The sequence below is a fragment of the Theropithecus gelada genome, chromosome 2 (genome assembly GCF_003255815.1).
Source record: "Theropithecus gelada isolate Dixy chromosome 2, Tgel_1.0, whole genome shotgun sequence".
In the NCBI taxonomy this organism is placed as follows: domain Eukaryota; kingdom Metazoa; phylum Chordata; class Mammalia; order Primates; family Cercopithecidae; genus Theropithecus; species Theropithecus gelada.
The window spans coordinates 40,492,383-40,780,740 of record NC_037669.1 but is presented as its reverse complement, the minus strand read 5'-3'; the positions used below and the strand labels follow the sequence as shown (position 1 = coordinate 40,780,740).

General features: G+C 38.6%; 4 protein-coding genes and 1 pseudogene across 9 annotated transcripts in view; 2 read left to right on the top strand and 3 right to left on the bottom strand.

Annotated features, from left to right (window-relative positions):
- The window catches only part of STXBP5L (syntaxin binding protein 5 like), a 473,308-nt gene extending 453,582 nt beyond the window's left edge, over window positions 1-19,726 (bottom strand). The window contains exons 1-2 of the mRNA XM_025375463.1: window positions 19,447-19,726; window positions 18,008-18,204 (exon numbers count right to left, since the gene is read on the bottom strand). Of these exons, the coding sequence (XP_025231248.1) occupies window positions 18,008-18,196 (189 nt within the window). The 5' untranslated portion in view covers window positions 18,197-18,204; window positions 19,447-19,726. The remainder of the gene's footprint in view (window positions 1-18,007; window positions 18,205-19,446) is intronic.
- A 92,385-nt stretch (window positions 19,727-112,111) lies between these two features.
- On the bottom strand, window positions 112,112-113,799 carry LOC112619492 (annotated as a pseudogene). 2 transcript variants are annotated; one of them, XR_003118233.1, is made up of 2 exons: window positions 112,931-113,799; window positions 112,112-112,235 (listed from the first exon to the last, which is right to left on the bottom strand). The product of XR_003118233.1 is annotated as a nucleosome assembly protein 1-like 1 pseudogene, transcript variant X1 (transcript). The 2 variants fall into 2 exon arrangements; XR_003118234.1 differs by having other exon boundaries at window positions 112,141-112,233; window positions 112,903-113,799.
- A 22,347-nt stretch (window positions 113,800-136,146) lies between these two features.
- GTF2E1 (general transcription factor IIE subunit 1) lies at window positions 136,147-174,226 on the bottom strand. 2 transcript variants are annotated; one of them, XM_025377959.1, is made up of 6 exons: window positions 174,076-174,226; window positions 169,491-169,697; window positions 168,447-168,924; window positions 148,879-149,080; window positions 142,869-143,110; window positions 136,147-138,446 (listed from the first exon to the last, which is right to left on the bottom strand). In XM_025377959.1, exons 3-6 carry the CDS (start codon window positions 168,892-168,894, stop codon window positions 138,019-138,021), a joined length of 1,320 nt encoding a protein of 439 aa, XP_025233744.1. In that variant the 5' UTR covers window positions 168,895-168,924; window positions 169,491-169,697; window positions 174,076-174,226; the 3' UTR covers window positions 136,147-138,018. The 2 variants fall into 2 exon arrangements, with proteins under 2 accessions (XP_025233744.1, XP_025233743.1); XM_025377958.1 differs by lacking the exon at window positions 169,491-169,697 and having other exon boundaries at window positions 174,076-174,159.
- Window positions 174,227-174,325: 99 nt separating this feature from the next.
- On the top strand, window positions 174,326-213,176 carry RABL3 (RAB, member of RAS oncogene family like 3). 3 transcript variants are annotated; one of them, XM_025377865.1, is made up of 9 exons: window positions 174,326-174,401; window positions 179,944-180,035; window positions 192,016-192,145; window positions 196,124-196,238; window positions 203,324-203,474; window positions 207,663-207,734; window positions 211,254-211,292; window positions 211,640-211,681; window positions 211,858-212,318. In XM_025377865.1, exons 1-9 carry the CDS (start codon window positions 174,356-174,358, stop codon window positions 211,921-211,923), a joined length of 753 nt encoding a protein of 250 aa, XP_025233650.1. In that variant the 5' UTR covers window positions 174,326-174,355; the 3' UTR covers window positions 211,924-212,318. The 3 variants fall into 3 exon arrangements, with proteins under 3 accessions (XP_025233650.1, XP_025233651.1, XP_025233653.1); XM_025377866.1 differs by lacking the exon at window positions 211,640-211,681 and having other exon boundaries at window positions 211,858-213,176; XM_025377868.1 differs by lacking the exons at window positions 207,663-207,734; window positions 211,640-211,681.
- A 3,221-nt stretch (window positions 213,177-216,397) lies between these two features.
- On the top strand, window positions 216,398-271,114 carry HGD (homogentisate 1,2-dioxygenase). Its single transcript, XM_025375605.1, has 14 exons — window positions 216,398-216,872; window positions 222,018-222,089; window positions 222,900-222,988; window positions 227,486-227,591; window positions 245,662-245,721; window positions 247,435-247,526; window positions 250,709-250,743; window positions 251,564-251,643; window positions 252,207-252,306; window positions 254,137-254,261; window positions 256,892-256,996; window positions 260,148-260,274; window positions 265,054-265,235; window positions 270,753-271,114. The coding sequence occupies exons 1-14, from the start codon at window positions 216,858-216,860 to the stop codon at window positions 270,900-270,902; spliced, it is 1,338 nt and encodes a 445-aa protein (XP_025231390.1). The 5' UTR covers window positions 216,398-216,857; the 3' UTR covers window positions 270,903-271,114.
- The last annotated feature ends 17,244 nt before the right edge of the window (window positions 271,115-288,358 follow it).

Below are 288,358 nucleotides of genomic sequence, written 5' to 3'. Positions count from 1 at the left end.
GGACTGCCATCCCTAGCCTTGGAAATTCTGCTCTGTAACTCAGCCAAAGGAGACACCAAATTAGAGGTTGTTCAACAGTGTCATGCTATAGGAAGTTCATCTGTCAGGTCTGCTGGGCATGAACCCCTAGCCAGCCTTCCCACACAACACAGAGAAGCAATTCAGAAATGCATCAGAGAAATTGGCCGGACATAGTGGCTCACACCTGTAACCCCAGCACTTTGGGAGGCCGAGGCGGGCGAATCATGAGGTCAGGAGATTGAGACTATCCTGGCTAACACAGTGAAACCCGGTCTCTACTAAAAATACAAAAAATTAGCCAGGCGTGGTGGCATGCACTTGTAGTCCCAGCTACTCGGGAGTCTGAGGCAGGAGAATCGCCTGAACCTGGGAGGCGGAGGTTGCAGTAAGCCGAGATCGCGCCACTGCACTCCAGTCTGGGCCACAGAGGGAGACTCCATCTCAAAAAAATCAAAAAAAGAAAAAGAAAAAAAAGAAAGAAATTTATCAGAGCAATTTAACAAAAAGATTGAAATGATTCTTAAAAATCAAACAGAAATTTTGGAACTGAGGAATATGTTTGCTAAACTGAAAAACTCACTAGAGGCCCTCAACAGTGGAATGTATGAAGCAGGGGAAGGATAATGTGAGCTCAAAGACAGGCCATTTGAAAATACACAGAGGAGAAAAATGAAATAGAATAAAGATTGCTTACAAAATACAGAAAATTACCCCAAAAGACAAAATCTAAGAATTACTGATAGTCAAGATAGAGTTAAGCAAGGGCAAGGGGTAGAAAGCATATTCAAAGAAATAGTAACAGAAAACATTCCAAAACTAAAAAAGAGATAAATATCCAAGTACAGGAACGTAGAATACCAAACAGATTCAACTCAAATAGGACTACCCCAAGGCTTGAATAATGAAACTCTCAATAGTCAAAGACAAAGAGAGGATCCTAAAAGCAGCAAGAGAAAATATGCAAATAACATAAAAAGAAGGTTTAATCCATCCAGATTTCTCAATGGAAACTATATAGGCCAGCAAGGAGTGGTGAAAGAAAGAAAAAAAAAAAAAAAGAACTGCCATCCAAGAATACTATATCCAGCAAATATGTCCTTCAACTATGAAGGAGAGATAAAATATTTCCCAAACAAAAGCTTAGAGAATTCAACAACACCAGACCCATCTTACAAGAAATGCTAAAGGGAGTTCTTTCATCTAATTTTTTTTTGATTAACTTACAAAAACAAAACATGTGAAGGTATAAAAACCACTGGTAAAATTAAGTACACAGACAAACCCAGAATACTCTAATACTGGAACTGTAGTGTGCAATCCACCTATAATTCTAGTATGAAACCTAAAAGACAAATCTATCAAAGACAATAATACCTAGAGCAATCCGTTAACAGATAAGCAATTAAAAACATAAATGGAGACAACAAAATTCAAAATGAGGGAAGATGGAGTTAAAGTATAGAGATTTTTTCCCACTCTTCTTCATTTGTCCCACTCTTTGTGTGATCTAATATAAGTTGTCATCTTTTTGAAATAAACTTGTTATATCTATAAGATGTTCTCTGTAAGCCTCACGGCAATAACAACGCAAAATCCTATAGCTTCACTAAAAATAAAAAGCAACAAATTAAGACATATTACTAGAGAAAATCACTTAACCACAAAGGAAGACAGTAAGAAAGGAAGAAATGAATAAAAGAGTTACAAAAGAACCAGAAAACATGCAACAGAATGACAGTAGTAAATCCTTACTTGCCAATAATTATCTTGAATGTAAATGGACTCAGTTATCCAACTAAAGGCATAGGGTGGCTGAATGGATAAAGACACAAGACCCAACTATATACTACTTACAATAAACCCACATTCAGAAACTGAAGGGGTGGAAAAAGATATTCCATGGAACTGGAAACCAAAAAAGAGCAGGAGTAGCTATATGTAGATCAGATGAAATAACTACAAATCAAAGACTATACAAACAGACAAAGAAGGTCACTATATAATAATAAAGGAGTCAATTCAGCAGTAGGATATAACGATTATAAATAACAATGCACCCAACACCAGAGCTTCCAAGTATATGAAGCAAACATTAATAGATCTAGAGAGAGAAGTATACTGCAATACAATAATAGTAGGGTACTTCAACAACCCACTCTAGGCTGCTACTCATCCCTTTCTCCAGAAGTATGGACATTGTCATTAGGGCTTCATGGTTGCAGTTCAGGAGGTGGAGCCCAGGCAATGGTGTGCATTCCTTGTATCACCATTTCAATTATGTTCTGGAAATACAAAATAATTCTAGAGCCATACATATACCCTCTTATTTCCCCTTTTGTTAGTAATATATAGCCTATAAAACTATACAGGAATACAGCATTTTAAAATAAAGATGAGGACTGGGCACGGTGGCTCACGCCTCTAATCCCAGCATTTGGGAGGCCGAGGCGGGCGGATCACGAGGTCAGGAGATGGAGACCATCCTGGCTAACACGATGAAACCCCGTCTCTACCAAAAATACAAAAAATTAGCCACACATGGGGGTGGGCGTCTGTAGTACCAGCTACCGGGGAGGCTGAAGCAAGAGAATGGCGCAAACCCAGGAGGCCGAGCTTGCAGTGAGCTGAGATCGCACCATTGCACTCCACCCTGGGCAACAGAGCAAGACTCCGTCTCAATAAATAAATAAATAAATAAATAAATAAATAAATAAATAAAATAAAGACGAGGTAGACTGTAAGGATGCAAACAAATGGATTACCAACAAAAGGACCAATGGAAATCTCTGACGAAAGGAAAGACTAAAGCCATTCTCCCAAAGGATCTCATTAGTTAGAAAAATGGACCTGACAATATGAAGCATCTTCTCTGTAATTGTCTCTGACATTTTCTCTGAGACCAGAATTTAAGATAGATAGTTGAGATATTTACCTGATACTAATCACAAAATACATAGCATCTATATTTAAATATTACTGATCTCATTCCTTATTCACTTTTCATTAATGTAGCTTTAATTTCTATTATTGCAGTTTTAATAATATGAATAAATAGAAGTCTTATGCCTGTAGATTTAGTAACTGTTACTAAATCAGTACTTTAAAATCTTTGGTCCTTTAGCATTCATTCACATGAATTTGACTGTTTTTGCTCTAATTTCTTTGGGCTTTTCTAATTTAAGTGGAATACAATTGTACTGTGAAACAATGCATGAGATTGTGTGGTGAAATGAAGAGTAGAGTTTTTGAAAATGATAATGATGCGAAACATACTGGTATAATTACTGTCTAACACAATGAAATATGCTTGTCCATGAGAATGGTAATAACTACTGCTTTAAGAAAGATAGAAATGATAGGGACATAGGAGAAACATCTTTGAAAAATGAAACATCTTTTGCATAAATGTCTACTGTAATTATAAAATTCTAATCCTTGTTGCATTCCTTCTATTACTACAAATGTGTTAAACATTCAGTTAAAAAAATCTCTCTCAGTAACAGACAGATCATCCAGCCAGAAAGTCAACAAACATCACTGTAAACTACACACTAGACCAAATAGATCTAATTGGCATTTACAAAATATTTCACCCAACTGCTACAGAATACACATTTTTTTCATCAGCACATGGAACATTCTCCAAAACAGACCATATCTTAGGCCATAAAACAAGTTAGAACAAATTCAAAAAAGTAAAAATCATATGACATATCTTTTCTGACCACAAAGGAACAAAACTAAAAATCCAGAAAAAGAGGATCCTCAGAAACTACACAAACACAGGAAAATTAAACAACATGCTCCTGAATGACCAATGGGTCAATGAAAAAAATTAAAAAGGAAATTTAAAAATTTCTTGAAACAAATGAAAATGGAAATATACTGAAATCTATGAGATACAGTAAAACCAGCACTAGGAGAGAAGTTTATAGCATTAGGCACCTAGATCAAAAAAGCAGAAAGACTTCAAATAAACAACCTAAGATACACCTCAAGGAACTAGAAGAGCAAGAACAATCCAACCCAAAATTCATAGAAAAAGAAATAATAAAGATCAGAGAAGAAATAAAGTTGAAAATTTAAAAAAACTACAAAAGATCAACGAAATGAAAAGCTTGCTTTTGAAAATGTAAATAGACAAACTCTTAGCTAGACTAAGAAAAAAAGAATATCCAAAAAAATACCATCAGAAACAAAAAAAAAATAGAGACATAATAACTGAGACCACGGAAATGCAAGGAATTATTAGACACTATTATGAACAACTATATACAAATTAGAAAATTTAGAACAAAGGAATGAATTCCTGGACACACACAACCTACCAAGATTGAACCAAGAAGAAATAGAAAACCTCAACAAACCAATAATGAGGAATAAGACTGAAGCAGTAATAAAAAGTCTCCCACCAAAGAAAAGCCTGATGATTTCATTGATGAATTCTACCTGACATTTTAAAGAAAAACAAATAGCAATTCTACTCAAACTGTTCAAAAAAATTGCAGTAAGAATACTTCCAAACTTATCCTACAAGGCTAGCATTACCAAAACCAGACAAAGATACAACAAAAAAAGAAAACTACAGGCCAGTATCCCTGATTAACACAGATGTGACAATCCTCAACAAATGCAAAACAATAAACGTGATACATCACACGAATACAACCAAGAACAAAAACCATACAATCATTTTAATAGATGCAGAAAAACCATTTGATAAAATTCAATATCCCTTTATGAGAAAAACCCTCAGTAAACTGGATAGAAAAAAACATACCTCAAAATAATAAAGGCTATAAATGACAAACCCATAGGTAACATCATACTGAACAGGGAAAATTTGAAAGTCTTTCCTCTAAAATTTGGAACAAGACAAGGATTCCCACTTCCACCACTTTTAGGCAACCTAATACAGAAAGTCCTGACTATATCAATTAGGCAAGAGAAAAAAAAAATAAAGGGATATCCAAATTGGAAGAAGGGAGTCAAATTAGCCTTGTTCACAGATGACATGATCTTACACTTAAAAAACCTAAGAACTCCACCAAAAAACTGTTATAACTGATAAGCAAATTCAGTAAAGTTGCAGGATACAAAAGCAACATGCAAAAAAATCAGGAGCATTTATATGCACCAACAGTGAACAATCTGAACAAAGAAATAAAAAAGCAATCCCATTTAGAATAGCTACAAAGAATATAAAATACTTATGAATACCTATGAATAAATTTAATTAAAGAAGTGAAAGATCTCTACAAGGTAAAACACTGACAAAGGAATTGAGGAGGACACCAACAAGTGGAAAGAATTTCACACTTATGAACTGGAAAAATTAATATTGTTAAAATGACAATTCTACCCAAAGCAATTTACAGATTCAATGCAATCTCTATCAAAACACCAATGACATTCTTCACAGAAACACAAAAAAAAAAAATCCTAAAATTTATATGAAAACCACAAAAGATCCTGAATAGCCACAGAAACCCTGAGCAAAAGAACAAAGCTAGAGGCATCACACTACCTGACTTCAAAATATACTACAGACTTAAAGTAACCAAATCAGCATGATACTGGCATAAACAAAGATACACAGACCAATGGAACAGAACAGAAAACCCAGATATAAATCCACACATTTACAGCCAACTAATTTTTGGGAAAGTTACCAAGAACATTCAGTGGGGAGAGTTTCTTCAACAAACGGTGCTGGGAAAACTGGATATCTATATGCAAAATAATGAAACAAGGCCCTTTCACTCACTATATACAAAAACCAAATCAAAATTGATTAAAGACTTAAATCTAAGAACTAAAATTATGAATCTACTAGAAGAAAATGCTGGAGAAATGTTCCAAGACATCAGTCTGGGCAATTATTTTTTTCTAAGACCTCAAAAGTACACACAACGAAAGCAAAAATAGAAAATGGGATTGCATCAAGCTAAAAATCTTCTGTATAGCAAAGAAAACCATCAATGAGGTAAAGAGACAACCCATAGAATGGGAGAAAATATTTGCAAACTGTTCATCTGACAAGGGATGAAGAACCAGAATATATAATGAGCTCGAACAACTCAATAGCAAAAATTAATAAATAATCTGAGTTTTAAATGGGAAAAGACCTGAGAAGACATTTCTCAAAGAAGACATACAAATGGCGAACAGGTATATGAAACAATGCTCAACATCACTAATCATCAGAGAAATGCAAATCAAAACTACAATCAGATATCATCTCACTCCAGTTAAAATGGCTTTTATTAAAAAGACAGGGAATAATGAATGCTGGCAAGGATGTGGAGGCGGGGAACTCACACTTTGTTGGTGGGAATGTAAATTAGTACAGCCACTAAGGAAAACTGCATGGAGGTTCTTCAAAACTAAAAATAGAACAGCTAGCAATTCCACTACTGAGTATATGTTCAAAAGAAAGGAAATCAATATATCAAAGAGATATTGGCACTGTTATGTTTATTGCAGCGCTACTCACAATAGCCAAAATATAAAATCAACCCAAGTGCCCGTCAATGAACGAATGGATAAAGAAAATATGGCATATATATACAAGGGAATATTATTCAGTCATAAAAAAGAATGAAATCTTGTCACTTGCAGTAACATGAATGTAACGAGAAGTCATGTTAAATGAAATAAAACAAGCACAGAAAAACAAGTATCACAGGTTTTCACTCATGTAGGAGCTAAAAAGTACATCTCATGAAGACAGAGAGTATATTGTTTACCAGAAGCCTGAAAGGAGGGTAGGATGTATTTTGATATAAGAAATAATATGTAGTATTTAGTAGATCAGTAGGGTGACTATAGTTTACAGTGATGTATTATACATTTCAAAATAGCTAGAAGATAATAATTATAATGTTTTTAGCATAAAGCAAAGACAAACATTTAAGGTGATGTATATCCCAACACTTATTTGATGTTTACAAACTATATAAATGTATTAAATTACCATATGTACCCCAAAAATATATACATCTATTATGCATCAATTTAAAAGTATTAAATTTTTTTAAATCAAAAAAGTACCCCAAATCATTTTTCAAAAAAAAAAATTGTAAGAAATTTGAGTCTGTTAGCAGAGAACAAAGAAGCATGACTTAAAGATAATTATTTCATAATTATACTGAGTTGACCCAGATTAAATACTTTTCAATCCTTTCAAAAAGAAATTGGTGAATAAAAGAGAAACTGTGACTTAAAGAGTTATTTTGGTATGTTAATAGTCTCAGTAAGTATTAGATTTGTTAGGGAAATGAAATTGTACCAAAAGAAATATATTTCAGACATTTTCCAGGTTCTTTTATTTTATCCAAGAAGACATAAATGGAAATTAACATAAGCTAAGTACAAAGAAAAGATATCAAATACATTATAAAATAATTCAAAAATAGTAGAAATACAAGGAAGAAAGAAAGGAAGGGACAGGGAGCAAAAAACTTGAGCCACTGGAAAAGGAATAAGAGAGAGTTTCATAAATGTTACAAAACATGAATTAAAGTTCACATGATGCAAATTATTCTGTTAATCACATAAAAATATAAATGGTTCACAGAGTGTGTGCTTGCCTTGCAAAGTCATTCTTAAAAAAAGGTTGCCCAATTTAAAAATCTAGTTTAGAATTATATATAAAATATGCTTTCAGTAAATGTTTAAATAATAAGTAACTGAATTCACCAAATAGCTAGTGGGGAGCTATGGCAGAGCACAAGAATATTGAATATTACCTCAAACAGCAAAGGAGTTTTGGTTAAAATGAAACTGGAAAACACAAAGAAAGATCCAACAATAAACTACTATAGGATGGCAGAGAATCAGAATAAGGTCCCTTTGGAATTATGTAATTAATCAATAAATGTAATGTAAGATTATTCAAAAATGGAACTCAATAAATCAAAATGTGTTCCTCAGTATTTTAATCCTCTTCCTACCACTTTACAACTCAATTCTTCAAGTATATTTAGCCTATTCACCCAAGTGAAGAAATCTAAGTTACTAATAAAACAGACTTTGTCCAATTCACTTTCAGCTTTTTGCTATATAATTCTAGTCTAAGTAACTGTAGAGTGAATCCTTATCAAATGTTCTATTCTTTCACTTAAAAGAAGAGCTATACAAAACTGAATCTCATCCTATCCCTCAAATAATTTATTTCATGGATAAAAATCAGTAACATTGAGTGCAACTTAAAGAATCCCACCCCACTTTTATTCACTTTGACACATACTATGTCTTTCATGACACTTTTTTCTAACATTCTCAGCAAAGCCTATCCTACAGTAGCATCACAAAATAGTACAACAGCTCTCAGGATGACCTAAAAATATTCTTTTTCCCATTCTTTAAAGAATGTTACCATGTCTAGAAAACATTTAAAAGTTCTCTATTTGTCATCTTGTGATGCACTGAACAACCCACCCACTTCCTCACATATAGCTTTCCAGTTCATAAAGAAATCAGGACAATGAGGTTTTTTTTTTCATTAATATACACAAAAGCACAAGATAGCTGATCTTATCAAAAAACCTGTGACTTTACACAAATTGAATTAAGATAACTTCAAGCCAAGTGACAATGCAACATGGACCTTGATTGGATCCCAATCTAAACAAATCAACTACAAAAACACAATATGGGACAACTAAGGGAATTTAAACATTAACTACATGTTAGATTATATAAAGAAATGTTAATTTTTTCACTATGATAATGGTCTTTAGGATTATCGTGTAAGCACAGGGTGAGGGGAAGTGCTTATCTGCTCTGTAAAGTTTTTACAGGTGGAAGGGTACGATGTCTGAGATTTGTATTAAAATAATGAAATGTAAGAGTAGCAAATAAGATAATATAAATAAGCAAGATTAGCCAAGGATGGTCACTGTTGAAGCTGAGGGTTCAATACTATTCTCTCTGTTCTTGTGTGTTTAAAATTTTCCATAAAATAACTCAAAAAACAAAAACAGGTGAGGTGATGAACATCTAGGTACAGAGAATAACAGCCCCCAAAGAACCTGTGAATAAGTTAGGTTATATGGCAGAGGGGAATTAAGGTTGCAGATGGAACGAAGATTGCTAATCAACTAACCTTGTAATGGGGAGATTAACCTGGATTATCCCGGTGGGCCCAATGTAATCACTGGCATCCTTAAATATAAAAAAGGGAGGCAGGAAAGTCAATGTCAGGGTGGTGACGTGTTGGAAAGATCAACTGGCTTTGAAAATGGAAGGAGGCTGGTTTTGAAGATGGGAGGGGGCCATCAGCCAAGGAATTGTGATCAGCCTCTAAAAGCTGCACAAGTCAAGAAAACAAAATCTCCCCTACAGCCTCCAGAAAAGAATGCAGTTCTGTGAACACATTAATTTTAGCCCAGTGACATCCATTTCATACTTCTGACCTCCAGAACAATAAGATGATAAATTTGTGTTGTTTTAAGCCAATAAGTTTTTGGTAATTGAAGCAACAATACAAAAGTTACATGATCTTCTAGTAGAATCACATGCTTTTATTTACCTGAAAGGACATAAAGCACAGATTTTACTGAAAATTCAAATGAAATATGTATCTTGTCAGGTAAGGAGAAAAATTCCAAATTAGATACCTACTGTTTTATTTTATTTATTTATTTTAGAGACAGGGGTCTTGCTATGTTGCCCAGGCTGGAGTACTATTAGTGGCTATTCATGATCACAGTGCATTAGAGCCTCAAACTCCTATCCTGAAGGGTTCCTCCCCCTCATCCTCCTCAGTAACTAGGACTACAGGCATGTGCTACCATTGCCACCCCTTGCTATTTAAATTAAAAGGCAAATCTTACCTCTATTCCCCACCCTACCATTCCCTTTCTGGTAGCTTTAATTGCTTTTCTGTGGCTTAATTGCATCACCACCCCTACAGTATACCAAAATGATATTAAAATCTACTACGGCTATTTTTTCACCACTTTTCTTTTCTATAAAGTCAACTCCTCACACATCTCCCCTACTTCTACTCTTGGTACTGATGCTATGAATTATATTCTTTATTATAGTGTTGACCTTATTTCTGTCCATCACCTTACTGAAAATATGTTTACCCTAATCAATTTCCTCTTGGCCTAATTCACTTGTCTCTGACAATTCTGTTATTTGTTTGTTGTTTGGAAGTTTGTTTTGTTTTTACTGTCTTTGACCACTCCACAAAGCCTGAGTTTGTCTCTTACTATTCTTTCTAAAGAATGCTTCAGATTACCTGCCTCTACTCTTGAGTTTTCCTCATATCATTCTGCTCGGTTCTTCTCTGTCTCCTTTGCTAGTTTCACATTTTCCACCTACATGGATGTTTACCAACTGTAAGCATTTTCCCCAGACTCAATGTAACTTCAAAATTTATTATACTACTAATAATTTTCAAACTTTTACAGTTTACAGATTTATAGACAGGTTTTTAGTCAATTTATAGGAACAAATTAAACTGAACATTAGCCAATCCAATTAGTTTTCTTCAGAGTGTAACTAATTTTATTGTGTTCATTTTGGTAAAGTAAAAATAAAAGAAAGGTAAAAGAAGTATAACAATTTTCTCTCAATTCCAATCTTTACTCTCTAAATTCAGGTATTAAATCTGCATCTAAAACCACCAAAATGATTGGTTTTATTTATAATAAAATTTACATATCCAAATAAGATGTTGATTTTATGCTATTGTCAATTCAAAGAGATATTTATTGAATTGTAAGACACTTGCCAGGCACAGTGGCTCACGCCGGTAATCCCAGTACTTTGGGAGGCTGGAGTGGGTGGACCACCTGAGGTCAGGAGTTCGAGACCACCCTGGCCAACATGGTGAAACCCTATCTTTACTAAAAATACAAAAATTAGCCAGGCATGGTGGTGGGTGCCTGTAATCCCAGCTACTTGGGAGGCGGAGGCAGGAGAATCGCTTGAACCCAGGAGGTGGAGGTTGCAGTGAGCCAAGACCGCACCATTGCACTCCAACCTGGACAACAAGAGCGAAACTCTGTCTAAAAATAAAAGGAGATAAAAATAAATATAAAACACTTAACTGAAACTAAAACAAATACTATATTTTCAATTTCAAATTCATTATATTGATTACATAGCATCATTACATACCATTATATTCAAAATAATTCTATACACCATCAATATTAACTGGTAAGTTTGGTCTTCCAATAAAACTAAAATCATATTCTTCTTTCTAATATGTTAGATAAGTCAAGAATACATCATAGGTGATTTTGCTGATAAATCAATCCCAGAAAGCATTATTTCATTCTTATCATAGTCAGTTGGCTGAGAACAGTTTATGTCCTATTTTTAAAGGTATATAATAAATAAAATATCTTTTCAACAATAAACATGCCAAAATACCTTCTTGCTGCATTCCTTCAGTGACTATGAATGCTTCATTTAATCAAGCCTCTCCCTAGGTATCATAGTGAACTTATTATATACTTTTTAGAGGGCTTATATTCTATTCTTTATAACTACCTTCTCTAAATCCTTTAAATGTTATTTCTATTTTTGGTTGTATAAAACTTAATACTAGTCCTTATAAAGACATTTTAGTATTACCTAGAAAATTAGGAACAATTATTCAGAATACTTAATCTATATTTTTATATAAAAACACTAGTATATTGTGCACATTAAAAGATTAGCCTTTCAAATACTAAAAAGAAGTAAGAAAAGCTATCCTCCTTTTAAAACTCAAAAAGAAAATAACTGACACTATAAACAAAAGCTTTTTTATAAAGACCATCATTTTGATACTTAAGTAGGAACAAAAAGTTCCATTTTTCTCTTATGAGAGAAACAAACTCAATTTGAAAGTTTAAAGCAGGGCTTCTACTTGAGACCTTTAATGGATATAATCAAAGTTGTTGCTATTGAACCAATATGTAAATGGCTTTACAGAACTATAATATAGGAAATCAGTACAATCACCCTATTATTAAAAGTAAATATGAAACCTAATCCTAAGATTTTTCACAGGCACATCTTCAAGTGAGGGCAGAGAAATATCTACAGAAATGCGCTAAATTTTAAGAAATAGAAATTTGGTTTACTCACTGATAATAACCCTACAGATAAACATACTTGGAAATTATGTTAAGATTTTTAATTAGCTCTGTATGAGAAATACATAAAGTATGACAGCACTATTTGTTTTTAAGAACATAAGAACCACCATACTATATGAGATCAACAACCCAATTTGCTGATAAATACTAGCACTAAAGGACTTTTTGTGAGAAAACGTGATTGCCCTCTAGGTAACTTTAAAATTTTGCAAACATACTTTCTACACATCCATAATCCTTGACTCAAGACTGCCCCTACACCCTTATGCCCTCAGGATAAGCAAAGCAGACAGCCTGGAGTACTGAATCATCTGGTTTTGGTTTCTGGTTCTTAAAAGAAAAAAAAATCTTTAATTCTTCCTGGTTATTATGCTTCTTAGCATCTCAGTCTTAATGGTAGCTTAATTCTTCCTTGTTTGCCTCCATTACCATTCTTAAAGATGCCTCTACTGTGCTTTTTGGTGACAGGAGCATGAAGTCATTGTCAGAAGCTAAATCCATAATCAGTTATCCAACTGTACTACCTTTTATTTTACCAGTTTTTAAGTATAGAAATGAAACAAATCCACATATCTCAGGGAATCTTCTGTTATTCTTTTTATGGATGAAAACTTTATAACTGTGGAATTGTGATCATGATCTTGTCCCAATCTCAGCTGCAAAACTGCTTAAGTAAAATGGAGTGAAATTAGTGGAATGTGGAGACAATGAAAATCTTGAGGAAGAGATAGTATTCAAGAATATGTGGGCATTTAATCTCCTTTCATCCTGCTAGGGCCCTGGAAAGCCCAATGCTCTACAGTTCATGCCTGTACCTCTGATCCATACCTATTTACCTGGTATGATCTGATATTATGTCAGATATGAGGATCATTATTATAAATCCATTTCCCTGTAGAAGTTATACTAGTTAAACTACATGTTGTTTCTAACATTATGACCATTTATAAAAACAGTTTATGAATGATTATAAATAGTGAGTTGGCTAATTTAAGAGTTTATTCAGAAATTTAGGGATTATGTTATCTGGTTCTGGTAATATATTTATTTTACTCTTATTTTTTTGGTAATATACTTATTTTTATCTTTTGTTAATTAGGTCTAGAACACCCTGTGCGTTTGTCACTGTCAATCTAAAACTTCTGAGCTGTTCCCCCAAAGAGATCATTTGGAAATAAGAATGTTCCTAATATCTTCTTCAATAAAAACTGAAATAAATTTAATTGAATCCTCCTACAATCTTCTTTTCCACATCTCTTTGAAAAGCATATACCATGTTCCTAAAGTGGTATCAACTCTTTCACTAGATGCTCTCTACCTCTTTATATAAAAGTTATTTCATAAAAGCAACTCCAAGAAGCTGTTCAAAATAATATCTAGTTTGCTTTTAACACACCACTCTATATAGCTTCCTTCCTTTAATTTACTCATTTATTTGCTCAACAAATATTTGACTGCCTTCAATGGGCCAGGCACCATTCTATACATAGATGATGCAGATGTGAACAAAATAAAGCCTTACTTTATACGTATCACTGTGTATATAATCTAGAAGGACTTGACACTTGGTTTGCTTCAAAAGCATGTAAGTTCTTACTCTGCATTAAATAAAGCAAAACTGAAAGTTGTAGATATGAATTTGGAAAGGTTTATGAAAGAGAAGTTCACACAGAATCAATATTCAACAGAAAAACTTAGTCATTTATCAAATGATTTGTAAATTGTATATTTAGATGTTTTCAATTAAAATAAAATGTTTAAGGCATATATAAGTAGTAATTGCTCTCTGCTTTAATATCTTTTTCAATTAATCGACCAATCATGTATATGCATCTTTACTCATTTAAAAAGTGTATCAAGTGTGCACTATAATGGTTCTCACTAACGGCTGTGCATAGAAATCTCCTGTGGGGCCATTCAAAAAAAATGCAAGTGCCTAGGACTCACTCCTAGAGAGTTTGATTCTCTAGGAATAGGGAGGTGCTGGAAATCTCTACTTTAGACACCAGAGTTGAGAATTACTGGCCATCTAGATAGTGTATACCCTAGCAATAAGAAGGAAACAAGAAAAAAAAAAAAAAACACTTATTTGCTTCTCAAAGAGTTCATAGTATAAGGGCAGTGACAGATTTTTAAGAAACTTTTTTAATCACAAGAAGATGCTAAATTCACACTATAGGTATATGCCAGATGCTACAGAAAAAACATAGAAGAGGTTTTTAAAAAGAAAAAAGAGAACCCTGGTGGGTAGTTGAGGTGGCAGTGGTCAGAGCTAGTCTCATAGAGGTGATGTTTGAATTATGAGGTAAAAGATGGCTGGGAATTATCCAGTCATATGAATGTAGAAAAGTTACTCTAGTCAGAAATGAGAGAATGAGAGAAGGCACTGAGATATGAGAAAATATGGTGTTTTTTTAGGGAATGCAGTACACTTTGGGAATCAAGCAAATGAAAATGGAAAGGTAAACAGGAATCCCTTCTGAAGGAAACTCTATACCCATCAAGGTAAGCAATTTGAAATTTATTTTATAGAGCAATAGTTTCAAATTGTATTTCACAGAATTCAAGTTCAGGAAAGGCAGTTCATATATTTCACAAATACCTGGACAATGCAAGCATTCAAATGCATACACATTCTGAACTTAGATTGCAGTAACCCAATGCATTAACTTTTTTTTTTTTTTTTTAGCTGACCTTGAACCAAAGTTTCTTCTGCCATTTCTATGGCTGTGAACTTCTTATAGATATTTTGTTTATTATGAAGGGTACAGCTTTATACTTTCACTTTTTTAAGGCTAGCGAACATCCTACTATCTTCCTATGGGTGATATTACACAACAAAAAGCAAATATAAAAAACAATTTTTTTCAATTGGCTGTATAATTTATTCTTATAATTTATAAAACAGATGTGTGCCCATAAGGTGCCACATTTATTTGTTTGAATAGATGTTATTTACTGTGGTTTCAAATAAGACTTTCATTTTAAGAGCATCATTGCTGTAGGGAAACCAATATAGAATTTTTAGCAAGGAAATTACATAATTAACATTGCATTTCAGAAATAGCCGTTATTATAACAAAATGAAGTATAATAAGGTAAAACTAGAAGTAAAGAGATCAGTTAAAAAGTGATTTCAGGAGACCAAGCAAGAAAATATGATGGAGTAAACAAGTACTGGGGATGTAGAAAAGATCATAAATTTCAGAAACACTAAGGAAATAGAATAGATGGGATGTGATGACTAATCAGATATAGTAGAGAGGAGGCTTTCAAACAGCCAAGTCTAGATTTATACTTCAGTTTTGCCCATGTTGAAAAGGTAGAAGCACCCAGAATGACAACTCCTTAGAACTCAGAAGATAATGTTTTTTGCACATTTAATCAGTGAGTCTATGAATCTAAATAAAGTCCCCATTTCAGTAGCGGTTCTAATTTTGGGATTTCCTTAGTCCATTTTTATATATTTTGTTATAGACCAGGTAACTATAATACATCCATATAACCACTTTTTAAAATTAACTATATTCCTGCCCGGCGTGGTGGCTCACGCCTGTAATCCCAGCACTTTGGGAGGCCGAGGCAGGCGGATCACGAGGTCAGGAGATCGAGACCATCCTGGCTAACATGGTGAAACCCCGTCTCTACTAAAGATACAAAAAATTAGCCGGGGGTGGTGGCGGGCGCCTGCAGTCCCAGCTACTTGGGAGGCTGAAGCAGAAGAATGGTGTGAACTTGGGAGGCGGAGCTTGCAGTGAGCCAAGATTGTGCCACTGTACTCCAGCCTGGGTGACAGAGCAAGACTCTGCCTCAAAAATAAAATAACTATATTCCTATCCAAAGATGCCACAGTATTTTACACATTTAATAACACTTCAATACTGTTAGTGGACAACTTATATAGCTATCTATCTTACAATTTATTTGAAAATCATAAGCTAATATTATTGTAACCCACTAGTTATATTCATTCTACTATGAACACGAGATTTTAGAAACTTTAACAATAATATTAATATATATTTTATCATCCTTTCCATTTATGCATTACCTTCACCTTGTTCTGTCTGATCCTCCCAATAACCCTCTGTTAGTTAAGGAGAGCAGATATACTTATTCCCATACTACAGATGCAGAAATGAAGGTTCAAGGGAGATAAATGGCTTACCCAAGATTATGTGGCTATCAACTAGCGGAACTTTAAATAAAACACAAATTTTCTGATTCCTAGGCCAATGCTCTTCCTATTATGCCATATGTTTTTAACTTCTGCCACTTCCTATGACTATCTATTACCTGAATAAATGGGAAGATAACTATGTATTCCATTCTCTCTTGCATTCACCCATTTTCCTTAAGTTTTTTATTTAAAACCTTCTCTACAAGCTTTATGACCTCAACAGCCCAATGCCATTCTGTTTCAGAAGTCTATCTTTCCTATACCAATTTTACCTCTGGTAAAATTCTCCTGTATCACTGTCATATGCATGAATTGAGAGAATTTGGAAAGTATTTTCAGAATCTGATCGTGAAAATTGCAAACACTTCGAAGATTAAAGAATCAGGGCATAATTCCCGTGCCTAACAGTTCAAATTTGAACTCCAGGACTCTTTTACATTTGTCTCATAACCACTATTAAGACCTTCCTTCATCTAACAGAATATCTGTTATTTCCTATCGAGGAAAAAAATCATTACTGTTCACAAATTTCACAAAGTAGCTTAGAATTAAATCTGTCTATCTAACTTAACTCTAAATAAACTTGCTTTTATGTAAACTAATAACTATAGTTATTAGTTTATTAATTAGTTTATTATTAAATACTAAAACTATTTAATGTTTTCATAATGACCCTGTCAGGAATATAGGCTGAGGCAGTGATTGAAATATATCTCATTATACATGTATCAATTGTTTACCACAAAAATAATTTTAATAATTTCAAAAAACTTTTCTTTTGTGAAAGTATTTTAAAAGTTGTTAATTTCTGTAATTTTGCAAGTTTTCTATTTCTTCTTATGTAGCCAAACACATTTACAAAATTATATTCATTTATATGACATAAATAACTTAGTAGCTTTTGTTGCATATAATAGGCACATTCCAAGACAACTCAAAAAGTGGCAATAAAATTATAAATCACTTTATATCATAAAATATAACAAATATAGCAATAACGATATCTCTATGCATTAACCTAATGCTTGTTTTATAAATTCTCATCTTCTCTACCTAACAGAAACTCTTTCTTTTGCATATTCACTAGAAGTTCAATATTGAAGTATAATTACATAAAATGTTTTTTCACTAAACTAGAACACCGGCTATTTTTGAGTTCTTACAACTATAACAAGTTCTTATAAGCCTGTGCATTTGTCCGTTTGTGTATTTATGAAGAGTTTAAGAATGTGGAGGTGATTTTATTCAGAATTTTAAAACAATGTCACTGGCCCCTTTAAAATAGACATATTTTTCTATTATCTATTTAATCCTAGCAACATGCTAGTAGCTTTATTCATTTCATACTGAACAGTGAAATAACAATTATTTTCTCTGACAACACACAAAAAAATGACTATTTTTTTCTTCAGTTAATATAATACAAAAATATTAAAAATTCTGTCCACTATTGGATCTTAATATTATCTTGCAAATTCTACTTTTTGTATGTGCTCATTTCCCCCTTAAACTATCATCGCTTTTTAAGTTGACGCCTAAAATATCTATTCAGCCAAACTGATTTACCCACAGAGCTTTCTGCAGCAGACTCTGATGCTGACATCTCAACAGTTTCCTGTTCCTGGTGTGTTTTTCCCTCCTTGTTTCCTCACACAGTATAATAAAGAAATAATAGGCTTTAAGCCAATTCAAAGCTTACCTTGCAAATCTGGAAATACTCTGAAGTCAAGGTTTCCTGAATTTCCTCTCTGAGAACCCCTGCAGTCCCCGCGGGAGGTACGGAACCACTTCCAGCCCCACCACCACTGTTACTGCCACTGCTGCTACCACTGCCAGGGGAGGAGGCAGTTAAGCCATCCAAAACTTTTCGGAAATTAAACTTCTTCATTTTAAACACTGTTGAGAAATTCAAAGGAAAAAAAGGGAAAGGGGTGACTTAACACATGCAATTAGACCTTAGTTTTTTCACTAGTCAAGACCTTTCTCTTTTCACTAGTCAAGTCAGTTCCCATTTTACGAGCATTGGTTATAACCGACTGGAAAAGAGTCAGGCTTCGTTTGCCAAATTTTAATTCCAAAAAGCATATCCTTTAAAAAAAAAAAAAAAGATAAATATAACACAACTCCAAAAGCAACAGTATTCCCTCCTCATACATCAGATATTCAAGGACTGTATCCCCAGCTGTAACTACGCTTTATCAGCACTGGGGTAAAAATAAAAGGCAGTGTCATCATCGTCATTAGCATTATATCATCATTATTATACAATCAAACCAGAGTTCAACAGAACAAGACTCCGTCTCTCTCTTAAGGGCGGGCTTTCCTTCTTCGAAACGTTCAGCTCAGAATATTTTATTTTCAGAAAAACGATGTTGGGGGAGCCGGTATTTACTCTGCCACCACCTTCCGGGCTCTTCCTCCATCAGCTTCAACGCTTCCTTTTTTGTCACTATGAAAGGCAGCGGGGGGGAGGGATACTTTTTCTAGTCCCCATCCCCTAGCAGCCCGGACCCCAAAACATCTGCGAGTGACCCACAGCAACAGCTGCCGGGGGGGAGGGGAGAACGGCGACACCGTCTGCTTCCACTTGTCCCTCCGCCTCCCCCTCACCTCCCCATCATCTCCCTCCCCGCGTCCTCTTTCCACCCTCTCCCCATCTCCTGCTCCCCTCCCTCCACCTCAGCCCGCAGCCGCCGCCGCCGCGCTCTCGCGCCTGTTCGCCCTCCCGCCGTCCGCTCTCTCCGCTGCACGGCGGCCGCCCTCGGGGGACGTGAGGCGGTGGCGGCGACGGCTGCGGCCCGAGTCCCGCGTCAGTTTTCTGGGCGCGCAGAGCCGCCGCTCCCGCTGTCCCTCCCTCAGGCCAAGAGCTGAGGCGCGGGGCTCTCGCCCGCGGGCGCGCGAACACACAAACACCTCACACCAAGGCATTCGCGCGCCCAGCCAGAACACACACAAACACCCTCAACACGGGCATTCGCGCGCTGGTGCGCTCGCTGTCTCTCTGTCTCTCTCTCTCTCAAACACACACATACACACACACTCACACAGACACACACAGGTGCAAGGGAGCCACAGCTGGACGGCGGCAGCGGCGGCGGCGTCCCAGAGGGATGACTATCTGACCCAGGACTTAGGCACCTTCCTCAGACGCCACTCGCCGCCTGCCAGCCCGGGAAGCTGAGGGGGCCGAGGGAGGAGGGCTCGAAGGCGTGGGTCCGGCCCGGCTCCAGCCGCTTCTCTGGTCCCTGTGGTCGCGGCGCCTGGCGCTCTCCGAGGTCCTAACCGAGCAGTCAGGCTCCAGCGCAGGCTCCGCCCTCCCGCCGTGGGAGGCAGACCCCGCCCCCGGGCCGGCCTCTAGCTTGCCCCGCCCTGCTTCTTCCCTGGCAAAGCTGGGCGGTGAAGGGGGCGGAGTGCCCGGTACGTCGAAGGGCGGGAGTAGCTTCGGCGCCAATCCTAGATTCGATAGGGTAAGTTCCGCGGTCTCCAGGGCGGAAGATAACTGTGGATAGGCCGAAGGTAAAGCCAGTGACAGCGGGAGGGGAGAATTTACAGAAGTAGGTGAGGTATTTGATTGACAGCGGTATTGGCCAGTATGCTGGGGGTCGTGCTCTGGGGGATGTAATTGGCGCTACCTGTTGAAGGACGCAAGTGTGAATCAATAGAATGCCTGCAAGCGTGCGAATTTGGGCGCCTGGAGTCTGAGGCTGCGGGGAAGGTTGCTTACCTTAGGTATGGCTCTGGACAGTATGGTGAACTGGGCGAGTGTTTTGCACCTTTTCATTTCTACGAGCCTCTTCCCGCTCTTCAGGAGCATCTGTCTGACTCCTGTAACTCTCCTGCCACCTGCACTCAACTTGTATCTGTGATTAACCCCTGCCGTTACCTAATAATGGCTTAATAGTTCGTATCTGCCAGACAGAATTGTATTTCAATGGTTTCAGAATATATAGCCTTCTAGAGCCTAAGGAATTGATTGCTCACCTTGCTCTCTAGTAAGTAGAATTACTCCTTCCCCATCATCCTCACATATGCAAAGATATCTATTTAATTTCTTTAAAGAAATATTTTTCACTCTGTAAACCGTATCAAAAATATATTTAAGCTATCTTTGTGAGTCACAATAATCATTTTGAAAGATGCATTATTCAGTGCAGAAAAAAAAAAAAAACTGTATCAGGATAGACTTGGCTCTGAGCCCTCACCTGCTATTGAATTGGGGAAAATTTGGACCCCGATGTCTTTGCAAAATGAAGGGCAGTTCAGCGGGCCACAGCTAAGTGAGACTTCAATTTGGGCATCACAACAGAACTCATTAGTGATCATTTCAAGGAAGAGAGTGGGAAAGAGGAAGCAGGAGACTTGAAGGATGATGACTTGTCCAAGGACATAGGAAGGAAATGGTAAAGATGAAATAGAGCTCAGTTTTGCAGATCCTCAGCTCATTATTGAATCTTTCTGTCCTGAATAACTATTTCACTCCTTTTGGGACTCCCTACACTGCTGGTAGTCTCTCATTGCCACAGCTAGACAGTAACCTTCTTGAAGGCAAGCATGGAATTGTATATTTCTCCTAGATTATTTAGCACCAGGCACAATATTTCACTTAAAATAGGCATTTAAAGGGTTTTGAAGAGTTGTTTTATTAATATTTTTATCAGTTAAAGATATATGAGTTGGTACCCAATTGCACAATGTTTGAAAGGGGTAAAAATAATGGTGGAAACAAGTGCTATGTCTGACACAAACTAGATCTTGGTAGGGTTCCAAATTCTATATTGGGTCCCTAACAACAGGTTTCTTTTTACTCTTTTCCACCATTTTTTCTTCTCTTCTTCCTGGCCCATTGCTCACCTCAAAGTATGGATGCCAGTTAAGGCTAAAGAGTTTGCTTTCCTTGTTTTATGTCTGGCTTTTCTTTTTAAAAACAGAGGCAAGGAAGGTTATAATAAAGTGGCTGAGTTTTCATTTTTCTAATAAATGAAAACAAGCCTATAGCAAGTAATGGTTTGATATTTTGATGGGAGTGAAGAAGAAGAAGAGCCCCAGTTCAGCAAAGTGAGATGTAATGTTTGCAAACAAAACCTCTTAAACTGATCATCACTAGCACCTTATTATCGCAAACTAAATGATGGTTTTTATTCTAAAAATTGGGGAACAGCTGAGGGAAAAAGTACACAAAAGATTGACAGAGATCCTTCTTGAGGACCCTGGAGAGAATTCAATAGACTGCCTGAGTTAAAAAAGAGGTGACAAAGTAGACGTCTCTTCAAATAGGTATAGGAAGTGGGAGAAAAGCCAAGTCAAAACGTATTAACTTTTCCAAATAAATATTGGAAGCCTAAAAAAATATGATCATTAGGATGCTTAGACTGTGGACTATTTGGTACTATTTCAAATATCTGTGTTCCTCCACAGTGAATAGCATAATGCCATCTACATAATAAGTGCCCAGTTAACATTAATTTAAATGAATGGCAGCAAGTAAAAATCATAACATAATTGCAGTCTCAGAGAGCCTGTGGACGGAAGATATTGTGATGCCAATTCACAAACTGTGAGCAAAGGATAGAATTAAGCAAGAGGCAGAGTACATTGTGTAAAGAGACAGCAGAAACAATGGCCTAAAAATCTTACTAGGTGAGAGAAGCATAATGAAATACCTATGCAAGTAGATTTCATCCTCAATTAATTAAAAAGCAATAAGAAGTTATTTTATAAACCATCTGTTAACAGCAATGAGACCAGACCACAGCATATATTTTATAAATAATGTGAGAAACTTTAGATTTGGATCAGGTAATGATAGTTGCAAACTGGAAGAATACTTTGTGGAGAGGAATGACTGAGGTACAGCTTCTGAATAAGGCTTGACTTCTTCCTAAAATGACAAGTATGAAGAACTGCAAGAAGAAAAATACTTTCAGCTTGATCCATGGAGCAAAATCATCAAAGCATTTAAATAAATCTAGTACATCGGAAGGATTTTTAGGATGTATGTTGAAAATACGTCACAACTCACTTTAAGTGTTTGTGATTTTGGACTCAAGCCAACAATGAAGCTAAGAGAGGCTGCCTTTCCACACCTGCAAAATAATTAAATAATTGTAGAAAGTACCTACATGTGTGGCGTTTCACACGGAGAAGAAAATTTAACTGGCTAGGGTTAGAGAAAACTAAACCAAATTGACAAAACCATATGTGAATAATCCATTGTATATAGAGATAATAATAAATCTACCAGTTACTTAGCACTATGTTAAACATTGTGCTATGAACTTTACATACAACTCTTTAAACTTGATCCTTATTATAACTCTATAAGATAGATATTGTCCCCATTTTATGAATGAGGAAACCTGGGGCTCAGAAATATTTTAAAAATTCACCCAAGGTCACTTTGGTGGACAATCCAGTCTTCGAATTCAAAGCTGTCTAACTTCTAAGATCATGCTCTTAATCGGTGCCTTATTATTTAATACTGCTTAGAAGACTAACTAGAAACTAGAATAGAAAAAAGGTGGCGGGTCAATTCTCCACCTAAAATAGTGGATATATGTGTATTAGTCTTCCAGGACTGCCATAACAAAATACCATAGACTGGATAGCTTAAACAACAGGAACTTAACACAGTTTGGGAAGGTAGAAATCCAACATCAAGGCATCGGCACATTTAGTTTCTTCTGAGGCTTCTCTCGGTGGCTTCAGACAGCCACCTTCTCTCTGTGGCCTGACATGGTCTTTTCTCTGTGGGCTTACATCCCTCGTGTGATTTCTCCACGTGCCTAAATCTCCTCTTCTTAAAGGCTACCAGTCAGGTTGTGTTAGAGTCCACCTTCATGGCCTCATTGTAGCTTAATCACCGCTTTAAATATCCTATCTCCGGCCAGGCGCAGTGGCTCATGCCTGTAATCCCAGCACTTTGGGAGGCCAAGGCGGGCGGATCACGAAGTCAGGAACTCGAGACCAGCCTGGCCAACATGGTGGCCTGTCTCTACTGCAATACAAAATTTAACCGGGCATGGTGGCAGGCACCTGTAATCCCAGCTATTTGGGAGGCTGAGACAGGTGAATTGCTTGAACCCAGGAGGCGGAGTTTGCGGTGAGCCAAGATGGCGCCGCTGCACTCTAACCTGGGCGACAGAGTAAGACTCCATCTCAAAAAAAAAAAAAAAAAATTACGTTTATTTTCTTATTTAATCCTCACAACAATAATGTATGGTAGCTATAGATAACTCCATTTTACAGGTAAAAAAAACTGAAGCAAAGCAAGGTTAAGTAATAAGCCCAATATCATACATCTGGTAGGTTTTGAAACAAGAATTTGGACTAATATCAATCTTATTACAAAGTTCTTTCCTTATACTAGTAGTTTTCTGTTGAGGACCCAAAGAAATCCCTTTATAAAGGTATTTTATATTAGGAAAGTTAATTATGACAAATTCAAGTATTAGGATAAAACAAAACAGAAAAAAATGGAAAATATCTGATCAGGAGTTTGGATACTAGAACTAGAAAGACATTTGAGAGTTCATGGGCACTGAGTACTAGAAACAGAGGACTTTGGGAATGGCAAGCTAATGGGACGTTCTTATCTCACAAGAAATCTCAGCATAATTTGAAATACATTAAGAGAATCGCAGGGGAGTACCCCATTAAAATTGAAGAAAATCAGTTATCAATAACTAATTAGATGTAGTAAGGCAGTATTAATTTGCTGAGAAAGGCTGTAGTCTGAGTGAATATCAGAACAGCTGGAAGGAGAATTTGGGTGGAGGGAGAATTATGACATAATACTTACCATAAGGTGGGGCTGGCAATTGTTTACATTAGCAAGTGTGAACATTTCCAATGTGCATGCTATGAGCTTCTAGATCCTGGCATGAGCAACCTAATTTGTCACCCACTTCTGACCCTTCCATCAAGTTATAGCAGTGTCCTTATTATTTGCCAGTTTAAGTTAGAATTTCAGTAAGAGAACATAGCTGAGTAAACAGGTTCCACCTATATCCTTTCTGGCAAATTTTTCCAGAGCATTAGGAATTACCTTTCCTTTCTGAGTCTTTATCTAACTCTTTTTTGACCCTATTATACATCCTTCAAGAGGAGTTCTGGTTAATAATTGTCAGCTTTCTATTATATGGCAGTAAATAACAATCAGCATTAAAACTCTTATTCCTAGTCCAAGCCCACAAAAGAAAAACCACAGGGTTAATTAGATAATGTCATAGCTGTCATGGGTTTCAGATAAATAGGCAGGGGTCATTAGGATAGAACCAAGACACAAAATACGACTGGGCACAAAATCAGTAACAGAATAGCAAATAGTTTTGCCCTGCTAGGGGCAAAACTCAAATATATGCTGTTAAACATGTACTTAAAATCAGCTCTTTGTGCATACTCTAAAATAATTTTCACATATTCATCCGTCACATTGTGATGTGGTAAGAAAAAAGATTTAGTGTTGGGACGGGCCTAAGTTTACTAACTGTGGCACTAACAAGCACTTTTAGCCTCTAAGCCTCAATTTACCCTTTTATATGGGAATAAATATAGGGTAGTATAAGAAACAAGTGAAATTCTATATATAAAAGTGACTTGTAGAATGCAAACTACAAATAAATAATATTGTCATCATTTTCATTATTTTGTACTTTAGTAAAGTTGTTTATAGGAATTGGCTTTAGATTTGAATTTATGTTCCCATTACTATTAATATGAAATTCCTTTGCATCTGTGGATTGACTATAGCTGAAATTGAGGAAGAGAAAGAGGATTTGGACTAGGTGACTATTAAGGTTCTTTCCAATCAAAAATTCTGTCTTCATATGATTTGTTTAGTCAAGATTCACTGCAATCTCTTCCTAAACACTACACAGACTTATTGAAAAGGTAATTAAAATGGTATCCATGTAGGTACTGGCCAACAGAGATGAACTGTAGCCCACAGTAGACAAAAAACACGAGAATTCTCAAAAGTCTTCTTCTACCAATTAGAGATTCCTGGCGATCACATTTTTATTAATATATTTCTATTTATATATGTGTACATTTATATCTGATTATAAAAGTAAGGTGCATGTATTAGAGAACTTTAGAAAATCTAGACATCTATTTCTAGTCCTTTTTAGGACATTTTTAAATAAATTGGAAGTGTCTAGTACATACTATTTTGATTTTTAGGTTTTTTTAACTAAACATTTTGTTGTAAGCATTCCCCATTTCATTAAATATTCTTCTTCAGACACATCATTTTTGAATGCCAATATTATATTTAATCATGCAAATATTCCACAATTTATTTAATCATTTCCATATTCTTGAATATTTTATTTCTATCTTTATACTATTATAAATAATAATGAGAATACCTTCATACTAAATCTTTGGTAAAGTTTCAGTATTTTAGGGGATATTATTATGTCAAAATAATATGTCTTCATATGTAATTCTAAGTTTTATTATTAAAAGGTTGTGCAAATTTATACCCTCATTAAGAGGTTAGGTCTCTGTGGAGAGCTCATGTTACAAGGGACTTTTGTAAAGTGAAATCCCATACCATCTACATTGATTTTTTCATTTAGATGTTGACAAAATTCAGAGAGATTTTAAAATGATAAGAATTGCTAAGCATAATCAACTAAACAGAACAGAAAAACATGACAATGTAAAACATGTGATTGTGATTTCAGTTTGGAGGGAGGAACTATAAAAGTTTTCATAGAACTTTAGGGCTAGAGAGAAATTTAGTAATCTCTAAGTTTTACTTCTAAATTTAAAAAATGATGACACAAACTTTCATCCAGTTTTATCAAATAAAAATTATAGTTTTGTGTGTTATTGTTATGTGAGGGGGGAAATGAGAAAATAAGAACAAGGAGAGCTGAAAGGGAAAAGAAAGAAATATAGATACATCTACAGAAGGAGAATTTCATCTTAAAATAATACTAGAGACCTTTAAAAACCAGTTTTGGTTTTTGCAGTAGTAGACAAAATGAACAGAAATATGAACCCTTGGAATTTTTATTCACACTGAAGTTGTGAGCAAGATTCAGGCCATAGACCATACATTCTTTGATCCTGATCTAGATGAAAAAAACTACAAAGGGATGTAAGCTTTTCTTGGGTTTGGAATATGGAGACAAGAGGAAACAATTCTTTTTAGACCCAGCCTCTCTTGTTTCCTGAAACTTTAATTCATCATGACTCATGAAGATTGCACCAGTTTAAGTAGGGATATGTATTTATTTTCATAATGGCAATAACAAATTTAATAATGCCATTACTGAATTAATTTTTCATAATGGCTGACAAAGGGTTATAATGTTATTATTTTGTAAATGGCCATATTAATTATTAGCTCTGCTAAAATTAGCACACTGGAGTTTCAGACAGTAAGCTAGGATACAAGCATGACTTTGCTTTACCATAAGCAGAAGTTCAAAAACATAGTTATGAGGGAAAGAAAAGGATGAGTGACTTCATGCCTGTCTTATTGCAGACTCTAAAACAAGAAAACACTTTAAATGGGTCCTCTCTGGCTATGAAGGATAAGCTTTCTGTTCTAATCAGCTCCTTGGCTAGCTCGGGCTGACAAAACATTATTTTCTCTTAACCTTTGCCAAGCTGAGGAACTTTACAAGCATTTTTTCAGTAACAGCCAGAGTGATTTATGGGTTTTTCTCCCTCTAGCTCTCTGCAGTTAGAAAAACAAATTTTATTTCTCAGTCTCATTCCTTCCTCCCCATTATTCCCAGTTCTCTACTGTCTTCAGCCATAATCCTTCTTTGTTTAATGCAAATATTACTTTATTTTGCATAATTTTTAAGTATGTCTGTGTTTAATGTTCTTGAATTATGGAGACCACATACCTTGAATTTTCTGGAACAGTTCCTATTTAAACATTGTGTACCTCTAAATATACTAAGACTTTAAATTAAAAAAAACTGTATTATTGTTTTCCTAAACCATCAAAAAACATCCAGTTTCTCAACAAATACCACTGTTTTCCATAAGGCTGTTTTTAAATTTGAGTGGCAAAACCTAGAGGGGAGAGGGATACATGATAGTTTGTTTTTAAGAGTAAAAACTGTGGTTTCAGACAGATTTGAGGCTGCCACATTTTTGGTGTGTGATGTTAGGCAAGTTACTTCTCTGTGCTTCAATTTTCTTATCTACCAAAGGAATATCAAATTACCAACCTCATGAGATTTTTGTAAAGATTAAGTGAGAGAATTCATGCTAGCACTCAACACTGCCTGGCACATAGGACAACTTCCGTAAATGTTTGCTACTATTATTTTTCAGCACCAAAAGTCTCATGTTAATATTAGTGATTATAAAAGAATTGAAAGAAAAAAATTTAGTTTTACTATGCAAAGTAAAAGAACTTAACATGAAAATTATAAAATACTGTTTGTTATGATTTGGACCTTGGGTAGTATGTAGCTGGATATTTGTAGGTTCATAATTACCTAGTCATCTAGAAAGGAAAACTCATTTAGAAAGGAAATCTAAGACACTCTAAGCTGGCTAGATTCCATTGGGGAGACACAGAGTGGTAAATCTTGGAAAGTAGGTAATTAACTCAGTCATATTATCTGTTAAAGGAACACTGTGGCCTTAAGTTGTGTCTTTACAAGAACTTGCTAGCAAAATGAGACAAACGTATCTGTAGATCAATGATGGTTGAATATTTTTAAAGATTTTCAACATAGAAACATTATTCTTCCATAAATGGAAGGAAAATATATAAATATATAAATAGTCTCTGTCTATTTAAACTCCAGAATTGAGGAAAGTTTTTGTTTGCTTTTTTGTTCTTTATTGTTTGTTTCTTCATTAACAATTTTTGGAGATTTAAATAACATTGGCATTGTAAAATCTTTCCTAGTAATCTGCATGGAGTACTCAGAGACTTGCCAAGAAATTCGGGGGGGGGGGAAATGGAAAGAATAAACAATTATTAAGCAAACTGAGTTCTTCAAACAAGTATGAGAAGAATAACGTGCCATCATTTCAACAGCAGATGATGAAAGTGAAATTGCAAATATTGTATTAACTAACATTTGTCTTGGCTGAATTTTTAATTTCTCTTTATGTAATTGTATACTTTTTAAACAGTATTTATTATATATATAATTAAATATGATTTAAATTTTATACCACAATAAGATGTTATGTAAATTAGTTTACAAATAAGAAAAAATAAGCTTTTTGTAAGAATATGTGCCCTAATTTATAAATATAAAAATACAGTTACCATATTTATAATTCGTCAACTCTTAGAGAGATTTCCACAGTCCAAGAAAGGAAGAAAGTTGGAAGAATTAAAGTTAGTAGCTACAAAAACATGTGTTTCATGGAGTGTGGGAAGCAAACAAGATGATGAGGAAGGAACCTTATTCCCTTTATGCATATCAGGCTTCCTGAAGGCCTTAGCGTTTGATAGGACAAGAATAGAAAAGAGGAAAAATACCAGAAATAGACAGAAGGGTCAGTTTTATGGTTTGTAAAATGGCTTACAAAAATCGGTTTCTGTCTCTTTTGTCTATGGTTATATCCCCAGCACATTAGATTAACAATAGTGACAGACATGTGGTAGGTATTTTGTAAATATTTACTGAATGAATGAACACTAGTATATAATATTCATGCTTCATGCTAGGATTTCAGGCCTGAGTTTGAAGATAATTAAGTCACAAGTTAGATAAAATACTTCACCTATTCAACAAATATGTATTGTGTGCCAATTTTGCAGTAGGTACAATTCTAGATGTTATGGGGACAAAAATCATAAAGAAAAAAGAAATGAAAAACAGAGTAATACTAACTTGAAGAACTAATAACAATTGAGTATAGGGGGATGACAGACATATAAACAACTAATAATGAACCACTGTAGTAAGATTATTGATGTGAATTGTAAAAACAGAGTCTTGTGATTGTATTGAAGGAATAACCAATTATTCCTCAGTAAAGAAGAGGTGAATGCATTGAGATGGACTTTTAGCTCTTTTGGAATCTTATTCTATATTTAGCTTCATTAATGTGACTCTATGCTGATTTTCTTCTGACTTCTTTGAGGACCCTTTCATCTTCTTCACTGGGTCATCTTCCTTTTCCCAACCCCTTAGGATCCTTAAATCCTAAGGATTTAGGAGCAAATGATATATGAGCAAGAATTGGCAATTAATTCAAATTGCCATTTCAAGAAGTTTGGTAGTAAAGAAAAAAGGGAGAAAATAAAGAGTCAAAAAGAGAGGACTGGAGGGGATATGAGTGAATTGGAGAGATGTTATAATATTTTGAGGCAGAGTGGTAGAACTAGAAAACAAACTACTAAAGATCCAAATGTAAACTAAGATAACCAATGAAACAAGGTCATTACCTGCTACAACTATTTCATAATCTTTCTACTTTCCTCAGTCCTCCAGTTTCTCCTTTCCCACTGCAACTCCAGCTGATGACTTTGCCATAAATAGAGAAAATGGAAGCTACTCAATGTGAATGTCCTCATCATCCTATCATCAAATCTTGTAGACAACACTAACATCAGCACTCATTCTTGCCTTCTCTAATTACCCATCCCCACCCCACCCCTTTGACAATTGAGAGATTTCTCCTTCTGTCCCAAACCACAAGCTCTGGATCTACCCCTCTAGGTTTCTCAGGAACCTTGCCCCATTTAGTAGCTCCTTCTCTCTCCCACATCTTCAGCCATTTCCTTTTTGATCTTTCCCTCAGCATTTAAACATGGTATAAAATCATCTATCTTAAAACAAAACAAAAAACTTATCTTGACTCCCATATTTCCTTTCAGTTACCTGTATCTCTCTACTCCCCCTTTATAGACAAATAAATATTTCAAAGTTCTTTAAACTTCCTCATTTTCCCTATCTAACCCATACTAATCTGGTCCATTCTCACCACTACAATGCAAGTGTGTTTGCTAAGGTTCCCAATGTTCAAAAGGTTTAAATTCAATGTACACTTCAACTTCCTTCCTATTTGATTTATCAAAGGCACTCAATACAGTTGACTCTCTCTCCTTTTCCAATACTCACTTTCTTGGCTTCTATGGTTCACTCTCTTAGTTGTCCTAATTTTCTGGCCACTCCTTTCTGGATCCTCCCCCTCTTCACAAAAGGAATTGGACTGCCTCAAGTCTTTCTTCTAGATATTCTTTTTCACACTCTACATTCTAATTTCTACAACCTATGATCTGTCTAGTCCCATGGCTTTAAATACCATCTATATGCTAGTCACCTACAAATTGATAACTGGAGCCCAGATCTTTTTTCTGAACTCCAGAACCACAGTCACCTTTCTACTGGATAGCTCCATTGGAATGTCTTCTAGAAATCTCAAAAAAACATGTCCAAACTAAACTACTCCTGTTCCCCATTTCAGTGAGTGGTACTTCAGTCAGCTAGATTTCTCATACCAGAAACCCAGAAATTATTCTTGATCCTTTCGTCTCCCTCACTTGGTGACAGCCAATCTATGACTAATTCCTGTGTTCCGTCAATTCTACATCCTATACCTCTTTTCAGATATTGTTGGGCTTTGGAGAAAAAGAGCACATTTTCTCTCTGCATCTCATAGATTAGGCCACTTAAAAAAGGGAATATTTGTAGACTGGAACTTTGAAAGGAGATTGATACATTATATAATATTTAGAATTAAATGATGATCTTGGAAATGTTATCTTCCTACCCTACTAACAGCCCCTACCTCCCACTTTATTCCTGCCTTCTCCCATTTAATCACACTCTCCTACTTGTATCAAACATCATGTACATCTCTCTTTGTGATATGGTTTGGCTGTGTCCCCACCCAAATCTTATCTTGAATTAAGTCCCACAGTTTTCACATGTTGTGGGAGGGACCCAGTGGGAGGTGATTGAATTATCGGGACAGGTCTTTCCTGCACTGTTCTCATGATAGTGAATGAGTCTCATGAGATCTGATAGTTTTAAAAATGGGAGTTTCCCTGCACAAGCTCTTTCTTTGCCTGCTGCCATCCATGTAAGATGTGACTTGCTCCTCCTTGCTTTCTGCCATGATTGTGAGGCCTCCTCAGGCACGTGGAACTGTAAGTCCAATAAACCTGTTTCTTTTGTAAATTGCCCAGTCTCAGATATGTCTTTATCAGCAGTGTGAAAACAGACTAATACACTTTGTTTATCAATATAACAATTAAGAATCCCTAGAGACTTCTCACCTTCTCTATGTGCAAAATTATGATAGTTTACCCTGATTCTTTAAGCTATGGTTAAATTTTAGGGAAAAGAAATCCATGAGAAAAAGTCCTACACAGTTATGGAAGCATTAGATATTCTTTCATCCTGCAATAGGAATGACGAACAAAAGATTTTCTTTCTTTTGCCACATCAGATAGCATGCTTTATTGAGTGGGAAGAATTAGGAGATTCCTACCTAGCAGTGTTATAATAAGGCTTTATTTATGGTTATTTAAAATAATTAACAGTTTTCCTCAGGTTTTTTTTTTAGCCATTTGAGCTCATTTTTTTTTTTCATTTTTTTAAATCCTGGATTAAAATCGAAATTAGCTGCTTTAGAGTTTGCCTGATGTTTTGATTTTCAGATAAAAATAAACAGAAGCTCAGTATTCTTTTCACTTTGGCATTTAGATTTTTTTCTAATAGCATAAAAAAAGCAAGCTTGCCTCCTGGGTGTAAGAAGAGCTTCTAGCTGTAAGAGTCAATCAATTGGGAAGGGCATTTGTGGGTAGGAGTTGTGAAAAATTGCCAACTTGACCTTGAAAAAAAGAAAAATAATTGAGACTAGTGGCAATGATCATTTATTTCCCGTGTGCTGCAGTCTCTCTCACATTTTTAATTTGGTTTAAATTTCTGTCCCCTACTACCCACTCAACACACATTTATGTGCGCTATTAACATCATAATGTATATTAACGAGCCCTCACAGCTGCTTAAGAAGCTTCTTCTAGCAGGCTAATAACTTTTCTTTGACTCAATGATGCTGTGTATAATGTAGTCTAATAAAACTATGTCATGTGCATTGAAAAGCAGTCAGAATAAAAGAATAGTTTACTCACCCAAAGAGGCAGCAACTAAGAATACAGCTATACTAGCAAAATCATCTCAATTTGTATAGCTCAGTGGAATTTGTATCCTTGTATACATTTCCTTGTTTCCATATATGTGCATTGTGAAAGCTAGACACAAGATAACAGAATCTCAAGGTTGGAAAACATAAAAGGCTACCTACACCAATAAACTGTTTAATGCTTACATTATTTCAGCAACATTTGCTCAGAGTGGTCCTCCAACACATGCATGAAACACTACCCTCACCCCCATCTTCCCTCATCTATCCTCAGCAACAGAAAGAAGGACTAAAATATCTCTAGAAAAGAGGTTTTCAACCTTGGCTGCACAATGGGACACCTGTGGGAGCGTTTTAAAATCACCATGCTGAAGCTACAGCCCAGATCAACTAAATTAGAATCTGAGGGCCAGACTCAAAAATCAGAATTTTTTAACCCTCTCAAGTGATTTCAACTGCAGCCAAGATTTAGAGCCACTGCTCTAGAGGCAACACATCCTGGAAATGATAAGTCGTTTTCATAGGAAGTCAGAATCTGTTACTCTACAATTTTGACCTATTCGTCTTAAAAGAAGTTTTTTTTTTTTTTTTGAGAATTTGTAGCTGAAACTCAGGGAAATAACTTCTTCTCCTTGTCCAGTCAAAAATTAAATAATAGGTTATTGTTTATAAAGCATAGGTGAAAGACTCAGAACTATATATGACAGATATCACATATAATTCCAATTTGTTTTTCAGACCTTGGGAGAAAGATCTCTTTCCTTAAACTTGTACATATCTGAGAAGAAAAGAAGGCTCTCTCTTAAGAGGATTGGACAGAAACATTTTCATCTAGAGTCTGGTTCTTTGGACATGATCCAATCACTACTTCTCTACCTATGAGACAGTTGACCATCTCTTTCTCAGATGAGGTATGATAACATCTAACTAAACTTTTTGTTTTGGGACACTGAATAAAGGGTTTCCTTTATACTCTAATAAAGATATTGCAAAGTAACAATCATGGACATATAGCAATATATTAAGACTGTAAAATATCTCAAGATATTATTCCTTTCCTTTTTGTTACACACACAGAGAGAGAGAGAGAGAGAGAGAGAGAGAGAGAGAGTCATAGACATATATATATAGACTTGGGAACTAAATAGCCTAAGCCTTGCAGTATTATGTTCTTTTAGTGGCTGATTATCAAGTCTATCCATTCCCAGAAGAAAGCATTGTCACATTCCTAATGGCTTAACTTTACTAGGATAGATAGTTCAAATTGTGGTCATCATCCTTCCACATGAAGGACTATAGAAATACTTGACAACAGATATAACTTCTCCTTCGATTTTTTTTTTCTCTATCCTCAATTTCTTCACCTATTTCTCATAAACTTGGCTTTACTTTCTCTCAATATTTTGGTGATTTTTCCTCTTGACACCCTCCAGATGCCTGTAGCCCTCTTAAATTATAGTTCCCAGAGATGTAGAGATTATCTTCTTAGTCTTAGATACCATAAAATGGAAAGTCTCTAACTTGAAAGAATGGGATAGGTAATTGATCATAACCAAAAAAAAAAAAAAAAAGTACTAATATGAAGAATCGTTAAGTAAGTAATAGTTAGTTGGTGTAAGGTAAGCTGTTAGACAACTGCTGGAAGTTTATAGTCTCAGGCCTGAACAGTTTAAAAAATGGAGTTGCCATTGACTGATCAAGGAAGACTTAGAGGGGAGAAAGTTTTTTTTGTTTTGGTTTGTTTTTTATACTTTAAGTTCTGGGACACATGTGTAGAACATGCAGGTTTGTTACATAGGTATACATGTGCCATGCTGGTTTACTGCACTTATCATCCTGTCATCTACATTAGGTATTTGTCCTAATGCTATCCCCCCACTAGCCCCCCACACCCTGACAAGCCCCAGTGTGTGATGTTCCCCTCCCTGTGTCCATGTGTTCTCATTGTTCAGCTCGGGGGAGAAAGTTTTTAAGGGCAGATCAGGACTTAGTTTTAGACCTGTTAATATTTTGGTCGTGTTCATTGGCATTTGGGTATTTAAGTCAGGCATTCAGGGGAGAGACCTGAGCTATATAAATGTCTTTATAAATTTATAGCTGTGAATCACCAGTGTTTAGATTGCATTTAAAGAGTCAGACACAGTGGCTCACACACCTGTAGGCCTGCATTCCAGCTCTGGTCAACAGAGTAAGACCCCATCTCTGAACAAACAAACAAACAAAAATCATGGTACTGGATCAAACCACCAAGGGAATGGGTATGGATAGAAAAGAGTAGAGATGCAATGACTGAAACCTAAGGCATTCCAATGTAAAGAAATGAGTAATAACCAAGAAGAGAGAATAAAAAGGAACAGTAAATGAGGTAGTTGAAAAACTAATAGAGTGTGTTGTCCATGCCAAGTGAAAAGGAGGGAGTGCTCATGTCTGTCAAACACTGCTGAAAGTCTAATAAGATGAGGACATGAGGTCATGGATGATATTGACAGGAGTGGTTGTGGTGGAGTGGCAAGGGTAAAAGCTTATTTAGAATGCATTCTAGGAAGAAGGAGAAGAGAGAAATTGGAGATCAAGTGTATAAATACCTTTTCCTTAGGGTTTTTTTGTAAAGGGAAATGGCATGTGAGCTGGCAAGGAAGTGAGTTCAAGAAAAGGCTAATTTGTTTATCTATTTATTTAGTTATTTATTTTATGATAATATAATAAAAACGGAATGTTTACTATTGAGAAACCAATGATGCATGAAAGTAGGAAGAATAGTTGGAGGACATCCCTGAGTTGGAGAGAAGGGAAAAGATCTAGAAAAGTTGAAGACCTGGACTTATTTAGAAGTACATAGAACTTATCCATAATAACAGAGGAGAAAGCAAAGTATATGGTCACAAGTATATTAAGAAAGGTAGAAAAGTGGTATAGTTTTTGCAAGTTCTTAAATATTGCTTCTATTTTATCAGGCAAAGTGGAAGCAAGGTCATAAGCTAAAAGTGAAGCTTATGAGGGAAGAAGTATTGAAAATTTAAAGAGAAAGGAGAAGAATGAAATAATTATCTGAATCTAACAGAGTAGGCGTATGTGTAATTGGTAGGCAGCATTAAGAGTCCACTTAAGGTTAATGATCATGAATACAAAGTGAAACAAGTCAACATTGTTCTGTGTTTTTTTCTAGTCATATTGACTAAACAAGTACAGATATGTAATGGCATAAAATTGGATTTAGTCTTGATTGAAGACAAGTGAAAGCAATATAGTGCGAGAGTGGCAAGTGGAAAGAAGGTAAGGGTATAAGTACTGGAGTTAGTATACTGATAGATCGTAGAATTTAAACTGAATAACAAAGGGACAAAAGACGTGAGTGATTAGATAGTAGAATAGATACTTTGTGGTCTTAGTGGGTTCAAAGGATTGTTGGAATTCAGGTACTGAAAGAAATGAACTGAAAAGGTTAGAGGAGGAGGAAGTAAGAATAGAAAGCTTGAGATTGAGATTATGCAGAGATTTCAGTTATTCACAGTTACAAAATTTAAGATACGCCTGTAGAGTGACTGAGGGAAGATGGAAGACAAGGACATTGGAAGAAAGGAAGGAGGTAAAGAAACCAAAAAGTCAGGCAATTGGAAGGATTATCCATCTCTATGAAGAAATTACCAAGAATAAAGACAGTTATATTACTGGAGAAAGAGACAGAAATGAGGAGGAGTGATCTTCTTGGGGTCAGTACATGACTCCAAAAGGGAGGGCTCATGGGTGGAATAGACATCTGATGATATAGGAATCAAATCTTGGAAGGGAGGTGGAGTAGAGGTTGTTTTGCATATTTCTTTTTCATGCACCATATTTGTTTTCATCTCCAGCTTGTCATTAATATATTTGTTTAACACATTCTGCACTTTTATTGGTGGCTTCAGTTAAGTTACAAAATAAAATAAGTTTGGGATAAGGCTCTGAGCTATGTCACTAGAAACCTCTCTCTGGATTGATACTGACCCATTAATAAACATTCCATGAATTATTGCTGTGGTTCAATAATTATTATCTTGTTCATCCATGAGGATGTCCAGTGTTGTGAGAGATGTCATGTCTTGCTGAAATGTTGATATTTCACAACAAGTGCAATGTTTTTCAGACTATTTCATGCAGTTCTTGGTAATCCACATATTCTCAGATTCTCAAGTCCCTTATGAGAATTATGCTAATGTTATCATTTCATTTTAATAATAATCGTTTTTTAATTGATACAAATGTATTCAATATAATTTGAATGACCCTTTTATAACTGAGGATTGGCACACTACTTTTGTTCCTGGGTCTGCATTTATCCTCACATTGGTACCAAAAAGTACTACTCTAATTGTTTTTAGTTAAAAAAAGAAATGCCTTAATACTTAAATGATGCATGCACACCAAAAGCAGGCTAGATGACATCACTGTGTCCTCTATAAATGATGATTTTGCAGTGTTTCAAATAAAGAAAAAACGTGGGTGACCTGAATCATCATATGGCATGTGATAGAATCGGAAGACTAAACCTATGGAAGTCAGTACCATGTTCACATTACTAAATAGCAATTTTATTTTAATTAATGGGATGAATTTTAATAATACTAGTTTTGTAGCTTTTTTATAATTCATATTTGATGATCTTGCTTTATAGTTTTATTTATATTTATCATTAAAATAAAAATAATTTAAACAGATTCTATCTTCTTTCTTCTTTGTTTTTGTTTTTGTTTCTTTGAGACCAAGTCTCACTCTGTCGCCCAGGCTGGAGGGCAGTGGTGAGATCTCGGCTCACTGCAAGCTCTGCTTCCCGGGTTCACGCCATTCTCCTGCCTCAGCCTCCCAAGTAGCTGGGACTACAGGCGCTGTCCACCATGCCCTGCTAAATTTTTTTGTATTTTTAGTAGCGGCAGGGTTTCACCATGTTAGCTAGGATGGTCTTGATCTCCTGACCTCATGATCCGCCCACCTCGGCTTCCCAGAGTGTTGGGATTATAGGCGTGAGCCACCGCGCTTGGCCCTCTTCTTTCTTGTTAATAGGATTTATATATTACTTTAGGAGAGAAATTCAGCCTTTTCCATTTCTCTTATATTTCTGGTCTAACAACTCTGATTTTTAAAAGTGAGAGTAAAATATCTAACATGTCTTATTCTTGAGGACTCCATGCTAGCTGACAACCAGAAATAACTACCCATTTTTCTACATCCTCTAAAGTCACTCTTATGTTAGTCAAAATAACATCCCCCCAAGCTACCAACCTGGCCAAATCTCAATAGTTTAACATGGCAAAAGTTTATAACTACCTTATACTAGAAGCCTAATGTAGGGCAGCAGAGGAGCTCTTTTCATCATAGTCCCTCAGATACCCATGCTAATAGAGATTTCATTTTGACACAAACTTCCCTGATCACCAGAACAGTGGCAAACTGCACACTGGTTTTCAAAGTTTCTACCTAGAAATGCTACATATCACTCCAAATCACCTTTCTGTGGCCAAAGAAAATCACATGAGCATACTTCACTTCAAAAGGGACTAGGAATAGGAGTCCCACCACATCAATAGTAGAAGAATTAGATTTAGTAGATAATCTCTCTAGAAACTTACAGGATAAATATCACATTTACCAGTTTAGAATGAATATTTGTGCAATTAGTGTCCTTTTCTGTTGTTTGCAAACAACAGAATAAAAAAGAATTCATTGGAAGAACTAAAAAGAGAAGATTAAATAACCAGGTTCAGAAAGACCAAGAACCAAGCTAGTTCTAGGTGTCTCAACAGCAAGAAGAAATGGATGGCCTGTTTAAAGTGCCCTATCAGGGTAAATAAAGTCCACAAAAATTCGGTCATGTTAATAGTCGCTCAAAGTGTGCAAATTGATGGGCTATATTGAGTCACAAGCCCATCCCCTTGCTAGAGGACATCAAGGCATTGTAATATTCCACTCCAATGGGGAAAGAGGTAATTTCCCAACAGAAAAAAATCAGTGTTATATAAAAAAAAGAAGGATACTAGACGGCCAAAACACATCCTTCTTTCCCTTTTGAAAATCTGAACTTTATTAAGCTGTCTCCCAGTATTTCTTCTATTCTTAATTCCTCAGAAATTTGTTGCTGTTCTCATGATCACAGTATAAGAGACCAACAAGAGAAAGATCTTTCCTGCCCACGATATTGTCTTGCCTACTGACATGCAATGTAGCTAAAGTCTTTTGACATTATAGCCATTGTTTTTTGTAGTCATCTCCAGGAGGGGTTTAACACCAAACAATCATCACTAAAACAATTCGTGGATGAATTTTTGAGATTAGATGACCATAATTTATCAGCACAAAACCACGCAGGAAGGAAATGGAGGACCATGAGGGTATTTTTTACTACTTTAAGTTCTGGAATACATGTGCAGGATATGTAGTTTTGTTACATAGGTAAACATATGCCATGGTGGTTTGCTGCACCTATCAACCCATCCCTAGGTATTAAGCCCAGCATGTGTTAGCTCTTTTTCCTGATGCCTTCCCTCCCCCTGCTCCCCTCAGCAACAGACCCCAGTGTGTATTGTTCCCCTCCCTGTGTCCATGTGTTCTCTTTGTCAGCTTCCACTTATAAGTGAGAACATGCAGAGTTTGGTTTTTTGTTACTGCATTAGTTTGCGAGGATAATGGCTTCCAGCTCCATCCATGTCCCTGCAAAGGACATGATCTCATTCCTTTTTATGGCTGCATAGTATTCCATGGTGTATATGAACCATATTTTCTTTACCCAGTCTATAATTGATGGGAATTTGGGTTGATTCTGTGTCTTTGCTATTGTGAATAGTGCTGCAATGAACATATGTGTGCATGTATCTTTATAACAGAATGATTTATATTCCTTTGGGTATATACCCAGTAATGTAACTGTTGGGTCAAATGGTATTTCTGGTTCTAGGTCTTTGAAGAATCACCACACACAGTCTTCCACAATTGTTGAACTAATTTACATTCCAACCAACAGTATAAAGGCATACCTTTTTCTCCACAGCCTCGCCAATATCTGCTCTTTTTTGACTTTTTAATAATCACCATTCTGACTGGCATGAGATGGTATGTCACTGTGGTTTTGATTTGCATTTTTCTAATGATAGTGATGTTGAGCTTTTTTTCATATGTTTGTTGGCTGCATGTATCTCTTCTTTTAAGAAGTGTTTGTTCATGTCCTTTGCCCACTTTTTAATGGAGTTCTTTGTTTTTTTTCTTGTAAATTTTTAAAAATTCCTTGTAGATTCTGGATATTAGACCTTTGTCAGATGGATAGATTGCAAAAATTTTCTCCCATTCTGTAGGTTGTCTGTTCACTCTGATAATAGTTTCTTTTGCTGTGCAGAAGCTCTTTAGTTTTAATTAGATCCCGTTTGTCAATTTTTGTTTTTGTTGCAATTGCTTTTGACATTTTCATCATGAAACCTTTCCCCGTACCTATGTTCTGAGTGGTATTGCCTAGATTTTCTTCCAGAGTTTTTATACTTTGGGGTTTTACATTTAAGTCTTTAATCCATCTTGAGGTAATTTTTGCATAAGGTGTAAGGAAGGTGTCCACTTTCAGTTTTTTGCGTGTGGTTAGCCAGTGTCCCAGCACCATTTATTAAATAGGGAATCCCTTCCCCATTGCTTGTTTTTGTCAGGTTTGTCAAAGTTCAGATGGTTGTAGCTGTGCAGTCTTATTTCTGAGGTCTCTATTCTGTTCCATTAGTCTATGTGTCTGTTTTGGTAGCAGTACCATGCTGTTTTGGTTACTGTAGCCTTGTGATACAGTTTGAAGTTGGGCAATGTGATGCCTCCAGCTTTGTTCCTTTTGCTTAGAATTGTCATGGCTATACAGGCTCTTTCTTGGCTTCATATGAATTTTAAAGTAGTTTTTTCTAATTATGTGAAGAGTATCAATGGTATTTTAATGGAAATAGCATTGAATCTACAAATTACTTTGGGTAATGTGGCCATTTTCACAATATTGATTCTTCCTATCCATGAGCATGGAATGTTTTTTTGTTTTTGTCCTCTCTTTCCTTGAGCAGTGGTTTGTAGTTCTCCTTGAAGAGGTCCTTCACTTCCCTCATTAGCTGTATTCCTAGGTGTTTTATTCTCTTTGTAGCAATTGTGAATGATAGTTGATTCATGATTGAGCTCTCTGCTTGTCTGTTCTTGGTGTATAGGAATGCTTGTGTTTTTTGCACATTAATTTTGTATCCTGAGACCTTGCTGAAGTTGCTTATTAGCTTAAGAAGCTTTTGGGCTAACACATGGGGTTTTCTAGATATACGATCATGTCATCTGCAAACAGAAACAGTTTGATTTCCTCTCTTCCTATTTGAATACCGTTTATTTCTTTCTCTTGCCTGACTGCCTTCGCCAGAACTCCCAATGCTATGTTGAATAGTAGTGGTGAGAGAGGCATCCTTGTCTTGTGCTGCTTTTCAAGGGGAATGCTTTCGGTTTTTGTCCATTCAGTGTAATGTTGGCTGTGAGTTTGTCATAAATGGCTTTTATTATTTTGAGTTATGTTCCATCAATACCTAGCATATTGAGAATTTTTAACATGAAGGGATGTTGAATTTTATCAAAGGCCTTTTCTGCATCTATTGAGATAATCATGTGGTTTTTGTCTTTAGCTTTGTTTATGTGACAAATTACGTTTATTGATTTGCGTATGTTGAACCAGCCTTGCATCCCAGGGATGATGCTGACTTGATCATGATGGATAAGCTTTTTGATGTGCTGCTGGATTCAGTTTTCCAGTATTTTATTGAGGATTTTTGCATCGATGCTTATCAGGGATATTGTTCTAAAGTTTTTTTATTGTATCTCTGCCAGGTTTTGGTATCAGGATGATGCTGGCCTCATAAAATGAGTTAGGAAGGAGTCCCCATGAGAGTATTTTTAAAAGTCTGCAGCCTGGGGAACTTCCTGGAGAACAGTAATTTGGCTGGGGTTTAGGGGCAAGGCTCTAGAAAGAGGTCCTGGGCAGCCTTAAGTACTACTATCATAGTTGGGGAAAGGATCCACAGGCAAACATTTTTATAGTAAGAGTATGAACACAGAATGCTTCCTCTTATTCCATACTTGCAGCATCTGACCTTTGAAATTTGGCTACTATTGAGTTCTTCATGAGTACCACCTGTTTTTCCTACTTTGGAGAATCGGTTATAAATAAAATGAGTTACTAATATCTGGCAATGCAGCTTCAAACATGGAATAGAAAGTTTTACTGACTATTCTGCAGAGTCCTTGATGACAGATGGACCAAGCATGTGTGCATCATTTGAAAAGGCAACAGTTTGCAATGGAGGGCCAAAATCTTGTTCTGTCCACCCCGCCCCCGCACACACTGCTTCTGCAGGCTGAGCTCTCTGGATAATCAGAGAGCTCTGCATATGCAAGAAAAAAAAACAATAGCACGAGTCTGGAGGTAGGTTTGAATTATATTTAGTTACTTTTGATTATTTAATTTTTTAGAGGAGATTGATGCCAAAGAGTCACTGGATGTGCTTATAATATAAAGCATTTTGTAATAAAATTCTTCCAGTACAATCTCTTGTGGCACAAATTCAGCGATCTGAACACTGCATTTACTCTCTCAGGCCATGAGTAACTGCCACTTTCAGAATGGCCCAAATGCAGAAAAAAATACAGTACAAAGATAAGAAAATGGGCTTCCACACCAGTTTGCTAATAAATTGCCACTTCAATTCCCTAAATGAATTCCTAGTGGCCTGACAGTTGACATAGATTCTGAATTCCTGTCAAACTTCTGAACAGGAGCTTAGAGGCTAATAGAAGAAGTAATAAATTATTTAGAGTTTAAAAGAGTAAAGACGAAATAAAGAAAACAGTAACTGTTTATTCCACAGACTGAAGAGTTAGTTAATTTTTCTAGGAGGCAATGTGGGACAAAATGATCCTATGTTTTGAGGAATTACTTTAAGAAGGAGCTTAGAAATGCATTATATAGAATGCTGCTGATTGCAGTAGAGTGGACTGAGGCAGCTATTTGCTACAAGCTAATTTAAGGATATAACTACATCTATGTAGAGTCACTAGAGATTAGAGACTGGCTCTAAAGCTTAATCTAATCACATCATTCTGATTAAAATGCTCCAGAGCCAAGTGCAGTGGTGCACACCTGTGGTCCTAGCTCTTAGGGAGTCTGAGGCAGGAGGATCACTTGAGCTCAAGAGTTCAAGTGCAGCCTGTGCAGCATAGCAAGATGCTAATTATAATCATAATAAATGAAATACTCCAGTGGCTTCCTATTGATATTAGAGAGAAGTCTAAAATCTGTTACATGACCTAAAGCATCCTGCTTTATTTGGCCCTTACCTGCTAGTCCAGCCTTTGCTCATGCTAATATGCTCTAGACACATTAGCCTCCTTTTATTTCTTCCAATGCCCCAAGCTTCTTCTCACCCCGGGTTTTTTTCAGATACTGGTCCCTTTAACTGGGATACTAATTCTCCACTTGTTTAAGTGGCTAATTCATATTCATCTTTCAAGCCCCATATAGCCTTCCTTAGTCTTCCCTAACTCCCACAAGAGGTCAGGTTCCCTTACTTAAGTTTTTTGGTTTTTCCCCCCCCCCCAGCACTGTCCCTTTATAGGACACATAGTTAATTATTGGTGTGGTCAACTGCTTAATATTTGTCTTCCCTCATATAAACTGCAGGTTTCATGACAGCAGGGAGTGCATCTGTTTTAATCATTCTGTATCCCAAAACCTAGTACGGTGCCTACTAATATATAGTAGCTATTCGTGAATGAATGAATCTCAGTATTGCAATTTAGGACTCTCAGTCTTAACTTAGCACTAATTCTTCCTACCCTAAATTCAAAGATAACAAAGCCAGGGTGATTATAAATTAATAATGGGCAATAATTTATAATAATGAGAGACCAAGGCATTTCTCAAACTGAGAAACAGATTGCTTCCAAAATTTCACTTGTACATATATGTTTATGACTGTGCAATATGTTTTTCAATCATTTTTGGAGTCGTAGGCTAATTCAAAAGGATTGATCTAGCAAAAAACATGCTTAAGTATGGTACACTCAGTACTATTTAAACTAAATTTAACCACAATTTATAATAGTATTTCTATAGGAAAAGACATTCAGAATTCTACATGAAGATACAAGAATTTATCTTGTTTCAGCAGCTTTCCCTTGACCCTCTCCCTCCCATGACAGAGGTGGCCAAGGGGTCTAAGGAAAAAGAAGTAGAAGAGGGGGACTGCTGTTGGAGTAGTAATCCACGGCCAGAATTAATATTTCTAGACACCCATAACATTTTATTTCTTACCTCTATCCTTCACTTTTCATGTGACCTGCAAAAGTAGAAAAAATATCAGGGTATCACCTATGGGAAGAGTGATATGTGGGACAGGGTTGTGAGTAATATGGAGAAAATACTACAATGTTACCAGCTGCTTTTAAATCAGATAGTTATTCATACATCAAGGATTACTTGTTCTCATGTCTCTTAGCTAAGACATACTTTTCCCATAATAATATTTATAAAATTCTTCTTAAGCTTAAAGTGACAAAGAAGTACTTGAATAATTTATATAGAAGCCAAATGATTTATACCTACTCTGTCCAGAGAATACCTTGCTAGTGGCTGGAATTCCTCTGTTTTATATAGAGGCCAGATACACAGTGCCTTTTTTCCTTGAATGCTGCTAGCTAAATACTTACAATTTCTTTAATTTGCCTCTCTTCATTTTTAATATTTTCTATTGGCCTACCAAGTGCTTCAGTCATTACAACCTAAATATAATTTCCAAGGTTAGAGCTTATTCTCTATCATCCTATTTTAGATTGGCTTAAATTTGATGACATGTTAGGAAAAAAAAAAAACCTTAACCTTAGCAGCAACAATTTTTAAATTATATTTAAAGTGGATCTCCTTTTGTGAAATTGTTTTTAAATAATCGTATCCACTGTGTGTTGATTTCTGTGCCTCATCCCTGAATTCAAAGCTGGGATGTCTTTGAATGTTTGGAGTCTTTTATGTTGAGAGTCTTTTAACATTTATCCTCTTCCTACATTTCTCTTGTCTCATTTTCCACTCATTGTCTTAAGTCTAAGTTAAAATTGCATATGAATCTAGAGGAGACTGGAAGTTGGTGTGAGGGTTTGGGGTGACAGGTTACTGAAGTAAATTCCTATAGAAGACGGCCTTAGAAGCAGCAATCTAATTGATTAAAAAAAAGTCAGGGGAGCTTCTCTTAAAGTTGTGATTTTGGAGTGAGCACACTTTTTTCCTAGACTATCTGCTTGTTTAAGGGTGACTTCAGAGTGGGTTTGGCCCTTTTGATTGATTTTTTTGTTTTTTCTTTCCCTACTTTCGAGAGTATTTATATGGGTAAGGAAAAAACTTTTTCCTCTACCATAAGGAACATCGGCAGTCCAAGTATAGTAATAAATGACAACTGACATTGTTCTTAGGGAGAAAAAAGGAGTGATAGGAACATCACATGATAAAATGGAAGGTGCCCCATTTAAAAGACGCAGCTGCTTCTTGGTTCAAGTGGATGATTGTTATGTGGGAATGTTGGCAGTGTGTTATCAGCATTTTCTAAAGAAGCCAGAAATCCAGACTTTTATGTGAGCTCTCCCAAGTTTTTTCAGTGTTGGCTCAAACTAATGCTTTTTGTGACTCTACAAGACAGTATGGCATCTTTTTTTTTTCAGGAGACACTGACATCCGTTCTATCTCACTGACTCATTTGGTGGGAACAAGAAGTCCACATGCCAATGCAAATAAAGAAGGGAGAAGAGGTTCAGGAAGAGGGGGGAGCGGGGGAGACATTCTGCAATGTATAAAGATAATGAACATTGGTGCTTTATTTTTGACCAAATATATATATTTCACCAAGCTCAATTCTTAAGATGTCAAAAACGTGTATGTTAGTGAGAAACTTACAATTTTAAAAAAGAAATGCTATAACCTTTAAAACAGGAGATGAAGAAGGAATATTGATGTATAGAACTGTGATAAGTCTGGAAAGATTCTGCTCACTTTAAAAAATTGTTTTAAAAAATACCTTTTATAAAGACAGGGTCTCACTATGCTGGAGTGCAGTGGCAATGATTTATAGCTCATTGTAACCTCTAACTCCTGGGCTTAAGTGAACTCCCACCTCAGCCTCCCAGGTAGCAGGGACTACAGGCACGTGTCACCATGCCTAGCTAAAGATATGCCCTTACAAGGAATTGATGTTGATCAACGGCAAAAGTGCCGAGAAATGTATGACAAACAACAAAATTCAAGATACTGCTTATCTGGGATACAATTTCAGAGGGGTACCAAAAGTCTTATTTTGTTCGTGTTTTATTTCTTAAGGTGGGTGGAAATGTGAGTGTTCATTATAATTGTTAAAATTTTTTTATATATCTGAACTATTTCAGAAGTACATTTTAAAAGAATAAATATTAGTTCTTTGTCAGACCTGTGAATGTTTGTTGTTTTTTTTTTCTGCCAAACAGTTATATTTTCTTTTCAAGGCCAAGAAGGAAAGGACTCTTAGGCTTTTCTTCCTGTGCTAAAAATCTCTCAGTCTCTGACAGAAAATGACAGGGGTCTGAGCTGAAAATCACATTTCAGGTTATCATGAAGGTTGAGGAGTTTTCAGAAATGTGCTAGCTGATATCACAGAGATGACTCCAGCAATTGGACCCTAGATTTCTGTTTGCTCCCTAAACCCAACCAGGGATGTTTATAGAATGACATTGCTCAGGTGTTTGCTGTGATTACTAGAAGGAAGTAATAAAGATGGATTAGTAATCCCTGAAAAATACCAGGCTGCACATTAGGCATATCATCATCATCATCATCATCATCATCATCATCATAACAATTAACATCCATGTAACATTTAACAGTATACAAAAAGACCTTACACACACTTTCTTATCTCTGCCTCAGAACAACCCTAGAAAGAACAGAGAAAAAGTGTTATTATATCCATTGTGCAGCTGAGAAAACTGAGGATCAGAGTGATTTTTCCCAAAGTCAATGAACTATTGTCAGAGCACTGACCTTAAACCTTCTAATTCCAAACATTTGCTCTTTCTTCATACGTTCTGGTTTAGATCAATGGTTCAGCTACCCTAACTCCAATACTGAGTGACATTTGATGAGGCGGTTCCAAGATTCTAACCCTCTAAAATTAAGAATTAATAAAATATCTCTAATCATCTTAATAGGTTGATGGGGATACATAGCCATGACTTTACCAAAATTTTCTAGACAATTATCCACCAGTCACTTATCTTTTCCAATCCCACAATCAAGTCTGTGTATCTGTCTTAGGCTATGGGTTTAGCAACATAAACAAAAATCTAAAATTCTAAGCCCCTTGGTTGACTGATGGACCCTATCCTTGGCCAAGGGCATTTCAAAGTTAACCCAAAAAGCTAGTTCAGACCATAATGAGAAGGGGAGTTGGACATGCCTCATTATTTCCTCCTCCCTGTAGGAATTCTGGCACAGCTGACTAGCATTAACATTGAAATAGATCTTAAGACTGACAAAGCAGACTTTGTAGCAACAAGATACCAAATTCTAGCCTGACTCTAGTATAGCATCACATGACAGATAGCAGGCCTGAAAGAAAATGAAATGTTTCACCCCAAATTATGTTCCTTTGCCATATCTTGAAATAGTCCTGCAAAGCTGTCTCTTGTGGGAAAAATCTACATTCTAAAGAGAATCCCCTTCCTTTTCCAGGCCTTTTTCCTGATTCAGGAAAGAATCAGCAGTGATTAAAAACATTTACAATGTATTCCCTCTGAAGCCTGCTACTGGAAGCTTCCTCTGAATAACCCACAACTCCTCTTCTTAACCCAGACATTCCCATCTATTGATTCTAGGTCTTTGGACAATAACTTAACCTTTCAGCCAACTGCCAATCAGAAAATCTTTGCATCTACCTGTGACTTGGAAGCCCCGACTTCGAGATGTCCTGCCTTTCCAGACCAAACCAATGTACATCTTACATGTATTAATTGATGTCTTATGTCTCCCTAAAATGTATAAAACCAAGCTATGGCCTGACCACCTTAGTGGATCTCCTGACAGCTGTGTCACAGGCCATTGGTCACTCATATATGGCTCAGAAGAAATCTCTTCAAATATTTTAAAGCAAATACTTTACACCATTTAACTCTTCATCGACAGCTATGCCCCAGACTTGATGACCAATCCTGTTCTTAATCCTGAGTAACTACAAAAAAAGCCTCACATGTAAGAATAATATCTCAGTCTGTCAGTCCCATCTGATATAGTATCTATGTTCTTATAAATATGCTTTTGCCTGTGAAAGGAAAACAAAATCTCAGGATTCCAAACTCACTAAGCCAAAGGGAAAAGTCAAGCTGGGAACTGGGTCATGTAAACCTGCCTCCCATTTTGTTCCTAAATAGATAGCTACAAAGATAAAAGGCTACATACCTCCCTCACAATTTGCTCACCAGAAAATTCCCTGTAAGCCCCAAGATCTTTACCCTAAAACAAATCTGTCGAATTTCACCCTGACAATGTAAATTGACATATATAAGTCATATATGTCATATATTGACATATATATAAATCCACATATAAGTTGTGGATTCAGTGAACACTAATTGAAGACTCAAGAGAATGCAACAGCTGCCCCCTTTATCTATCCTCCCCTCTTTTTATTTTCCTTCCTCTTTCTCCTACTGCCTGCTCTTTCCCCTAAATATTGAAGCTCCTAGATCCTCTGTGGGAAAAGCATGAATCACAGATTGTTCCTGTGTTTTGCTTAGTTTCTTGGGGGTTTTTTGTTTGTTTGGTTGGTTGGGTTTTTTGTTTTGTTTTGTTTTGTTTTGTTTTTTGAGATGGAGTTTCAATCTTGTTGCCCAGGCTGGAGTACAATGGCCCGATCTTGGCTCACTGCAACCTCTGCCTTCTGGATTCAAGCAATTCTCTAGCCTCAGCCTCCCAGGTAGCTGGGATTACAGGTGTGCACCACCACGCCCAGCTAATTTTGTATTTTGTGTATGTGTGTTCCTTTTTCCTGAGTGTGTCCTTAACCTTGGCGAAATAAACCTCTAAAATGATTGAAATTCACCTTAGTATTTTCTTTGATTTACAGCCTATAAAACGTTTTTTTAAAATTTGCACAGGCTTTGTTTTTAAGTAACTGGCAATGGCATTTCTTAACTAAATGGTTTTCACTCATTGTTCCCATCTTCAAAGTTCTACCATTAAACTGAATATCCAAATGTGTATAAGTCCTGTATCCTAGACGATTCTGGCAAATCAGCAAGAGAAAGGTATGCATTGGAATCTGGTGTGAGTCTTAAATATGTTTCAATATGTTCTCTACTCTTCTGCCTCTATGTATTGGCCAAGTGTTTGAATGTTTTTGAAAATCTGACTAATGAAGGCTTAAATATATAGTGGTTTATTTTTCTCATATTACAGAGAGTCTAGAGATAAATGTTTATCTCTGCTGGTATTAATCGTCTCAACAATGCCAGGGGCCTAAGCTCTTTCTATTTTTCAGCTTTATCATCCAAAGCATGTTGGATTTTGTCCTCATGCTAACTGCCTCATAGTAGCAAAATGGCCTCTGAAGCTGTAGACTCCATATCTGCATTCAAAGTAAGAAGAATAGGAGGGGGCTGGAAGTAAGGGAGAACAGTGTCAACAGTATATGTTCCTTTTTAATTTTAAAAAAAAATCCCCAGAAATTTCATCAACAGATTTCATCTTAGATCTCATTGGAGAGAACTCCATCATGTGGCTACCCCAAGCTGAAAAGAATAGGAAAGGAAAAGTATCATAATTGGCATACTAGTCATCAGGCTTCTGTAGCAAGAAAGAAACAAATAATACATTTAGAGCAGATAACTAATTTTCTTTGCCTTTAATATCCAATCTGAAACTGTATTTTTTGCAATCCTTTAGCAAAAAGGTAAGGAAAAAAATTCAATAATTTCTTATAGATAAAAGAAAAGTAGAAGTATAGTAAATTATGAATACTTCTTTCTCCTTATTCTCTCCTGTCCATGCCATAATTAATTTTAGTGAAAATCCGCAGCAGCAGACTTTCTTCTAGTTGAGGAAGGTCCATGAAGTATGAAAATCTTAGGCTCTTTATTCACATAGAGAATATTCTAGTATGTGATCTCTCTGTCTCTGTCTCTCTTTCTCTCTCTCTCCCACTCATTTTCTCTTACCTCTTTTCTTTCTGAAAATTCATTCATTCTTCTATTTTCAGGATGATTTCTATGGGCTACTCTAAAGTCCATCACACCCTAATTAGGAGAGAAGATTGTGGTCACTTCACACACACAAAAAAACCTTGGCCAAAGGTAGAGATCCATTGTATTCAATAACTACAAATTGTTTTACGTTAATGCTGTAGAGATGACAAGTTTCTTTCTCTTGGTAATATTTTTCTCATAAATAGACAACTATTACCTTTTGTGGTCTTGTAACAAAGTGCACCGACCGTTACTGGACATGTCAACTGACACTTTGAACAGGTTTGAATTGCCTAGAGTTCTGAAAATTGATAAGAAAAATTAGAGCCTATTTCAGCTTTTCAGAAGCTTCTTGACATGCCACATGACAGATATCCTTACCTCTTTTAAGTAAAATCAAGCAGCAGACCAGCTCGAGTATCAAAATGTAAACCTCACTTTGTACTAACTTTCTTGTCCCAAAATGCTGATTTGGTCTTTCAAGTTGTTTGCTTGTTAAGATGTAAGAATTTCCCAGTTTTCCCAGTTTCTGCTCTGTCAGATAAAGGAATTAAATGTACTTTCTAAATTTAATCCTATATGTTTAATCTCTGGAAACTGAAATGTGAATTTTCTAAGCTTCAATATAAAGCCCATTGATTTAACATTTAAGAGATATTTTCGGGTGTTTACACATTGTGTACAGACATTGTAATAAGAACAGAAGATAAAACAGTGAATAAGATAATGGTGTCTGCCCTTACCAAGCTTATAGTAGCATAGAGAAGACAAATATTTTCAACCAGAGGTTTCCCAAAGTTGTAAGGCAACAAAAACCTTGAGTCACTTAAGGATAGTAATGCCAGCTGCTGAAACAACCCCAAGTTCTCCACAGTTCAACACACTAATGATTTATTTCTTGCTCATGTTACAGTCAAATGAAAGTCCCAGACACCTTTCTTAGGACTCCATCCTCCTCAAAGTCCTCTGAGTCCTTTCCAGTGAGATGGGTGGATGGAGAGGTTGAGGAAGATTTGGTTTGCTTGTGACAGGTTTTTTTATGGGCTTGTGGCAGGCATATCACTTCCACTCACATTTTATTTAGTCATATGACCACACCTAACTTCTAGGGAGGCTAGGAAATGTAGTCTATCCACATGCCAGGGATAAAGAAGGAAAGATGGATACTGTGAGCACAAGTAGTTTGCCTGCCCAAACCTGAGCGGTGAGTAGAAATTAGCCTACTCACCTCTTCTTTCACATTTCATGTGACATTCTGCAATGTATAAAGATAATGAGCATTGGTGCAATAGTAGGAAATAGTAGCAATAGTAGGAAAGAGGCAATGAAGAAAGTTACAGGCAGAGAAAACATAAAGTGCAAGACTCAGAGGTGAGACAGCATGACATTTGGGAGCTGAAAGTTGTTCAGTGGGGCTGGAATATGGAATTCAAATTGGAAAAACAAATGACAAGCAGATTATGAACATCTTCATAGACCATTTTAAGAAATGTTGGCTTTATACAAAAAAACTGGGTACCACTAAAGGTTTGAATCATAGCAATGAAATTATCAGGTTGGATATCTAGAAAAACAGTAATCACTGTGTATGGAAAAGAAATTGGAATAAATGAGGGAAAGCTAGACTAGAAACCAATTAAGAAGCTGTTTTAATAGTCCAGGCGAAGGAGCTTGAACTAGGTCAATGTCACAGTAAGTTGAGGAAAAAAATTATTTTTTGTATGGGAGATATTTAGGAGGCAGAATTAAAATAATATTATTTCTGATTAGATGTGGGTTGCATGTAGCATTAAACTGCAATGTTTTGGGGGTTTTTCTGTATTGTAGCCAGGTCTACTTACTTGTTCATCTAGGTAAGTGATAGCAAACACTCTTACATCATATAACCACCCATTTATCAATCTTTGAAATGAGGTTAGGGTGTTCCCAACCCAAAGATCCAGATATCACCAATATATACCACTTGGAATTATAAATGCAGTTTGGGACTTGAACTCCTTTTCCAAGGCCATTTGCCAGACATCATTACATAAGTCAGTAACTGAGATGAATTAGGAAGTTCTCAACTGACTCTGGCCATCTGATATCTCATTTGTCTCATTTCACATATTTCTAAAATTTATAGAATTTCCCAAATTAAAACAAGTTTATCTTGTTTTAATCACAAATTGGCTTATGTATTGGTCTGGAGTGAGTGTTTAATTTTGTCACTAGCTGAAGAAGATGAGGACATCTTCATCAGACAAGAAGCAAGAGGCACCAATGACTTTGGCTTGCACAGGCCTTGCCATCATATTTCTGGAATTGTTTGGCAGAGCCCCAGACTGTGTCCTGGGACCTACTACCTTAGGACATTCTGTTTTGTAATATCAAATCACAAGAATGTTGCTTGCCAAGACTCACACTGTTGTCCACCTGGCCAGGCCTGACCATTTTACAAATTGAAAATAATGGTCAGAAGATATTATAGAAAATAGGCTATGCCCACAAGTTCATCATTAGGACTAACTGCCTGCTGGATTCTAAAACTTCATGGTGTGTTCCCTACTCTACTCCTCATCAGTGATCCTGAGTGATATCTTGTTGTTCCTGGTTCTATTTCTTCATTCCTCTCTCCCTTAGACATAGCTAGTAACTTCTTACTTCCTCATGAATCCCATTTGCTTCCTTGTGTACCACATGTATTCTGATGCCACACTCTGACCTCCAATTTGTCTGAATCTGGCTTCTGGCTCCTCCCCAGGAGGGAAGTATGTATTTCTTTCAGGTGCTGTACTTCTATCCCATCATGGATCTTCCCTCACCCTCTGGAGAGCCTCTACCTTATACCTACTGTTCTGACTTCACCTCTACCCACCTCTTTTGCTCTCTGCAACTGGAATTATCTGTTGGATCCCATCTGTTCCTCCAACAGTAATTCCACTTGTTTTCTAGTCCTGTATTTCCCTTTTTAGATTTGAGATTTAAGAAATTTGCAGCAACAAGAATTGACTAATGGCAACTACTATTTCTTAATAAGAGTATTTTACTTATGTTCCCTGGTTCTTGAGATTCAAAATGTATTTTCAGGTGAGTTTATTCTACTCATTTAGTTGACAAATATTAGCTAAAACTGCACTATCTGAGCCAGATGCAATGGTTGCTAATGTCATGGTTTTAAAATATTGTGAAGTTTACATCTCTGCACTTAAGCTCAGAAGGTACTGTCTTAGGGAGGTTGCCCCTGTTTTTCTGAATACAGTAAGATCCTCAATAACTATTGCTGTTTCTTGAAGAATCATTTTTAACTCTCAAAGAAAATTTTTAATTCACTCTATCAAGTTTTGCTGCAATGTTTCAGTGTTACTTATTCATTCCACCCCCCACCCCGGTTCTTTTTTAAATAGAAGAAACTTTTTTTTATTATTACACTTTAAGTTCTAGGGTACATGCGCACAACGTGCAAGTTTGTTACATAGGTATACATGTGCCATGCTGGTTTGCTGCACCCATTAACTCATCATTTACATTAGGTATTTTTCCTAATGCTATCCCTCCCCCTGCCCCCACCCCACAACAGGCCCCCATGTGTAATGTCCCCCGCCCTGTGTCCAAGTGTTCTCATTGTTCAATTCCCACCTACGAGTGAGAACATGTGAAATCATGCTACTATAAAGACACATGCACACATATGTGTATTGTGGCACTATTCACAATAGCAAAAACTTGGAACCAACCCAAATGTCCATCAGTAATAGACTGGATTAAGAAAATGTGGCACATATATACCATAAAATACTATGCAACCATAAAAAAGGATGAGTTCATATCCTTTGCAGGGACATGGATGAAGCTGGAAACCATCATTTTGAGCAAACTATCACAAGGACAGAAAACCAGAAGAAACTTTTTAAAATAGTTTTTAAATAAACTATTCTTTGTTATAAGTAATTTTTACATATTTTATAACTAACATTTTCCTAAATATCTTTTATGGTATGCAACTTCATGATGACACAATGAAGCAGATTTAGGCCATGGTATGTAGAGTCCTTTGAAGGCAAAAGGAGACATGCATATTATCTTCCAAAATGCTTTCAAGTTACTTACATCGTTATTATTCAACAGAGCAAATATCTTCCCATTCTCTGCCTACTGCAGGACAGCACATATTTCACAATTAACTCAGTCTCCTGAGTGCTGTCCTCTTCTGTCTCAGGGTGTCTCCTACAAAAAAAAATTGGACATATTTTTGACAGTTTTGTGTTTTCTTATTCCTGAATATTTATCCATTTACCAATAAGTGCTATAAGACACAATGCCTCACTGATTCCTCCTTTCAAGATCCCATTACTTGTTTATATTTTGAATCTAAAATGATACTTGGCCAGGCGCGGTGGCTCATACATGTAATCCCAGCATTTTGGGAGGCTGAGGCCAGCAATTGCTTGAGCCCAAGAATTAGAGACCAGCCTGGGCAACATGGCAAAACCCTGTCTCTGCAAAAAATTTTTAAAAAAAATTTAGCCGGATGTGGTCCCGTGTTTGTGGTCCCAGCTACTTGGGAGACTGAGATGGGCGGATCGCTTGAGGCCAGGAAGTAGATATTTCAGTGAGCCGAAATTGCGCCACTGCATTCTGGCCTGGGCAAGAGACAGACCCTGTCTCAAAAATAATAATAATAAAATGAGCCTTGCTTTAAAAATAACATGTGCTAGAAAAATTAAATGGTGGGCTTAAGAATTTAAAACGCCTTTAGAATAGCTACCACTTACTGAATAACTGACATATACAATGCATTGTGTTAGGTGCATTTAAAGATTTTATTATTAATCCTCACAGAAAAAGGTATGTCTTATTATCTCCACTTTGTAGATAAAAGAGAGGTAACTGAAGCTCAGAAAGGTTTAATAATTTATCTAAGGTCACACAGCTAAAAAGTAACAGAACCAGAATTTGAAGTCAAGTCTGATTCCAACACCCATGCAAATTCTGTTACACCATGTTACATCTAATGCATGTTAATTCTAAGTTTTGAAGCAGTGGTGAAATAAATTAATTGGAATAAGCCTAGGAGAACAGGAAGAACTTTCAGGGTAGGATAAAGGCTGGCATCTAAATATGAGGGCATGCCCAGGAATTTTTTATTCTAAAATGTATTAGATTTCTGTTGCTGCCTTAACAAATTACCACAAACTTAGTGGCTTAAGTCAATTCAAATTTACTTATAATTCTGTACTTCAAGAGTCCAACATGGGCCTCACTGGACCAAAAGCAAGGTATCAGCATGGTTGTGTAGCTTTCTGGAAGCCATAGAAAATAATACATCTTCCTGCCTTTTCCATCTATAGAGGCCACCTGCATTCCTCAGTTTGAAGCCCCCTCCTTGCATCTTCAAAGCCAGCAATAAAGTATCGTTTGAACCATACTTCCATTGGCATATATGTTCCTCTGTCTTCTTTTATCTCCTTCTTTCACTTTTAAAAGCTTGATTACATTGGGCCCAATTGGATAATCCAGGATAATCTCCCTATTTTAAAGGCAGTTGAATACAAACTTGATTCCATCTGCAACTTTGATTCCTTTTTGCCATGGAACTTAACATATGCACAGGTTCTGGGGATTAGGACTCGGATGTCTTCGGGGAATCATTGTTCTGCCCACCACACAGAACTAGACACAGTGAGATGTAAATCTCATGGTAAATATAGACCTAGGACATTAGTGTCCTAAAAAGAGGGCAGAAAGATCATGAGCACAGTCAGGTGAAGTTCGAATCAAATCTAAGAGGGCTGTGTAGTAAAATAAGCAATCAAAGGTAAATCATGTATAGGCCATTGGCAGAAATCAAGCAGGGCAGCATTTGGAAATTAGGACAAGAGTTAATAAGCTGTTATGGGTTGAATGGGTTGAATTGTGTATCCCCAAAATTGATACATTGAAGTTCTAAGCCCCAGTTTCTTGGATGTGACCTTATTTAGGAATAATATCCCTGCAGATGTAATCAGTTAAGATGAGGTCACAATGAAGTACAGTGTGCCCCTAATCCAAGATGACTGATATCCTTATAAAGAGACAACACCATGTGAGCCTGAAGACAGAGATCAAGGTGATGCCTCTGCAAGTCAAAGAATTGCTAAAGATTGCCAGCAAATCACCAGAAACTAGGGGAAAGTTGTGGAACAGATTCTCTCTCATAGCCCGCAGAAGGAACCAACCCTGGTGACACTTTAGACTTCTAGCTTTTAGAACCGTGAGACAATAAATTTTTGTTGTTCAAGCTATCCAGTTTGTGGTACTGTGTTACAGCAGCCTTGGCAAACTAATACATAAGCTTCAGAGAATAACATGAGAGCTGTAGAAATTGGCAGAAAGCTCAGTCAATGGTGTAATTAGGAGATAGCAAATAAACCTAACCAAGAACAGATGGGACACCAGGCTTAGACAGGGGCCAGCAACAAATCGGACTTTATCTCAAATTAACAAATTGGGTAGGACTTATTCCAAGACCCTGAAAGGAAGCAGAGCCTGGGTTTGGGACAAAGGAGCTGCCTGGGTTGAGAAGCCAGTTAGGTGCACTGTCAGTGAGCAGCACAGCCCTGTGACAAAGACATTCTTCTTACAAGTGCTTGGTCAATTTATTGACTGCTTCTCTCTGGTTACCTTGCCTACAAATGAAGGCCGCTGAAAGGTTTTTCTGTATTCATTTGTTTTAAATATTTGGTTACTCAAGGAAGTTAATTAGCCACCTCACTCTGTTCACTTTGCAGAAGCAGCAACAGGAGAACATCTGGTGAGAGAAGGGTGAGAAACGCAACTTGTCTTTCTTTTGTGTGGTTCTTCCTCTCTTATATCTATGAAAGATTTCTTTAAAAAATAAACTGCATCGAACTTTTTACATATAAAAATGCACTTGGTCATCCCAGTAGCACTGGAATTATACATTTTGGACAGTATATGAGTCTTTTTCCTCATTAGCATTAAATTTCTTAGAATTATACATGCAAGAAACTGGTTTCACCATTCTGCTGTAGGGGAAACAAAGAAAAATATAGATAATTGGCTACTTTGCATATAAATGCCAACCTACAGCACATACCAATGTAGAGATGGGTTAAATATAAACAAATTTCTAGTCCTACAAGCTTTACTTCACTGCCAAGGTCAAGCAAGTGATTATGCAATAACACCACATAAGTAAAACTTCAATGGCAATTTATATAAGCTAGGAAGATATGCTAATGTTGTTGAAATATGGTCCAGTATTCTCACTCATATCTATATAAACCCTTGCCTATCAATGATCTTTCAATTCCTTTGTGGAAATCCATATTCTAATTGCCATATTTTTATTTTTAGATTTATTTATTCTTTTTTCTCTCTTTCTCTTCCTCCTCTCTCTCTCTCTCTTTCTCTCTCTCTCTCTCTGTCTCTCCCTCTCATGTGTTTTAAGTGTTAGGGCAATATGCTTCTTGATTCCAGTCTCTAAGGGGCAGATTTCTGCTGCAACCACTGTTTACCCACAAGCTTCAAGTCTTAATCAGCAGAATAGGAAAACTTCCCAACTTTTAAATGAGAATTCTATAAGCAAAGAAATATCTTCATTCTTTCTTCTTCTCAGCTTGGGAAAATGGATGGGTATCCTGATTTTTACTTTTGTATTTGAGAACTACACTACTGTGTTGCTTGTCAACTGACATTGTGCAGATTGTTACATAAGAAAACATTCTTTTGAGTTTGGGAAATGCAAAAGCTAGAGAGCAATAGAAAAAAACTTCATTCTGAACATTTTATTAATATTTTAAACAATTTTATTTTTAGTATATATTTTTAAATTCTGTATTTAGAAAATAACTATTTAATTTTTCTTTCTCGCTACCCCTTCATCCTGACTCATCTCTCCTACAAATCATGTGAACTGGACACTCTCGGCAGTCGTCTTTTCAGAGATTCTCTCTCAGAAGGGGAATAAAAAACGAAAATAAAAGAGTGCATTTTTCCGATTTTTCGAGGAATGGGATCTCTAGGTGGGAGGAGACAACTGACCACTCCACCCCAACTCTATGTCCTTGGGGTTCACCTTCCCATTGATGCCACCATTCTGAATCCTCAGGGGTCTACAATAAAACTGCACCCCAAATAGGAAGAAAACCCCTTTCCTTGGTTTCCTTTGGCATGGCTTAGGCAGGTTAGAAGGGAAGAGAAGAAAGGGAAATAAGAGTACAAAAATGTAAAATCAATACAGTTTCCAAGCACAGGTTCCTGATACTCTTGCTATCTGTCCTGCATGTGCCTGCTGTCTGAGACACGTGCATAGCCTCAAAGTCTTCTCTTAATAATCTCCACCAAGAGTTCCTTTTAATCATCTGTAGCTAGACTAAGCAAGACTAGGTGGCTTTTGCTTGCAACCTATTACTGATCCAATTTCTAATCTAAAAAACTTTCCTCTTCTCAGGAAATTTATTTCTGTAATAATCTCGCCTTTCAGATGAGATCCTAATTCCTTACCTGCCAAGATGTGGCTACATGTATAACCACAGCTTATGAGATACTGTATAAATTTAAAGTTTAAAGTAATTTACCTTCAACTACAGGAGACTTGTTTCGTTATACCACTCTTAGTACCATCAGAAGTAATAAAAAGAATGAGCATTTGGTGTTGGAACATCCAAGTTTGAATCCCAAAATCCATCATTTGCTAGTTATTTCACTCCAAGCAAGGCAGAAACTCCACAGATTTCCAGTGTCCTCATCTGGAAAACGGGGATAATAATGTCACTTCTGCCTGCATCACTATAATATTCTACTGAAAATAATGTATGAAATGACTTTATAATTGCAAAATTTTTAACAAACACAAGCTCTTAGCATTACTGTTCTCTGTATGCCACTTTAAATAAAGCATTTTTAGAGGAAGACAGAAGATAAACACACAAAAAACTGTACAAATAATCTAAATAAAGCTCAGCTTTAGCATGGCATCACTCTGAAAGAAAAACAGTTTAACAACAAAAATAATAATGATTGATAGTATTATAGTAACTAAAAAGCAATTTAAATATTTACAGAAGTCTCTCAAAAATACCAAATGGAAATTTTAGCCTAACACATAGAAAAAGTTCTTAAATTTTTCTTTCTCCATCTCTCTCTGTATAGCTTTCATCCTCTTTAGTTCTATCTCCAAACCAACTTCAAACCTCAGAATAAACCTCTTCCCCAAACCAGCCCACTCTTACTCTGATCCCCAGTTTCTTTCACCTTTTTGCTCTATTATTTTAGTTTTCCAATAACTCTCTTCTCTTACCCCTATAGAGCAAGCCCTTCTAGCTGGGTTCCTTTCAATTATCTTCTTCACCTCTCACACTGATTCTGCCCAGGATAGACCCATAAAACTCAGCTGGCAAACACATAATTCTCCTTATGGATCAAGAGAAAAGAGGCTCTGGATACTTGTGAGTTATTTTTTTCATGTTGCTATAAATATGATGTTTATTACCATTACATCTTGCCAAATTTAGAGTGAAACTCTTATTTTCTAAAGTCTCCCTGAAAGCACTATATATGGACAAGGAGTTATGTGGCTCTCCAACAGTCCACTGGCACCTTTTCATCCACATTTGTTATTTACTTTGAAAAATTGTCCTTTCAGTTCTTTAGAACTTTTGGGTAACTACTATCTTGTTTAGCTCATTTGTTTGCATGATGTTTATCAATTCCACCAGAAATGAGATTGCAAATACATAGAGCACTTGCTGCCATCCCTCCCTCCCATGTTCATGGCAGACATCATTAATGAATTATTGTGTTTTTTTCTACACGGAGCCCAGATTAGAATCCTCAGCACACTCCTGCAACCCTGTATTCTCAAACTTTGGGGTGCATCAGAATCACCTGGAAGACTTATTTAAGATAGAGATGACCTCAGAGTTCCTGATGTAGAAGGTCTGGAGCAAAGACCAAGAATTTGCATTTCTGACAAGTTTCCAAGTGATGCTGATGTTGCTGGTTGGGGGTCCACACTCTGAGAAACACTGTTCCTGTCAACTATAACCACGACCAGACTCAACTGATCCATAATATAGAACCCATTTGTTATCCCTTATGATAATGCCTTATCTCCACAGGTCTTCAGGAAACGGGTAATAGCCTTCCAGAGCAGATGAGAACCCTTAACAGTTCATGTTACACGTATCCTTTAAAAGCTTTCTTCTTATTGCATCAGAAAACTCTGGTTTCCCCTTCCAAAATACTTCCACTTAATATCATGTATCCTCTACCATAAATCCTTTGTTTTGGACTTAATTCCAGCTTTTTGGACTGTGCCTTTGAACTTATTGCTATGAACTATCAAATCAATTTTCAATCCCACCTTCAATCAGAGGAAAGCAAGTGAAAGGACTCCTAATTACCCTAGAAGATAATTTGGACAGGAATCATGAGACTCTAATACGGAAAAGAAAAAAACAGTACAAACAGGACCTAAATTGATTAAAAATTTTTTGTTGGATTTTGCTTGTTTCTGTGCTATCAACCACTCAGTATGGAAAACAAACTAAATGGCTAAAACTTAGGAAAACCAAGGAAGGAAGGAAATGAGAGGGAACACTCAAAGTGAAAAAGGGATACTAAAGAAGCAATTAATGTCTTCTCTCTGATAAGCTGCAAACAGATAGTTGAGAGCTTTTAACACCGCGCGTAAACGCAGATGTGCTTTGCAGTGTACCCACCTGCACAGATACTTTACATGAAAACTAATTTTTTAAAAAAAGCTAAACACAACACATAGTTCCACAACATGGGGGGAATAATACCTATTGAGTGCCCACTTTGTGCCAGACTTTTAAGCAGACATGATTCAAGTGTGGGACCAGTCATAAATGATGACTAACTTGTAAAACTGATGTAAACATCCATTGAATACAATCAAATAATCACCCAGTGGTTATCACTTGGCATCTTTGGGTAACCAAACGTCATACACAATGTAATGCAGAGATGACTCAACAACATTCAACAAATATTTATTGAGTACTGAGTTGGAAAACATCTGTGTACATGCCAAAAATGTCCTGCTATTGTGGAGCTTATATTCTAGCTGGAAGAGAGAGACAGTAAGCAGAAAATGTCATAAATAAATAAAGCAATTGTGTGGTATGCTAGGAGGTGATGGGTGCAATGGAGTGAAGAAAACAAATAGAGTGGGACATGGGAGATCAGGAGCTCTGGGGATTGGGAGTGAGTCAGTTTTTAGTAGGTCTGGGGTAAGTCTCATTGAAAGCATAATATTTGAACCAAGATTTGAAGGAGGTTTTCTTCAACTTCTGTATATGACTTCTGCTTTCTCTGCCTTTTATATGCCTGTCTTAATTTACTGTTATTGCCAGTGAATCTCTGCTGGCCCAGAATGCATGTTGTTTCACCACAGATCTTTGGACAGGAAGGCTGATTTAGATGCTTGCAAGAGGCAGGCAGAACCAGGTCTGGTCTTTGTCTAAGTGAAGCACTTGTTGCTTACCCACCCAGACCTTTAGATTTTCAAACTAGTCTTTCTTCAAATGGCTCACTTTTGCTAGTTTGATATATTCTTCACCATATTATTATTATAAATAATAATAGCAAACACTAAAGTTTATTGGGCATCAAGCTAAGTATCAAGCTCAGCATTAAACACTCTATGTACATCATCTCATTTAATTCTCATAACAGTTCCATGAAATAGAGAATGTTATTGCTTCTCTCTTATGGATGAGAAAACTGAGGCTTGGGGAAGTTAAATAGCTTACTCAAGATTAAAGAGCTGGTAAGTGCCAGAGTCAGGCTGCAAGCCTGTCTGATTCCAAAGTCAATTTAGTTAGTAAATTTAGTACTGAATTAAATATATTCCTTAATACAAACTTTAAACTGTATAGTAAAGATCATGAATTTAATGATTTTTTTAAGACATTGCTGTAGCCATCTTGGGTAATTTACAACCACAAAGAATATGACATTTGTTCTCACAATGCTTCTGATTGTCCAGTGCCGTGGTTTCACAAATTTCATTTAGCAGTAAAATCTTTTACTAAACAAAACCTTACAATAGAAGACTGGATCAGTCATAATCCTAACATGACAAATTCACACTGAAGGAAAACTCAAAAAGGGAAAGTGAATAGAGTTTAATGAAAGGACTATTCACAAAGGTCTGGGTGGGATAAAGGGAAAACTACAAGGGAAGGTGAGAGTACCTCAGGGCCAGGAATGGTGTTGCCACCCCTATGCCTGAAGGTGCAAGAAAGAGGGCAGAGTGATGATCAAGACCTGGCAAGAAATGAAGCTGTGGGAGAGGGCCACCAAATAAGAGAGGTGGGCTTTCGTAGATCAATGAAGCCATTGCCAACCACAACCTAGAAATGAAGGAATCTGGAAAAGAAATACCCCTGCTTCTCTCTCCTTCTGACCTCCAATCTCCTGCTGCTTCTTCCATTGACTGAACCCAATAGAAAGCTAAAGGTCAAGGAAGTCCAATTAATGCAATCCATAGAAGTCAGCCTCCTGAGACAAAAGGCAAAATGAAAAGGACAGAGAATGGATTTAAACAAGCAAACAGAAGATATCCAGCACAGAACCAAATATGCAAAACTCATCAAGCAGAATTTTTCCTGTTGAATAGGGGTGGGGTCTTCAGAGCCTGCCAACTTCCTTCTCCACACTCACTTACTTTCACTACAACAATCTCTGCAAAAACTTTGTTGAACTCTAGTGCTGTAGTCTAGTCCTTATGTTATAAATATCTCAGTCACAATCAACTACAGGTCTGTGTGCACTGCCAACCACCATTTTTGAAAAACACAATATGTGTGTACATTATTATAGCACAAAAGGAGAGGTACCAGACTTGTCCCTGAAGGCTCAGAGTCCAGGCTCTGGAAGGAATAGTCTGATAGTACTTGTGATCATACTGAGAGTCCCCTGAATCTGGGAACCTGAGGGCTGAATGAAATGTCTACGGGATGTATAGGCCAGCTGAGGACCCTCTTTTCCCACTAGACAGGCTTTGGGCATATAGGGGCTTCCTTGGAGCAGCCTTGCCTGTTATTAAATGGAACTTTCCCACAATTAAGTTTTATGTGTCCATCAGATTAGAGAGGGGAATTTATATCCAAAGATATTGAAATATGTAGTTATTCACAAGGATAAATAAGGAAATTGATATAAGGGGAGGGGGGCAAAAATAAAGGGTAGTTGGAAAGAGGGTCACATAGGTAAGGTAACTTATTAATCAGAAAAGTGACCACAAAGTGCCCATCACTAACCAAGTGCAAGTCTAATGCAGTTACTGGCAGCTGAGAATCTATACCCTTCAAATATGCTCTGAAGTCTGAATCACTGCCTGGCCTGCTCCGCGGGGGCTGCTGCAGGTCCATCAGTCATTGGGCAGAGCTGCTGAGCACACCCTCTGCTGCTATGCAGAGAAGTCTGACTAGGAAAGCCAAAACTAGGATGGGGATGGGTGGGGATGGAGAGGCGCCAGCACACAGGAGCCAGACAGCCAGTCAGATATTCTGTCATTGGAGCTGCTACTTAAATCTCTTGGTTCACTGGAGAAAGACTTTTTTTTTTTTTTTTGGAAGGGGGGCGCGGTGGAGAGAGGGATGTTGTTTTTAATCTCAGTAGCTAGAGTGGCCTTCATGGGGAACAAAAATAAGCTAAACGGAGGAGAAAGGCACAGCTGTTCTTTGCTTTGTGAAGAGTTCTCCAAATCTCTTATTTTATTATGTGTTGGTGCAGCTGCCCAGCCAGAGGAACACGGTTTCCCTCTGTGCCAAATGCAGGTAGAGAACAATGTGGTGTGAGATGCAGCGTATGCCACCCCATCTCCCCTCTGTGTTATGGCCCATGGCCCTGCCCCCCTTCACTGCATATCTCTCCTCTAGGTTGGCAAGCTTTATATTAATAACATAATACCTTTGTCACACATGAGATGGAATGCAAATCATCTTACATATATTATCACATTTAATTAACAACATTATGAGGTAGGTACTATTATTACCATTGTCTATCTAGATGGGGAAATTAGGACTTGGGGAGGTCAAGAAACTCATAAACAAACAGCAGGCTGGAGTTGGAGCCCCAGCAGGCTGACTCAGTATCTGTGCACATAAATACCAGACCATCCTGTCTTGTCCATATATGGTTAGTACTTCACCTTATTGCTTTGCTTCCTCTGTCCTCTGAGTCAGCCTGGCATCCATGTTTCTGACTCTAGACTGATCACTTAATATTTGGTTTTTAATTATTTTCTCTGTCACAGGTGCTATAAAGGGAAGGCCAGATGCCCGTTGCCTGGCTTCTCTCTTCTCCTAAGAAAAGCCAGTCAGAGGGCCATCTGCAGGGCAACCAGTCCTGGTCAGGAAGAGGAAAGCACCCAGGCCTGTCCCTTGGAGGGCCATCCCTCCTCCACATAGAATCCCATTCTCAGATCTTATGTTGAATGCAAAGCCCTGCCTTGAAATGTAGATTAGCTGAATCCAGAAAGCCTCCCCAAACCTTGTACGTCCTCTAATGAGGAAAAGAAAGCTGGGCCATTAGCCTGAATCTATGACAGTGCCCATAAAAAGCAATGTTTGCTTCACAAAACTGAGTCAGAGAGGAGAGGAAAATAACTCACACTTCAAAATCACCTCACCAGGTGTTTTCAGAGAATTAAGAATGATTTAAATGCTCACATATAGGAATTCAATTGCAATTCAGAAAGCTACTAAAATTTTCCTTATTCAGAATAATATATAGGTTTAGATAAGACCTTTCAGTTTCATCTGTACATTTCAGTATTATAGGGGTAGATTTTAAATTGCTTTCTGTGTGTATCATGGAACTTCATGCTTCAATTCCATATCCTCTGCCTTTTTTCTTTTCCCGAGTAAAACTATCCATTTTTCTGGTATATTTTGCATGTGTGTGTATTCATACATATATACTCATTCATATTTAAATGAAAATTAAGAAGATTAAAAATAAAGTTTACATGAATCATGGAAGTAGCTACTTTACCACCTCAGTTTCCTCTCCCTCTTTGTGGTATAGGTTTTGTCTCTTGTTCTAGGAAATAAAAGGATATATGGAATTACATATATTTCGGGATATATCTGTGGTTATTCATGGTTTTAGTCTCTAAAGCTTAATCTCAGCCTTAGAATTAATTTTATCCTTTGTATTGTGGCACATTTGCTTGCAGGGAAGAGAAATCTACTTAACATGGTTCAAGTAAAGGGGACTGTGGGGCTTATAATAATGATACAGATCTACAAATCAAGAGGCCTCCAAAAAACCAAGCAAATCAGGAAACTCCAGCAATAGTCATTCTGTTTCCACCATAAGCACTACTAAGCTACCAATGTCCTCAGTTTCTAGCTTTCTTGGTTCAAATTAGAGAGAGAGAGAGAGCCTGCTCAGTCAGCTCAGTCTGTACATTATTCCCTTTGAGTCAAATGATACCCCTGTGGTCACTGTCACCAAGCAAAGTAAGACAGGGTTATTTGCCACTAGAGCTATATTGCAGATTCTCTCAATAGAATATGTGGTTAAATATATATGAGTGCACGTTTGGGGTTGAATGGGGTTGGGGGAGAAAAATGGTAAATATCCATTTCTAATATATTCATTTAAAAAATCTAAAATAGATGAAAAATTATCTTTAAGGTTTCATATTGTTTGCTCAAACCCTAGGTTTCTAGGGGGCACTTCTAGGATATCCCTATTTTAAAGTTTAGTGAAAGACACTGTGCTAAAATGTCTGTTCTCTGCCCCACAAACTGCTTCAAGTCCTGGGGCTTAAGGTAGCAAAAAATAATACGTAAGAGCAGCATACAACTTAACAATAAATTATGTCCTAAAAGTTTCTTAATGTATTAGTTTGCTATGGCATCTTTAACAAATGAATATAACAATAAAGAAATGTGTTTTCTCACAATTCTGGGAGCCAGAAATCAAGATCAAGGTGTGTTGCAGGGTTGGCTTCTTGTGACCTTTCTCCCAACTTGCAGATGGCTGTGTTCTCCTCATATCTTCATATGGCCTTCCGTGTGTGTGTGTGTGTATGTGTGTGTGTGTGTGTGTGTGTGTGTGTGTTGTTTGTGTCCTAATGTCCTTTCCTTATAAGGAAATCAGTCATATTGCATTAGGGCTCACCCTAACTTTCTTTGTTTTAACTTAATTACCCCTTTAAATATTTTGAAACACGGTCACATTCTGAGGTACTAGGGGATTAGGACTTCAACATGTGAATTTTGGGGGAGACACAATTAAGTCTAAAACAATTGGGAGGTCTATTATTTGGAACAGGACTAGAAGACACATTTTCCAATCACTCACCTGGACAGTAAACTCCTCCCTGGTCTTCCCACTTTACGATGCTGTGGTAAATCCACCAGAAAGCCAAAGATTGATGCTTTTCTAAACCAATGGCAAATCTAATTTTGTCATTTCCTGCTTAGAGAACCCCCTCAAGGTCCAAATGCCTCCCATTGCACATAGAGCTTCCCACAGTGAGTTCCAGTGAGTATCCCCAGCCTCACCTCCAGCCACTCTTCTACCCATCCAGACACGATGCTCCAAGCCCCTGGACCACTGACTGATGGCATGTTGGGAAATTTCTGCCTTATGCATTTTATGTTCTTGTTTATTCTGTATTTAAACAAATTTCATGATACTTTAAAGACAAAAAATTTGTTCTACATTATTGCTTTCTACCATTCATTGTACATTTATTTCAATTACATTGTAAGTGAAATAGAATTCTGGACTCTCTAAGAACCTAGTTAATTGTTTCTGATTAATTCCATAAATATTTGTTATGCACATATCATATGTCATTTATGACTTGACATTTATTACATAAAGATAAAAAGTGAAGTTTCTGATTTTAGGAAGTTCACAGTCTAGCTATGATGGAAGACAAGCATGTAAACAAGTAACTGTAATATAAGGTGACAAGTGCGGGAATAGAAATATGCATGCAGCACTCTAGGATTGCAAGATAGATTAATTTTACCTGAGGTGGCCAGGAAAAGCTACAGGGAGGGTAGCTGATATTTGAGCTAGAAACTTGATGAGAGGAAGTGGGAATTTTCAGGTACACAGCAGGAAAAGCAAAGATAACAGTCGTTTACAGATATCTGCCAGGACATTAGGGGACCCTCAACTGCTATCCCTTTTCTCTATCTGGAAATTTGAAACTAAGGGTTATGTAACCTTTGCTTTTGAACTGTCAAAATGCAAAGCATCTAATTATACCCCCCTTATTCTAGACAGTAACTATTGAGTTCAGATTCTAAGAACTCCTATCCAATTGCCTGTCTGAAAGAAACCACCTTCAGGTTCCACAGTAATTTCTCTTCTGAAGGAGAGGCCTAAGGTGATTCCATGGTGCTTTTACAGTGCCTCTCTCTCTAAAGAAAAGAAAAAATATAATCTCTGGAAAGTTACGCTGTTGCATATGACCATTTCCTTTTAGAACAGTGGTTCTCAGTCTTGACTGTTAGATTAGATTTACCTAGGCTAATTTGAAAGATCCCAGTGCCTTGCCAGCACTCCAAACCAATTAAATCAAAATTTCTGAGAGTGAGACAAAGGCATCAGTACTTTTTAAAGCTCCCCAGATGATTCCAATGTGAAGCCACGCTTGAAAATCACTGATTCAGAATATATGGGTATTTTCCCCCTTAGTACTGATATTTAACTATCATAATTCTCAAAGTTTTCGACAAGATTAGAATTACTTTTTGGTTCAGAGATGGTAGGGACAGACCTGCTTGTTTTCATCTCTAACGTGAAATTTGTCTTTTCCTGTTTTGGTTTATCTCTGTCAAATAGTCTATCTGGTTTCTGTCAACATTCCTTTATCTTTCTCAGGCACATGGCCTCAGGTTAGGAGACAGTTTTTGGCCAAGTGAGTTTAAAAGAAAGGCCTGCAGCCAGCCCCACCTCTGCTTCATTGCTTCTGTAGCTAGGAGGTCATGTTAACTTAAGGATGCAGACAATGGCATCTTCACCTAACTGCAGAGTATTCTCTGGAGCTAAATCTCTATGCATGGACTGATCCCATTCCCTGACCTGTAGCCTGAAATTAGGCTAAATGCATCTCTTTCCATTGCCTAATCCTCCCAATATGCTGCTGAGGAAGGGGATGAGAGGAATGGAGAGATCCTGACATCAGAAGAGAAGGGAAGAACTTTAGTTGGGGAGAAGATGGACCATCAACCCTCATCCTCAGACATGAGACCTGATCTCTACTCCTCTTTTTCCCTGATGTGAATACAGAGATTGTGAAAAGGCAGTAGGCTGGAGGGGACTGGGCAGAGGACAGAAGAGTGAGCCAATTAGCTAGTCTGCTAAAAAGTTAGCATCAGTAGAGTGGGGAAAGGAATAACTCAGAGACCCAGCAATCACAGTGACAGTGACAGGTAAATGAAGCCCAGACCAGGCAAAACTGCTGGTACTGCAGTCCACTGAGTCAAAAAGAACTGATTTATCATCAAATTAACCAGCTAACGCCTGTGGATGAAGCATCCCACACAAGTGTTGGCTCTAGCCAGGCTGATCATTTGTCAGCATTGAAGTGGCATCATCCAAATTCACAGGCAGATGCCTAACTTGATGAAAACTCATGATTCACCTAGAATCTGTTGGGCATACACAGCTGACTGGATGACCTCTAAGGCCCCTTCTGGCTTTTTAATTCTAAAGTTCTGTGATCCCAAGTTACTGCCATGAACCTGGCATGTCCCAGAAAGTACACTCAGGGGAATTTCCAAGGAGTTTTGTGTCTAGGTGCCAGTGCATTTTATGTGAAAAATGAGGGCTCACCATGCCAAGGGAAGGAAATTGCCAAAAGGCAATTTCCAACAAAGGAATGACTGCTTCTGTGTGCCCATTTTTCCTAAGCAGTCCTCTAAATGGTATACAAACACACGGCCATCATCTCAACCAGTTTCTATCCAGGCAATGAGATATTTGTATGGCAGAGATCTTACTCTTCCTTCTTCCTGGTTGCCCATAGATAGAATTCCCTTAGGACAATACTACAGAAGCCATGCCCTACCCCTTTGCTATTAGCAATCTGTCTCCCCTTCTGTGGCTTTCTAAGCTTACTTGTTCAGAGGTACCATGGGGGGCTTACTCTTTATTTCTGATCCCTCCAGGTAGTAAACACTGTGCCAGTTCCTTCTGGACTGAGAACTAGAGTCAGCAGAGAACTCAGCGGAAATAAGGGCTCTGCAAGGATGGAAGCAGACCATGTGTTCCTCCTGCGTGCATAACAGGTCTCTGTTCTCACGCTGAGGTAGCAGCTGCAGCTCCACACCCTATCCCCACCAGACCCTTGTCTTATTCTCTTTTTTAATCACTTATTCTGGCTGTTCTTCCTGCCAACAATAATTCATAATGATTTCAGATAGAGTGCTCCTGTCATCATGGTGCAGTATAAACAGTGAATTTACAATAAATACCACTTACATAATTATTTGACTGCATATAAAAATAAGGGGAAATACTTAAAATATTTTCCTTCTAATCATGAGTTAGAAACATTGGTGGATTTGGATTATAATCATTTGTTTTTGTGGTTTTTAGAAAAGCATTTTCCATTTCCTGGATTTTCTTATTATATTAAAATATCTGTTCATGGGAGGCTGGGATCACTTAAGAATGTTTTCTATGGCTCTGTATTTTTAAAAGGAGAAAATGGACAAAAAATTAGACATCATGGATGTAATTTTTCAAGTAATTTTAAAGAATGTCCTGAGTAATAATGAATTGGTACAATCTTGCAAACTTCTGCTGTGTGCATTATCTGCAATCATAGGTGATTCACTCATTCACAGAAAGATTCACTCATTCTACAAAATCCTGAAACCTTGAGGAAACATTACATTCTCTAGTAATTCCTTATCTTCAAATTACCCAGGGTTGTGAGAATAAGTAAGTTGAGCTCAGAAAGGAACACGTCAAATACTTTGCCATTCTGTGAATAAGGCACATCCCTCAGATGAGAAATCCTGGTTAAATGTGAGGACTCAATGAATTCTGGGAGTTTTAAACTAGAGGAAAAAAAAGGAATTTGCTCTGAGAGGAAGCAAGAAGGCCAATTAAGCCAGTTCATAGGAAATAAGATATAATCAGACCCCCAGAATCCGAGTAGCCAAGAGGTGGCTGGAATTTGAGAAGTAAGGTAGGAAAGACATCTATAAATCTGCACCATGCCTCAGACCAAAGTGTATTTATTTTAAGATAAGAAGATTTGAGATTCAGATAAGTTTTACCATCTTTACTAGTAACCTTAGAACTGAAAACATATGCTATACTTTAAAGATTAGATAATTGTGAAGTCTTTATACTCTTCCTTGTATATTTTCCCATTTCATTAAATTATAGAGTCACCTTATCTTTTTAAAGAAAATTGTTGTTTTTCTACCTTGTAGAGTGTAATTTCTTAATTACAGCTCTTAATTTTGGAGTATATCTCTCTGCCATATGTGGTCCACTATTAAGTGATTACAATTAACTGTGATGGAAAAGAAGACTACTATGGAAAATGTTTCATATATAAGACTGAAAATTTCCCTGACTAACTTTAAATTAGCAAGGAAAGTCAATTTCAGTGTCAATTTTTACATTATAAGTGAACATTCAGTGATCACAGAAGATAGTAAAGGAAATTGAAGATTGGAAATGGATAATTTTTGCCCAATTAACAAAAATGGTAGAGTAGAAGAGAGAGTAGCTCTCTATGACTAGGAACCATAGACAAATAAGTATAAAATTGCATCTTTCCAAAGGTCTGAAACTGATTTATTTACAATGGTTTGTAAGCACATGGAAAGTGAAGCAGTGAATATCAGAGGCAGCATGGGATGCAAAGAAAGAAAAACATCATTTCCCTTAATAAGATTAGAGGTATACTGAATAGAAGGAATTCCAAAGACAAATTATGATTTCAGTAAATCTCTTAGAATGTCATGGACAGGATGATTTGGTGTGAGCTAGAATGGTGGTTTAGATAGCTGACATTTCTTAAGAATGTATCACTCTCTCCCACTAGACTGTGAGCTCAATCACAGAAAAAAAGCATGTTTTATATTTCTTTGTATCTGTGGCACCTAATTCAATGCCTGGCAAATACCAGGTAGCCAATCCATTTTTCCTGAATTCATAAGTGCTTAAACAAACCTACTCAAAATGAACTGTGCGATGAACAGCAGATCAACCATGAAAGAATTCTTATGAGGTATATTTTAAATACTCTGTGCATGACCATTATTCTATTCAACACTTTAATGCTAGCAAAAAATAAATAAAATTTTACAGGTAAATGTTCTAGTGAATAAGAATTGGAAAATAGAAGCCATTAAGAAGACAGTGGCTCTGTATTCTACAGTGCCCAATATAATGCTGCATACAGAATATATATGTTCAATAGCTTTTTTCTTATGGTAGTTAGGACATCTGAATATCCTCGTTTGGACCCCTACCTCATAGTACATTTAAAAATAACTCAGAATGAATCAAAGATCTAAATCTATTTTTTTTCTTGTTACAAAAGCCATTTTTTTATTATTTGAATTATAAATGTTAGAAAGTACAGGTAAGGAAAGACAAGATTAACAACATTCCCAATCCTACTTATGAGAGTTAAGCACTACTAACACTTTGGGATGGTATATACTCCCCCCACCATCCATATTGCTTTGAAATAATCTTCATTTAGTAATACATTGTGAACATAATTCCTGCCAATAAATGCTCATCTAAGTTAGGTCTGGGAGAGAGAAACCATTAACGCTCCAAAGGGGGAAGTTTGGGAGGAACTTACCGAGCCCTCTTCCTCTACCCCAGGGTGGAGTGGGCTTATTGAATGATGTGAGCTCAGGAAAATGGAACTAGACACATATGATTCACATTCTTTTGGATTTTCTCTCTTCTGGGAAGAATAGGACAGAAGGGAGGCTCTTATTTTTTGGTCCCCTCTAGCCCTATTATTACTTGGTCACTTTGCTGCTACTGCCAAAGTTTCAATATGAAGTATTTTGCTGAGATTCTTTTGCTGTTAACTTGGAATTGTTAAAGTAGAAAAGACCTAAATTTTAAAGCCTAAACTATAAAACTCTTTGAAGAAAACATAAGTATAAACCTTCATGACCTTAGATTATTGAATGATTTCTTAGATATGTCCAGCTTAGAAGTACCTTGTGGAATGGGAAGAGCACTTGATGGGAGAGTGAGGGAGAAGAGAGGCAGAAGCTCTAATATAGCATTAAAAAACATACAGAGGCATGAATGATACACCAGAGGCATGAATGATAAAAGAAAAACTAGATAAGCTCAGCATCATCAAAAATTTAAAACTTCTGTGCTTCAATGGACACTATTAATCAAGTGAAAAGACAACTCACAGAATGGGAGAAAAATGTTTGCAAATTATGTATCTGATAAGGGACTTGAATCTAGAGCCTAAAAAGAAAGATTACAACTCAATGATAAAAGGACAAATAACACAATTTTTAAATGAACAAAGGATTTTAATAGATATTTCTGCACATGAAAAGATGTTCAACATTATTAGCCATCAAGAAAATGTAAATCAAAACCACAAGGAATATCACTTCACACCACTAGAATGACTATAATCAAAAAACAGATAATAACAAGTATTGGCAATGATGTGAAGAAACTGGAATTCTCATAAACTACCGATGGGAATATAAAATGGGGTAGCTGTTTGGAAAACAGTCTGGCAGGGCTTCACACAGTTAAATAGAGCTACCATATGATCCAATTCCACTTCTAGGAATTCTTATCAAGAGAAATAAAAACACATGCATATGAAAACACATCCACACAAAAACTTGCACCTGAGTATTTATAGCACATTATTTATAATAGTAAAAACATGTAAATAACTCAAATGCCTATTAACTGGTAAATGGATAAATAATATTCATATAATGGAATATTATTTAGCAATAAAAAGAAATGAATAACTCATATATGCTTCAACACTGACGGACTTTGAAAGCATTATGCTACATGAAAAATCCAGTCACAAATGACCACATGTTGTATGATTCCATGTATATAAAGTGTCCAAAATAGGCACAGAAAGTAAATTAGTGGTTGCCTAGGAATGAGGGTAATGAGGGGACTGAGAGGTGACAGCTAAGGGGAGCAGAGTTTTTCTTTTTAGTAATGAAGATTGATAGTGGTGATGGATATACAACTCTAATTGAATTCTAAATGAATAGTGGTGATGGATATACAACTCTGAATATACTAAAAGTCATTGAATTGTATACTTTAAATGGGCGAATTTTATGTTACATGGATTATATCTTTAAAAAGCTGGGGTTTATTTTTTTTAACCTATGGTGGGCTTCCTGTTTATGGTAGACACGGCTACCTAAATTCCCCTTCAAGGAAGGACAGCCCAGCTGTGAGGAGTACAGTCAGCAGATAGCCTACAGCTGTCAGCTCCTTCAGAGTCAGCCACAGCTCCAGGGAGCTGCCTTGGCCAAAGCCACACCATTCCTAGGGCAGCCCACATCCCAGTGAGGCAGGGAGCGAAAGCCCAGCCATTTCTGCTGGATGAAGGACAATTCTTATCAGCACTGCTCACTCCAGAGCTCCCTGCTGGGTTGGCTGAAGCTTTCACAGACCTGCATCATGCTTGGACTGCTTCCTCTGCTCAATCCTGCTTCCTCCCACTGTCTTTCACAACATTGATCTCTAACCTTGAACCCCAAACTATCTCAGCATCTGCTTCCAGTGAACACAAACTGTAATGATACTAAACATGGCAGATTAGGCATGCTCATATCTTCCATATCGCAGAAACCCACTAAAATGAAGGTAAAGTAATTTTGTTTATTTTTTAACTGATTAGGTTAAAGAGAACAAGAAAAGAAGTTCAGTGGATGAAGAAATAAAAGTTGTCTTAGCAGAAAGAAGAAAGCAACAGAAATGTCTTGCAAGGTGTGATATAAATGAGGATTTGAGTGATTTCTTCCATAGAATCTCCAAAAGACTCAGAATTTGGATGGACAGGCGTTCCTGGAGACAAATGCAAGAGCAAAGCTGAAAACAGGGCTTGACTGAAATCAATATATCAATAGGGTACAACCCCAGGTCTTTTCCTTTATCCTTGCATAAGACTAGAGATGTATTTCTTGGAAAAATGGGCCAGGGAGACTCTAAATTTGAGAATACTAGCATCGCTAGAATGGGGTGAGGCTTGGAGCTAAAAATAGGGGAAATAAATGAAAGCCTATGTGTTCAAGAGGAAGACAGCTCACCTCTAGTCTGCTTCCTCCCATTAGCTCTCTCTCACAGAGGCCAGCTTGTTGCCCCCAGACAATAGATGGGAGATTTTTCTCTGGAGAAACTGAATGACTCCTGAGAAAACATAACTACCCAACACTGGCACTTGCAAGTCTTCAACAACAACAACAACAAAAAACGATTTGGCTGCTCTATCATTCTAACTGCCTCCACACCCAGAGCTTCCAGCTTTGTAGTTCCTCACTCTTAAATACAAATGGGCAGGAAAGGACTACCAGACAGTTGAAGAAAACCTTCAATAAGAAAAACAGACCAAAACAAAGAAAGGCATAAAACAAACAGTGAAAACACAAGGAGAAGAAAAAAAAAATGCTTCCAATAACAAAATACTCATAACTTAATATCTGTGGGGAGAAAAAAGAGAAGTGATTGCATCCATGAAGCAAAAATGGGGAGGGAAGAATAATTAGAGATGAAGAACTTTTGGTAAATAAAAATTTGATAATAAAAATGCAATAGAAGGCTTGGAATACAAAGGTGTGGCAAGCTCTTAAATATAGAATAGAAGCCAAAGAGATGGATAACAGAAGGGGAGAGATAAGAGAAAGACCCAGGTACCCAAGACTTGTAGAAAATAATAGCATGAGATAAAGACAAAATTAAAAAAAAAAAAAGAGAAAAATCACAAAGGAAAGGATTGAAAGTCACTGGACTTTTCAATAGCAACACTTGAAGGCTGTAAGATAGTGGAGAAATACTTTCAAAAATCTAAGAGAAAATTTAATGTTAAATTCTATACATAGTCAAATTATCAATCATTTGTAAGAATAAAGGCTTTTTAGGCATTCGAGGACTCAAAACTATTCCTTTAACATATGCTTTCTTAGAGTACTATTGGAGGATGTGCTCCACTAAAACCAATAGAGTAATAGGAAGATACAGAATTCAGGAAACGTGAACTCCAGCAAAGGAGAGTAGTGAAGGGTGACAGCAGAGCAATTGGTCCAGACAAGAGATGGGGCAGAGAGAGGTTCTCAAAGACCGAAAAATAAAAGAGAACTGATAAATTATCTGATACATTTAACCATATGGAAACAGCATTGTGAGGCATTTTAAAAATATATGGAGTATAAGAAACAAGATTGTTAAAAAATTGAGGCATTTTTTTACTCCAAAAAAGCAAAAAGTTGTACAGGAAGGAAACATAGTCAAGGTACATTACCTAGTGGGCAATAAACAGTGTCTACATTATAATGTAAGCTTTGAATATTAATTTACCTTAAAAATTATGTAACTGTTGAAAAGATGCAGTAGAGAGAGGAAGAAGAGGTGGAGCTAGATAAAACATAAATCTTCATCTACAAAAATAAGATAACAATAGATAATGTTAAAATGATAAAGTAATAAATAGTATAAGCATATCATTTTGAAATATGGAGAATGTGATAGAATGAAAAAAAATAAATAAAAATGGACATGGTTGCCTCTGAGAAGCAGTGCCTGAAGATGGGGAGGGAAAGGTAGATGGGGAACTGCTAAATTTGTCATGTTTTTATAAACTATACGCATATATTACTCACAAAAATAAAATGTAATTGAAAATGAAACCTGTAAGAAAAAATAACATTTCCTAGCATAGTCAACTTTAACTACTTTAAATTATGGAAAGGGGAGAGACCATGAGCTGCAGAGTTGGACAGAAGTGCCACTTATTAGGCCATGTGACTTTGATCAACCATCTTAGTCCCTTTACTGCATCATCTAAAACAGGATTCATAACACTTTTGTCAGAGGATTATGTGAACTAAAGTAATCTAGTGTACTGTGGTAAGTGGTTTATTTGGGGTAGTTTCAGAATGAGTGCTGATAAAGATTATTGGCTCTAAGCCCACCTAAATCACCGCTTGACACCATTTTCTCTTCTTCCTAAAAGCCACCCCTGTGTAACACCACCTGATTCCTTTATTCAGAATTCTCTTGACTCTTTTGTATGTACCATCATATATAATTTGGGGCATCTAGTTAAAGGTTGCTTTTCTTAGGTGATCTCATTCTTTATCTTCCAGACCAGTGGTAATGTTTCTTGAGGGCAGGTACAGGTTTCTATTTGTTTTGTATATTCCTACAACATCTGATGCATACCCTACCCAAGCAATCTTTGATAACTGTGTTATTTGCTTCTTACTGATACATGGAGTAGGTATCCTACCATATGGAGGAAAAAAAAAAAAGAAAGAAGGAAACTTAGGCATCTCCTTGGAAGAAGTCCATTATCAGCCGGGCACGCTGGCTCACGCCTGTAATCCCAGAACTTTGGGAAGCTGAAGCGGGCGGATCAAGAGATCAAGAAATCGAGACCATCTGGTCAACATGGTGAAACCCCGTCTCTACTAAAACAAATTACAAAAATTAGCTTGGCCTGGTGGTGCGTGCCTGTAGTACCAGCTACTCAGGAGGCTGAGGCAGGAGAATCGCTTGAACCCGGAAGGAGGAGGTTGCAGTGAGCCAAGATCGCACCATTGCACTCCAGCCTGGCGACAGAGTGAGACTCCATCTCAAAAAACAAAAGAAAAAAAAAGAAAAAAGAAATCCATTATCAAGAACCCGTGGGAATACATGGTGGGCCCCTTCAAAAGAGAAAATATGGCTGGGAGAGTAGGAAGGAGAGAATCAAGGGAGGTATATGGGGACAGCAGGGATTTGGCTGGAAACATTACATAAATGGGAGGGAAGTCGTATAATCAGCAAAATGGCCACAGCTCTCCTTCAAGTGACGCTCAGGTACTGCAGTAGCACTAGGGCTGGCAGCATCTCCGTGACTATTATTATTTAGATCTTTAAAATGTGCCCATCACTGAGCTCTGAGGCACATGTACAGAAACAAACACATGTTTCAATATTTACTCTCTAGGGACTGAATCCATGGTGGTACAGTTGTCGATCCTCCCACAGCCATCAGGCAAATGCTTGACTAAACAGATGGCTTTGCCAGAAATTTTTCATTTGGGTAGGAGGGTGAAGGCTTACGCAGCCAGAATTCTTAATCCAATATGTCTTCCTGCGTATATTCTCTGAATAGTCCAGCTTAGAAGTACTTTGTGGAATGGGAAGAGCACTTGATGGGAGAGTGAGGGAGAAGAGGGGCAGAAGCTCTAATATAGCATTAAAAAACATACAGAACTTAGAGACCGAAAACCTAGTTTCAAGTTGTTTCTTGCCGCTAAATTGCTATGTGACTGTGCAAACATTTCTTCACCTCTTTTAGTCTCAGTTTCCTCATCTGTGAAATTCAATAATAGTGTTTCTCATGCCTACTTCTCATGCTTTTATAAGAATCAAGCAAGTTTAATTTGTCTCAAAATATTTTGTAAACTAAAATATTATATCCTCGTCTCATGATACTCTAGTGTCTAAGACAACTCTTTTAAGTCTTAGTTTTTCCAAAGGAGAAAAATAAACATTCTTTTATTTTAAAGACTTTGTAAAAAATATACATAACAATATTTTTTACCAAGTATACTTTAAATTTCACAATTATTCAAGATTAAGGTGGAGAGAAATAATTTATTTTCAAGAATTCAGAAGGATGTTCTGCACCAAAATACTTTTCAAAAAGAAATAGAATTTGGGTAGAATTTCATGTAAGAGAATTTTATTCATACTTCAATATTCTTATAACTTGGTTATTTAAACTACTGAAAGGTCTGTATGTGAACATTTTCATTATGTAATTAATTTAAAATCATCCTCCAATTGAACCTAGAAATAAAAAGAATGAGTTGAGTGAATAAAAACAGATAATGAAAGACTATGTAATATTGGGAACAGGCAGGAAAGAAGAAATCTTTTATGGAAGAAAGGATGAGGAATGGAGAAAATTTTATTGTAGGAATATATTTTTAAAGAAGAGGCTTTGGGGGGCATTTATTCTACAATTTGCACTCCCAGTTCTATAATCATTGTTTAATAGCTAGAGTTTAAAAACTGAAAATAGTTTAAGTCTCTTCTGTGCCCTGAAACTGAACTGAAACCAGTCTTAAAAGTAATAGATAACGTATATCACATATTACCCAGGGATGACACAAATGTATTGGCCTGGGCTCTAGTCACCATCTGTGTAACCTTGAGTGGTCTCTGCCTGCCCATCTATAAAAATGAGGAATTGGTACCAAGTGGTCACTGGAGTTTCTTCTACTTAGGACTGCAGGCCATGAGGCTTCTTTTGACTTCTGAGAGTTTGTTTTCCACCTTAGTGGAAAACAATAACGATGCATATGTTAATACTTCCTTTCTGGATGGAAAATGGATCAAAATGTTTCTGAAGATTTGGCATTGTGTAGATAAAAGTCAATTGACCTTTTTCATTTAGAAGTAATTTTGTAGACATTCCATAAATAAGTAAAAGCCATCACAAATCATGCTATACATTAAGGATATTTGGGATTGAAATGTTTGACTCTTTTTTCTGTATTCTGTGGCTTAATTCACTGATCCAAGCCAGGTAAGGTTTCAACCACTGAGAGAGTCTTGTCAGAAAGTAATTTTTAGTCTCATTTCCTGCAGACAGACCAACAACCTTTTCTGGGAACAAAAGCAATTCACTTACATAAATACTGTTTGAAATAGATAAAAGATAAAATTTGGTCATAGAATTGAAAGAATAAGTAAGTTTAGTGTTTTTGTTTATATTAAAGAATAAATGAAGAAGTTGTATCTTGTTTAAATGTTTTTATTTGATTACAACCTAATATTTTTTATTGAGTGTATTTCCCAAAATAGTCATTGAAAGTTAAGTGACAAGAAAATGTAAAAGGTTTTCAGAGCAGTTTGCAAGTGGTGATTTATAGAGTGCCCCACTGAAGGTGGAGGCTTCCTTTCCTTCTTTTTATCCTTTCCTCCCCTTTTTAAAAATTTCTCCTTCCTCTTTCAGCCATGTCTTTCTGACAAAATCCCTAGACTGTGTAGAACTTGGCTATTCTGTTATGGGTAGGCCAAGGGAAAATGGCTATTCTCGAAGAGAAGGTCTAGTAGCTATCAGCAGAAGTGAGTGGTAAGGGCTGACACTGGCTGATGGGATCTCTCTCTCTCTCTCTCTCCTTTCTTCCTTCCTTTCTTTTTCTTTCTTTCTTTCTTGCATTCCTTTTTCTTCTTTTTTTACTTTTAACTTTCTTTGTTATCTTTTCATTTGGTTTTAACCATTTTAAATCACTACTTCTGTTCCTCTTTTAAATTTTCAAGATACTGACAAAAAAGAATGAAAACAGGGAGAAAAGAGAGTATTCATTTGATGATTGGGGAAGCAGAGGATCCTTAGTCCCAAAGAAGGTTTTTAAAAAAAATTAATATATAATATATACCTACAGAAAAGTACATATAAGCATTCAACTTGATGAATTTTCAAAAACATAATACAGTCATTTAACCAATACCCAGATCAAGAAGAATATTGCCAGCATTCCAGAAACCCTAAATCCCAGTGACCCCCTGTAGTCCCTACTTTCCTCTTCAAGGGTAACTGCAATTCTTATTTCTGATAGCATACATTTGCCTGTATTCATGTTTTATAGAACTTGAATCATTTTGTATGTACTCTGTGTGCCTGTTTTCTTTTGCTTAATGGTATATTTATGCATTTGTTTCATATTGTCATGAACAATTTTGTATCTTAATTCTCCATGGCAGGATAGTATTTTATGATGTGAATATACCACAATTTATTTTTCCTTTCTATTGTTATTTGACATTTGGGTAGTTTCTAATTTGAGGTTATTATAAATTGTGCTTCTATATGCATTCAAATACCTTCTTTTTGGTGAATATATATATGATATGTGCCTTTCTGTCGAGTGTATACCTGGAAGTAGAATTGCTGAGTCATATGGTATTCACATATTTGACTTTTAGTCCTGCCAAGCACTTTTGAGGTTCTAATGATTTCACACTCCAGGGGGAGAACCTTGTTCTTGTTTTTCGCTGTCCACACAGTGACCTTCCTCTTCTCCTTTTCCAGTTACACTTACCCACGTGCATATATGTGTTATTCTTTAACATGAGGCTTGCTTTGCCTAGATTTAATAAAGTCAAATAGTCTAAGCATAATGGAGCCTTATTCTGTGAATAGAGACTGAGAACGTTGCATAAAAGCCTTCACTGTCCTCCTTCTCACAACCATGACAGAAAATTCTTAGTTATCTTCGGTGCTTTTGTCAGGGAGTTTAACCTTACATTTAACTTTTCTAAACTCATGCAGAGTGCCATTCCCTGATCATACCAGGCTGTCCTTCTCCCCATCCACTTCTTGACCTCACATCTGCTTTTTTAACTGTACTGAAAGAAAAACAAAAATCCACAGGTGGTTATCCTTTCAGTTATATACAGGAGCTACAGAAAATATTTAAGGGCAGAAAAAAAAATCTTTCAAGGGACAGACTAAGAGGATATGAATGCCTTACATCAGCTTTTCAAACCATCTGAACCAGAAGGCACCATTAATCTTTAGTCTGCTAATCCAGTAATTTATCAGGTTCGATGGTCTCAGGAGGGATTTCAGCAAAAACTAGGTCAAGGGCCTGTCATGCTTGATTGCTGATTAGCCTTGAAACCTATCTAGGATTTATGGGATTATAAGACTCCACATGACTCCAGCCAGGGTGCACTTTTACTCGCAACTACAGTTAATAAAAATGTTTCTAATATATGTATTTCTACAGGTTTCCCATTCAGCCTATTTCAACTCAAAGTTTTGAGTATTCATCGTCAATGAAAAGCCTTAAAACACTCTTCATCACATAGTTTTATTGAGTCAATGCTGGCATATTTGTCTCCTATCAAGGTTAGATCCAACTGAAGCATTCATTTACCAAATATTTATTGAACACCTACAACATGCCATGCATATTTAAATACTTATTTAAATCAGCATGCTCTTTATTTAATATCAAACTAACCAAACATAGTTCTTGTGTCCTTTTAGAATTTATAGCCTAATGAGTATATGAAAAATAAAATAGATATGAGGCCAGGCGCAGTGGCTCAGGGCTGTAATCTCAGCACTTTGGGAGGCCGAGGTGAGTGGATCACCTGAGGTCAGGAGGTTGAGACCAGCCTGGCCAACATGGCAAAACCCATCTCTACTAAAAATACAAAAATTAGCCAGGTATGGTGTGGCACATGCCTGTAATCCCAGCACTTTGAGAGGCTGAGGCAGTGGATCACCTGAGGTCAGGAGTCCGAGACCAGCCAGGCCAGCATGGCGAAACCTTGTTTCTACTAAAAATTAGCTGGGTGTGGTGGTACATGCGTGTAATCCCAGCTACTTTGGAGACTGAGACAGGAGAATTGCCTGAACCCAGGAGGCGGAGGTTGCAGTTAGCCGAGATTGTGCCACTGCACTCCAGTCTGAGCGACAGAGTGAGACTCTGTCTCAAATAAATAAATAAATAAATAAATAAATAAATAAATAAATAAAATAGATATGAATAAAAATAAGATATGAATAAGTATACAAGTACCATTTGTGATTAGGCAGAAAACAAACAGAATAAAGTTTCTGAGCATAGTGGAACAAGAAGGAAGAAACATCTTAGAGGGTCAGGGAGTCTGGAAGGTGATGTTTGAGTTGAGATGTAAATGATGAGAAGAAATCAGCTATGTAAAATGCAGAGAGGAAAGTGTTAGGAGGAAACAGCATATGCATAGGCCAGTGCAGTCTGTGAGTCGTGAGTTAACTTTTTATATTTTAATTTATGTTTTAATTGACAAGTCACAATTGCATGTATCTATGGTATACAATATGATGCTTCTATGCATGTATACATTGTGGAATGGCTAAATCAAGCTGTTCAAATATGCATTACCTTACAGATGTATCTTTTGTGGTCAGAACACAAAATTTATTCTTAGCAGTTTTCAAGTGTGCAGTGTATTATTATTAACCACAGTCACCATGATATACAATAGATATCTTTAACTTATTTCTTCTCTCTAACTGAAATTTTATGTCCTTTGACTAAAATCTCCCCAATCCCCCAAACCCTAGCCTCTGGTAACCACCATTTTTCTCTGTTTCTGAGTTGATTTTCTTTTAATTCCACATAGTAAGTGAGATCGCAAAGTATTTGTCTTTATATGCCTAGGTAATTTCACTCAACGTAATGTCCTTCAGGTTCATCCTTGTTGTTGCAAATGACAGAATTTTTTCTTTCTTAAGGCTGAGTAATATTCCTTTGTGTATATATACCATATTTTCTTTATCCATTCATCTGTTCGTAGATACTTGGGTCGACTTTTAAAAAAAATGCATATTTCCTTTCAGTTTATTTTGAATATAGAATACACGGTTTTGATTTTTCAACTCTTTTAAAGAGGAGCAAGAACTGTCAGCTTGTTCATAGTAAATCTTATACAGATGTGAGAAAGCCCTGATTGCTCTATGCCAAGAACTTGTTTGACAACAGGTCTGTGGTAGAACTGGAAAATGGGGATAGGGACAGGAGTCCAAATTAAGTGTCAGAAAACAATCAATTTCATGGCATGCTCAGGCAGTTGAAAAAGGCATAGCATAAACACAGGCAAGTCCAAAGTACTAGTCAGGAGCCAGAACTGAAGTCAAATAATATTGGCAAGGTAGCACTCTAAAACATCTAAAAGGCTGCTGTCAAGCCAACAGAGTTTCCTGATTCCTCACCTCCTTTGAGGAGGAAAAACAGTGGGTTGGGCAGTTTGAAGCAGGAAAAGGACCAGAGTAGAAATTCAGAGTCAGAAGAGCCAAGAAGTGAGAGGATGATAGGGAGGCTGGGTCAGATACTGGACAGCAACCAAGAAGTGAGGTCACAAAGCCAGAGAAGCAGGGAGAAACCGTAAGATAGCAGATATAAGGCATCCAGAAGAATGTAGAACTTTCACAACAGAAGGAAAAGATTTTAGGCATCTATTTTACCATCTCAGAGGAAGATAACTGCAGTTGTGTAAAACAGGGACCAGGATTTTAAGAACCTTAATCTTTGTAACTTCTTTATGTTTATAATTTTTACTATAAATACAGTAAAAATTGTTTTGGCAACACAACTTGAAGGAAAATCCTTAAAACCAATACAGCCTGTGAGCTTCCCTTCAAAAGGCCATGTAACTGGGGAGCTAAGGAGTCTGTGTCCCACTCTGTGGTCAAGTTGGGGCAGATCTCCAGGGACGGCAACAGCTACAAAAGAAAAGCAGAATACAGAGAGCTGCTCTAGAAACTTTGAGGCTGAGAGGAAGGGCCTGTGTGAGGTTCTCTAAAGTTTGGTGACCAGATATGAAGTTGATTCCACTTATGCTAAGTCCCCAGGGAGGCTCAGTTGGAAGCTCAGGGATCCAGGAATGAGGGTGAAAGGGAGCATAACTGGGCCAGGCAGATGCAGTGGTGACCACATTAGAATGAGGTGGCTTATGTAGACCTGAGCTGGGATACCCCTGCAAGAAGAGAGTCTCCAGGTCTTCTAGGACTAGGACCCTGCTACTCAAAGTGTGATCCATGGATCAGCAGCATCAGCTTCACCTGAGATGCTTTTAGAAGTTCAGAATCCCAGGTCACAGCCCAGACCTACTAAAGTAGAATCTACATTTTAAATGACCCCCAGGTGATTCCTATGCAACTTAAATTTGTGAAGCACTGATCTAGGATACCCCTGGAGAATCCAAAAGAGTGGGCCAGGTATGGTGGCTCATGCCTGTAATCCCAGCACTTTGGGAGGCCGAGGTGGGAGGATTGCTTGAGTCCAGGAGTTCGAGACCAACTCTGGGGCAACATGGATAAACCCCATCTCTACAAAAGATAAAAAATTAGCCAGGCATGGTGGCATGTGTCTATGGTCTCAACTGCTCTGGAGGCTTGGGTGGGAGGATCATCTGAAACAGGGGAGGTCAAGACCACAGTGAGTTGTCATTGTACCACTGCACTCCAACCTGGGTGACAGAATGAGACCCTGTCTCAAAAAACAAAACAAAAACAAAAGAGCATTACAGACATATGAAGAAAAGATGGAAGGAAGAGGCAAATCTGTGGAATTGGAGGCAGATGATGAGTTGCAGTTTGAAGCCAGACTCAGACAAATTCGATGGTAGAGCGCCAGCCAGCACTATTGCAGGTAGCAGGATGACAACTCTTGGGGAGAGAACAGATTCCTTTTCTTGGCCTTTAAAGAAGGTGACAGTAAGAGAGAGAAAAGGCAATTCTAAAGACCCTCTCAGAAGAAAGTCCCAAAGACAGTGTTGAGGCCTAGAGGTAGGTAGACATTCATAGAACAAACCATAGAACTTTGTGCCATGAGTTATACATGGAACAACAAAAAGTAAAAATTAACTTGGAGATTTTGAATGAGGAAAAAGAGAGGATACATATATCCTCATTGTATCCCTCTTCCTATCTAATCCCATAGGCATTATTCTCATGGAGGCCCTAGTCGCTTCATTGTCAGCATTATGATATCTTCCCAACTGAACTTTCTTCCTCTGGCATCCAGTTCTTCTGGGCACAACTTTCAAAACAACCTTTTCATCATGTCATTCTTTTGCTTAAGAATCTAATTCCTTCCAACTTCATATTGGCTCAAAAAGAAAGAAATGGATAGATACGCATGTGTATTAATATTTCCGCTACTCTAGTACCAAGAAATATTACTACAAACCAAATTGGTAGCCTTATCATTTTTCTCTCAACTCTTGATCATTCTCATTTTTGTTCATTTGTTTATGATCTTTCCCTTTGCCTGGGTGGCTCTCCGCATCTCCCCATCAATTCAGGACCATCACTCAATTAAAATCAGATTCAATATTCATTTGCTACTCTCCTTGGTGATCACCTTGATTTTCATTTCCATGTACTATCAGACAGACAGACAGATACAAATACATCTACATACATCTATGTACATATACATATATATAAAATTCTTTTTACATGTTATTTATTTTCCAAACTAATTTATATAAAATAAAGGGACTCTACTAATTTTTCATCAGTGTAGAGTGGAATTATTCATAAACTAGATTACTAATAAGGCATTTTAAAGAAATAAATAATTTTACTTTGAAATGTTGGCATTGCCACTTGTTGTCCTTCATGGATAGATAACTTGAGTCATTCATTCATAGATTTATTTATTCAAAAATCAACTATTTATGGAATACCTACTTTGTCTTGAGCCCTGATGTGAGAGCTGGAGATCCCAAGATGAATGAGACACCATCACTACTCTCAAGGAACTCACAGACCAGTGAAAGACACAGAGAAGAAACTAGATAGTTGTAATTGTATCAGACACCTGTAGTTACCATCTATCTTTCTAGGAATTGTCCTTTCCCACTCACACAGTCACAAAAGGCAGTATGATTCTACCCTCACTTTTCCAGGATGATTGGTCCATCAGTAAGCAGTTGACTCATGAGTATTCTTCATTGTTATTGAAGTGATTATTCTTCTAACCTGGTCATATTTCCTGCATTTAGAATTTTATTTGGTTCCCAGCAAGACAATAGCAGTTAGATTGAATAACTCACTAATGGGAGCACTGGTTGAAGAAGAAAGATGAGAAGAACCTTTGGGACTTGAACAAGATTTAATCTCCATTGTTCTCAAAGAAAAGTGGTCTGCACAAAAAAGCCCAAACCAAATTGTTCTAAACTGGAGGGGAAGGGGCCTTCTAAATAGCCTATTATTTGAGATTATCCAGATTATATAACTTAATTCCAGATATGTAGGAATTATTTTATTTTCAGTAAATTCTATCTTTTCATCTTCCCTGATGTTCTGTGGTGAGTGGCTCTTGTCTGGTTTTCAATTATAGATTTCCTCGCAATCCCATATTCTTTGTGCTTTTCACTTCTATGTTCTTCAGTGAAACCTGATTTCTGTTGGTTCCTTATTGGAACATATATTTTAGTAGTGCCATGGTTTATGACATTCTGATATTGTAGGTCCAGGAACACATCTATTTGGTAAGATAAAGTGAAAGAAAAAACATTGATAGTAACCTTGATAAGTGAGAAAATGAAACAGGATGAAAGTCAAAGAAAACTCCAGGTAGTTGATTTATAAACAGAAACACACACATAAATATAAGGTAGGGAGCAATACTGTGCAACTGTGTGGAGCTTTACAACTAATGTTTTGGGGAAAAGAAGAAGAGAAAGATGAATTGCATTTAAACTGCTTATGTACTTTAAAAATTTTTGAGAAGCTAGTGCTTATCAGTTGTTCTCCATGGAAAAGAGAGAGAAGAAAGGAAGAAAAGAGAAGACAAGGAAAAAGAGAGAGAGAGAAAGAGAGGAAAGAAAGAAAGAAAGAAAGAAAGAAAGAAAGAAAGAAAGAAAGAAAGAAAGAAAGAAAGAAAGAGAGAGAGAGAGAGAGAGAGAGAAAGAAAGAAAGAAAGAAAGAAAGAAAGAAAGAAAGAAAGAAAGAAAGAAAGAAAGAAAGAAAGAAAGAAAGAGAAAGAAAGGAGGGAGGGAGGGAGGGAGGGAGGAAAGAAGGAAGGAAGGAAGGAAGGAAGGAAGGAAGGAAGGAAGGAAGGAAGGAAGGAAGGAAGGAAGGAGGGAAAAGGGAAGGAAGGAGAAAGAAGAAGAGAGGAGGGGAGGGGAGGGAAAAGGAGGGGAGAGGAGAAGACAAAAGCAAGGAGAGGAGAGGAAAAAAGAGAATGGAAGATTAGCTTAGAATGAAGAATATTATATTTGGTTGTACACCAGCAATGCTTTCTTTACTGATGAGGGATAAAATACTGAAATGGGCTTCTAAGGGAGATTGTGGAATCTCTAGTCAGTCAGTAAGATTTATTGCTATCCTTGGGGAATCATAAAGAGAATAAAAAACTCCTTGAGCTGAAGGATTTAGTTCTTTGCTTACTTAAAGAAAGGTAGCTGAACAATCTTTCAACACCCTCTCTGGCCCTTGATTACCTTAAAAAACATGGTTTAGGGAAATTCAGGAATCTGGTAAGGGAATTGTTTAGAACTGTATGTTGAATTGGTCCCATGCTATATGCTGACTCTATAAAAAAAGAGATATCTGTATTTTATATAGGTATTTCTCCTAATTTTTAGTTTGACCCTTCACAGTTGTTGACCTCCATGACTAGCTATGGTATGGGGAAAATGGCTTCTATTTTATAGTAGCGTTACTCTCACTCACCACTTATGACAGCTAACATTTTCTGTCACTAAGTGCAGAATGAACGCTAAAGATAAAAATAATGTACCCTCATTAGCATAACAATATAATCAAAATAGTCTGTCTTATAGTTTCTAAAACATGCCCTTGAATCCTATATTCTATCCCAGGACCTAAATATCTTTTCCTCTTCTACCTCTCCCAAATTATATGCTGATGATAGCACGAAAGTATCCTGAATTCTAGAAATGTGAATCCTATGCTTGCATTCCTTGACCCAGAGGCCCTAGGGAGAAGAATTCTAAAGAATACAAAAGGAAAGACAACTAGCAAAATGAGATGACTTACCTACCAAGGCAAGAGTGACATACATGCTAATAGCAAAACCCCCATTTCAAGTTCTAGATACGTACTACCCAATAGAAAGATCATGTGAGTTACGTGCATATTTAAATTTTCTTGGTAGCAGTCCAGGTGCACTGGCTCATGCCTGTAATTCCAATACTTGGGGAGGCTGAGGCAGGAGGATTGCTTGAGGCCAGGAGTTCAAGACTAGCCTGAGCAACATAGTGAGAACCTGTCTCTACAAGAAATTTAAAAAAAAAAAAATTCTGGTAGCTACATTAAAAACGTAAAAAACAAAATTAAATTTAGAAATATATTTTATTTAATCCAACATGCACACAATATTCCCATAACAACATGAAATTAATACAAAAACATTAAGGAAGTATTTACATTCTTAGAAATCCAGTTTGTATTTCCCACTTACAGAATATCTCAATTTGAACTAGCCACATTTTAAGAACTCAATAGCCACATATGACTAATCACTACTATATTGGACAAAGAAGTTCTAGGTCTTATATCTGGCTTCAACTGCAAGGAAAGGAAAGAGCAAAGCAACAAAGGCTGGGCCATTGGGATGGAGTCTAGACTCCTCTTAGGGGCCTGCTTCTCCCCTACCCCACACCCTCTCCCCAGGGAGCGAGGAAATAAAAGAAAATCTTGAGTTCCTTCAAGGGAAATTCCATGTACTTAGCTAGTCCTGAAAAGTAAATGAGCAACTTGATAAGCAAGACGTAATAGTAGTTTAAAACAATAGCCAGGGAAGTTAGAGCTGTGAGATGTTTGGTTCCATATAGAAACTAGCAATAACATCTTAACATATGTCCCTGAGTTGTTTTTTAGAGACCTGGACCCCCATCAAACAAATCCACTGGCACATAGACCTCAGCTAGGGAGAAACTGAGGACTGAACAGTCATTCTTTGTTCTAAAGTTCTTCCTGAGGGGTGCAAGTTTATCCAACCCACCTTATTTTGTTGTTGTTGTTGTTGTTGTTGTTGTTCTGTTTTGCTTTGTTTTATTTTAGGCTTTTAGCAGCCTGAAGTGTCGGTTTTCAGTTTCTGTCTCTATTGATAAGTGGAAAAGAGGGATGAGGAAGGGGCTTTACTGGTTCAACCAGAAACAAACTAGGAACCCATGGCTATATTCTCTTCCTTGGACAACCCTGTGAGGAAGCCATGCCCATGAGCCAGACCTACGCTTTCTTTCTGCTGACCCCAGATTTTAAAACACAGCTTCTCTTCTTTAAACAATTGCAAATCAGGAAACTTTTAACTCTACCTATGACTTATAAGCCACCTGCTTCAAGATATCCACCTTTTTAAGCCACAGCAATATATAACCTCCATTTATAATTTGCCTGTAACTTCTGTTTTCCTGAAATTTATCCCTGCTTTTTAAAACCCTTACTTGTATCAGAAAGGTCGGATCTTAAGCGTGAGCTGCCCAATTCTCCTTTCTTGGCATCTTGCAAATAAACGCCCTCCCTTCTCCCACTGCAAACTTTCAGTGTGAATGTTTGGCCTTACTGTGCTGGGTGAGTAGAGCCCAGTTTGATTCGGTAACACTATTTCTGTGGTGTTTGCTCCAGCACTTCTTTAATAATTTTCCTTCATACCATACAGGAAAAAAAAAATACTTTTTAGAGGGCACTGGACAGGGCATTGTCAAGTCTTTGCTTGAATGACATCTCCTTAGTCCCAGCTGACCACTCTGTATAAAATTGGAACTCTGCCCCATCCCACACTTCTGATTCCCTCTTACATTGTGCCCATTATTCCATAGGACTGTAACCTTCTGATAAATTATTTTACTTATTTATTATTGTGTTTACTGTTCATTATTTGTCTTCCTTCCCTATAGAATGTGAGGGAGGAGGAGGGCAGGCATATGTGTCTGTTTCAGTAACTAAGGCATCCCAAGTAACTGACCATTGCCTTGCATGTAGTAGGTATGTAGTAGGTACTGTAACAATAGCTGATGAATGTTAGAGGAGTGAGTAGAATTTTAAAGCTCAGAATTTACAGATTAAAAACACTGGAACCCAGATAAGTAAAGTGACTTACCAAAGTCAAATAAGCAGGTCAATAGCAGAGCCAGTTGAAAGACTTAAGCTTCCAAACCACTCATCTGAAGCTTTTTACACTATTGGATGTATAGAAAGAAAGTAGACAAATAATTCCATTATTAGGTATGAAATATAAATTATGGTATTGATAATACAACATATTTGTGTTGGATTATAAATTCCTTTGGGATAGAGATTGGGTCTTATTCATCATTGAAACTTTCTCCCCACCTCCCATAATTAGAAAGAATGTTTTATACACAGTAGGTGCTGAATTAATAAAAGAATGAGTTGTCAGTAGTATCAGTTTGTGGTATAATGCGTGGTATTCTTTTACTGGGAAGGCAGTGGAAAGAAGTTACTGTGATCATCACAGATGTTTAGCTTTTCATCATGGCTTGGAGAGTTTGGAATCAGATTGACGTATCTTCTGCTACTATTAGCAGCCAGCCTCTGGAACCCAAACACTAAAATCTTAGAAAAGTGTAGAAGATTCCAGAGGCAGATTTTGACAACTGCCTAGTTTCTAATTCTACCTAAAGATTTTCAAGGCCATGAGTGCTGTCAGCTTGAATCAAATTTAATGTTTATGTTTCTGATAATCTGACTTTTCGGACTGAAATCAATGTGGTCATGACAAACAATGAGGCTGACTAATGAGTAACAAAAACTGTTCATTGTATGTACCTGTAATAAAACTCAGCTATTGCCATGATGTGATTATATTTATGAGTTTTACATTTAATTAAATGTAACCTCTCTTTTAATAATGTTCACCAACATCCTTAATCCTTTGATACCCCTGGGAGAATGGAAAGAGACCATTGTTGCCTTCCTTTATTAGAGAAGGAAACTGAGATGGAGAAAAGACATTTGTTGGTTATTCAGCAAGTTACCAGCCAGATCACAAATCCATGTCTCTGCACTATGAATACCCTTAAGAAATACTTCAGATCAGAGTCTAATAATCTTTGATATTCATTTGAACTAAAGGGCATGTCCTTAGTTAAAAGCAAAACTAGCCAGAGAAGTCCTATTTGCCTAGGAAATTCACAATCAAAAGTTTACAGAAACATACAATTGGCATCCTAGTAACTTGCTCAGCTTGAACATATGCTATCTCATCCTTTTTTAGAATCATTAAAAAACTGATGCTGGAACTTTGGGTGCAGCTTAAAGTACAAACCGAGGACAACTAGGGGCAATACTCCTATGATTGAATTTGAAATTTAGTAGAGGATTTCAGTAGCTGAAATAAACTGTAGGCATCTTACTATTGTTTTCTTCAAATTTGAAGTTTTCTTTAAGGGACTACAGATGGAAAGCTATTAAAAATTGAGCCATATTTTGCTGGAGGTGTTGAAATGTCTTCATTTGCCATGGCTGGGGTCCAGCACAAAGGAGACAGTCTTCAGGAGCTGATGCTGGCCTAAGCTGGTAGTATTTTATTATTAGGCAAACTCTATACAAATGTAGTTTGAGTTTCCATCCGTGAATTTCATCCTATGTTCATCTTATTCTGAAACAAGTAGTTGTCACTGAGGAAAGCAAGCACAGTCTTGAGGATTAAAATAGGTTTCAATCCAGGTCAACTGCTTGCATGGATAGAGTTCAATAAATACAGCCAAAATAAGGATGTGGATTCAACTCAATGGGCCTCAATGGCAACACCTCAAAGGGTGTACAGAAGAGCAGCCAAGGGTGGTGGTGAAATGCATCAAAGAGCACAGTGTCTAGAATCATGGAGGCCCCTACAGTCAGTTGAAGTAATTCATATGTGAGGTGAGGAGGCCTGAAGTAGCATTGTGATGAAGGGACAGAGGGAAGAAAAATCATCAGGACTTGTTCTCTCTCTCTCTCTCTCTGCTTATTTCTCCATATATCTATATGTACATACATCATACATATAGATATATATTTAGAGAGATATGTATCTATATCATATATAGATACCTATGTATTAAAATAACTGTAAGATTTAAATCTGACTTATGGCAAATATGACAATTTAATACACAAAAAATAAGGCAGAAGAGGAGAGTGGGAAGAGTTTCTGAGATGTTGAAGTCGAGACTGGTGATGGCAAGTCATCCATGGGAAAACACCAACTGAGCTTTTGGTGGTATGGACCTGGGGATGTAGATATATCCAGATTTTGAGATTAAGTATGGTGGTGATAGCTGAAGCCTTTGGAACAGATGAGCTCCCCAGAGTGAATAGAAAAAAGAAAGAGCATAATTCAGGACTTAAGATGGAATATTGAAAGATTAAATGTGATAATGTATGTAAAGTACCTAGCACAGTAGCTTGCATATAGTAAAAGATCAATAAATGGCAGTTTTTACTCAGATAAGTACTAAGATAAGATAAAACTAAGTTTTAAAAGGTAAGGTAGAGAAGGAGCTTGTAAAGGAGAGAGAGGCATGCATGGTGAACTACCGCAGCTGCTCTTTCTGACTAGAGAGTATGGTCTCTAATGTAAGGGAGCCAGGTCTCTGTATGAGGATGCCCCAGGGCTCCCAAAGATCATCTTCCACAAAACTCCTTATTGCTATAGAAGAAAACTAAATATTAACAGCTTTGTTGGTGGGTGGAGTTCCTAAGAGCTATGTCAGCGGTTCATTCAGGTATTAACTAGGAGTGATGTAAAATATGACCCATGCTCTTTTTACGTTTTTTTTTTTTTTGTTTTTTTGTTTTTTGTTTTTTTAAGCCAGTGTGTGTAAGAATCTACCATTATTCTTCTCCTAGCCAGTTAAGGTCACCCTTGGGAAGATAAAGTGTGGCTCAAACTATTTTTGTTTAGGTTGAGTATATAGACAACTAGCGTCAACTAGAAAAGAGACCTCCCCTTTATGACTATCCCTCCAGTTTCATGGCCACTTGACCTAAAATCCATATATCTGATCAGCCCTCACATGAGGCCCATTGAGTGTTACAGTACCCATGGAAACTTTTATAGGTAGATACTACTAGAAAAGCAGTCATTTATTTATTAACATACACCAGGTACCTCCTCTGATCCAGAACAATATCACCCACACTCAAAAAAGGACAAGCATAGAAAAGAGTGGTCAATGAATAAAGGAGTAGAGAAAAACAATTAGTGAGCGCTAAAGAGACACAGGCTGTTGATAAAATTCCACAAAGCGTTTAACTCTTCATCTGTCTTCATAAGCTTTCTCCATTTTATAGCAGAGAAGACAATTAGACATGTAGGCTACTCAATCGTAATTTGTGAATTCTAGGAGAAATTAATGATTCTTAAAAAAGAAGAGTTTTTTCACTTTTCCTACATCAATCCAGCATGAGCACAAATGTATCTCTGTTAAGGCTAGGGGGAGAAAGGGGGAGGGAGAATACGAATACTGCCAGAACAAGCTCAACAGACAGGAACAGAAAAGAATTTTACTGGCAGAAATTAGAAATTGTTCTTTCTCACTCCACCAACACATAAGTAATAAACGCAGAACTACCTTCTGCTGCCTTTATAAGCTGTGTTGCAAAAATGATGCCTCAAGGGATAGAAGTAGAATCTACCATGCAATAAAACCATACCACCCTACTCAGAACACCTAAACCTATTACAAAAATTTCCTTTTCTTTGTCTTTTTTTTTTTTCTCATGATGTCTTTGATATAGACCCAAAGTTAGTCCATAAATGAAGTTAAAACCTTTTGTCCATGGGCCTTTGTAAACCCTCCAGAACTGAAAAGTCTATAATGCAGCCTATAGAATTAATAAAAACCATTACACACATGATTTAAAATGAGTGTTTTATGCATGAGACATGTAACGTTTCAGAGTGTACCAGACATGTAATAGAATGTTTTAAAAGAGTCAGGCTTGATGGCTTATGCCTGTAACCCCAGCAGTTTGGGAAGCTGAGGTGGAAGGGTCACTTAAGCCTAGAGTTCAAGCCCAGCATGAGCAACATAGTGAGACCTTGTGTCTACTAAAAATAAAAGTAAATTAACTGGGCATAGTGTCATGTGCTTGTTCTCCCAGCTACTTGGGAGGCTGAGGTGGGGGGATCACTTGAGTATGGGAAGTTGAGGCTGCAGTGAGCCAGAATCTCACTACTGTACCCCAGCCTGGGTGACAGAATGAGGCCCTGTCTCAAAAAAAGAGTAAGAGAGATTCTGTCTCTTTTTGACTGAGAACCCTAAGATAATGAATTGCAATCCATTCCCTATTCAAAAGTGAGGTGAAGCTCCTCAGAGCAGGGCTTACAGCTTTATGACCATTAATTGTTCACCCAACCCCTGCCTGTAAAAATAAGGTTGAACATGCTGAGGAAGTTTTTGGCAATTAAAAAAAAAAAAAAAGGTTTATTCTAGAGTGAATTGTGGAACTGTCATTTTCTTTCTCTATTGTGCCCACTTTGTCCTAACATGGAGCCCTCCACAGTACCCCAAGCCCAGTGACAGGAGTGCCAAGGACAGCATCAGAGAATTCAGTATGTGTCTCCAGGTCAATCATGAGAAATCTAGAGGGTTAAAGGCTGCCTGAAGTAACCTGAGCTAGCAAGACATAGCATTATCTTGTTGGTAGGTAACTAGGTCACTGCTAACAAAAGGGCTAAGGTGCTTGTGTGCCATGAATCAGTTGTGAGAAACACAGAAGAAAGGCTGCTGGCCCGGAACTGGTTAGGAGAGTGCCCAGGAGGATTTTTAAAGGGGGATAAGACAATCTTCAGCAGAAAGAAGCTCAGAAATATCTATGGGCACAGAAGTTGCAAGTAGGGGAGGAGGGTACGGTTGAGTAACCCACCAGGGGAATGTTTGAGGAGGTCACAACAGTACCACTAGGTGCTTTGCTTGCATCTCTGCCATAGCCAGAGGAAATTAAGACCACTAAAGTGGTGCTAGTCAGACTTTTGCTATCCTACACCTCTGCTGCCTTCCTGTACTTCAATATTAAAGGAGCCAGAGAGAGCCTAGTGAGTGGGGCAGAAGGAAGGGAAACAACCCACGTGCTCCCATCCACACCCACCTGCACAGCAAGCTTCCACTTGAAGCAGGTCCAAATTGGGGAAAACGAAAAGATGTAACTTTGAATGAATTTCAAAATTTTTACTATTATAGTGGACTAGATATATTAATTATTGAACTAAGGCTGTTTTAAGAAATCAAGTGACCAGAGGAGACAGACTTTATTGTCTAATGGTAAGCATATAAGATATGAGCTCTACCCCAGATTTCATCTGAGAGCAGAGGAAGATGTAACTGCAGAGTACAGGCAGTAAAGGGAAAGTACAAAGCTGTTTCCTGATTGCACCCCACTTTGTGCTGTCTGTCCATAGGTCCTGCTGAAAGGAGCCAGTTTGTCCCTTGTGATGCCACCTCATTCCCAACTCCTGGCCATAGTTCATTAGACCAGGGAAGGCTATCTGACCAAAGTCAGCCAAACAATAGCCCAGCCAGTGACCTGTGACATAGCCTTGAGAAAAAGATAAATCATTTTCCTTGGTATGACAGTATGAGAAAAACAAATCAACAAACAAGAGAATTAGTGTACTTCACCATGAGAGTTGAAGCAAAAATATCATTCATTCATCCAACAAATACTTATAGAGTGCAGTACTATATTATAACAAATAATTAAAAACATAAAGTGCCTGTCTTCAAGGAACTAACATTCTAGTGGGAAAGAGGACAAAAAGCAGTGAAACAAATAAATAAATGAAAGAATGACAGGTGATTATTATTGCCATGAATGAAGTAAATAAAGAATTTAGATAAGGAATAGCAAGGGGGAGGGACACTCTATATAAGGCGGTTTGGGAAGGGCTCTCTGAGATGTGATATTTAAACTGAGAGCTGAAGAATGATGGAGATTCAGATTTGTGTATAGCTGGGGAAAGAATGTTCCAAATATAAGGAGAAGCAATTGCAAAGACCCGGAGGAAGGAAATTCTCAGCAGATTCCCAGAACTGACAGACAGCCAGGGCAACTGGAGCAGAGTGAGCAAGAGGGAAAGATGAGATCAGAGAGGGAGACAGAAGCCAGATCACGCTGAGATTGGGAAGCCATGGCAAGCACAATGCAAAGCAATGACACAGATTTGAGGCCAGTGTGGACTGTGTGAAATGTACCTTTAGAAAAGAGTAGAGACTGAGCAGTAACTGAACTATCTAGTAAAGCTTACAGCTGACAAGTATCGAGTGTTTTCATATCTGTTGATGTTCTGTATCAGAGGTCAACAAACTTTTTCTAAAAATGGCTAGATAGTAAATATCTGACATTTTGTAGGCCTTATAGCCTTGGTCACAACCACTCGACTCTGCTGTTATAGTATGAAAACATCCATAAACAGCATGTAAATGAATTAGCATGTCTGTGTATAAAAAAGAAACTTTTATTTTTGGACACTGAAATTTGAATTTGATATAATTTTCATAAGTCGAGAAATAGTATTTTGAGAGTCTCTGAGCCTATTCTGGCTTGGGAACCTGCCTGATTTAAAAAAAATAATAAATAAAATAACAAATAGTTTTATATTTTTAAACCATTTATAAATTAAAAAACAAAACAAAACAAAAACACACATTCTTAGCATTGTTCTGGCCACAAAAAACAAATAGTGAACAGGATTGGCCCACAAGGCATAGCATTCTAACCACTGTTCTACATGCTTTTATTTGTAAGTAACTCATTTAATACTTTCAACAACCCCATGAGACAGAAACTATTAATATACTCACTTCACAGAAGAAGAAACTGAGGCAAAATATCTCACAGCTAGAAATTGGCAGAACTAAGACATTAACCTAAACGAATCTGGTCCCAGATCACATGCTTTTAATTTTTCAATCCTGCCTCATGCTAATAAATAATTCAAATTTAACATATGACTGTTCTTACCAGACCCTACAAGGCCTTACTTAATCAGATCCCTGGATACCTTTCTGACTCTATTATCTGTGAATTTTCCCTCTGCTTTCAGCACTCCATCCCTAGCTGATTCTGGTGTTGATCCTAGCACAACAAGCATATTCTTGCCTTAGGGTCTTTGCACTTGCTGCTTCCTCTACCGGGAAGATCCTAGCCCTGTGGCTTCCTCTCTCAATTCATTCAGGTCTGTGCTCAAATTTTACCTTCTTGGAGAGACTTTCTCTGATTATCCTATCTAAAATAGCATCCTGCTATTCCCTATTTTCTTTCCCTGCTTTATTTTTCTCCATAGCATTTATTGCTGCTTGGCATTATATATTTATCATCTGCTTGTTGCCTGTATCTATCTGTTAAAGTCTGAACTCCATGATTTTGTCTATTTTTTTCAATGCTTCATTCTTGGTACATAGAGCAGTATCCTGCACATCAATAAATATTTGTGAATGAATGAAGAGAAAGCAATCCGGAGAAACAAGAAAGTCACAGAGATGATATTATTTAGAGAAGCCATATGTCCCTGAGAAAATTCAAAAAAGCAGTTATTTTCTAAATTGCTTTGGCTCTCACCAGATTTTCAGGCTCGATTATAGTTCAAGTATACCCTTAGAATAGCTACCCCCTCACCCCATTTGTCTCTGTTCCTTGCAACCAAAGGAACTTAACTAAACCTGAAATTGATACCAGGAATAGGGTGTCACATAGTAGATCCAACTAAAATGTGGCATTGGGTGTGGCCTGTTAGCAGGATGAAGGGCAGTAGCATCTCATTCTAGTAAGAGAATACAGAAGTGTAGAGTATGTGGAACTAAGGCTGGAAAGACAAAAAAGCAGGGGCTGGGATATCTTGGGCCCTTGAAAGACAAGTCTTTCAGGAACCTTATGGCCACTGCCTTAGAGCATTTCTGAGCAATGAAAGTAAAGAATTGTGATTTATTACTTTTTATTTTCTAAGGTAAAGTGAAACAAGAAAAGAACAATCTTTGCTTCCAGGTTGCCCAGCTAGCAGCAGATAGAGAAACACAGGGCCATTGTGCAGCCTTGTAGGTAATCCTTTTTGCATCTGTCCTGTGTCTTACAAATCAACATGGCATGGAATGCCCATGCTAAGTGTAAAGAAAAAAAGACAAATTATGCTGCCCAGTATTAGGGTAATGAGCAGGAAAGGATTGTTCTGTAAGGTCTCCCCTCACAGGGACCTCCTACAGCAGTGTGAAAACTCAGGCAGTGTGATTGGTGACCAAAAGACAAGTTCCTCTCCAAAGAATCAAGAATGTAAACTGTTACCTATGGGAACTCCTGGTGCTATCACATAACCTGTAACCCACAAGAAGCTAGCCATACAGGTCAAGCTTGACTGGTGGTTGTAGGGTGTGGATAGGGGGATTGCTGCAGATGATTGCAGGCCTAGAGTGTAAGTAGGCAATGAATGAATTGCATTTGTATGTATGTTGCCTGCCCACCTTCAGCCCTTCTGAGAGGAACTGCTCTGTTCAGCAACCTGACAGTGTCCAGTTAACCTGGTTATACAGCACAACCTTTGCCCTGTTGCTTTAACAACTGTTGCTAAGAGAACCAGGCAGGCTGTATATCCTAGGCTTACTTAACATATTAAATGTTTCTCAGTTGCCTCTATTTGTTATTTGAATTCACAAGAAACAATGAACATTTTAAAGCTATAGTACAAAAGTCCAATAAATTCAGATAGACAACTCTTGTGCTCCATCCTGCCACATTTAACAAATATAAATATCCAATGATTTTTAAATGTAAGATGATGACTGTTTTCTAAAATAGTCATTAAGAACTATAATGAAGCTCATCTCAGCCTTTGTTTAAAAAAAAGTCCTTATTTAAAATTTTAAAGGGCCAGGTGCAGTGGCTCACGCCTGTAATCCCAGCACTTTGGGAGGCCAAGATGGGTGGATCACGAGGTCAGAAGTTCAAGACCAACCTGGCCAACATGGTGAAACCCCCTGTCTACTAAAAATACAAAAATTAGCCGCCAGGCGTGGTGGCACACACCTGTAGTCCCAGCTACTCAGGAGGCTGAGGCAGGAGAATTGCTTGAACCCAGGAGGCAGAGGTTGCAGTGAGCCAAGATCATACCACTGCACTCTAGCCTGGGTGACAGAGTGAGACTGTCTCAAAAAAAATAAAAATAAAAATAAAAAATTTGAAGTAACTGAATGTATTCATTAGGAATAGATATGACTATAAATAATGGTGAATTAAACAGAGCAGTTTATTTTTCTATCAGACAAAAGTAAGGTGGTCCAGGGCTAGTATGAGAATCCACAGTCCTTAATATTAATGCTTCCTCCAGCTCTGTTTTGACATCCTCATGACAAAGTCCATATTCATGGTCCAAGACGGCAGCTAGAGCTCAGTCATCACCTCCCTTTTCCAGGTTGCATAATGGAGAAAGAGATGAAGAAGAAGGGCAGAAGGCACTCAGTGACTGCATTTTCAAACTGTTTCCTGGAAGGTGCTGCACAATCTTTCTGCTTATGTCACATTAGCTAGAACTTAATCTTAGCTGCAAAGAGAGTGGGAAATGTCTATATTCTGGGTGGCTGTGTGCCTAGATAAATATTGGGAGTTATATAACTATGGAAAGAGAAGAATAGATATTGAGGTAAACAACTAGCAATCTGTGCGACATTTCAGAATGGAGCTCTGGAAATTCTGTTTCCAGAGCAGCTTAGCCACAGTTGTTGCTAAGGATAAGGACATATTAATCCATATGATGATTGAGATATGCCTGGATAGATGTAGAAAAAAAAATGGAGGCATAAATTTATGTAAAAGAGTGGAGATATATATATATATATTTTTTTTTAAACAGAGTCTCACTCTGTCATCCAGGCTAGAGTGCAGTGGTGTGATCTCGGCTCACTGCAAACTTCACCTTCCAGATTCAAGTGATTCTCTTGCCTCAGCCTCCTAAGTAGATGGGATTACAGGCATGCACCACCATGCCCAGCTAATTTTTGTATTTTTAGTAGAGACAGGGTTTCACCATGTTTGCCAGGCTGGTCTCTAACTCCTAACCTCAAGTGATCCACCCGCCTCAGCCTCCCAAAGTGCTGGGATTACAGGCGTGAGCCACCACACCCAGCCAGGATAGAATGTTTTGATTCTTAAACATAAAAAGGAAAATAACTATTGATTGGAAAATACTAATGTGGGGTTGGAAAGGAGAGCTATGCTCTTAATGGATACCTCCACAGCCCTTCATGTTGCAGAAGTGAGAGTGTAGCAGGAATGGGGAGGAGCCACTTTAAAGTGATTAGTAAAAGCCGGGCTTGAGGCCGGTCGCGGTGGCTCATGCCTGTAATCCCAGCACTTTGGGAGGCTGAGGCGGGCTGATCATGAGGGCAGGAGATCGAGACTATCCTGGCTAACATAGTGAAACCCCGTCTCTACTAAAAATACAAAAAAATTAGCCGGGTGTGGTGGCAGGTGCCTGTAGTCCCAGCTACTCAGGAGGCTGAGGCAGGAGAATGGCGTGAACCCGGGAGGCGGAGCTTGCAGTGAGCCGAGATCACGCCACTGCACTCCAGCCTGGGCGACAGAGGGAGACTCCGTCTCAAAAAGACAAAAAAAAAAAAAAAAAAAAATGCAAGGTTTGGAACACTATGGCTCTAGGATCAAATCCAGCTGTTTTTGTAAATAAAGCTTTATTAGAACACAGCCACTTTCATTCATTTACATCTTGTCTGTGGCTGCTTTCATGCTATAATGGCAGAGTCAAATAGTTGCAACAAAGACCGTGTGGCCTGCAAAGCTGAAAATATTTGCTATATGGGCTTTTACAGAAAGTTTGCTGACCTCTAATTAAAACACCTGAATGAAGTGATCCAGTCTCTGACTTTAATACTTCCTATGGTCTTAAGCAATTTCACTATAACAGTGGGTTATAAATATGATCTGATCTACAATCACGAGGATGCAGTAGCTGCATATTATTGGGGAAAGGGCAGTGTTGCTTTTCTTAAATAATGAGTTGTCATTTTCGCTGGAGAAGTTTCTGTTTCTTATTGTAGCGTGTTAGGTTTTCTCTGGACTCTGCATTCTCTTGTTTCCATAAGACCCTTTGCACAAACTAACACAGGAACAGAAAACCAAACACCACATGTTGGGAGTTGAACAATGAGAACACATGGGCACAGGGAGGGGAACATCACACACTGGGGCCTGTTGGGGGGTGGGGGACAAGGGGAGGGAGAGCATTAGGACAAATACCTAATGCATGCATGTGGGGCTTAAAACCTAGATGACGGGTTGATAGGTACAGCAAACCACCATGGCACATGTACACCTATATAACAAACCTGCACATGTATCCCAGAACTTAAAGTAAAAGTAAAAATAATAATAATAATAAAGACCCTTTGCACTGCTATTGGAACAATCAAATGTGAACCTGAGCTCTGATACAGAATGATAATATCCCTAGGAATTCATCATACATATTGTGCTGCTGTTGTTTTAGTGCAAAGTGAAGGGATTTAATGTTCTTAAGTTAATGAATTTACCTATTCAAATAAAACATCAATGTATAGAGCAAAGAAAAAGAAAAGAAAATCATCTTTCAATTTTTAGATCAAATGACCCCTCCTCCTTGAAGGATTCTGTGATCTACTAGATAGAATCACCCTTAGCCTCTTCTGCCTTCCTGTAGCATACAGCTTCTACCTCTGTTGAACCTGTCACATTATGCCTTGTTTTGAGGTTGTCTATGAACAGATCTACCTTATTCTCTAAAATGTTATGATGGTATAACTTACTAGCTTCTAAATGTCCAGGGTCCAGCACAATACTTGGCACCTAATAGGCGCTCAACAAATGTTCATTGACTTGAAATGTGCAAAGGGAAGACTGTTAGGCTCCACTGCATCTCCTCTGTCTTCTCCATTGCGGAGGCTGTCATCTGCCTACAGCCGACCTTGTTCTGGACAATGTGTTCTCTCCTCCTTTCCCTTCTCAGTTTACTTGTTCATTTACAGATCTATATAAGCTATAAATGTGTGAGAATCTATCACATTTAAGTTTTCAAAATATGGATTTTCTTCTGTCTCTAAAAATTCTTATTCTGTGATATTTTTGTTCACTGGACAGTGTTTTCCCTTGCTTCCTTTTCCATCCTTAAATTACCTTCACCCTTATACACTCCACAGAGCAGTGTAGCAGAAGAGACAGAAAAGGAGCTTGATTTCCCTACATTCCCCCCCTCCCTTCCTCTGTCCTCCATTGATCCAAAATCTTTGGACCTGTCTTGGCAAGAACTGACTGATCAGAAGTGCAGCAGCTTCCCTGTCCTGAATTTTAAGCCTCATAATAGAGGAAGAGTCTCTTCTTATTCCCCTCTCATCAAAACATGGCCTTAGCTATGAGGACATATAATTATTTTAAAGAATTATTTTTTTAAAAAAATCTCATGAAAAACTAATTATGATAAAAATAGGAACCCACAAGAATCGATACTCCCATGATGCCTTTCATAGGCCATGGACCAGCTCTGCCCTGTTAGCAAGGGGCTTAACAACAAGGATCAATGCCCCTTTTGGCCCCAGTCCTTTGTGGGCCCCTTTGCCTTTTCCTAGTGTTACTGTTGCCAGGGCTGATAGTGTTCTAGCTTCCAACGTACCCACCATATGCAGCTGCCAGACTGAAAGGGAAGAAAAATTGATTTCAGCTTCCAGCTTGAGAATGTTTGCACTGCTCTGACCTTGGACAGGGATACTTCACTTTCTTGCCAATCCTCAGTCCACACCAAGGTTTACTTTCAGTACTGTTTTGATGCATTTTGCCAGGATTTTTTTTCTTCACTTCTTCTCTGTGGCCTCTCATCTTGCCTGGCATTGTGCCCTGACCCTCTCTAAACCCAGCAGGTCCTCCCAGCCAACCAGGAGAATGATGGGCACTAAGACAGAGTTACAGTACCAGCTCCTGGCAGGCTGATGGGTACCAGGGAGGACCAGCGGCCAGGAGAGAACTGGGGCTGTCTGGTCCATCTCTCCCAGCCTGAGAATTGCCTTTACCCTCATAAATGAAGAGAGACTGGTCCTAATATTGAAGTGGCATGACCTCTGGCAGGACATATGCCTATTTTGGCTTCCTTTTAAATTTATAAGATAAAAATAACACCAGGAAGGTACAAATATTCACAAAGAAAGAGACTCAATGTCACAGCAGTGGTAAGAGCTCCTTGGAAGAGAGCAGTGATTGCGTTAGGCTAGAACCACTAAAGATTTGAGAAAGTCATACAGAAAAACTCAAATTTGATCAGACTTTCCAACAATAAAATCCAAACTAGGTTAGGTACCTCTAGTCAAGCAATTATACTTCTCTTTCCAGTGAGTATATCTTATTGTCAGAAGTTGTGCTTGTCTAGGAAATACTGATTCTTGCACAGTACTGTGATTCTAGAATCTTCTGTGCCTGCCACAGTCCATACCTCTTTCCCTGGGTCACATCCCAGCAAAAGGTGGCTGCATGACTCTCTCTGAGGCGAAGTTTAGCCTCACAGCTAGGAAGTAAAATGAAGATTCTTAATTTCTTTTGTAGGCTGGAAGTCTGCAAAGGAGAGACATGAGATCTCGTTCCAGGTCCATTTTGGCTTGCTTTATATCTCTGGACCTCAATTTCTTCCCTTTACAAAATAAATAGGCTAAATCTTTCTTTAACATTCCTTCCAAGCTCTGCTGCAATAATTCATTCCCAGCTGCATCAAGTGCATCATAACTCTGAAGGCAAGAGGAAAACGATTGGTTCTCAGGTCCACTTACTGCTTTTTTCAGCACAAATGGAAATTCTTTACAGAGAACCCTGCCATATAGCCTTAGATATGGAGGAGAGGAGCTGTTATCAAATAAAGCTGTGCTCCAGCTGTCCTGGACATTGGTTTCTCTTGAGAAGCAGTAGAGTCTGTAGAGACCACCAAAAACCATCTATTTCAAGCATCATTCCCGTCCTCCACTGCTCATCCAGTTCACTACACACTGAGCAAGCAATTTTATGTGCCAGGCATTATTAGAAATACAGAAATGAATTAAGATCCTTTTCCAAATCAAACTCACAATGTTTGATAAAAGAAAAACCTAGCAATGTAAAAACCCAAGGGTCCTAGCTGATGAGCCATTCTGAACTTCTTGTTCATCTGCTCAGGAAGAAAATTAAATAGAGATTCAGAAGAAGATCTTGGAAATCAGACACACTTGGATTCAAATTTGGACAAGTTAATCTCTCTCCTTCAGTTTCCCCACCTGTAAAAGGGTGCAGTGATAGTATATTTCTCAAAGAATTAGTGAGATAGCTCATGTAAAAGTTCTTCACTTTTTTCCACAAATATTTTTTGAGATATTCTATATATTGAGCATTTTAGAAGATAACTAAGGATACAGCTTTGAGTTGTAGATGTGGCTTCTCCTCTCATAAATTTGCAGTGTAGTGTCTATATTAACTAAGTATTACATAAATAAAATTATAGATTGAAATAATGGTAAATGCTATGTGTCATTGAGTTCTGCAGAGAGTAGATTCAGAGAAAGAGTCAGAAGCATACAAGGTTCATCGGGGGTTAATGTTAGAGAAAAATTAAGGGTGGAAGAAGCAGGACTGGGCAGGAAGAGTGTCAGACTGCAATGCTCTTCTGTCAAAGTCTTGGCCAATTCAAGAGAGACTTGGAAACAAAGATTGCCTGATAGAGGAATCCCAGATTGGATAGAAATGATCAGATGCTAGTCCCCTTACTACGTCCAGTCACGACACTGGGGCTTCTCCAGAAAAGTGTGGCTAAGGCAGGCCCTGAGACACTAACAGCTGAAGGCAGTTAGTCATCTGCACTCCTTTCAGCTGAATGGCAAGATCTTGAAGGGACATCCACTTAGTGTACCCCCACAGCTGTCCACACTGTAAAGGAATCGATAGGAGAGGTTGCCTAGGCTTACCCTGACAAAGTTTCTCGGAGATGTGGAGGATGAGGCAGTGTAAATCAGACCCAGAGGTGTAGGCAGGAGCTGTCCAGGATTAAGAAAGATCACACATCGGGGCCTATTGTGGGGAGGAGTGGAGGGGGAGGGATAGCATTAGGAGATACACCTAATGTAAATGATGAGTTAATGGGTGCAGCACACCAACATGGCACATGTATACATATGTAACAAACCTGCACATTGTGCACATGTACCCTAGAAGTTACAGTATAATAATAAAAGAAAGAAAGAAAGAACACGTGTGAAGCACCAAGCCAAGAGACAGCAGTGCTTGTTTTAAGGGACAAAAAGAGAACAAGAATTGAAGCTGAAGAGGCTGGAGTCAGATACAGTAGGGCCTAGAAGGATGTGTTAGGATTTTGGTCTTTATCTTAAGAGGAAAGGGAAGCTGGTGAAAGATTTAAGAAAGATGTGGAGGAGTCAATAACATGATCAGATTTGCATTTTTAAAAATTACTGTGGCTGTTATGTTGAGGAAAGAATTAGCAGAACAAGAGGAAATGCAGGAAAACCACTCAGGAGGTTCTTGCACATGTTTTGCACATAGTAGTAAGCCCTCTAAAAATAAGACCAACATGGTCATTATTAATAATTATAAGCCTAGCCGGGTGCAGTGGTTCACACCTATAATCCTAGTACATCGGGTGGCCGAGGTGGATGGATCACTTGAGCTCAGGAGTTCGAAACCAACCTGGGCAACATGATGAAACCCCGTTTCAACAAAAAAATACAAATAAAAGTTAGCCAGGCTTAGTGGCCTGTGCCTGGAGTCCCAGTTACTTGGTTGGCTGAGGCAGGAGAATCACTTGAACCTGGGAGGCTGAGGCTGCAGTGAGCTGAGATCATGCCACTGCACTCCAACGTGGGTGACAAAGTGAGACTCTGTCTCAAAATAATAATAATAATAATAATAATAATAATAAAATAATAATTATTATTATTATAAGCCTGAATTACATAATATTACTTACTGCCTTCATTAAATCTAGACACTTTTACATTCACTTTAAGCTCTCTACCAGTTACCTCTTTATTTATCATAAATAGTACTGTTCAATAACTTCACATTTCATTGCTCTATTTCAGACATTATGCTTTGTTTTAAAACTCTTCCTGTTCTCTGAACACATTTCTACATTTTTGCTCCAAACCACAGTTCTTGCCCATCTGAATGCCTTTCCCCATTCTATGCCAAAAATTATTTTCCTCTTGTTCCAAACTCTGCTAAAGTCTTTCTGGCCCACTCCACATAGCCCGATATTCCCTGCTTTTCATCATCCTTCTGGTAATAACAGAGCACTGTAAAGCTATAGTTTGTATTGGAATATGTCCTTACATCCTTTTCATGTTCTTTTCACTTCTTTGAACTCTTAGAAATCAGAGACTTGAGGAGGTAATAGGCATAAAGCATAGCTTATCTTTCCAAGAAGCTTAGCATTTTTTTAAAAAAGAAAATAATAGTTGGAAATTATCCAAAAATGTAGGTTGTTTTGGACAGAGAACATGAGCAAATGCAAAATAAAAACTGCTAGAGAAGCAAACGTAATTGTTATGTGCTGGGAAAAAATAGCTAAAAATGATAGGAACTAAAATGTATTGAGTTACTACCTAGTGCCAGTCACTATTCTAAAAATTTGGCTTATATTATCTCACTTAATTCTCACAACAACTCTATGAAGTATAATTCTTATCCTTGTTCTATAATGTTGAATGATGTGTATCACCCAATCCCCTGAGCTCTAAAGAAAAATAAAATTTTCTTGGGCAGCTAATTGTTGAGCCTTAGTTGTGCCATGTAATGAGGAGGAGAGAGGATCACTAGAAAACGTGAGAGCAGCCAAATGGCTTCAGATAATTAATTTCACTTCCAGAAGGAAAGACTGGGTAGTGGGAAGTAGAGGGAGGAGATACAGGCAAGGAAGTGGGATTTAGAAAGGAAAATCAACAATATATTTCAAGAAGTTTTATATATTCCTTCCCCATCTCCTTAAGAAACTTTAGTAAATACCTAGACTGCTTATTTTTGTTTCAGGGTTTTTGTTTGTTTTGTTTTGTTTTTCGTCTCCAATTATGTACCTAATCTGGCCTTGAAGGAAGAGCTAGATAGCCCAACTCATTCAGGTTTATCTACAGATAAGTTCTCCCAGGATTTTGGAGGAGTATCAATTGCAAGAATTAACTATAGACAAAGAGATACCTATTTCTCTGGATAAACAGGATAAAATAAGGGAAGAAGGATGGGAACAGTTTTCTCTCTCTATGTTACAGTGAAGGAAGACTTTGAAAGAGCAGACTTGTGAGGAATTATGCGAGTGCCATTTGCTGAAAACGAAAACAGGAACCTGGACCAGAAGTTTTAGAATCCTGAATTTATCAAAGAAATGTGAAGGCTGAGGCTTACAGAGTTCAAAGAGTAGAGGATGCATTGAGGCCACAGTTGAAGGAAAGAAGCCTGAATTTCCACTGAATTTGGGCTAAATCTCCACTATTCTTCCTCTTCCTTAACATTCTGCTCATTGGCTTACCCACCAACCCAGGAAACAGACTTATCTCCTTATCCTCAAGCTGCTGAAGGCAGGATAAATGAGCAAGGTTTTGCTCAAGGAAGAGCTAATGTAACAAAATAATTGTAATTAGTCTGATAGTGCAGGGAAAGAAACTCCATTTCTTCTGTGGAATTCGGGGCATTATTTGCATTTGAAAAAACTATCTCATTAGAGCAGTATGTTATATTATAAGATATTTTCCAGAAAAATGTTTGAGAAGAACCATAGCAGTCTCTTGCACGGGCATGTGTGCCTACACACAGATACACACACACACACACTGAATTTTCCACTTAAAAGTACATATACTTCAATTAAAAAGCAATTTGAAAAGGAAGATAAATTGATCAGGGGATGTTCCTAAATTTAAAGAGGGAAAGACTTGTAGAGGTTTAAAAATAAAAGGACTTGGGGTTGGAGGAACAGGCATTAGGGAAAGCTACATGGCAAGGTTAAAAGAATTGTGGAATTAATGCTATTTAAAAATAATTGCATTAGAAATCTTCCTAATGGAAATTAGTCCATTTCACTGACTTAGATAGTTATAAAATTAATTCCTTTTTGTGGGAATTTTAATTGGGTGGCTACAACCAGATGTACATGAGGAATCCCCTCCTGGTGCTAGAACTGCCATCAGGATGTTCAATTCAACAACAGAGTTCGATTCATCAATTGGGTGATTCTCCCAATCTAAAGAGGTTCCACATAGCTACTATGCACTTAAAATTGCCCCCAAATGGTTTTCTTACTTTCATGTTATTCTAAGTTTCTTACTCTTGGTGAAACCTCTTCATAAGTTAGGCTACTTGTCTGTTTTCATTCCCCCCCTTAGCCTCACTTCCCAAAATATTTCATCATTTTCTCTTTTGGCTCAACAATTATGGAAAATAAAATTATTTATATTTCAAAGGATTTTAATTATCATCTTGTTCTCTTTTCCCATTTTATAGGTTAAAAATCCAAGACTAAATAGGTTAATTTCCCCAGGATCATGCAGCTGTTTAAGGGGAAGAATGGGAAAAGGCCTAGAACCCAGGTCTTTCTACCAAAGGCCTCCAAACATGCCACCTACTCTTCAATAACTTTCATGGAGTAGCTTTCTCATCCTCTAATTTTCTCTCCCAGGAGCCTTTGCCAGCTCATTATTGCTCCCCTGTGAGATGGAGATCAATATTACACACATACAACATGTTTATGCAAGTGTAATCTCACATGCCCTGGTTTGTTTCCTAAACACATTTTATGACCTTTTGGCTTAATTTGCACATTGGGCATATGTCTCACTTTAAGTAGGCTGGCCCAAATGCCTTCCTTCTCCAGGGAGTCTTTTTTTTTTTTTTTTTTTTTGAGACAGAGTCTCGCTCTGTCGCCCGGGCTGGAGTGCAGTGGCCGGATCTCAGCTCACTGCAAGCTCTGCCTCCTGGGTTTATGCCATTCTCCTGCCTCAGCCTCCCAAGTAACTGGGACTACAGGCGCCCGCCACCTCGCCCGGCTAGTTTTTTGTATTTTTTAGTAGAGACGGGGTTTCATCGTGTTAGCCAGGATGGTCTCGATCTGACCTCGTGATCCGCCCGTCTCGGCCTCCCAAAGTGCTGGGATTACAGGCTTGAGCCACCGCGCCCGGCCTCTCCAGGGAGTCTTAAAATAGAAAAAAGAATTCAATAGGGTATTAAAAGAATACAAGAACATTTGAAATAATACAAATGCATAACAGAAAACTAGAAAAGTCATGATCCCATCACCTCACCCAACACTGTAACCATTATGATGATGCATATATTAGTCTGCTTTCATGCTGCTGATAAAGACATACCTGAGACTGGGCAATTTACAAAGGAAAGAAGTATAATGGTCTTGCAGCTCCACATGGCTGGGGAAGCCTCACAATCATGGTGGAAGGCAAGGAGAAGCAAGTCATATCTTACAAGGATGGCAGCAGGCAAAGAGAGAGCTTGTGCAGGGAAACTCCCGTTTTTAAAACCATCAGATCTCATAAGACTTATTCACCATCATGAGAACAGCATGGGACAGACCCACCCCCATGATTCAATTATCTCCCACCAGGTTTCTCCCACAACACGTGGGAGCTACAAAATGAGATTTGGGTGGGGACAAGAGTCAAATCATATTAGTTCACTTCCTTTAGACTGTTCCTGTAAGCATTCCCTTTTTATTATCATTATTTTTCCATAATTCAACTTAGTTCAAACCCAGTGTTGGAATAAGCTGTCCATAAACTGCCTTGCCCTGGAATCAATGAAAAAGCATCCCAAGAACATCAATACATCTAGAGCCTCACCCAACACATAACTGGGAGTTGGAAATAAGTTTTCAGCCATTCTTTGGTTAGGATGTTGTGGCAGAGATTTCTAATTGCTATTTAATGTTCATTATTCCCTTTTATCTTACTAAGAGAACGCCAATTTTATTGACAGCAACTCAGTGCTAAGTTTAAAAACTGTCTTTCCACAGCTTCTTTTTTAGTTAGGATTGGTCATATCAAACAGATTTGGTGAAAGGATGTAAGCAGAAATCACAGGGTGGAGTACTGAAGAGAATGCTCTTTAAAGGGGACTGGCTGACTTAGGTGATAAGTGTATGTTTGTTTTCCTCTCTTCCTCCTTCCTCCTCCCTGTATGGTGGATGTGATGGTTGGAGCTACAGTAACTAACTGTGACTAACCATGAAGCAATACTGAAGATGGAAACTAGATGCTAAGGATGTTGGCATCTGAAAGAATAAGGGTGGGATTCACTGACATTGTGGTGCTTCTATACGAGCTGTGGACTAACGACTGCTCAACTTTACGTTGCTTGAGAGAAAGGCCCATTTCCATTTTACTTAAGCCACATTTTTTATTAGATGGTTTTTTACTTGAAGCTAAAAAGTACTAGTTAGTATAGGAGCCAAATAATCCTGAAATGTGTACAAGGAAAGCTTCTCTTGAAGCCCTAATGGCTCCTCTGAGCCTGAATCTTTTGGTTACCTGGGATTCCCCAGTCGTCTCTATGCACTCCTACCTTCCATGTTGGTATCTTGGCAAAGCCAGAACCTCAGCTGTTGGACTCTTTGGGCTTAACACTCTGGACTTGTAGTGCTGAGCTCTTTTCCTCTTACACTGCCCCTTTTTCCAGCTGCATTCCCCAAAAGGTCCTGGCTTTGCCTGGGAAGCTCTTGCTGCTTCCAAATCTTACCTGTCCTTACTCCCATCCCCACCCCAATTAGTTTGTGCACCTGCTAGGGGTCATCTTGGCCAACTCTCTACCAAATGCTTAATAGAATATTTACACGTAGTATTTATTTGTAGGACATTGTCTAACATCTTCTCAAGTGATTTTTATCTAAGATTTCCAAATTTATTTTCCCCCCTTCCTAACAATCTCTATCAAACTGAGTGACTAGTTAAGCCAAAAGGCCATAAAATGGTTCTAGTGAGGGGTAATCACTGTGAATTAGACACAGCCTAAAATCTATCAATAGGTGGCTAATGAAGAAGCTTCTGTTTCTATAAAAAAAATTTTCCCAAACGTTAGCCATAGAAATAGAGAGGGCCTATTCCATTTCATTCTTTTTACCTCTTAATCTTTCTAATCAAGTTATGATTCTGGCAACAAACAGAATCTTCAATCTTTAGGATCCAGATTCACTTAATGAAGAAGTGATAGCTTTCTTTTTTTATATAATTAAATTCAAATTTTATTAAGGATTTCAAGTTACATACTTCAAATTTCTAGTATGGAATGGAATCATTTTGGAACTGGAAAAATGGCATAAACACTGACATCCTTTGAAACTTCAATTTTATGAAGAAAATTCTTCTGCAAACCACATCACCATTATATAACAAGACTAGGTATTATCTACATCTTCACTTTGGCAATAGCTATTTCCTAAAAGAATGAAAAAGATGATTTTGCTACTTCAGTTCATTAGAAATGAGATTCTAGCTTTAAAGTTAGAAAAAGCTGAATTTAGATGAACTGTGGTTACCAAAAAAAAAAGCACAGAGTGTCTAATCAAAGCAAAGGAAATCATTTTGAAAATAAAGAGAAAAAAAGCTATTATAATTGGTTAAGGATTTCCAGTAGTAAGTTAAAAATCTCAGGGGAGGAATGGATAGCACTACAAACAATGTGTTCACATTCCAAGACCTTAACACTAACTTCTCAGAAAGGAAGTTTTCATCACCTCTAAAAATGAATTCAATGTAATTTTATTAACAGCAGGAAATCTAGACCTTCCTCTAAATGACAACCCAATAGTTCACCCTCGCTGTCATCAAAAAAAGGTTCAACCCCAAATTTAACAGTAATTAGCCTGAGGTATTGTAAATGTGGTTCTACAGTCTGAAATGTAATGGCATCTTTTGTCAAAAACAGTCTTATTTCCACTTTAGTCTCATGACTACAATACTATAGTGCTATCCCTGTAGTATTTACTACTATACAGTCAGCAAAAACACCTGAAAAAAATTCTTGGACTTTGTGAAATAGTGCATCCATCCACTTCTGTAAAAATAGGAGCCACACAAAGATCTAAAAGAGTGTTGCCTGCCCAGGTCCAGAACAGAGGTACTTAACCTTTGTTTTCCAATTTAGTTATCAAACTGTGGTGTGAACAAAATGCTGAGTGTCACACTGGCATTACAAATAGGCCCCAAATTTTGAGCTTTTAACGAGATTGAGAAACATTTTATGAGATTTAACTCAACATGCCTTAACACATCCATGAGGTAGTTAGGTAAACAGTACTACACATTTTAATACATAGTAAAAGAAGCATGGGTAAGTGACATACTCATGCTTTAAGCAATAAGAATTAGAATAAACCACAGAAGCTTGGGGCCTTTTATCTAGCTCTAACCCAAAGAATAATTTTTGTTTTACAAAAAGCATCAAATCACTTAAGATCTTCCCCTCCTCCTCCTCCTCCTCTTCCTCCTCCTCCTCCTCCTTCTCCTCTTCCTCCTCCTTCTTCTTTCTTCTTCTTCCTCTTCCTCTTCCACAGTTGCTTATTAGTATAGTATGTCTTTCCAAAGCTTTTTTTCCCCCTTTTCTTCAATAATGTGATAAAAACTGAGTATAACCCTTAATTCAAGCTAGGCCTCTGCTTCTACCTGAATTGGTACAAAATTGAGACATTATCTTGTAAGAACAAAATTGTATTTGAAATTTTTATTTTAGGCTGCAAAAACAAAAGCAAGCAAACAAATAGCAAATAACTTGAAAATAGGCCTGTCAAATTATGTAAATTCATCCTTTCCAGGGAAGCAGAAGGTAGACTCTACCACAAAGAAAAGATGCTTAGTTAATGGAGGTTAAATTTAAAAGTACAGTTAAATTAGGGCTAACTTCTGAAAATCCTGTTTTATTCACCTCACTGTGGTACCAGTAACTATCCTGAGTCAGGTTACTTTACAGCTAACTGTGTCACCTATAACACAATAATCCATTAACAATCTAATACAGTTATTGGATGTGGTCATACTGGAAATTCTTAACCATATAGTTGTCTTGTCAATTTTATTTTTAAACAATGAATTGTCTTAATATAAGTCACTGCATTTCTGTAACAAATTAATGAAAGGCACAACTAATCCAAGCGGACTTAACCCTATTCAACAACCAGCTGAAAAAAATACTTTGGTTCTTTAAGGAAAAAATTACGAAAAAAAAGTGTTTCCTTTAGCAGTTGTTAATTTTCACAGTTGTACTCCAAGAGCTACATGAAAATGTTCCAGAAGAACCAAATTACGTAGCAATGAATGAACATGCGTGACAGAATTTGTGCATTCAACATATCTGGCGGAAAAACTAGTTAAAATTCTACGTAGGACAAATTGGTCTTTAAAATATCAGTTTCCTGTCCTTTAAAAAAAATGACCTAGTCTACCAAGAAAATACAAAAGCGTAAGCCTGTAAGTAAATAAGAGTTGTGTTCAGGCTATTACAGTGCAGGTTATCCTCAAGGCCACATACATCCTGCTTCACTACTGCTTGCACTCTGCTAGGTTTTGATCTTTCTTTGGTTCATAGTCTGGATTATTTTCCTCATCTCCTTCTTTTTCCCCTTCCTCATCTGCTTGTTTGCCTTCATCATCATAATCATCATCATCATCTTCAATAACTTCTCCAGTAAAATATAACACTGATCTTGGGATTATGCGCTCAGGTAAAAAGTGACCGATTTCGAAGTCTGCAGCATGGATAGCTTCAGCATCATCATCCAGATCTCCACTCTCAGGAACTTCAGGAGGGGCAAAAAAATTAAAGCAAGAGTCATTGGAAACTGTTTTAGTCACAGTACAAACTGTCCCACGTCCCTTGTGTTTCTGCTTCTTCTTAATGGTTCTCAAAGTGACATTCTTTCCTTTTTTCCAATCTATCTGGCACCCTGTACAACCCATAATTTCTGGTCCATCAAAAGAAAAGGGATCAGAATCATCTGGTTCTGACCTCATCCTATATGTCTTTGTTGGCACTTCATTTGTAAAATATTCACTGGGTTCAAAGTGAAATTCTAAGACAAAACTCATAGGCTGGTCAGCATCTGAGAACTTCATTTTAATATATTTCAAGTGCTTCAGAATAGGTTCATCATGTTCCTGAAGCATATCACTGAGCAAGTCAACATTCTTAAAAATAGTTAACCAAAATTCAGGAATTCCTATGGGCTCTTCTTTTTCTTCATCTTTCTTCTCTTCTTCAATCTTGGCCTTTTCTTTCAACTGCTCCGAAATCTTGTCTTCTTCATCTGGTTTCCATTCACATTCTTCTTCCATAGGTTCATAAATTGCATTAATAATCTCAAATTGCTTATCAAATAGAAATAGAGGTTGAGAGAGAACAGCATAGAGAAGTGATAACTTTCAAACCAATCTAAAATATTCAACTTGTGAATAGAAATAAAGAAAAGTAAATTATTAAATTAAAATATTGGCTCCTAGATGTTAGTAGTAAATAAATTTTTTCCCTGTGTTACCACTCAGTAACATTAGCTTTTGTTTGTAAATCAGTTTGGACAAGTATTGTCTCCTTGGGTTCTAGTGGCTTTTACCCAAGCCCATAGGAAAGCAATCTTCCTGATCCAGATTCCCTACTAATAAGGTATCCGCAGAACTACTGACTAATGTGATTTAAGATGGTCATGTGTACGCCCACTTTCAAAAGAGCCTGACCTGAGATAGGGAAACATGGAAGACACCACCATGGCTGCCTAGGAGGAATGGGTCAGAAAAGAATGACTTGAAAGAGATAGAAGGATTGATAAAGGGCTCTCGGCACAAGTGTCTCAGGCTCAGTTCTCAGGGACTTAGTACTCTCAGCAAATTGGGAACTGGTATAAAAGATATTACAAAGGTGATCTAGGCTAACAGGGGTAGTTCTAAGACTCAGAACATTTAATGGCTTCCTTCTCTGTCTTTAGGGAGTGCTTAAAAGATCTAACCCAGGGATTAAACTATTTCTCCCTTAGGGAATCTCATTTGCCTTTTCCCTTCATTATGCAGAGCAGTTCTGCACTCACACACCCCAGCTTCCACCTCCAGATTTTATCCCCACCACCTATGATGACTTGGCAAACAAAGGGCATTCTAACTACCAGGACTGCCTCTCAGAATCATATATAACATTTCTTTCTCATACACACAGATAAAAGACAAAAAGAAAATAGTTCAAAATCAGTTCAGGTGGTGGAACTATGGGTGATTTTATTCTTTTTCAGTCTCCTCATATTTTATTTGATTATAATACATATTAATGAGCTCTAACATTTCCTGCACACTGACTCTGGGCCAGGCACTGTGCTAAGCACATTACATATTTTATCTCACTTAATCCTCTTTACAAATCTGTGAATTTACATATAAGGAAGCTGAAGAAAGTAAGTAACTTCTCAGTGGGTACTCTGTATATGAGCTCTGGTCTATCTGACATTAAAGTCAGAACTCTTAACTACTACATTTATTTGGTTGTAAGATATTGAAACTAGAAACTTAATCATGGGTTTATCTTAGGGAATTGGACTGTTATAAAAATGAGAAGATGGCCGAGCACAGTGGCTCATGCCTATAATCCCAGCACTTTGGGAAGCCGGGGCTGAAGGATCGCTTGAGCTCAGGAGTTTGAGACCAGCCTGGGCAGCATGGCAAAACCCCATCTCTATTGGTTTGCCAGGGGAACCAATCCTGTAATTAGAGGGTTGGAGCATTAAGTTCCATCATTTGACCTCCCAGGAGGGGAGGGGGCTAACGGTTGAGTCAATCACCAATGGCCAGTGATATCATCAATCATGCCTATGTAATGAAGCCTCCATTAAAAACCCAGGAGCAGTGGGTTCAGGGAGCCACTGGAGAGCTGACCACGTAAAGGTGCCTGGAGCAGAGCACCCCTTCCCACATGCCTTGCCCTAGGCATCTCTCCATCTGACTCTTCTTCTGTATCCTTTATAAAACCCTTTACGATAAATGGGTAAATATGTTTCCCTGAATTCTGTGAACCACTTTAGCAAATTAATAAAACCTGAGGAGGAGGGTCATGAGAACCCCAATTTATAGCCAGACAGTCAGGAGTACAGGCTGCAACCTGGGACTTGCAGTTGGCATCTAAAGCGAGAGGGAGTCTTGAGAGGCTGCGCCCTCAACCTGTGAGATCTACTCTAGGTAGATGTGTCAGAACTGAATTATAGGACACCCTCCTGATGTCCAATGGAAAATTATTTGGTGTGTGGGGAAAAGAATTCACACATCCAGTGTCAGAAGTGTTGTGTTGAGTAGTGTGTGAAAAACCAAAGGACCAGTTTTTCCAGTCTCTTACATCTCCTGAAAAGAAATTTAGATTTTATTTCTCCTAAGCTCCTGGATAATGGATTTTAAGAATGAGGCTACCTGCCTTTCCCAGTAGGATAAAGATGGGTTGGGGCATGATAGCGACTCTCTTAGGGGCTGAATAGATGTATCTTGCAGGGAGAAGTTTCCTGGCATTATTGTTTGTTTTTTGTTTTGTTTTGTTTTGGTTTTGTTTTTTTGAGATGGAGTCTCGCTCTGTCACCAGACTGGAGTGCAGTGGTGTGATCTCAGCTTACCACAACCTCTGCCTCCCAGATTCAAGCAATTCTCCTGTGTCAGTCTCCCAAGTAGCTGCGACTACAGGCACACGCCACCATGCCCGGTTCATTTTTTTTTTTTTTTGGTAATTTTAGTAGAGACAGGGTTTCACCATGCTGGCCAGGCTGGTCTCGAACTCCTGACCTCATAATCTGCCTGCCTTGGCCTCCCAAAGTGCTGGGATTACAGGCGTAAGCCACCGCACCTGGCTTCCTGGCACTATTGTTAACAGTACAGCCAAGCCTCTGAGCAGAAATTTTCGTTTCTTTTCGTGTAACAATTCTAATTATTATTAAAATCATTATATTATCAAAGGTCTGTTCAGAAAAAAGTGTCTAAATATTAACAAATGAAATTCAAAGAAATAAAAGTGCAATCTATGGAGTAATAAAATATTTCTATAGCAGAAACAATATGTGACCAGTCGTGGTGGCTCATGCCTGTAATCCCAGCACTTTGGGAGGCCAAGGCGGGCGAATCACTTGGGGTCAGGAGTTTGAGATCAGCCTGGCTAAGATGGCAAAACCCCACCTCTTCTAAGAATATAAAAATTAGCTGCGTGTAGTGGTGTATGCCTGTAATCCCAGCTACTCAGGAGGCTGAGGCAGGAGAATTGCTTGAACCTGGTAGGCAAACGTTGCAGTGAGCCGAGATCGCACCACTCGCGGCACTCCAGCCTAGGTGACAGAGTGAGTGAAACTCTGTCTCAAAAAAATAAATAAAAATTAAAAAAAATAAGTGCCTAATATATGCTCAAGAAGCAAAGTGAGCCGTTCTGTTATTAGGCAAATGGATAAGTACGAGAGTGAGTTTCAGTGTTCAGAGAATTCCTAAGGAAGGGGCTATAAGCTCAGGCATTCCGAAGTGGTAGTCCCTGCTCAGAAAGTCATGGGCCTGGTTCTTCAGCCAAAATTGATGGCTTCCAAGTTGAAGCCCAAGAATATATACGAAATATCAGGTGAAATAAGAGCAATGAATCCAGTCCTGGCAAAACAGACAGTGGTGTCTTCTTTGCACTTCACCTCTGCCCAGTGTAAAGGTCTCCTTTAAGGTAGCCATAGCTATAGTACCTCTAGATGCTAGGAGCTCTCTCTTTCTTTAGGACAACAGCTCAGGTATTGAAAAGCTCTTATATTGTACTGAAATCTACCTTCTTTAACTTCTGCTCTTTAATCTAGCTCTACATCTTGACAGGGCAGAACAAATTTATTCTGCCTGTCACACAAGGAGCCTTTTAAATATTTGCAGACTAGGATATGGTATTCCTTTGGTTGACTTTTTTTTTTTCTTCTCTAGGCTAAATGTGATAATTTATATTGACTATTCCTGATTTCCTGCCCCTTACCAACCCATTACTTTTTTTCTAGTTGGTCAAAATCCCCCAAGAATTGTGGTACCTACCACAGAACCCAGTACTTCAGTGTGGTCTGACCACAGCCCACTGCACTAGGACCAGGGCTTCCTATAATCTCTCCCTCACTTCCCTTCATGCAGTCAAAGATTGGGTTGCTTTTATCCAGCAGACACATGATAATGTTGGAAAATATTCAACTTGTGGATAAAGTCCCTAGTCCTTTCATATGAACAAATGCTGTTCGGGTAATCATCTCCATCCTGAACTTATATGATGGTTTTCTTTTTACCCTAAATACAGAATTCTGCAATTATTTCTGATATATTCCAACTTATTGAGTTAGACAAGAAACTCCAGACTGTCTAGACAATTTTGAATTCTGATTTAGCTCTGTAGCTATAAGTATACTTTCCAGCTTTGTGTCACCTGTAGGTTTAATAAAAATGCCATTTAACCTATCGATGCATTGCAAAAGTAAAGCAAACTTTTCTGACATTATTGAAAGTGTAGGCTTGGGTACACGACGCAAAATGACTTCTAAATTAGCTACAGCAATTTATAGACAGCCTTTTTCACTTCTCTCCAACCCACCTGCATGACATGTAATACAAAGCTCACAAAAAAGAAAAAGAGTCCTACTTAATGTGGGTAGTGAGCAAGGAAGAAAACAGAAAGAAGTAGTGGCATTGCTGGTAGCTCGCTCTCTATTCCATCCCGGCTCCCAAGATTGGACATTCTTGTAGTTTTGTCCAGGTATTATCCTTTGGGGATGGAAATGGTTCATAATGTTTTTATAGTTCATCCTAGACCATGGCTCAGCCTTGCCACCCAACTTCCCTGTCCAGGGAGATCAGAGGCAATAGGTAGATATCAAGGCATCATTTGAATAGGGTGGATATCAAATACAGCATCCCCATCTGTACAGGACTCAGCCTTTTGATAGTTCTTTATCTACCTGCCAGCAACCATTTCTTCCTCCCACTTGCCTTCACCTCCACAGATCAGTAAGAGCAAGAAAATTTCTTCTCCTTCTTGATTTATTTCCTCCTACTTAGACCTAGGCAGAGAAACTGGGGCCTAACTTTTATGACCTTGGTGTTAGGAAAACAAAGCTTACTAATAATATTAAGGAATAGAAGTAATTTTATGTCTAGGGCCTGCTGACCAGTATAATGTTTTCTCTGATGCAGTTGATTCTCTGAACCTGAACATATTCTATATAACTTTTACAGCTTCCTTTCCTAAGGGAGATAATCATAGCAATAATCTCTAGAAAATTCTGTTACATGGGCTGATATGTGCCCTCCTTTTTCCTCATGTCCCAAGATCAGATAATCTCAAATGCAATTTTAATAAATGTCCTACACAGTCATCACAGTGGGAGCTGTAAAGCAAGAGTGGAGGCTAGGACTATATTTAGGAGCTAGCCCTAGGCTTGGGCCTGGATTTCAGCATTGGCTTCTCCACTTACCAGCCATGTGATCTTGGGCAAATTACTTACCTCTCTACTCCTAAGAGATGGATAAATAACAATAGAGTTGATGTGACAAGAAGTAATCAAAATAAGTAATACAAACTAGTTAGTACAGTCCCTGGCATACAAACAGTGTTCAATAAAATTAGTTATTATTAAACAGGCTTCTAATATATGTGTTCAGCTTTCTTTTTCTACTGTTCAATTTCTGTGCTTTGATCTAAAACGATTAAGAAACATGGTAACAACAGTGTTACTAGATTTTTAGAATCCTAGCATGTAAAAGATCTAATCCAACCCTTCCTTTGACAGATGATGAAAATTAGGCTCAGGAAGAAAAAAGGAATTTCCCAATGTACCCAGTGAGTGAAAGGCAAAGCCAGGACTATAAACTAGGTATCCTGACTCCCAGTCCTATCCCTAATTATAGCCACCCTTTTCCCTCTGAGAAAAGAATCAGGATTAACCAAATGCAGATTTAGATGCTAGTATATTTTATATGTAGGAATGTGATACTTGTTATGGAATGTTTGAAAAAAATATGTATTTATTTATGTCATTCTGTATAGAGAAATTATAAAAATTATCTATAAATACGTATGCATAGCAAATGAAGCTTATGTTCAAAACTCCCACTTCCAACCTCCCTGTTTACTAAGCAGCATGGGATTATGGAAAGAACAGAGAATTTGGAATGGAGTGAGCTTGGATTCAAATCCCAATTCCACCACTTAACTGCTTGCATGACCTTTATTTAGCAAGTTACTTCATCCCTTTGAGCCTCAATTTCTTCATCTGGAAAATGGAGATATTGAAACCTGTTTCAGTGATTTTTGTGGTGCGTAGGATATATAGTATGGGAACACAGAGCCTGGTATAAAGAGATGCCCATCACACATTGGCATCCCTCCTTAGATTTGATTCTCACTTTGCTGTCCTGATTTTGGTGCTCTGCTGGAAGCAAGGCACCGCCAGGTGCTAGCGACATGGGAGCCATATTTGAGAGGAAAGACGGCTGTCTGCTTTGTCATGAGTGGGACGGGAACATGGTTCTTGGAGTTTCCCTCAAGGTCCCTTGGGAGCATAATGTTGTTTCCTACAGCACATCAGCTCAGGAAGTATGCCAAGGCCCAGGGTTGCTTACCGCAGAGAAATTATCTCAAGATTGTTCAATGTCAGGCCTTGGTATTACTGGCTGGCCTTAGAGCTGTCTGTGCACCAGGCTTATATATCCTAATCCTCCAAGTCTATTATCACCTGAAAGCAGCTTTTGGTTTTGGCTCTTGGAGTGTCAACTGCTACAGCCTCCTCTTGGTAAGCTTCCTTATGCATTATGTATTTATAAATATTTATGTAAGGGAGAGGGGTGGGGGGGAGGAAGGAAAAGAAGGAAAGAGGGAAGGAAAGAAAGAATGAAGGAAGCAGGCTCAAGGATACAACAGCAACTGGCCTTTGAGAAGTAGGAAGTAATGTTTTGTTCTGGGAGTTTATCTATACAATCGGTCTGTAATGGATCTGATCAGAATATGCAAAGTCATCTTAAAGCGGTAGAATAGATTCTTAACCAAATAAGACTTTTATATCAGTGGTTCCCCAACCTGGCTGATGATAAGAGTCACTTGGGATGCCTGTAAACATTCAGATTCCTAGACCCCTCCACAGACCTAATTATTAGAATTTCCAATAGAGCTATACAAGCCCATTATTTCTTTACATGTACCCCAGGTGCTTTTGTGGCAACCAGCTTCTTTCTGGTCAGCAGACTGGCTTTGGGAACCACAGTTGCACTGCAAGAAGTCTCAAAAGGATTAATATATATAAAGAGCAATGTGTTGGTCAACAGAGAGAATGTGGGGAAAAGGGCACACATGGTACACCGGCTCTTGTGTGCATGGTTCAGGAATGGGGGCTTCCGCCAAAGTGCCTGAAACATCTAGATCATCTGGAGCAGATTCCTGTTGAGGAGACAGAGGCTCCAGTTGAGCAGAGTCCTATGTTATCAAACACTGAATAATGTAACTCCCTTTGTCAAAGTTCCTTATTCATTGAGCAACTGTCAGATGCTCTCTCTTCCCATGCAACTGGCCTATAGGGAGAAAAGGGGCAGATCAGGCCAAATGTTTCCCACTGTAAATTAATCAACTGGCATTCTGGTTATATACCAGTCTTGTGGATTAGTATGAGTCAGCATCTCTGAGTCTGATCAACTCAGAGGCTCTGCCAAGATCCAGTTTCTGGTGCTGCAAAGCTGAGGGTCCAACCCTGGACCTCAGTGTATTCATCGGAGTAAATGTGTCCCAAGAAGTCAGCCAGTAAGCCTCTCCTGGAGAAAGGCGGTGAGAAGGAACCCATTTCCCAGGGAAACACAGTATGGAAGACCTTTTTGATGCTGGTGTTCTTTATTGGGTGCATGAACTGGGGTGAGGTTCTTGTAAGAACAGTTCTTTAAAAAGCCTTTTCTGTTCTCAAAGGGTTTTCACATATATTAGCTCATTTGATATTCACAACAATCCTGGGAGGTAGGTCAATATTATTATTATTATTTCAGAGATGAGGAATCTGAGCATATAGTCACTTACCTAAGATCCAAAGTAAATGACACAAGTAGGACGAGAATCCAGGTCTTTTGACTCTTAGACATTATTCTTTTCACTTACCTTCTCATTTAACAAAGTAAATACCATAAGCAGACCCATAAAGGAGCAATAGAAACACCTGAATGGGATAGCATGGGACTGTGTTTGCATGTATTTGTGTTGGGGGCGGGGCTGGGCTAAGGCTACAGATACGGAAGGCAAGTTGACAGCACAGCAGAAGAGAAATCAGACAGTGGTGGTAATAAGAAAACACACTCAATTTTTTTCTTAGTTTAGAAAAATGAAAGTCTGATTCAATTTAATTCAACAAATTATTTACTGAGCACCTATTGTGTGCAAGGCCTTGTGTACTAAGTGCTACCAATTGAAGCAAAGTTTAGAAAAGAACATTTTGAAACATGTATTTCGGTGTGAAGAGTGACCCCAAAATCATTTTCCTTCTTTAATCACAGCATCAAAAAATGCAACCCACAACCAGGGTATTTAAGGGAAAATGGGAAAGGGGAGAAGTTGATTGTAACTAGAATTCTGGCAGCCAAGACCATTTGGAAATTTGGGCTTGATGACATCTCATTAAGGATGGATGTTTGTCCAAAATTTTGCTGGGCAAATATAAAAGGATGCAGCTTCCTCGACATTTTTCCATCTTTGTATTTTTGTCTTTAAGTCCTTAGTGACTTCACTGGTGACAGTTTTCAAAATAAGTCCTGTTTTTTTGTGTGTGTGTCTTTTAAACATTTTTTTACAATGGCATGAAAACAAAATCTAGACTCCAGTGGCCCAGGATTTGTGAAAAGGGCAGGTCCCAGAGCTCCTCTTTCTCCTACTCTAACAAGGGCTTCAGCGTGATCTACAGCTGGGATGAGGGGTTCCAGCCGGACCTCTGTTAACGAGCCCACAAACAATGCCCTACAGCTTGCTCCAGTTTTTGCGTTTTGCTAACTGGTTGATCATGTTTTGTCTTTATAAATCTGTACATTGTAGTGTGAGCACTACCAGGGTAGCAAAAGGAGGGAGAGCTAGCTGCCTGTTCCCCACCTGATGGGTTCACGTCTGGCTGGATCAGCCTCCCACCTCTCTGGCTGATTCATCAGGCTCAATCTATTCAAACAGATGGAACTTCTACTTAGGTATTTTAATAGCATGTATTTAAGATATCCTATTGAGAATCTGATCTGACAGAGGTTTGATGAAGTGTTAATGTGCTGAGAAACCAGGCTCACTAGGCACATAACTTCTTTCCCCAAACCAGACAATTTGAATCAATTTAGTCAGTACTTAACTGAGGGCCTACTGTACATCAGTATGTGTCTAGCATTGAGTTAAGAAAGCCAGGAAAGAAGCAGAATGCTTGGCACAAAAGCCCTTGGAAGCTTCTGCTCTCTTTGGGGAGAAACAGTACATGGATGGATGCATTTGCAAGTTTACAAACATCATTAACTACTGTGTGCAAGGGGTTTGAGTATATAGTCAGAGTAGTGGCCACAATACCTCTTTTATATCAAGTCTACCTCAAGCAGTTCAAAGGCAAATGGCTTTCTATTGTCTATTGTGATTAGAAAAATGAAATAAAAGGTCTAACATTGAGCACTTCAGTTGGATATACTGCATGCTCTTCAATGCACCAAGTTCTTTTTGACACCATGCTATTTATTGCTTCTGTTATTGCCCTGATTTTAGGTGATATCCACTCCCCCAATCTGCTGTACTATTCAATTCTGATCCTTCTTTTTTGATCAAATTTGACCTTTTCCAAAAAGTTTTTGCTCCCAACCTTCAGGCAATCATGATAATAACAATATCTTTCTTTCATAGCCTTTACTGCTAGTACCATGCCCTTTGGATCTTCAATTTAGTAACAGTACATGCTGTCTTGTATTGGTCTTGAATCATCCAGGTTTCTAACACTTGAATATACAACAATACTGTAAGCCTTTAAGGATGAAGGTCAACTTATATTTGTTCAGTTAATATTTGCTCAGTACCGGCTTTGTACTATATCATAATTGCAGTGAAAACAAGTATGTACAAATAAGAAAAGATTCTTACAAGTAGGGCATGGTGGCTCATGCTTGTAATCCCAACACCTGGGAGGCCAAGGTGGGAGGACTGCTTGAGGCCAGGAGTTTGAGAGCAGCCCTAGCAACACCTCATCTCTACAAAAACTACAAATTTAAAAATACATATATCTTGCTCTCAAGGAGCTCACACATTTTGCTACTCTGAAATGGAATGATAATCTCCTTCTGAAAAGCACTCAGTATAGTGTCAGCTACATAGTTAGTCTTCTCTAAACAAATGCCATTATTAGTTATTATTTCTTTTAGACTGAATGGAAGAGTGGGAAGTGGAAATAAGAACTGAGAAAGAAGTTGCAACTGTTAAGATGCTTTTGGAGGCAGGTAACAGAAAACTCAAAAGACTTAAACAGTAAAGGAAATTTATTGGTTTTCCTAAATGAAAAAGTCCGGAAGTAGAGTAATGATTGGTTATGATTCAATGAGGGCTTTGGCTTCATTTCTCTGTGATTCTTTTAGTACTGCTCTCCCCCTGCATTGGCTTTATCCTCAGGCAGGTAGCAAGATGACAATAATTCCAGGCTTCACGTTTACACACAACATCCAGAGAAAGAGAGGATTCATCTCTTCTGATGGCTTTCCTAAAAGTAACTTACTTCTTTCATCAAAGCCCCAGCAAATCTCCCTTCTCATGTCAGTGTACCAACTGAGTCACAAGCTTTTTTCCAACCTATTCCTTGGCTTAGGCTAGGTTCCTGACCCAGGTACAGGTTAGAGGACGTGATTACTATTTTGGTTAGGACTTAAACTGCAATGGCAGTCAACCCTCAAATCTCAGTGTCTATTTAATACAGCTAAAATTTTATTGCTCTCACTACATGCCAGTGTGTGTCAGCAGGGGGCGCTCTACCATTATAGTCACCCTAAGATGGAGGCTAATGGAGGCTTCACCTTGACACAGGCTTTAGCAACCATTGCAGCAGAGGGAAGGTGGTCTGGTGAATCACATGCTGGCTTTTAAAGGTGTTTGCCTAGAAGTGATATATATCATTCCTATTCACATTTTACTGACCAAAGCAAGTCATATGGTCACTCCTAACTTCAACAAGCTGGGAAATAGAATTCTACTATATCCCAAGGAGAACCAGAATATTTATGAACAGCCCCAATTACTACTGTAATTACCCTTGGCTCAATCAGGACCAACTGTGGATATGAGTATAGAGTTAGCTTCTCTTAAAACACATGTACTTCCTTGGTAAGAGGATCCCTTAGTAAAAATCAGATATTATAAGGAAGGAAGCAATAGATGCTAAGTAGGCAAACAATAATGTTTATTATAGAAGTTCTATGAAGGCAAACTGGTTTCAGACATTAAATAGAGAAAGCAAGACAATGAACAGACTGGCAAAGGTTGAGAAGCAGCCACTATAGGAATGTAGCCACCTAGAGATCTGCACAGCAGAAAGGGCCCAGATGAAAATAGGCAGCAAGGCCAATAGTGCATGCGTTAGTCTCTTTGCTGTTGCACTTCCCAGCCCAGGAGTGGGATCATAAGAACCAGATCAGGAAGAGTAGAAATGATGAATGATTTGACGGGCTTTGTGGGAGGTCTTGGGTTGTTGAAGGATGGAAGAAGTCAAGGGGTTCTCCAATGGGCACTAGGACCCAAATCAAATTTGGGCAAAAGTTGTATTTTTAAACTAGAATAAGTCCTTGAGAAGGAACCTGTAACAGAAACAAAGACTGTGGTAGATGGTACACAAAGATGAAATGTTATCCAAATAATGAAAAATGGAGGACAGCAATCTGAAAGATAATGAAACAAAGGCCTTCTGTCCCACAGGGACTTACAGGTGTTAAAAAAAGGTTTCCATGGGAGAAGGCAGTGTGTTTACATTAGAGCCATGTTTCTACCCAGGGGAGGCAACACACAATTTATAAAAGAAAGAACTCTAAGACCAGGTCCAATGGCTCAGGCCTATAATCCTAGCACTGTGGGAAGATTGCCTGAGGCCAGGAGTTCAAGGCCAACCTGGCCCCATCTCAAATAAACAAAAAAGAAACAGAGAGAGAAAGAAAAGAAAGGAAAGGAAAAGAAAAGAAGAGAAACTCTAGATCTGCAGTTAGGAAAATCAGGTTTGAGTCCCAGCAGTGACTACGAATAGCTTGAAGCTTGAAACGGGTAAATCAGCATAAACTTCTTTCAACTTGTTTCCTCAGCAGAAGAAAAGGGATAAAAATTCCTCCTCTATCTTCCTCAAAGCTTTATGTAAAGATCGAATTAGACAGGAAAGCCTCTTGATAGACTAAAAAGCCCTAGTGTATGTAGGAATTTTAATGCCGAAGTGAGCCAGTGGCAGGGGTTGAGAAGGTTAAGGATATGGGCAAGATGCTATCTCCAACTGAATAGGGCCCAGAGGGAACTGCAGAAGTGGAGATAACAGTAGGCTGACAGGCCTTGTCTTGGTCAGTTCTTTTAATTGCAAGGGATAAAAACCCATCTCAGATTGGCCCAAGCATAAAATAAAATGTATTGATTCACACAACAGGAAATCATTGTAAGGGTAAGAATGGCTACAAGCGTGGCAGAATTTAGGAGCTCAAGTGTCATGATTGGAAATCTGTCTCTCCCCACCTCTAGTCTCTTAGTAATCCTTGTAGAAAAAAAGAGTGGCTTTTTTTTTTCCCCCATTTCAACAAAAACGTGATTGTCCTGGAGCCCATATCCAGTCACTATGATGGGTGTCAATCCCAGCTGAATCACATGGATGGAGAGTGGGGAAGGAATAAAAACTGCAGGGAAGCACATGAAAACCACTCATGCTCACCATTGGAAGTAGGTTTAAGAGGCTTGTTCCAGAAGTGATGACTGCGGAGAAGAGGATGCAGGACAGAGGAGGGAAGAAAATCAAGGGAGGATCCAAGGCGTAGCCTAGGGAGAGTATCACTCAAGGAGAAAGGCAAGTTTAGAAAGGGACTTACCAAGTGCATTTTGGGGGATGGGGAGGTGGTGTGGAAAGACATCTGTGAGTCAAATAGGGGGAGGGCAGCAAGGACATAGTTAAGAATTTCCAAAGTGGCCCAAAATGCTTCTTGAGAACTAGTAGCTGAGGAGGGAGAAGCAGCCACTGTCACATTCTTTCAGTTCGTTCTCTGCTTGGGGAGTGTTTTGTTCCCAACTGTTGGTAGGGCAGGGGAGGGGGTGAGAGGGGTAAGAAGGCTGCAACAGTAGGAAGCAGCCAGATGCCTAAATGATGCTGGAAACATGGACACAGATGCCCATAACACTGTGATAATTTTATAGCTTAATGCGTCTCAGTGAAAAAAGCAGCAAAGAAATTATCACTAAATTTACCAGAAGTTACAGACTGTCAGAAATGTGAAATGTGACTGACATACACCACACGGTAGGTCCTCCCCACCCACACACTAAACATAAAGGCTCACCCTGTCTTGCCTTTTTTCCACCCTCCTACATACACATAATACCTGCACACAAGCACACAGCAGCAAGAAAAGATTCTCTTGGAACATTGTCAGAACCATTCTTTAGACCTCCCAGGTAGGTCACTACCCTGAAATTAAAAGCTGCCAGCCTCCAATTTTTGAAGCTGGTAGAATAGGGCTGATTAACGCTGACTCCATACTGCGTAAATACTGTGAGAGGCAATTTTGCTCTGGATCCATCCTCTGGATGCTAACAACTGCCATCACTACCACCCCTGATATTGGTACAGTTCCAAGTATGTTCAAACAGAAGGGCCTCACCTCCATGCTTAACCAAATGAAGCTATTAGCCCACCGCTGATCCTGTACTTGAAGGCTTGACTATGACAGAGAATTGGAGCATACAGGTCACAGTTCCAGATTAAGGCGCTAGAAGGCTAGGATGAATCCATCGTTTGACTAAGAGACTGAATCCCAGGAAAAATGTAAAGGGTGACTTAGAGAACCTAATTCCTTCCCGGGGGTGGAGGGTTGGGGCCTGGAATTCCTGAATTCTTACCTCATATGCATATTTCCTAGTAATCTCTCCTCTGTAGTTATTGCCAGGAAATCTTCTCTGGTCACAGACCCTAGAGTTCTGGTATTCTGTGTTGACTCCCACATCCACAAGTCATCTTGTACTACTCCCCATTGGATAACAGTAATTATTGCAGATAGTACAGGAACAAGTATTACTTTAAAATGAAATAGCACAGAAACATAGAACATATGTTCCTAGGTACATACTCCCCAAAACTGAATACAGGTACTCAAACAAATACTTACAAAAACATTCATAGGGGCACTATCCACAATAGCCAAAATATGGAAACAACCTAAATTCATCAATAGCTGAATGGATAAACAAAATTGTGGCATATACATATAATGGGATACCCACTCAGCCATAAAAAGGAACAAAATACTGATACATGTTGCAACATGTAAAAACCTCAAAAACATGTTAAGTGAAAAAGCCAGACATAAAAGATCACATACCATATGATCCCATTTATATGGAATATTCATAATAAGTAAATCCACAGAGACAGAAAGAAGACTGGTGGTTGCCAAGGGTTCGGGGGAAGGGAGAATGAGGAGTAAATGTTTTACAGATACTGGGTTTTCTTTTGTAGTGATGAAAGTGGTTTGCAACTGAATAGAGGTGGGGGTTACACAATACCATGAATATACTAATTGCCACTGAATCGTTCACTTTAAAATGGTTAATTTTATGTTAAGTGAATTTCACCACACACACAAAAAAGTGGGGGAATACTGACTCAGCTGGCATACACATTTATCCCCCAATACCCTCCTTTCCTTCTACCTGAAGGTGAAGATGGATCAGGCATTATGAAGCAACAAGCATTTGCCAAAGCAGGCTAAGCATAAAGATAAAAGCAAACTGGGTCTTTGATATCATGAAGGCAACCACAGAACCACCATTTTTTATGAAAAAAATAAAACTCCTAGATTTAAAAACAAAACAAACAGCGCAATCTTTGTTCTTTACAAATGTCCTCTTTAAAGAGTGATCTTAAGGTAGACTAAGTGAACAAATTAATGCGCAAGTCTTGGTATTTTTGGTTAAGTGGCTTCACCAGGTGCTGAGAAAATGCCCTTTGCTACACAGATCAGCACTTACTATCTGTAAGCATTCCAAACAGGAAGTTCTGGACAAAAAAATTAATACAAAATAGCATCACAGATATGAGGTATAGAAATAACGACATAAATGGAAAATAGAAGCCCTTTACATAAGGTCCATAGTTTACTCATGGCCTGAAGAAGTTGCCACTTAATTGTTTATTCATTCAACAAATAGTTATTAATGATTATGTGCCAGGCATTGAGCCAGAATACTACAGGGAGCAAGCAAGATAAAGCTTCTGCTGTCATGGAGCGCACATTCTAGTGGGGCGAGGGAGGATAGATAATAAACACATGAGCAATTTAACATACAATATCTATTAATACATGCATCTAGATCAACACATTGGGCTTCCAACTCTCCTCTGATTTAGGACTGGCTCTTAGCTCCTCCATCTCTGGCATAGCTTCACAGGGTGCTCAGGTTCCTCAGTGACCCAAAAGTCAGCAGCTTTGTTAATATCACACCATTGGTCTCAGTAATTAAAAATTTCAGTTCCTTATCACCATTACTACAGTTTCCTTCCATTCTATTCTACTTCAAGAAAAAAGCAACAAACAAAACACATTACCCCAACCACCCCAACCTACCTCCTCAGTGGGAAAAAAATAAACCAGAAACAAAATCCATTCATTCCCAAGAACAAAGAGCCTACAAACAAAGTAAAACCTACCTTTCAGGTAGAGGGTAGGGGAGGAGAGGAAGGTGGGCACAGGATTCACGTAAAAAACTTGTATGTGAGGAAGAATGCAAATAATCATTAAGTATAATACATAAGGTTATTTGTGTAACTCTAGCACTCGAAGATGCCCTAGAACAGGGCTGTCCAATAGAAATAGAATTTAAGCTACAAATGTGAGCCGTTTATGTAGTCTTACATGTTTGAACAGTCATATTAAAATAAGTAAAAAAAAAAAAAAAAAGTAAAATTATTTTTAACAGTGTATTTCTTTAATTTAACATATTTATGCTATTCTTTTCAATACATATTCTATATAAAAAATTAAGATATGTTACATTCTTTCTTCTCATGCTGGGTCTTCAACATTCAGCATATATTATATATTTATAGCCTACCTCAATTTGGACTAGATACGTTTCAAGTGCATGCTAGCAACTACCTTATTGAACACCACAGCCCTAGACAAAGTACTCACTTAATTCCCTTTTCTAAAAACATTAAAGCTAATGGGTACTAACGCCTCTAAACATCTCATTGGCTATGCCCTAGAAGCTATATCCCAGCATCCCCTACTGATGGTCCTGGAGATACAGCCCTAGGTAACATGTTCCACAAATGAACATAATTAACTGACTTGCCATTCAAGCAGGAACAAGATGATGAGCCCTGGTGGAGAAAAGGCTATGTTCTCCCTAGTGCCAATTCTGTCCATCTATCCATTCAACATTTATTGAGACCCTACTATGTGCCAGAATTAATTCTATATGCCCCCAAGGAGCTTAGTCTTTTGAGGGGTTGATAGACATAAACAATCAAATAAGAAATAAACAAGTTCATTTCAAATAATTTTTCTATGAAGAAAATAAAACAAAAATATGATAGTGAATGGAAGAGATTCCTTTAGAGAAAGAAGACTGACTTCTGTGAGGTGGTGCTGAAGCTGAGAATGAAATAACAGGGACAAGAGTGAAGTACACAGCTAGGGCAAAGATCTAAGGCAGGAAAAAGGCTGGCACATTTGAGAAACACAGAGAATGTCAATATGGTTAGAGAGTAGACTAGCAGATGTAGTTAGCCAGGGGCCAGACCATGTAAAGCCTACTGAATAGAGTAAGTTTGGCTGCTGTTCTAAGAAAAATCAATTAAGGGTTTTAAGGGGAGTGAGATAATCTAATTTACATTTAAAAGATCCCTTTGTGTGTGGGAATTGGTTAAAATGCATGTATGTGTGAGAGGGGGATAAGCAAGGAAGCAGTGAGGCCAGCTGGGAGGTTGCTGTAGTAGTCAAGGTGAGAGTTCACATGGCTGGGAGTAGGGTGGAGGTGGTGGGAGCAATGAAGTCAGATTTAGAGTATAGTTTCAATTTATTAGCAAGCCCTGTCACCTCTACTTTCAAAATCAGATAATATTTTGAGTCTAACAGGACTTGCTGGTAAATTGGATGTGGGATAAAAAAAGAAAGCATAGTCAAATATTGAGACTTTTGGCTTGAGCTTGTAGGTAAAATGGTGGTGACATTTACTGAGTCTGGAACAGGAGGAAAACCTCCTTCTCCTGTATTTATTATGGCGTTAATGGAATAACTAACCAGCTCGACACCTGAGAATCATCCAAGACACTGCCCTATCCAAACAGTCACCAAATCTCATTAATTTTACCTCCCCAGAGTTTCTTAAATTTGTCCCCACTTTCTCATCCCCACTGACTGGCTCAGGTCTTTTGATTAAATTACTTACCAAGACTATTGAAATGGCCTTAATAATCTCTAGGTTTAAACTCCAATCCAGTATCAATACTACAAATTACTCCTCTGTTTAAAATTATCCAGCAATCTTTTTGAAGAGCAATTTAGCAGTATATATCAGAGTTTAAAATAGACATGCCCTTTGTTTGGTTATTTCTTTTTTATGATTCTGTTCTGTAGAAATACTCGAAGAAAATGAAAATGAGTAATTGATTATACAGCAAGTAATAGTGAAAAACTGGATACTATCTAAATGCCCGTCAATAAAGGAATTTTTACATAAACCATTATACAACTATAAAATTCTATTTTATTTTTTAAAATGAAGATCTAAATATACTGAATGGAAAGCTCTCCAAGATATTTCAAAATCAAATGGCAATGTGTATAATATGATTCCATTTGTGTAAACAGCACTGTAGTATGTATGTGTGGTTTCTAAAGGCCTAGAAAAGGTCTGGGAGGATACACATTAAACTATCAACAATGATTACCTCAGTCTAGTAAGACAGCGGTGGGCTGGGGCGTTTTCATTTTCTACTATATACATTTCCTATTGAATGAATTTTTAAATAATTAAAACATTAACAACAAAAAACTGTACAACCATCCTGTATGCCTCAACGATTGAAGGGATTTTCAGACCTGGCACCAGCCTTCTTTCCAGACTAATTTCTCAGACTTATTTACATTAGGTAGGAGATTATGCACTTCTGCATTATGGGAAACATGGGTTGACTGTCGAAACTGGATTGTGTACTAGGCCTACCTGCTTTGCAACTAGAATAGGAAAGGCCACCTCTGATACTCAGAAAGTTATGAAGCTCTTTCTGAAGAGAAGCTAAGGTACTTGTTCCTGCCCCGAGGACATGTCAAAATAGGTTCATTCCTTTAGCTCTTCAAAGGAAGAAGTAAAATTTCATAACTCTTTCCCCTTCCCAACCCATTTTGGCATTAGATGTTTTAAAAGTACCTGTACTTATCTTGTTCACTGCTTATTTTGCTTCTTCTGTAGCAGAAAGAACCAACAGAATTGACAGTAAATTTATTATAGTGCCAGTTCTTTTCTGGAAATCTTCCTCATTTTTAGATATTAAAAAAAATAAAGTGATAGCTCAGCTCTGTTAGAGATGACATAAAGTAGCTTTAGTGGAAACAAAACAAAGGTGAAATTACACCAATTTCTAAATTCTAAGGATTTTTATATTTGTTTTTTGATTGTTATTTTCTACTTTTAAACTCAAGAATAAAGAGAATAAGAAAGTACATATGTAAGTCTTTCAATTGTGGTCCAGCCATCAAGCCAACTGCTAGAAAATAAAATGAACTGTTCTTCCCAAACTTGTTTCCACTCAGTGTCCAGTTGTCTCAGGTAATACCAACAAGTTATGAAATGAATCAATTATTTCTCCCTCACGCATTCAGATGACTAGAAATGAAGTAACTTGGCAAATGAGGAAGGAGAAACCAAATTAACTCATGCTTTTGCTGTGATTTGCTACAACCTCAATCCTAAACCTGCCACCTATATTAATCCCTTAATTAAAATATCCTTCACCTGGTTTGAATTATTGTCGCATATGAGAAGACCAAAAAAGAGCCCAAATAGCCAAAGCAATCCTAAGCAAAAAGAACAAAGCCAGAAGCATCACACTACCCGACTTCAAACTATACTGCAACGCTACAGTAACCAAAATAGCATGGTACTGGTATAAAAACAGACACATAGACCAATGGAACAGAAAACAGGAAACCCAGAAATAAAGTCACACACCGACAATCATCCAATCTTTGTGACAAAGTCAACAAAAACAGGCAATGGGGAAAGGACTCCCTATTCAATATAGTGGTGCTAGGATAACTGGCTAGCCATATGCAGAAGACTGAAACTGGACCCCTTCCTTTCATCACATACAAAAATCAACTGAAGATGAATGAAAGACTTAAATATAAAACCTAAAACTACAAAAACTCTAGAAGAAAACCTAGTTAATACCATTCTGGACATAGGCCCAGGCAAAAATTTTACAATGAAGATGTCAAAAACAAATGCATTGTTCAAGGGGGAGGGATAGCATTAGGAGATATACCTAATGTAAATGACGAGTTAATGGGTGTAGCACACCAACATGGCACATGTATACATATGTAACAAACCTGCACATTGTGCACATGTACCCTCGAACCTAAAAGTATAATAATAAAAAAAAAATTGCAATAAAAACAAAAACTGACAAATGGGACCCAATTAAACTTAAGAACTTCTACACAGCAAATGAAACTATCAACAGAGTAAACAACCTACAGAATAGAGAAAATATTTGCAAACTATGCATTCAACAAAGGTCTAATATCCAGAATCGATAAGGAACTTAAATCAACAAGCAAAAAATGAACAATTCCATTTAAAAAATGGGCAAAAAAAATAGACATTACTCAAAAGAAAACATACACGTGGCCAACAAGCATATACAAAAATGTTCAGTATCACTAATCATTAGAGAAATGTAAATCAAAACCACAATGAGACAACATCTCACACTAGTCAGAATGGCTATTATTAAAAAGTCAAAAAGAGCAGATGCTGGCAAGGTTGCAGAGAAAAGGGAAGGCTTATACATTGCTGGTGGGAATGTAAACTAGTTCAGCCACTGTGGAATGCAGTCTGGAAATTTCTCAAAGAGCTTAAAACAGAGCTATTGGGCTGGGCATGGTGGCTCACACCTGTAATCCCAGCACACTTTGGGAGGCCGAGGCAGGCAGATCACCTGAGGTCAGAGACCAGCCAGGCCAACAAGGTGAAACCCTGTCTCTACTAAAAATACAGAAATTGGCCAGGCATGGTGGCTCACACCTGTAATCCCAGCACTTTGGGAGGCCAAGGCGGGTGGATCACCTGCGGTCAGTTCGAGACCAGCCTGGCCAACATGGTGAAACCCCTTCTCTACTAAAAATATAAAAATTAGCTGGGCGTAGTGGTGCACACTTGTAATCCCAGCTACTCAAGAGGCTGCAGCACGCCAGCCAAGATCATGCCACTGCACTCCAGCCTGCGCAAGACAGAGACTGTCTCAAAAACAAACAAACAAACAAAACACCCCAAATAGAGCTACCATTTAACTCAGCAATCCCATTACTGGGTATATTTATACCCAAGGAAATATAAGTCATTCTACCATAAAAACACATGCCCATCACTGGTGGACTGGATAAAGAAAATGTGGTACATACACACCATGGAACACTATGCAGCCATAAAAAAGAATGAGATCCTGTCTTTTGCAGCAACATGGATGGAGCTGGAGGCCATTATCCCAGCTGAATTAATGCAAGAATCAAGACCAAATACCCCATGTTCTTACTTATAAGTGGGAACTAAACACTGAGTACACATGGACACAAAGAAGGGAACAACAGACACCAGGGCCTTCTTGAGAGTGGAGGGTGAGAGGAGGGTGACGACTGAAAAACTACTTATCAGATGCAGTGTTTATTACCTGGGTGGCAAAATAATCTGTGCACCAAACTCCATGACACGCAATTTACCTATATAAGAAACCTGCATGTCATATACCCCTGAGCCTAAAAGTTGGAAGAAATAATCACTCTGCATCCCACAAATATGTACAATTATTATATGTCAACTAAAAATAAAAGGAACACAGAAACAAAAATCCCTCTCTCATTGCCCCGCTCCTTTTGCTCTCTACTATAAAAGCTTCAGGGAAGATCTGCTACACAAACTTATGTTGATGGTACTGGGGGGTCAAGGACAGGTGGTGTAGAGGAGAGATGGAAAAGCCAGGGAAGCAGAAAGGCGAAGCCAGAGGATACAAGCTCCCTGCCTATACTCCCCTGTACCCTACCACCTGCAAAAAACTGTCATCTCCCAAAAGAAATGATACTAGAAGAAGTAGTCCAACATGTTAGGATAAAAAGTTCTATTTAAATCTTAAAGGACAGTGGGAAAGCTGGGACACTTGTTCAGCTGACACTTGAGATACACGAATATAGTCAACCACATTCAGGGAAACCAAGCTCCTCCATCATCGCTTATGGGCTGTGTGTGGTGATGACTCTAGCTTTCCTGGGGTCAAGAGACACAGCGACTGCATGTATCTACCAACCTTGGGTGTGAGCCTGCCCTTACTAGAGCTTCAGAGGCTAATCGGCAGGGCTGCCATTTTTGGTCCTTCTGTCACTGACTGTCTCTCCTCACCAGATTATTTTGCCACTCAAGAGATAAACCTATCTGATAAAGTAATATAAATTCTATTGAGTTATTAGATGTCACTGAATGGGGGATAGTTACCTATTAAATTATATCTTCCCATTGATTTTGAGTAATTTAGAGATGTTTATCCAAAAAAATGATAAACTCTGGATTTTTTCATTTTACTTAACTGAGGGCCTACTCACCTAAAAATCCTAGCATTAACCTAAAAAGACCTTGCTTTTGACACTCTACTATTTCTTTCATTAAATGTGTTTGATTCTCTTTCAAAATAAAAATATCTTTCTCATAACAACATATTAAGATCACTGTAATTGTCATCCCTAATTCATATATATATTTATATATGTATACCTACCTCACAGATGTATTATAAAAGATTGAATGAGTTAACATATATAAAGCACTTAAAATAGTGTCTGGCACATAGTTCACTATATGTTAGCTACTTTCTCCTTCACACGCACACACACGCACACACACACACACACACACGCAATACACACTCCCCTAGAAAAACTGAATCCAATATTTAACACATTATGGATATCTTTTCCTCTCAATACATTCTTTTTGGGGGAGGGATGGGATCTCATTATGTTACCCAGGCTAGCCTTGAACTCCTGGCTTACACAATCCTCCTGCCTTGGTGTCCTGAGTACTTAGGACGAAATACAGATTTAGTGAGTGTATCTATCTTTTTATTCTATTTCAAATACTGCTGCAATGAATACCTTTATTCTTATCTCCATATTCGCTTGTGACATTTTTTCATAACACGAATTCTACATACACACGAACACACTCACAAAAAATAGTTTAAAAAATTAACTACATTTTAAAAATTAACATCTGATTACCATTTTATTTAAATTAACTTCTAGAACTATAAAAGTTTAAAAAACAATGTTTAAAGCTGAATAACATTGCTTCCTGGTCTTTTGGCTAAGATCAAGTGTAAAAGTTGAATACGTATACAAGGTACAAAGGTATCTTACTGCACAAAAAGTTTAGATCCCATATGATGCATCTATTACTTAAAATATGACTAATAAAAAAGTCTTTAACATTTTTTAATGGGAAGAATTTTCATTTTAATATGCTCCAAGATGTTACAGGGCTTAAAATGAACAAATTTCAGTCAGTATAAAATAGATTTATTGTCAACATTCAGTCATTAACACAACCCAGGTAAATGAACCATCACTCCATACAAGGCTCATATATCCTTTACACGTGTACTATAAAATGATAAATACTTAAAAATTACAATGCAAGGAAAAATATTTTAAGATATACAATTGTTATAGACCCTTGTGTGAAAGTTCTTTAGAGTTCTGCCTTAGGGAAAATACCATGCTACATATCAGAACCCAAAATAAACTGTTTGTTGAGGTTACAATGCTCAATGGTATACTGGATGCACCCTAAAATACCATGTCTGACAAGAATCAAAAGAGAGACAGCCTTCAATGATGTTTAGAAAGAGGGAGAGTGACAGAGAAGAGTAATCAATTATTCTATGTTGATTTCTGCTGGAATGGCCTTATTAAACAATTTATAGCACTGACAAGAGGTCTGTACCCAAAGGGAACAAAACCAGGACCAGTCTCAGCTTTATATAAAGGCTTGCAAATCAGACTAACTGACACAGTTCTAAGGCACTGTTCTCAATGTTTGTCACTCTTCAACCCTTTACACAGACTTCTCGTCCAATGTCCGTGTTTTTCTAGTTTCTTCCTAAGGGTTTACCAATTACACTTTCTGCTTTCTATCATCCCAAACCCAAACCAAAAGACATTAAGCAATACAATTAAATCTAACAGTCTGGTCAGTTCTAAAGACACAAATTCTGGTTTAGACATTAATCATGAGACTCAAGTATATCTATCCCCCTTCCACACACACTTCCACCTCCCATTACATATTGACCTATCTCAATTTTGAGGAAATGCTCAAATTCTAAGCAACTTTCAGGATTTTTCCCCCCAATCAATGATTTGACTGTTGGCAAGCTGCTTTGGTGGGCAGCAGTATAAGAAGAAGTTTGGAATGCCTGGCTAGAACAGATAAAATGGATGTGATCAGTGAATTATTGTAACCTATTGTAGTAAACAGATGGATGGGAAAGATTTATCTTATGAACTTCCCTCATTCATTTCAGAAGGGAGGAAATTATGTCTTAATAAGGCAAGAAAAAAATTAGGTAAGAAAATACAGCACTTTGGGAGGCTGAGGCAGGCAGATCATGAGGTCAGGAGATCGAGATCATCCTGGCTAACACGGTGAAACCCCGTCTCTACTAAAAATACAAAAAAGTAGCCAGGTGTGGTGGCGGGTGCCCGTAATCCCCGCTATTTGGGAGGCTGAGGCAGGAGAATCACTTGACCCCAGGAGGCAGAGGTTGCAGTGAGCCGAGATTGCACCATTGCACTCCAGTCTGGGAGACAAGAGTGAGACTTCGTCTCAAAAAGAAAAAGAAAAGAAAAGAAAATACAGTAAAATATTAGTACTGTAGTGACAGCAAGGAAGGGTAGGATTCCCAGCACCCCACCTTGCTGGGAAAGTTTCTGGCATAAAAGTCAAACTCTCTACCATCATTCTTTGCACAAGGATCACCATCAAGAGGGGCAGAAAGCCACTCAAATACTTTTCTTCAAAGATGAGATTTCTTTTTGAACTAAGCATTAGAGAAAGGAGAAAGAAGTAGGGAAATCTCACTCAAAGAGGTCCTCAAACATGCGTTGTCCCATGGCTATATATGCTTCCTTTTCTTCTGGTGTCATCTGGGCCACTAGCTCTGGCCGTTGGCTCACTTCACTGTAGGAGAACGGACGGCCAGCCACCATGACAATGGGGTCATCTGCTACTTCTTCAAACTCGTCATCTTCCTCTTCATCCTCTTCTCGTTTATGCGCAGCCACAGCTGCCGGACGGGGTGGAGAATCATCATCTGACTCACTGGTCTCGCTTTCCGAGTCACTGCCATTGGCAGTGGTCACTGGAGCGGCTGCCCCCACTGAACCAGCCATGGCAGAGGAAGTCTTTTTCTCATGAATGAGCAGTGCTCGCATGACCTCTTCATTATCATCAGGCCCAGCACGGCCTTCCTCACGCTCCTGAAATGCATCCATATCTATGCCCCCTGGGGAGTAAAACTCAGAAAGTCAATAATCTTAAATATAAATGGCATTTCTTTATAACATATAGATAATATTTTAACATATATTTAAATGATACAATAAAATAACAGACTTCACTGGTTCTATTTTTGAGCTGCTATCCATAAAATATTCAAAATATTTCTTACAAACTGGAACTTAAGTAGTATAATGGTCAAGTACATCGGCTTTAACAGTATTATAGCATAGAGTTGAATCCTGGTTCTTCTATACACAAGCATCTTGGGCAAGTTATTTAATCTCTAAACTTCAATACCTTTTTCTGTAAAATGAGGTGATAAAAGCATCGACTTTCTAAGATTCTGGATAAAAACATAAACAATAATGTCTATGAAAAATCGACTCGACTACGGTAGCTGGCATAATAGAAAATCAAAACATGGCTTTTTATCTCACTCAAGGTAAAAGCCAAAAGCTTTGCAATGGCCTATAGGATACCACATCATCTGGAATCCTTCCTGACCATCTACCTCTTATTTCTTTCCCCTGCTCATTCTCGTCTAGTCACAGTAGCCTCCATGGTATTCCTTGTACATATCAGACACACTCCTACCTCAGGGCCTTTGCACTGCCTGTTCCCTCTGCCTGGAATATTTTTCCTTTAGGTACTCACACAGTTAACTCCCTTCCATCTTTCATGTCTTTATTCAAATGTTACCTTTTAAATGTATCCCATCCCTACATTCCCAATGCTCTATTTTTCCCCCATAGCACTTATTTCCTAACATAATGAATAACTTACATATTGTCTTTGTCATCCCCTTTCCAAGGGTGTAGGTTCCACCACAACAGATATTTATCTTGTTTATTCATGGATATATCCCATTTACCTGGATAATACCTGCCACTCTGTTAGGCACTGAATAAACATTTGACAAATGAGTGAATAAATGTGAGTTTTATTTTCATGAAGCAAACTAGGCATACTTCAAACTCTTTATAAAGAAAGAATCTAATTTTAGGAATGAAGCTTCTTTCACCACACACCTCCTATCATTTTGCGTACATATCTTACCTGATATACTGCAGATGAAATATTTAAGAAAACTATCTGCATTCTGCATTCTGATACTACTACCAAACATACTGCCATTTAAAATATATAAAAAGATTAAAAGTATTGTTTGGAACCTGACTCCCTAATTCGAATCCTAACACTATTTAGCCATATGTTTTGGCCAAGTTATTTCATCTCTCCACTTCAATTTTCTCAAGTACAGAAAGGGGGAAAATAGTATTTACTTCACTAGATTACTGTGGGGATTAAGTGAATGTCTGTGAAGTGTCTAGAATGGGCCTGGCACTTAGAATAGTGTTGTCTATCTACCTACCTACCTACCTATCATCATCATCATCACCATCACTATCACGAGAAGGCGCAGAAATGGTCAATTCTGACTATGGATAAAGTGAAAACATCTTTTCATTAACACATTAGAATGAATTAGCTAAAACCCTGGATATTTTAGAAAGCACAGAACTCCTAAAATGAGATACTGGGCAGGTGAGAGACAGAAAGGGAAATAGAAACAGATAAGTTAAAAATTTAGGTCAGAGAAAAGGGGCTTTTGGTAACATGACTGTCAAAATGAGAGTTAAAATCAAACTTAACTACTTCAAAATATTGTCAAAGGCTGAACCTCCTCCCTAGAGCTTACTGCCAATGCAGCATTACAACAGAAAGAAAAGAGGGAACGCATGCAAGCCTTTAAAACAATAATTGCTCCTAAAAGAATGTTCCAAATAGTTTAATAATATCAACACACTATTTTGATTAATATTTAAATATAAAATTAGGGAAAAAGAAAATTAGTTTTGTAAACTAAATTAAGTCACACGTAACAGATTTCGACAAGGGTCTTGAGAGGTTTGGAGAAAAAAAGAATTATTCTGTTACAGATGAAGACAGAAAACAAAAAACAAGGATAAATGAGTGAGCTAATTTCTGGATGGTAAAGTAGAAACAGTGGTTCTAGGAACAGTCTTTTTCAACAGAGTTATAAATTACAAAGAAGATGTATACTGGGAAACTATATTCACGGAATTGATGCTAAACAATTGTGGGTACCAAAAGGCCAAATTGCAGCAAAAAAACATAGGAACAGCTGAAGGTTGTATACGTGGGCAGAAAAGTAGCAGATCTATTTCTATTTCAGCAAGTGCAAGAAAATCTGCCTACAGAAAAATAATCTAAAATATACTGAAAGATATGATCCAAGCTATTGAATTCAAGGCAGAGAAGATCCTAAAAAGTACCTCTATGTGTTTCTAAAGTTTTTGGTCTTAGCATGCTCCCAAGAACCAAAGCAAAAAAGAAAATCTCAAGTAAAAACCAGAAAGATATACTGGAAATAAAACTCAAATCAATGGTGAATCCATGCATGAACAACATGTATCATTCTGGTCACTATGTCTCAAGTAAAGTATATTACAATTAGAGATGGTCCAGAAAAAGACAAAAATAAACAAAAACGGTAGGAGGTGGTAACAGTGGAAAAGAGAACTGTTTAAGGAAAACATAATCAAAAGGAATTAGAACTTTCTTCAGTATGGTAATGAGAACATGACTGAAGTTAATACAGTTGTGAAAGGTATCAACATGACTTGAAGTTTGAGGAAAATCAAGTGTAAGACCCACTTCATACATTCACTGGATAGAGTCTGCTCTACTATCAAGAAACTTAAGACAAATTTAGACATGACAATATACTATCCTATTTTATGTTGAAATAAATATTTATAAAACTTAAGTAGACCAGATAACTTATTTAAGGCCCATACGATTCATATTCTATCATTCTAGGAACTGTAAACTAGAATGTTAAACTTATGAGCTTAATATATAATGTTGGTTAGTAATAGTTTTATTTTATTCAGTTTTCTTCCTAAGTTCAAAGAAAAGAAGGCTGCTTTAAAAACAAGCAAGAGCCAAGGTGGGAAAAACAAATTTATTAAATAGTAGTATAGCCTAACTACTGTATAATCTAAAACAACTTGAATGTAAATAGCACAACAGGCTGGGCCCACTGGCTCATGCCTGTAATCCCAGCACTTTGGCAGGCAGATCAGTTGAGGTCAGGAGTTTGAGACCAGCCTGGACAACATGGCGAAACCCCATCTCTACTAAAAATACAAAAATTGGCTGGCCATGGTGGCTTGCTCCTGTAATCCCAGCTACTCAGGAGGCTGAGGCAAGATAATCACTTGAACACAGAAAGCAGAGGTTTTAGCGAACCAAGATCGCACCACTGCACTCCAACCTAGGCAACAGAGCGAGACTCCGTCAAAAAAACCAACGTGGCAGGCTAATCAGTGAGGAAGAAGGAAGGTAAAGTATGGTTACCTTGGAAAATTTTTTCTTATTAAAATTAATATATCAAAGAGAAGCACAGTAGAGGTATTAGCTGCTTTACCATCACTACCAAACTCCACATTACCTTCACGGTTTCTAGTATATACATATACTAAATGCTAATACCGAAGGGAAAAGAGGCTAGGAGAAAGGTCAAAAAACAAGTGGTTTTCAGTTACTGATTATTCTTTGGCACTAACAGATCACCAAACTCAGGTGATATGTTAGTAACCTGAGTTTGGTGATATGTTAGTAACGATATATTAACTTGGGAGTAGCAGCACATAGATTGTTACACTGATAACATCCAGCCAGAAATAGAGACATCTTTCCTCTCTACTTTCCAGCTTGAGTCATCGTCATCCATTTTCGCCTCCCATTTTCTACATACTCGTAAACTATCATCACTCAAAGTCCTGAATCCAGTAACTTAGACTAAAAAAGTAAAATCTTGCAGTTCTCTAACTTCTGAAGATTAGTATGCAATTCTTAACCCTTTATGGCTCAGAAATTTCCAAAATCCTCTAGAACAAAGTTCTGCTAACCGTCTTGGACTGTGAGAATGCTCAATCCTTTATTCATGTGGACTCTTTGTATATATTTCAGGTAGCACACACTCCTTGGTATTTATGAAGAAACAACATAAAGTTTGGGGGAGTGTATAGTTTTGGCTCCCAATTCAGAAAAATTAAATGCATATAAGTCAGGGTAATATAAGATTAAAGGAGAGGTGAGTATGGCTACCTTGAAAACAATAGATAGCATTTTTCCAAGAAATTAAGATAAAATGACGACAATTTTTCAAATCTAAAATTGAAAATTTAAAAGGCTATTTGTTATTTTCACTAAGTTGAAGGGCAATGCAAGTATACTAGTTGGTTTTTATCTTATTGCTCAATTTCTTACTTCCTAATATAATGCAATTAATTGTTCTGTAGAACAGATCCAGAATCGCTCAGGCAGCTTCCCACTAAACCAAATTCATGTTCTACTGAACCTAAGACATACCCATTTTGCTGACTTCTACTCTTACCTTCTTTCATATCTTCAGAACTATATGCCCCTTGGACAGTGCTTTCTCTCAACCAAATGGGCCTCTCTTTGGCAGATTTCCCTTCCAGTGAGGCTCGATGAAGATCTTCTTGGTCATCCATGTTAATGACAACATTCTGAGTGTATAAGTCCTCATAGGAAGGACCTTTGGTGGCCCATGCTTCCCGGTGGTGCCCACCTGCCAGGCTACCAGCTCCAGCAGTAGTTGCTGCATGGTCCTTGCTATATAAAAATATAGGAAGAAGAAAAATTAATGTCTTGATGTTGGAAAAGAAGGGCAGCTGGGGAGGCAATTACTGAAATACTACATGTAAATGCTATTTAGTAATCATGCACACATGCTTCAACAAGGCCAAGAAAGGGCTTCTAAACCTCAGGGTAAAAGGTGCATGTGTTAGAAAAACACATCATATTTATATTTAAGTTCCTCAAACACAGGATCCTCTGGTGTATATAAATGACTGAGGTTTTATAGATTTAAGATGTTTCAATAAATCTATTAATACTTGGAGAAGGAGAGAGTGATATGGTGACATCATCTACTTAAAGCCACTAGTCTGGCAAAAATCTCTCCCAGTATTTTGTATAAAAAACAAAAACAAAACACACTGAATTTTTAAAAATGTTATCTCAGCTCAACCCAGAATAAATCAAAGTGGTTCTATATGCTTTTTCCTTTCTTTTGTGTGCTGATCATGGAAAAAGCTAGAAAACTATTCTACAAAGACTGACCTCAAGTAGTGTTCTTCTCTGGCCACCCATAGAATAAGGTATAATCCTCTGCAGAGACTAGCTTCTTTTCTATGGAGTTGTACCTTTCTATCTCCACATCTATGCTGATACTCTGCATCCATCCCCAACCAGATTCTACTCTGCAGTGACAATGGTCTGTTTCACTCAGTCTATTTTGTTTTGCTTTTTACTTTTACCACCCATGATCTTTTTTGTCTGTTAGCCTGTTCCAAGTCTGATCACGTCCTTATCTTCTAGGCACTTATGTTCCCCTCCGCCTCTGTGTTAGGCCAAGTTTTCAGTATTTCTGATGGTTCCCCATTTTATCTGCCTGTTTCACTCTCAATCTGTTCCAAATTCTTTTGAATATCCTGATTCTCTGAGCTCATGCCTTTCTCTGCCTGCTACTGATGCTTTCCATCTCAACTTCTACATATGCTTCTCCACCTCCCTCTGTCCAGACAGCTATTTTTTATCCTGTAACCATCTTCATGTTTCTTGAACTGCCTGCTCACTCCAAACCTTTTGGGTGTTTCTTTCAGTGTCCATGACTGACCTGGCCTCACGTCTCTCCTTTATTTTTCATCCATTTTTCTCACTCTTTTCCACGGATCCTGAATTATCTCCCGTGTGAAGCGTCGACTCATTCTGAATCTAATAAATACTTCATTAGTCCTTCCTCCTAAGCCATTCACTATTTTGCCTTCACTTTTGTCTTACTTCATCTCTGCTGACTCCTTTACTCTTCACTTCTTTCCGGGTCACTTCTTATCTACCAGGGTTTTCTAACTCATACTTAGCTGAGGTCTGTGTCCGTGTATCTGATTAGCCCATCACATCTTTCCCTAATTACACTGTTTCTGACCATCCTCTGGAGGTAAACTTGGGCTTAGCTATCCCACCTATCCTGTCCTACCTCTGGATATCTATAGGGCCACTGCTACTTGTGCAACAAAAGAATAATGTTATTTCCAGTTGTCCAGTCCACACTGATCCAGTCATTTAATCCATGCCTTCCAGGTACTGCCTTTGCATTCTTTTCATTATTCCACCTCTGTTCCCAGGGCTACTTTGTAAACCACTTTCTCCCACAGCCTTTTTCTTCCTGGTGCCTGTTCTACCTGTTCCATGTCTCAATCACTTCTTTTGCCTCCTCACTGCTCCTACTTTCTACCAGTTATTTGCTCTCTAAATCTAGGACTATGAGGCATCTCTCTGTAAACATATCCAAACCATCTTTTTTTTTTTTTTTTTTTTTTGCTATATTCTGAAGTCTTATGCTACAATTGCAAATGCAAATAACTGGTTTCTCTCTGCTATTTATTTCTGCATTCATTGATGTTACTTTGTGTATCATTTCTCGTTCATCTCAATTTAACCATTAACTGTCCCTAGTCATTTTCTATCTTCCATCTGTTCTGGGTGGTCTTTTAAAGGCTGTGTTGCTGCCGTCACTGTAATATGATGCTGCTTACTTTGTATAGGTTGGCTTTTTGAACTTTTGTCTCCTTCAGCATTCACTTTTCTTTCTCTTCTCTCTTGGTCTGATCTGGTTTTTTATGTTTCTGGGCTTACTCTACATTCTGGCCTCTCCTCCTGCACCCATTTGTCTCTCTGACTCCTTTCAATGCCTCTTCTATCCTCAGCCAACACCCCCATCTTGATGTGCTGAGTCTGCTCTATATATCCACCACCCCAAAATGTATCTCCCCGAGTTAGCTAACCCCACCTGGGAGAGACAGAATAGGCATATTTCTCTGATCTGGCCAACCACATCCTTATCTTTCCTTGATCCAGACTTAAATGACTCACTCACTCTGAGGTTACTGTTTCTCTATATATATAATCCTGAACACAGAGTTTTTCTCTATTCTCTATCTTTAGCATTGACTACAAAGACTATCTCATGAAGGTATGAGGAGTACTTTGAGAAAAACAAGAAAGCTAGAGAGCAAGAACAGAACAATTAAAATAAATGTTAACACAAGAGTACTTTTAAAAAGTCTTTTGTTTTCAGTATTCTGTCACAGAAATTCAAGATGGGTTTTATTCCAGTGTGAGGCAGCAGACATTTGACCACAAGTCAAACAAATTTTAAAATCTGGAACAATTTTTTTTTTTTTTTTGAGACGGAGTCTCGCTCTGTAGCCCAGGCTGGAGTGCAGTGGCCGGATCTCAGCTCACTGCAAGCTCCGCCTCCCGGGTTCACGCCATTCTCCGGCCTCAGCCTCCCGAGTAGCTGGGACTACAGGCGCCCGCCATCTCGCCCGGCTATTTTTTGTATTTCTTAGTAGAGACGGGGTTTCACTGTGTTCGCCAGGATGGTCTCGATCTCCTGACCTCGTGATCCGCCCATCTCGGCCTCCCAAAGTGCTGGGATTACAGGCTTGAGCCACCGCGCCCGGCCTAAAATCTGGAACAATTTTAATTGAAGATGACAAAAACGACAATTCATGTTTGAATCTTTTTATATTATTTAAGAAATTTTAGAACTTTTAAAAAATATAACTCCTGTTCAGAGATGAGAGGGGAAGATTATTTCAAAACTAAATTTTTAAAGATCTTTAAGGTGTTAAGAGATGATGAAAAAGGGATTACTAGCAAAGAATTCCACTTTAGAAAGACAGGAAGATTTTTATATATCATCAATAGGTTGACTTGCTGAAAGGACAGAATTGTCCATCAACTCTTGGGTTAGGCCTACTGACAGTTCTGCAGAGATAGCCCCTGGTTTCTGACCTAGGGACAAGCTACAATTTAACTGATTACAGATCAGTAATCAAACTAACAATATTGCCACTTATTAAAAAAAAAAAAAAAGCTATCATCTCTGAGCTCCCATACCACTCTACTGATGCTTCTTCTCTTGTACTGAGGCAGGATGGGCCATTTCAAAACTCCATACTCCTATAGTATAGAAAGGCCAAATCAATATCACCTCCAGGATGTTATATACAAGGAGTGGAATTTGTCAAATGCTTTGGTGGGGATATTATAACCTCAGTAACATCTTCTAACCTAATGTTTTTTTTTCCTGACCACATGGAAACGGTTTTACTTTGGTCTGGCTGGCAGCTCTAGGAACCCCATTCTGTCTTTTTTGTCTGCCGCCATTTCCTCCCTTTCTTCTTAATGGCCAGATTGTTGGGTATCCTTTTTTCCTGATCGGTTTATTTCCTCTACTTCCTGGTTCTTCTTCATCCCTGGAGTCTCCATCATTCCTGATGAGAAGAAGGTGCCTTGATACAGAGAGCTGCTGTTGGGCCTCTGGTGTCACTGTACCACTAAGACTCATCTCAGGCCTGCAGTGAGTGGGGGATATCGAAATAAAGATCCTGGAAGGGGAGCTGGATTGTGGTAGGTGGAGAACATTAGAGACACGAAGTCAGTGGTGGTGGGTGACTGAATGCTATTGTAGTGGAGAAGCATCTTGATAAACAGGACAAATAACTACAGGTAGGAGAGGAAACATCAGAATAATTCAGATGGTATATTGTGTAGGAAGAAATCAGATAGTACACTGATGCATACTTCAACATGAAATAATCCCCTCCATAAGCTTAGAAAATTTTGTACTTTTGTAAAATCAATTTCCCTCATAAGCTTGTATGTTAGAGCTACAATATAACTTAAAAGGACTGAAAAAGATACAAAAAGAAATAAATTCCTTTCTCAAAAGAGGAAATCCTTTTCGTATACAAAAAGAAATAAATAACCAGTACCAAAAGTTAAAGCTATCTGTGATACGGATGTTATTAGTTTCCTATCAACTGTGGCTCCTTTCTTTCTTTGCTTATTGGCTTTATTAAAATACCAATGGCAATTTGCTCCAAAGAGCTCTGGGACCTTCCCCAGTCCTAGACGGTAAACCTTAACTACTCTAAGTACCAGTCATGTGATCTCATTTCCTTTGCCAGCTGCTGGTTTAGAAATATGCATATAAGGCAACTGTAGCCAGTGAGACATCCGGGGATAAATAGAGTATCCTAGGGGGCCCTCTGGGAAACCTTTCTTCAGTTTTAAAATAGGACACAAGGAAGGGATGGTCCCTTTTTCTGCATTTGAACATTTTCATCTGCATGTGATACCTAGAAATACATGGCCATCTTAGGCTAGCTCCCCTCATGGTTCCAAGAGGACAATCAACAGGCTGAGTTCAGCAGCGTAGAAAGATGGAACAAATCTAGATCCCTGAAGATATAATTGAGCTGTGAAACTAACCAGTTTTGAACTGTACTACTTCAGGACTTCCAGTCATGCAAGACGAATTTTCTTACTGTTCAATCTACTTCTAGACTGGATTCTAATTCCAACTAGAGTTAGATATTCTGTTATCACAGGCAAAGGCATCCTAACTGACACAAGGTACTGGATTAGAAAATTCATAACTCTTACAGACACAAAATTTTCTGTAGAATTGGATTGCTTTTAACCATCGAAAAGAAGCCAAATTTACTCAGGACTGGCTATTCTGTAACATCAGTTCCACAGGAAATAAAATACTAAGAATGCTCCTAAAAACTATACAGATACAACCTGATTGTTCAGCTCTTTCGAAGGGAGTGGGTGGAGTGAAGGGTATCTAAATAAAGATATCCCTTACTTGATGCTGGGAAGACAGAGAGAAAAAAAAAGGGTAGAGTAGGAGAGCACTCCCTGACCCCCATTTTCGTTTATGCTTTTCAAGAAAATATAAACAACTTTTTCTGGCATGGCAAAACTAAGCCTACCTCTGCAATTCAAACATTAGGGAACACTGATAAAAATAGGGAGCCACTATTAGGAGTATTAACCCACAGGTAACACCAGCTATATTTTACTTTCAAGGAAGTTGCAATTACAACTAAGAAAGAAAGGTGGTTAAATTGCTTCAAAAACAAAAAAGAAAATGCTGAATTCCTTAAAGGACTTCAGCCTTCAGAAGCTGGCTAGGAAAATTCAAATATACCCAAGTGGCACAACTAATTTAGGATTAGCTAACAATTGGCTGAGTTGCTGCAGGCCCAAGCAGAATGAGTACTTGAAGTCAAACCTAAATATTTAAAGACTTTTGCCTAAAGTCCACAGTGTTCTGCATTTAGAACAAACGAATTTCATCACAGGCACATGCTAATAAGACAAATGTGGCAGAACTGAGAACCTGTGTAACATTACAGTCTTGAGTCTCCTAGTAAATTACCCACTCTTGCTCTCCAAAGTATAGGTAACAAGAACAGGTTGAAAAGTATTCTTAGTAAGAGCACAGGGCCTACACTCACCTCTGTTTTAGGGCTGGGATTTCTGTGGGCTCTGGCTCAAGTATTTCATAGGCCAAGTTCACATCCTCTGTCTCCCGAAGCAATGCATAAATGGGCTCAATTTGTTCATTAAACCTTGCCAAAAGTGTGCGTGCATCTTTTTTGGGCATTGCTGATTCATCCTCTTCTACCTCTGTATGACAAAAAGTACAGCGGAAAGTTCCTACAGAGAAAATAAGTATCTCAGGTCAGGGAGAAGACTTTAGCAGACAGTTGATATCTCCACCCTCCCCCAATATCTTATTATTAAAACTTTCAAATATACACAAAGGTTGAAAGAATTTCACAGTGAACAGCCATGTGAACACCATTTAGATTCTACAGTTAGCATTTTGCTATTCATCACATATCTATCCATCTATCATTTTTGATGTATTTCAAAGTAATTTCATCCCTAACTTCAGCATAGTTTTTAATCACAATATTTCTAACATATATTTATTTTAACTTAAAGCCAAATTCTTTACAGCTTACCACAACTTATACCCTTTCTTGGCAGCTTTTCTCTTTTCTTTTTTTTCACATTACACATTTGGGCCTACATAATGCGGAAGGCCAAATAAATACCTAAAACCAAGAGTTTCTGGTCATCTAATCAATCCAATCTATTATGCTAAAACTCACATTCTTAAACATTACCTAACAGTCTACACCACTAGCCACACCTGGATTTCCAGTTTGGTTATTCCCAAAGACAGGAATATACATCCTTCCTTTCTGAGTCAACTTACTTGAAAGATTAAGAGAGAACATATAAGTACTTAGTGTCTGGCAAATAGTTAAGTACTCAAACATTTAGCTATAAAAGGCCCCATGTATGACTGATACATAAAGAATAAACAACCAAGTGATCTCTACTTCAACATAACACTAGAGCCTACTGATATATTACCAGTATAATAATTTTCTTTACTGCCCCTCACACATAGCCAATAGCATGTAAATTATTTGTTCGAATACCCTAAAATACATCTTCCTATTGTCTGAATGCCACCTAATCTACATCTATCCCAAATAACTGAGAAAGAGAGAGAAAAGCAACCCCTCAGAGCTAGAAGGTGGCTCAGCACTCACTAGACTTTAGCATTTTTCTGTCAAACAGGATCTCACAGATCACCAACATCAGACTATGATGGAAGTGAGGCAAACCCAAGCCACTGTGGAATTGCGTCTGAGAACAGACAAAAGCAAGGACTCCATGCAAACCACAAAAAATCCCATCTTGCACAAGTGACTGCTGCTTCTTTACCAATTAGTTTTAGCGTCACCCTGTTCTTGTCACCTCCTAGATAAGATTTATTAAGATATCCAATCATAGAATTTCCCCATTTCTTCACAGCATCCAATCCAAAGGAAACCTTCATTGCTTCCCTGAATCCTCCCCAAAATTACCCAACAAAAGCCCACATTCTCTAAGTCTGTCCAACATCATCTTACTGACATTTCATGGTTCCCCACGGTATGTGGCTTCCCTTGCTGTGGAAAGCATCAGTAAACTTAACTCTGTTTACTACAGGTGTGTACCTGATAGTCTTTGACTAATGGTCACCAACATAAAGATTATAACTTAATCAAATGGACAAGAATACTATTTACCAAAGTAAAGACAGGAAGAACAAGTTTTTTTTTGTTTTTTTTTTTTTTAAAGTAAAAGATATCAAATTGCTTTAAATATAAAAATGAATACGTAGAAAGCCAACTTATTACAACTGCTAACAACTCAGCTCAAGAGAGGGGCTTAGACTACAAATTTAGATATGAGAATCAACAACCTATAGGTGGTAACTGAAGCCATATAGTAGATAGGAGCATCCATAGAGATTAAAGAGAGTGAGAAGAGGCAGTTAAGGCATAAACTCAAGGAATGAGGAATCCTTGAGAAACAGAAATGGTGTAACCAGAGTGACAGGATGGTGTTCCAAGGAAATGGTATAGTCCTAATATTTCAAGGCCAACAAGAGTTGAAAACTAGCCTTTATATTTGGTAACAAAGGGTAAGAAGCAACCTTGGCTAGAGGGGTTTTAGATAGAATGTTGTATTATTCTCTAACTGTTCCAAGCTGTCTCAGCCTCTTCTCTTCAACAGAAGCAAGGAATATAATCATGTGGGGGCTTAAAAATAAACCACATAAAGTAGGGTTGAATATAGCTCTCAAATACCTGCTGAATTAAAAAACACACCAATGTGAGACTGGGACTTAAACTGACTGTTGAAAAATAAGCACCTACAGAGACTGTCAATGAGAACTAAGAATAGTTTGGAAGACAAGTTACCTAGTTCTGTAGTTTTCAAATATGTTTTTAAAGAAAGGAATCCCATTTCTCAAATGGAAAGGGGGTTAATATATAAACATAAAAGCAAATGCTCTGGAGTAAAGTCAAGAAACACAGCTAAGACAAAGGTCAATACTCCAACCCTCTCATTATCTGTTTTCAAAGCATCACAAACTGGCCTCCTCAATGCTTCCCATCAGGCACACTCTGCTGCAGAACCTTTGCACTGCTGTGCCCTCTACTCAGATGCCTTCCCTCCAGAAAATCACATGGCTCATCTCCAAATTTACTTCAGTTCTTTACTCAGAAGCCATGAGTGAGGCCTTCCAAAGCCAGCATTATCTAAAATTTCAATACTGTCTTGTCCACTCAAACAATCTTATCCTCTTTCATTTTCTTTTCCCTTAGCATTATCATTATCCAACATGTTTTACTATTTATCTAATTTATCATTAAAAAGTCATGTTATACCTGAATTTTAAAAAAATGTCCTCCCAAAAACCCCATTTCTCATTTCAAGACAATATGTACTCCAAACTTCAGCTTTAAGTAAACAAATCAACATGCTTGTCGGTGTAGCTCAATCCTCGTAAAACAGCAGTGCTTTTATTTGGGGAAAAGAGAGAGATAGAGAACACTACTAATACCATTATTTCACAGAAGGACAATCTCAGAATGACAGTCCTTTAACTAGAGTAATTTATTTTCATGAAAAAGAATAGAGGAAAAAATAAACAAAGTATATAGTCATAAGGCACCTGAATTCTAATCTCAGCCAAATTTAACAAGAGTTACTTACAGAAGGGCTGATTTTGCAGGTATGAAGAGAGCAGCTTTAAAACTATTATTAAGAACTGTGAAGGGTCTGAGATTTTACCCTACTTGTAAGCTAACAAGTTATTCTGCCAGTTTCATGGGTGCTAGTAGAAGACACAAGACCCCAGGTCAGAGACAAAGAACTTTACTACTCAAGGCAATAGCAGTAGCCAGTGTCAATATTTAAGCCAGTTCCCCATGCCCCAATTTCCATGGAGTGTGATAGAAAGGCCAGGTAACAATTACACATGCAATGGGTTGTGTTACAGGAAAGAAAACCTGAGCTTAATAGGAACTCAAATATTTTAAATGGGCATAAGCATGCCCATTCTTTGCACTGAAGGGTGGCATTATCCTTACTGCACTAAACTCTATGTAAACATGCTCTGGAAGGAGACACTTTTTATACTGGACCATAAGCAAACCTGCTCTTTGCTCTGAAGAGAAATACTATCTCTGTCTTCCAAGGCAGCTCGTTACATAAACATCCTTGAAAATGATAGTCCAGGAAAAATGCAGTCTGTATCTCTGCTCGTAAGACATGCATAACATGTGAGAGATCCATGGAGAATAGTCTACCAATAATTACCACGTCTAGCAAATATTACAAAAGGAAAAGCTAGCCCGACATCTCTGAGCCCTATGTTTAGCACAAAAACATTAGTTGTAAATGAGAAGCCTGTCAAAGCCAAATGTAGAATTTCTTATTTTTCTTCTCGGACCCTAAAAAATCCAAGAAAAGTAAGAAATTTGACATTTTATGGAAAATGACTTAAGACTGGTTTAATACACCAGCAGCATTTTGTATACATTTCACTACGCATTATAAAAATGCAAATCAGTTTTCCTGAAATCAGAAGGGGCAAGTGGCAAGGGGCAGGAGGACACGGAAACCCAGCACATACTATGTACCAAGGAAGCACCCAAGTAACTGAGAGAGTGGTGGTGGCATACACAGACAGAACCAGTCATCAAGAAGCTTTAGCAGGGAAGAAAGATGTCTGGAGATAAAACAATCAGGGATCAGTGCAAAAAATAAAGTACATAAATGTTTTGGAGTTCAAAGAAGGAATGTGACTTCTAGCTGAGGGCAATAGGAAAAGCTTATCGAGAAGGTAAACCTTTTTGAGATAGAGTTTAGAAAATAAAAGATGAAGAAGATGAAGGGGTAAGGGAATAGGACATTCTAGATCATCATAAGAGAAGTAGGGTGGTTGAAAAATGATGCTAGACTGCAATTTCAGTCTGATAGGAAAATACCAAAAAGAATGATAAAAAACAGAATTAACAAGATAAACTGGGGTGACCATAAGTGGATCTTGAATGATACGCTTCATTTTTACTTTATTCTTTAGTAATAGGAAAGCCATAGAAGGGTGTTAGGAAAGACCATGAGGTCATGAAAACTAATATTTACATATATTGATCTGCTTGAGTGGCTTGAGATGGCCTCCCAATAAGGCAGTTCTTAACTGAGTGTCTGCATAAAAATCCCCTGTGGAATTTATACTGAGGCTCCATGCCAGCAATGCTGATCCCAGAGGTCCAGCGTGGGGCCCAGGAATGAGAATTTTTAAAGTTACACAAGGAATTTTGATGCCTACACCTGGTAGAGAGCTGCTATTAAGCAATATGATAAACATCCCAACTCTTCTTGTAACTAGACCATTCTACACTAAGTAGTGTGCATAGACTATACTACTCAAGAATGAGAGAAGAAACTGGAATTGAAACTCAGAGCTCTGCACAATTTTTCCCTTTTCACATATAAGATCAAGAAGGCAAAAACCAGAAATGGTGAATCCAAGGCATGCAAGGGGGAACATGCAAGCTAGATCTAAGAATGTGGCAACAGAGAGAAAATGAAGGCTACAAAGATTCTTTAGGCAAAGCTTGACAAATGATGGGGTTAGGAAGAAAAAAGGAGTTCTATGACAACATATTTGTTTGATCAACTATACTCAGAAACCACAAAAAGAACTAAGAAAGCTATTTACAAATATTCCTATATATTCATCAGAAGCAAATCTATGCAATAATTCTATCCAAATCTGACATAAGAGGAAATGAACGCTTAAGAGGCGTTAAGTTTACCAAGTCATAGCTTGAAAACAAAAATCACTAAACTTGGATTCAAATACAAATCTGTCTCAAAATACTAAATTCACTAATCCTGAATCATACATTCCTTTTCCAACCTCCTATCAGCCCTGCCAGCTACAATTCAGCAAACTTTTCCCATGTATATACATTAGCTTTATTTTTTAAAAATATTGAATAGGAGAAAAGATTTATAACAAATAATTTATTTAACAAACATAAGTGCCTGTCACATACCTCGCATTTACTCGGCTGAGTCTTAACCTATCAGGTTTGCCAAACAAATAAAAATAAATCCAACTGCAGATAACCAACAGGCATTGAAAGTGGGAAGAAAAAATACCTTTTATAAATAGTATTTCAAAGCTATATTTTAGGGTTATCTACTCAGTAGTATAGGAATGTCCCAATTTTATGACTCAGGATTCTTCTACAGAAGCTAAGTTATCACTCCAAATGAGAAAAGAAATGGATACCTAATTGTGGGGATGAGGGGGACAGTGGCAGAAGGGGGGGGAAGGGAAAGAGTTCTACACCATTTTAATTTTAACTTTCTCCAAAATAATAAAAGTAAAAGCAAAAATGAATTGGCAGTGGGGAGGGTGGGGGGAAGGGATTGGTAACAACAATAAAAAAAAAACCAGTAATGCTCAGCAAAATTTGAAACTTGACATTTTTTCTTTGCTAAACACAGAAGAAAATTTAAGTGGTATATATTATACCAGCCAAGGCCTTCAACTTAACTGCTTCCAACATATTACTCATTTTAACATACATGTTACTCACTGTAATTATATGGGTATTCAGCTAAGAGAATAAATAAATACAAAAAAAAAAGCAAAAAACAGAAAACCCCACCAAAAACTTGTTTATTCTCTTAAGTTTGACATGTATGTGCTCTGGAAATGCATAACTGACAAAAAGGACACAGACCCATTATACTATGGGCAGAAGACATTATTAGTCAAACCCTCAATTAGTCATTACTTAGCATTATATTTTTCTCTCTTCAGTCCAGTATATACAATGAATAAGCCATCAGCTAATGCCCACAATTCACTGACAAATATTTGCAAAGGCATTAGTTGCAACTGAAATATTCAGCCATTTTTCCCACAAATTTTTAAAAAATCAAAATAAGCTCAAATGCTTTGATATGGCACAAGGTGCTTCAGTGCTCAAGTGGGACTCATATTGCAGCCCATGTCCTCAAGGCTGGCCAAGGAAACAGGGAGGATCAAATGTCTGCTGCTGCAGAGCCCTCACCCCAGAACAGTGGGTTTGATATCCTCAGGGCTTCTGACATTCAGCCTTCCTAAGTTCAGCCAATCATCTTCTGAGCTACTTTCATGGCCCTCACATTCTAGTTGGGGGTAGTTAAGACACAAAAAAAATCACATCAGTAGTATATAAGTAATATGGGGGAAAAAAAGCAGGGAAGAAAGAAGGTGAAGGGAAAGGGGTGTTGCTCTATTATACAGGAAACTCAGGGCAGGCCTCTCTGATATAGTAATGTATGAGCAGAGACTTGATGGGAGCAAGTCATGCAAATGTTTGGACAAGGGAAAATAGCATGCAAAAAGGCAATAAAGTAAAGGCATGCCTGGTGCACACAAAGCACAAATAAGGTGGCTGCTGTGAACATGGGAAGAGTGATAGAAATAGTCTCCAAAAGGTGAAATTGGGGAAGAAGCAACTAGAAGACTTTATAAATTCTGTTGAGGACTTTGACTTTTCTGAGGGAAAGAAGCAGCCTCTGTAAGATTTTTAACAGAAGAGTGGCATGCCCTGATATGCTAGAAGGAGCACTAGTTGCTATGACAAACAGTCTACACAGGAAGCAAGAGTGAAAGCAAGGAAACTACCTAAGAGAGCTTTGCAAAATCTAAGCAAGAGATAATGGCATGCATTATTTTTCTGGACAATCTTATGAAAAAACTTTGAATCCAAGTTTTTTACTCCCCTTCACTCAAAAAGCTTCCCAGAAAAAGAAAAAAACAAAAGACACTTCAGAGTTCCATGTTAAAACTAAGTAGCTAGAAACAGAACTCCCAGGATTTTAGTGAGATAAGGAGGAAACTATAAAATTTCAAGACATAACACTAACATATATGATTAATTTTACTGCACTGTAAACATCCAACCACCACATAGCTTAGGAAGCATATTTAGATACTGTTTTCCCCTCCCACTGAATATTTTATGAAATACATAAAACCACCCCCCAAAATTCAATTTAGTCTGTCCTTCCTTAAATGGGAATTTATCTGGATTTGGTCTAATCATGCATCATTCCTCCATTCTGGAACTCATTATGAAGGGGAAAAAAGGCACAATATGGGGGAGGAAGGGCAGAAAACAACAAACTGAAGGATAGTACATGGATGAATATTAAAGCTTGCAATAAATTATCTAAACTAGGCCCAAATCAAATTCATCTCAGCATGCAGAATCAAACTCATCTCAACTATCTGAAAGACAATAGCCAATAGAATATATATATATATGGAAGGTAGTGAATTGGGGAGCTTGGAAAAATAAGCCAGCTTAAATAATTATTCTCCATTATGCCTGTGCATTTCTGAAGATGACATAATTAAACAGAGCATATTTTCTATATGAATACTATAACTGGGGGGTTCCAATTCCTAACCAAGGCTTCTAAATTAACCCAAAGTGACTAACATAATCCTCTAAAACCAGTGATAAAACCCCCAAGCTTCTCCATACTTTTAGAATGTCAAATATGTTCCAAATCAAAGAGTAAGTATAAAATTAGAGTTGAGAGAAGCCATATATGATATAGAATAGGATGAACTTACCATTTTACACATGCTAAAAGAAGGCCAAGAATGGTTACAGGATTTGCCCAAGGTAACAGTTACTAACATGACTAAGACTAAAAGCCAGGGCTCTGGAATCTTAATATCCTCTTGTTTTACTGTCTTACAGCCACTGCTGAAAAGAAAACCCAAAAAACTTCTGGAAATGACATGAACACTGAACACAATGATTATGCAAAAGGACTCAACATAATAAGTGTTCTAAATAAAACCATACAATATTATGAGAAGTTGATCAAGCATTACTAACCATAAGCTGTTTTAACAAAGTATTTAAGAATCACTTTGCATCAAAAGAGACAAAGAAGGCCACTACCTAAAGGTAAAGAGATCAATTCAACAAGAAGAGCTAACTATCCTAAATGTATATGCACCCAGTAAAGGAGCACCTAGATTCATAAAGCAAGTCCTTAGAGACCTACAAAGAGACTTAGACTCCCACACAATAATAATGAGAGACTTTAACACCCCACTGTCAATATTAGACAGCTCAACGAGACAGAAGATTAACAAGGATACCCAGGACTTGAACTCAGCTCTAGACCAAGTGGACCTAATAAACATTTACAGATCTCTCCACCTAAAATCAACAGAATATACATCCTTTTCAGCACCAAATCGCACTTATTCTAAAATTGACCACATAATTGGTAGTAAAACACTCTGCAGCAACAGAAATCGCAACAAACTAACTGTCTCTCAGACCACAGTGCAATCAAATTAAAACTCAGGAATAAGAAAGTCACTCAAAACTGCACAACTACATGGCAACTGAACAACCTGCTCCTGAATGACTACTGGGTAAATAACGAAATGAAGGCAGAAATAAAGATGTTCTTTGAAACCAATGACAACAAAGACACAACATGGCAGAATCTCTGGGACACATTTAAAGCAGTGTTTAGAGGGAAATTTACAGCACTAAATGCCCACAAGAGAAAGCAGGAAAGATCTAAAATTGACGCCCTAACATCACAATTAAAAGAACTAGAGAAGCAAGAACAAACAAATTCAAAAGTTAGCAGAAGGCAAGAAATAACTGAGATCAGAGCAGAACTGAAGGAGACAGAGACACAAAACACCCTAACGAATCCAGGAGCTGGTTTTTTGAAAAGATCAACAAAATAGATAGACTGCTAGTCAGACTAATAAAGAAAAAAAGAGAGAAGAATCAAATAGACGCAATAACAAATGATAAAGGAGATATTACCACCAATGCCACAGAAATACAAATTACCATCACAGAATACTGTAAACAGCTCTACACAAATCAACTAGAAAATCTAGAAGGAATGGATAAATTCCTGGACACATACACCCTCCCAAGACTAAACCAGGAAGAAGTTGAATCTCTGAATAGACCAACAACAGGCTCTGAAATTGAGGCAATAATTAATAGCCTACCAACCAAAAAAAAAAAGTCCAGGACCAGACGGATTCACAGCTGAATTCTACCAGTGGTACAAAGAGGAGCTGGTACCATTCCTTTTGAAACTATTTCAATCAATAGAAAAAGAAGGAATCCTCCCTAACTCATTTTATGAGGCCAGCATCATCCTGATACCAAAGTCTGGTAGAGACACAACAAAAAAAGAAAATTTCAAGTCAATATCCCTGATGAACATCAATGCAAAAATCCTCAATACAATACTGACAAACTGAATCCAGCAGCACATCAAAAAACTTATCCACCATGATCAAGTCAGCTTCATCCCTGGGATGCAGGGCTCGTTCAACATATGCAAATAAATAAATGTAATCCATCACACAAACAGAACCAATGACAAAAACCACATGATTATATCAATGGATGCAGAAAAGGCATTCGACAAAATTCAACAGCCTTCATGCTAAAAACTCTCAATAAACTAGGTATTGATGGAATGTATCTCAAAATAATAAGAGCTATTTATGACAAACCCACAGCCAATATCATACTGAATGGTCAAAAACCGGAAGCATTCCCTTTGAAAACCAGCACAAGACAAGGATGCCCTCTCTCACCACGCCTATTCAACATAGTGGTGGAGGTTCTGGCTAGGGCAATCAGGCAAGAGAAAGAAATAAAGGGTATTCGGTTAGGAAAACAGGAAGTCAAACTGTCTCTGTTTGTAGATGACATGATTATATATTTTAAAAACTCCATGGGTTCAGCCCAAAATCTCCTTAAGCTGATAAGCAACTTCAGCAAAGTCTCAGGACACAAAATCAATGTGCAGAAATCACAAGCATTCCTACACACCAATAATAAACAAACAGAGCGCCAAATCATGAGTGAATTCCCATTCACAACTGCTACAAAGAGAATAAAATACATAGGAATCCAACTTACAAAGGATGTGAAGGACCTCTTCAAGCAGAACTACAAACCACTGCTCAACAAAATAAAGGAGGACACAAATGGAAGAACATTCCATGCTTAAGCATAGGAAGAATCAATATCATGAAAATGGCCATACTGGCCAAGGTAATTTATAATTTCAATGCTATCCCCATCAAGCTATCACTGACTTTCTTCACAGAATTGGAAAAAACTACTTTAAATTTAATATGGAAGCAAAAAAGAGCCCACATAGCCAAGACAATCCTAAGCAAAAAGAACAAAGCTGGAGGCATCACACTACCTGACTTCAAACTATACTACAAGGCTACAGTAACCAAACAGCATGGTACTGGTACCAAAACAAATATATAGACCAATGGAATAGAACAGAGGCCTCAGAAATAACACCACACATCTACAACCATCTGATCTTTGAGAAACCTGACAAAAACAAAGAAAAGGGGAAAGGTTTCCCTACTTAATAAATGCTGCTGGGAAAACTGGCTAGTCCTATGTAGAAAGCTGAAATTGGATCCCTTCCTTACACCTTATACAAAAATTAACTAAAGATTGATTAAAGACTTAAATGTAAGACCTAACACCACAAAAACCCTAGAAGAAAACCTAGGCAATACCATTCAGGACATAGGCATGGGCAAAGACTTCATGACTAAAACACCAAAAGCAATGGCAACAAAAGCCAACATAGACAAATGGGATCTAATTATACTAAAGAGCTTCTACAGAGCAAAAGAAACTATCATCAGAGTGAACAGGCAACCTACAGAATGGGAGAAAATCTTTGCAATCTACCCATCTGACACAGGGCAAATAACCAGAATCTCAAACAAATTTACAAGAAAAAAAACAAACGACCCCATCAAAAAGTGGGTAAAGGATATGAACAGACACTTCTCAAAAGAAGACATTTATGCAACCAACATATGCATATACAGCATAGATGACGTATGAAAAACTGCTCATCATCACCGGTCACCAGAGAAATGCAAATGAAAACCACAATGAGATACCATCTCACACCAGTTAGAGTGACAATCATTAAAAAGTCAGGAAACAACAGATGCTGGAGAGGATGTGGAGAAACAGGAATGCTTTTACACTACTGGTGGGAGTGTAAATTAGTTCAACCATTGTGCAAGACAGTGCGGTGATTCCTCAAGGATCTAGAACTAGAAATACCATTTGACACAGCGATCCCACTACTGGGGGTATACCCAAAGGATTATAAATCATGCTACTATAAAGACACATGCACACATATGTTTATTGTGGCACTATTCACAATAGCAAACACTTGGAACCAACCCAAATGACCATCAATGATAGACTGGATTAAGAAAATGTGGCACATATATACTATGGAATACTATGCAGCCATTAAGAAGGACGAGTTCATGTCCTTTGCAGGGACATGGATGAAGCCAGACGCCATCATTCTCAGTAACCTATCACAAGGACAGAAAATCAAACACCACATGTTCTCACTCACAGGTGGGAGCTGAATAAGAACACATGGACACAAGGCGGGCAACATCACACACCAGGGCCTGTCAGGGAGTGGGAAGCTCAGGGAGGGATTAGCAGGAGAAATACCTAATGTAAATGACAGGTTGTTGGGTGCAGCAAACCAACATGACACATGTATACCTACGTAACAAACCTGCATGTTGTGCACATGTACCCCAGAACTTAAAGTATAATAAAAAAATAAAATTTTTAAAAAAGAAAATAAAGAATCACTGTGCATTGTTAGATTTCTAAAGGGCTTCTGAAGGATGGTGTTAGGGATACAAGGTAACAGGACTGGAAGGATAAGCAAAAACTTCATAGTTTCTCTGTTATGACAGAGATAATTGGTGGGTAAGTGGAAAAGTCACAGAGAGGAAAAACTAGTTTGCCATTTTAGTTTACATAGCTCTCTACTATTTGTGTCTTTACCAAGTTTTCATTCATATATTACTTATTTTATTTTACTACACAGAGTTTCGCTCTGTTGCCCAGGCTGGCAGTGGCATGATCTCGGCTCACTGCAACCTCTGCCTCCGAGGTTCAAGCGATCCTCGTGCCTCAGCCTCCCGAGTAGCTGGAACTACAGGTGTGCGCCACCACGCCTAGCTTTTTGTATATTTAGTAGAGACGGGGTTTCACCCTGTAGGCCAGGCTGGTCTTAAACTCCTGATCTCATGTGATGCGCCCACCTCAGCCTCCCAAAGTGCTGGGATTACACACGTTGAGCTACCACTCCCGGCCATATATTACTTATATACTTTTAAAAGAAAGAAAACGAATGCCATATTGAACTCTCCAAAAACATTCAATTCCCTCTTAATCAATATGCAGAAGCTATACAGTCATTCCTGGGCTTTTCTGAAAGCATTATGAAGTCCTTTGTTGCAATTTTTATAACTTATAATGTTCAGGGGAATATCTATTAAAACGTAATTTTGAAGTCTCAAAAAGTCACCTTTTAGTCTAATTCCTAAACTTTATATTCATAAAGCAAATTTCTTCAGTTTAACTGGGCAAGGGAAAATGTATAGAAAAAGGAGTTGCTATTAGCAAACAGTAGCACACATGACAGGAACATAGTTTTACATTACATTTAATTATTTTACCTATAATAAAAAGAAATTTGAAAAATTATCTTTTAAAAATTCACCACAGAACACATAACACTGCAAAATACTCATTCATCTGCATGCAAAAGAAAAATCAGATTTAATGTTTTTGAAATTCAGAATCAAATGTATCAATGATTTACACAACACAACCTCACCCTCCAAAATTCAATTTAATCAATAAAATTGGCTTCTCCTTCCTTAAATAGGAATTTACCTGAATTTGTTCTAATCATGCATCATTCCTCGATTCTGGAATTTATGATAAAGGGGAAAAAAGGTACAATGTGGGAGAAGAAGGGTAGAAAACAACAACCTGAAGGATGGTACATGGATGAATATTAAAGCTTGCAATAAATTCTCTAAATTAGGCCCAAATCAAACTCATCTCAACTATCTGAAAGACAATAACGAATAGAATATTGTATCAAAACCCAAAGCATCAAAACCAGACAGCAACTCTTCACAAATAAGCAAATAAATTAGCTCTTAATGTCATTGGCATTGAAATACAAAAAAGATAAAAGATTTTTTGTTTTGTTTTGTTTTTTGAGACAAAGTTTCACTCTGTCGCCCAGGCTGGAGTGCAGTGGTGCAATCTCAGCTCACCGCAACCTCTGGCTCCCGGGTTCAACAGATTCTCCTGCCTCAGCCTCCCAAGTAGCTGGGATTACAGGTGCGCTCCACCACGGCCAGCTAATTTTTGTATTTTTAGTAGAGACAGGGTTTTGCTATGTCGGCCAGAATGGTCTCGAACTCCTGACCTCAAACGATCCGCCCACCTTGGCTTCCCAAGGTGCTGGGTTTACAGGCATGAGCCACTGAGGCCAGCCAAAACGTTGTTTTTTTAAAAAAGTTCTCAAATCCTCAAAATCAAAAGCAGCAGAATTTTTAAAAATCAGACCTAAAGGTTTTGGGGGGGAAGGGTAGAAGAGGAACAATACTTGTTCCTATCTTTCCAGAACTTGTTTTTATATATATTTTAACTTATTCTAATAAACACCCCCCTCTCTTGCTCCCCGCACTCCCCAATCCATACTTTTGAGCTTTGCGGCATAATTGTCTAATTAACCCATGCTGGGTAAGATTCCAAAGACTGAGAACTCAACAACTGAGCAAAACAACCTTGGAAAGATTTCTTCTTGTTTGTGTTTTTAGCACTTCAGGAATTGAAAACACTGCTTATAAGATACCTCCTGTCCTGGCAATAACAAATGCTGGCAAGCATGTGGAGGAAAGGGAACTGTTGTACACTGCTGGTGGAAATGTAAATTAGTATAACCACTATGGAGAACAGTTTGGAGGTTCCTCAAAAAACTAAAAATAAAGCTACCATATGATCCAGTAATCTCACTGCTAAGTATATACCCAAAAGAAAGGAAATCAGTATATCAAAGAGATATCTGCACTCCCATGTTTGTGGCAGCACTGTTCACAATAGCTAAGATTTGGAAGCAACCTAAGTGTTCATCAACAGATGACTAGATAAAGAAACTGTGGTACACATACACAATGGAGTACTATTCAGCCACAAAAAAGAATGAGATTCAGTCATTTGCAACATGCACGGAACTGGAAATCATCATGTTAAGTGAAATAAGCCAGGCACAGAAGGATCAACATTGTACATTCTCACTTATCTGTGGGATCTAAAAATCAAAACAACTGAATTCAGGGACATAGAGAGTGAAAGGATGGTTACCAGAAGCTGGAAAGGGTAGTAGGGATGGGGGATGGCTAACTAGTACAAAAAAATAGTTAGAAAGAATGAGTAAGACCTACTATTTGATAGCACAACCAGGTAACTATAGTCAATAATTATACATTTAAAAATAACTAAGAGTATAATTGGATTGTTTGTAACACAAAAGATAAATGTTTGAGGGGATGGATACGCCATTCTCCATGACGTGATTATTATACATTGCATGCCTATATCAAAACATCTCATGTACCCCATAAACATAAACACTTACTTAGCCACAAAAAAATTTCTTTTAATTAAAAAAAATTTTAAAGGTATCTCCTATCCTAAGTAGAAAGAGATGAAGACAGGAAAAAGTAGCCTGCCCTATGAAGGCAAACTCTTTAATTGAGTCTCACAAATACAGAATCCTAATAATTTTTAAATGTTAGGGTAAGGGAACAGAAAAGGAATCCCAATGAATGAGGCCATCAGGAAACGGATCTGTCCAAATCAAAAAGCTTTATCTGTAGTCACAGGCCAAGAAGGGACTCATATAATTTAACTCCAAACTTACATATGAATATCTTAAGTAGATACCAAGTTTACTTGACTATTCCAAGTGACTCAGAGCTCATAACTAGAAGAGAACTATTCAATTGTTGGCTGTTTTTAAGAGTTATTTATTAGAGACTTACTTAATTATCAAAGACTTTTTTATGCTAATCCTAAAATCTGTTGCTAAGTCTTTCCATGGAGCCAAACAAAACAAGGTGAATCTCCGTGAGAAGTGTCATATTCTCCCTTAATAGTAAATCTAAAACAGTCTAGCAATGTATATACCCCTAAATTTATTCGTTATTACATTATAAGATCTTCCAAATCCAAGAGTACAACACAGGCATGTACATTGCACCCACATACACATTATTTGATGAGTTGAACTAGATAATCTCTCAATTTCTATTTCTAAGATTTTATTAAATATACATTTATAAGATTCCTTTTTAAAAAAATTTAAATTATCTCATGTCAAAATTTAAAATGTGACTCCTAGGTCTCTAGGTGAATGCAGTAAAAGGGGCTCCCAAATTATTTCCAATTCAAACATCTAACAATTCTACTCCACTCACCCACAGTAAAACTACAACGCCATATATGTTTTTAGAGAAGCTCTAAAATTGTATTTTTTTGCCCAATATTCCCACTGCCATGAATTCATAAGGAAAAATGTGAACACGAATAACATGCTGTATATACAAAAGTATTCAAAGCATCTTATCTATACCAGCAAAAAATAGATACCACCGAAGTGCCCAAAAGGAGGGGAAAGGAAAATGGGGAAAAAATACATCTATTAAAACATATTTTGAACACTAGATAGAAACAGGAGAGTTTGGTACATTAAGAAACCAAGAGATCATAAACTATTCTAAGCTATGATTGTAATTGTAGGTAATATGTAAAAGGTTGGTGGCTTTGTGAGTGATTTTTTTCTCTTCAAATTTGTCTCTGGCATTATGGTTGCATAATTTTTAAACTAAAAATGGAAAATATAAAGCTATTTCCAAATCATCTAACCTTAACATCTAAAAAGAGATAAGATCCCCCTCTCCCCCTCAGGAGAAGCATGCTGTTGAACTTAACTTAGAAGTGCCATTAACTCAATCACCCAGGGCTGAGACTGCTAAAATAGAAATACTTAAGTCTATTTAAACGGTCAGGAAGCTTGCTAAATCTAAAACACGCATTTATGAAACACAAGATGTTATTTTGCTGATTCATTGAGAGATTTCATGTCATGTTTTTGTTTTGATTACATAATCCTCCCATATTTTAGAAACTTAAAACAGCTGGTTTTACCTTAATGATTAAGCTTCTGAGGGACTAGTGTGCAAAGAATAGGTTATTCCATTTTAGTAAATAATATATCTATACATCTGAAGAGAGTTCAACCCAGAAATACCAAAAGCAAATCTAAATGGAAAGTATGGAGAAAATCTACAATCTTTAGGAAAAGTAGAGATGGAATAGGGAAAAGTGGTAAACTGAAGTAGGAAGATCGATGGCTTATGTGTGAATTAACAATGGTAAACAATCCTTGCTGGTCTGTTTCCTCCGTCCAGAATTTGCAGGTGGTCCTCAGGAGCTCATCTAGGAGTTACTACCCTTTGTCCTGTGGCAGAGAATTGCCCATACACTTGAGTTAAGCATTTTCTGTCAGGGAAAACAGTAAAGCCTAGAAGGCTGCAAATCCAATTCCTGAGTATCCCCTAATTGCTCATGCACACCACAAGTCAATCTGAGAACTACTGAAAAGAAATGCAGGTAGAAGTCCATTAAATACTTCCATCACTTGATCAGAAATATTATCAATCTCCTCTAGCAACCAGGAAACTGGATTTGTACAGGACTGGGCTTAGAAAGAAAACTGCAATCTACCAATTTAGACAAAGTATAATTATCACAGCAGAAAAAGTTCCCTCCTACCTTACTACACACACCAAATTTTTATTGCCCATCTTCCTCATAATGGGGTGGGAGTAGAGAAGAGAGAAATGAATACTGAGCAAAACAAGAAAGAATAATAGAGAAAAATACAAAGATTTCTAAAAGGAATGTATAGACCAAAGGAGGCTGTTGGGTATTAACAGTTTAAAAACAAAACAAAACAAAAACAAAACTCACAACATCAGAACTGGCAAGCAAGTGGGGCCTAATATTGCCTAATCAGCACATTTTCCCCTTAAAGGAGCATCTAAATGAAAAGCCACATTACAATAAAAAGGCAAGTATGTTCTCAGAATGAGGGTCCCTAATGATTATAAATTTTTAATCAAAATACCTCAGGCTTCACTGTAGGACATAACTGCCAATTAAGTCAAGCATTAGTGTTGGCTGATAAGGGCACCCTCCCCTGAGTGACATCAAGATTAAGTGACTTATTCTTGCTCTCAGGTACCCCTTCTTTTCATCTTCATGCTGACCATAGCCCTCACATTAAAAATAGTCTTTGTTCACACTGGTCACAACTCAATTGTTTCAGTTTTAGCTTTATTTCATAAAATACTTTCATGCCCTCTACCCTAACTCCTTGATTCAAGTCACCTTGACTGTACCAGAATGTTAGGCCATCTCTTTCACAGGCCATCTATTGAGTTCAACTAGTTTCATTCAGAATCTAGGTGAAATTCAAGAGTATCATGATCAATCTCCTAAATATTGATATATAAGTAGTAGAAATCATCTCCTTTTGGAAAGTTTCATTATATTAAATAGGACTCAAATGACAAATAAATGTAGTAGAAGCATGTTATTTTAGATTGCTCCAAGGGACTGGATAACACCTTTTACTGTGGTCAAGAGTGATGAAGCCAACATCTTAAACATCTCTTTAACAAGAGTGTTAAAACCAACATCCGTAGAGCATTACAAAACCAAACCCAGACCTCCTGTAAGAAATCTGTTAGAGTGAATGGCAAGAATCATGAGACTTTTCTAGCCTATTTTGAAGAGCTCCAGATATATTCTACAACCTTTCTCTATAGAACACTCAAGCAATTCTCATACCGAGGATGGTTAAGACTTTCTTATAATCAAGATCTCTCCTTGTGGAGCCCTTTCAAGGTAAAAAGCTAGGCTCAGACAAATTAAATGTTTAATTGTGAATTCTTTAAATGCATCCAAAATCATTGCCTCACAGTAAATAAGAAAAAAAAGGTCACAGATTGTTTCTGGCTCTTTTGGTCATAACCTGAATTTATATTGGGGTTATTTCCCACTTAAAAAAATAATTTTAAAATTATTTAAAATGTACCATATATAACATAAAAATCAGAAAATAAAACATACACAGAAATCTGTACTTTTGTACGACAAAATATTACATGGGTCAAAGTTTAAACTTTCAGATGAAGTTTTTAAAAAGACAGATGTATGAACTAAAAAGCAGCCTATACTCCTGAATTCAATCATAACAAAATGACTTAATCTGATAGCAGTGAGTCCTTCTATAGATTTTTACCTGTAGAAAATAAGACAAAATTGATCCATTGAGTATTTAACAAAACTAGTCTCTTTTTATTGTGTAAACGGATAACAAGATAAAATAACTATATAACTGAGAAATTTAAAGTTTCTCATGTTTATGCTAGATATATTGTACTTTCAGAAAATGTATTTTCAGAAACATGCAGAAAATACATATTATATTTTCAGAAACATTTCTAAATTGTGTTAAAAATCCTTAAAACTATTCAATCAAATCAGGCCAATTATATATCTTGTTGACAATTTTCTTCCAATAATAATGTGTATCTAAAGGACACTAAATGTCTTACCTTGGAAAGAATTCCCCTCTTATTTCATCTGGCTAACTCTTACTATCTTTTAGGTCTCAAACGTTAACTTCTTCCAGAGGCCTTCCCCAAATCCAGATTACATGCCCTAGTTATATACTCCTGATACCACTTTCTACTTTTACTAACAAAGCATTTAAATACACTGTATTGCAACTGTCTAGAGGTCAAAAATAAAATTAGAACAGCCTCAAAGTGGTAGACAAATCAACCCTTCAGAGTAGACTGCAGTTGCAAATAAGGCGGGGTGGGCAGAGGTAGGAGGGCCATAAGTGAGAAACTCCCTTGTGAAGGAGAAAGGCTTATGCAAAGGCTTCTCAAAGTAGTGCGATAGCCAAACAGGACAGTAAGACTGACTGCATGCTGTGACTTACACTGATCCATTCACTTTTATAATAATATATATGATGGTTTAAAAATTAGATGAGTCAATTTAAGAAAAAGGGTAGTATACACTTTATTTTAAAGATTCACAAACTGGATAAACCTCACCTGTCATAGGATCAAAGAGCTGATTAGCTTCTAGGTCTGTGAAAGTACTACAACAGACAGGACATTTGAAGGAAGCCCGGTTGGTCGAATCTCTCTCATCAGTCTCAATCCTCCTTCTCATGTGGTCCAATTTATATTTTACCACGTTAACAAGAGTACGATAATTGATGAAGTAGTAGTTATGGCGAGTGGTTTTTCCGTCTGCAGCAGTCTCTACCCTCATTCTGCATTTGATAAACTTGTCTCCCTTTAAATTATTCAAAACTGATCGAAGTTGCTTCCGATCAAACTTGAGCAGCTCCAACATATCCTCCTCTTTCACACAGGGGTTCCTGATCAAGATGTCCAAGGCCAAGGCATGCTCAATGCCATAAAATCCCCGGATCACATACTTGGCTAACCGCTTCAATGCTGCTGGAACTTCAGTGAGGACATCTGGGTCTGTCATCTTTAGCAACGAACTCCAACTTTAAATATACTGAATTCAGAAAAAAATAGAAAATTAGCCAGGTATAAAAACATGGTAATCATATCCACCATTCTTGCAGTGCCAGAGAAGTACTCAAAGAGTTTTAAAACATTTCTAATACCTAAGCATTTAACAGAGCAGAACAAGATTTTCCTCTAGAGTGCACAAAAGATTACACCCAAAAAGTTTTACATATTTCTTAAATAGCTACTTTTATGATCTAGAGTATGTTTGATTAAAAAGTAACTTATTTATAAAACAATATATTACGTCAAGTCTCCTTTACTTCAGAAGACAAACACAAAAAACTACATGAAATGCTCACTATTCTTTGGGAATGCTGGAAACCCTGAGAAAACTAGCAGTTAGCATTTCCTAAAAGTGTCTTTGTTTCTTTTCTTGAGTAAAATTTTTCTACCAAGATTCTAGGATGTTTTACATACTCATGCTTTCACAATAATATCACAACAAACCAATAAACACATAAGTAATCACCACCTGGGGTGTTTGACAAAATCATTAACTGGTGTAAAACTGAAAGAAAGTAATACTTAGATCCAGATAGTTTTACTAACCTTGAAAAATTAAATCTGATAATCAAGGAAAGACCATCCAGTCCTTAAAAAGGTAGAAAATGAGAGAGGGAGAGCAGCCCAAAATATTCTTAAATACTGAATCCCTTAACAAAGCAGAAACTAAGTGTATCTCATTTCCATACCATGACACAGAAAGCTGTCTTCTCAAAGCCCATATTGGCATGTGGTTTAATTTAAAAACCTGGGCTTCTGGAGGTGGAGGTTGCGGTGAGCCAAGATTGCGCCACTGCACTCCAGCCTGGGCAACAACAGCGAAACTCAGTCTCCAAAAAAACAAAAAACAAAAAAAAAAACCTGGGCTTTGAAATTCAGAGTACCAGCCTGTGTTTTGGTAACTATGTAATCCTGAGCAAATCCCTTAAACAATTTCAAACCACATTTTACTCTCTAAGATATAAGGATAGTATCAACTACCTCAATGGAGTTGTGGTGATTAATAAGAATGTAATTAAAGTGCTTAGGAAGGACAGCTTCCATATCAACTTAATATGTTCCAAACTAAAAATGGCTAGACTATCCACATAGATTAAATCAAGTTAAATTTCCCTAGCCCACAGGGAATTTTTTTTTTTTTCTTTTAATAGAGACAGGTGCCCTGTTGCCCAGACTAGAGTTCAGTGGTGTGACTTGGCTCAATGCAGTCTCAACCTCCGGGGCTCAAGCAATCCTCCCACCTCAAACTCCCCAGTAGCTGAGACTACAGGTGGACACCACCATGACTGACTAATTTTTGTATTTTTTGTAGGGACAGGGTTTCACCATTTTGCCCAGGCTGGTCTCGAACTTCTGAGCTCAAGGGATCCACCCATGTTGGGGGCTTCCTAAAGTGCTGGGATTATAGATGTGAGCCACCACACCCAGCACAGGATTTTTTTTTTTTTTTTTGGAGACAGGGTCTCAGTCTGTCACCTAGGCTGGAGCGCAGTGGCGCGAGCTCAGCTCACTGCAACTTCTGCCTCGCGGGTTCAAGCGATCCTCCTGCCTCAGCCTCCTGAGTTGTTGGGACTATAGGTGTGTACCACCACACCTGTCTAATTTTTGAATTTTTAGTAGAGACAGGGTTTCACCATCTTGGCCAGGCTCCACAGGATAATTTTTAACAGACATCCCACTGAATATTTCATGGAGAATCATATTCTGTTATTAATACTAGTTTCAACTGACCTTTTTATTTGAAATCAATGGTTATCAACCCCAACAGATTTAATACTCTTTTTATAAGAAATGTTTTGATATCCATAGTACCATACTATAAGGAAACTCTACACACCAATCTATAACCAATCTATGCACATATTTTGGGGGCAAAATATAAGGCCTTTCGTGTAATAAAGGAAAAGGCAGTCAAAAGAAAACATGTACTTTAGGTTATAAATACTTAGGTATGACTATATATTATAAGATATAACAAAGTAGCACCTAGATCCAAATCTGTGAACCTAGAGCCTTCCCGCTACCCCAGGGCTTAAGGATGCCCGGCAAGTGCCTGGGCTAGACACCAAAGTAGTACCACAGCATACTACTGGACACACTTTGCTTTCCTTCTCAGTTTGGTCTGTACATTGTACTTGAACCCAGTTTTGGTTTTTTGTTGTTTTACATCCTCAACAGTTGTCAGAACACAACATATGGCTTCTGAAACATTCAACAAAGAACAGCAAAAAAATGTCAACATAACCTGTTTCCAGGATTATTTCCTACTATTGTATTCTCCTTCCCTGTTCCATACATGCCATGTCCCAGACTAATAGTTCTCAAGCCTGGTTTTAAAGCAGAATCATCTAGGGAACGTTTTAAGAATACTGACCATGGGCCCCGTTCCTAAAGGTTTTGTCTCAGGTGGTTCGGGGCGGCCAGATTTGGCATCACACAAATTTTTAAAGCTCTTTAGGTGGCTCTACTATACAGCAAAAGTACCTACTATATATCCTGCCAATGCTCATCCTGCATGGAGAGGTCCCTGTGCCACTTATCACTCAGCCTGTTTCCTTTGCCTAAAACACCCTAGGGAGCTGTGAAGACTAAAGTCAGGGAGTGATGTGAAGACTTTACAATCCAACAGTTTTGGGGTTTAAATCCCAGTTCCAGTATTTCTTAGCCCCCCTGACCCCGGAAAATTCTCAGACTCATTTTCTCTATATATAAAAAGTGATTAGGCCAGGTGCAGTGGCTAATACCTGTAATTGTAACACCTTGGGAGGCCGAGATGGGGGGACTGCTAGAGTCCAGAAGTTGAAGACCAGCCTAGGAAACACAGTAAGACCCCACCTCTATAAAAATTTTAAAACTTAGCCAGGTATGGTGCCGTGCACCTGTAGTACCAGCTGAGGTGGATCAACTGAGCCAGGAGGTCAAGGCTGCAATGAGCCATGATTGAGCCACTGCACTCTAGCCTAGGTGACAGGACATGACCCTCAAAAAAAAAAAAAAGTGATTAACGGTCCCCTGCTCACACAGTTAATGTATGAACTCAGTGAGATAATTAATGCAAAGTGTTCTGCTTTCAGGGCTGGCATAAGAGTTCAATTAAGTACTGGCATTCATAATAAATCCCCTATTTAGAAAAACGACTCTTATACCAATATGAAGAATGGACTCACATGGGTGAAGGTGGAGGCAATGTGGAAGTATTGGGGGTATAAAATCAAACTAAGGAAGAAGGCAAAAAATTGCAAGAAGAGAACAGAATGAATGAAAGTTATTACAGAAAAAAAAATAACAAGGACCCAACAAAATATATTGGATACAGAATATGAGAGTAGGAAAAATCTTAAATAGCTCTGTTTTGAGCCAGTGTAGCTAGGAAAAGTACTGCCATGAGAAATAGGTGACACTTGAAGAGGAGCAGATATGGAAGAAATGAGGAAATCATTTTTAGAAGTGTCTCTGAGGAAATACCATAGGATATTCCTCTGAATATGCCCAGCAGGTAGCTGAACAAATGAAACTAGAGCTTAGGAATGAAATGAAGCTGTGCCACCTTGTTCAAAATCTGTGCATTCTAAAATCCTCCTTCCTGACCACTAACTTCTCTCCTCCACCACTTCCCACTCACACTGAATCTCCTTACTCAATCTCTAGAGGTCTTAGGTAAGAATTCTCAAACTGGCAGCCCCCCCGCCCCACGCATTGTTTCACCCAAAGAAATGTTTCAAAAAGTTTCTGAATTAGTTGTCAACATTTAAAAATTGTAAGAGTTCACATAAATTTCAACTTCCAGCTCCTCCTGAAAAATTGGAAATATCTGAGGAAAAAGTGAGCCCATGGTCCCACATGGAAACAATAAGCTGAAGACGAATAGCAGCTGGCATTATTAGGGAAGGAGTATGGCTGGTCTCTGGAGACTTCTGAGTGTGGTACCTCCTAGGACCTTTGTTTCTTCCTTTGATCTTCATAGTCCATGAGTCATATCCCAGCCTCACCTCCCTACCCCAGTCCAGACACGTGTATTTTAATCATATAAACATTTAAGGACTATTGTGCACCAGGCACGGAGCTAGAGAAACAAAGTTGAAAAGAATGCACCCTCTGCCCTGTCTACCCTGTCAGCCTCATATCCAGCCACACTAGCATATTCTCAATTCCATAAGCCACATGTGCTTTCCGTGCTTACCAGAGCTTTGCACATGCTGTTCCTTCTGCCCCTACAACTAAGCCAACTCCCTTCTCCTAATCATCCTTCAAGTCTCAAATGACGTTTCCTCATAGAGGCCTTCCCAGACTCCCCATTAGGTAGCGTACAATCATCCCGTCTCACATGTTCCATGGCTCTTTCTCCCTTCTTGTACTTTCTCCATGTCTATCTCTAAGACCAGACTTCATTTTATTCACCAATTAATTTCCAGTATCTAGCACAGCCAGACAAGTACTTCCATAAAACTTTCCATATGTGTCCTAGGTACACGTGTTGTTCCAACAGGGCTCATTTTGCCAGCTTCCCCCCGCTTCACTTCCTCCACCCTTGCTTCCACGGTAGAATTGGACAGGCTATTGGGCACTCTCTTCTTAAATTTAAAACAGTTTTAAGCTGGAGGTGAGTGGATCAAATTCACGATGTTAAAAGTGTGCGCTGACTGCAGAGTGGAGAAAAAAGCTGGATGCGAAGAGTCCAGTTAGATTACTTCAGTACACCACTACTCCAGTTCTAGAACAACCTGGGATTCTACACATCTAACTGCGGTGTTCTGGTACATTTCATGGCACTTTCCACGCCTTCACTGAACACATAGCGGCAAACTACTGCGAAACCTCCGGACCCAGCTGCCCTCCACGAGACGCGTTCGGTGATATGCACTCCTCCCCACTGCGAGACCCCGAGACCCCAAACTCCCTCGGACTCTCCCAGTTGGGTCTAGGGCCACACTCGGCGCACCCAAGCCCGCCCTACCCGAGGTCCCACACGGGCCGTTCCGGGGTCAATGGTTCTTTGGAGAACCAAGAGGACCAAGGCAAGAGGGTAATTCAATAGGGGAGGATAGTTAAGAGGGAGCGAAAGGAAGAAGAAATCATGAAATGCAATGCCCGGCCAGGGAACTCCGAACAAGGAACAGGGAACAAGGTTTACCAAAGCGAATCCTGGAACACTCCCACTACAGCTGCCCTCAGCTCTTCAACTACCGGCTTAAATGAGCCACGCCTCTTACGCGACAAAGAAAACGCACTATTCCTGCGACCAGCTGGGGAAACACCCCGCTACCAGACCAGCCAATCAGCTCAGTGAAGCCTTCGATTCAGACAGTCACGCTCCGAGCGGCCAATGAAATTGAAAGCTCTGCCCTCCATGCCCAACTCTGATTGGCTTACAATCCCGGAACAGGCGTTAACCCAAGGAAGGCAGTGGCAAGATGGCGTCCCTGGATCGGGTGAAGGTACTGGTGTTGGGAGACTCAGGTGAGCGTCTTACCCCACCTCTGGGGCTCCAGACACTTTTGAGTTACCCAGTAACCCTCCCCTTACCTTCCTTCCCTCAACTTCCTGGCTCTTCGGCCCGTGGCTGAAGTCCCTCCGAAGTCCTGAAGACTACACTTCCCAGGGGACTTTGCTCCGTGTGACGACGCGGCGGCGGCGGCGTCGCGCGGGTGGGGGTCGCGGAGCCCGGGTCTTTTTCCTTCGCGGCTTTCCACATCAGTCTCCCAGACGACTGCAGCCTAGAGTGTATTGTCAGTTATTTTATTTGAAAAAAAAAAGGCAGGCATTGAGTATTGTATGGAGTTCTATGTTAAGGGTACAGAAGTTAGTAGGACCGTGCCTTCAAGAGATTTTGTTCATTAAGGAAGTCAAACGTGCACTGACAAACGTGAACTGGCAAGCGCTTCTCATACATTAACTCATTTAATTCTGAGATTAGTCCTATGATCACATTTTACGGATGAGAGTAGTGAGGCAGAGAGATGTGAGTGGCAGAATCCTTTTGAACGCAGAGTCCACAAACTTAAACGCTAAGTTATAAATACGCAGTGACATATTGGGTGGTGGTCCTGTTTTATTCTTAACTGAGCTTCTTGACTTCCTGGTTCTCGTTTGATCTTCATTGAAAACCTATTATGTCCTAGACTGTACGATAGAGAAATTAAAGTAAGAGTTTTATTCTGAAGCAGCTAGGATTTAACGCTGAGCCGAATTTAATCCTAGTGTTAAAATTCTTTTTTTTTTTTTTATCTCAATGGATGCAAAGAAAAATTATTTTGACCCCTGGGACATTTGAGAACTACAGCTGACTTCTGGATTTCCAGCTCCCACCTCACTGCCCTTATCTTTTCTTCCATAATCCCCAGTTCATCTGTCCTTAGTAACTTCAATAAATGCTGAACTTGCATTTTATAGATGTGCTCTTCTGGAGTTGGCCTAAGAGCGTGTTTTGTGAGCAGAGACATTGTGCTAGATGCTTGGAGGTGGAGAGGCTTGAAAACTAGCTTAACAGAAACTAAATAAAATTGTGGCCGGCAAAGATAGGTTAAGACTGTTTTCACATTGCCCTGAGTATTATTTGCATTACGAAATATTTTACAGAGAGCATTATTTAATATTCCCCTAAGAAAGTTGCCTTTTGAAACTCAATGAACATAATCACAATTTATGTCGACTTCATTTCTATCAGGTAGCTTGAAGTGGTGCCAAAGTTAATTTAATAAAATCACTCAGTTTTACAGATAAAGAAAGTAATGGTGGCCTAAAGGGACTTAGCAAGAGTATCACTGAGTAGAATTTAGAATCCAGAACTAACAGACTTCTTCACGATATGTTAAGTGAGTGTTTTCTGTCCTCTATAATTCCATTTTCTGTTGTATGTAACAATCCCTTCATATTACAAACTGCTGCAACTAGTCAATTTATTTTCTTTCCAGCAGGCACTGTATTAGGTTCTGGGGTTATAACTGTGGAATTAATGCATCATATAACAGGAGTAGAATTAGCTGCTACATTAAATGTGGAAAAGTAATCAGGCAATTGATAAGCTTCCCTACCCCCACCCCCCCACCCTTATGGTTTAGTTGTGAAGCAGAAGACACAGCTGTGATGGCCAGGAAAGTGATTGATATTGTCACACATTCACTAATGTTAACCTTTATGTGCAGATGTTGTCACACATTCACTAATGTTAACCTTTATGTGCAAAGTTAGTTATTGTCTTTTTATCTTTTTAAAAGGCAATTTTGTCAGTCTCCTTTTAACTGTCATTTAATAGTACACAGTCTGACAGGTTAGAATACACTTTTTACACTTCCTCTGCCTTTGTTTCAAACCTGAAAGTTTATTTTTAAATAAAGACCATTTCCCTCATAAAATTTTGAGGGTTTCACAAATATATAAAGAAATGACTTAGCCAGACAAGGTGGCTCTTGCCTGTAATCCCAGCACTTGGGGAGTTTGAGTCAAGTGGATTGCTTGAGCTTAGTTCAAGACCAGCCTGGGCAACATGGCAAGACCCTCTCTCGACCAAAAACAATACAGAAAGTTAGCCAGGTGTGGTGGTGCACGCCTGTAGTCCCAGCTACTCAGGAGGCTGAGGTGAGAAAATCAGTTGAGCCCGGAAATTTGAGGCTGCAGTGAGCTAGGATCGTGCCACTACACTCTAGTCTGGATAATAGAGTGAGACCCTATCTCAAAGATAAAAATAAAAAGAAGAAAGAAATGAGTTGATATTTGGAGATTTGTTTTCTATCCTATTGAGATATTTGGTAATTTGGTGAAGAACCCTGAAAGTCTCACTACCATCTGGTTTTCTCTTTCTTTCAGAGATTAGGGACTAGTTTAACATGTTACCAAATAGCTGTATTTGGAGCTGACATTTATTTATATTGGGACTTTTTTCCCCCCAAGTACGTCAAGTGCATTCTTTTGATCCAATTTAGTTCTAAAGGTGAAAACATAGAGTCAGAAGCTCCCAAAATTCTTAAAGAAATGAAATTAGCCATTATTCCCTAGCACTTCAACTGTTCTTACTGTTTAGGGTTTCATCCCGTGTTAGCTAATACTTAATCACCCAAAGCAGTTAATTCATGGAGAGCTATACGATTTTACTGCCTAGAAATGTTTACCCTAACACAATTAAGCTAAACTAGGCCTCAAGTGTTGCATCAAGCAGTTAAGTGGCTAGATACATTCCTTGAACATAAACAAACCTATTTACAAATACAGAATCAATGGTATATCCTAAAAGTTACAGATATCAGATACAATGCAGTAAACTCAATGACAAATATAATTTTGAGTGTTTAAAAATCTTGAATGTTTCTATGTAAAAAAATTAAAAGAATGAAGAGAAGCCTGGTAAAATGTTTGATTCAATTACACATACATAAAATGATTAATATATTTAATAGATAAAGAGCTCATATCAATTAATAACACTAAAACCCGGTAGATAAACGTACAGAACAGATCCACAGAGAATTTATGAGAGGAAAAACAACTGATTTGCCAGGATAATCATAATGATAATCTTTGATCTTTATCAGAAAGTAAAGAAATGCAGACTAAAGTAAGATGTCACTCCCCCCCCCCCCGCCCACCGAGACAGAGTGTTGTTCTGTCACCCAGCCTGGAGTGCAGTGGCCGATCTCAGCTCACTGCAGCCTCCACCTCCTGGGTTAAAGCAGTTCTCCTGCCTCAGCCTCCCAAGTTGCTGGGCTTACAGGTGCCCACCACCACACCCGGCTAATTTTTGTATTTTTAGTAGAGACGGGCTTCACCATGTTGGCCAGGCTGATCTCGAGCTCCTGACCTCATGATCTGCCTGCCTCAGCCTCCCAAAGTGCTGGGATTACAGGCGTGAGCCAAAGCGCCTGGCCAAGATGTCTCTTTTATTCCTTTATCAGGTTAACAAAGATGAAAAACCAACTACATGATACTGTTGAGGTGCAACAAGACCTGCAGGCTCAAGTGTATGGCTGATGGCAGCATAACCCCATGAAGTTATTTGTCAATACATATCTAGAACTTCAAATGTTTCCTTTTAAGTACTGAGTTTACTTCTGGGAAGGTATACTAAGGACATAATTTTAGTTTTAAACAAAGGTTTAAACAGAAATAACCTTTCACTAGCATATCAAAAATTTCAAAACACCCTAAATATCTAATCATGGAAGAATGGTTAAGTAAATTTTTATGTCTACTCTTTGAAGTACTATGGAGATACTTTAAATGTTTATGAAGATTTTGGAATAATATGGAAACTTTTAGTCAATAAATTCTAATTAAGGTTCTGATCTAAGTACTGAAGATAAAAAAGATGCATGAGAACCCTCAAGGAACTTAAAATTAAATAGAGTTGATAAAACCTATAAACAAACACATATGATAATGTATTTTAAGTGCTCTGTAGGAAAATGTACAGGGTACAGTGGAGGCCCAGAGGATAGTGGATGTTATGCTTAGTTCTCCCTGTGTGGGGTCAGAAAATACTTTATAACTAGAATGATGCTGAGTCTCCAAAGGTAAATTCACCAGGCCAATGTGGGAGGGGAGGGAAAGGAGAGGATGGGTAGGATATTCCAGACAGAACAAGCTATGGAAGCAGAGGCTTATGTTGTTTTATTGTTTTTAAGTATACTGTGTATATAATCACAATAACCACCTGCTCATAGAAAAACTTTTCATGTGGAATTAAATAAACCTTCATGTTGACAGTAGTCTTAAGGTGTTTTTTTTTTTTTTAGAGAGACAGGGTCTCTCTCTGTCACCCAGGCTGGAGTACATCAGTGTGATCATAGCTCACTGCAACCTCCAACTCCTGAGCTCAAGGGATCATCTGCCTGAGTAGCTAGGACTACAGACGCAGGCCACCGTGCCTGGCTAATTTCTTTAATATTTATTTTTTGTAGAGATGCAGTCTTGCTATGTTGCCCAGGCTGGTCGCAAACCCCTGGGCTCAAGTGATCCTCCTGCCTCAGCCTCCCAAAGCACTGGAAGTACAGATGTGAGCCACTGTGCCTGGCCTTCATTTGTGCATACTTTCTAGGTTGTAAATGTAACTTTTAATAATAAAAATTAACATAAACAATAGGTTCATACACAGTAGGATCAAAGAGATGATCTAAATTTTTGATAAAACTAGTGATTTGTAAAAATACCAACCATGTTTGTCATAATGGAACCCCAAAAATGCTGTTAATGCATGAGTGACTCCACACATGGATGTAGAGGAAGAGCTCATTCCCTTTCCTCTTGATACAAATCTCTGAATGCTATCCTTAGCATTAATAACTAGGTTTCCCTAAGCCCAAGAAATCGAAAAGAAGATCAAATGGTGACTTAAAGGGACATGATGTAGAAGAGGGAGTTGATCTTTTTTCCAAAAGCTAAGTCTGGGCTAAGTGATTGGCTGCTTTTTGTAAATCACCATGTGGGAGAACTGGAGTGTCTAAATTTAGAATTGTGAAATGGTGAATCCCTCTCACTGACAGTATTCAAGCTCAGTCTGGAAGACCGAAGACCCTCTAACAGGATGCCATGGAGGGGACCTCAGCGTTGGTGTGAAGGAGAGAGGGATTACTTCTAAGATCTGTTGAGATTCTGCAATTCTAAAATAGGCTAAATTGATTAAATCATTCAAAAGGAAAGGGATTCATTAATATGAAATTGCCCTAGACCAGTGGTTCTCAAAGTGAGACCCCTGGACCAGTATCAGTATCACTTGGGAACTTGTTAGAAATCTTGGTCCCCAAGACAGACCCTCTAAATCAGAAAGTATGGGGGTGGAGCCCAGCATTCCATGTTTTAACCCACCCTCTGGGTGATTCTGATACTAAATTTGAGAGAACCACTGCCTTTTACCATCTTCACTTTATTCAGTGAAGCTTATATTGTTGGTATGGCATTCTAACAACTATGCTTTACTTAACATTATTCCTGTGTAGTATTAGTCTTACTCTTTCCAAAACAGATTTCAGCATCGTCTCTTACATGACTAGAGTTCTTGTATCTCTTACAGGTGTTGGGAAATCTTCATTAGTCCATCTTCTATGCCAAAATCAAGTACTGGGAAATCCATCATGGACTGTGGGCTGCTCAGTGGATGTCAGAGTATGTGTCTTTTATATTTTAGTTTTTCAATAATTGTACTAAAGATAACTGCTTCTGGTTACATGATCAAATTACAGTACTATGGTCAAGATTAATAGCAATAGCTAGAATTTGTTACATTCATACTATGTGCCAGGTACTATGCCAGTTGCTTTACATGTCTCTTCTTATTTCACCTTTTTAAAACTGAGATGTGTAGGTGCAGAAACTAAGGCAAAGTCAAGATTTGAACAGTTTGATGCCACAGACTTCAGTTTTAATCACTATGCTATTTATCTAGAGTTCACATAGCATCCTCTGTAAATAATTCTGTGTAAGCTTGTGCTATTAAGACGGCCAGCTTTCAGCTAGAAATATAATGCAAAGGCAAAAGCTCCTGGAGCTTCATGTCTGGGTCATTTGTTCCATCTTGTGTTTAGGAATTAGGTATAGTTTTAATTAAATTAAATATCTTCCCAGATATCATTGGTCCTTGCTAATGCCAGCTAGTTCTGACAAGTCTCTCATCTGCTGGCACACCTCTCTCCTTTATGTTAAGAAACATAGGGAAGGCAACGTAGTTGGCTAGATTGATAGTTATTTTCCTTCTGTTCTTTGAAACTATTGTTCCATAGCTCTGATTTACATTGCTGCTGATTAGAAATCTTCCATCAGCCTAATTATTATTCCTTTTTAAGGTAATTTCTTCTTTGGTTGCTTTTAAAATATTTTTTGTGGTTTTTTAATCTTTGCTATTTCGTTGTTTTGCTAACCTGTATCTAGGTGTAGGTTCGTTTTTATTCATCCTATTCAGAATTAGTCATGGTTCTCATGTCTTTATTCTTCAGAATTTTAAGTCATTATCTGTCTTCCCTCATTTCTTCTATCCCTTCCTCTTGGCTTTCTATGAGATTTTTGTTCTTCATAACTGTTAATATTTCTCCTTGCTGCCTTCTGGATGGTGTACTCATATCTGCCTTCCAGTTAACTAAGAATCTCTTCAATTATATCTAATCTGCTTTTTAATATATCTACACTGTTTTTCATCCCAAGTACCTATACTTTTTAATTTCTAGATGCTCCTTTTAGTTCTTTTTAAAATGTAAAAATTTTCCAAAATGTCCTGATCCTTCATTATGGTGTCTGTTTTTTTATTTTAATCATTTCTAACATAGTTATTTTTTTCTGGAGGAGAGGTAGCTATGCTTCTTGCTATATATGCTACTCTGCTTCATGGAAATGTATCTCCTTGTATGGCTTGTAATTCTTTAAGATGATCACATCTTCAACAGGATTTTTTTCCTCTCCCTTTGGAAGTGCTGTATGCTATATTGTGAAAGTATCCCTATACAGTGCCTTTTCATTTCTGTCATTGCCAAGACCCTAAGGATTTCAATTTCTCAGCTCAGATAATGTAAATCTAGGTAATGTAAATTCCCCCAGCATCTGATTGCAGCACAGACCTGTAGTTTCCATTTCTTGTGGACCATTTATCTTATCTCTACCTTCTGTCTGAGGCCCCTGACTGAAAGTTTTTGCCATTTCCCTGAGCCTGTGGACAATGTTTTTCCACCTCTCTTTTCACAGGGCAGCTCATCAAAGGTCCAGATTTCAAAAAGGCAACTACAGTCTAGTCTTCATCACTCATCCACATATACTTTTGCCTTGAACGCTGGAAAACAGGTCTGCTATTCCTGGATGGGCATTAAGACTCCAGGCACCAGCCCTGAAGCTATATCTGAATCTATGTCAGTTCCCACTTCTCACTCTGATTTTAAGTTTTTTCTTCATTTCTAGCATTTGGGGATATTCCTTCCTTTCTCCTAACTTTCTCTTGAGCTAGTCTTCTCTGTCTCTCCTCTGTCTAGTCTTTCTGTCTCAAAATATTTTTATAGCATTTCTATAAGTTTGAAGTAGGAGCTGACCTATTTTGTGTCATTTTGGCCAACCATATTCCTAAATTCAGTGGCAACTTTATTTAGGTTTGGGAGACCCAATAGCAAGTTCTGAACAAATATTCCCTTTGGATTTTTCTAGCTCCCATTCTGTGAAAGAGCATGACATATTGAAAAGAAACTTAGATTTAAACCCTCACCTCCTGAGTCAATTGCCCTTCACTTCTGAAATAGTGACCTTAGACTAATCGGTTTACCTCTTTGAGGCATAGTTACATCATCTGGAAAACAGAGGTCAATAATATGTGCTTTATTGAGTCTACAGGTTTGTAGGAGGGATCAGAGAAGCTTAGTAAGAGGGAAGTTATGGTCTAGTGCTTTACAATGTGAAGTTGTAATTGAACTTTAGTCCAATTTTCTGCCCCTTCCCTGCCTTCTGCCCTACTCCTTTTTCCTATCCCCACCCAGCATGCATTCTATTCATGTTGTTCACCTCTTGTCTTGGTTTTCTTTCCCGCTTGTCTTACTGAATTAGCTAAAACTCCAGTACCATGTTGAATAGAAGTGGCACCAACAAGCATCTTTGTTTCATTCCCATCTCATGGGAAATTTTCAGTATAACACTATTTAGTAAAGTATTTGCTAGAGGGTTTTTTATAGGTATATTTGATTAAAGAAATGTCCTTCTATTCCTCTTACAATGAGAGTTTGTATCATGAATGGGTGTCGAATTTACCAGTCGCCTCTTCATGATAATCATGATTTTCCTGATTTATTCCATTACCGTGGTAAATTATGTTGATTAATTTTTTTGAATGTTAAACCAACCTTGCAGTCCTGTAATAACTCTAAATATGCTTCTTAATTTCCAAACATTTGACAATGTTTATTATCTTTTAATGATTGATTTCAGTTACCTTTCATTGTACTTAGAGAATATACGCTGTATGCTTTCATCCTTTGAAGTTTGTTGAGATTTGCTCCATGTCCAATTTTATAGTCAATTTTGATAAAAATTTCATATTCTCTTGAAAACAAAGTATATTATGTAATCGTTGGGTGCAGTGTTCTAAATATGTGGTAATCATTTTTTAAATCTTCTCCATCTCTATTGGGTGGGGTTTTTTTTTGTTCTGTTTTTTCTATCAATTGCTAAGGAATGAGTAATATAATCTCCAACTATAAGTGTGAATTCGTCTGTTCCTCATTTTAATTCTGTCCATTTTTCATTTATATACTTTGAGATTATATTACTAGATGAGTACTAATTTATGATCGTTTGAACTTCCTAAAGGGTTTAACATTTTATTATTTTAATATGCCCCTCCCTATATCTGGTAATACATTGTACCTTGAAGACTATTTTGTCTGATATTAAAATAGTTAAAGCCAACTTATTTTTAGTTAGTGCTTGTGTGGTTTACCTTATTTACATATTTCAACTTTCGTACTTTCTGTGTCCTAACATTTATGGGATATCTCTTATAAGTAAGATACACTAAATTTTGTTTTGATGACCAGTCTGATAGTCTTAGTATTTTTATTTGGTTCTTGAGCCTTGCCCCCAGATATTCTGACTCAGAGTTATGATTGGTGCCTAAGCATCTGCATTTTAAGAAGCATCTTGATGATTCTGTTGTAGGTGAATAATGCCTTGAGAAATACTGGGTAAGGTGTGGAATCAGATCGCCAAGTGGATATAGAAGTGTTTAATGACAGGACTTATAGAACAGAGGGACAAGACTAAGAATGAGATGCTAATAGGAAGCTAGTACATATTAACGATAAGACAAGGAGGGAAGGGAGTATAGCTGATGGTCCAGAGCATCTAAAGAAGACAGATTTTTAATATAAGAGTAGAGGAATAACACACTAGAAGTAGCTTTGGAGAGTAAGCAAGGCATTTCCTATTTTCTGAACTCCAAGGTAATTAGAATTTTGAAAAGTGAACAGCATCTATCTGAGAGGACATAAGAAGTTGTGTTTTCAAGGCAGAAGCAGAGATTTGTTAATAGAATGAGACTGAGGGTAGGATATAATGGAATTTTGTAACCGTGGAGTAAGATTCCAGGAGAAAAGTGGAAATATTTGGAGAAGAAAACAATTAGGAGTTTAATGATGGGTAGAGGAAGCAAAAGCAGTCTGGGAATAAGAATATGAGAGACCAATTAAGGACCCAATATATATAGTAACAGAGGATAACTGGGATATAAATATCTTGAGTATAACTGGTGGCAAAGTTTCCAAAAGAAACTTTATCTCAGCAGTCCCCTGTATGTGAGAGTGGAGACTTGATTTTGTCTGCAAGGAATGCTTTTGTGCAAAATCCCAGAGAGCAGGCCAACATGAGATTACTAGTTAGTTCTCAAGACGCTGACCAAGTTTTAGAAGTAATTCCCTTTAGAAACTTCTGCTTTGGGGCCGGGTGCGGTGGGTCACACCTGTAATCCCAGCACGTTGGGAGGCCAAAAGTCATTGGATCACATGAGGTCAGGAGTTCGAGACCAGCCTGGTCAACATGGTGAAATCTCATCTCTACTAAAAATACAAAAATTAGCTGGGCGTGCTGGCACACACCTGTAATCCTAGCTACTCGGGAGGCTGAGGCAGAAGAATCGCTTGAATCTAGGAGGCGGAGGTCACAGTGAGCCGAGATCAGGCCACTGCACTTCAGCCTGGGCAACAGAGCAAGACTCTGTCTCAAAAACAAAACAAAAAGTCAAATGTCATATAATTATGTGACTGGGTTTACTGGAATGAGTGTGGCACTAATTGATTCCTTTAAAGACAGTCTTACCTGAATTGTATTATTGTGGAAGAATGGAACACAGCTGAAAATGACTTGCTTTACTGTTCATTGTATCTTAAGCCAGTTGACGTCTGTCTTTTTTTTTTTTTTTTTTTTGAGATGGAGTTTTGTTCTTGTTGCCCAGGCTGGAGTGCAGTGGTGCGATCTCGGCTTACTACAACCTCCACCTCCCAGGTTCAAGCGATTCTCCTGCCTCAGCCTCCCAAGTAACTGGGATTACAGGCATGTGCCACCACGCCTGGCTAACTTTTTTTGTATTTTGAGTAGAGACAGTGTTTTACAATGTTAGCCAGGCTGGTCTCAAACTCCTGACCTCAGGTGATGCACCCGCCTCGGCCTCCCAACATGCTGGGATTACAGGAGTGAGCCACCATGCCTGGCCACGTCTTCCATTTTTTAGAAGAATGCATTGCTTGAGTGACAACATAAGTAAGAGGCATTTTTAAATTATAACCTTAAGGAAAGTTGTCATAGACATGTAAATCACTTTGTTGTTATAATAAAGTGAACAGTTCTTTTCTATAGAAAGAATAACTGAAGCTTATAAAGCCTTTACCTAAATAACTTGGGAGAACACTGTTACCTGTAGCAGCTTTTATATTGCAGTTATAGTGTTTGTTTTAGTGAAACCTGTGAGAAGGGATCTCCAGAATTAGTGTAGATTCATGAATACACACTTTTCAAAACTCTTAGAAACAGTTGCCTCTTTTACTTCAAATCTATTAAGAGCCAACTAAAAATAGAGATGATAGCGGTGATGATGTAATTGTTTAATCTTAAGTACCAGGTGAAGCTAATGAGTTTAATGTATGTGCTCAGTAATTATGAAAATTTTGGATTTAGTATTTAGTACAGAGGTGTTCACAACTGAACTAAAGAGAAAAGAAGGAAAAGTTTTATTTTGTAGTATTCTTCATTCATTCCTGTCTTTAACTTCGCTGCCCCAAGTCTAATGGGAGTAATATAAATGCATGGCTACTCTTAATTATGAAAACAAGACTTAACAAATTTAATCTTTTCACAAATTATAAATAAGCACATTGATTTGTCATTTCTAGTTCACTTCAATGGTAATTTAACTCTCTAGTTTACACATTTCATACAATTGATATTTATTGAATTCCTCTTTGGACAGCATATCAATATACAGGCACTGGGGAGAAGTTAAAGGAATAGTCTCTATCTTCACTAAGCATATGAGGTGGGACACTTTTTATTGCTTACTTTGGCTAGGCATCCATTTTCATACTAATTCATTTAATTCTCACAACCCTCTGAGGCAGAAACTATTAGTGCCCCTATTCGTTTGACATAGAAGCAGTTGAAGCACAGAGGCGCTACATGACTTGTCCTGGATCATATAGTTAGTAAGTTATGGAATTGAGATTCAAACCCAGGCAATCTGCTTCAAGAAACTGTGTTCCTGATCACTACTCTGTACTGCCTCTTGTTCCAGAACAGTATTAAGAAAAAAAAAAAAATTCTCATACTGTTCAATATAGTAGCCAATAGCCTCATGTGGCAATTTAAATTGACTGAAATTAAAAATTTAGCTCCTCAGTTAAACAAGCCACATTTCAATTGCTAAGTAGTCACATGTTGCTAATGGTTACTGTATTGGACATTTCATCCACTCTTTCTTTTTTTTATTATTTATTTATTTATTTATTTTTTTGAAACAGGGTCTCATTTTGTTGCCCAGGCTAGGGTGCAGTGGCACCATCTCGGTTCACTGCAACTTCTGCCTCCCAGGCTCAAGAGATTCTTGTGCCTCAGCCTCCCGAGTAGCTGAGATTATAGGCACGTGCCACCATGCCCAGCTAATTTTTGTATTTTTAGTAGAGGCAGGGTTTCACCGTGTTGACCAGGCTGGTCTCAAACTCTTGGCCTCAAGTGATCTGCCTGCCTCAGCCTCCCAATGTGCTGGGATTATAGGCATGAGCCACCACACCCAGCCTGTATTGGACATTTCTATGGCTGTAGAAAATTCCATGGGGACAGCACTGATATAGAAAATAAGTGTTATAATAGTTCAAGAAAGTAAGTGTAAAATTATCCTAGACACTAATGATTGAATGGGTGGCTTGAGTAAGTGGCTAGATGAACTGTCCCCAAGAAGAGGGCCATATTATAGGTGAAAAAGAAGGAAACAATAGTAAGTTCAGTTCCAAACATGGTGAAAGGAGGTATCTGTGAGCTAGCCAACTGGAACTGTCCTGGAAATGAAATGCTAAAGCTCAAAAGACAATTCTGAGTTGGAATCATATTTATACAAATAATCCTGAACCACTAGAACTGATTCAATTTCTAAAAGAGAAAATTTAGAAAAAGGTGGGGAGAATCTTGGGATATATTTAGAGAGTTGATGGGAAAAGAGGGGTCAGAGAAAGACTAATCAAAGAAATAAGAGGATAGCCAAAATGAACTACAAGAGCAAAGAGAGAGGAGAACTTCATAGAGGGATTGATTTTTAGTTTGAAACAGTAGCAATATGAGGACTGAGAGAGGAAAAAAAATACTGGATATGGTGATGATAAAGTCTCTGCTGACCTATGAAAGTGCAATGGAATATTTGTGGCAGAAACCAAATGATATGACTGGCAGAGAGGAAACAGAGACAGGTTTATTTTTTATTTATTTTTTTTTTGAGACGGAGTCTCGCGCTGTGTCACCCAGGCTGGAGTGCTGTGGCGCGATCTCGGCTCACTGCAAGCTCCGCCTCCCAGGTTCATGCCATTCTCCTGGCTCAGCCTCCGAGTAGCTGGGACTACAGGCGCCCGCCACCACGCCCGGCTAGTTTTTTGTATTTTTAGTAGAGACGGGGTTTCACCATGTTAGCCAGGATGGTCTCGATCTCCTGACCTCGTGATCCACCCGCCTCGGCCTCCCAAAGTGCTGGGATTACAGGCTTGAGCCACCGCGCCCGGCCAGAGACAGGTTTAAATCAATTTTTCACAAAGTTTAGACATTAAATAAAGGAGCAAATGATTACAGAATGGAAGGGAAAGTGAAGGGCTTTTTTAAAACTAGAAAACATTAAGCTTGACTGAAGGCAAAAGAGCAGTAACCAGAAGGGAAGAGACAGTTAGCAGTAACCTTGACACTATTCGTTTGTTCATTTGTTCCTTCAGTACATATGTTGCATACTTCCTTGGTATCAGACACTGTGCAAGGAACTGGAAGTATAGCAGTGAATGAGAGAAATTAATTTCTGCTCCTGTGGTATATTCTCCTAGTATGTCTTTTTCACCTTTCTCTCTTTGTTACCAACTCCCTCCTAAGACCTCCTACCTCCCTTCCTCTCTTTAATAATGATTCTGCAGGTACAAATACTGAACCAAACTTATTAGCATCTACACTATCCACTGTTCTTTCTTGATGTGTCATTTTCTTTCTAAATGTGTTTCTGCATTTTAAAAGTTACAATGAATGAACTCTTCAAATGAAACAAAACCTTATGTACATAGGTCTTAATATTGTTTTCAAGAAAAAGTCAAAAGCTGAATAAATGAGAAGGTCCAAAGTGGCAGCATCATTGAGAAGTATTCCTTTTTCCATTTGATGATCAGCTGTACTGTTGCTTCCTGTTAAGAAAATCCTTTATTGTATAGCTGTAAGGTCTGCAGTGACTCTAAGTATCAGATCCTCAATGACCTGCTTTAAATATAAAACACACTTCTTATAGTTTGGCGTTACCTCCCATCATGTTGGGCTCTCAGTATAGCACCAAAGTACTACTTACTGTGTCGAGAGCAATACTTGTTATAATGTCAGGCTTTCCCTTGGAGATTACTCACACATGTGAAAGATGTGATGTCATAACTACAAGCTGTAAGCTACTGATTTAAAGTCATTGGGATTCATTCCATGTGAATTAGGTTAAACTTAGCCAGTATTAATTAAGTTGGAAAGGAAGGAGGACACCTTATCTTCTGATTTCAGAAGGAAACAGGAAAGGATTTGACTAGGAAAGGTAATTTGTGGTAGAGAAGAGTATAGATGAGTGAGTCAGTCTGGCTTGGGAATATGCATAGCCTGAAAGGTGCTGGCTAACAGGTTTGATACAATGCAAGGCTAAGAGGGTATGCTGCCTAGAAATTTATATTGGATGGTGGCTGTTCTCAGAGGAGTTACAGTCTTTTAGAGGAGGCAACATTAAACACTTGAAATAATTTAGAGAAAAAAATGGTGTGCTGCAGTGGTTGCCAAACTTAATCATGTATCAGAATCACCTAGGGAACTTAAAAAAAATATACAGACTTTTGAGCCCCATCCCAGAAGCTTCAAGGACAGTCCAGGAATCTGTATTTTTTAACAAACTTCCTATTGGTTTTGATTTAGTTTGCTCTCGGAACTGTACTGGAGAAACACTGGAATTTGGTAAATAATAAACTGAATGTAATAAAAACCTGGAGGATGAGTTATCCAAAATGTATTCATGTATTTAACAAACCTGTCTAAGCATCTAATATATGCTAGATGATATGCTATTTTCTAGGGCTAAAGGATGAATAATACATGGTCCCTGCCCTTACACTCAGAGCCCAGAAGAAGAGATATCAGTAGATAAATAAGACAGTGTGCTTAGTGAAATGATAGAGGTGTGTAGGATGCTATGGAAGCAAATAGGAGGAGTGCAAAACGTGCTCTGGTTGATTTGGGCCCAGAAGGAAGGTAGGATCGGAAAGACTTAACTGAAGTGGCTGAGCTTTTTCATGACAGAAAACTTACTCCTTATAAGACCTCATACTGCTTTTTCTCATTGTTTTGCTTAGAAATCTGCTAAAACGTGTGTTTTTTCTGCTTGGTTTAACTTTTTTATTGCTGACTTGGCATGATCACATATTATAAGTTATTTTTGCCATATAACAAAATAGTGATGCCTTCTATTGTAGTATACAAAATTAATTTCCATTATCCCAAATGGTCCTCAGCTGCTGTGACTGTGCTGTTTTCATTTTTCTGTCATACTGTCTTTGATGTCAGTCTGATAATTGTCTTCTTAATGTTAATGTGGCTGTTTATAGAGTAGCATATTTATTTAAATTTTTCCTTGGCCAAAAGGATTTGAACGAAAAAAATGTGAATAAGTAAAAGTGTAAAGCATTAAGTTGAATGTAGTATGTGAGTTTTAGTGCATTTTATGACATCTGTTTTAACTACTGATTTTGTTTTTTTAATTATGATGTCAAAGCCAGTAGATACTTTAGAAATCACATAATACAACTCTTTCATTTTATAGGCAAAGGAACTGAGGCTCCAAGATACCAAGGATAATCAGTGGCAATCAAGGAGTAGAATCTAGGTCTCCTGATACCAGAATAGTCCCATTCTATAAAAGCAGCAGTTCTTAATGAGGGGGTTACAGCAGAATCATTTGGAGAATTGTTCAAAATACACATGCCTAGTATTTAATCCCAAAGGTCCTGCTTCAGTAAGACTGGCATGTATATTTCTTAAAAAAAAAATTAATTATTGGAAGATGCCAATGTGTACTCAGGAACCAGCATACTTTAATCTGCTTGCCACATATCATAATTTGTTTCTGAATAGTTATACAGTACAGGCAATAAATGCCTGTAGAGCCTAGACATAAGGAAAAGAGAGTCTTTGGAGATAACTGTGAGTGAGAAAGTCATTGGAGGATTTTGAGCAAAAGGGCATATGATAGAACTTGCATTTTAAAAGGATCACTGTAGCTACTGTATGGAAGACAAACAGGGAGGTTGGGGGATGCCTCTAGTAGGGAGATCGGTTAGAGACCATTACATCAATTCAGGCAAGGAGATACAGACTTTGACCTGGGTGGTAATAGTGGAGATAGGGAGAAATGAACAGATTTTTGCCATATTTTTTTAAAGTCAAAGCAACAGAACTTGTTGACAAATGCATATGAAAGGAGTCAAGGATCAGTCTTAAGTTTTTGGCCCAAGTAACTGGAAGAATAAAACTGCCTTTTAGATGAAATTGCCACAAGAACAAGTATTGATAGAAAAGAAAAGAGACTGAAGAACTAAACCTTGAGACACATTAGCAATTAGAAATCAGAGAGAGAAGAAGAACCCAAATGGAAGCTGAAAAGCACTAGCCAATGAGATAGGAAGAAAACTAGAAGAGTGTGATATCCCAGAAGCCAGGTGAAAAAATATTGCAAGACACAAGAAGTGACTAGGTGGATCAAATGGTGGAGTAAAATGAAAACTGTTAATTGACCATTGGAGTTAGCAATGTGGAGGTCATTGGTGACCTTGACAAGGAGTAGTTCATTGGGGTCATTAGGGCATAAGTTTGATAGAAATGAGTTCAAAAGATAATGTGAAGAAAAGAATTACCACTAAGAATAGACAACTCTTTGGAGGACTTTTGCTGTGAAAAGGAAAAGGAAAGTGGCATGGTAGCTGGAAGAGGACTTGAGGTCAAGAGAAAGATTTTTTTTAGATGAGGAAAATTATGCCATGTTTGTATGCTGAGAATTGAATTGTGTGGTGAGGATTATCCAGCTGAGAAGGAAAATTTAATGATATAAGGGAGAGAGAGGAGAACTGATAGAATTACATCTTTGAGCAAGAAACTGGGGATGGGATCTCATGCATAGAGAGAGGATTTAGCCTTAGGGACACAGGCAGCCTAAGAAAACAACAAGAAAGAAAGCAGATTATGTGGGCACAGATGGAGGAAAGTGGATAAATACAGGAAGAACAGGTTGTAGAAGTTCTTTTCTAATTGCTTCTGCAATAGGAAGCAAAGTTAGTTGTGATTGAGGATGGGGAAGAGATACTGGAAGTTTAAAAAGAATAATAAGTATGAAATAGTTATCTGGAAGAGAAAAATGGTAAATTAACTGTGGAATTAATTAAAAGGCAGCTCCAAAGGTACACTTAAATTTAGAAAGAATCCATTTATCTTGAATGCGTATTTTTCTGAGCTCCACATTCGGTTGCTGGGTTGTAGACATGGAAGAGGGCAAAAGGTGGATATAACCCAGAGTGGAATTTTGTCAGATGAATGCAATATGAGAGGGGGCAAAGGAGTGACTGTAATGATGGATCATGGAATTTATGCTTAGTTAAGAGGGTGGTAAGGCTTTGGAAGTGGAACAGAGAGCTGTCAAAGATGTTAAGATCAATTAACCAAAAGGTCCTCTGGAGTAAAAATTTTTAAAGTATTAAAGAGAGTAAGCTTAAAAGATAAGAAGTAGCGATCAGAAACTCAGAGTAAGATGCTGAAATGCTTTAAACTGGAATAAGGGTACTTACTAGTTTGTTTAGTGGCTACATTATTTTAATTGATTTGTTAGGTTCATGATTACAAAGAAGGAACCCCAGAAGAGAAGACCTACTACATAGAATTATGGGATGTTGGAGGCTCTGTGGGCAGTGCCAGCAGCGTGAAAAGCACAAGAGCAGTATTCTACAACTCTGTAAATGGTAAAGCATTTTTTAATTTCTATCTTATATTAATGGTCTAAGAGTATAGATCATCTGATATGGAATGCCATAGCATGCCAGACTCATCTTATATTGAGAAAGATGTAATGTACTCACAACCCTTGATTTAAATCTGCATAGTACATTCCAGTTTGTGTTTCTACATTGTAGCCATCTAATTTAATTCAGAACATTGAACCTGTGCTTTGTCTTAAGTGTTTCTATTTATATTATTGTCATAAACTAAATATTGAGAAATAAAATCATATTTTTGATACTTGACATAAAACATGGAACTTAAAATGTTGTCCTCTGGGGCTGCTATCTCTCCAGTGAGTTGACTAAGTACAGTAGGACCATAGGATTCTCATAGTCTTAAGCCAGATATCACAGAGATAGAGGGATTTTGTTCATTTGCCCCTTAGAAAGAGCCTTAAGGCTCTTTCTTAGCTACTTATGAAGAGCTGCTTAAGGGAGTCTTTATGGGTGCAGAAATTTTATCCAGTTATAAATATTCAAATACCTGGAGCAGACTTCCAGATGGAGGTGTGTAATATAGGACATAATTTCCTTTCATAGAGTACCTACTCTATATCAAGAGACTAAACTGCATATACTTATGATTTGCCAATAGAGTTTCTTTCTTAGTCTTCTTAAAAATTCATTTTTAAAACCTGTTTTTACTGTGAAACATAATTCCAACTTCTGTTTGATTAACATACCAAAGGAGTTGGCATTTCCCCCCTGGTAAATGCATAGCCATTAATAGACCTCATTTATGCTGTGCTTAGATCTCACTCAATATTAAGTAAGCATTACATTTATTCAGTATGTTCATTCCTTATATTCCTCTTTTGATGTCTTCCCATATCATGAGGTGTTGTAGATTCTACAAAAAGACGTAGAGAAGGTTCTTTTCACTGGATACATATTATAGGATATAGAATGAGATGTGTCAGTTCAGACTCATATCCTATTTAGCTCAGAATTCTATCTGAAAATATCACAGTCTTAATAAAGAAACAAAGCATTCATAAATGAGACAAAATACAGTTATAAGATGACCTTAATATATGCCATCATCATGCAGAAAAGTATATATAATGGTATATATTAATAGAATGCATATAAATAAGACAAACAATAATAAGACTAGTATAGTGTGAGGTGACCTCTTAGAGAAAGAGAGGGAAGTGAAACCTAGTTTAGACTTATACTTTATCAGTAAAATTACTTGTCAAAGTAAGATATCTATCTGATCTGGCACAGAGAAGTCTGAATATATAACACCTTCAATGTTTAGGTATTTTTGAGACAGAAGTGTCTTTACTTCTCTCCCTTAAGATTAAGATATATTACCATTTGCCATCACCCTGACTCCTTTCATCTCAGCCCCGCCTTGATTCTTCTAGCACATGTTCTGCAAAGCAAGAACTCTCAGCCCAAATGAAAGAGAAAAAATAGGGGAAAAGGGTACTCAAATGCCCTTAAAAGCTCAAAAGTCTTACCTAAAGATCCTCAATAAAGTTTTCCCTGTCCATCTAATAGCCAACTTAGGCTATTAAAATTTATTTAAAAATTTATTAAAATTTATTTATTAAAATTATAAATAAATAATAGAGATAAATACCACTCAAATCCTAGAAGCTATGGAATTCTGAGTTGTAAACTTGTAAGTGCTGAAGAAGAAATCCATCTAATCCATATTTGTTTATCTCTTCTATACCTACTATTCATTAGTGATTTGTCTCCTTTAATGTTATTGAAAGAATTGCATATATCCATGTTGATTTTACAGATAAGACTGAGATATATTTCCATTTCTTAAAAGTAAAAAAAAAAAAAAATCACATTTATTGAAAAACCTATTTCTGTGTTCTTTCACCTTAGCTCTGGAACATTCCTCCCAGTAGAAGCACTCAAAGTTCTTTATTCCATCTACCAACCTTAGTTTCCTAAGAAACCGAACATAAGGATCACTCTGTCCAAATACACAGTCCATATTCTTAGCAATAGCTTTCATCCCTTAATACCCTACATTCTTCCCTCTCTGATAACCTAGGCTAGTAATCTCAGAAGGAAATAATGAAGTGTCTTTACTTCTCTCCCTTAAGATTAAGATATATTACCATTTGCCATCACCCTGACTCCTTTCATCTCAGCCCCGCCTTGATTCTTCTAGCACATGTTCTGCAAAGCAAGAACTCTTAGCCCAAATGAAAGAGAAAGAATAGGGGAAAAGGGTACTCAAATGCCCTTAAAAGCTCAAAAGTCTTACCTAAAGATCTTCAATAAAGTTTTCCCTGTCCATCTAATAGCCAACTTAGGCCTTTGTAATCCTTTCACTCCCCCGTCCAAAATTCTCACCTGTAGTTTTGCCATGTTTATAACCTGGGGAAAAGGAAAGGCAGAAAATATATGCCAGTTGTTTGCCCTAAAATGAGATTTTATTCTGCTTACCACTAGTCTTTATGTCTTTACTGTCAGATTACCTGTGTGCAAATTCTGACTTACCATGTGCCCAAGGGCAAGTTACTCAACTTCTCTGAACTTCAGTTTTCTCTTGTGTATAAAGATAATAATAATTCTTGCTTCATAGGACTGTTCTGAAAATTAAATTAGGTAACACATGTAAAGCACAGTATTTGGCACATAAGTACTGAATAAATATTAGCTGTGGTCTTTAATGGTAGTTCTTTATTCCTTTTTTTAAATCTATGCCATTGATGCTGATTGAAACCCCTCATTGAGGAAGGAAGAGTGGGTACAATTGGGTATTAGGGCAAGTGTCTGATCTCTATTAGTTTCAGACACCAGAAGAGATGCAGGTTTATCTAAGCTGGCTGAAACAACTCAACTATAGCTTGTACAAGCCCTTTAGTTACACAGATGGCTGTAAAAACTGTAGAAGCCAGCTAATTCTACCTCTTCTGCTTTTCTTTTTCAAATTGACACATACCACCTCTTGAAGATGGAGGGATCATTGGTTTCATGTCCTATTCACAATCTGGGTAATATAGAAAAGGGTTGGGAGTTTGAAACCTATAGTGTTTTGACCATAAGATGATATCCTAAATTCTAGTGGGCATCAAAGGTTTTCCTCTTTTGTCTATATCTTGCTGTAATAATTAATTCCCGGATTTACCTTTCTATCTAGGATTTTAATTGATTCTCTTCAGTTGTATTTTATTGTATTTCTGGGCCTCATTACATTTTGTTATTTTTCTCAGTCTATCGAAATCCGTGCATGTACTTTCTACTATTCATACTTCTTTACTATTTAATGTCTCCACCCACTCTCTTGTAGTGGCATATTTCTTTTGCTCTCATAACTAAATCTCTTACAGGTAGGAAGCTTACATGACTAAACATTATTCAAAGAACTAGAAAATTAGACATTTGAGTAGATTAGCCTCAGGTGATCTACAGGACACTATTTTGTCAGCTAAAGAATAGCAATTGTATCAAATCAGTACTATTTTAGTAGATTTTCATTACTTAGTATTATTTTTAATGAGTATAAGTAATGAGCATAAATAATATATGTATGTACTGGTATCTATGGCAGTACTATGTACAGTGAAGAAACAACATAGCTTTTTGGATGAATAATTTCATATGTACTTGAAGTAGTTTTGATTCTCTTGATTAATGAAGTGGTTCTACAAGTAGGAACAGGCATGGAGTAGGCACTCAAGAAGTGTTGAATGAAGTAAAGATCTGCTAAAAGTTTAATGGCATTTCGTCAGCCCTTGTAAAATAAAGAGTTATAAAACTGACAGAGAAAAGTTTATGGCTAATTATTTATAAATATTTGTAGAGGAAATTTTAAAATAGTTGTGTCTGAGTTGTTAGTCATACTAGAATGCTAGATTCATTAAGCAACCTAATGCTTCTATTTACTAAGCTTCATTTGGCCAATTGTGAAATGAAGAGGAATTGTTAAGGGACTAACATTTTTTTCTCTGATTATTTTAGGTATTATTTTCGTACACGACTTAACAAATAAGAAGTCCTCCCAAAACTTGCGTCGTTGGTCATTGGAAGCTCTCAACAGGGATTTGGTGCCCACTGGGGTCTTGGTAACAAATGGGTAAGCCCAGAATTATTTCACAATTGGTTTGAAAGGTTGCAGCAATCACAGGAATGTACTCCCCTGCGTAACACTTTGTAAGATGTTTGATTTGCAAAGATTTTTCTTTCAGTGTATAGATTATCTTTTCCTTTTAACAGTATCTTTCACAAAGCAATAGTTTTAATTTTGATGAAGTCTGATTACTCTTTTTTTCTTCTATGGATTGTGCTTTTGATATCATGTCTAAGAACTCTTTGCCTAATCCTAGATGATGCAGGTTTTCTCTTATGTTTTCCTCTACAGATTGTATGGTTTTACATTTTTATAGTAAACCATTTATATAAAACATTTTAAGTTTTGTAAGTTTACATTTAGATTCATGATCTGTTTTAAGTTAGTTTTGTACAAGATGTGAGGTTTTGGTTGAGGTTAATGTTTGCATATGAATGTCTAATTTTTCCAGCACCATTTATTGAAAAGATATCCTTTCTCCATTGAATTGCTGTTGCTCCTTTGCCAAAAATCAGTTGACCATATTAGTATGAGTCTATTTCTGTACTCTAGTTCTGTTCCATTGATCTATGTGTCTGTCCCTTCACCAGTACTACACTGTCTTGATTATAGTCTTAAAATTGAGCAGTATGATTCCTTCTACTTTATTCTTTTTCATAATTGTTTAGCTATTATAGTTTTGTTTTCCACATAAATTTTGAGAATCAGCTTGTCTATATTGACAAAAATTTTGGTTGGACTTTTATTAGAAATGCATTAAACCTATTGATCACATTGGAGAGAATTAATATCTTTATTCTGTTGCATCTTCCAGTTCATGAACACAATGTATCTCTAAATTTATTTAGATCTTCTTTTATTTCTCTTATCAGCATTTTGTAGCTTTCATCATACAAATCCTGTGCATGTTTTATTAGATTTATACCAAATTATTTAATATTTTTGAAGCTATTATAAATTGGTTTTTGTTTTGTTTTGTTTTGAGACTGAGCCTTGCTCTGTTGCCCAGGCTGGAGTGCAGTAGCAAGATCTCAGTTCACTGCAACCTTTGTCTCCCAGGTTCAAGCAGTTGTGCCTCAGCCTCCCAAGTAGCTGGGATTACAGGCATGTGCCACTACACCTGGCTGATTTTTGTATTTTTGGCAGAGACAGGGTTTCACCATCTTGGCCAGGCTGATCTCGAACTCCTGACCTCAGGTGATCCACCTGAAAGTGCTGGGTTACAGGCATGAGCCACTGTACCTGGCCATAAATGGTATATTTAAACTTCAGTTTCAAATTGTCCATTGCTAGTATAAAAAAGCAGAATTGATTTTGAGTGCTGACCTGTATCCTGTGACCGGAGTTTTTAGTAAAATCCTTAGGATGCTCTACATAGACAAGTTTATTTTTTCCTTTTCAATCTGTGTGCTTGTTGTCTTATTTCTTGCCTTATCACACTGGCAGCAACTTCCAAAAGGGTACTAACTGGGAGTGATAAGAGTGAATATCTATGTGTTATTCACAATCTTAGGGGGAAAGCAGTCATTTCACTATTAAGTATGATGTAAGCTTTAGGTTTTTTGGTTGACACCATTTATCAGGTTGAGAAAATTTCTTGATATCCCTAATTTGCTGATAATTTTATTAATATCATGAACAGATACTGAATTCTGTCAAAAGCCTTTTCTGCATCAATTGATATGGACATGTGGCTGCTTCTTTCGGCTGTTAGTATGGTGGATTACGTTCACTGATTTTCAATATTGGTGGATTACATTCACTGATTTTCAAATATTAAACCAGCCTTCCGTTCCTTGGTCATGGTATATTACTCATTTTATATGTTGCTGGATTTGATTTGCTAATATTTTCTTCAGGATTTTTATCCATGACAAGCATTAGTGTGTAGTTTTCTGTTCTCATAATGTCTTTGACTGGTTTTAGTGTGAGGATAATGTTGGCCCCATAGAATGAATTGGAAGTATTCCTTCCTCTTCTATTTTTTAGGAGAAATTGCGTATATTTGTTGTTATTTCTTCTTTGAAGGTTTGGCAGAATTTACCAAGAGACCATCTGGGCCTGGAGGTTTCTTATTTGAAAGGTTTTTAACCACAAAATCAACTTCTTTAGTAATTAGGATTATTCAAGTTATCTATTTCATCTTGGATGAGTTTTGGTAGTTTGTGATTTTCAAGGAATTCATCTATTTCATTAAATTTTTGAATTTATATCAATAGAGTTGTTTGTAGTATTTGTTTATTGGCCTTTTGATAGTTTCACGGTTTGTAGTGATATGACCTTTTTCATTCTGATTTTGGTATTTTATGTCTCTTTTTCTTGTCAGACTTGTAGAGGTTTATCAATTGTATTGATTTTTTTTTCCAAAGAAGCAACTTTTGGCTTCATTGATTTTTCTCTATTGTTTTTCCGTATAGAGTTTAATTTATTTCTGCTCTTATTTCTTTCCTATTGCTTGCTTTTGCTTTATTTTGTTCTCTCTTTATAGCTTCTTAGATTACTGATTGGATACCTTGCATTTTTGCTAATGCAAGCATTTTAATGCTGTAAATTTCCCTCTAAACACTGCTTTAGCTGCATCCTGCAAATGTTTGAATGTTTTACTTTTATTTTCATTTAGTTCACAATATTTTCTAATACTTCTTGAGATTTTCCCATGGGCTGTTTAGAAATGTGTTATTTAGTTTCCATGTATTTAGAGGCTTTCAAGTTATTCTTTACTATTGACTTCTAGCTTAATTTTATCATGATCTAAGAGCATACTTTATATGGTTTCACTTATTTTATATTTGTGCAACACCCAGTATGTGACTTGGGTGTTATCTCTGTTGTTTCAGTTTTCAGTGTCTTTGGTATGCTAAGGAGGATAAAATCTATGCATGCACAGCTTTGACAATGAGCTCAGGCATTGATTAACTACTTCATGGGGTTGCTTTCTCACACTTCACCCTCTCTGCAGTCTCTGCCATACTTTGTGATTTGGTGGGGCTCCCTTTTTTGGTCCCCAAGCCAAATTTTCTCATGCACTTGCACAACTGCACCTATGTCCAGGGCCAAGTGGTAGAAGGACAAAGAATAAAAGCAATGGGAATTTGCCCCACCATCTTGAGATACAGTTCTATCAATCGGAAAAATTTCCCTTCCTCTGTACTCATAAGCAGGGGTTCCCAACCCCTGGTCCATGGCCTGTTAGGAACCAGGCCACACAGTGAGAGGTGAGTGGCAGGTTAGTGGGCATTACCACCTCCTGTCAGATCAACAGAGGCGTTAGATTCTCATAGGAGCATGAATCCTATTGTGAACTGTGCCTGTGAGGGATATAGGTTGCAGGCTCCTTATGAGAACCTAATGCCTGGTGATCTGAGGTGGAACAGCTTCATCCTGAAACACCTGTCCATGGAAAAATTGTCTTCCATGAAACCAGTCCCTGGTACCAACAAGGTTGGGGACTGTTGTTGCTTTTGAGCATTCTGCTTGTGTTACCGCCTTTGCCACAACTATCATGAAATTGCTCAGAGGCTGGCTTACAACAGAAGGAAAAATATTGTATTTCTACGCTATCTCCAAGTATTCGGGAGCCCCCTTTCTTGTTTCATGAGCCAGAACTGCAGGCCACCTTCTGGAGTTTTCTGTTCGTACTTCTGAGTTTTAAGCTGAGTTGCATTCAGACAAGGGGATATGGAAGGGAACTGCTAATTCAATGGTTCTTCACATTGCGGTCTTCCTCAAGATGCTCACTATGAATTTTTCAGAGTCTTCAAATAGCCACTTCATGCATCCTGTCCAGGTTTTTTAGCTGCATTCACTGGGAAAGACAAAATAGAGTTTGCTTATTCTGTCTTACCTAGAACAGAAACCCATTTTCTATTTTTTGATTGAAGCAAGTCTTTCAAAGACTTTGTTTTCTGTGTGGAAGTCTAATTGTTATGTGAAACCTAAATGTAATATAAGTTTGAGTATATATATGTAGATTCCTGCAATACCTAATAAAGAATAAGCACAACTAATTTAAAACCTATATTTCAAAGCCTAGTTGATATTTCTGGTTTCCTATCTCAATTCCTTTCATCACTGATGTCTTCATTAACCTAGCTTGTTCTCTATTTTCTACTAAAATTTCTACTTAAGAAACTTATCTTTAAATTTAGGATTAGGAGACAGCATATTAATATCAGAAAGAAATCTGTATTTGTGTGAGGGAATTCAGTAAAAATTCTGTATCCATTTGCATTTTGACAGTACAGCTTCATTTTGATCCTATAGATAAACCTGCAAATGTATAAAACAACCTTAATACATTGGTGTGCTTTGTTGGTGCATTATTTTATAGCATCAAAAGATTTGGAAACAACCCTAGTGTCCGAGCAACAAAAGATTCATAGACTAAATAATGACATATCCACATACTGGAGTAGTATTCAACATTTGAAAAATAATCAGGAAGATCTCTATGAACTAAATTAGAAAGATCTACAAAGGGTACATTATTAGGTTTAACAAATCAAAATGCAGAGAATATATATCATATACCTTCTATTGTGTAAGAAAGAAAAGAAATAAGAATATGTATTTATATTTGGATAAAGAATCAGTGAAAAGATAAATAAGAAACTAACAAAAATGATAACCTATAGGGGGCCAGGGGAAACGGGTGGATGGGTGCAGTGGTAGGAGCAAGACTACTTAGCATATATATCTTTTATATCAGATTGAGTTTTTAGCCATATTTAAACAATTTAGATAAATGTTATGTGGTTTTTACCACAATAAATTTTAAATTTTTATTATAGAAAATTTTAAATGTATGTAAATACGAAGAATGGAAAATGAACTCCCATATACCTGTCACCTAGTTTCAACAATTATCAACATATAGCCAGTCTTGTTTCATCCATATCTCTACCTACTTTCTATCTTCTCCCACTCTCAACTGGATTATTTTGAACCAAATGTTAAAACATCCTATCATTTCATCCATATATACTTCAAAACATAAGGGCTTTTTTTTTTTTAACATGACAGCATATAATTATCACAGCCAAAACTTTAATAATAATTCTTTAATAACCAAATATTATTTTAATTTCCCCAATTGTCTCATAAATGTTGTAGTTGATTTTTTTGAAACAGTATCTAAATAAAGTCCTCTGATTGTATTTCGTTTCTTAAGAGTCAAATCTTAGGTTCTCCCTTCTTAGTTGTTTTTTTCCCAACCTCCTAGCAGTTTATTTGTAGAAGAAGATGGCTGTTTGTCTTGTACAGTTTCCTATATTCTGGATTTGCTGATTGTCTCCCTGTATTGTCTTTTAACCTTGTTTCTCTGAATTCTAAATCTTCTCTAAAGTGATAATTAAATATAGTGATCTGAAAGATGCAAGTTTTTTGTCTTTATTTTTCCACCCAGTATTACGCATATAATATGATACCTGGCTGTGTGTCTCTCTGTGATGTTAAGGAGTTATCAGCCTTATCCATCCATGATAAAGTCCTTCAGAAGGTTACCAGAAAAGATTTCAAGATTAAATTTTAAATTGGATGCTGCAAGATTTTATGAAAAAGATAAAAGGAAACCTAAAAAGAGAAATAAGAGAGCAAACTATATATGTATGCTTTATATGTGTCAATGTGCAAGGAATTGTGCAAGACTATGTGAGAGATGTATGTACATCAAAGATGGTATTTGATAGAAGATATGCAAAAATTTGTATGTGAGACAGAAGGAAACAGTCCTAAACAAAAGACACGCTCAAAACTTTATTCCCTAACAAAGCGAATTGCAGCTTTGAACCATGTCTCTTTAATTAGGGTTGCTGTTGGTATGAATAATCAAAGGTCTTGATCATGCTATTGTTGACTTTGATGCAATAAATAGAATGGTAATATTTTTGTGAGATGGGAGGTTATATATTTAAAACAGTTGTGTTCTGAGGCTGAACAGTTTGTTGAGGCTCTGTAAGATTATTGTGAAGGACATAAATACTTAGTAACTTTGCCCCCTACCCCAATTTAGAATTTCTCTAAGAGAAAGAAAGGGTAGTGTTAAAGGAAGAAAAAAAGCTTTGCTCAACTGGGTTATAGTGATTGGATTATGCAATATTGATTTACTGTCATAAATTGTGCACAACCAGATTTTGCTGACTGTTGTAAATTGAGCTTATGACGTGTCAGAAATCCAAATCTGCTTTATTTCTAATATGTGAGTAGAATTTAAATTAATTCAACAGCAATGGCCTCTGTGTTCTTTTCAGTAATGAAAAGTTTAATTTACATCACCACTCTGTTCTTTGGATAAATAATTTTTTTAAAAAATAAGGATTATAATAGCCAGTGATCCAAGGCCACTAACCCTAAGTGATTCTTATTGCCCGTCCTCTATCTCCCATGGCTCTCATTTCAGGAAACAACTACTTGGTACTAAGTTCTTTCCTTTTACTATTCATTTTGCATTTCAGCTGTTTCCTTCCATTTCCATGTGTTTAACCCACCTTTCTCAGGCTATAGTATCACCTATATTTGATTTATTCTGGGTTTCAGCTTCCTTATTTCTATTTTCTTATTCTTCTTATTTCTTTACTATTCAGACAGAAATGTGTATTGTAGATACAGAGTTAATGCATACCCCAAAAGGCACCCAAGAAGCTTGCCATTTTGTCTTGCAGCACACTATGCTAGGCTTTTGGGTTTTCGCTACACAGAGACTTAAATCCACTCTCTGCTTCTACTCTGAAACATTCCTGAGTTGTTATGTTAGCCTTAGAAGACAGAGCTACATTGGAAGTCAGGTCCACTGACTATAATATACTTGATGGGCACTTAGTTGTTCAATTATTCAGTATTATTCAACATTCAATAAAAACATGGGACCAAATTTTGAGAAGTTAGATGAATAGCTGGAATTTGATAGATGATGAGGATGGATTGATAAAAGAACAAGTAGATGGAAGAAGTTGGAAGGAAAGTGGATTTATAGGTGAAGGCAGCAAAAATCAGTTAATTTTCAGTAAAATAGTTTAAGTTAGTTGCATTTAAATATTACACATCTACATCAGAAAGGTAAATTCTCTTCACCTCTTCATTATTATTTATCACAGGGATTATGATCGAGAACAGTTTGCTGATAACCAAATACCGCTGTTGGTAATAGGGACTAAGCTGGACCAGATTCATGAAACAAAGCGCCATGAAGTTTTAACTAGGACTGCTTTCCTGGCTGAGGATTTCAATCCAGAAGAAATTAATTTGGTGTGTATTTTCACTAATGCATGCTTGTATTATTATCATGTAAAGACAAAACTAAAGACATGTTCAAATTATATATTCTAGTGAAAGAAACTTTATACTTGAAATCAGGCTTTTTGGATTCTAGTCCAAAATGTAGTCAAGATTGGAATCAACATATCTAGACTGAGAGATGTGCACAGTCACTTCAGCCTTTTATGTTGATCTGTTGGAATGTTCCAACTTTATTCTATGAATAATTTAAATCATGGGCTTCTTTTTTTGAGACAGTCTCGCTCTGTCGCCCAGACTGGAGTGCAGTGGCGTGATCTCAGCTTGCTGCAAACTCTACCTACTGGGTTCAAGCAATTATCATGCCTAGGCCACCTGAGTAGCTGGGATTACAGGCATATACCACCATGTCCAGCTAATTTTTAAAATATTTTTAGTAGTGATGGGGTTTTGCCATGTTGCCCAGGCTAGTCTTGAACTCCTGACTGCCAGGGATTTGCCCACCTTGACCTCCCAAAGTGCTGGGATTACAGGCGTGAGCCACTGCACCTGGTCCATGGACTTTTTCTTGAGAAAGTTTTTAAAAATCACACCAAAATTAAAATAAATTGATTAAAGTGGCATTATAAGTTTATTATTATTGCTTGTAAAAAGCCTCTTAGCTTCTTAAACTACAAATTTTACCTTAAAGGGCAACCTAACAGATACATGAAAAAATTATAAACTTTAAACTAGGAGTGCTTCATAAGGACTAATTTATGTACACTTATGCATATATAGAGGATTGAGTCCCTTGATAAGATAACTAGCTCAATTAGAACTGAGTGCTTAAAAAAGCTAAGAAATGGTTGTCATGTAAGCCTGTTAGGATCCCAGAAAAAGATCCTGGCCAGCAACTTCAGTCATGGTCATGTTGTTGTTCACAAATAGGATTTCTGCAACTGTGCACTGGCATTCCAGAAATGCAGTGGTGGTGGTGTAATAGTACTAGTGACCAACATTTGTTGAGCACTTAGGGGTTGAAAACTGTTTTAGTTATTTACATATATGATCTCACATACATCATCTTCACAATCAACTCTATAAGACAGATACTATTACTGTCCTCTTCTTAATGATGAAGACAAGAAGGAGAGAGGTAACAAGACCAAGGAAGGTTACCCAGGTCAAATGGGGTATTCAGATTCAGAGCCTGTGCTCTACAGTTAAGCCTCTTTTCCACTTAATTAATCCTTCAACTCACCTTGAGAATTTGGCGGCTGAAAAATCTCGTAGAAATCATCTAGACCAACAGTTACCCAAATCGGATTGTGTATTTATATTACCAATAGTACCTATGAAAAATTTTGAATAACTGCCCCACAGCTGGAGCTTTTTATTCATAAAGCCTGGCAGGAGGACCAGGAATCTGTAGTTCTAACAAATAACTCAGGTGATTCTGATGCCTTGTTCTGTGAATCAACGTTTGTGAACACTGCTTGGTTCAGCCCCACCTCTACCCCCAGCTTCTGCCTATCATTCCATTGTTTTTTACATTCTGCTTTGCAGTGGAGAGCCCCTTATTTTTCTCAGCTGCCACAATGGAATATTGATGGGCATACCCCAGGTAGTCAGCACTGAACCATGATATTCCAAAGGATTCTTGCTATATAGATATACAATATTCTTGTTGAAGAAGTGCTGAGATTACTTTGAACATTATTTCCAAAGGGAAATTTACCATTGAAAACACTTAATTTGTTCCAGTGCTTACTTTTAATATATTTTAGAATGTATCTGTTTCTAGTGCTTGTGGGTTTCTGTGATAATTGCCTGTGTGTCTGTGTGTGTCTGTGTGTGTGTGTTATTCCTACTTGCCTTACAAAGCCAAGGCCTTCTTTTAACTGTAAGTCAGATGTAAAGGTACTCAGTTAGTGAGACTTCAGCACACACAGTCCCCAAAGAGTTCAAATATAACATGTTTTTGGCCTTTATCAGTGTACAGCTTCAAGAACACAGCACAAATAAGACTAGGAGAGGTTCGGAGAATGAAGGGAAGAAAAAATGAGGAAGAAGATTGAATATGAGAGTTTCAAAAAGAAAGAGCCATCAAAAAGATTCAGCAATTAAATATAAAGCCTCAAATAAAAACTAATGTAACAATATTAGTGCTAACATCAGTTACTGTATAAATTTACTTGAAACTGTAGAAAAGTAAGAATTAACAAATGTATACATCAAAGGTGGAATCAAAGTTAATAAATAACTGCCTGAATAAATGCAAATTGTTTAAATTATAAATAGGTGAATGATTACTTATTTTCTAAAATCCTGTTAGGCTTATTGTACCCCGTAAAAAATTTTCTCTGTTATGTATTTACTTTGAAGTGATCATATTGAAGTATCTTCCCTGGTTAATAGTCCTTTCTCAAGCTCAGACAAGCTATTTGGAGCTATTAATTTTCAGACTTTTCCCTCAGCCATGATAAATGGCAGATGACTCTTTCAGCTCTAAATTTCTTATCCCAAAAATCATAGTGTTTCTCTAGGCTGCTCAACCTGAAATTATGGTACCATAGAATTAAGGTTTTGGGGGTGTGTTTTTGTTTGCTTTAGTTTTTGTATATAGTACTTCAGCTCTATTTAGAATTGTCTCAAACTTTTGACATTCTGATGACTAGCTAATCAATATCTATTTTATAAAACGTTTCTACCACAGGTCTAAGGTTTGTCTCTTATATGCCCCAATTGCTGTAGAAATGTGTTCAAACACTATTTCAAATACCATAGTTTGTGCAATGATGTTTCAGTCTATGTAATCCATATGTGGAATTATCTTTATTATGGTAAGTGCTTGTTGTGCTTGAAAATTCACTCTGCTAGCATTTTCTTAGATTGAAGAAAGAAGGACTAATGTTCTACTACCCACTGTATCCAGGTATGGATTATTTAATTTTTCACAAAAATCCCATCAGATAAAATATTGTTATCCCCATTCCACAAATCAGTAAGCCCAAATTTAAAGGTTTAGTTACCTAACCAATGTTACACAGAGTAGAAATGTTGGAATAGGTATTCCGATTTAGAGCTTGCTGGCTTTGAAGACCCCTGATTTCTAGTACTCTGTGATCTTTGACAACTTTGTTGTAGCCTCTCTTTTTTGTAGTTTTGGAGAATGTATTATAATTTCTGGCCAAAATTTAAAATGTGAGCCTTGGAATGTTGCATATGAATAAAATAGGAGGCTTCATTAGAAAGGAATCCTGTGGGCCTGGAGATTACAAAAACAGAATAAATGTAACAACAGTAATTTTAGTAATTTCTAGGGGCACAGAGGGTGTATAGCTAAAAGATAAAATTTCATGCTTGCAAAGGAGCTTACATGGTAGCCCTTATAATTTGGTCTTAGGTACATTTCAGGTAAAAATCAAAGTACTCTATCTCACAAGGTGACAAGTCAATAGTGACAAGCAAAAAACAAAACAGCTACACTGGGATTCCATCGAATAGTAGGCCTTTTAAGGTTTTAAAGTTATTGTAATGATTAATGTTCCAGATCGTTCTGTCCCTTCTGGGCCCATTTTTTTTCCCTATAAAAAACTTCCATCCAAGAGTAGTAATATATCTTTATTATCAAACGATAGTAGTAGATGTTTATTACCAAAAATAATATATCTTTGTGGCCTACCAAAAGATGTAGTACCTTGCATCCAAAGAGAAATCCTTGGCAATTGTTCTGTTTGTTCTTTGCGCCTCTAAATCCTTATTTTCATGCTTTCTGCAGTTCATATGAACTGCATGGTACTAAATTAGTTGAGCACTGGTGAATAACGAGTACAAAAGTGAAACGCTTACTGTTTTTCATGGCTGTCTCTCTGGTTTTCAGGGTAAATGTAGGTAGGTCACTCCATTAGTACCTTGGTTTTGTTATTAGTAAAATATTAGTAATCTTGTCTTCCTCTGTGAATTATTTGATGATGAATACATTGATTTGATATACTCTAAAATTGTTTAAATGACAAAGATTAAGTGACCGTATTTTCCTTTAGTACTTTCCTCCTTGCTTTGTGCACCATAATTTGAAAATTATTTGAATATTTTATGAGAGTATTATACCTAACAGTATTATGCCTATAGAAATGTGCAACAGGATGAGTTATGAATAGCAAAGAGCTTGGGTTTCCTAACTTTCACTTGTGGATCTTATGTTTTATCTTCTAGGACTGCACAAATCCACGGTACTTAGCTGCAGGTTCTTCCAATGCTGTCAAGCTCAGTAGGTTTTTTGATAAGGTAATGGCTTCAATTAAGTTATTTTTAAACTTAATTTATATATTATGAGAGTTTAAAATTTTTTTGTAGAATCCTGTGACCCTTTATTTTTTTTGTCCAAAATTTCACAGCCTGACTAATACTTGTTTTGGTCTCTCTTATCTGTTGGTATAATTGCCCAAGGCCTGCTGACATATTTATTCCATCACCAGTGTTCTCTAAGTAAAGGGTAAAAGCTACTGGATTTAAATGGGGGTTTTAAAAAGATATCTAATTCCTCTCCTTAAAATAATTTCTATTTACCCATTTTCTAGCTCTCTTTTTCACTTATTCACCCTCCCACCCACATAAAGGCACTGAACTGAGGAGATTCTGCTTAAAGCCCTGAGTTCTTTTTGCTCTCCCAGCGGTTAATATTCTCCACATAAATGTTACTGTTACCTTTTAAGGTAATGTCGTCTTCTAGATTTCCTAGTGTTTCCCTCTCAGAAATATTTGCATTCCAATTATTGACTCTCTGCTAACATCATTTTATTGTCCTCAACTGGAAGGAAAATGTAGAATGACTCAGCATACTGGTAAATTTGAGCACTGTTTGTCTTTCCTTCACAAGGCCATACAACTGCATTGCACATAGTATTGACCAAGTTTAAGTTGTTTGCCCAATGCTGACATTGCATAGTAAGGTAAAATAGGATCTTTCTGCCTGTATTATTGAAAAAGGTTAACTCCTGTGTTATATTTCTTTTTAAGTGACATCTCCTAAGAAGATCATCTTCCCCATAGCTCTTCTTTAGCAATCATTTTTTTCTTTTAACTGTTTAGGGATTTAATATTTGGCCCTTTTCTTCAGCATTAGATAAGCCCCAGGTTTAGTTAATTTGGGATTTAATATTCGGCCTTTTTGTCAGCATTAGATAAGCTCCAGTACCCTCCTCGATTAATATTAGGCCACTAGGAAAATTTTGCCTCACTGCAAAACTTCTTAACTGGTATGTGGCAAATAGGGTACAGATGTGCCTAGATACTGATTTCCCTCAATTCTCAGAGCAGCCAGAGCCCTCAGGGTGGGGGTTGGGTGATTGGCAGCCTCTTCCATTTTCCCCAGTGTGCTGTGCAAATATTAGCATTTTCTACGTGTGCCATGACATGAAAAATGTTGTGCAGCACTGCAAGGAGCCAGATTTTCTCTCCACATTGCTTTCAAACTTAAAATGTAAGAATTTCCATTTGGTTTAGATCCGTGGCCGCATCAATACAAAATTTTGTCCCCTATGAGCAACATCTTACAGATCTGCTCTGACCTGGGAAGATCCCACAGTATGTTGTTTAAATTTAAATTTTTATTAGTTCTAAAATTAAAAAATAAGATATACTAAATTACATCCTAGAGAAACTGGATTATTGACTGGTAAAATCCAAGTTGTCAGGCAAGGCTTTATTTTTTAAAAAATCAGGAGTACACGCTGCAAGTCAGGGGTAAAGAATTATGACCAAAACCAAAAAGGTAACTTCTCTTTTTATTGCCTGAATCACAACAAAATGTATGTGGGTTAGGAGGTTGGCCAGACCTCCAGACTGAGGTGGTTGCCTGAAATCAAAGGAGCTGACAACCAAATTTCACCCAGTTTCTATACATCAGTTCTTCCAGAATTTAGCATAAAGATTTCTTCTCCTTCTAGGCACAGTGCCTCACGCCTGTAATCCCAACACTTTGGGAGGCCAAGGCGGGCGGATCACAAGGTCAGGAGATTGAGACCATCCTGGCTAGCACAGTGAAACCCCATCTCTACTAAAAACACAAAAAATTAGCTGGGCGCGGTGGTGGGCACCTGTAGTCCCAGCTACTCGGGAGGCTGAGGCAGGAGAATGGCGTGAACCCGGGAGGCGGAGCTTGCAGTGAGCCGAGTTCGTGCCACCGCCCTCCAGCAGCCTGGGTGACAGAGCAAGACTCCATCTCAAAAAAAAAAAAAAAAAAAGATTTCTTCTCCAAAAGGAAGTCTAACTCCTTCTAATAGTAACTCCTCACACTCCAGAATAATCAGATTTTCCTGTCCTGCCATAGACAGGAAAGGGAATCAGTCTCCTTCTTGGTTTTTGTGGGATTGTTTTAAGATGTACACTAATGATAAACCAACTTTTCTACCTCTGGGGTAAGTGAATGCAACTTTGCCCTGGTGTCTTGTGGCTAAAATAATCTAGCCATAGTCTTTAAGACAGCAAGAATCTGAATGAATCGCTGTCGTACCAGAGAGAGCAAGCTGGCCTTGGCCTTAGAAGAACATGCTCTGTTCTAATTCAGAGGAACTCTTAGCTGCGTAATTTCAGATTTGAATGTCTTAGAGTTCATCTCCAGCTGATCTGTATCATTATCCGATTAACTTTTCTTATCACAGCAGGTCTGTGTAAAGGAAATACAGATACTCCTCAACTTGCGATAGGGTTATATTTCAGTAAACCCCATGTAAATTGGAAATGTTGTTAGTCAAAAATACATTGATTACACCTAACTTACCAAGCATCAGAGCTTAGCCTAGCCTTCCTTAAACATGCTCAGAACACTTACGTTAGCCTACAGTTGGGCAGAATCATCTAACACAAGCCTATTTTATTAAAAAGTTGTGAATGACTCGTGTAATTTATTGAATACTATACTGAAAGTGAAAAAAATGCCTATTGTATGGGCACTCAAAGTACAGTTTCTACTGAGTGCATGTTGCTTTCACACCACCATAAAGTCAAAAAATCGTAGTCAAGCCATCCTAAATCAGAGACATTTATAATACTTCCTCTGTAACCACTGCAGTTTTTGAAGTGTCAGAACGGAATTTATTTTTCTTGAAACTGTTTTTCATCATCTGAAAACATAGTGCTCTTTAGTGTTCACAGCAGTTTGGGGAAAAAAAATGAAAATATGGTGTTCTTAAACTCATTACATTTGAACATATATTTTGAGGGTTTCTTTTCAATAATGGTGATGAATTTGTGCAGGTACATCTACTGCTTGAACTTGTTTTTTCTACAACAGTCATTAGACTGCTTTTGATGTTGTGTCATCTGTCTATATTGAGGACATATAGAATTTTTCACCACTTACTATAGGGATGTGGTGGTTTGCTATGTTAAACAGTCCCCTCTTTAAGAAATAGACAAGACTATTGTAGCAGGCAAGTGCTTTTTTTATCTTATGGATTCTGGGTAGTACCTTTTGGGACTGACTGCTAGGAAACTTAGATTTGCTGCCATACTCTAAGAATTGCATGGGTTCTTATGTCATTCTGTCATTATTTAGTTTTTGTTATTTATTTATTTTTTGATCTATCATTAATGCGTTTTGGAATGAGGCAGGCTTCTATGGAAATACTCCCACAGTTCTGATCTAATTAACACCAGATTTTTAGCTCACTCTACTACATGTCTACTGCTGTGGAAAAGATTCTTAGTTTGGATATATTCCTTTTAGTACCATTAGTGGTTGTTTCAGTTAGCCACTTTTTGAAGGTATGTGTGCTAAGCTTTTAAAATCTTTGTTTTTCACAGGTCATAGAGAAGAGATACTTTTTAAGAGAAGGTAATCAGGTTGGTATCTATCTTTTCTTGATAAAATAGATTCTTAAATTTAGATAGGTGATTTCCAAATTTAAGTTCAGAAGTAGTTTTAAAAAGTTGGGAAAAGCCCTTTGTAGGCACAAGCAACTGATTTCCTTCTATCCTGTTAAATACAAAAGGGGAAAATCAGAACAAAGAGAAAATAAGGATCTAGGAAACAAGAATAATCTAGAAATAAGATTGTGTTATAAAATAGAAGAAGAAAATAATTTGCTTGGGACTCCAAGAGTATACATTCAGGGTCTGTCACAATACAAATAATTTATATAAAAGTCTAGTAGGTATTATGAGATTTACCTTCATTCTTTCTGATTTAGATGACACTATCACCAATTTGTTGGCAAATGTTTTTCATTTTGGTAAAATTTATTTTTATTATTTAATCTGTGGCTTTCTGAGTAAAACCTCAGAAAGCTGGTTTTTTTTTAAGGAACAACACGCTGCCATACAGAAATGGAAAAGAAGGGAAAAATTACTATTAGTATTTGAACTTTTATTGCTTGAGACTTAATATAATTATCTTTCTTGCCTACAGATTCCAGGCTTTCCTGATCGGAAAAGATTCGGGGCAGGAACATTAAAGAGCCTTCATTATGACTGAGTTACACTCATCCTTTGGAAGAGTGAGCAAGCAGTGGCAGTTTTTCACAGCTTTCCTCTTGCTGTGTTCAGTTATTACCATCACAGCCTTTTAATGAAATCATCTTAAATGCTACCCTTCAGCCTCACCCTTTAATGGAAAAATGATAGGAAGTGACAACACGGGAGGTCCAAACTTTGTCCCTGTTCTCTGTGTTCCTTACCTTTCTGTCCCTGTGTATAGATTATGTAAAAGCCTTGTGGAAATATGAGATGTTGTCAAAATGATGCAGTAAATGAGCAATGACAGTGTACTGCAGAGAAAATTTACTCTTGCCTACAACAGGAGGGTTTTTACGGGTCTGTACTTTTTCCCCACACATTGCTGAAAGCTTAATTAAGTACTTCAAAAATGTATCTCCATTGTTTTACCTTCTTGAGGGAAAAGGCCTTGTTAACCAGCCCTGAGTTGTCCACCCCAAACAATCTTTGTCATTTTCAAAGATGCAAGATCGTGTTATTTGTCTCCACCCTCGTCACACACAGGAATGCCTAATAATATCTACCCTTGGCTTCCTCTTCTCTCCTTTGCAAATGGCTCAGTGACTGGAAGAGGTGGACTGATAGCCAGAGTTAAATATAAATACAAATTAATAATACATAGAGAACAGCAATACCAGAAAAAAAGAATTCTGGTAAAATGATGTGAAAAAATTGGCAACTCCCTCACTCTTAAGGTTGTTGCTGTATGCAGTCTAGGCTTTCTGTTTGGAAATAGGTAGGGCAAAATCTAATACCTGCGCAAGGGCAATGAGAGAGATGTACAGCCTCCTCTCAATTTTTTTTTTAAGGAAAAGTCAACTCCTGAAATGTCCCTTAGCTATAGTCAGAAAACTAAGAATATTATTCTTGTGTCAACAATGTATTTATGGAGAGAAGTAAAAATAAGTTCCACAGCAACACATTTACATGAATTATGAACTAGGATTCTTGGATTTCATAATCACTCCAAAGCTTTTTGGGGGTGGGGTGTGTGTGTGTGTGTGTGTATGTGTGTGTGTCCATAATTGTTCATCCTTTTTTTAACCTATCTTTTTGCTTGCTTAATCTTCTCTGCCCCAGTTCTTCCTTAGTATGTGAATTTGATTTCTAAAAACAATTTATTCAACACTTTATCACTCATATTCTCTCTCTGGCTCTGCTGCAGGTCTGCACTCCTGATTTTGCTCCATACTTTTAAATAATAATAATAAATATACAGTTTTCATTTCTCATTTAAAACCTAGGTAGAAAACACCAAATTCACTTTCTATTCCATTTTAATTAGGTTTCAGAAGTACCTTGGAAATCAAGGTATGCTGCAAGAGAATATTAAAATAAGAATGTTAGAGAGTCCTTTTAGAAAGGCAGTCTTGAGAATTTGGAAAAGGATTTTTTTTTTTTAATTATACTTTAAGTTCTAGGGTACATGTGCATAACGTGCAGGTTTGTTACATATGTATACTTGTGCCATGTTGGTGTGCGCACCCATCAACTCGTCAGCACCCATCAACTCGTCATTTACATCAGGTATAACTCCCAATGCAATCCCTCCCCCCTCCCCCCTCCCCGTGATAGGCCCCAGTGTGTGATGTTCCCCTGCCTGAGTCCAAGTGATCTCATTGTTCAGTTCCCACCTATGAGTGAGAACATGCGGTGTTTGGTTTTCTGTTCTTGCGATAGTTTGCTGAGAATGATGGTTTCCAGCTGCATCCATGTCCCTACAAAGGACACAAACTCATCCTTTTTTATGGCTTTTTTAAAGCAGCTTTCATCAGCTAGACTGTTCTCCAGCCTTTCTTTACTTCCTCTTTGAAAGGACATAGCCCTGGTTTCTTTTTGACACAAAGGAAAGCTATGCAGATCATGATCTATGTGTAGAATTGGTCACAAATGTGTTGTGGGATTGGCTATAGAGTTGGGAAGTGGAAACGAAATGCTACACAGAGACCTAACCCAACTAAAGCTCTTTGTATTTCTCCTTTAAGAAATAAATCAAATGCCTTCCTTCCCTATGCTTTCTTCCTCTTTCTTTTAATTTAAAAAAAAATTCACCCTGATTTTTTTATTTTCTATCTTATTTAAAAAATAAAAATAGGCCAGGTGCGGTGGCTCACCCCTGTAATCCCAACACTTTGGGAGGCCAAGGTGGGTGGATCACTTGAGATCAGGAGTTTGAGACCAGCCTGGCCAACATAGCAAAACACTGTCTCTACTAAAAATACAAAAATTAGCCAGGCCTGGTGGCACACACCTGTAATCCCAGCTACTTGGGAGGCTGAGGCAGGAGAATCACTTGAAGCCAGGAGGTGGAGGTTGCAGTGAGTCAAGATCATGCCACTGCACTCCAGTCTGGGTGACACAGTGAGACTCCATCTTAAATAAGTAAGTAAATAAATAAACCATTGCTGATGACTCCAGGGTCAATCTGGAAAAATTAACAGTATTCCTCAACTCTATTTCTTTCTGCAGCCAAGCTTGATTCCTTGAATTATGGTTTTCTAAGAAAAAAATAGTTTTTAATAATCTAAGGTAAATTTGTTTAAATTATTAGCAGCAGCATAATAAGGCTTTTGCACAAATGAATGTTATTAGCTAGAGTTCTTCAAAAAAGCATGAAGCATAATTTTTGCTAGGACTTCTTGAGAACTATTGGTAAAAAATGCTTTTAGATAATAAACAAGTATAAATGTCAAAATATTTTTTAAAAAGTGTAATTGGCTGGGTGCTGGCTCACGCCTATAATCCCAGCACTCTAGGAGACTGAGGCAGAAGGATCACTTGAGCCTAGGAGTTTGAGGCTGCAGTGATTCATGACTGCACCACTGCTTTCCAGCAGCCTGATGATAGAGTGGGACTCCATCTCTTTACATATGTATATATTACTCTCTTGATGGGACAAGTTGGTAGCAATAAAGATTTTTTTTTTTTTTTTTTCCTGTTGTGATTTCAGTGTCTAACCAATGAAGGTGACCAGATGTGAAGGCGTATCTATGACTACTCCTCTGTCCCTTGGGTGGATAAGACTTAGTTGGAATCCAACTAAAGATTTGGGCTGGTCTCTCCATCTTAATGTTGATGGGATTCAGGACACACAACCCCAAAATATTGTACCCTGATATTTGAGAAAACTGCAGAAGCAAGGTTTCTCATACCTTCCTCTTACCCCTTCTCCCCTGAAGCAGGCCATAAAACCTAAGTGACTGTCCCCTGAAGTAGATCATAAAACCTTCATTCCATAGGTACCCTATATCCTCACAGATACAGAAACACCAAGAAGAATGTGGACAAACAGGACTTGCTAAGTTCTCCAGTTTATTACCATTAGATTATGTCCTTTTGTCCTCTGATTATACTTCTGCATGAGACTGTACATAAAAATACGCAAGTTTTCCTGTTTCTTTTGTGTCTTCATTTCTGAAGATTCCTGTCATGTAAAACTTACGGTAAATAAATTTGTGTGCTTTTCTCAATAATCTGTCTTTTGTTATAGGTGCCTCATTTGTGAACCTAGTGATGTGTGAAGAAAGAAAGCTCTTCTTCCCTACAGTGCTCTAAGAAAAGCTATTTCCAAAAGAATTGATCCATATTAGCTTTAGCTCGGGTTCTTAGAATTCCTCAAACTTGAGGCATTCATGATATAATCCAGGTGCCCTGACACTGTTGTTTTTCTGTTCATTCTGAAAATGGACCTCATGGAACTGATGTGCAGGAACATCAGACTGAGGCGAAGAGCTCCTAATTGCTCCCGTAATCAGAGTTTCTGAGTCCTCATTTCGATAGTGTACAAGAGGAATTTGGGCATTTTTGCCATCAACCACAGGGTGTTTTCTCTCTCTCTCTCTCTCTCTCTCTCTCTCTCTCTCATTCTAATTGCCAATGTTTAAAAATTGGAGCTTCATCTTATCTTGAAAAATCAGCTAGCCTACTTTATTCATTTACACTTCCTCGTCTGTTGGCATTTGAGTTGTGATAATGCCTAATTTACAAGATTGTTCTTGTGGAATTCGATATGGAAAAATCTAACAAAAGCAGGCACTCAGTATATGTTTTCCCCTTTCTGAACACCACTAGTCATGAAGCTGCTACCTGCCAATGACCAAGGAGAGCGGCCAAGATGAAGAGCAAGGGAGTCATAGAGGAGGTGGCTGGAAAGTAATCCCTTGGTCTGTTTTAGAAGTATTAAGGCATTAGGAAACAAAACTCTTAAAGAATGTATAAGAAAACTAAATGTACTTTAAGAAATTAAAAGGAGCAGTAGGAAACATCTCAGTTTGCTCTAAGTGAAATGTTTCAGGCTCTGAATGATTCAACCAAGAACCTGAGCCCATTCCTGGGAAGCACCTGCAGAAAACTGATTCTGGTCCCGGTCCCTGTCTTCAGGTGGCTGTGTGTAAACATCTTACCCCAGTGTAAACATCTGCAGCTGGTAAACGTCTGGGGGTGTTCTCACTGCTCTCCAGGAGACTCAGCACTGCCCTGTTCCTTCCTAACCTGAGTCAGGACTGAGCAGAGAATCTTCCACCACACACAGCAGGCACTATCTGCCACAGTTCCTTTCCCTGATAGCTTCAAATTCTCTGCCTTTTGAAATAAGCCTGTTTTTAACTGGAACAAATAATTGGTCAATCTGTACCTCAGGTGAAGAGGAGTGAAGCCTCTGCAAACACTTAGGAACAAACTGTAAAAACCAAAAGCATTTGTGTAACCTGTTCAATAAGCTTGCTGGACTTTGTCCCTATGTATGAGTTAGGCAATTCTTTCAGCTAGTTTGAGTGACACGCTGACCAGTGAAGCGCAGTGAAGCAGTGGGAACCAGAATATCCAAAGAGTGGTTTGAAGGAGAAAGAAGCATTGTGGCTTTATATTCTCTGGGCCTGGGTTTCCTGAAGTCATCATACATAGAAGACAGAAAAAATGGCTGAGTTAAAGGTAAGAAACCAGCTGGCAAGTTTACTGTGCCTTCTTCAGCCAAAATTTATGGAAGCTTCTGAGAACTCCAGGGTATCAGAGTTGGAAAAGACTGGGAGAGGCCCTGGTTCAAACCCCTGTGTTCAGAGGCTTCACTGTGGTGTCTGGGCATGGCTGGGGCTGAAGAACAAGGGAAGGGTAACAAAGGAAAGAAATGAAGCTCTTATTGGTCATCCCTTGCCTTTGTTCGTTTCAATTATTGTCTTGGAAATCTGTAGACATCCTAAGAGCTCCCCTCCACTACGGACACACACGTTTCTCACCATGTCTCTTTCCCACCCCCTGCTCTGACACCTTCCCATTGCTACAGCTTCATGGACCACTTCCGGTGACCAATTAGATATGCTTAATCTATTTAGTTAATTGAGGCTCTGAATCAGCCATCAGCCCTTGGCCAGTAGAAGCCCTAGCACCTCCTCTAGGAAATCATTCTTCTTTTAAGTAATGCGCAATTGAAAAGTATGTGTGGGTTATATGCTGTTAGGCACTAGGCATTTTAACTACGAATTAACTCATAATCCTCAAAATAAATCTGGGGTGTAGAGAGAGGTTCTTGTTTCAGTTAGAAAAGTAATGCTTGGAGAGACTATGATTTGCCCAAGGTCACTGCCAATAGATGACTGGATTAGAACCAGGGTATGTTTGAATGCAAAGTCTAGGCTCAAAAAGGGGCCTCAGTGGCTCCTACTAGACTGGTTATCTTAAGGCAAGAAAAACAGAATATGTACCTAATATCTGAAGCCATGCCTAGTGCCCAGCCCAGGCTTGCATCAGTGCTCAACACATGCATGTGTAACTGAACAGAACTGCCCAGAACCTTGGCTCAGGCCTAGTGGGCCAGACCACCCCACAACAGACATCTTCCCAGAATGCAGGGTTTGAAAAGTGCCCTAATGCCCTCTAACTGATGCTGAGTTTGAAGAATCCATTAGTTAAAGGGAGGTGTTTCTGAGTTTGAAGAATCAAACACCTTCCTATTTGGTAGGAATCCTGAAAACACTCAACACCAGAGTGAAAGACTTTGGTTTTTTATCTTTATGCCTGACTAAAAGTTAACTCTCATTCTTTCATTCAGCAAATATTTTGTGCTAGTGCATGATACTGCAGATTAATATAGTAGAGGAACTGAGTCTGGGCTAGGAAGAGTCAAAAGAAACTTCCTAAAGGAGCCTGTACCTAAACTGAATCTTAAGAGAGAAGTAGGAACTGGCCAAGTGAAGAAGGATGGGGTCTGGAGGAAAGAGTGAGTGCAAAGGCACAGCACATACAGAATGCCTGCATGCTCTAGAATCCAAAACTCTGTCAGCCAAATTTGAGTTGATGGAAGGACAGCCAAATTGAGATACCTAGGTGGTGGTTGGATTTCAGGGGAGTGGGCAGGGCAAGGGGAATAGAACTGAGAGTCATGATGTCAATGGTAGGAGTTGAAGTCTTGGAAGAAAGAGTAGATAGAAACTTTGTTTTCTGATGAACATTCTATGAGGAAGTTCAGCAGGGGTTGGAAACATCTTTACCATTTATAAATAAATTATATATAAAATCTTATCCTGCTGTCATGTTTAAGCAACTTATTATGCACAGCACCAGGACATCAATGTAAATTGCATGCCAGTCTTTGCTCTCAGTTTCAAAGGCATTCTTCCCTGCCTGCTGTCTAATCTTTACAAGGAAAGGTTAACTCCAGAGGTCAGGAATCCGAGCACAGAAAACCGGATTGCATCATATTCATTCTACTCAATAAACATTACATAATGTTTAAACTGTTTCTCATCTTTTATTTCTTCATTTTAATGAATATGTCAACACAAAGCCATAAATGAAATCACATTTACACAAAAGTACAGCTAGGGGAAGAAAATTCAAAAGATACAATAATAAAATTAAATTTAAAATGAAATACCCTGTGTATCTGAGTAAGTTGCTTAGCTTCTCCCAACCTTGGTTTCCTCATTTCTGAAACAAAGAGCTTGCTTAACATTCAGGCTCTGAACCCCACCACCAAATTCTTGATTTGCTGGCTCTGGGTTTGTATGTAACAAGCTTCTGGAGTGATTCTAATGATTAGCCAGAGACGGAGCCTGCTATTCTACACAACTGATTTCCTGTTGCTGCTGTAAAAAATTACCACAAATTTATTGGCTTAAAACAGCACAAATTTATTATCTTGAAGTTGTGGAGGTCACAAGTCTGAAATCAGTTTCACTGGGGTAAAGTCGAGGTGTCAGTGTGGCTGGTTTCTTCTGGAAACTCTATGAGAGATTGTGTTTCCCTGCCTTTTCCATGGATTCTGTTTCCTCTTCTAGAGGCTACCGACATTCCTTGGTTTGTAGCCTCTTCCTCTGTCTTCAAAAAAATGTATCTCTCTGCTTTTGTAATCACATCACCTTTTCTCCTCTTATAAGTCAAATCTCCCTTTGCCTCCCTCTTATAATGACACTTGTGATGACATTTAGGATACACCCAAATAATTAGGATATCTCTCCATCCCAAATTCCTTAATCTTATATGCGAAAGTCTGTTTGGCTAGAAAAGGTAACATTCACAGGTTTTGGGGTTAAGCCATACGTATCTGTCAGAGCGAGCCATTATTCAGCCTACTGCAATAATCTGCAAGTTCTCTTTACAATCTATGTTCTATGTTCCCATCAAGGTTAACTAGAAATATTAGACTTTTTCCACAGAAAAAAAAAAAATGTAGCAGTAGTTTCATCTCTCCTCTGACTTCTCTCTCTTTCCTTCATGCCCAGTAAGAGGAAGTGAGGTGCACCATCTGTTCATCTCATCAGTTGTTACCTAGAATCAGAGTCAGGAGAAAGCACCTCTTAAAACTACTCTGACAAGTAAACCATATCCTGGGGACCAGGTGAGAATTAAAAAGCTGTATACTGGTAAGCTGCCAAAGAACTGATGGTACTAAAGTCACATGGAGCTCAGAAATTTATTCTTGCATTTAGAAAGTATGCATATAATTCTCTTGAAATGAAATCATATTTTTCTGTCGGATCAAATTATTCAGAAATCTGAACTGTAGAAAACATACAAACACACTTGCTTAATGTTAGGTTTTTAGTCTTATTTTTGTACCCAATATACTTTTACATAGGCACTGAACCAGCTGGAAATGAATGCTTGGATTTTCGCAGCTGATAAAAGCAGAGTTCAGATTCTGTCCTTGAGCTCAATGTCTGGAGAAAGCAGCTGCGAATACTGCTTCCTTAATTCAGATGCCTTTGGCAGTGAGGGACATGGCATTTTAAAGCTGTAATAAACTCATCTGTAATTTTTCTCTCAGGGGATCAGAAAAACCAATCGATTTGATAGTGACTCAGCAGTTTTCACCTTCCTCTTTAGCCAATGCACTGCAGCTAAGATTGAGAAACGGATTCAGATCTCACACCTCTTGGTGCTTGGTGGCTCCCTTCCAAACCACCAGCTGTTCTTTCTGCTTTCTTTTCTATTTTTTAAAGCACAGTCTGAATCAAGGGCTTCAGAAACATATATACTAGCTCTTGTTGCAAACACATAACCCTGAACTCTCTTCTGAGGCAAGCAGTTACAAAGAATGGGGAAGGTTAATGAATAAATCCACCAGTGCCTGCCAGAAAGCTCAGCTGTACTCCAGCCTTCTTTCCTCTCTTGCAGAGAGAAACAATGCGGCAGTTGAACAAAGCGAAGGCACTGTAATGCCCAGTGGCTTCAGTTACAGGCTGGTCTAAAATTCCATTTCACAGAATTGAAGATAATTTGGGGTTATTACCAATTCTCAGCAGCTCAAATTCAATCCCGTTGATGGTGAGCATGGGGTTCATTTTGAGAGAAGAAAATTGGATGCAGCGGAGAATCAGAATGCTGGATGGCCTCTGCCATTTCCCCAAAGATATCATCCTAACTGCATGCTGCTGCTTTTAACAAATTAGTATATAGCTTAGTATTTTTTGTGATGACAAATTTTCAAATATGCAAAATATTGAGTCTGAAGGCAAAAAGAATCATTTCACTTCCATTGCTTCCCAGGTCATAACATTCACATCTGATATTTCTTCCAAATACAGACTGTTGTTGGCCTGATCATCACTCACACATCCAGGCTTGTTACATCTCCATGCCGCTGAGCACTCTGGAGGGCCTACCCTTCACCTGCTTCCACCCTTCTTATATCTCTTAAGGAGATGTGTTCAGATGGTGGCATTTCACTCGCTGAGCAAGACTGCACTTTCATTATCCTGGGCTAAAATCAATTGGTATTTAAGTTAGAGCAAAGAGGCTTCTAACCCTATTTACAGCAGCACACATACACTTATATTAGAATTGGCTTTAAGTGAAAAACTCAATTAATCAATAGATTTCCACTGATTACTTTCTCTGACCCAAGACTGCCATAGTCCCACCTTCATGCAGCTTCTAGGCTAGCAAAAGAGCCAGACAGTGCACAAGAACTCTCAAGTGTGTTGAGTGTTGTAAGAGTAAGTTTCAGGAGCTCCCCTTGACTTAACCTTGCTGAGAAACCTTTTAACTTTTGTTTCCTCTGGGAGTGAAGTGAAGAGATGGCAATCAGAGTAGGTTTCATTGTATCATTGTGAAAAGATTCTGGGCTAGCATGTCTCCTGAAGGCCACCCATATCTTTAAACTTTATTTTCATGCATTCACACAAATATAGATGTGTTCCATAGGTGAGGCAGATAGCAGAGGCTTCTGCCTGCAGCAAGGCTAGTTTGCAGAGGGTTTTGCTGTCAGGGGTTGGACCCACACATCTCTTCCTAGATGGTTTTTCTTTTTTTTCCAGAGTTTGAAAGGGAAATGGAGACTCAAGTTCAGGGAGGTTACAGTGTATGTAGACCCATAAATCAGCTAAGTACAGCTAAAGGTGGAGAGGTCTATGCAATATCCAGCACTCTTCTGATTAATTGGAAGTCTTTAAAATTCACAGAAAGCGTATTGTCTTTCCTAAATGATTCATATGTCAAGACACAGTAAAGATATTATACATAGAACGTCATACACAAACGTATGTCTATATAGAAATTCTTACATTTGTGGACTGCCAACTTTGTGAAATGCTCTTTAAATCCTACTAATGGTGGCATTTATGTCTTTGTCACATACAGTACATTTCTGGATTTGGGAATGAGTGTGCTTCAGAGGATCCTCGCTGCCCAGGTTCCCTGCCAGAAGGACAGGTACAAGCAAATAACGTGCTTAGAAGAGCTCTGAATCCTATTCCTGGATCACTAGCTTTCAGGCCAAAGTGCCTCCACCCACTGTGGCTCTTCCAGTCTAGCCTGTGAACTGTCTAGGGGTTTCCCAAGTCATAGGGGCAATGAAGATACAGAGCAATGACAATACAAAGATTAAAATTGGATTGGTGGCACAGCAGCCAATCCAAACTAGTAAAATTAACTGTAGGGTTTCCAGTAGGATTCCCAAAATCCAGGGTTAAGGGGAATTCCTCATATTCCCCTTGAGCACCATGGATGTGACAATTATGAGAAAATAACAAGATGCTTTAACATGTATGCACAAAGATGTTCATACTATTGCTGGTTAGAAAAGCAACAACACAGTAAACAAAATATTTTCAAAACTTTTTGAAGGCTATATCATGGCATAAAAAATTCTCATGGTATAATGTTTTCTTAAAAAAAAAAGGAAAAAAAAGCGTGATTATTACAGGATTATACGTATCATAGCGTCACAATTTTGGAGGTTAAGAATGCGAGGGAAAATACCAACATGTTAACACTCTGTTATTTCTGGTTGTGAGATAATGGGTGATATCATATAGTTTATACATTTTCTACAATAAGTATATATTACTTTTATAATCGGGGGGCAAGTCACATCAGAAGTCGTTACAAGAAACATATTGGGTTGGACATAGTCATGTGCAGTGACCCAGAGTATCCCCATCCCCCTACTGAGTTGGTTGGTGGGAAGGTGGCATGCTTTTCAGATGGGAGTAATATTGTTTATTGCATCCTTTATTTCAGAATAATCCTCAGGTCTGCCCCTACAATCTCTACGCTGAGCAGCTCTCAGGATCGGCTTTCACTTGTCCACGGAGCACCAATAAGAGAAGGTACAAGGATTAGATGAATTCTGACCTGTAGACTGTGGGAACTATGACAGGGACTTTGTGCTGCCTCCTTCCCCTGGGCCACAGCCTCCCAGAGCTGCCCAAGATCCTGCTTCTTATAGGCTATGGTCTGGGTCATAGTTGGAAGAGAATGGACTTCCTCCCAGCTAGCACCAAGTGACTAGTGGAAGAAGGTGAAGGAAAACTGCACAGAGCCGGGAAAATACACATGTCCCGTTCCATTTACAAATTATCTCTTATACTCAGAAGAAAATATTCCTAATAGTTTGGCCTTCTTCTAAAGACTGTCCTGTTGAGTTTTGGCTTGGGGTTTACCTGTTTTGTTTTTGTTTTGTTTTATAATGACAAAGTCACAATTAGGGAAGATTCAGAGCAATATCTCTCTCAGCTGACTAGAGATATGGTCTTTGCAAGAAAATGTTGGGTAATCCAAGCTACTCGGACGCTGAGGCAGGAGAATGGCCTGAACCTGGGAGGCGGAGCTTGCAGTGAGCCGAGATCGCGCCACTGCACTCCAGCCTGGGTGACACAGCGCGAGACTCCGTCTCAAAAAAAAAAAAAAAAAAAAAAAAAAGTCATGTATTAAGGCCCATTGTGGTTTGAATTAATGTTTTTATTCTGGAATTTGCCTTTGCTAGAAACCAGCATATTCATTAACATAGTATGCCATGTTCCATGTTTGCTCTAATGCTACATCCAGGTCAATGAACATGATCCCTTGATTAACTCAGGTTGGATGCAGTACGTGTTATAGTTTTGGGAGGCAGTAAGTGTTGTGATTTAAACAAATGGTGTCTAGTTATAGAAATTTTAGGCTAAGGCATTTGTGAAGAGGAATGCTGCTGATACCAGAGACTTGGAGAGAAGGGCTTGTGGTCTTGTACTGCTTATTAGGGCAGCCTGGGTTTATCTCCACAGATCCTTCTGAGAAGCAAATGAGATAGTAAGTACAAAACTATAATGGACCAAACAAATGATAAAGATTGCACGGTTTAATCATGGCCACCCTGGAGGCAGGCCCCCTGAGTATAAATCCTGGCTCCTTTTCCAGCTGTGTGGCCTTAGGTAAATCATCTGCCCCCTTGGATCCTCTAGTTCTTCATTCGTAAAACAAAGATAATTATAGTACCTATTTCATAGCTGTGGTGAGGATTAAAAGAAAGGATGTGTGTAAAGCACATTATCTTAGCTTAGCACATTGCCCGGTACATGGTTAGTGTTCAGTTAATGCTAGTTATTGTCATAATAACTATCATTAAGTATTGCCATCATAGCAGAGTTTCTGCCTCATTTCCAGGGTATCTCTAGGAGGCTGTCAAGAGAACTGGGCATGATATATGGCAGGTGCTATGTTACAATGTCAGTATCAACAGTGCTTTTCTCTCAGTAGATATGTGAGTGGAAAGAGGAAGAGATAGAGAAAGTTTTCTATACATGTCAAAAATCAGGGGACAATTCCATCACTATTTAATTCTCTCTCTCTCTCTCTCTCTCTCTCTCTCTCTCTGTAAGCCCAAATAGACAGGGTAAGGTAAGCACACAGATAATTCTGTCCATTCTAATTTATGACAACCTGGCCTCTATGACTATGTTCTTGACTTTGTGGCCCTTTCCCTAACAGGCCACCTGGTCTCCAGATTCTGCTGCCTGTCCCCATTATTCAGCAATATCTTCAGCCAGCAGGAGCTGAGCTTTGTTCCAGGAGGCTGAAAAGGAGCTGTTGGCATTTCATTAAGAAGCTGGCACTGTTCCCTGAATCAGAATTAAATCTCTGTTCAGGGCAATGTAGTGCTGCATGGGGAGTTTTATAAACTCAGCTAAAAAATAAGGGACATTAGGTATGGCTCACCCATCTCTTTAGAAGAACTCTTCAAAGATAGCCACAAGAATTGTGTAGAAATGCTTTCCACTCAAAATCTCCAGTGGGAAGATGGGACCAGTCCCATCCAAAAGTAGGCCAGCCTGAAATTCTTAGTTACTACTCATCTGAACCACAGCATGCAGGGCCACCACAAAACTATTAAAGAGTCTGTCTACCTACCTACCTACCTACCTATCAAGGATTAATTTTTATCAGATTAGCTAGTTGATTGATCCCTTGGGTCTCGAAAAGGCAAGAGTGAGGAGAGAGAATTTGGAAAATGTGGACCGTGATAAAAATTCAGAAGATTAAGAGAAGAAAGGCAATTTAACAAATGTCTAATAAGCCAGCACCTCCTGTATGCCAGGCATTTTTGGTACACAAACTCTTTGAGTTCTCACAACAATCTTAGGAGACAAGGATGAAGAACATAAGGTTCAGGAAGTTTAGTAACTCTCCCAGAATCACACAGGTGGTTCCAAGACATACACACATGCTCTGAACTTATATACTGGGAGCTGGAGAGGCTTAGTAAGACCAAGGTCTGAGGTCACGTCATGAAGAGATGGAGTAATCAAATGGAAACTAAACAGATGTAGCCCATTTTCCCCCAGATGGCTCAGTGTTGGGCCAGGCCAACTCAACCCACTGAGATAGACTGTCCTTGGGCTTAAAAGGGCCAGAGCCTGTTGATTCAGGTCTGGTCTTCCATTGTCCTTCTGTATTTTGTCAGTGTAGTAGCCTCTGAAAGGACTTGGGTCCCTCTTAGTGAGTTTCAATGTCCTTTCCAGCTTCTGGAAGGTTCTCATCCTGGTGTCCTTTAGGATTCCTTTACAGAGTCTTCTTCCCTTCCTGAAGCCTGAGATCTGGTCCTGGTAGAGAGGACACATTTTAAAAAGAAAAGAAAGAAAAACAAATAAAGGCATAAATGTACTACAATAAAACGTGGACATACAGTCTTAAAATTTTGGAGTACAGAGGCGTTAATTTATTTTTATTTTATTATAAGTTCTGGGGTAAAGGTGCAGGATGCGCAGGTTTGTTACATAGGTAAGTGTGTGCCCTGGTGGTTTGCTGCACCTATCAACCCATCACCTAAGTATTAAGCCCAGCATACATTAGCCATTTTTTTAAGCTCTCCCTCCCCCAACTCCCACCCCTCAACAGGCCCCAGTGTGTGTTATTCCCCTCACTGTGTCTATGTGTTCTCATTGTTCAGCTCCCAATTATGAGTGAGAGCATGTGGCATTTGGTTTTCTGTTCCTGCTTTAGTTCGCTGAGAATATTGGCTTCCAGTTCCGTCCATGTCCCTGCAAAGGACATGATCTCATTCCTTTTTATGGCTGCATAGTATCCCACGGTGTATATGTACCACATTTTCTTTATCCAGTCTATCATTGATGGGCATTTGGGTTGATTCTATGTCTTTGCCATTGTGAATAGTGCTGCAATAAACATATGTGTGCATGTATCTTCATAACAGAATGCTTTATATTCCTTTGGGTATATACCCAATAATGGGATTGCTGGGTCAAATGGTATTTCTCATTGTTGGTCTTTCAGGAATCACCACACTGCCTTCCACAATGGTTGAACTAATTTACATTCCCACCAACAGTGTAAAAGCATTCTTATCTCTCCACAGGCTCTCCAGCATCTGTTTCTCTTATAAATTAGTATCAAAAAGACAGACCCAATAGAAAATGATAAAGGACTTTTACAAGTAATTCATAGAAAATCTATAGAGAGCCAATCAACAAATGAATAGACTTGTTTTTTGGAAATATTTTGTATTTTATAACTCCTAATAAAGGAAATACAAAATAAAATAAGATACTATTTTTCACCTAAAACACTAAAATTTTTAGCAATACTCCAGATTTGTGAAGATGTGGGTGACCAGGCACTCACACATGGTTAGTATGATAATAAAGTGTTAAAATGATCTGACAATTTTGCTTAGAAATGCATTGGATGTATCTGAAAGAATATGTAAGAAATATATAAGAAAATCATTAAGCTCTGATGCCTCTGAGGAATAGCCCTGAAGAAATTGAAGGAGGAAAGAGCCATTTACCTTTCAGGACTTTTTTAATTACTTGAATTATTTTTACCATTGGCATGTATTACTTTTATGATTTTAAAGGAGAAAATTGGTTTATTATTTCAAAAATAACAACGATACCACCCATATTCTCTCAAGCTACATAGAACTCGTTGTTCTTGCCTTCCAGAGCAGGGACTAACATCCTATGAGACACATAAGCTGATGTTTCTCTATGGATTTTCCTACACAGATACCCACCAAGGTACTTCCCCACTTCCTTGCAGTTTTTAGAAAAGACAATTCTTCATTTTTTGGCCGCATGGAAATAAGCATGAGTCAAAGTCAATTTGAAACATGATGGGTGGAGTGAAAAGGTGAGAAGAGGCCAGGGCTGTGGGCAGCAGATGGCCATTAAAAAGTAATGCCGTGACATTGCTTCACTGCTTCACACATTAGAGTCCACAGGTCGTTGTTGACTTGCGTGTCTTCCTGATGGTACTGCCTGAGTCATTCTGTGTATCACTTAAAACATTACTCTAAGGCTTGTATATCTCATATGTTTTCCCTCTAGCTGGCTGTATAGGATTCTACCTTCAGTTTCTCACAAGCCCTTTGAATCCATTGATGAAGGCCATGTCACTCACAACTGGGATGAAGTTGATCCTGATCCTAACCAGGTAACCTGGTCCTGTGAATTGAAGCATATCATGTATCCAAAGCCTTGACTAGAAATACCTAAATAGAATACCATGGTCATTGAAAAAAAATAGGTAGCTTTTTAAAGCATTATTTTAATAAATGCTAAAGTGTGTCTATTTTCTGCTCAAACTGGGATGGTGTATTAGTCCATTCTTATGCTGCTATGGAGAAGTAACCAAGACTGGGTAATTTATAAAGGAAATATTTTTAATTGACTCACAGTTCTGCATGGCTGGGGAGGCCTCAAGAAACTTACAATCATGGCAGAAGGAGAAGCAGACACATTCTTCTTCATATGGCAGCAGGAGAGAGACATGTTAAGCGAAAGGGGGAAAGTCCCTTATAAAACCATCATGTCTTGTGAGAACTCACTAGCATGAGAACAGCATGAGGGTAACCATCCCCATGATTCAACTACCTCCCACTGTGAAGGTCCCTCCCACAAAACATGAGGATTATGGGAACTATAATTCAAGATGAGATTTGGGTAGGGACACAGCCAAACCATATGAGGTGGGAATTTTGGAGCTGATTGATTGATTATGTATATACATATTGTTAAAAGAAAAACCTTAGACAAATCTAATTTAACAGAATTTAATTGGGTAAAGGCCAATTCACAAATTGTTCTACCTGAGCCAGGATAGGTTCTGAGAGACTCCAGCACAGATACTAGTAGAAGACGATTTATGGACAGAAAAAGGAAAGTGATGTACGGAAAACAGAAATGAGGTACAGAAATAGCCAGATTGATTGCAGCTCAGCATATGACTTTCTTGAACACAGCTTTAACGTTGTGTCACAATGATTGGCATAAGAGTAGGTTACACATCTAATTAGGTTATGGTTCACTATGTATGGAGAAACCTTTAGGCAGAACTTAAAACATGTAAGGAGGCAGATTTAGGATAAATTTGATTAACAGCCTGCATATGTGTGTGTGTGTGTGTGTGCGCGCATGTGTGCACGTGCACACATAAGCTTGTAACTTTCTAGCCTAATGGCATATAGATGGGCACAGGAGTAACTCGGACTTAGTAGAACTGCTCAGGTGAATTGGATGAGTGGAAATTATGTAGGTTGGTCAAAATATCTACATGCTCATAGGTTTTTTTTGTTAATCTAAACTTACCACGAAACACAGAAAACATATTCAATACTGATATCTTTGAAGAGAGGCCTTTGAAATCTGGCATAGGGGTGAGAGTCTTGCTGTCTGGGCTGAATTATGTAAGTCTATTGTGGTCACAGATCACTATCACAGTCTCTTCAGACCTAGGACTTCCATTCTTTTTCTAGGTGTTTCCTCTTTTTGGTCTAGTAATAGTGGGCTTTTTCTCTGCTTCCAGAGTATATAAGATAGAATGAGACAGAACCAGTACTATAGCAATGAGATAGACCTAGTGCTATAATGGACTGAGCTCTCTTTTTTTTTTTTAACCTTCTGAGAACCCCAGTGTATTGCCTTTGTCCCTGAGTTTAGGTACATGTCGCTGATAATAGGTATGTAAGGCAGGAAGATAAACAGACCTGAGTTTGCATCCCTGCCCCGCTACTTACTAGCTGTGTCTTAAGCTATGATGTTTCAACTCTAAAATGGGATGATAACATCTACCTTGCAGTGCTATTGTGAAGATTATGAGAGAATAGGTGTGAACCTGCTTTGTACAATGCCTGGCATGTGACAGGCAAGAACCATGATTCTGATACAGCTGTTTATATTTACCTGAATTTACATTATTCAGGTAAATTTATTTCTACATTTTATATTATGTTTTACTCCGAAGTCTTCTTCTGCCATCTTTCCCTCCCTCCTACTCTCTCTCTCTCTCTCTCTCTCCCCCTCCCTCCCTCTCTCCCTACCCCCACTTTCCACAGCCCAAGGAAATCTCCTGCTTCTCCTTTGTTTACTAAGACATTTTGTCTATACCTGCAAATATCCCTCCCCTAAGTGCTTAGACTTTTTATAAGACAAAAGTCAAAATAATTTATAGACACTTTTGGTTTCCTGCCCAGTTCTCTCTCTTGTCTTAATTATGGAAATCTCAGCAAAGTAAGCGTCTGCTTGTATGCTACCACCCCTCTCTACCAGGGACAGGAAGGGAGGGACGCATTTAGGGTGAAAAAATGTGAATTGGTGTTTAAAATATTGTCTACCTCATAGCCACTTTGAAACTAAGACATTTAGTCTAAATAATGACCCTTAAACTTGCATGAAGTTTAATGCATAAAGCAGACATCCTCCCTGGTCCCTAGCTGGCCTATATGTTGCCTTCAAGCACATTGCAAAATGCAGCCCCTATTCTAACCCCCAATCCCTCAGACTCCGTCCCCGACACAAAGGGACACAGGCTAGGCATTCAGCTCCTCCCTTTCCCCTTCAGTCGGACAAGGCCCTTGTGCAGGGCACAACCTGGGGACCCTGACTTCACCTCATTCTTGAGTCTCATGTGGGTTCAAGTAATATGAGTATAGTAATTATGTATATAAAGTTAACTGAATGAGGGATTATAAGAAAAGTCCATGGGCAGATTTGGAGAATTTAAATTATTGTTTATTTCTAATAATAAATAATTATTTATTATTATTTTGCTTCAAGATAGCAATCAAATCACTAGTAGTTGACAGGGTAGGCTGGGGAGTTCCAGGGCTCCTCCCTGCTCATATCAATCACAATTGTCTAAGCCTCTCAACCTTAATAAATCTTCATAGATTTGTTTGTAGTTGTGTGGACGACAGTGGAGCCACATTTTTATATAGTTTAATTTGGGTGAGGGATTAGGTTTTAAACCTAACCTTTAAGGAAAATGTGTGATGTGACTCTACTTTGAGTGTGATGTGTAATATGCTCAGTAATATTCCTTTATTATATATTATTATTTCCTTGACTATCATTGCCACATTTTATTTAACATGAATACACCCTTTCATAGGAATTATTTTGGAGTTTGGGTGACATATCCAGGGAAGATAACCTTGTTCTAAGAGAATTTTTCTAGCTTTTTTTTTTTTTTTTTTTTTTTTTTGAGACAAGAGTCTCACTCTGTTGCTCAGGCTGGAGTACAATGGTGTGATCACAGCTCACTACAACCTTGACTTCCCAGGCTCAGATGATCCTCCTACCTCAGCCTCCTGAGTAGCTGGGAGTACAGGTATGCACCACAATGGCCGGCTAGTTTTCTGTATTTTTGGTAGAGACAGGGTTTCACCATGTTGCTCAGGCTGGTCTCGAACTCCTGGACTCAAGCGATCTGCCTGCCTGAGCCTCCCAAAGTGCTGGAATTACAGGTATGAACAACTGCACCCAGCTTAGCTTTGTCTGATTATATCAGTAACATATACTTATAAAAACTCAAAAATATTGTAGAAATTAATAAAATATTACTGGAAGTCTCCCATCATAAGTGAGAGTCACGTATATAAGTTGTACATGTTAATTCATTATTTCATAAATAGTTGACAGACATTTTGACAAGAAGTCTGAAGCAACTGGATTAAGAAGCTTGAATTAACACAAAGGCATCAAAATAGCTGTATCAGGGCGGGCATGGTGGCTCATGCCTGTAATCCCAGCACTTTGGGAGGCCAAGGCAGGTGGATCACCTGAGATTGGGAGTTCGAGACCAGTCTCACCTGAGGTCAGGAGTTCGAGACCAGCCTGACCAACTTGGAGAAACTCCATCTCTACTAAAAATACAAAATTAGCCAGGCGTGGTGGCGCATGCCTGAAATCCCAACTACTCAGGAGGCTGAGGCAGGAGAATCGCTTGAACCCAGGAGGCGGAGGTTGTGGTGAGCCCAGATTGCGCCATTGGACTCCAGCCTGGGCAACAAGAGCAAAACTCCGTCTCAAAATAATAATAACAATAATAATAATAGCTATATTAGAAGTTTCTGCTTGTTTTCTAGTAGACTGTCAGCCCATATTTGTTCCCCTTCTCCTCACTTCCCATGTTTCCCATCCTAACCTATGGTTAGAATGGCTTTGCTTTTGTCCTTGAGCTTGTTGCCTTTCTCCTGTTTTGAATTCCCTGAACACTTTCTGTATGGTAGCCACCAAATGAATTTCTTCTCCAATATCTTCCCTGTTCCTTTGAGATCTTGTCTTCACACACACTGGGAGAGATGTGCCTCAGAGTTCAATAGTGTCTCGGTGTCTCTGTGAACACTGGCTCCATCCAGGTAGCAGTTTATGATCTTTCTGACTTGTGACCTCTGTCACCTGCCAACTACTTCTCTTTCCCTGATAAACCCTGGCTGTTCTTGCAAAATCTACCCTTTTGTCTTTTCATTTTTCTTCTTTACACATTAATATCTCTTTCCAATTTTATACTTCATTATTTAACCACAGCATTTTGCATTCATCACTTTCTCCCTCATAACCTCCTCCAAATATGTACTCCAGACTCTCAGCAAGAAAGGCTGAGAAAATTATATTTAGGTACCCCTCTGACAGTCCTTCCCAGCTGAAGCCTGTGTGATAGGCATGTCTTCAGCTGTCATAGACCAAATCCAATATTGCATCAGCCTCACCAAATATCCACATTAGTCATCTCTGGGAATTTGAAGACCTGAGAATTGCCTGATGTGTCCTCGTGTTTAACGTTTAGTCCCAAAGACTGCATCATGCAATATGCTGTCATCACTGTCATCCTTGATACCCTCTCAGGAAGACTGGGGGCTGCGCCCCCTAAAGCCTTCATTTTCTTTAGTGTATATTTAATCAGTTATCCCAGAATTAATGTAGCCTCTTTTTGAGTGTATTTAAATTCAGCCTGAGGACATAAATTCAATTCATTATTATCTCACATAGGAAGTATACCTAATTTTATGTGTCTGCCTCTAATTTCTGAAGTCTCAGAATTTAATGAACTAATCTATATCCATTTTAACCATGATTTTACAGATTTCAGCTGGAATTCCTGAATTAGCATTTCTCTTTAAGGGTCCTTTAAAATTTACTTTTCTTTATTTCATCTCTAACCTCTTGATTGTTGAAAAATCAGATTATTGACTCAGTTGAGACTCAGCTGAGAAAATTACCTCTTGGTTCTTAACCAGTATAATTTGGACTAAGTAGAAATACCTCAAAGCTAACTAAAGAACATATCATAAAATGCCTTCTGTCTCCAGTACATGCAAATTATAAAAAAATATTTCAAAACAATACACCCTTACAGGGCATTTGCTGTCTAATTTGTCAAACTTTCCAGGTTTTACCATCCTGAAATCCCCTTACCTCCATGAATGTCTTGGATTTTCCTGCCTCTCTTGCCCAAGTCTCTCCTATTCACAGCCAGACTCCTTGAGAAATAATCTAAACCCACTGTATCACTTCCATTCACTCTTTAACCCTATGAAATTCAGCCTGCCCAGATGACTGTATTGAAAATATTTATACCCTCTTTGCACAATAGTGCATCACTCTCTAATTAATACATATTTTTATTTAAAACTTACATAAAAGTGTCAATGCCCAGTAATTCCACTAACACAGAGTTAACAACTTTTAATGTTTTGGGTTCTTTCAAGCCTTTTCTTTTTGTACCTATATGTAAATAAATAAGTCCTAGGGTCCCTTGTAGCCAGTAACCAAAAGTAATTTAGAATAATATCTGGCCAGGCACAGTGGCTCATGCCTGTAATCCCAGCACTTTGGGAGGCCAAGATGAAAGGTTCACTTGAGTCCAGGAGTTTGAGACCAGCCCTGGCAACATAGCAAGACCCCGGCTCTACAAAAAAGTGAAAAAAAGTAGATGAGCATGGTGGCAAGCACTGGTAGTCCCAGGCACTCAGGAGGCTGAGGTGGGAGGACTGCTGGAGCATGGGAGGTCAGGGCTGTGGTGAGCCCTGTTCATGCCAATGCACTCCAGCCTGGGCAACAGTGTGAAACAGTATGAGAAAGAAAGAAGAAAGAAGGGAAGGGGAGGGGAGGGGAAGGGAGGGGAGGGGAAGGAAATCTTTACTTGCTTTTCCTGAAAACATTAAAGAGTATCCAATATATGACCCACAGCAACACTTTTTAAAATCCCCTTTTTCCAGTTTTTCCCAGACCCCAACCCTCTCACATCTGTCTTCTCTCACCTCACCTCACCTCTCACCTTCCCCAAGCTCTTCATGCCTTGTCAACATTGATTGTTGACCTCTGTCTTCCTCCCTGTACATTCTGCCTCAAGAAAATGATTCCTGCACTGTAGATCCCCTATCCCCTTTGGCTGGGAGACACACACACACATAACACTGACCTCCATGTCTATACTAGAGTTCAAGGGACTCCAATGAGAATAGGCAAATCTGAATTTCCTGTAGAGATCAGGGAAGGGAAGAGGAAGAGGCTGTAAATACACTTATAATAGTGCTTTTTTTAAAAAAAATCAGTTACATATATATTTACTATAATTAAGCTCATGGTGTAAAGCAGTTTTAAATTGTTTTTATTTAAATATCATATTTTGCACCTTCTTCCATGTCTTTTTAAACTTCTTGAGTGTAGATAATTTTTGATATTATATTAAAATCCAATAAATGTTTATAAAACAATTCCTATATTGTGAGATATTTGAATTTTTTCCATTTTTGCAATTATGTAGTAAATACACGTTAAATATAATCCTTTTCTCCTCAACATCCCAGCCTGGAACAACTGACCTCCTTCTTTTCTTCCTGAATCTCCCTTTTTCCCTGGGTTCCATGACATTGCATGATTCCTAAACCTGCAAAATAAGTGGCCTTCAAGGTCTTGAACTAGACTCTTGGTATAGTTTGACTGTGCTCCCACCCAAATCTCATCTTGAATTCTCACTTGTTATGGTAGGGACCTGGTGGGAGGTAGTCTATCTGCACAAGCTCTTTCTTTGCCTGCTGCCATCCATGTGAGACATGACTTTCTCCTCCTTGCCTTCTGCCATGATTGTGAGGCTTCCCCAGCCACTTAATTGGAACTGTAAGTCCAATTGAACCTCTTTCCTTTATAAATTACTCCGTCTCGGGAATGTCTTTATCAGCAGCGTGAAAATGGACTAATACAACTCTCACCTCCCCCTTATCATCTCTCCTCTGAGAGAAGCGGAAGTACTTACTGTCTCGCTTCTCCTCCCCTTCCTTACTGCCTTTCTTATCCTCCGCTTTTCTTCTCCTTCTCATCAGCCCAACCTTCCCCTTCCCCTCTGTATTTGTCTGCTAGAGCTATCATAACAAAAAGATACTGGGTGGCTTAAGCAAAAGAGATTTATTTTCTAACAGTTCTGGATTCCAAGATTGAGGTATCAGCAGGGTTGCTTTCTTCCGAGGCCTCTCTCGTTGGCTTGTATCTTCTCCTTGGCTCCTCCCATCATCTTCCTTCTGTGTCTATAGCCAAATTTCCTCTTCTTACAAGGACAGCAGTCATATCAGATTAGGGTCCACTCTAGTGACCTCATTTTGATTTAATTATTCCTGTAAAGACTTCATCTCCAAATAAAGTCACATTCTGAAATACAGGGGGTTAGGACTTCAACATATGAATTTGGAGGAGGAATACAATCTAGCCCATAATTCTCTCCTTCTGCTTCTTTTTCCCTCCAAATATCAACTAAGGATTCCCATTCTTTTGGATTCTCTTTGCCTTAGAGATGAAGGGATAGTTGTTGTTGATAAGAAATAACCAAGTGGGACATACTAACAGGAGGAACTCCTTTAGCAATAGAGGATTTTGCTAGCTCACTACACTGAATCAGGTGCCAAGTCCACAGAATGGTGATGCCTGAGTATACATAAGAGTTAACAGGGGACTTGCTGAAAATGTAGATTCCTCAGTTTTGCTCCTCAGAGATCCTAGTTCAGTAGGTCTGAGGTGGTACTCAGGAGTCTCCCCAGATGATTTCCATGCAGGTTGGTGCTGGACCACACTTTATGAAATTCTGCTGTAGAGTGTGCTTTCAGGATCTCTCTGGTTCCTTTTTTCCTTTTCCTACCTCCACCTGGTTCAGACCTCACTTCTTCTTATCTAGACTATTATAATGACCTTCTACCCGATTCATATGTGTTCCCCTGCCTATCCCACACCGTGCTGCCAGAATCAGCATGCTAAATTATCATCCCAAAAATCTTTAAATCTAACTATCACCCACCCCCTCCACTGCCCAGCCAATCCAGTGCAGACTTCCAAGATAAGAGATCAAGAGCTCTGATTCACTGTCACAGCCTTTCAGACTCTCCACTCCCTTCCATGTCCCCTACCTATCAGTCACACTAAACCATCATCATTCCAGGACAACTCCCTAAGTTCTCCTGCCTTCATGCTGGATGCTCTTTTATCTACTTGAGATTTCCTGTTCTTCCTTCACAAATATTCACCCATCTAAATCCCACTCATGATTTATGATTCATTTTAAATAATACGTTCTTCATTATGCCCTTTCAATATTTCTCAGAGTATTTAAGATTCTATGGCTCTATCATCTTCATCTGATCTGCAGTATCCAGTACGTGCCTTCTTCCAAATAGAATCGCAAGTATTCGTTGAATTTACTCCCTAACAGTTCAGATCCTATCATTCTGTAAATAAACTAGATTGCATTTCTCTAAATGCATTCAGTGGTGTGTTCCAGCATTGCAGTGCACATTCCCCTGCTCAGCCCTTTTGGACAGCTTGCTAGCTCTTTTTACAGTTCATCTCCATCAACTTACATTTCACTTCTTGCAAAGATATTGGAGCTGTCTGCAAACCAGATGATTTCATTGCTTATATCTCTTATTTTCCATATATAAGAATGTTAAATAGGCCCTGTGCCAGGACTCATTCCTGAGGGAACATTTCTATTTACATTTCTCTTCCAAAGTTATTTGCTGATCCACTTCCTTATTTTTCTATCATGAGGTTTTCACATTTCCAGGATCTTCTGTAATGGATTCCCTGAGGGAAGAGACAATGTCATGTTCACCTCCAGCATCTAGCATCAAATCCAGCACACAGATAAGTTCAATAAATATTGTTTGAAAGAATTAATATAAGGGGATTAGACAAGAACGTTGACCCTGAAGGACCTAAGCAGGGTTGGTGTCCCAGGAATCAGACTGGCCAGGGTGATTCAGCACTGGAGGAACAGTAAACAAAGGTCAGTTTGGAAGACCAGGTACAAGACCATTAAAAGGAGGGAAAGCTTGGGTTTAGGAGCCAAGGAGATCAGGAATAATTTGGGAAACAGGTCAAGACAGGCTAAGATCAAAGGGCTCAGGGTGTAGATTAGTAAGAGGGGCTGAGAAAGTGTTGGCATCAGTTCTTAGTAGAGAAAATTTAACTGTTCTAAACCATCAGTTTTTTCACTTCTAAAATAGAGATAATAATCATAGGGAGCCTCAGAGAGTTGTTGTGAGAATTAAATGTCATCCAACAAATATTTATTGAGTGACTATTATGTTCTGTACTCTGTGCTAGGTGCTGGGTAACGGATTTAAAGCTCTTAGGTTTACATTCAAGGGCAAGGTCAAATGAGAATCCAAGTTTTTATCCTTGATGGTTCATCTTCATTTGTAGCCTCACAAAAGACTTTTGTTTGGTTTGGTTTGGTTTGATTTTTTGAGACAGAGCCTTGCTCTGTCATCCAGGCTGGAATGCAGTGGTGTGATCTCAGCTCACTGCAACCTCCTCCTCTTGGGTTCAAGTGTTTCTCCTGCCTCAGCCTCCCAAGTAGCTGGGATTACAGGTGCCCACCACCATGCCTGGCTAATTTTTGTATTTTTAATAGAGACACGGTTTTACCATGTTGGCCAGGCTGGTTTTGAACTCCTTACCTCAGGTGATCTGCCCGCCTTGGCCTCCCAAAGTGCTGGGATTACAGGCGTGAACCACCTCACTTGGCCTGAAAGACTTTTAGAAATCTAAATTACAGTGACGTGGATCCTCCTTACCTATACTCTTGCCTATCACCTCAAAGAACTCCAGTGGATCAACCAAAACCTGATTTCTCTCCACATAATTCATGCTACCTTTTTTTCCTCAAATTTCCAAAGTTTCTGAAGAATTCAAGTGAGCCACTGTTTTATTTTAATACTTCCTATCTTTTTAGTCTGACTGAAACTCACCACCACAAATTACCCTGGATCTCTCTGCTAACAGCTATTTATACATTGTATTAGTCCATTCTGTTGTAAAGAAATTTCTGAGACTGGGTAACTTACAAAGAAAGGAGGCTCATAGTTCTATAGGGTGTACAGGAAGCATAGTGGCTTCTGCTTCTGGGAGGGGCCTCAGGATGCTTCCAATCATGGTGGAAGGCAAAGGGGAAGCAAAGCATCTCAGATGGCAGGAGCAGGAGCAGGAGCAAGACAGAGAGGAGGGAGGTGCTACACACTTTTTTTTTTTTTTTTTTTTTTTTTTTTTTTTGAGACGGAGTTTCGCTCTATCGCCCAGGCTGGAGTGCAGTGGCCAGATCTCAGCTCACTACAAGCTCTGCCTCCCGGGTTCACGCCACTCTCCTGCCTCAGCCTCCCAAGTAGCTGGGACTACAGGCACCCGCCACCTTGCCCGGCTAGTTTTTTTTTTTGTACTTTTTAGTAGAGACGGGGTTTCACCATATTAGCCAGCATGGTCTCGATCTCCTGACCTCGTGATCCGCCCGTCTCGGCCTCCCAAAGTGCTGGGATTACAGGCTTGAGCCACCGCGCCCGGCCGGTGCTACACACTTTTAAATGACCAGATCTCATGAGAACTCACTGTCATGAGAACAGCACCAAAAGGATGGTGCTAAGCCCTTTGTGAGAAATCCACCCCCATTATGCAACCACCTCCCCCACTCTCTCTTGGTCCTGCTTTCATCATGCGAGATGCTTCATTCCCTCTTTGCCTTCCGCCATGATTGAAAGCTTCCTGGGCCTCTGCAGAAGCAGAAGCTGCTATGTTTCCTGTACAGCCTGCAGAACTATGAGCGAAGCAAACCTCTTTTCTTTACAAATTACTCAGTTTCAGGTCTTTCTTTATAGCAGTGCAAGAACGAACTAACAAAGAAAATTGATACCAAGGAGTGGGACATTGCTATCAAGATACCTGAAAATGTGGACATGACTTTGGAACTGGGTAACTGGCAGAGGTTGGAAGAGTGTGGAGGGCTCAGAAGACAGGAAGATGAAGGATAGTTTGGAACTTCCTAGAGACTTGTTAAATTGTTGAAACAAAAATGCCAATAGTGATATGAACAATAAAGTCCAGGCCAAGGAAATCTCAGATGAAAATGAGGAACTTATTAGGAACTAGAGCAAAGGTCCCTTTTGTTTTGCCTTAGCAAAGAACTTGACTGCATTGTGCTCCTGCCCTAGGGATCTGTGGAACTCTGAACTTGAGAATGATGATTTAAGGTGTCTGGTAGAAGAAATTTCTAAGCAGAAAAGCATTCAAGATGTGACCGGGCTGCTTCTAACAGCCTATGCCCACATGACCTGAAGTTGGAACTTACATTTAAAAATAAATTTAGATTTGAACTTATATTTAAATTTTAACTTGTATTTAAAGGGAAGTATAGTGGTTTGGAAATTTTGCAGCCTGGCCATGTGGTAGAAAAGAAAAGTCCATTTTCAGGAGAAGAATTCAAACAGGCTGCAGAAATTTACATAAATAAAATGAGCTAAATGCTGATAGCCAAGACAATGTGGGAAAGGCCTCAAAGGCATTTCACAGACCTTTGGGGCAGTTCCTCCCATTACAGGCCCAGAGGCCTAGGAGGGAAGAATGATTTTGTGGGCCAGGCCCAGGACTTTGCTACCCTGCATAACCTCAGGCCACTGTTTCCTGCATCCCAGCTGCTCCAGCTCTCCTGTGGCTCAAAGAGACCCAAGTACCGCTTCAAAGGGTACAAGCCATAACCCTTGGTAGCTTCCATGTGGTGTTAAGACTGCAGGTGCACAGGATACAAGAGTTAAGGCTTGAGAGCCCCCAACTAGATTTTAGAGGATGTACAGAAAAACTTAAATGTTCAGGAAGAAGCCTCCTGCAGGGGCGGAGTGCTCACAGAGAACCTCTACTAGGGCAGTGTGGAGGGGAAATGTGGGGCTGGAACTTCCACACAGAGTCCCCACTGGGGCACTGCCTAGTGGAGCTATGAGAAGAGGGCTACCATCCTCTAGATTCCAGAAAGGTAGATCCATCCACAGATTGCATCATGCACCTGGAAAAGCCACAGACACTCAATGGCAGCCCATGAGAGCAGCTGCAGGTGCTGAACCCTGCAAAGCCACTTGAGTGGGGCTGCCCAAGGCCTTGGGAGCCCACCCCTCATGCCAGTGCACCCTGGTTGTGGACATGACATCAAAGGAGATTTTTTTGGAGTTTTAAAATTTAATGACTTCCCTGCTGTGTTTCAGACATGCATGGAGCCTGTAGACTCTTTGTTTTGGCCAATTTCTCCCTTTGGGAATGGGAGTATTTACCTAATGTCTATACTCCCATTGTATCTTGGAAGTAACTAACTTATTTTATATTTTACAGGCTCATAGGTGGAAGGGACTTAACTTGTCTCGGATGAGACTTTGGACATTTGAGTTAATGCTAGAATGAGTTAAGACTTTTGGGCACTGCTGGGAAGGCATGGTTATATTTTGACATGTAAGAAGAACAGAAGATTTGGGAGGAGCTAAGGGCAGAATAATATGGTTTGGATCTGTGTCCCCACCCAAATTTCATATCAAATTGTAATCCCTAATGTTGGAGGTGGGGCCTGGCAGGAGGTGATCGGATCTTGGGGGCAGTTTCTCAAGAATGGTTTAGCACCATCCGTGTTGGTACTGTCCTCATGCTAGTGAGTGAGTTCTCATGAGGTTTGCTCATTTAAAAGTGTGCAGCACCTCCCACCTCTCTCTCTCTCTCTCTCTCTCTCCCCCCACCCCCTTTCTCCTGTTCCCACAATGTAAGCCATGCCTGCTCCTGCTTCACTTTCTGTCATGATTGTACATTTCCTGAGGCCTCCTCAGAAGCTGAGCAGATGCTAGCATCATGCTTCCTGTACAGTCTGAAGAACCGTGAGCCAATTAAACCTCTTTTCTTCATAAATTACCCAGTATCAGGTATTTCTTTATAGCAATGTGAGAATAGACTAATATGTACATTATGATGACTATTTCACCTAGAAGTTACTTCAAAATTCTTGGATAGGTGGTACTGACTTCTAATGATATGTCTGTCTATCCTCAGCCAGTGTTGTTGAGAGTACTCAGGTCATCCAATCTAGTTGAGTCCATGGGAAATTTGGAGGGAATCTCAGTAAATTAAAGAATCTCAGTTTTGAAAGGGATACTTGGATCATCTAGTTCAACTCCCAGTATTCTAACTGGAAATACTTAGGTCAATTATCTAATATTTCCTTTTCATTTCTGAGTATGAATTTTGAATCTTGATCATCAAGTGTTGACACCAATTCTGTCTTCCTCCTTTGGCAATCTTAAATAATTTTTAATTCTAACTTCGGACACCCTTAAAGATGCTTTCAAATTATTTTTGACCACCACATTTCTAGCAAGTAAAAGTTTATCTTCCAATAGAACTCATAGAATACAGTTGTAAAATATGTGAAGCAATAATATAACTAAAAGGATAAATAGACATATCCACAATTTTAGTTGAAGACTTCAACACCCCTCTCTCAACTGTTGATAGAACGATTGAACAGAAAGTCAGAAAAGATATAGAAGTGATCTACGGAAGTAGCAGGATTGGAAAAAAGTTTTTTTAAAAAAGAAAAGATATGGAAGTGATGATTTCACACACATATGAAGAACTGACATTTTAGAAATCACCTTTGGACTTTTAGAAATATTTGATTTTCTAGCTATTGCCTGAATGTTATTTTGACTTCCAAAAGATCTCACAGGTCATGCACAGTGACTCATGCCTGTAATCCCAGCACTTTGGAAGGGCGAAGCAGGTGGATCACCTGAGGTCAGAAGTTCAAGACCAGCCTGGCGAACATGGTGAAACCTCATCTCTACTAAAAGTACAAAAACTAGCCAGGCGTGGTGGCATACACCTATAGTCCCAGCTACTTAGGAGCCTGAGGCAGAAGAATCACTTGAACCCAGGAGATAAAGGTTGCAGTGAGCCGATATTGTGCCACTGCACTCCAGTCTGGGTGACAGAGCGAAACTCCATCCCAGAAAAAAAAAGATCTCAAAAATTTGCCTTAGTCTTGTTCTTAGCAATGTTCTTAGTGCTTTAGATTTATTCATCTATTCAGTCATTCAACAAATACTAACACCTACTATAATCAAGCCATTGCTTGGGTGTTACAATTAATTTTATTGTTTTTGAAATGTTTAATAAGTAAATTCTATATAGAAGAAACTATTTAACAAGAGTATATAGTATAAATAAAATGAACTATTTTGAAAAGTTGTAGGACTATATTAGTCTGATCAAGCTACCATAACAAAATACCACAGACTGGGTAGTTTAAACAACAGAAATGTATCTTCTTACCGTTCTGAAAACTGAGAATCCAAGTCCAAGGTTTTAGCAGGCTGATGTCTTGTGAGGGCTCCTCTTTGGTTTAAAGACAGTCCTTCTTACTGTATCCTCACATAGCCTATCCTCTGAGTGCACGCAGAGAGAGAGAGAGATCTCTTCTTCTTATAAGGCCATCAATCCTATCAGATTAGGGCCGCACATTAATGATATCTTTTAACCTTAAAACCCATCTCTAAACATAGTCACACTGGAGGTTAGGGCTTCAACACACAAATTTGGAAGAGGACACAATTTAGCCCATAACAAGGACTAAATCAGTCAGCAAGCATCCTTTACTTCTTTCAGAGGTTCTTCTCTGGAGAGAATTATGGGACTATAGTTCTCACCCAGCACCCTGTTGTTATATGTAAGAAAAAACCAAAATTTGGAGAGAGAAAGTGGCTTTCCTGAAGATCACAGAGTAAATGGGAACAGAGACAGTAGCAAAAACCAAGTCTTCAGTGCACTGTCCTTTTGGTCTGGCCTAGGATCAGAGAGTTACCGCTCCACAGCCTACAATGAAGCTGCAGCTGGCTTTAATAGATGTTTCTACCATGCACTCCATGGACTCTTCCTGTTAATCCTCTGCTCAAATCTCCCTCCTCACACTTACCAAAATATCACATCAGAGCTCCCAACCGAAATCTCTGCTTTCTCTTGTGAGTACTGAGTTTATTAGAACCACCTTGGGGATTTTATTATCCTTCATGATACAGGCCCAGTACGATCTGAATATAGACTCTGCATAATCTTCTGCCATCAGGGCCAACAGATAAATGACTCCTCTCCATATACCATCTCTGTCATTTGGTGGGGATCATTTTTTGCATTAGAAAAGGTTCATCAAGGTCGTTGCTTCTTCCAGATTGTGGGTATTGAAGGTATGCTCCCCTCAATATGAAATGTAGTTGCATTTTCATCCACCACTCCAGGCTCTCTTCTCATGACTTGAGGGCTAATGTGCTACAGAAGACCTTGAAAAATGACCAGCTGAACTGGTCAACCCACCATTCTCTCTGACTCAGTCTTTTCCACTCAAAGAAAACAAAGCCCTTCTCTGAGGGCCAGGACTTTGTTTCTACTCGCAACAGGTTTGTTTGTTCATTTGTTTGTTTTCTCTGAGACAGAGTCTCACTCTGTTGCTCAAGCTGGAGTGCAATGGTGAGGTCTTGGGTCACTGCAACCTCCACCTCCTGGGTTCAGATGATTCTCCTGCCTCAGCCTCCCAAGTAGCTGGGATTATAGGTGCACACCACCACATCCAGCTAATTTTTGTATTTTTAGTAGAGATGGGGTTTCACTATGTTGGCCAGGCTTGTCTCAAACTCCTGACCTCGTGATCTACACGCCTTGGCCTCCCAAAATGCTGTGATTACAAATGTAAGCCACCACCCCTGGCCTTACCACACGTATTTTAACATCAGGCAGATGTACAAAGGTATCGTCCCAGTACAACAAACCAGGCAGGAAATCCCCAGATACTGGGATTTCTCGTTCTTTCTTTCTCTCTCTCTCTCTCTCTCTCTCTCTCCTTTCTTTCCCCTTGCTCTTTCTTCTTTTTTCTTGGTCACTTTTTTCCTTAGATTTGTAAATCCTTAGACTTGTACTAATTAATCATTCTTGCTATTTAGTAACTGTCATTGTCACTGCCACATATGGCCCAAGATGCCAGAATTTAGTTGATTGATCAGTTGGTTGGTTGGTTGGTTGGTTGGTTGACTGGGTGGACTTTTCTGAGCGTGATGCTTGGTTCATCAATACAAGAATCACAGAACCTCTGGATTGGGTGTGCTGATTCTTAAATCCTAGCTGCACATTAGAAGAGCTTTTATAAAATATCTATGTCTGGGCCCGACCTTCACAGATTCTGATTTAATTTGGTCTTGGTCTCAAAGGCTGTCCATGTGATTCTCATGGGTGGCCAGGATTGAGAATCTCTGGATAGAGCTAAAAGGTTACCCAGGCAACCATTGATCTGATACTTAAATCCCTTCTACTGGGAAATCCAGAAAGATGACTCTCTCTGGATTTTCTTTCTGAAACTAGGATTCTAGGTATTACAGTCTTCCTAACAATGTTCCTGGGTATAAATACTCTGCTCTGTTACTATAGAAGGAAGCAGCAGGTAATGGTTAGTGGTAGACCAGAACTTCCCCTAAAAAATCCAGCAGCGCTTAGCTGTGGCACTTCCTGATGTCAGGGAAATATCCTCCTAGGTCAGTGGTTCTCAACTGGGAGAAAATTTCCCCCCAAATGATGTTTGGCAATGTCTGGAGACATTTTTGGTTGTTACAACCTGGTGGAATGCCACTGGAGCCTGGTGGAGGCAGGCCATGGATGATGCTAAACATCCCACAATGCACAGAACACCTCCCCACAACAAAGAATTATTTGGTGCAAACTGTCAATAGTGCCAAGGTTGAGAAACCATTTCCTAGATCCTTGCCCTCAGGTCCCCCTATTACACCCCTAAGAGATAACATCCTTAATGAAATTAGTCCTAAAGCATTTCCTTCTTTCTGAAGCATGATTTCAGCACTGTTTCCCAAATCAACATTTTACATCCTTTTTCAGTATCTTAGAATGTAACCATCCTGCTTTGCTTTTAAGAAATGAAGGCTGCTGCCTGTTTATGTCAGAGAGGCAGAGTAATCCCAGGGCTGCCTTTTCCACTTGCTGTTTCCTTTCCCATCTGGCTCCCTCCCTGAAATACAGAATGAGCTGAGCCCTGTGACCTGATGGAGGTCCTGCCATGCCCACCTTGACCAGGTGCTGCAGCCAGTGGAGCTAGTCCTCAGGGTGCAGGTCACTCCATGAAACGTGGCAGCTGGGCTTATCAGCTGTGAGCCTGGCTAAGTCAGGCCTGCTGCCAAGTTGATTAATAAGCGCTGGGCTGACACTTCAAGAAGGGCCTAAACCTGCTGATTTTCCTCCCCTCTTCCTTAGATCATTTCATTATTAAATTAAAGATTGTTGTGATTTAAACTGAACTGTCAGGCAGCCTAGGGACAAACATGGGGTTTGGTGAAGCAACTGAACCTGGTACTGCATTTACCAAATCAGATCTCAGCTGGGTGCTCTTTCTTTCTCTTAAAAAAATAATTTAGAACTCTAAGGGCTTGAAGTAGAAGTAGAACCTTCCCCTGCAGTGTCAGGAGCCCACACAGAGAGGCTGGCATGACAGGAAAGGGACCTGATTATAAATAGCATGAAAAGCAGCATCAGTCAAAACTCACTGATGTGCCTGAGCAAAATGTTAAAAGAAACAAATAGCTTCTAAAAGAGGAAGCAATGGTTTTCTTTTGTTTTTATAATTTAAAGTGCTAAGGAACAAAAGCAGTTTATATTCATATAGTTTTAAACACACACAAGCGCATGTGCACGTGTACAAATAACATACACACTAACAGATTCCCTTTAAGGAAATGATGGATAATCATTTTAAAATAACAAAATCACAAGTAGAGCCTCACAGAGGGGGTAGCTGTCCTTTCTTTTCTATGTAATTGATGCTATTTATTTAGAAGGTCTATGGTTTACCCTTATGAAGTAATTTTTCTGTACGTGTATTTTTTTTCCAGCTTAGATGGAAACCATTTGAGATTCCAAAAGCATCTCAGAAGAAAGTAGACTTTGTGAGTGTAAGTCAGTCCCATCCACACCCTTCCTACTGCTCTCCTCTCTTCTGTGGTGAGTGAGCCAACCATTTGCAGGCTGAATGCCAAGCATAAGCAGCCCTATCAGGAGGCAGCAGAGACAAAACCACCTGCGTATGCTTTGGGGGCTGGCGGAGCGATGTCTTACTTACAGAAACCATATGGCCCCTGACACCAAAGGGTATTCATGAACTATTTATATCTCAGAAAGGACAATGGCAATTGAACATTTTCCTACTTAAGCTCCTTTCTTTTGGCTAGAACGGGGACTTTTAATCTTTTTGCTCGCTTTGATAGTCTGATGATGTCTTTGTTTATGAATATATAAAATAAATTATATAATATTACAAAGAAGCTAATGATATTGAAATATAATGATAAAAATACTATTAAAAACAAATTTGATTTGGTTTATTGTCATTCATATGCTTTCTTGTTAATGTGCTAAATCATAATATCTATGGAAAACATCTAATAATTATGGTATGAGCATAAATATATTTTGAGGAATCTATAACGACTATAATGATTTTTATCACTGATAAAGTTATAGGCACCTCTAATACCACTGTAATTTGTTGCCTACATTCATGTTAGTTGAAGGAAATGATAAATTTCACTCAGAGATTAGCAGAAGTAAATATAATAAAATATTTCCCATCCAAGTTCCTGATCTCCCTGAAGTAGATGCTTGGGCTAGAATGGCGTCAATTCAGCATGGCAACTCTAGTTAGTACAATGCTGATTGGAAGCTCTGTTTGGTAGTTATAGGTCCCGGGAGTATTGGAATAACTGCCCAGAGCAAGGAGTATCTGGGGGAGAGGAGAAAGGAGCTCTAAGGAAGTGGGACTCAAAGAGACCAGTGGAGGGTTCTGCAGACCAGCCTCAGCTCATGGCTTACTTAGGGACAGTCCAAGTGCCCAGCTACAGGACAAATTGTTAGAAACATCTTGAAGTTCTCATCTTTATTAAATGCTCCAAACCCTGTGTAGACTCACTTAAATACACCCTAAACTTACAAATTGAGTTAAAATACAAAATGATACCCCCATCTCCTTTCTTGTGTGAATTGTAGCTATCTGGAGGAGCAGAGCTCCCTTCTTTTGGCTTTCTATCTGCAGGTTTGGAGCTGAGGGCTATTTTGAGCAGACCCATGTGTTAAGGTTTCTTGCACTGTGGATCATCTGGTCACACAGCAGAGAGAATTACACAGTCTGTCAGAATGCAGTCCTCTGCCCTGTTCCAGAGAGATTAGGCTGACCCTATTCATAAGCAGAGGGCTGCCCATAGTGGAGTGTACTTGAGGGGCATTAACTGGTCCCTGATGCTGCAACCTTCCTCCCCAAGCCTCCTAGATGCCTGATGGTACCTCCAACAGAATCTCTTCTTCCAGTTGATGTCAAGCATCAAATTGATAAAATACCAAGTAATGAACTGATGCTCTGTAAGTTCTTCTGATATAGCCACTGAGACAATCCAGATTTAGGCCATGGCTGGAGACTAGGGTAAACCACAAACTACCAAACATGAGTCAGTAATTCAGGCTCCTCAGAGGCTGCCTGGATTCCAAATGTCCCACCGGTCCCAAAGGGAAGACCCTAGTAGAAATGTACCTCATGACTCTCAGGGACCAGCGGAAGGGCTGCCTCTTGGGCATCATTCACATTAACCTTTCCCTCTTCTGTGGCTCTCTCCCAGGGCCTGCACACCTTGTGTGGAGCTGGAGACATAAAGTCTAACAATGGGCTTGCTATCCACATTTTCCTCTGCAATACCTCCATGGAGAACAGGTAAGTGGCTCAGTTCTAGGGCAGGACATGCCCATCTTCTAAGGGCTGTTGGCCAGAAGGCAAACTCCAGGTTTCACTCTTCTGAAGTCACATATGCACATACATAGTTATTTTTGTTATTGGTTTTTTCCTCAAGGCAATATTGATATATATTTATTGACAATGATTATCAATGAGACAAAAGGCATTTATCTTGACTGATATCCATGATATAAACAAGAACATCATATAACAATGTAAACAGAAAAGGGAGGATAGAGCCCTGGAATGCAGGAGTAGATCGAAAGGCATTTTGACTTTGAGTCCAAATATCCTTTTGTTGTTGTTGTTTAATATTTCAAGGATTTTTCAGAGCCAAATATGAGTGACCAATGGACACAGCCATGAGGAGATCCTGAGAACATGTACCCAAGATGATTGGGCTACGGCTTGGTTTTATACATTTTAGGGAGGCATAAGACATCAATCAACACATATAAGGTGTACATCAGATCCAAACTGTGGTGTTTTGTTTCGTTTTGTTTTGTTTTGAGACGGGGTCTTTCTCTGTCACCCAGGCTGGAGTGCAGTGGCACGATCTCTGCTCCCTGCAAGCTCCGCCTCCTGGGTTCACGCCATTCTCCTGCCTCAGCCTCCCGAGTAGCTGGGACTTCAGGCGCCTGCCACCACGCCCGGCTAATTTTTTTGTATTTTTAGTAGAGAGGGGGTTTCACTGTGTTAGCCAGGATGGTCTCTATCTTCTGACCTTGTGATCCACCTGCCTCGGCCTCCCAAAGTGCTGGGATTACAAGAGTGAGCCACCGCGCCCGGCCCAACCTGTGGTTTTTATCTCAGTAGAAAAGTAATAGCAGATTTAAAGCAGGCAAAAAAGAAAACAGAGAAATAGAGAACTTAGAAACTCTGTAGTTGCAGGTTGACCTCTGGGCTCTGAATGATACAATTTTCCCATCGGTTTAAAATGTGCACAACAGACTGTAATAGGTAACCAGCTGGAGTACTAGAAACCCTGGCATGCCCTTGAACTTTTCCATTTTACGCAAACACTTGCAAGTAGAGGCACCTTTCTCCTTGTCTTTCCTCATTCTTAGATTATTTGTGTACCCTGTTTTTTTTTTTTTTTTTGGAACTGAGCTGTGGCCTAGGGGTTTTTGGGTGGTGGATTGGTGTACTGTTTGTAGGCAGGGCTCCACAGTGTTTCACTGCTGAGTCGTCTCCACCCTCTTAGCTGTCTCAGTTTCTCTCTCCAGAGATCTAGCACCTCTGACAGGCCTCAAAATGCCAAGTGGTCAGCTCTTATACGCGTTTCCGGGACAAATCTTTTTAAACTATTTTGCTGGGGGGTTCCCTGTAGGGCCACTGCACATCACAGGGGATGAATCCCCCAGACACTGCAACTCAGCCCCTAGTCACCCAGGGTGCCTTTCAGCTGGGAGGAACAAAATGCCCTTTCTCTTCAGAGCTGAGGAGCTCAGTCTCTCATTTATGTACAAAAATGACAGTCGCGAATGCGCAGGCAAGCCAGTTGTGCTAAATTTTGGGAGAAAAAACAATGGAGAAGACCATTTAGAATGCATCTCCAAACTGGAAACCAAACATGGTACCCAAAAGGGGGTCATTCTTGTTGTCTTTAGAAAAAGACAATGGAGGCTGGGCACAGTGACTCATGCCTGTAATCCCAGCACTTTGAGAGGCCGAGGTGGGCGGATCACGAGGTCAGGAGCTTGAGACCAGCTTGGCCAACATAGTGAAACCCTGTCTCTACTAAAAAATACAAAAAATTAGCCAGGCGTGGTGGCGGGCGCCTGTAATCCCAGCTACTCAGGAGGCTGAGGAAGGAGAATTGCTTGAACCTGGGAGGCGGAGGTTGCAGTGAGCCAAGATCACACCATTGCACTCCAGGCCAGACAGTGTGAGACTCCATCTCAAAAAAGAAGAAGAAGAAGAAAGAAGAAAGAAGAAAGAAGACAGAAGAAAGAAGAAGAAAAATGCAATGGAGAAAATCCTTTAGAATGCACCTGTGAACTAGAATTAGGAACCTAAATGACAACTTCCTAGGAGGAAAAAATCAAGAACTGTCAACGAAACAGGGCTCAGGAGGACTTAGTTCCATCAGAGCAGAAGCCCAAAGTTGAAGGCGCTTTCAATGGGTCCCTGCTGGTACCTTAGCTCTGAGTTCAGGCAACTCCTTCAGGGTTCTGAATCTTCTCTGAGGCCCAATTTGTCCAGGTGCCAAATTATTGTCAACAAAATTAGTCAAACTATTAATATGTAAAATATTTGAATTGATGTATTCTGAGCCAAATATGAGTGACCAGTGACCCATGACCCAGCCCTCAGGAGATCCTGAGAACATGTGCCTTTGAATATCCTTAATTTCTAAGATTCCCCAGGGCTGTTCTTGAGTCCCAGGTCACACTGTGTGAGTTTCCTTTAGGACCACCTGTTGGTAGCAGGCTACCTGACTTTGGCTTCAGCTAATAGTTCTGTGTAAGCTTAAAATTCCTAAGTAGAGGAGCTTATATACTGGCTTTGCAAAACAAAGTATGCAAATGGCATTCCTGCCTTATTATACACTACCTCTGGAACTGGACCATTTGTGTCCAAAGCCCAATGGTGATTTGTGAGCCATGAATCAGGGACAAGATCACGGCCCTATGACAAGGCTCTGGAGGCCTCTCTTTGGGTCAAATTTCGTATCAGCCCACCTCCACTCTCTCCACTTGAGCCACACTGGGCTTCATTCACTTCTTTCAACCTGCCACGTGCCCTCCTCCTTCTAAGCATTTGCACTTGCTGTTCCTTCTGCCTGGAACATTCTTTCCTTTCTCCAAACCCTCACCTAGATAACACCTTCAGACCTCAGGTCAAATGTGTCCCTTCTTTGAAGAAGCCTTTGCTGATTCTTCAAACTAACCAAGTCCCTATTCTTTCATTCCCTTGAACTTGATTTTCACAGGGTCATTACTGTCTGCAGTGATATTATTCTGTAATTATTTGATTGCTCTCTGACTCCCCACTAGACTCTAAGTTCCACAGGGGCAGAGCCTGGGTCATTTTGCTCCCCATTTTATACCCAGCTCTTAGCTTGGTACATAGGCACTAAACAATGATTTGTGTTATGAAGTAATTTGTCTAGATAATGTTAGAAATGAAAATCACAAGAATTACTCTATATATTTCAGATGCTTTTACAATTCAGATGGGGACTTCTTGATTGGTGAGTTCTGAAGACTTCAGACCTCCTCACTGTTAATTGACCCCTAACTACAAGCTGCTTTCTAATTTTATGCACATTATTTTCCTTCATTCTCCAATCTCTTATTTCATTTAGTGCAATCCAGAGACTGAGGTCTAGAGGCCACAGGTGGTCTGGAAAAGATTTCTAGTGTACCTCAAAGCTCCTATTCTATTTCCTTGTCTGTCTTTGCCCTTCCCTTCTGGACCTTTCTGATGTGGGAGACCTGGGCAGCTGAAAAGAAATGAAGACTAATACTAATAGGATTAACTTATTAAGGTAACTGTATTTGCCTTCAAACTCACTCAGTAAAAGCCCATTTATCATTAGTAACTACAATTTAAATTCAAATTTTCATGAGACCATCTAAAATGTAAAGTCTGTCAGATATTGTTCTGGTCTGCCTATTATATTTGATGGTTTTTTTAGTATCAATATTTTGGAATCAACATTTTGGTGTATATGTTACACAAGCAAACGTCAGCCTTTCACTGGAACTATCAGAAATGGGTGATTTTCCATCCTATTTCTGCTACCCCTTTTTGGCCATGTCACAAAATTGTGCATATACAAGTTTCTTGCCTGGTGACCAAAAAAGCAGAGTCATTGTTTTATTCACATTCTTCTAGATAGGAAAATAACTAATCTAAGTTGTCAGAATTTATCTTTTTCCCCAAGAGACTCAAGAAAGCTCTTTTCATTTGGAATGAAAAAGCAAATGCAGCCTTAAGCCTTTCCTGTTCATGAAATGGTTATCACACCAAAAGAATTGCTCACCACTGCCCTGTCTTTTTTTGTTCAGTTCCCCAGAAAGGGAACCTTCTCATTTACACTGAGTTTGGCAAGATGCTTGTACAGCCCAATGAGATCTGCGTCATTCAGGTTGGTGATGTGTCCCCTTCTCTTCCCTGCCTCTCACTAATTTGGGAGCAGTCAGATGTTTCAGCTGCTGCTATTTCCAACTCTAAAATTTCTCTGTCATGTCTGGGCAACGAGAAGGGAATTTGAGTTATGCAGAAGGTTCCATGTGCTGAAGAGTAAGCAAGCTTGGGTGCCTGCTTTGTTTTAATATAGCACATAATTCTAAAACAAAGACCACTTGTCACTGCACTTTCCTAAATATTTACCTACACTCTGGATAAGGCCCTGTTCCCACTAATGGCAGTAGAGGCAGTGAAGGTGGACATTTTTTTTTAAATGTGGCTAAATCAGGCTTCCGTTATCTCTGGACCCAATGAGAGGGTAGACTAGAATTGGCTTGGGTCAATATGTGATTAGGATTTAAGTTTTTCTTTTTAACTCATGTTTGCTCTGGTAACCTCCCAAGCAGCTCAACAAACCAGAGCTTTACTTTTGCATGTGGGACATGCTACGGCTCTGGGCAGCTTCTTTATAACTACAGCTGTGATTTCAGAAGGCACACCAGTGTCTGCTTTCCATTCCAGAGAGGAATGCGGTTCAGCATAGATGTCTTTGAGGAGACCAGGGGCTACCTCTTGGAGGTCTACGGTGTCCACTTTGAGTTACCTGACCTTGGACCAATTGGTAAATCTTCATTGCAAGCCTCTACGCCTCGCTTGAGATGTAGGACACAGATAATTGCATGAAAATTAAACATCCTTCTCCCTTCGCTGTCTCACTCAAACTTCCACTTTTCTCTCTAGACAAATTCTTCTCTAGACCAAGGGTCTGCCAGAAAATATATGCAGAACAGAAAGCAACCCAAACCAATCTATTATAAATCTCTCTAGAATAGTATATAGGCATTGGAGATAAAGGCAGCATGTAATAGATTTCTGGTTGCATAGTGTGTACAGGAATGAATATAGAAGTTTGGGTTACTGTGGGCTAGGGTCACCAGAAACAGCTCCACAGAAGAGATGAGAATTTGACTAATTCTTTATGAAAAGTTGAGGAGAGTAAAAAGGAAAGGGAACAGCTTTGCAAAAGCATACAAGTGAGAATGAGCTTTGTGATTAAGAGGAAGATCTTTTTGTTAAGTCAGTGAGATTTATAATGGATTGGTTTGGGTTGCTTTTTGTTTTGTATATTGTAAGACTATAAAGTAGGAAGGCCATAAAAACTCCCTAGGCTGTATTCCTATGGAAAGGAGGGATGGACTGGGTGACACATAGTCTACGAACCTCTGTGTACACCCCACCAAATCCACACACTTAGCAGTCAAAAAAGTACATAACTCAGTGCTATGAAGGATCTAGAAACCACACTCCAGGAGGCAGATCAAAACATTCAAAAGTGAACCAAGGTCCCCCCAGCCCCCATTCTTCTGGCAAGCTGGAGGAAGTGAAAATGTTAGGAGGGGTTGTTCTCAAACTGTCTCTTGGAGTGAAAGGAGTGACTGGGAAAATTGGCCCTTGGTTTCCTCTTTGGTCACATCTCCCAGTTCTTCCCTTCCTTGTCAACAGCTTTTTAGAGCAAACAGGGACAGGCCAGTGTGTGCCTTCTGGTCAACTCCCCTGAGGAATCCAAATATGCAGAGGAAGGTGGGAGGCAGCAAGAGGCAGCTGGAGCCGTGGTGGGCCGTCTGTCATCCTGTTCACCGCCCACTCTTCCCACTCTGCTCTGGCTTCCTGCTGCTCTATAGTCAGCATAGCCTCCAGGTTCCATGGAACATGTACCCTCTGGAAAATATCTATAATTTGCTAACCAGCCGGGGGCTTATTTTTTTTTAACCCCAGGAGCTGGAAATGGTAAAACACTCCTCAGCTCGCTCCTCTCAGAGTTGCATTGTTTTTGCATGTACGTTTTTCATGTTTGCTCTTTTGATTTATTTTCTTTCTCTGGAGGAAACACTCACTCCTAACCAAAGGTAAGCAGGCAGGTCCTAAATACTTCTTCCTGAGTGGCAGACGGGGTCTTTCAGGCTGGAGAGCAGTTTTCAGACTTGGAATCTGAATTCTGTCTAAGGAGCAGAGGCATGCCTCAGGCAACAGCGCGTAACCCTTCCTATCTGAGATCAAGGACTGTCATGAGTTCTAGAGTATTCAGGCGTTCCTTTAAAAGAAAAAGTTCTAGAGTTCTATCAGATATTCCCTTTTCCTCTTTTCAGGTCTCTTTCTCTTTTCCCTTCCCCTCACCTGTAGTGATAAGATAATGCATATAAGGTGGTTTTGTTAACCATAGTCACTCCACAACCTTAGAAGGTAATGCTGGTTTTTGTGAATTTTTTTCTGACCAGATTCCTTGGGTCTTCCTAAAAGGTACCAGACTGGAAATCCAGTGAATCTTTAAGCAATGAAAGCAATTTGTGGAGTGGCTCTTGACATGAAAGAAAGCCTTTCTCTTCATGCAACCATGGGCGTCTTTCCTATGTTTTGGAAGTTTCTAAAAGACTTTTGGGTTACTGTGTTCTAGGGGCCAATGGCTTGGCCAATCCTCGTGATTTCTTGATACCCATTGCCTGGTATGAGGATCGCCAAGTACCAGGTGGTTACACTGTCATTAATAAATACCAGGGCAAGCTGTTTGCTGCCAAACAGGTAAAGTAAGAGGGTTGGCAGGCAGGGGAGGAAATGAAGGGTGATTGAGCACTTACTGATTGCCAAGGCGAGTGTTAGAAACTTTACATATATCCTTTCATTGTTATCATACCACTATGGCACTACAGATAAAGCAAATAGTTCTAGTAGTCAATGATACCTTCATAGTCATGAAAAAGGCCAGTAATGATAAATAATTTACCAACTTCACAGTAGGTGGCAGAACCAGCATTTGAACCCATATCTATCTGACTCCAAAGGCTGTGCCCTTTCTACTCACCAAGCAGTGAAAATCTTAGCAATATGTGGGTCTCTGTAAATGATATGGAAAGCATAATATATGGGCAGCATAATATGTTCTGAAAAGGAAATGAGTTAACAGATCAACCAAGATTTATACTCTCCAATACCACCCTATTTCAAATACAAGCAATTCTACAAAACAAGTAGAATTCAGTTAATCAGCTTGGCTTGGTTTGTACCACCAGGCTGGCAAATTCAGGACACAAGCAAAGGCACAGATCTTAATAAATAATAATAACAACAATGTAATATGCACTCTATAATATATTATGAAATATACTGAATATATATTAGAATAAAATAATCATATAATAAGAAGAACCCAAAGATCTCTTCTGTTTAGCATTATTTGTTTGCTTCATTTTGTCTGTTTGACTTATTCCTTATGTTTTCCAAGGTATGTTATTCTTCTCAGGCAACATCTAGAGATAATGCCAACCAGCTGAAGCCAACCAGTTTGGCATTTAAAACTAACCCTTGAAGCAGACACATTGTTATTTTCATATTCTCTGGGTCAGGGTCTCTCAAAATTCCAGGGCTATTTGCATCAGAAACCCTCAAGGAGGCTTGTTTAAAATACAGATCCTAGGCCGGGCGTGGTGGCTCACCCCTGTAATCCCAGCACTTTGGGAGGCCAAAGCAGATGGATCATCTGAGGTCGGGAGTTCAACACCAGCCTGGCCAACATGGCAAAACCCCGTCTCTACTAAAAATACAGAAATTAGCCAGACGTGGTGGTGCACACCTGTAATCCCAGCTACTTGGGAGGCCGAGGCAGGAGAATCGCTTGAACCCAGGAGGCAGAGGTTGCAGTGAGCCAAGATCATGCCATTGCACTCCAGCCTGGGCAACAGAGCAAGACTCCCTCTCAAAAAAAAAAAAAAAAATGCAGATCCTCAGATATTACTCTAGCCTTGCAAAAAATGATAAGCTCTGGAGATGGGACATGGAAACCTACATTCATTTTAAGCATGTTCCCCAGATCATTGTTTACATACAATTGTTAAAGAACCACAATTCTAGAACCAGCCAGTATCTCCTCCAGAAAGATTTGCACTTTCCAGGTAGACCCTGTGCTGGTTATTCTCTGTGTGAGTCCCCACTGATCCATTCTCCCTCTTTGCCATGATCTGTGTCCTGGAAGGTTAACTGTATCACCCAGGCTCTCTAGCCAGCTGGCTTCTGTTGGGTTCAACCCACAGGAAACTACAAGGCAGGAGGAAAGACAAATTGGGAGATTTCTTCCCCTGCTTCCTCCCTGTTTAGGACTGTGTTTCTGGCAGTAGCTGCATCCCCCATATGACCTCAGTTCCTGTTGGACAGACCTAGTGGTATGCTGGAGCTGATTCATAGTGACTTGCAAAAGCTGATATGCACATTTCTGTCCAACTCTGTATTCAGTGATGTCATATTGGTAGCTAGAAAATCATCATGGTGAGACTATATCCACCTTAGAAATCAGTAAACACTATATGTCAATGCTTTATATATTTTTTCAGAGTGCTAGTTGTTAAATATTTACCAGCACACCACTGGGTAGCACCCTTCTTTATAGTCCTAGCATTTGCTGAACTACTATAACAATATTTCCCTCCTTATTCCACATGCCCAGGAATGGCAGTGTCTTCCCACTATTGCTAGGCTCAGATACCTCAACACTTCTAGTCATTCCAGTTAACCCTAACCATGCCTCTATGAGTAGTGCCTTCATTAAAATCTTTAGAGCTTTCAGACCCATAGATACAGAAGGGACAACCTTCCTATAGCAGAACACTGATCCTCTTCTACCCCAGGACAGGACCAAGAAATACTATGTTAGGATTGCTCTGAAATCTCAAGTCCTTGGAGTGGGAACTTTTAGAGGCCTTCTCCCCTCTCCTGGACTCACCAACCCAGGCACTGTGTCTATCGCAAGTTCCTCTAGGCTGAAATTACCTGGAGAACTATCACAGCAGGTACTCTCTGCTCCAGGAAACAGAAGGTAGCCCAGATTGTTTGAGAATTGCTGACATCCACAGATCCTCACAGTTAGGTTAAAAATTGTTGAAAAGGCACTACTTGGAGAATGTGCTGTGCTTCTGCTGCATTTGTGATCAGAAGGCAGCTGCAGCTTATGAACCAGAAAAATAGGGTTAGTGGCTAAGTAGAGGGTGTGTGGAGCAACCACAAAATGATTCAGGGTTGTACTTCTCCCAAAGGATAGTAAAATTAAATCAAGAACAAAACCAAATCAAAAGAAGAGAGAGGTATGCCCAGTACATATTGTGGGATCACAGTTACAAAAGCATTTGATGGTAAAATCATCCTTTCCTGCTTTTTGTGATTAGGATGTCTCCCCATTCAATGTTGTGGCCTGGCACGGGAATTATACACCCTACAAGTACAACCTGAAGAATTTCATGGTTATCAACTCAGTGGCCTTTGACCATGCAGTAAGTCTGAACCCTGTAGGGGCATTGGGGTGAGGCAACCCTGTGGTGGGAGGGGTCCACAGTAGACTCCTGACATTTCCAGAGTCATCGTTGGAAGCCCTAGATATAGTCATTTATCTTATGGTGAAGGAGTAAATAACATAGCTAGTAGGGGAGCCAAGCCAGATACTCAACATTCCCTGTGAACACAGCTTTGTTCTCTACAGAGCATTCGTGATAGTCTGACTTGTGTTTGCCAAACTAAGTGGATAAACAATTTCTTTGTGGAAAATTTATCCCCCAAAACAACCAAGTGGTAATGTCAGTGGTAGAATGAGGAGAAAAGAACTTTGTGAATTTGAAGAAGTCTCTGACCTCACAACTCTCAAGAGTCTCCTTTATGATCTCTGACTTCTCACCCCAGTGCCTTCACTCCTGGCTGTATTTGGCAGTGACAGAACGAACAGCCCACTTCTAAAGTTACTCATAACGTTCAGTGCTTGAGTTTAAAAAAGAAATTCTAGAGCATGAACTTGGTCATATTTTTCACTCAGTTAGGGGGCCACAAATAAGTGTCTGGTCTACAGTGCAGGCTCCCAAGACCCTACATTCTTAATAAAGTGATGGTTCTGAGATCGGGGGGTGGGGGGCAGTTCATTCTGCAGCCCACTTCATAAGAGATGAACTTAACCCACAGGCTGGAAGGATGATTAGAGCAGAAGTCAGAGACTCAGAGGCAAAAGGATCATCCTGAGCTAGTTCAGTTTATCTCTGGGGGGACAAAACCACCTCTCCGAACAGCAGCAACTCTTAATAAAAGCAAAGGGGAAAAGAAAAGTGAGATATCAGACCCCAAACAAGCAGCATGAGAAAGGATCCCGAGACACTGATAAAGCTTGATTTGCTGCTTCACTACCTTTGCTGCTTCACCACCTTTGCTGCTTCACTACCTTTGCTACTTCACCACCTTTGCTGCTTCACTACCTTTGCTTGAATAGTTTAGACCATTTCCCACGACAGATGCAGAAATGTCAGCTCTCACAGCAATAAGGGTTGGGTTTATTTTTATTTGAATTTACACAGGTGCAATCTTCTCTGTATTGCTGCTATAATTATTTTTCCAAAATTCAGTTCTGATCATGCTACCACTGTACTCATTAGAAAGCCTTTGCAAGTTTCCCATGGCTTAGGATTAAGTCTGAGCTCTGAAGCGTGGTGTTTGATGCTCTTCACCATCTGTCCCTGGACTCATTTTCCAGTATCACCTCTTGCCCCTCTCCCTTCTGTCAATGCACTGGGGTTTTAGCCTTATCTCCTCTTAACAAAATCTCTGTGCACTTTCATGTGTTTTCTGTGATTAAAATGTCATTTCCCTTCCTTCCCACTTCCTTAGTCCTTCCTCCCTCCCTCCCTTTTTCCCCCATCCCCCCCACCTTCCTTCCTTCCTTTCTTTTTTTTTTTTTTTTACTTTTATTTTAGATTCAAGGGTACATGTGTAGGTTTCTCCGCTCTCTCTCTCTCTTTTAAACTTTTATTTTAGGTTCAAGGGTACATGTGCTCCTTCCTTCTTTCCCTCCTTCCTTCCCTTCTCTCTCTCTCTCTCTTTCTCTCTCTCTCTTTTTCTTTCTTTCTGTTCATTCTTGAATACTTACCTCAAATGTCACCTCCTCTTTGAAGCCCTCTTTGACCCTTTCAGGTAGAATTAGCTGCCCAACCGCTACCCCCCAGTTAATGCTAAAGAAGCAGGGAATCTATCCCCATGATCTTTGAATCTCCAGACTCTTGCATGGCATCTGAAAGGGAACATGATTGTTGATTTCAATTAAATTGAATCTCAATCTTTTCACTAAAGAATTCTGAAGATTTTTCAAAAGTATAATCTCGTCCCTCAACCTATTCCATCTTACGCTACCACGATGAAGACTAGTGATGTAAATGATGTGTTTTAGACCTGAAAGTCAAACAAAGGTAGGAAAGCAATGAACCACTTCTCAGACTTTTCTGCCAATGGATACAATCTGGAATCTCTGTGTTCTCCCAAAGAGGAGCACACCTACACCAAAACTTGGATTTTGCTTTATTTCTATTTCCACTTCACTCTGAGCATCCCTTCTGCTGCACATCTCAGCTCTAGTCAACTTGACCTGAGATTGAGAAGCAGACACTATTGGTTCTGAGACCCATGGGGTAATAGGTTGCATGTAATGTGGGCTCAGCAGGGTGAAAAAGTAGTTCAGAATCCTTTCAGCTGGTGTTAATTCATTTTGCCTCAAGCACAGCAAGAGGAAAAAGTCATATGAGTGATTACTGCACCTTGATGACAAGCCCAGACTTCTGTTGTTTGATCAGAAATTAGGTGGTCCCTTTGCAGCAACATGGATGCAGCTGGAAGCCATAATCCTAAGCAAATTAATGCATGAATAGAAGACCAAATACTGCATGTTCTCACTTATAAGTCAGAGCTAAACATTGAGCACCCATGGACATAAACATGAGAAAAATAGACACTGGAGACTACTAAAAGGGGGAGGGTGGAAAAACTACCTATTGGATATTATGCCCACTACCTGGGTGATGGGATCCTGTATTAGTCCATTTTCATACTGCTATGAAGAAATACCTGAGACTGGGTACTTTATTAAAAAAAAAGGGGGGGTTAATGTATCCACAATTCCACATGGCTGGGGGGACCTCATAATCATGGCAGAAGGCGAAGGAGGAGCAAAGCCGTGTCTTGTGTGGCAGCAATCAAGACAGCATGTGTAGGGGAACTGCCCTTTATAAAACCATCGGATCTTGTGAAACTTATTCACTATCACGAGAACAGCACAGGAAAACCCACCCCCACGATTCAATTACTTCCCATTGGGTCCTTCTCACAACATGTGGGGATTATGGAAACTACAATTCAGGATGAGATTTGGGTGGGGTCACAGCCAAACCATATCAGATCCCTACCCCAAACCTCAGCATCACACAATATACCTGTGTAACAAACCTGCACATGTACTCCTGTATCTAAAATAAAAGTTGAAATTAAAAGTTGAATAAAAATAAATAAAAAGAAATTAGCATGTCACTTGCAAACACCTTCATGTATGCATGCAATATGTGTCATTGTCCAGTCACCTCCCTTGCATCATGCGTTCAGTCTCTCCTTGTGTATTCACAGGACCCATCCATTTTCACAGTGTTGACTGCCAAGTCTGTCCGCCCTGGAGTGGCCATCGCTGATTTTGTCATCTTCCCACCTCGATGGGGGGTTGCTGATAAGACCTTCAGGCCTCCTTATTACCATAGTAAGTCTCTATTTTACCAAGCCACATTTGCAAGCCAAAGAGACAACAAAGCAGTGAGCACTACCCATTGGGAATAATGCCTGGGTTGTTTCTGGACACCTACCCTGGCTTGAATTCAGGATCCTGCCTCACAAGGCCTAGTGCTGATCCCCAAGCTTTAATCTCTTTAAGGGATGGTAATTGTGTTAGTCCATTCTTCATTGCTATAAAGAATACCTGAGGCTACTTAATTTATAATGAAAAGAGGTTCATTTGGCTCATGGTTATGCAGGCTGTACAAGCTGCATGGTGCTGGCATCTGCTTCTAATGAGGCCTCAGGAAACACAATCATAGTGGCAGGCAAGCGGGGAGCTGGCGTATCACATGAGGAGAGCAAGCAAGAGAGAAAAGAGGAAGTCCCAGCCTCTTTTGAGCAGCCAAACCTCATGTGAACTCATAGAGTGAGAACTTACTCATAACCGTCATGACGGCATCAAGTCATTTATGAGGTATCTGCCTCCATTACCCAAACACCTCCCACCAGGCCCCAGCTCCAACACTGGAGATCACATTTCAACATGAGAGTTGGAGGGAACGTACATCCAAATTATATCAATAGTGATGCATTGACTCTGAGCCTGGTTCCTGGTTTCTCTGTCCCTGTAAGAGGCAGAAAGGCTGGTAAAGTTTAGAAACCTTGTTAGAAAGGCTTCTAAACACCTCACATTTTAGATGTTTCGTTTTGGGGAATGCTGGGGAAATTGTTAGTTCGTCTGTTGTTTTGGGAAAGTTCATCACCTAAGTCTAGTTCAGAGAACCAGAGAAAGAAAAAGAGAGAGAGAGAAAAACAGAAATGTGCATTCTCCAATTATTTTGGCAGGGCAAAGCAGACTGCAGCCTACATTAGGGAATAGACTCTATTCTGGAAAGAGTTTCTACAGAATATTTGTTGCCTAGTACAAAACCTAACAAATCTACTATTTTTATTTTATTAATATTATTATTCTTAGCACCTAATAGTTATTGGCCAATTTCTATGGCCCTGTTACAAGTTTTTTAAAAAACTAACTCATGAAGTGTTTATAATAATTGTAAGAGACAAGTAGTATTATTGTCCCCCCCCCCCGCCCCTTTTTTCAGAAAATTAAACTGACACAAGAGGGATTAAGTAACTCAAGGACTCACAGCAAGTTAAGTGTAGAGTCAGGATTTAATTGCAGGCTGTCTGACTCCAGAGCAAACACTCATGACCACTAACTGGTATGGCTAGCATAGTGCCTGATATATAGCATGCTTCTAATAAATATTTATTTAATAAGTGAATGTGTCAACAAGAATAAATAAAGTGTTTCATGGCTGTACTTAATGAGGTTGACATTTTTAATTGTGCAATAGCTAGCTGAAAATCCAATCAAAGGTCAGTGTGCAATTCTACTTCCTGGAGTGTGCATTTTTTTGTACATAGAGTTCTGGGAAGACTCTAAGAGGCATTCCACCTGGAACATTCTAGAAAACAAATTCCTTTCTTTAGTAAACTCCAGGGCCTTCTGTTTATATTAGGTCCCTCTTTATATATACCAGTTCCCAGGTGTCAGGGCTCAACAGAAAACAACAGTGCACTGAATGGCCAATTTAGCTATTTTATAGCATCAGGAATGAAGGCCCTCAGGACGGACGAAGGCCACTCCATGGTCAAATGCCAGCATCCCCTTTTCAGATAACACCATCATGGTAGAGAAAAGAAAACAATCGGTTACCACTGCAAAGACACCAGCTGTTTTGTGAATAGCATCATAAGTCCCTTCTAAAAAATGTCAAGCCTACTAAGGACTCTTAACTTTTCTCCTCCTGGAAGTTAGTGACCTACAGGCCTGTTGTCAAGGAGAGAAAATTGCCCTGGCTTATAGTCTGTACTTCACATGCTACTCCTTAATAATTCACTGTTTCACTCTTGTTCTTTTATTGAGGTTACTCTGTGTGCCTGTAGTGGTTCTTACATTTACCATGTGTCAGAGTCAGCTGGAAGGTTTATTAAAACACAGATTATTGGGCTCCATCCTCAGAATTTCTGCTTCAGTAGGTCTGGGATAGGACCTAAGAATCTGCATTTTTAACAAGTTCCCAAGTGATGCTGAATCTGCCTTTTTTTTTTTTTTTTGAGACAGGGTCTCGCTCTGTCACCCAGGCTGGAGTGCAAGTTGTACAATCTCAGCTCACTGCAACCTCCACTCGCCAGGCTCAAGTGATCCTCCCTGCTCAGTCTCCTGAGTAGCTTGGACCACAGGTGTGCACCATCACAGCTGGCTTTTTTTTTTTTTTTTTGCATTTTTAGCACAGACGGAATCTCGCCATGTTGCCCAGGCTGGTCTCGAACTCCTAAACTCAAGCAATCCACCTGCCTTGACTTCCCAAAGTGCTGGGATTACAGGTGTGAGCCACCGTGGTTGGCCAGAATCTGCATTTTTTTCACTGGCAAGTCAGGGGATTCTGATGAAGGAGGTTTACAGACTGCTTGTTGAGAAATACCGGCCTAGAGCATGTCCCTGGCCCTAGGTGGAGGAATAATAGAGTCATCTGATTTAGACAAGTTTGCTACTGTGCTATAGGGTCTCAACCCACTCCTTAATTTTTATTTGTAGTTCAGACTTCCTGACACAAATAACCTTGAGAGATGCCTCCTGTAGTTTTTTAATGACTCTCAAAGTAAATTTGGCCCCAGGGTAGATCTTATAAAGGTATGGGTACTCTGAGTTAGTTGGAAAAAACTACAGAATCCCAGGTTAGAAAAGAGTTTTCCAGAGATATTAAAAATATTGCCTTGGCAATACTCAAAATCTTTGCTACTTTGATGTGACTTTATTATAAGAGAAAATGGAGAATTATTTCTATAAAAATATTGCCTCCAGTCATCTTAATGTGCCTTAGTCAACTAGATTCAGCTTTAATCAGAAAGGCAAGGTCTATCCTCCCACTGTCCTTTGAAATATAGAAAATGATATAGAAATGTCATCACCAAGCTCATTGCTATCTAAATTCATATTCAGATCAAAGCTGAATTCCATTTTGCTCTCTTCTTAAAATTAAGCCATGAAGGTGACCCTGAGGACACATACTAGAGCAAGGAGTGTGACACCAAATTTAAGTCATGAGCTGAACTGTTTTTTAAACTTAGACACTTTATGCTTACATTTGCTGCTTTTTCTGTATTTCCACTTCATAGAGAAACAAGTAGAGCTATGGTCTGGGTCTCCCTCTTCAGCAGAAGCTCACAAACTCTCACTCACTTTGTAGGGGCCTGCAGTAGCTTTCTGTTGCTGAGCAGGGTGGGTGTGGTTGCTTAGTAAATTATAAAAGCATTTGGCACTTGGTTATACTGCACATGTAAGCAAGAGGGCAGGCATGCATCCTGTCCAGTGTAATTTTGTAAGGGTTGCCACTGCCACATCTCTCTACTCCGTCCTTGGTTTACACTCTCAGTACTCTCACAGGACAGACTATGAGTAGCTTTAAAGGCTGTGTTGTTGTTGTTGTTGTTGTTAATTATTTCTTTTTTAAGTAGCTTTAAAAGCTATTTCTTATTCATCTCTGTCTCATGGTACCCAGCACAGTATCTGATTATATATGCTGGCTGGCTGGCTTGATGGGCAGATGGGTGAAGGGGGAAAAGGACAGATGAATGAATGGATGAGTAGATGTGTGGTTTGAGATGCAAAGACACTTAAATTTGCTCAGGTGTTATATTTCTTTAATTCCTGCTCTATTGTATTGCTACTCTAATAAAGAGCTTTATTTCAATAGAAGCATAAGATTGGAAGAGTGAAAGCATGGTGGTTTTTGTTAAATTTTGTGTAACTCTAGAAAGCAAACTAGGACCAATGAATTTAACTCATATAAAAGCAAATTTCCATTTAATATAAGAGCTTTCTTACACACAGAGCTCTTCAATAATATGATATGCTTTGTAGAGTGGAAAACTTCCATTCACATCCAGGCAGAGCCCAGGAGGTAATCAGTCAGGAAAGATATAGAAATTTCTTCTACATTGAGTAGAAGTAAGGATCCCTTCCAATTTTAAGGTTTAGGACTCTATGAATAGGGTATCAATGAAAATAGAAAAAATAAAAACAAATCCAGAAGACATTTTGAAGAACAGAAAAACAAGAGGATAACAGATTCATCTATAGAAGATAATATTTGTCATAATAAATAGCATTTCTGGTCTGTTTTATACACATACCAAGATTCTTTCACACAGATTATCATCTGATAATGGACTTTAAGTCTGGAGTTCTTTTCATTACATCATCATCCATCAAAACACACACACACCCAATCTAAGCCTTCTAGATTGGGAATTAGAAATATGGTGTTGCTGTGTCCTACAGTGGAGCTGCTTGGGAAAGGGTTATGATCTGGGAGATAAGATAACTTTGATAGAGGGCTTGTAAGCTTACATGATAGAGTACATTCACTCTTTATTATGACTACCATTTTAATTATTATTATCTTCTCTGGGCCCTGATTTTCTTTAGATCTAGCCTGATTCCTGTCAGATAGTGGAACTCAAGACCTCTGATAATCCACATGGCCATGGAGTAGAGCCATGCCTGCCAAGAATGCCAATATGAATGTTTTGTGATTGTTCTTCTGTCAATCCACATTCTTTATTAATCCTATACAATTTATTAGTTTCTCCTATGTTCTTGGAATTCTGCAGAAATAATGCTTAAGGGATCTTTGTGTTTTACTGGTCTTGCCTTGCTTGGATAATAAAAATAATCCTGCTTCAACCTTCCCAGGGAACTGCATGAGTGAGTTCATGGGACTCATCCGAGGTCACTATGAGGCAAAGCAAGGTGGGTTCCTGCCAGGTGGAGGCAGTCTGCACAGCACAATGACCCCCCATGGACCTGATGCTGACTGCTTTGAGAAGGCCAGCAAGGCCAGGCTGGCACCTGAGAGGATTGCCGATGGCACTATGGTAAGTATGTTAACTGCCAGATTCCGGCAGCCTCTGAACTCCCCACCCTTGCTGAGAGAGGTGGCCATTTTTCATTTCTCCAAAGTCACAGAGGAAGAGTCAAAAGGGGGAGAGTTACATGACTGCATAAGTACATTTCCATGTATATATACACACATCCTTGTGTATATGCTAGACTTCTGTTGTGGTGGTGTAGAAAGATCTTCGGACTTGGAGTCAGACCTGGGTTCTGAGTTCAGGTCCCATCTTTTAGTTCCTGTGTGATCTTGAACAACTCACTTAGCTTCTCTGTGTTTCATTTTCCTCATCTATAAAATGGATATAGTATCCAACCCAGCAGATGGCTATAAGTCCTAACAGACTGTCCAACACTATTCAAATGTAAGGGAATATTATTAATACTATGTGAAGCCTCTTCCTGTATCCATACGCAGCCCTAGGAATATGCTATGTCTCAGAGTCTTCTGCTTTTTGAAGTAATCCTCCAGGGCCACAATAGTAGCGGAGGCAGGATGTCACCTTCAGCACATGTTTCAAACCAAGGAGGGTCAAAAAGCCCTTGCCTCACTATAGTCAGGGCTTGTGAGAAGCAATTCTCAGCTGTTTTTTTCATTTTTCTTTGCTCTGCTTTGGCATGGATGCAACTGATGGGATTTAAAACCTGTTTTGTATTCCTCCTGTGTCAGGCTGTAAACATTGAGGCTGAACACAATTGCAGTTGGCTGCGGTGCTTGATTTTATTTTGCATTCTTCGAGGTAGAGTTTATGGTCCACGGGGAGTAATTTTATGCTAAATCACATGCAAATTTGCTTTACTTTTTAAAATAAATGCCTTGAATGCTACCTGGTTTAAAATCCATAGCACAGACTTGCCTGCTTTATGCTTGCAAACTACCCTAAGCAGTGAGTATTATCTGTCCCTCTGTCTAGTGCAGTTTGCTTTCAGTCCCAACCCTGGAGCCAGAGTTGGTGGAGCTCCTCTGCAAAAGGAGGGTGTACAGAGTCCCATTTGCTTGCTTTGGCTCTATTTCCCATTTCAAGGGCCTCTGTGGAGTTTCTGTCGAACCCCTACATCTCAATGAGATGCAGTTTGGCAGTCTCAGTTAAGCTGTTACCTCTGAAGTCTCCTGGAGGTGCATTCCTGGAGGCTCTTCCGGAGTTGCCACTCAATAACCTTTGGTGCCCCAATTTGGCTTTGGGTGGTCAATGTTATGAGGGAGCTGTGTTTTACAACAGTGAGGCATAGGACAGGGCTGTTTCTACGAGGAGCAATGCTTTGAATTACTAGTGAGAAAGAGCTCTCCTACTAGGATGGGAGACCCTGGGTATCAAGGAGCCAGAATACCTGAGGACAGAGGGTCCAACATCTTACCGAGACCTAACTTTTGATCGTCCTCACCATTTCCCATTGTATAATTCAGACTCAGGTCTATCTATATACCTTATCCTTATTCTTGTTTGGAGTGATTAACTTGATACAATACCGTCTTCAAAGTCAGCTGGATGGGGCTTTTGTTAATCCAGCCAAATGGAGAGGCTTTTAAGAAGCAGCCAGCAAAGAGACAATAGGAATAGCCATAATGATCCTTATGTCTGAATAGTGCTTTTCAAATTTTTTATTACTTATTATTTTTATGGATACATAATAAGTATGTATATTTATGGAGTACATGAGATATTATGATACAGGCATATGATATGTAATAATCACATCATTGGATAAATGGGGTATCCATTACCTCAAGCATTTATCCTTTGTGTTACAAACAATCCAACTATACTCTTTCAGTTATTTTAAAATGTGCAATTAAATTTTTATTGACTGTAGTCACCCTGTTATGCTATCAAATGCTAGGTCTTATTCATTTTTATCTTTTACATATTTATTTATTTATTTATTTTTAACTTTTATTTGAGGTTCAGGGGTACATGTGCAGATTTATTATATAGGTAAACTGATGTCACAGGGGTTTATTGTATAGATTATTTCATCACTCGGGTACTAAATGTACCCAATAGTTATTTTTTCTGATTTTCTCCCTCCTCCCACCCTCTATTCTCAAGTAGGCACCAGTGTCTGTTGTTCCCCTCTTTGTGTCTATGAGTTCTCATCATTTAGCTCCCATGTAGAAGTGAGAACATACAATATTTAGTTTTCTGTTCCTCTAAGTTTGCTAAGGATAATGGCCTCCAGCTCCATCGTGTTCCTGAGAAACACATGATCTTGTTCTTTTTTATGGCTGCATAGTATTCCATTACATATATACATACATATAATATATGTATGTATGTGTATATATATACATATAATATGTGTGTGTAAAACCCAAAACTATAAAAACTCTGGAAGACAACCTAGGCAATACCATTCAGGACATAGGCATGTACAAAGATTTCATGACAAAAACATCAAAAGCAATTGGCAACAAAAGCAAAAATTGACATACGGCATCTAAATAAACTTAAGAGCTTTTGCACAGCAAAAGAAACCACCAACAGAGTAAATAGACAACCTGTAGAATGGGAGAAAATATTTGCAAATGATGCATCTGACAAATGTCTCTATGTATGTCTCTATCTATATATATATATATATATATATATATATATATATATATATGCGCCACATTTTCTTTATCCAGGCTGTCCTTGATGGGTATTAAGTTGATTTTATGTCTTTGCTATTGAGAATAGTGCTGCAATGAATATTTGCATGTATGTGTCTTTATGGTAGAATGATTTACATTCCTTTGGGTAAATACCCAGAAATGGGATTGCTGGGTAGAATGGCAGTTCTTTTTTTAGTTCTTTGAGGAATCACCACACTGCCTTCCACAGTGGTTGAACTAATTTACACTCTCACCAACAGTGTATAAGTGTTCCCTTTTCTCTGCAACCTTAGCAGCATCTGTTATTTTTTGGCTTTTTACTAATATCCATTCAGACTGGTGTGAGATGGTATTTCATGTGGTTTTGATTTGCATTTCTCTAATGATAAGTGATATTGAGCTTTTTTTCATTTGCTTGTTTGCTGCATGTATGTCTTCCTTTGAAAAGCATCTGTTCATGTCCTTTGCCCACTTTTTAATGGGGTTGTTTATTTTTTCTTGTAAATTTGTTCAAGTTCCTTATAGATGTTGGATATTAGACATTTGTCAGATGCGTCACTTGCAAACATTTTCTCCCATTCTGTAGGTTGTCTATTTACTCTGTTGGTAGTTTCTTTTGCTGTGCAAAAGCTCTTAAGTTTAATTAGATCCCATTTGTCAATTTTTGCTTTTGTTGCCAATTGCTTTGATGTTTTTGTCATGAAATCTTTGCCCATGGCTATGTCCTGAATGGTATTGCCTAGGTCGTCTTCCAGAGTTTTTATAGTTTTGGGGTTTTACATTTAAGTCTTTAATCCATCATGAGTTGATTTTTGTATATGATGTATGGAAGGGGTTCAGTTTAAATCTTCTGCATATGCCTAGCCAGTTGTCCCAGCACTGTTTCTTGAATACAGAGTCCTTTCCCCATTGCTTGTTTTTGTCAGCTTCGTTGAAAATCAGATGGTTATAGGTGTGCGGCCTTATTTCTGGGCTCTCTATTCTGTTCCGTTGGTCTATGTGCCTGTTTCTGTATCATTACCATGCTGTTTTGATTACTGTAGCCTTGTAGTGTACTTTGACATTGGGTAGCATGATGCCTCCTGCTTTGTTCTTTTTGCTTAGGATTGCCTTGGGTATTTGGGCTCTTTCTTCGTTCTATATGAATTTTAAAATAGTCTTTCCTAGTTCTGCGAAGAATGTCTCTGGTATTTTGACATGAACAGCATTGAATCTTTACATTGCTTTGGATAGTATGGTCATCTTAATGATATTGATTTTTCCTATCCATGAGCATGGAAAGTTTTTTCATTTGTTTGTGTCATCTCTGATTTCTTTGAGCAGTGTTTTGTAATTCTCATTGTAGAGAGCTTTCACCTCTCTGGTTAGGGGTATTCCTAGGTATTTTATTCTTTTCGTTGCAGTTGTGAATGGAATTGCATTCCTGATTTAGCTTTCAGCTTGACTGTTGTTGGTGTACAGGAATGCTAGTGATTTTTTTATATTAATTTTGTATCATGAACTTTGCTGAAAGTTGTTTATCTGTTGAAGTAGCTTTTGGGCCAAGACTATGGTGTTTTCTAGATATAGAATCAGGTCATCTGCAAACAGGGATAGGTTGACTTCTTCTCTTCTTATTTGGATGCACTTTATTTCTTTCTCTTGCCTGATTGCTCTTTGCCAGGACTTCTAAGACTATGTTGAATAGGAGTGGTAAGAGAGAGCATCCTTGTCTTATGCTGGTTTGCAAAGGGAATGCTTCCAGCTTTTCCCCATTCAGTATGATGTTGGCTGCGGGTTTGTCATGGGTGGCTCTTATTATTCTGAGATGTGTTCCTTCAATGCCTAGTTTATTGAGAGTTTTTAACATGAAGATATACTGAATTTTATTGAAAGCCTTTTCTGCATCTTGAATAGTGCTGTATAACTTGCATAGCACTTCCATATGATCTCATCCAGTCTTTCCATCAAGTCTGTCACAGAAATTCAGGCAGGGATACTCATATCCATTGTTTTAGGCAAAAAAAGAAGTTAATGTATATTAGAGCCCAAACATTAATGTGGGTGCTTTGGGTTGTGGCACAAGATAATTCTATTATTTTCTTTTTGCCTATCTATATTTTACAAATTTCCAAATGTGAGCATATAAAAATTGTAGGGTTTGGTTTTGGGGTTTTGTTTTGTTTTTAAAGCCATGTTGGGTAAGAAAAATCAGCAATTGATGAAGCTGTAATGTCTAAGATGCACAGAGTATTTGCATATTCTTTCTGTTGTGGACAAAAACCTCCTGACAGTGAAACATCCACCTTTCAGACACTTCTGAGATATGACTTTTAAAAGTGCTACAGCCATTCCTGCCTTTTCCTTCACCTCCCTCTCCCCCTGCACTCCCTCTTTTTTCTTTTTCCCAGCCCATCTTTTGGTCAGGGTCCTGAAAAGACAGGCTCAAATCCCAACTCTGCCATGACTTGTCGCCTTAAGCAAGTTGTTTCCCAGCTCTCAGCCTTAATTCCTCCTCTGTAAAGTGGGAAGTATGCCTTTTCTCACAAGGACATAGCCACAGTCAGTGAAGTCCCTGAGAAGGTGGATATTCCCAGGATTCTCCCACGTCTGCCCTTGGATCTAGCAGACTTAGTTCCCTAATACCATGAAGACAATGTGAAGCTTAAGGGCTAAATTTTATTTTACAGAATGAAACTTGAGGCCCTGAGAAGTTAAGGGTCTTGTACCAGGTCTCATCAGCTTACAAATGGTAGGACCAGAGCCACAACTCAGGGCTTGAGCCTGCTCTCCTCACCATGCTAGCACACAAATCTTTGATTTGTTATTGGAAGATTTTACCTACTCATACCTTCAGTAGACATCTAATCAAACGTGTTTATTATCTATCTCACCTCTTTTTTCTCATCCCCATCCTCACTTCCTCCAGGCATTTATGTTTGAATCATCTCTAAGTCTAGCGGTCACCAAGTGGGGACTCAAGGCCTCCAAGTGTTTGGATGAGAACTACTACAAGTGCTGGGAGCCACTCAAGAGCCACTTCACTCCCAATTCCAGGAACCCAGCAGAACCTAATTGAGACTGGAACATTGCTACCATAATTAAGAGTAGATTTGTGAAAGTTTCTTCAGAATCTTATGCTTTCTGGTAGTATTGGGAGCGGGGGTTGGTTAAAATGAAAACTCACTTTTCATAGTCAAGTAACTCAGAACTTTTGCGGAAACGCATTTGCAAAGTTCTATGGCTGTCACCTTAATTACTCAATAAACTTGCTGGTGTTCTGTGGAAGTAGTGATTGGTCATAATCAGGTCTTGATGAAACAAACCTAGCAGGTCAGGTAAGTCTTGCTAAGATTGAACCAAGGCCCAGGGTCCTTTCCTGTGTGGTTGACCTGAAGGCCTTCATTCTAGGAGCACAAGACCAGGCATGTGCTAGATATCACAAGACCAGGCCATAAAGCCAAGCATTAAGACCATGAGATGAGACTGGAGGTATGGCAAAGCTCTTAGGAGCCAATCCAGACATGGGGAAATGTAGGGGATCATGAGCGCTCCAAACATCCAGCTTTCAATGGATAAGGAACCAGGCCAATAGGTTGTGTAATCTTGGTAGTCACGTAGCAGCCAATATGATGATACTGGAGAAGAACACCAGCCACCAGGAAGTGAGAACCACTCATTTTCTTAGGGTGATCAACTGTCCCAGTTTGTACAGGACTACATCAATTTTTTCGCTGAAAGACCCGCATCCCAGGAAACCCCTCAGTCCTGGTCAAACCAGGAGAGTTAGTTATCCTACTCTTTACTCATTTATCAGTCCATTCAGTAACCACACGTTGAGTCCTTACTACCAGCTACAGATGAAGATGCTGGGGATGGAGGGTTGAATAAAAAGAAGCAGGCTCTCCCCTTAAGGAGCTCACAGTCTGGAGAGATAAGGGCCAAAGAAAATCAAGGTCTGAGTACAAGGCCATGACAAAAATTTCCACTGTGTGAAAAGCTGTACCTACCAGTTCCCTTCCTATGGTCAGCATCCCTCCCAGAGTACTGTGCTGCCCAAGACTTTGGATGAGAGTTGATTAGAGTCTCCTGGTGTGAAAAGACAGGCAAATATGAACAGAAATATGATGGAAAATGATGTTTTTCACTACTTCAGTTCTGTACTTTTAGCACATTTCCCCAGCTTTGTTGCCATAGTAGCAATTTTGATATGCTGCTACCAAATTTTCATTCAGTAAGATGTAGTGAGAGTCAGCTATGTGTCAGGGCCTAAGGATTAGGATTGCCAGATGAAATATAAGAGGCCCAGTTAAATTTAGATTTCAGACAAACCACAAATAGTTTTTAGTGTAAGTATGTCCTGCACAATACTTGGACATTCTTATGCTAAAAAATTATTAATGGATTACCTGAAATTCTAATTTAAGTGGGTATCCTGTATTTTTATTTGCTAAATTTGGCAATCCTACTAGGGATAAGTGGTCAAGGAGATAGGCATGGTCCTGCCCTTACCAAGGTTACATTATAGAGAGGGAGATGACATGACTTCCCCCTGGAGAGAAAGCAAACTAAATAAATAAATAAATAAATAAATAAATAAATAGAAGGAGTTCGAATGCAGTGGCTCACACCTATAACCCAGGACTTTGAGAGGCCAAGGCGGGCAAACTGCCTGAGGCCAAGAATTCAAGACCAACCTGCCCAACATGGCGAAACCCCATTTCTACTAAAAATACAAAAATTAGCTGGGCATGGTGGCACATGTCTGTAATCCCAGCTACTTGGGGGCTGAGGCATGAGAAATGCTTGAACCCTAGTGGCAGAAGTTGCAGTGAGCCAAGATCACACCATTGGACTCCAGCCTGGGTGACAGAGCAAGACTCTGTCTCAAAAAAAGATAATAATAAAATAAAGAGAAGGAGACAACACAGTAAACAAAATTATTACAAACTGTGGAATGTGCTGAGAAGAAATCGAACAGGGATTGATATGGAATAACAAATGGTATGACCTGGGAGAGATCTTTCTTCAGAGGAAGGAAGGTCTTCAGTGAAGATGTGACTTTAACCAGACCTAATAGGAAGGAGCAAGTCATTGAAAGAGCGGGGATGGGGAGAGGTGGGAGGGGGAGAAGCATTTTAAGAAAAAGCCTCATGGGTTCAAGTGCCTGAAAGAGGAGTGAATGTGGTGTGCCCAAGAGGAAGCTATTGCAATAGTCGAAGCAAAAATAAACCTTGTCCTGAACTAATGAGGTAGCAACAGAGACGGAAGTGGATAAATTGCAGAATGTTTGAGAGTAGACCTGAAATGGCTTGGTGGATTAGATGTAATGGGTGAGTCAAAGAAGAGTTAAGGACAGGGCTGGGAGGACTGCTAGGTTTCTGGCAATGGTATTTCATGGTCTCAAAAACTAAGGTGAAGATATCTTTAAGGCTGACAGACGTGGATACCTTTTTTTTTTTCTTTTTTTTTTTTTTTTTTTTTTTTTTTTTTTTTTTTTTTTTTTTTTTGAGGCAGGGTCTCACTGTGTCACCCAGGCTGGAGTGCAGTGGCACAATCTCAGCTCACTGCAGCCTCAACCTCCCGGGCTCAAGTGATCCTCCCACCTTCAGCCTCCCGAGTAACTGAGACTATAGGCGCACACCACTACACCAAGCTGATTTTTTATTTTTTGTAGAGATAAGATCTTGCCATGTTTCCCTGGCTGGTCTTGAACTCCTAGGCTCAACCTATCCTCCCACTTCGGCTTCCCAAAGTGCTGGGATTATAGGTATGAGCCAGCATGCTTGGTCCCAATATTCTTTCATATAAAAAAGTCTATTAAAAATTAAACATTAACTAGCAAAGAAGTCAGTACTTTAAAATAAGTTTTAAAATTGACCACTGTAGCAGAGGCTGCCAGTGGCTTACCTACATCCCATCAGCAATCACCATTCAGTGCCAGTTGGAAATTGCCAGCACTGGCAACTCTGCCTGAAGCCAAAGCCAGAACTCAACCAAAGTGCTGAGGAATTAATGGCCTTGGATGTAGCCTTTAACCCATGACAAATAGGAATTAATGGATTAATATAGCAGCTCTGTCACCTCATACCTCTGAGGTTTGTGTTCTGCCCTGACTTTCTGCAGCTCCCAGAGGGATTCTACTCCAGGTGCCCACATGGCAACTTCTTGATAATGCACCCATTATTCACATCCTTCCCTTCCCTCTCACTTCCCCACTCTCCTAGGGTGCTTCCTGGACTCTTCTCTCAACCAATAACTAAGACAACCACTAAAATATTTCATTCACAAACCCCAGCCTTCCCCTTATTACTTCATTCTAACGCTATTCTTATACACATATATCAACTCTCACCCATTTCAGCTCACTCTACTCTCAATTTGGTTGCAAAGCCTTCCTAGGGATAATGCAACATTTCTGGTTGACATCCACTTAGCACCCAAGCCCTTTTACTTTGTCACCCCACTGCTGGCTGCAACTCCTTAGCTGGAGGCAAGATTTCATCCAAGCCAGACTGTTCATACTAATTATAAAAATATTTCATTTCCTTTTGTTGTGGCTCAGATCAGCTAGAAAGTTTCCTGTATCATTTTCTTAATTCCCTGTTTTCTAAGATGCCTTCCTCTACCATGCTCCCCAAGAAATATGCCATCTCTTTGCTTAGAAATAGAAAACCTTAAAGAACAGAAAGCACCCTGACTAGGTTTCTTCCAATGACAGGAGAATTTTCTGCCAGATCCCCTTGGCATCTTTATACATATTTTTTTTTCTTAGAGAAGGGTGCAATAACAGCCACCTTCTCTCTTTCTTTCTGAAAGATGTCTTTCACAGCCCGGACTACTAGCAATGGCTCAGGACCAACAGTGCTCAACAGAGGCAATTTTGTCCCTCTTACCCCAAGACATCTGGCAAAGTCTAGAGACATTTTTTGTTGTCACAACTGGGGAGGGTGCTCCTGGCATCTAGTCAGTAAAGTCTAGAGATGCTGATAAACATTCTACAATGCACAGGACAATCTCCCACAACAAGGATCTACATGGTGCTGAATGCCCATAGTGCTGAGGTTCAGAAACCCTGCTCTAGAAACAGTGGTTCTCCAGTTCGTCTGTGCATTGGATCTTTTCACAGCTCTATAACTCACAGTGCCCAGAGCACGCCTCAGATCAACTAAATAGAAACACTAGTCATGAGACCCAAATATGAGAATGTTTTTGAAACTCCTCAGGTGATTCCAATGCACGGGCAAGGCTGAGAGCCACTCTTTTAGGAATTTCAAATCACTATCCAAAGCACCCTCTGTTTTCAACCTCAGATCCTGGTCCAAATCAGGGACTGGTTTTGTTTTATTTTTTTTTCAGGGACAGGGGTCTCACTATGTTGCCCAGGCTAGCCTCAAATTTATGGGCTCAAATGATCCTCCTGCCTCAGCCTCCCAAGCAGCTGGGACTACAGGCATGTGCCACCAGGCCCATCCTGTGTGGTCTAACCCTAGCAAATAGGGGAATGACACAGCAGCAGGGGCCACATGCGTCAGGGATAAGAACCCCTTCATCTCCCTTGTCCAAGTGTGCACGCACCATTGCTCCATCTGTAAGGGCACACCCTTCTTTAGAAGTAACTTGCCTTGGTGAGAATTGAAAAGAAAATGTCATATTCAAGTGCTATTTCTTTTGTAGCACTGAAACTTTATTTATAACAATTTGGGGGCTCGTCCGGGATTACATTCCCCTCTGGGGACAGTCTCTGATTCTCACTCATGAGGAGGCGTGCCCTGCCCCCTTGTGGCAGCCTCAGGGGTGAGAAATCAAGACCCACCCAGTGCGAGGGGTAATCTGAGCTCTCAGCAACACAGAAAAATAAATAAATAAATAACTGGCCAGCAACATAGCTTAAAGGATCCTCGCATACTGCGACAACCACTCTGTGCACAAATCAAGGAAGGAGAAGCCGCAGGAGCAGGTAAAGTATTCCCTTGGTGATCAGGACTAAGGAAAAAGCTGTGAGGTGGTAAATCATTCCTTAGTCAGGATATATCAAGGAGATAGAAATCACAGGGGCAGTAGAGCATTCCTTAGTTGGGACTAGGGAAAGAAAGCCATGGGGGCAGTGAAGTATTCCTTAGATGGGATGTCTTCGAGGTTAATAAGAGGTGAGAAATCCCCATGATGAGGGGTTGAACCTCAAAAAGAGGTGAGAAATCCCCATGAGGGGGGTTGAACCTCAAAAAGAGGTGAAAAATACCCATGGGGGTTGAACCTCAAAAAGAGGTGAGAAATCCACATGGGGGGCGTTGAACCTCAAAAAGAGGTGAGAAATCCCCATGAGAGGGGGTTGAGCCTCAGAAAGAGGTGAGAAATCCCCATGAGAGGGGGTTGAACCTCAGAAAGAAGTAAGAAATCCCCCATGGTGGGGGTTGAATCTCAAAAAGAGGTGAGAAATCCCCATGGGGGAGGTTGAACCTCAAAAAGAGGTGAGAAATCCCAATGGGGGGTACTGAACCCCACACAAACCTCCAGTAGTAAGAAAAATATTCAGAATTCCCCTTTCCTTTCTTCTTGGGGGAAGAAAGAGTAGCTCCTCTCCCACCAGTGCTTCTTCTAGGGGAAGGGGGAAGGAGAGGGGAGAACAGCAGCATAAGTGGCTGGCAGAGGCAGGGAAAGAACAGCAGAGAGGAAAAGGGCAGAGGGGAATAGAAACAGAGGGGAAAGAGAGACTGAGAGAGAGGAAAGAGAGATGGGGGAAAGAGAGAGGAGAAAGAGAGAGAGAAAGAGAGGCAGAGAGGAAGAGAGAGAGAAAAAGGGAGTCAAAGAGAGAGAAAGAGAGAGACAAACTCAAAGAGAAAAAGAGAAAGAGAGACAGAAGTAGTAAAGAGAAAACAGTGTACCCTATTCCTTTAAAAGCCAGGGTAAATTTAAAACCTATAACTGATAATTGAAGGTCTTCTCCATGACACTCTAACACTCCAATACCACTTTGTTGTCACTGTAAACAAGGGCATAGCCTGAAAGCACTGAGGCCACTGACAACCCATAGCCTTTCTATCAAAAATCCTAGGCCAGGCGTGGTGGCTCACGCCTGTAATCCCAGCACTTTGGAAGCCTGAGGTGGGCAGATCAGGAGGTCAGGAGATTGAGACCATCCTGGCTAACATGGTGAAACCCCATCTCTACTAAAACTACAAAAAAATTAGCCAGGCATGGTGGTGGGCGCCTGTAGTCCCAGCTACTTGGGAGGTTGAGGCAGGAGAATGGCATGAACCCAGGAGGCAGAGCTTACAGTGAGCCAAGATTGCGCCACTGCACTCCAGCCTGGACAACAGAGCTAGACTTCGTCTCAAAAAAAAAAAAATAATAATAATAATAAATAAATAAATAAATACAAATCCTTAAACCAGTAACCCGCGGATGGCCCAAAAGCATTCAATCTGTAGCGGCAAAAGCTTTGCTACCAGAAGTAGAAAAATAACTTTTAGAGGAAACCTCATTGTGAGCACACGTCACCAGTTTAGAACTATTCTAAGTCAAAAAAAAAAAAAAGAAGAAGAAGAAAAAGCAAAAGGTAGCTTACTAACTCAAAAATCTTAAAGTATGGGGCTATTCTGTTAGAAAAAGATGATTTAACATTAACCACTGATAATTCCCTTAACCCAGCAGGTTTTCTAACAGGGGATCTAAATCTCAATTAATTACCATACAATGGTCCGACCAGACCTAGGAGGAACTCCCTTCAGGACAGGACAATAGATGGTTCCTCCCAGGTGATTGAGGGTAAAAGACACAATTGGTATTCAGTAATTGTAGAGAAATTCTTGCAGAAGCAGAGTTAGGAAAACTGCTTAATAATTGGTCTGCTCAAACATGCAATCTGTTTGCACTCAGCCAAGCCTTAAAGTACTTACAGAATCAAGAAGGAACCATCTATACGAATTCTAAGTTAATTTGGACTAAACAAGGTCTTATTAATAGCAAAGCATAATTGAAATCCCAAACTTACAAGGTTTTACAATGTTTTCAACAAAAGTAAAGTTTGCTAAAATTTAACAGTGTAACATGTATCATGCTAACTTCTGATCTTGTGGCCTTAGACAGTCTAGTCCACAGACATGAAGGAAGTTTACTTTGGAAAAGAATGATTATCATCTTTGTGTAAAAATGAATGTTATATGGTAAAATCTTGTCCTAAAATAAATTAACTGGTTGTTTAAAGAAAGGGATATTTGCAACAAGTCCGAAAGTTGAGGCATGTCTAAGAATTGTCTGTGAAAGTCGTGAGGAAAAAAATGTTATAAAAGGGAATTTATAGAAGATGTGTTGTGTAGTTTAAAAGTAATTAGGCCTCCTGAATGTAAAACTATTGAAGAAACAGTTTATGTGCAAGGTGTATAAGGAAAGTAAAATATACCTTTGGTAAATCGATTATAAGGAGGCATAAGAATGTCGATTTTTACCTATTAAAAGGTTAAAAAATATTTTGTTTTAAAGGTTTAAGCAAGTTTTGAAATGTTAATTGTAAAGAAAATTCTGTGTGTAAACATATTGGCTAAAGTTAAAGGGGTATCATCCAGTTTTTCTGTGAACTGGACATTAAAATAAAAGCACAACAGGTTTTTCTTAAAGCATTAACCTGCTCTTTAACAAAAATTGTAAAAGGTTAAAAAGAGTCTATAAAAATCTTACTTTATGGTCAGACATTAAAAATTGGATTAAAATGTGTACAAGGCTTTATTAAAATTAAGTTTAACATTAATAACACACTAATATAAAGGTGAAGTTTAGCTTATCTGGTATAAAAATCATACAGGAAGCACTGTCAAATATAAAATGGTGTTTGACTTTCTTTGGTCTAAAAACTAATAAAAATGTGTGCTAAAGGAGATTTCTCAGTAAGAAGGCACCAAGGACTATAAAGTCCACTGTTGATGTCCCCACATTTAAAACAAAAGATCTATTTCTTAGAAATTATATACTTGGTTTATCTTCCACTTTCCTTTCCCTCAAAACTAAAAGTCTTTTAGCACAGGTACCACCCATAGAATTTCCAGTATACCAGCACCAGCCTGAGGATCATGTTCTCATCAAAGGGTGGAAAGAAAGAAAACTCGAGCCAGCCTGAGAAGGACCCTACCTTGTGCTGCTAACCACTAAGACTGCTGTTTGTATAGTGAAAAGGGGATGAACTCATCACACCCAAGTCAAGAAAGTGCTGCCCCCTCTCCAGAGCCATGGGCCATAGTCCCGGGGGAAGATCCTACCAACCTAAAGCTAAGAAAAATTTAAGTCTCTTTCATCTATTCTATTACTCCTCCTTCTTTACTTGCTCTATTGCTGACCATCTAGTTATTAACGTAACCAAGTCAATTTTGCCTCAATTATTGCATTTAATGCTTGCCTTGTTATACCCTGTGGGAACTTGCCAAGTCAAAGACAGCTCTCTATTTCAGAAAAGTACCTTTGTCCCTCCTGACTCTCCTCAGACTGGTCATTAGTGAATTGGGACCATTTAATCTGAGGAGATTTCAATAAAGACCCCAGTGTCAACCAGGAGTCTTGCTCCCTGATGTAGCACTTTCATGCCATAGTTGGTCCAATGTTCTGTGGGCCACTAAAGAGCAAGAATGGACTGCCACAACTGGTTTTTGTAATTTCCTAAAACCATACATTCATTTTACTAGAGGGACAGCCTCCCCTGCCAACTGTCAGCTAAACTGGTGCAATCCTATACAGGTTATTGTCTGGAACCCTCAAAGTTCTTCCCCTTTTCTAAGCTGGTTCACTTCTTTAAGCCGGTTTTATGGTATGGGGGTTAAGGTTTCAGGGACAGACCCTTTGGATTCTTTGAAATGCATTTCTTTGATCCCCCACCACCCACATCTTCCTTTAAGCCTTCTTCCAAAACCTCTCACAATGGAACAACTGCTTCTCCACTATCTAACAAGACCAAGATAGCTATCGTAGAAGTTAAAGACTTAAAACAAACTTTGGCAATTAAGACAGGATATCAAGATGCAAATGCCTGGTTGGAATGGATCAAATATTCCGTCCACACGTTAAACAAAAGCAACTGTTATGCTTGTGTGCACTGCAGGCCAGAGGCCCAGATTGTCCCCTTTCCACTAGGGTGGTCCTCCAGTCGACTGGGCATGGGCTGCATGATAGCTCTTTTCCAGGATTCTTCAGCCTGGAGTAACAAGTCATGCCATGCACTCTCTCTGCTGTATCCTGAAGTCCAGCACCCTGTGGGTCAGCCCCCAAGAGCCATCAAGCTTCCATCTCCTGACACTAAGTTCACTTCATGTCTCTCATGACAGGGAGGAAACTTAGCATTCCTTGGAGACCTGAAGAGATGAAGTGAGCTTTAGAATTTTCAATTCAGTTTTCCTTAATTGGTCAGCCCTTGTTCATCTTCGAGCAGATGTGTGGTGGACCTTTACTGGACACCCTGCCAAATAACTGGAGTGGCACTTGTGCTTTAGTCCAGTTGGCTATCCCTTTCACCCTGGAATTTCATCAACCAGAGGAAGGAAAAATAAGACATCATAAAGCAAGAGAAGCCCTTTATGGGTCTTTCGACTCTCATGTCTATTTAAATGCAATCGGAGTCCCATGGGGAATACCAAATCAATTTAAAGCCCAAAATCAAATAGCTGCAGGATTTGAGTCAATATTTTGGTGGGTGACAATTAATAAAAATGTAGATTGGGCTGGGCGTGGTGGCTCATGCCTATAATCCCAGCACTTTGGTAGGCTCAGGCGGCGGACCACGAGGTCAGGAGATCGAGACCATCCTGCCTAACACAATGAAACCCTGTCTCTACTAAAAATACAAAAAACAAATTGGCCAGGCATGGTGGCTGGTGCCTGTAGTCCCAGCTACTCAGGAGGCTGAGGCAGGAGAATGGCGTGAACCCAGGAAGCAGAGCTTGCAGTGAGCCAAGATCGTGCCACTGCACTCCAGCCTGGGCAACAGAGCGAGACTCCGTCTCAAAAAAAAAAATGTAGATTGGATAAATTACGTCTATTACAACCAACAGCGATTTATTAACCACACTAGAGATGCTGTTAAAGAAATAGCTGAGCAGTTAGGGGCTACTAGCCAGATTGCTTGGGAAAATAGGATAGCCTTAGATATGATATTAGCAGAAAGAAGAGGAGTTTGCATCATGATTAAAACTCAATGTTGCACCTTCATCCTAAACAACATATATGGAAGTATAACAAAGGCATTGCAAGGTCTGACTGCTCTACCCAGTGAGTTAGCCAGCAACTCAGGGGTAAATGACCCCTTTATAGAATGGCTAGAAAAGTGGTTTGGTAAATGGAAAAAAAATAATAGCCTCAATTCTTACTTCCCTCACAGCCGTAATGGGTGTACTTATTCTTATCGGGTGCTGTGCCACACCATGCATCTGTGGGTTGCTACAGAGGCTCATAAAAATGGCACTTACTAAAACTTCCCTTAACTAACCTCCACCTTATCCAGAGAAGCTTCTTCTTTTGGAAAATCCAGCAGAACAACTAAGCCAAGACATGTTAAAAAGTTTGAAAAGAAATTGCTGTAAGGAAATGCAAGAGGAGGGGCTATTAGGTATGAGTTCTAAATTTCTTTTCAAAGAATCAATATGTCAGTATGTTCAATTCTTTGCCTTCTACTTTTAAACTTAACTTCCTCATAAAGTAAACTTTTTCGATTACCTGCTCCACCCTGACTTATTCCAATTACCTTCTCCACCCTGACTCATTCTGATTACCTTCTCCACCCTGACAGATTACCTGCTCTGTCATAACCATTTTTCCCGCCAAACCACTCACCCTGTCACTCTTTTTAAATTAGCCAATTGGAATTAGTTTAGCCTGTGCAGTCTAACCCTAGCCAATAGGGGAACGACACAGCAGCAGGGGCCACGTGCGTCAGGAATAAGAACCCCTTCCCCTCCCTTGTCGAAGTGTGTGCTCACCATTGCTCCATCTGTAAGGGTGCACCCTTCTATAGAAGTACCTTGCCCTCCTGAGAATTAAAAAGATAATTTTATATTTGAGTGCTATTTCTTTTGCAGCACTGAAACTTTATAACAGCAGTGTGGGGAGGGGCACTACCTCCCATAATAAGCTCAAATTCTGCAAGGGTGCTCAGGTGGGGCACAGGGAGAGTCAAGGTGTTGTAGGAGTTATTAGGAAATTATTTTGGGCAGATACAGAGGAAAAGAGGTCCTTCGGAAGTTTTCATTTTTTAAAGCATCTTCAGAAACCTTTCTTGTAAAGCCCAGGCACTTAGGGCCAGTCAGGTAACCTTTGATATGCAAATGCAGGCCATTAGAAACTGGGTCCACCCAACATGGTGATTCCCAGCCTTGTCCTCTTGCCCTTGCCCCCGCATGTGCCTGGCAATATGGCCACCCCCACATATCCCCTATGTAGAACATCATGGCCACCTGTACTTGCATATTAAAAGGCTAGGGTGGGAGGGCCAGCTTTTTCGTGGGCTATCTGAAGGACATGCCTGGTCAAACCAATCCCCTGAGCCCTGTGCAAATCAGACACCGCCTCCTCCAGCCTACTCATAAAACTGGCTGATATCCATGGCGCTTGGGGGAGCCCCCCTCCCTCTGTCTCTCTGTACAGGGGAGTGAAAGATTCTCCCCAGGGCCTGAAAGCTTAAGGGAATGAGTAATTCCTCCCTCCTCAGGCCCAGTCTCAAGGCTCCAGGCCACTTGTGCCAGCAGCATGTGTCAGCAAGACAGCAGAAGCAGGAAGACAGCTGGCCAGAAGACACATACCCCCTGAAGACTGACAAAGAGGCCATCCGGGTACCTGGTAGCAGTTACATCAGACTGAGACACTTCCTGTTTACAGGAGACTATAAAACCTCTGCCCTGTCCTCATGTGGTGCTGACGCCATTTTAGGCCTCAGCCCGCCTGCACCCAGGCGCTCATTAAAACAGCCTGTTGGGAGAAATGCAAATCAAAACCACAATGAGATACCATCTCAAGCCAGTTAGAATGGCGATCAATAAAAAGTTAGGAAACAACAGATGCTGGAGAGGATGTGGAGATATAGGAACGCTTTTACACTGTTGTTGGGAATGTAAATTAGTTCAACCATTGTGGAAGACAATGTGGCAATTCCTCAAGGATCTAAAATTAGAAACACCATTTGACCCAGCCATCCCATTACTGGGTATATATCCAAAGGATTATAAATCATGCTACTATAAAGACATGCACACGTATGTTTATTGTGGCACTATTCACAATAGCAAAGACGTGGAACCAACCCAGATGTCCATCAATGATAAACTGGATAAAGAAAATGTGGCACATATACTCCACGGAATACCATGTAGCCATAAAAAAAGATGAATTCATGTCCTTCACAGGGACATAGATGAAGCTGGAAACCATCATTTTCAGCAAAATATCACAAGGACAGAAAACCAAACACCGCATGTTCTCACTCATAAGTGGGAGTTGAACAATGAGAACACATGGACAACAGGGTGGGGAACATCACACACCGGGGCCTGCTGGTGGGTGGGGGACTGGGGGCGGATAGCGTTAGGAGAAATACCTAATGTAAATGATGAGGTGTTGGGTGCAACAAACCAACATGGCGCATGTATCCCTATGTAACAAACCTGCACGTTGTGCACATGTACCCTAGAATTTAATGTAAAATAATAATTTTAAAAAAGTAAAAATAAGTAAATAATCCACCGATGTGAATGGGGAAAAAAAAAAAAAAAAACAGTGTGTTGCTCCACACCGCTTCGTGTTGTTTGCTGGCGGGCTCTCTGGGTTCCAACCGATACAAGAGGCTTGCAGGGAGTTTCTTCTTTCTGGCTTCTCAGTTCCTTCTTGCCTATTCAACTCTCAGCTCCTTAAAACCACTCCACATGTGTCCGTGTAGTTTTTTTCCAATTCGATGCGAGACAAGAGCCCTGGTGTTCCTCCACTTATCGAAGCTGTATCAAAGGAAGGAGGAGAGGGATGTTTTAAAAAACCTAAGGCTTAGATATAAACTTTCTGTAAGTTACAAATTAATGTGCTGTTTCTGTATTGTGACTTTCCAGAGTGACGAAAGAGTTATCACTTCCACGTGTGAAGGAAATTGTGTCCTTCTAGAAAGATATTTAACTATTAAAATGAAAAAATAGGCTTGAGTGCTGGCATTTAAACTTCTTTATTATATTTAGTAATCGGCTAGCCTTCAATTTGATATAATTAACTTTATATAACTACATCACCAAACCTGAGTTATGTCTAAAATGTATCATTTTGTGAGACCGAGTAGTGTATAGATAAGAGAATAGATGCTAGAGCCAGACTGCCTGGGTTTAAATTCAGATTCTACAACGTGTTAGCTGTGTGACCCTGAACAAGTTACTTAACCTCTCTGAGTTTCTTTTTCCTCAGCTTGAAAATAATAATGATAGTACCTACCTCATAGTGTTAGTGTATTAAATGAGTTAAGACAGGAAAATTGCTTAGAATAGAACCTTTTACATAATAAGCACTATATAACAAGTAGCTATTATTTCAGGGTGTTTTTAAAATTTGGATCTTGATATATTAGTTTTTAATATAATTGTCAAATTATCAATATAATAACCATTATCAATTAGTTTAATTTTTTCAAAAGAATAGTCATTAAGAATACAGGCCCTGGAATCCAGACTGCACTTTCATAGCTGAATGACCTTGTGCAAGTGATTCAACTTCTCTAAGTCTTACCTTGCTCGTTTGAAAGAAGTAAATGATTTATTTCACAGGGGTTTTCTGAGAGTTAAATGAGGTAATGCACTAGAGGCACCCACACGGTTTTCGGGACATGGAGAGCATACATGAATATTAGCCATTATAAGATAATGGCTCTTTAGCTATTGTCTTTATATAATTACATCACAAAATCTGAGGTATACTCAAAATTTATACTTTTGTGAGGCAGTGTAGTATGTAAGAGCACAGATGCGACATCATCTAGATTATGGGGGCCCCTGGGACTCCAATTAGCCTAAACTACGTTTTTAAAAGCTGAAATTATGTTAGAAGCTTCGACTCAACCCACCATGGCACTATTGACTGTGAAACGCTGTAAACCCTGTAACCAAGTGTATGCAACTCTATACAGTTCCCGGAAGAGAAATTTAACAAATGGGGCAGTTTCGCTCATTCATGAGCATTTACTACCTTAATCTTGGATTCTATGAATAAAATTAAAATCTGAAGGGCAGGCATATTGTTTGATATCACTTCACTTTATATGTATCAATTAAGAGTGCATTCAATTGTAAGTATCTGAAAATCTAACATTAGCTAACATCTAAGGCTTTATCTCCCAAAAGAAAAAGTCTGAGGTTTGGCAGTTTAGGATAGGGAAAATGATAAACTTATCCCAGACCTACGTGCTTTCTGATTTTCTGTTCCTGGCATTTTGTCTTATTGTCTTCATTTTTAGGCCTCACATGCATGTTCCAGGTCAAAGGAAGGGGGAGAAACCAAAAGGATGAATGAACAGAAAGCCCTTTCCTAAGGAGGGAAAGGAAGCCCTCCCTGCAGATTTTTCCTCAGGCCCCATGGGCAGAACTGGGTCACATGACCACCCTTACACCAATCCCTGTGAATCCCTGATTCATTCTCTGGGGCTGGGGTCATGCTCACCCTCCCTGAGATAAAGGGATCCCCACCAGCTCTTGAACAAATCAGGGTTCTATTGGAAAGAAATAAAAGGTAGGTGCTATTGGTGGGCAATAGCTAGTGCCCGCCATGGATTCTTGTATTGTGGCGCTCCAGCAAGAACAAACAATATGGGAGACTTTTGGGTTTGAATCTAATATCTTCATTCCCACAGCCCTAAGAAGAGACAAATCTGCTAATACTTTACACACACACAAAATTGCGTCAAACATCTGCCTGATTTCTTCCTAAATCTTTCCCTATTAAAATGGCTTTTCAAGTCTTCTGTTTGTATGAGGTAAGAAAGTCAACTGGTCATCGTCTTTAGTGCCTGACAGTTTCACTTCTAATCACAAGCAGGTGACATGGGCAATCGGAACAGTAGTTCCTAATCAAAACCTAGAATCCTAATCCTTGAATTTGTAGGGTTTCTCGAAGAACTGGACAAGTCATTTCTCCTGTCCAAACTTTTCCTACAGAATTAGACTGTGAGACTAGCAGATCTTTAAAGATCCTTCCAGCTCTAACATTCTATAAGTCTGTGAATGTGCTAGAAAACCTAAAAGTACAGTGTTACTGGAAAGGGATCCCAATCTGGACCACAAGAGAGGGTTCTTGGATCTTGCCCAAGAAAGAGTGAGTCCATAAAGTGAAAGAAAGTTCATTAAGAAAGCAAACGAATAAAATAATGGCTACTCTGTAGGCAGAGCAGCAGCTTGGGCTGCTGGACTAAGGATACTTATAGTTATTTCTTGATTATATGCTGAACGAGGGGTGGATTATTCATGAGTTTTCCAGGAAAGGGGTGGGCAATTCCCAGAACTGAGGGTTCCTCCCCTTTTTTGACTATATAGGGTAACTTCCTGACATTTTCATGGCATATGTAAACTGTCATGGATCTGGTGGGAGTGTCTTTTAGCTGACGAATGCATTATAATTAGCGTTTAATGAGCAGCAAGGATGACCAGAGGTCACTTTCGTCACCATCTTGGTTTTCGTGGGATTTGGCTGGCTTCTTTACTGCAAACTGTTTTATCAGCAAGGTCTTTATGACCTGTATCTTGTGCCGACCTCCTATCTCATCCTGTGACTTAGAATGCCTAACCTCCTGGGAATGCAGCCCAGTAGGGTCTCAGCCTTATTTTACTCAATCCCTATTTAAGATGGAGTCGCTCTGGTTTGAACACCTCTGACACAAGCAGGAATCCTTGCTCTCTAAGGCACCATCTCCTAAACCCTCCAGGCTGGATCAGTTGTCCTTTCTCAGTACCTGGATCCCCAATGCATCAGTCTTTATCCCTTTCAAAACATGGTTGAAGATACGTTCTCTGGAGTCAGACTGCTCAGATTTAAGTCCCATCTTATTAGCTCCGTGGACTCAGGCAAAGTATTTAATCCTTCTAAATCTCTTCGGCATAAAGGGGCTATTAGGACCTACCTGAAAGGGTTGTTTTGAGGTATTTTGAGAGGTGTCTAAAGCCCTTAGTTTAGCATAGTGCCTGGAACACAAGTCAGAGTTAGTAGTGTTGGCTGCTGTAATTGTCTTTGTCCACTATAAGCTCCTCTAAGAAGGAGCTGTATCTTCTTCATATTAGTATCCTCAATGCTCAGCAGATGATAGGGGCTCAATAAGTGTTTGATCAGTGCAGAGGAGGCCTGCACACCTACAAGAATTCAATAGGACATAGGCTCCTCTACCCCAGCATCTCCAGAAATCCAACCATCCCCAATATCTGCAGACTGACAGCAGCTCTTCCTCCTTGCAGCCTGAAAAACTGTTCTGAAAGGACCAAATCACTTCTGGGCCACCCTTTCTGCACCACATGATTTTGGAGGGTAAGCTGCCTGCTCCGCTTATAATAGATGGCTTCAGGGAAGTTGGCCAGTTCCATCTCCATCTACCCTCCACCCAAGTCATCCCATACAAAATAATAATACTCTCTGGTGTTTTCTCCATTTTCTGTAATATATGAGTAAAACCCTCTTTAGAAAACTCATGTTTTTAATGGATATGAAACATATAATGTAAGTTGTTGTTGTTGTTGTTGTTGTTTGAGATGGAGTCTTTCTTTGTCACCCAGGCTGGAATGCAATGGCATGATCTTGGCTCACTGCAACCTCTGCTCCTGGGTTCAAGTGATTCTCCTGCCTCAGCATCTCAAGTAGCTGGGATTACAGGTGTGCGCCACCATGCTCAGCTAATTTTTGTATTTTTAGTAGAGACAGGGGTTCGCCATGTTGGCCAGGCTGGTCTTGAACTCCTGACCTCAAGTGATCCACCTACCTTGGCTTCCCAAAGTGCTGGGATTACAGGCGTGAGCCACCATGCCCAGTCTAACGTGAGTTTGTTTTTTTTTTAAGTGCTTAAATCTGCAAAGTTTCAGAAGTCTCCTACCACCTTCTCCTCCTACCCTCAATAATTTCATACCAGAATTCAGCCCCTGAGTACCTCCTATACTGATTTATGGAGCAACTTCAGACAAATTTCTCCTTCCCCCAGTGCCAAGATTCCTCAAAGCGTAGTTATTAAATAATAGGTGAATTACTTAAATACAGTTGGTGATAGAAGTGAATAATAACTCAAAACTGATAACGTGATACTCCTTGTGATTAAGGGGACAAGTGAACTCTAGTGCCAGGTTTGCTCCAGAAATCTCAGATGTTCCACCAGCCATCTAGCTCCAGGAAATTCAGAGGTCAGATGTCAGGAATTGAGCTTCCTTTAGTACTTTGAATCCTGAAGCTTGGCAATGAGATTGATGTGCTCTGTTCTTTCTTGGTAACTCAAAATGAAGGTTCTCCAAATAGGTGATGTGGCGCCATGTCTCTCCGGGCCACAGTGAGTATCAGCAAAATGAAGAGTCT

Excerpts from the sequence above, each read along its gene's own strand:
- HGD (XM_025375605.1), top strand. Across the intron at positions 254,262-256,891 it reads AGCTGTTTGCTGCCAAACAG|GATGTCTCCCCATTCAATGT; the intron begins GTAAAGTAAGAG and ends TTTTGTGATTAG. Across the intron at positions 265,236-270,752 it reads GGATTGCCGATGGCACTATG|GCATTTATGTTTGAATCATC; the intron begins GTAAGTATGTTA and ends CACTTCCTCCAG.
- RABL3 (XM_025377865.1), top strand. The coding sequence starts at position 174,356 with ATGGCGTCCCTGGATCGGGTGAAGGTACTGGTGTTGGGAGACTCAG. Across the intron at positions 203,475-207,662 it reads ATCCAGAAGAAATTAATTTG|GACTGCACAAATCCACGGTA; the intron begins GTGTGTATTTTC and ends TTTATCTTCTAG. Across the intron at positions 211,682-211,857 it reads GGCAAATGTTTTTCATTTTG|ATTCCAGGCTTTCCTGATCG; the intron begins GTAAAATTTATT and ends TCTTGCCTACAG.
- GTF2E1 (XM_025377959.1), bottom strand. The coding sequence starts at position 168,894 with ATGACAGACCCAGATGTCCTCACTGAAGTTCCAGCAGCATTGAAGCGG. Across the intron at positions 149,081-168,446 it reads GCTCTTTGATCCTATGACAG|GAACTTTCCGCTGTACTTTT; the intron begins GTGAGGTTTATC and ends TTTTCTCTGTAG. Across the intron at positions 143,111-148,878 it reads ATCCCAGCCCTAAAACAGAG|CAAGGACCATGCAGCAACTA; the intron begins GTGAGTGTAGGC and ends ATTTTTATATAG.